The 247,359-nt window shown below is 34.8% G+C and overlaps 5 protein-coding genes and 1 long non-coding RNA gene across 6 annotated transcripts; 3 read left to right on the top strand and 3 right to left on the bottom strand.

Moving 5' to 3' along the window:
- The first annotated feature begins 4,899 nt into the window (after window positions 1-4,899).
- On the top strand, window positions 4,900-135,097 carry LOC126979063 (mucin-5AC). Its single transcript, XM_050828255.1, has 25 exons — window positions 4,900-5,120; window positions 53,541-53,595; window positions 58,723-58,908; window positions 60,979-61,130; window positions 62,409-62,641; window positions 71,192-71,321; window positions 74,778-74,963; window positions 76,775-76,994; window positions 79,245-79,350; window positions 80,230-80,352; window positions 81,086-81,177; window positions 82,044-82,166; window positions 83,096-83,313; window positions 84,139-84,244; window positions 85,472-85,616; window positions 86,852-86,968; window positions 88,055-88,276; window positions 90,023-90,181; window positions 90,544-90,940; window positions 120,799-121,036; window positions 131,200-131,367; window positions 132,051-132,296; window positions 132,470-133,279; window positions 133,735-134,046; window positions 134,506-135,097. Exons 1-25 carry the CDS (start codon window positions 5,061-5,063, stop codon window positions 134,697-134,699), a joined length of 4,998 nt encoding a protein of 1,665 aa, XP_050684212.1. The 5' UTR covers window positions 4,900-5,060; the 3' UTR covers window positions 134,700-135,097.
- LOC126979311 (uncharacterized) lies at window positions 103,492-120,933 on the bottom strand. Its single transcript, XR_007732808.1, has 2 exons — window positions 120,785-120,933; window positions 103,492-103,816 (listed from the first exon to the last, which is right to left on the bottom strand). It is a non-coding gene; the product is annotated as an uncharacterized LOC126979311 (long non-coding RNA).
- Window positions 135,098-137,129: 2,032 nt separating the features above from the next.
- On the bottom strand, window positions 137,130-142,371 carry LOC126979661 (probable RNA 3'-terminal phosphate cyclase-like protein). The gene is made up of 6 exons (XM_050829114.1): window positions 141,955-142,371; window positions 140,893-141,078; window positions 139,942-140,111; window positions 139,109-139,243; window positions 138,733-138,903; window positions 137,130-137,352 (listed from the first exon to the last, which is right to left on the bottom strand). Exons 1-6 carry the CDS (start codon window positions 142,244-142,246, stop codon window positions 137,161-137,163), a joined length of 1,146 nt encoding a protein of 381 aa, XP_050685071.1. The 5' UTR covers window positions 142,247-142,371; the 3' UTR covers window positions 137,130-137,160.
- Window positions 142,372-146,336: 3,965 nt separating this feature from the next.
- LOC126979591 (exosome complex component RRP40) lies at window positions 146,337-147,302 on the top strand. The gene has a single exon (XM_050828962.1). The coding sequence runs from the start codon at window positions 146,547-146,549 to the stop codon at window positions 147,255-147,257; it is 711 nt and encodes a 236-aa protein (XP_050684919.1). The 5' UTR covers window positions 146,337-146,546; the 3' UTR covers window positions 147,258-147,302.
- Window positions 147,291-185,011, bottom strand: LOC126979590 (kinase suppressor of Ras 2). Its single transcript, XM_050828961.1, has 19 exons — window positions 184,723-185,011; window positions 182,847-182,984; window positions 180,720-180,858; window positions 179,111-179,239; window positions 177,250-177,382; window positions 175,792-175,909; window positions 174,569-174,762; window positions 173,422-173,504; window positions 169,243-169,340; window positions 168,212-168,350; window positions 165,642-165,740; window positions 163,953-164,089; window positions 162,372-162,548; window positions 160,772-160,957; window positions 159,302-159,435; window positions 157,253-157,384; window positions 155,945-156,074; window positions 153,534-153,677; window positions 147,291-152,326 (listed from the first exon to the last, which is right to left on the bottom strand). Exons 1-19 carry the CDS (start codon window positions 184,885-184,887, stop codon window positions 152,318-152,320), a joined length of 2,484 nt encoding a protein of 827 aa, XP_050684918.1. The 5' UTR covers window positions 184,888-185,011; the 3' UTR covers window positions 147,291-152,317.
- A 260-nt stretch (window positions 185,012-185,271) lies between these two features.
- LOC126979592 (uncharacterized) lies at window positions 185,272-240,466 on the top strand. Its single transcript, XM_050828964.1, has 6 exons — window positions 185,272-185,477; window positions 185,555-185,706; window positions 222,762-222,873; window positions 239,236-239,426; window positions 240,023-240,152; window positions 240,266-240,466. The coding sequence occupies exons 1-6, from the start codon at window positions 185,429-185,431 to the stop codon at window positions 240,427-240,429; spliced, it is 798 nt and encodes a 265-aa protein (XP_050684921.1). The 5' UTR covers window positions 185,272-185,428; the 3' UTR covers window positions 240,430-240,466.
- The last annotated feature ends 6,893 nt before the right edge of the window (window positions 240,467-247,359 follow it).

Below are 247,359 nucleotides of genomic sequence, written 5' to 3'. Positions count from 1 at the left end.
TTGGTGTTTTCTTATTTTCACCTAAATAGGCGCAAATGCACCATAGGTCCTTTTGAGCCCATTGGGAGTTGGGCAACTTCACACACCACCTTTGAATTTCTTCACAAGTGCATGTAGATTTCCTCACGGTTTTTCACTGTCCGTAATATACCCACATGTGAAGTCGAAAATCGAAAACATTAAACATGAGTTCGAACTGGCGCCTCACAGACGAGAGGAGTCTTAACCTTTGAATCACAGACGCGAAACGATGAACTAAGAAAGCAGCTTCATCATCCATGCTAACTTGGGGTATTTTATGCAAAAAAATTGTAATCATACGTATATTCATATAGTATGATTACAATTTTGTAATTACAATTTGTAAGAATCATCCTATTGCGACTATATTAAGTATATTGAAGATAGCATCAAAGCCAATCCTCGCGGTTTATGGCGCCACGTTTCAAGCCTTCCTACCAAAGTTAGATTTGAACCTAGTCTGACTTTTGAGGGGCAAACTTTCTCAGGTGTAGCTGCTGCAGATACTTTAGCTAACTTCTTTTCAAGCACATTTTTGCCAGATGTACTCGATACAGATGAAGCTTATAGTTTATTTATTAGTTATTGAAAGCATTATTCACAACTACATATACGCGCAAGTGGACAAATACATTTGTGGCGAACAGCATGGTCTTAGACCGAAAAGATCTGTAAACTCTAACTTGTTGTCACTAGTTGATTTTATCTCTAACAAACTAGATCGTGGATCTCAGGTTGACGTCCTCTACTTTGACTTCCAGAAAGCATTTGACAGGGTCAATGATGATATATTGTTACAAAAACTTAGTGCCATTGGCTTTGCACCTTAGTTTGCATCGCAGACTACTTGCGTGACCGTCAACAATATGTCCGGTTTGGTCTGTTGGAATCCAATCATTACCACACTCGATCTGTGGTTAGTCAGGGATCGATACTGGGGCCTCTTTTGTTTCTCTTAATGATTAATGATCTTTCAGAAGTGCTTGATAATTCTCGGTGTCTCCTTTATGCTGATGACTCTTCAAAGAGATCAAATCTGATTCAGATTGCATGGCACTCCAAAATGTTGTGCAAGCTGTGTTCCAGTGGAGCTTGAGGAACCGTTTAGCATTTAATACGTCCAAATGCTATGCCATAACTTTCGGTCGAAAGTGATGCCCAATAGAGTTTGATTATAAAATTGGTGGTGCTTCGATATCTCTAGCAGAAACTATCAAAGACCTGGGTGTCACATTCGATCGAAAGTTAACCTTCCATGATCATATTACCACTCTGGCCAGTATACAGTTTTAGGCTTAGTTTTGAGGAATTCTGAAGATTTTACATCCTACGGATTTGTCCTCATTTTATATGAATAAAATAAATAAAGTCGAAAATCGGAGTTATAGTATTCGATATGTACACTATAGTGATATGATATATGATAGATATGACACTAATAGTGTCGCTAAGAAATAGACGAGCATATTATTTAAACGCTCTGTTTCTCTCGAAAATGATTAATGTTCACATTAATTTCGACAAAGAATCTTCTTAGAACAGGTGAATCTTCATGCCCCATCTCGGCGTCCCTCTTTTTGTGATGGAAAAACATTTGCCGTGTACATTTCATGTAGATTCTATAAATTATATTTTATTTTATTTTTATAGAAAAGGAGATGTATTAATAAATAAATCTGTATAAATAATATGTAAATACATAAATCTCAACGCTTATTATCCTAAAAATAATATAAACGATGCCCGTCAGTCATCGCGTAACTTTAATAAACTGTTTAACCTAAAGTGCCGACAACGTTCTTGTGATTTCTGTTGCCAGATAGTTTCGGCGGTCAGCCTAACGAAGCTCTCTAAGAAAAAAGCGATTTACTCGATTGTATGAAACGTGAAGTGATTGATAGATTGACAGATGACGGCTATAATCTTGTTAAAAACGGAGATAGTCGAAATCCACTACGTTTTAAGCAACTGTTCGCTTTCAAACTTGCGGGATCTACACATTACATAGCTCTTTTTTTTATAGAATAGGAGGACAAACGAGCGTACGGGTCACCTGTTGTTAAGTGATCACCGCCGCCCACACTCTCTTGCAACGCCAGAGGAATCACAGGAGCGTTGCCGGCCTTTAAGGAAGGTGTAGGCGCTTTTTTTAAGGTACCCATGTCGTATCGTCCCGGAAACACCGCACAAGGAAGTTCATTCCACAGCTTTGTAGTATGTGGAAGAAAGCTCCTTGTAAACCGCACTGTGGAGGACCGCCACACATCCAGATGGTGAGGATGATATCCTAACTTGTGGCGTGTCGTGCGAAGGCGGAATTCGGCGGCAGGAATTAGGTAAAACAGCTCTTCGGAACATTCCCCGTGATAAATGCGGTAGAAGACACACAATGAAGCGACGTCTCTACGCAACGCCAAGTGATCCAGCCGTTCACAGAGTACTGGGTCCCCGACAATTCGAGCTGCTCTGCGTTGCACGCGGTCAAATGGATCGAGCTGATACTGGGGTGCGCCAGACCAGAGATGACAGCAATACTCCGTGTGGCCGGACCTGCGCTTTGTACAGCGCTAGAATGTGGGCCGGCTTGAAGTATTGTCGTGCTCTATTAATGACGCCCAGTTTCTTTGAAGCCAATTTGGCTTTGCTCTCCAAATGGCCACGGAATTGGCAATCGCTCGAGATTTCGAGACCCAGTATTCCGATACTAGGCGAGGCTTTTAGGGAAGTGTTGTCGAAGAGCGGTGATGCGACAAATGGGTTTTTTTTTAGTGGTAAACGCGCAAACTTGAGCTTCTGGGGGTTAAATTGGACAAGGTTCAATTTACCCCATTCCGCGACCTTCTCAAGAGCGGACTCGATAGAAGATCTAACCTATACGAAACATAGCGGCACTAGGCCGCTACTTCACGCCGGTATTCTGTGCGAGTGTGGTAATTAACCCGGTTCTTTCCATAGCCCTTTGGCTGACTTGTAGTCTGTGGAGGAGCTGCCGCACTCGTTTGTTCCTGAACATTTCGGAAAGTTTTCCAAAAGCATCCCAACTGAATACGTCGCTTTATCTCACGTTCCTCTCCACTCCTGTCGAGACTTATAACTTGACCTAAACAGATGTATTCGACAACACTGTCGATCCGTTGACCGTGCTCGGTCACATATTCAGCCTCAGCATTACAGCACATATTTTTTGTTTTGAGGCTGTTCATTTTGGAACAACGTTAAGAGATGCAGCATACAAATACAGCTCCTCAAACAAAGCCTGTAGGTCCTCAGCGTTGCTGGCTAACAGTAGAATATCATTTGCGAAGCGCAAGTGCGACAGGTATTCTCCATTGATGTTTATGCCTCTATTGGACCACTCCAGAAGCTTAAATGTGTCCTCCAATCAGGCCGTGAAAAGGCGATATTGGCGATATTGTGTCCCCATTACCATTATATTTTTTTAATTAATGCTCTAAATATTTATATAATCTAGCTAAGACTGACAATGCCTCACTACACCTGGTGCCGTTCCTATGCCAACTTGCGGCTAATAATAAGATAATAATACGCTTTGAAAATATACACCGTGTTTAACAAGTTTTTTAATTTAATTGTGTTTAATGTTTTTATAAAGAATCATCAAAATTATGTTTAAATGTTTTACGTAGTATTTATATTTTATGCAGCTGAAGCAGGATTGCAGCGAAAAAGACAACCAGTCTAAAATAAATTATTCACAATTAATAACACATTAAAAACATGATGTATTTAAAAAAAATTATGTATAACTTTTAATTTAACACCAAAAGCAGGTATTGCAATGACATAAGCCGTCAGCCAATATTCAAGACACTTTTGAAATATCTTGAAAATGACTGAAATTCCATGAAGAAACATTGGAGCATTTCGGGAGCCAATCTTTGTCTCTATACCCAGAATCCGAAAGTGTAAAGAACTGAGTTGTCTTCCGTTGAGGTTATATTATATATGGCCAACACTAGTTATGTTTCTTGAAAATTCTAGTACAAATTATACTAGCTAGATAACTTAATATCGCACAATAGTGTTAAATATAGTAAAACATGAGCATAACGAGATCAAATGTAAAGTCTAAAACTGTTGTCCATACAAAAGATTTCAACGCGCTAGATTAAAGATAACTTTGTTATGTCCCTCCAGCTCGTTATTATCATTTCAAGGTTATTAAAGTATAATTAGAAATCTTATAAATTTAAAACATTATTTATTAGATAGCTATAAAGTTGAAGAATAAAAAAATGTAGTTAACTTTGCGTATAAAAATAATTTAAATATCTTAGCATTTATTTATTTTAGCAATAAACGTAAAAAATAAGAGTCAGGCTTTTTCCTACTAATAATTTGGCGAACTATTCAATACTTTGGCTAGTGAATTAAATAATAGTTTAAATAACATAAGAAACTGCTAATTTTATTTAAAGAATATATATTATTCTATTTTATACGGAGATAGACTACCGGAAATACATCTCTGGAACAAATTATGGTTATATTATTGGTATAAGTTAAAATAATAGAAATGTTAATTAATATAAATTATTAACTGGACTTCATTAATACCTAGGTAACACTGAAAATGTTCAGAACATTAGACTGGGGTGGTGATAACTTAGCGATTTCCAATAAGTACTTTAAAATGAAGTATAATTATCGTATAAATTTCCTCGAAAATAGACAAGGGCTGGAAATTTGTCTATTAGATCTACATAATAATAGAATCAATATTTGATAAAATCGCGGAAACCAAAAAATCATGTAACATCGGCGCGTTACGTAAAACTGAACGCTTAATTACAGGCACACAACGTAAGGTCGTAGAAAGTGAATTGGCTCGTGTGAACCGTCAAAAAAACCCGCCATATCGCCAGTCTTGGACGTGCTGCAAGCGCGGCGGACGTTTCGCGCCTTTTTTCGAATAAAGAATAGCTTTTTGTATCGGTGCAGTGATTTTTTAAATACTATTTTGGCTGTAGTTTGAATAATGTGAGAAGATTGTGCTACTCAATAACTTTTTTATTTGAATGTTATTTCGAAAGTTCGATATGGGAAGTTCTTTTAGGATACCCACCTATAAAAAAATGGTAAGTTTTTTTTTTACAATCCGATAATTGTATTTATATTAATTGAAGAGTATAATAACAAGAATTCCATTTTTTTGTGACAGTGAATTGTAAAAGTATTTTTGTAATCAACTTTATTGATAAAATCTAAAACAAGTGCTTAAACACAAAATAGCTGATGATATTAAGAATTCATAAAATTTCTAAGCAATCCAGTTCTTAATGTTCTGAGCATTATGCTAATTAGCAAAGTGTGTTACGTTAATGGTTGTAATATTTGACGCTTTTACCAAACGATGAAAGTTGTTTTGATTCTATATCTATTAAGTAACAAACAGGTTGATGATTGAACCACTTCTCAGAATTTCTCCCCATTAGCGAGAGTATTTCGCGTAAACTACCGACAGACTGATGGTGTCCTGTCGTAATTATATAATATAAAACCACTGTATTAATATTAGTCAAACAATTTTCGTTACGCTGGTGATTGATGGTGTAAATTACATTTATTTTAAAAGGAGGTTTAAAGCTACCCTTAATGTAACATGAGACATAAAACTACGTTGAAACCTAACCCTGCTGGTAATATAATGACTCTATGGTAAATGGAAAATATGGAAAGCTTTGAAGTTTTCATTTATCATTTGAATTGTCATCACTATCATCTTCTACATGTGGCATTCCTCCACTGTACGGCTTTCAAGGAACTTTCTTCCAACAGATTTCCAGGTTGATACGACTAAAAGAAGTAAAAAGAGTGTACTTACCACTTAAAACTCTGGCAATGCTCTGGGGTTGTAAGTAATCAGTAAATAAGTGAATGAATAAGTATCATTTTATCTTATGGGGATATGCTGCGGGTGCTCGTATTTTTGCGCTCCAAAAGAGGGCTATTAGAGCAATTTATAATATACGACTAAGAGACTCGCTTTAGAAAACATTTAAGTTGATATATCAGTTCTTCTCCATAAGTCAAACCCTAGTTACGAATTGATGTAACTTCATGACGTTTACCAAGTGTTGTTGCAATATGTCATGTTATTGTCACTCCCCATGGTAAATAATTATAATATTTTTATTTCTTACCTATATGCTCGTTTGTGTATACGTTTAAAAAGATATGGAATAAGTATTTGACATTGATCGTTGTGATGTGTGAGCATCACTTAACCTTAAGTCAGTTTCATGATTGTCTGTTGTTGGCTGACAGAAGAAAATCTTTCATGGCGTTACACATAGTGGCATAATCTCCCCCAATGTAACGATGAAAATGCATAAGCCAGCATTAAGTTAACTGCAGTGAAAATACAGTCAAATAGCAACACATATTGGCAACGTATTAAGGCAACCTTTTCCTCAATAGGCAGAATGAAGTCAAAATTTAATGAAAATAAGACGAGCAGTACGTTCAGCTGATGGAAATTGATACGCCCTGCCCATTACAATGCAGTGCCGCTCAGGATTCTTGAAGAACCCAAAAATTCTGAGCGGCACTACAATTGCACTTGTCACCTTGAGACATAAGATGTTAAGTCTCATTTGCCCAGTAATTTCAACAGCTACGGCGCCCTTCAGACAGAAACATAGTCATGTTTACACATTACTGCTTCACTGCAGAAATAGGCACCGTTGTAGTACCCATAATCTAGCCGGCATCCTGTGCAAAGGAGCCTCCCACTGGTGATACTAAACGAATTGTGAATTTATTTATTTAAGAATGATATAGTTCGGGCCGTACCGTCAATAATGTGGCGATGGAATGTACAACGCAATTGTCCAACCGGGCGGAACTTGTGATTCATTATAAACTTGCTTTGCAACGATACTTCTTATAATGTCGACAAACTTGATCTCGATCACGTTACATATCACGTTTAATGGAATTTTAAACAAAATTCGAGAAGGAATCACATAAACCATGTATTGATTAATACATATTACTAATTAAGTTTTGGGGAGACTGTATACCTAAAATTGTAATTAAATTGAAAACAGTTTAATGAAACGGTTAGTTTTTTTATGAAAATACGGTACGAGACGAGCAGTACGTTCAGCTGGTGGTAATCGATACGCCCTGCCGCATACAATGCAGTGCCGATCCGGATTCTTGAAAAGCCCAAAAATTCTGCTCCAATTGCGCTCGTCACCTTGAGACATAAGATGTTAAGTCTCATTTGCCCAGTAATTTCACTAGCTACGGTGCCTTTCATACAGAAACACAGTTATGTTTACACATTACTACTTCACAGCAAAAATAGACGCCGTTGTGGTACCCATAATCTAGCCGGCATCCTGTGCAAAAGAACCTCCACTGGTAACTTATTTCTAATATCGACATCTCCATTTTCCTAACCATAGGCACAACTCAGTTCTTATTTGCTTGAATGACTGTGTACGTTGTACTTATGAAATGTACAGATATACACTTAAAGCTTTAAAAGTTTTTAAAGCTTTAAATGATTGGCTAACTTATGTTACATATGATAAAGTGGAAAGTCTTCTGATCTGAATGACATGACAAGCATACGCAGTCTAAAGATGGAACCAAGTTAAAGGTCCAAACTCAAACCCACATGCACGCACACTCATTGACTCACATACACACAGTTTTCAAATTTGTCTTAATTGTGCGATAATTGTAAAATTTGGTTTTTAAACATTTTTGTTAATTTCTATGTTGTTACTTGATAAGTATTATGTATCCGCTGAGGAATTCCCAATACAAGTGTCCTAAGACAACTTAATGGGAAGAGTCAACCACTAAAATATATATGCAATCTTTGAAATAAACGAAATTTACTTATTTATTAAATATATATATTATTATACACTTACACTACTACAGGCCGATAGGCGTCCATTATGAGAACTGTCATCGTCTGTGATAGATCACTTTGCAACTCTTAAAAATATTTAAAAAATGCCGTCGTGCGTTGTGGAATCGTGTAAAAACGATACTTTATAAGTATTTGTGGCCATATATGATAATTTAAGGGTGAAAAAATTTTGTAACTAGTATCTCCCGTAACCGCACACACACTAGCATAACGGTGCCTCACTTGCTCACGGCGCGGAGTCCTTCTTTGTTTACTCGTCCGTGTAGTAGGCTATCAAAATGGCAGTACAATAATTATTTTTAAAGAATACACTGTCGAAAATTTTGGATGCTCTACAACCACATAAACCATTCCCTGATAGTTTGCGGACCGTGCGCTCTTTAGTACCTAGGTATGTATGTTTGTATCCTAGAAAAACATTTACATTATTAAAGATTCACGCAACAGTTACGCAATAAAATACAAAAGCTAATATAAACAGATAGATAATTTACCCATCCATATTTAAACAAGGTTGCGTGTTACTTACGTGTCATTTAAAATGTTCGTCAATATTAAATATAAAATAACCATAAATCAATCGTTACTCTGTCATTCTGAAAATCAATAACTTATGATAATATCGAACAGTTTCAATGATTTCCGTGTACAATACTAATTAGCTATGGATGACATTTGAAAATGACCTGATTTGAGATCATTATGAAACTAATTTAAACGTATTTCGTCATTTTGACAAACTACTAATTAATAACGTAATATTTATCACATTATCCTTTTTCTGCCGTTTTAAAATGACCTCTATATACTTCTGCCGTAAAACAAGGCTATAAAATTGATTATAATATTAAATGTTAATAATTGCGTAAGATTTAACCAAGTTATTAATCACTTACTTGTCCTTTGATCAAAAACATTCTAAAATTATCAATTTAAAGATTTGCCCAAAAGAAATGTAAATCTAATGAGTTTCATTCTTGTAAGTGATCAGCTTAAACGCTGTTGACCTTAGATAATTAATAAGTCTAGATAGAGTCTCTTGCTGTTAGACAACCGATAAAAACAGGTCAGGTTTAATAATTGTGTGTGAAACTCACTCTTTTCAACGTCTTCGCGTCATCTAGACGTATAAATAATCTCAGCTGTTGCCAATAAACATCAATTACGATCTTATTAATAAACGCAATATAGATATAGAATAAGAATAAAAAGTATTAAGTTCGGAATAACTTTACTTCGAGTAACACAGCAAAGGTTTGATTAAAAGGCGTTTAACTCTTTCGAGTACAATGAACATGTATGCCATAAAGATCTGTATCATCATCATGTCGCTGTCTTTGCTTCTCCTACGGATCTCCTTATTTCTGATCGATCTCGCATGGAAACTCCGAGCATAGCCCTCTACATTGCCCTCTGAGCGACCATGAGCTTTCTCATAAGGCCCATAGTAAGCGACCATGTTTGCGTACCGTAAGTCATCACTGGCAATACACACTGGTTGAAAACCTTCGTCTTCAGACACTGTGGTATTTGGGACGAGAAGATTTTACGGAGCTTCCCGAACGCTAAGATCAGTATATAGGTCAGCAATGCTAAATACATACAAAGAGGGAGTTATATTCTATTTAAACCTAAGGTGAAACAGCAAAAATACTTAGCTTTTATAACTCTAGGCTATTCATAAAGGTCCTGAGCGCAGAGCACTAGAACACACGTCCTTGGTTCTATTGAGAGCCGCCAGTTGTCTGCGCACATTCTCTGAATGTTTCATTCCGCCTCGCAATCACAGTACGACATTTTATTTGTTAAATAAATTTGGCAATTCCTAATTATCATGATTGTTTTTATGTACTTTCAAGGAAAGGCTACATATATTTTAAACTAGCTGACCCGGCAAACGTTGTTTTGCCATATAAAGTATAATTCACGCGATAGTTTTATAAGTAATAAAATATTGCCTATATTATAGCCTGTACATCATTTTGTTCTATTGCCAATAGTTTTTGCAGCGCACGCAAAAATAGGTTTTCGATTTTACTCCTTGTGTTACAAAATAGCAATTTTATTACGGATCCCTAATTTTGAAAAAAAAAACATAGCCTATAGCCTTCCTCGATAAATGGACTACCCAACACTGAAAGAATCATTCAAATCGGACCAGTAGTACTAGAGATTAGCGCGTTCAAACAAACAAACAAACACTGCAGCTTTATAATATTAGTATAGATTTAAAGGATGTACATATAAATCTACGATATTGATTTTTGTCTTTTTGAGATTTATAAACAAGAAACATTGTATTTCCTAGTTGCAGCTGTCTCCATTATTATAGCGCTAAATGAATACGATAAGTTACTGAGACATGATATAATTTAAATTTAAATTCTAATAGTTACGACAGTGATTTCATGAGTACCTACCGGTTTGATGATCATATTAGATTCGAATTGCCTTCGCTTCCAGTTGTTTTTTGCGTACATAATTTATCTAGATAGACTGTGACAGCTGTGAACACGTCAAAAATAAATAGCGGTGAACTGTTAGCCTCTATTTTCAGCAAACGCACGCCCACTAAAACAAAGTAACTGATGTATCGCGAGTGTAAGACGTAGCTGTCAGGCACACTAAACATGGCCTGTTGTGATGCGTTGTCTAGCAGGTGGAGGCTCCGTTTAGACTCATAAATTATATAAAATTTATTTAAAGAGTAGCACTGCAAATATAAAGATGGTTTGTATTTTGTATTCCATAGTAGATTATTATTTGCAAAAGCCTCTAGTGTTGCTGAGAGTGTAGGTGATGGTGATCACTTAGCTTTAGGTAAACTCTTCGCTCTTCTTTCTTCCTCTCCTATAAAGTTAAACAAAAGCCACCGAAATAAGTTTAGTAATTTAGAAGTAGAAAAAAGTCCTGCTTGTTCAATATTAAATTAAAATGTAATTAGACACTCTTAGTTGTATCAACATAATTAATAGTTTTACAAAGAATTTGCTCAAAATATTGTCAAATACACTGAGTCGAAAAAATAATACGTGTGTAGTTCTTAGATTCATATACATTCGCACAACAAAATGAGTTTTGCTAGTTTTAATAATCTTTTCAAATGTACTAACAAATACTCTGCCAAGAAATAATAATACCGGAATCAAACCCATGTCATATTTGACATCCAGGCTGACGTTTCCCTAATAAGTAGGTATCAAGTTATTACAGTGAATAAAACTGAATGAACCACATCAATGTCGATCTGGCGTTCAGGTAGATGCTCTTGGGCGTCACGGGTTATCCTGCCTTAAAATCGGTAGCCCGTATCAGTCGTCACGCCAGCATTAATGAAGTCATCCGCAGGGCATTTGCCGCTCTTAATATACCAGCTGTCTTAGAGCCAATTGTTATTACCCGCCACGATGGCAAGCGTCCTGATGGAATAACGCTGGTGGCTTGGGCACGGGGAAGGGTGCTGGTGTGGGACGCGACTTGCGTCGACACTCTGGCCCGTTCTCATGTCCAAGTTACTTCATTTGGTGCTGTTGCTGCTGCTTCGAATGCCGAAGACGGTAAGCATCGCAAATATGTTGTTCTCAGTGAGTCATACATCTTTGTGCCGTTTGGTGTCGAGACACTTGGCCCGTGAGGCCCAGAGGCGCGGAGAATGTTCAAAATACTATCTTCGCGCCTCAATAAGGCTACTGGAAATCCAAGCGCTGGCAGCTATCTCGGTTAACGGATCAGCCTAGCTATCCAACGAGGAAATGCTGCCAGAATTCTTGGTACGCTTCCACGTAATGATAGTTTTAATTTTATGAAGTCATAGTATTGTAAATATAGTTATAAGATTTAATTTATATCTATAATATTATTACATATCTATAATATTATAATATTACATCAATATCTACGTGTGTCTCCGCCGCATCATGGGAAGTGTTCCAAAGAGCTGTTTCACCTGATTCCTGCCGTCGAATTCCACCGTCGCACGACACGCCACAAATTAGGATATCATCCCCACCATCAAGATGTGTGGCGTTCTACAACCAAGCTGTTGAATGAGCTTCCTTGTGCGGTTTTTTTCCAGGACGATACGATATGGGTACAGTTCACCATGGTTAAAGATATATAAAGTTTCACAAACCTCTTACATTCCGTGCTACGAAAGACAGTTCACTGAACGTCGGACAAAACATTATAATTTCAATAATGTACACGCGGTACAAGTGCCTAATTAACCAATTAAGTTTTAACGACCACACTAAAAGAAAGAGTAACTTTCCCAATTCAAAAGTACAGGTTAATTCATCTGTTATGATGTCTGTGAATCATAAGTGGCATTTATTTAAACATTTGTTAAGGGAACTGCCTTAATATTACCTCTTGCGTGGGTAAATTATGATGAGAACGGAACAAAATATTATTTTTTATATTATTTAGAACAACAAACAATCATACAAACAGTGTAACTTATAACTAATTGTTCAAATAGTTAAGTATTTGTACAATCAACCCCGTTATCCACGACTTACTAATAATAATTAATAGTGGGGTCATGAACAATCTTATATAATATTTATAAACTAAGCTAATTTTAAGTAAGTACTTTATTACTACCTATAGTAGCTTTTTACAGTTCTTTGTACCTAATAAGACTTATTTAAAATTTTACGTGGTAATCAAATTAAAAAAAAAATACTTTGATTACTTGAGATTATTTTAAATTTTACAACGACAAACAGACTAACTTTGGCATTCTGCATCTGGTTGTTCCTATGCGTTTTGTAGAAGCTGTTATTATAATAATATTTACACATAAATTTTATTATAAGTATACATAAAAGAAGTATATGGTTACGTAGTCAAAAGTGGTGCTGAGATATTTAATGTGTAAATGATAATTTTTTTAAATAATAAAGTTACTGTAATAAATCAATCTTTTTTAAGCAGATTGATTTGCGTACAGTTGCAGAGTGATTATGTATTTGCTATGAATCTCAACCTAGTTTAGTTAATTACTGGCAATTTAGTTCGGTTTACATTTATATTACGAAACAGTTCCGTGCTGTGTACATGCCGTTATGTTATAACTTTGAGATGTATAAAGTAAGCCAATGTAAGTATTTATTCAAGATAAATCCCTACTAATATTATTAATGTGAATGTTAGTTTGTTTGTTCCGCTTTTACGATTAAACCACTGAACCGATGATGATGGAATTTAGTACAAAGATAGACTAGACTTTGGAAAAGGACATAGGATACCTTTTATTGCGAAAAATGAAGGGGTTGAAATAGGGATAAATCGAAGTTTGCATGGAAGTTCGTCATTATCGCAGATGACAACATAAAACCTTGTATTTAGCACCTTAACAAATAAATATGTATTTAGTCTAGCTTTTTTAATTTCGATCTGTAATAGATATGAAATAGGTGGTGAAAATTCGTATGGGAGACCAAACAATGTTACGATTTCACATCTTACTCTAATTCGATTTTTATTATATGGTACAAAAATAGGCAAGACCATAAGAAACGACATAAGCTACCATTTATTGTGAAAAGAGCATGAACGGGTTGAAAGCTTGCATGGAATTCATGATTTTCGGAGATAAAACCATAAAATTCCAGGAATTTCATAAACATTAGTTCGAGCAATTTTGAAATTTTGACCTATATGGCGATGAAATAGGAGATTAAAGCTTTCAGGGAAACACTATTTAAGAGACAGTTCACAATGAGAAGGGATATCCGCTGTATCGTAGAAGAGCGCCGCCAGCAGTGGAAAGAGCAGTTTGTATGTATATTCCTTGCAAAGTAGTCTAAAAACTAAAAATGCTATCCAAAGTAACTATTTTATGCGAAAGAAGTGGCCGGTTAAAGCTAGTTATTAATATATTTGTATGTAGTTCGATTCGCTCAGAGAATTAGTACAGACAGTAGTAATCGTAAGAGAGAAGTCGTGAAGCAGTAGACATACAGGTTAACCTCACTACACACTGCCGACATTGTCACCAGTCGGCATTGCAATCTGACATTACCCTTGATATACAATACCTTTCTACATTAACAGTGCATATCTAGGTTGCAAAAATAAATTTTAATTTCCTTGTAAGTTATGTGCTCCTAGTAAATAACACCATTTATAATATTCACATAGTCATTTACAATCACATAAGAAACTCTCCTGGTAGATTTAGATAATCTGTGTTAGGAGAGAATCGCTCATTGCAAGTTATTCAAAACAATATTAAAATAATATAGTTTGATTAGTCAATAGCTTCCTTACTTTTAGTTTTTAATATTGTTTTGAATAACTTGCAATGAGCGATTCTCTCCTAACACAGATTATCTAAATCTACCGGGAGAGTTTCATATGTGATTGTAAATGACTGTGTACAAATAAAGAAATATAAAATTTTTGAATTTTTTGAAAAAATATAATAATTATCCTTAATTGAAAATAATACCAAACAAATTATGTTTATGAAAGTGTTCTTATTCATGTTAGGCTCAACTAGTTCAGTCTAAGCTATACGGGTTTGTTTTAAGGCCAATAGGAGAAATTAGCTTAACTTAGTCTGTACATGGCTTATCTTATCGCCTAACGGCCATTTTCAATATCCTATATATCCTTAGTTTAACTTACTAGAGGTAGACTTACTAGAGTAATCTATTCTTTTACGCTTACTTACATTTCAATAATCTATCGACAGATAGCATTGGACTATAACTAATAATATAACTATATTGGACATAACTATGGATAGATAAGATATATCCGTAACTAGGGATACGTTATAGAAAACGGCCGTAAAGGTGAACTAATTTGGTCTAGGAAAATCAGTTGTCCCAAAATTGGGTTTGACCGGTAACATATACAAGGAGATCAATAGGAAGATAAATCGTTAATTGCAATCAGATCATGAAAGTTTCTATTCGGAGTTCTTGGTTACTTTATTATTAATAGCAATATTAATAATTCTTTATTTTCTTTTGATTTGTCTATAAATACAAACAAGCCACGAACGCGCCATCATACAGAATCACAGGAGCGTTGCGGTGGTAGAAAGAATTAAACACTTTGGAACATTCCTTTCTTCTTCCTCATTATTTTATATTTTTTCATTGTTAAATTAATCTTAACTCATCAACATTAATATTAACTGATCATACTAAGCGAACGACGTACCTTAAAATGGAATAATTATTTATTTTTTATTCATCTATAGGTCCAGTCTTTGCAACATCGTTAAAGAGTATCGTAACTTGAGACTTCGTCTCGTGGCCTCAAGGTAAACATGTCGCATAGCTTTAAGCTTATAAGGCAGAGCATTGATATTGAACAAAAAATTATCCTTGTTTATATAAATGCAAAATTAATAAAACGTAAAAATTCCGTGTTAAAAAACTTAAAAGAATATCTGTGGTATAGTATATGCTACTTTGTTGTGTGTATGTTTTTTCGGTTTTAGACTGTAGAAGCACTGTTTTCTTTTTGGGTTAGGTTTTGAGAGGAATACTGTGACACCATTGGATCAATTACACCCTTTGCTCATCCGTGTTATAACATCTCCTCTAGACCTAAAAGGTTCTGTGAATCAAATAATGTCCCAGGGCTTTAATGGTTTTTAATGGGAGTTCGTGTCCTACCAGATACTAGTTTTATTTAGAGTTGCGCAGTATATTCGTTTATGGTGTAACAGTGTTAATTTTTTCCAGAAAAGAATCTACATCTAAGAGACTCAATATTTCGGCAATTCAAATAGGTTGCTAGCATCTTGATTACGACCTAAACTCGAACGCTTATTTGTAATAACAGTAGTTGAGTTAATTTTTGGTGTTTTTTGTTTCACATTCAATACAAGTCGTAGTTGGCAAAGGTCTGTACAAACATGATAGGTTGAATGCCCAGCGCGACAACAACAAAGTGTACTTAACACATTCTTATGCTTAATCGATTCGACTTTAAGGAAGATAACATGAATTTATTAAAAGCTCTAGAACAAACGATATATTCAAGGCTATCCACTTATATGGCAGTCTGGCAGCCATCTACTAACCTGATCGTAGGCACACGGGCGATACTACTTATGTGCTGCCGTTGTATTTTTAAACCTACCACAAAAAGGAGGTCTTCTACAGTCGTCACAATCTTTACTTTTTTAACCGACCACAAAAAGGAGGTCTCGTCCAGTCATTGCAATCTTTTGGTGTGTATGTTCCTCTAATACTCAAAGACGACAATAATTCAGTTTAGCATCAAGCAGTGAGTGGATCGATTATCAAATTATGGAAATAATATGACATAATATGAGATGTGCAATAATCTAGAAATGTGATAGTGTTTTGTTATTTAGGTTACTCGAATTCATATCCTAATTTTTATTAACTGCATAATTTTAACACGAAACAGATGAAAATGTGACATTCCTAAAAATATTGATAAAATCTTATTGTCATCAACATCACAGAACAGAAAATTTCTGTTCTGTGATCAACACCATGTTAGATTGCAACTTGGGTTATAAGAATACTGGAAGTGCCAATACCATAGTATTGTTTTTTTTGTGTATATAGGCGATCAATGCAATTTTGCATTCATGGGCGTATATATATATGTAACTGTTGAGTTGTTTGTATGTTGGTTTTGTTCTGGATTATATTGGACGAGGCTTTCATTGGGACATAGCTAATGTAATTAAGAGTAACTGACGCTGTAATGACATTTATTTTATGAAAATGGATAAGTATTCTACCCAATAAAGAGTCTTAAGAGTTCCAGTAAGATTTCCACGTAAGTCCACTATTTCCTCCACATCGTCGAACGATCCTCGGAGCCAATTCCTCAGTCCAGATATTGACTTATTTGCTGATTTTAGGAGCCTCACCAAATTCCGCAAGACCGTTTGCACCGACATTTGTAGTCATTAATAATGTTTATTTATTTCTTTATTTATATCTAATAAGTTTCTTTATCTAATATCTTAAAATTAAAAATTAAAAAAAAATTTAAAAATAAAATATGGTCACATAATGCCTTTATTTATTTACGGTTTGTGTGGATTGATGCATCTACTGTACTCAATAACTCTTGTGTTTATAATTATAAATTTACTTTTTTTTGACTTAATCGTGAAAGCCTTTTAGTTTTTGTCGTTTGAGTATTTTTGTTGAGTCACTTTGCATATATTGTATTTTTTTTATGGAATAGTAGGACAAACGAGCGTACCTGTTGTTAAGTGATTACCGCCGCCCACAATATCTTGCAACACCAGAGGAATCACAGGAGCGTTGCCGGCCTTTGTATTGTAATTAAAATGTAATATTGTAATTAAAATGATTTGTAAATTACATTAAAATTAAAAATTTGTAACGACTAATCTGTTTTGAAAAGCGCAATCTTAGAGTTTCTTGCTCATTCTTCTCTGAGGAAATCTACCTTGCGAATGAACTGTATGAAAAAAATTACACATTTCAAGTGTAATATTTTTACCTATAAAATAAAAATATTTTTGATTTGATTTGAGATAATTAGTAAATTAAGGTATCTATGTACCTACTCATTTACTAATTAGACTGTCAGACTTTCTGTATAATTCTAAAAAAGAATCTGTGTGTTTATTTGTAAGTAATCACTACATTTAGTTCCTAGTTCTACAGGTTATACTTGGGTGTATTATAATGATTGTAAATACATCATATAAATAAACTAGCTGACCCAGCAAACGTTGTATTGCCGATATTAAAATCGCGATACAAAAATAAACTGTTGATCGTAGATGGGTGAAAATTTGAGGTTGTATGTATTTTTTAATGCTGACTCATAATCAAACTATTTACAAAATAAAAGTCAAAAAAATTAAAACATAAAAATTCGTGTGGACCACCCTTAACATTTAGGGGGATGAAAAATAGATGTTGTCCTCAGACCTATCCGATATGCACTCAAAATTTCATGAGAATCGGTCAAGCCGTTACAGAGGAGTTCAAAGTAGAACACCATGACACGAGAATTTTATATATTAGATAAAATTCATTTATCAGATTAATAATTAAGACACGGACTTAAAATATACGCGAGAGAGTCGCGGGCTGCAGGTAGACTTAAATAAATATGACTCAAGGTGCCGCTCATAACTGATTCAGTGTGCATACAAAAGTTTTAACTCTCTCTTACGCGTACACATGGCCGATGTTAATCAATTAACTGGAGATATTTATCTATTATATAATATATAACATTCTCGTGTCATGGTGTTAAATGCTCCTCCGAAACGGCATGAGAATCGGACAACATCTATTTTTCATCCCCCTAAATGTTAAAGGTCGTCCACACGATTTCTTTTTTAAATTTTGTGACATTTTTTTTTAAATTTGTTTGATTATAAGTCAGCATTAAAAATAACATACAACTTCAAATTTTCACCCATCTACGATCAACAGTTACTTTTGTATCGCGATTTTAATATCGGCAATACAACGCTTGCTGGGTCAGCTAGTATTATATAAAAAAACTAGCTGACCCGGCAAACGTTGTTTTGCCATATAAATCACGCGATAGTTTTATAAAACTATCGCGTGATTTATATAACTATACTTATAAGTAATAAAATATTGCCTATATTATAGCCTGTACATCATTTTGTTCTATTGTCAATAGTTTTTGCAGCGCACGCAAAAATAGGTTTTCGATTTTACACCTTGTGTTACAAAATAGCAATTTTATTACGGATCCCTAATTTTGAAAAAAAAACATAGCCTATAGCCTTCCTCGATAAATGGACTACCCAACACTGAAAGAATCATTCAAATCGGACCAGTAGTACCAGAGATTAGCGCGTTCAAACAAACAAACAAACACTGCAGCTTTATAATATTATAGTATAGATAAGTTTTCACCATCGTAACTGTTCACCTCGGGTGCGACATATAAATAAGGCGCTACAAAATTACTTAAATATTTGTAGCGCTTGTTGTATACATATTATATATTGTAAGTTGTAAGTTTAGGCCTTAGATAATTTATACGTCTAGATAAGAGACTCTTGCTGTTAGCCGATAAAAACAGACCAGGAATATTAGTTTAATGTGCTTAACAATCTACGTCTTACACTCGCGATTTGTATGACAATTTGGGTTAGTGTAGGTGAGTTGATAGTTCTTAATTCTACGTTTTCACAGCTGTCACAGTCTATCTAGATGTATAAATAATATAAGGTCTATGCTAGTAATGCAAAATTGAGACTGATTCAACAAGATTATCCTAAATGGGAAGATATCAATACTCTCATAACGAATTTCTTAAGATAAAAACGGTATGTTCAGTTCTGTGCAGAATGCGGTCAACCTCATGTTGTAAATCCGCGACGTATGAAGTAATCTGTTAGCACATATATTATGTTAATGTCGATTTCTATGTACATTTTCCGACTTGGTTGCGCTTGTTATGTACTTGAGATTAAGAGAAATATATAAGAAACTAGCGGACCCGACATACGTTGTCCTGTACACACATCTTAAATTTAAAAATCGGTCGAGCCGTTAGCAGGAGTTCAAATACAGAACATACACATGAGCAGGAGAATTATATAATATGGACGGAATTGAGAATCTAAACCAATCTCATATTCACTGGAACACACAAAAAAATCATCTAAATCGGTACAGCCGTTTAGGAGGTAGTTCAATTGTGAATCTAAGCCATTCTCGAATCTACCTGAAGATACACAGAAAGTTTTATTAAAATCAGTCCAGCCGTTTAGGAGGAGTTCAGTTACAACAGACGCACAAAAGAAATATAATATATATTAAGATATAAAATTCATTCAAAACAATACTTACAATACTTAATGATTACAAGAAATTAGCTAAGCTATCCTGGACAGTCCTGTAATCATCATCATCAGCCGGAAGACGTCCACTACCGGACAGAGGTATCCCCCCAAAGATCTCCACGAGTATCGGTCCTGCGCTGCCCTCATCCAACGTATTCCGGCGATCTTGAACAGATCGTCGGTCCATCTTGTGGGGGGCCTACCAACACTGCGTCTTCCGGTACGCCATCTGTCCGTCGTTTCGCAACCATCTGCACTATGTCGGTAACTTTGGTTTTCCTACGGATCCCTCACTTCTGATTCGATCTCGCAGTTAAACTCCGAGCATAGCCCTCTCCCCCTGAGCGATCATGAGCCCCGGAATGTGTGACCAATTTTGATTTATCAATGTGACGTTAGCCAGTGGTTTATTATTCATATTAATAATAAATCATTCATATTAATACCAAGAAGCTAATGCCAAACGTGGCTGATTGTTTACGACTTGTCATTGAAAATAGGTTACAGTAACAAAAGATTCGCTCTCCTTTTTTGTCATGGTGTATTTCCTTAAGTGATGTTCTTCTTCATATTTTGTTAGACTATACGCTAGTGTATTGTAAGTCTATGTTTTATACTATCTATATAGTAGTAATAGGCATCCTCAGGAGTTGTTGACTCGCTAAATTCTGGCTCGATACTTAGTTTCGTGTAGAGGCAAGAAACGTGTCGAAATGATTGAAGACAAATATTAGCGGAAATTATAGATAACTCAAAGAAATTTGGATAAATATGGAGTACCGCTAAATAAAGTCAATAAATTTACTATGTAAGTAACAAAACAAAAATTTATAGTTGAATATAAGTTCACAGTATTAGTTAAATTAATAACTTTACGCATAGTAAGTGATAACTAAGACTAGATAATGTGAACAATAGCTATTGTAACGTAGGTATGGGAAGGTTCCTGAGCCTTGTGCCATTGTTGGATTTAATTCTCTTCAGATAGGCTTCATACCCATGATGCAAGGATGCCTTGGTATTATGTACTTAATTGCAGTCCAATAAAATGCCTTTTCTTGTAGAATTTAAAAATCAGAGACGTTTATTTAAGGTGACACTATTCAAACAAAACACTTAAATTTTAACCGTGTTTTTCTTTTGCGTAAAAATTACAATTTTATTATTAATTTAGTTAACCAGTTCAGAGCATATTTTCAGGGGGATAGAAGCCATGCTCTGAAAAGTTCACAAAACGTTTTATTTGAATGTGTAACAGTCGCCTTCATCAAAGAAAATACTATAAAAGATTACTAACTCAATATTTGAGATTCGAAAAACCAGGTGTAATCTCGAAGACTTAAAACAAAGATTAGTATTAGTTTAAATACCATATCTATCAAGTTTCAAACACTATGTATGACTCTTGCAATCCAATTCTTTAGGTTTTTCAAGGTTAAAGTTTTTATTTGTTAGAAGTTCTTACAGGTGAAGATGCAACAGATTTATGTGGTCCTTTATTCAATAGTGAACAGATATGTTAATAAATTAATGTCCACGTTGCAAAATAATATTAGTTTACTATTAATATATAGTAGGTATGGTATGGGGCCACTCTCTCCGTAATAGAACCTCTTAATTGTTTCTGTTTGCTGGTTGGCTGGTTGCTCCATATTCTTCCAGAAGTTGAGAACATGCCTCCTTGAACATCGTAATTCCGACAATTTTTGCCTTTAGTTAGTGTCTACCACTCCTGTACATTACATGAATAAATGAATAACCATTTGATTGTTATCCAGACATCCCTTGGTTATCCTCTTAGAGATTTCCATTATGCTGATTATGAAAAGGTGTTTTCTTAGTGACATGTCCTGTTAGGGTGCCCCGTAATTCAGATATCGTGTTTTGTTTTATACTATTATTATAGCGCTTAAGTTTTTAGTAGTTTAGATATTATTTATCATAATTTTGTAATAACATTATTAAAGTTAAAATGTACAATAACATTTATTAATAATATTCAATAATAATGATTCAAATTTAATTATTGCTTGACACAATGCGTAATTAAAGTTGAAACTATACTTTTCCGCAGGGTTATTAATTTTAATATCATTTATTGAATTCTGTCTCCTCTTTCATTTCTTGAGAGCGATTAATAAAAAAAAAATACAGACAGCTTAACTTTTTTTTGGTTTTCTGTGATTCTAGCGTGGGCCACTTAAACCGTGCATTTTTATAATGGAGCTTAAAAATACCATCATCTATGTTGCAAAGTTGAATGCAACATAGATGATGGTGTTGAAATGTAGTTGAATTGAAAAGCTATCAATAAAGTCAAAGTGCGAGATTTTTCTGACTTAAATCTAAGACTTGAGGTGTATGAGATTTTTTTAATGTTTTGCACTCAAATTGTATAATGTATGTATAAAAAATTGCAGCATTGCGAATTCACAAGCCAAACACAGTATATTATGTTACGTAGAAGTGATAGTCCTTTCCAAATAGAAAGAAATCGAAAACAATACTCGATTGTGTCGCTAAAATTCAAGCGAAAAGTGAAAGATGTAGTCTGCAATCAAGACACGTTGCACTTTCTCGGATATGATATGAGGTGTATGAGATTTTTTTAATGTTTTGCACTCAAATTGTATAATGTATGTATAAAAAATTGCAGCATTGCGAATTCACAAGCCTAACACAGTATATTATGTTACGTAGAAGTGATAGTCCTTTCCAAATAGAAAGAAATCGAAAACAATACTCGATTGTGTCGCCAAAATTCAAGCGAAAAGTGAAAGATGTAGTCTGCAATCAAGACACGTTGCACTTTCTCGGATATGATACTATTACAAGATTATCGTGTGTCCAGGCACCACTCGCTGAGGCCCTAACTATTTGATAACGGAGCATTTAAAACCAAATTCAAAAAGCACTATTGTTTATGAACCATGAATATCTTAAGATTTCAATATAACAACGAATTTAGAATGTTTATGAGCCTGCCGCGTTATTGTAGTGCTTTCTTAAAGCTTACACTGTAGAAGAGTACTAATAATAATAATAATATAATACTAATATTGACACATTTAAAGAAATTATCTTGCCCCAAATTAGGCATAGCCTGTGGGTTGCAAGACAACGATATATTTAATACAATATACTTACTTAAACATACATATAAATATACATATATACATATAAACATATAAACATCCATGACTCGGAAAAAAAATGTATTGAATAGTTTTGAAATCATAATGGATAGACATTGGCTGTTCAATTGTTTCAAATGTTCAAATAAATGTATTTAAAGTGTTACTAACCCTAGAATAAAATTTTACTAACATTATATGGGCTATGGCTTGAAATAAATGAAAATTTATTAAAGTCAGAAAAAACTCTGGCGCGAGACAACATCTCCTGCGGATGCCTCGTGTAGGGGCGAAACACGGGTCACGTGTCACTATAGTAAGAAAACTCAAAGTATTCGGATGAAGTAAATGAATTATATATTATAATTAAATGATGTCACTAGAAACTCATTGCTACGGTTTTGTTTCTCAATTATAGTTTCAGTATTTTACTATTTGTTTCATTTCAATTTTGTTAATTCGATACCACAGCCCAGGAATGTAGCGTTAGCCTCCAGGGTATTTCGTGAAATAAATTATTTATGTTGAGTAATATCATCATAAAAAGAGAGCTAGAATATCAATAGATTTTTTTAAAAATTGTTTTCATAGTAACTCTAGATCTTAGTAAATACTCCTCTGCGTTAAGTAACCAGTTGCATCGCAATATTTTATACGTAAGTAATCTATCTGTACTCTGTGGCAATACCAAATAAAGGTGATAATTAGCGTCATTTCTCTCTCCGTTTAGCGTGATTACTGTGTGTTCGCGAACCAAATTACCCAGGTATCTATTCCCACGCCAAGCAACGACTGATTGTGTGCCCGAGCTTACGAGTACGAAATTCCTTTCACTACATTGAATTCCATTTCAATATTCAGTACCTGGACATGGATTATTACACAAATTTAAATACCTATTTGAACTATATATATATATATATTCTGAGCGGCACCACAGTTGCACTCGTGACCTTGAGACATAAGATGCTCATTTGCCCAGCAATTACACTAGCTACGGCACCCTTCAGACCGAAACACAATAATACTTATACACGGCAGGAATAGGCGCCGTTGTGGTAGCCATAATCTAGCCAGCATCCTGTGCAAAGGAGCCTCCCACTGGAAAAGAGTTTTCTTGACACTCAACTTTTGTGTTAACTGCCCTTTATGTCGTCGCAATCTTAAGACTTTGATACTAATACATCTATTTAGGGGTGTGTTCCATTCAAGAACTGCTTAATATCTATACTCTGTTGCAAATTTAAATATTCCAATTCAAAATTGGATTTAACGATCACATATATAACAATCTACTCTATCTACCCATCCGGAACGGAATTATATGACTCAGCCCTGAGAAGAACAGGCGCAAGAAACTTAATATTCATAGCTAAATCAAAGGCTTGGGAAGTTCTTAGTATTTATAAGCACGATATGAATTTAATACGGACGAAGGCGCGGTTAGAAGCTAGTTTCCATATAAAAGTCTTCATTGGCCAAGTTTCAAGTGAATTCCATTGCCCCAAGTAGAGTAATCATGCTTCAGTCCTTTGCGGTTTAATTTATTTATCTGATAATATGTGGCAAGGCTCTTAAACTATAACACATATAATTAGATATAGATATATAATTTGTGATTCAACTAATTAGGTTTTCGAACATATTTTAATACTAGCTGACCCGGCAAACGTTGTTTTGCCATATAAAGTATAATTCACGCGATAGTTTTATAAGTAATAAAATATTGCCTATATTATAGCCTGTACATCATTTTGTTCTATTGTCAATAGTTTTTGCAGCGCACGCAAAAATAGGTTTTCGATTTTACACCTTGTGTTACAAAATAGCAATTTTATAACGGATCCCTAATTTTGAAAAAAAAAAACATAGCCTATAGCCTTCCTCGATAAATGGACTACCCAACACTGAAAGAATCATTCAAATCGGACCAGTAGTACCAGAGATTAGCGTGTTCAAACAAACAAACACTGCAGCTTTATAATATTAGTATAGATTGAAGGTTTAAATTTACAATTTAATAATACTTTAAATTTGTTAAACGAAATTATCTTTACGACACCTCTTTTGAATGTTTTGTTTTATTGCTTATGACAGACACTAGATAGGTATATGTAGTCCATGTGAGTTAAAATTTCTTCCACAACCTTATCGCAGGATGTAATTGCAGCCAGATGATACACAAATATGGTCAAGTGAGAGTTGAACTCACAGGTCACAATCACAGTGAATTATTTTGTAATATTTTTGTGTGACTCTGTGACATACGTGGAGAGTTAGCTAATCGGAATACTTCAATATCTATGACGTAGTCACTCAAACGACGTTTACGTATAAATTATCTTTACTGTTAACTTCTCTTAAGTTTCACAAAACTGCACTGGAACATGAGTGGAATGAACACTCTGTCGAATTGATTTTGTGAAATTTAGCGGAACGAAAATCTTCATTTATAAAATTAAAAATAATAAATTAATCTTTTGCTTAATTCTATTAATTTACTCAAACTACATGACAAATGTCAACTTGAGCATTGCGTTGTTGCTAAATAAGCAGACAGACCTATGCAGCATGACAAATGTTTTTTTTTTCTAATTGGATGATTTTACTCTGAGTTATATCAACGTTCGAACATAGCGCCTACGCTTTCCTTAGTGGATAGCATTGGTCTTGAAATTCTTCACACAGGAGTGTGGGTGGTGATGATTAACTATCATTAGTTGGTTATCTACAAACTCATTTGTATTTCTGTTACCGACTCAGAACTCTGTGTCGGTAAAGAGAAAGTTAGAAAGATACAAAGATTCTAATTAGTTATTCATTTTAAACTATTCTTTCAATTTGCTTTCTGAACGACAGGGGACACATCAAACGAAAAACAAAAGTGTTGTTTTTATTTAATTCCGAAAATTCTCAAATTTATTCACCTTTTAAACCTTCTCTGGACTTCCACATATAATGCAAGACCAAAATTAGCCAAATCGGTCCAGCCGTTCCCAAGTTTTAGCGGGACTATCGAACAGTTTATATTTATTTATTTCAGCCACACTTGCAAGTATTTTTACAGACAATATACCAAATACAATACTGTAACTTATCCTAAAGAACATAGGCACAAATAAATTTTGAATACAAAATTTTATGGACGATGCGGGACTCGAACCCACGACCTTTTGGGTTCCGTCCGAGAGCTCTTCCACTCAGCCAACCGTTTATAAATCTTGTTCACCTCTCAGGTTGTGGCTTGTTCATAAATTTTGCTTACAAATTAAATTTGTAATTAATACCAGAAGTGAGGGTTATCACTTCAAAAATATAACAAATTGTTTAGATTTACAAGAACGACATCTCAAGTCAATTTCCTAATATGCAAATATTGGGGTTGAGCAGGTTATCAACTGTAAAGTAGATCCTGTAGATGAACGTAAGTACCTACCCAAGACACATTCCAACTTAAGCCTACACTCAATAAACCTATGACGTATCACATTAAGTTATACCTTGGTTAGTCTTGTGGGCAGGTGTCATATAAATAAAATAATACTAGATAATTATATTTCTGACGACCTCATAGTTAAGTGGTAACCTGACATGAGTAACCCTGACATCTAAGTTTTAATCTAAGAGACCCGAGTTCGAATCCTGGTAGGAGCAAACTTTAGTGTGAAATTGATTTTTTGTTTCCAAATTATGTATGTCGTTAAGTGTGTATATACATATATATAATTGTATTAAATATATCAATGGCTGGTAAAGCCTAGTTTGGGTCTAGAATTCTAGATAATTTGTATGAATGTGTGTCATAGTTTGGAAATTGCACTTTACCAGTGGGAGGCTCTTTTGCACAGGATGCCGGCTTATGGGTTTTACAGATTATGGGTACCATAACGGCGCCTATTTCTGCCGTGAATCAATCATGTGTAAACATTACTGTGTTTCGGTCTGGCGCCGTAGCTAGTGAAATTACTGGGCAAATGAGACTTAAGATATTATGTCTCAAGGTGACGAGCGCAATTGTAGTGCCGCTCTAATTTTTGTGGCTTTTCAAGAATCCTGAGCGGCACTGATCAGCTGGACGTCCTGCTCATCTCGCCCCTTTATAAAAAAATTGGCTTTAAACATATTTACAAGACTTTGTAAGCAATATTAGACCATAAACTATCCAAAAAGTATATTTAGTGTCATAATAAACTTAAAATTCCTTTCAAACTACAATCCTTTGCTTACTTATCTAACATTTGAACTTTGTGAAATCTGTACAACAAAATAACATTTATGATAACGATATAATGTTGAGAATTGACTGATATGCAAGAGTTTGTCTGTAACCTTTGGCAAGGTCGGTATTTAAATGTAAACTCTGACATTTAAGATTCGCGTCCTCTGCTTACGAAATTAGGTTGAACAATATTGAACATAGGAAACGCTGTATCGTATAATAGGTGTGAATAATGATATTATAAATAGATTACCATTTAATAAAAATGTTTTCTTAGATATAAGTACAACTTAGGTTAGTACTTTTGCTAACTTGTCAAGCGTAAAGTACAATTTTTAATAAATAAGGTGTGTGCTTCAGACACAAGACAGAAGGTACACTTCACCAAGGTGATAATAGAACGAAATAAAATATTCTAAATTCAAATATTTTTAATTAAAATAGGACATGAAATCACTGTTTGAAAGTAAAAAAAAACTAGCATCTCTGAAGTATATTCCTCAGAGCTGAAAAAATGGGTGCAATAAACTCAGCAGGCTTCTTCTTTTTTTTATTTTATAAAATTTTGATAGAATTTTATTTGTAATTTAAATAACCTGACGGCGGTCGCTTCATTCGCATACTGAGGTATCATCATAAGAATAATTTATGTCAAAGTAACCTTTACCACATAAAGGCCTTAAAAATACTTTTGAATTATTCATAAATAAATAAATAAAGATAGATAGATATAATAATAATTTAAAAGCGATTTTGAACATCATTATATGTAATTATAAAAGTGCATTAACAGCTCTGGTAAATTATGCTTTAAATCATCGCTTTCACGTAGTTGCATATCAACCAACATTACGTATCTTCTTCTTTACGTGCCTCTCCATTACTGGAGGTCAGCAGTCAGCTTTTTAAACTTCTCCTTGTCCATGGCTAAGCGGAATAGTTCATGGACTCTCTTGATACCAGTCTCTCCCTTATATTTCTGAGCCAAGACTTCTTTGTTCTACCAACACCTCTTTTCCCAGCAATTTTCCCCATCAAAATAGTTTGCAGCTGGTACCTATCGTTGCGCAGTATATGACCGGGATACGAGATTTTACGCTATTTGATTGATATCACTACTCAATGTTCCTCTGCATTCGGAAAAGGACCTCTGCGTTAGACAATTTAGCGGTCCAACTTATGCGGAGCATTGTACGATACATCTCGATTTATCTAACAGTACAAAAATATTTTGTAAACATGTTATTTTAAAGGTTACTTATATACCAAATGTCTGCAAACATTTACCGCGATATGTTGCTATGCAATTGAAGTTTGTAATACAAAATGCAAGAGAAATCTCACGCTTAATAAAAAGTGCGTTGACCCGTGACTTCGATAAACAAGAAACAAACATCCTGTATAACAAACAATAAATTACAATACAGCTAACTATCTTTTCATTAAATAAGGCATTACAAAATAAATGTCTTGTATAAAGCGAGTTACGCGATCACTGGAGCACTTCTGACCGCAGATGCAGTGAAGCACGATGTCTGGCCTAATCTAATGATCTACATTCTATAGGAAATGTTAATAATAAAGCTCAACCTAGGATATATAGGATGCTCTAAAATATTTTAATTTTTAAATATATTAAACTGAAAACAAGATTGATGCTACTTCGTTTTAAGGAGAGAGATATGTGAGAGTTTTGAGAGCTGCTATGTGGATGAAAGTTACGCATACATTAAAGGATAAACAAATTGTAAAATCAAAAAAACGGGTTGCACTCCGGGAGTGCCAGCAGAAGTGAAAACTTGAACATTAATGTTGTGCAATTTTGCATATTTTGGATTAGGGAATAATTTCGCACGAATATTTATTCTTTCTTTATTTATCAGTATAAAAGTAATATTTAGTAATTTGAAATATAATAAAGTAGCATTTATGTGTTATATTATTTTGCATTAAAAAGTCAAACAAAATAATAAGTAACAAAGAAATACAAGTATAACTGGCTCCTTAGGGAGAGTCTTCGCTGATAACAAAGCTTAAAAACCAAATAATTAATCTGTAAAAATATTTCACGGCTGAGATTCGATCCCTCGACCTCGCGGTGTTTCGGCTTCGCAATCACAAAGATTCAACCACTGGTCCAATGACCGTATGATCATTAAGTTGAAATAATTGAACTTTAATAAGTTACAAGTACTCCTATATATCTTTCAATTATAATTTCAACGAATGTCTTACGAATTTTCGATTAGGTCACGTGTCCTGACGCGAGCTTAACATTTAATACCCAAGTAAAGTGCTCACCGCAGCTAAAGAAGTTTTCACCTCAAACAAAATATTATATTAATACAATCAATTCTAGCATAAAGCTTACAAGCTTTCAAGTCAAATGTACACATAAAAGATCTGTAAACGACCTTATAATGGAGCGTTGCGTAAAAAAAGCTTAGGCGAGCGGAGCAACTGACACATGAGTAGACAAGCCGAGTAGTTGTTTACTGGCTAGTAGTAGCCCGCACAGTGTAAACCAGCCGTAAGACCTGCACATCGGAAAACTACCAGTACTGCAACCCACTTTAATTAATGTGTTCGTCAGTAATAGCACTGCTGCCACAACTATTTCTGCCACAAAATAGTGGTCCACATATTTTTCTGTGCTCCAGTGTGAAGGATGTGATGCCATCTACCTCTCAGCTTGACAGCAGAGCAGGTTTACTCTGACGGGACATCGAACGACCGTTCATACCATATATACGGTTCGTTAAGTGCAGATTGCACGTTTCAGCCTCAGTTTGTAAGACCCGAAATTTAATTAACTCGATGGAAATTGCATCGCGATACGGGGAGATATAATAGAGATTATAAAAATATAATGACAGGATTTACGTAATTTGAAAATTTATTTAGAATATATGCCCAAAGTATTGTTCCTACAAAAAATTGTTTTAGAAGTGTTTGGATACCAGAAAATGAGCCATTTCCTACTTGGTAAAGAATCGAATTATGTAATAACAGGATTCGTATTCGATTATGAAATATGTATTTTTCGGGCGGAACATCGATTTCGCAACGCTGGTTCAGCTTTCTCATGTTAGAGGTCATCTGTACACGCGTTGAGGAAAATCAATCATACCGATAATTGATAATTGAGACATGTTACGAGTTATCTTGTTGTTATTGAAGTGGGTTACTGTCAAGTATAATAAAGATAACTAAATCTTTTAATAATATAACTTATTTATTTATGGAACAAAGTTCGTACCCTGCGGGACACCAGGTGTTATAATGTAATTGTCAGACTGCTATTAATCCAAAACAACCATTACTAGTGTGATAAACAAATACGACTGAAACCCATCGAAAAGTGGATTTCAAATCCTAATTTCTTTAATATAAAAATAAGTACATTGTGATTTAGCTTGTCAAAACGCTGTTGGAAAGTCTATTAAGATTATATATATATATAATCTTAATAGACTATATAATAAATTGCTGATAAAACCATGTTGGTAAGAAGATTTTTCAGCCGAAAGACGTCCAATGTTGGACAAAGGCCTCTTCTAAATATCGCATCGGTAAGAAGATTAAGAGGAAACTATAGTTAGACTCATGTGAATCATGTGGTAAACATCCAAACAATGGTGCATTTAAAAGCTAATACAGATTTCGATTAAAAAAGCAATTCCCGTAAATGTATTTTGTGTATCTAGTAAACAAAACTAACGATTTGAATGAAATTATTCACTGGGGTATTTGGTTAGGATCATTTGCCACTGCCCCAAGAAGTCGATAGATTCAGTACGAGACCTTTGCCCTCTAGAAATTACTGTGATTTTTAAATTTATTAAATATGTGGTATTTTATTTGATTAACGCGAGTGTAACATATTTAAATAAAACTTTTTTAAAGGATTAAAACGCGTGTAGTTGTAACTGTGTTTTTACATTAGATTTTTGCGTAAGAATAACATTTTTATTTTTGTTAACCCGACGTTTCAAGACCTTTCCAGATTGCACTCCTACTGAAAACGAGATCTGGAATGTTCTTGAAACGTCGAGTTAACTAAAATTATATTAAAAATGTAACTTTTACGCAAAAATCTAGTTTAAAAGCACAGTAACAATTACACGCGATTTAATCCTTTATAAAAGTGTTTTATTTAAATATTAAATATATGGTATAATACATATTACACTGGGCAGGACGTATTAATTACCATCAACCGAGCGCACTGCTCATCTCGTCCCTTAATGTAATAAAAATTATATATATGTGTATGTATGTTAAAGTACTTGCGCCTGCTATATAGATTTCCATCAGCAACTCTGAGAGAGAAATCACACTATATAAACAGAATAAAACTGTATTGCTCCAAACGTAGATCAAACCAGCTACTTGTTTTAAATTATAATATTACGATACGAGAGAGGAAGATGATAATCGCACAAAACAAATATTACCTGTCGTAGAAAGTGATAGCGGTGACGTAAGCAGACACGCCTAAATGAGCTTTCTATCATGTGTATAACAGGTGCTGTGAAGAATGTTATTATAAATGTACCTGCTCTTTATAAACTTCATGCCTAGAGGCTAAAGGAGATTGCAAGTGTACCAACAATGGCACCAAACGTTAGTTAAGCCATTTCAGAAAACAAACCAATCAAGATAGACATGAGGCCTCAAAGATACCTTATGAGTGACTCTACACGATCGATCGATACATGAACGCCGGAAAATGTCAAATTTGTCACGTAATAGAGTGGTCCTGTTTGTGACTCACAAAACTGGTAACTTAGATATATTCCAATTATTGAATAATATTGTAGAAGCCTTTGATTTTTGAACCTCATAATACTATAATAAGCGTTTAATATTTTTTTCATTGTGTGATATCAATAGCACTATTGTGGTGTTTGGTATTTTTTTTATGAAAATACGGGACGTGACGAGCAAGGCGTTCAGCTGATGATAATTGATACGCCTTGCCCATTACAATGCAGTGCTGCTCAGGATTCTTGAAAAGCCCAAATTTTCTGAGTGGCATTACAATTGCGCTCGTCACCTTGAGACATAAGATGTTAAGTCTCATTTGCCCACAAATTTCACTAGCTACGGCGCCCTTCAGACCGAAATACAGTAATGTTTACACATTACTGATTCATAAAATACCAGCTAGATTGTGGTACCCATAATCTAGCTGGTATTTTATGTAAGGATTACATATTATGTTACGGTTTTCTTATAAATGCAAATATTTTAATTAATTTCGTAGAATTATCCATCATAAATACAAAAAAAATTTTCGCACTTTGGATAACTTAGGTTTTAGAGATCAATTAAAGAAAATTTTAGCAGACTGTTGCCTCTCAATATATTCTTGAAAATGTATTTTTATTATATTATTTATTATATAAATTTATAAATTATAACAAAATCTAAAAACGATTATAACTATCATCACCTGCCAACTGGACGGGAAGTTTAGTACGTCTTTTGTTCGGTGAACTATGACTTTCAAAATGATACAGCACCTACGGAATGGAGTGATCGCCTTCAGGCTATTTAATGTGATTAAGTTTCTTGCGCCCATTCTTGTCAAGTTGGTATATTATTTCGAACATGCAGGTGTGGTGATTAGATATTCAATTAGTGTTGTTAAAATCTTATTTTGAATTAATATTCTTGAATTTGAGAAATTGCATAGTAGAAAATTGTTAAGAATGAATAATTTAGCGTTGATGTTACACTGATAGGAATTGGAAAGGAATACCTATAAATTTGTCAAATCACTTAAGTAACAAAATAAATTTAAAACTAATAGCACTACATTCAATTAATATAACATATATTGCAATAATAATATTTAATGATATTGGTTGGACTATTTTAGTTTGTATTTAGATTTTATAATCCATAACATAATATCGCGTAAATTTTAATTTATTGATAAATAAAATAATTAATGTGAGCTTTTCTAAGGTGCGTGCGCGTTGAAGTCTTTCATAGTTATTACGTTGAAACTTTACATATTATGAAGTCAAACTTCTTATAATTTTATCACTGTATGATGATATAAGAATTTTAATTCTATTTTTACATCAATGAACATAATATTTACGGAAATAATTTTTTTTCAATCATTTTTGTTGAATTATTTAAGTTTGATAATTCTTCAAAATTACATAATTTATTTTGTATTTAATAAATTTTACAACATATTACATTACTAATTAGTTAGGTAATATTATGTAATTTGGCCAACAGACATTTTATATTATAAAAGTAAAACGAAATTGATAAGTAACCTTCTTGATATAAAATAGCAAAAGAGAGAATATAAGAAGGCAATAGTATACTATGTAGTAGTAGAACTAAATAAAACATTTGTATTTAGAATAAAAACTTAGTTACTTGTAAGGAGGTAAAGGAGTCCCATTGATAATCATATTCGAATACCATAATTACTTGACTATAGTGACGTTACGGTAGGTGACTGAAATATCCGTAATCAAAACCCAACCAAACTACCTTTGAAGAATATATTTTCCAATAAAAAAAGAATCATCAAAATCGCTAGGCGCGATATTGAGTTATTCGTAAATTTATCATCCACATACTCATAGTAAAAATACTTTTATGGTTTTCTCATGGATGCCATTATCAGATCTGAACCAAATTACAATGGGACAATTACACGAAAAGCACTAGCTTTCAAATAAAATAAGAATTATCAAAATCGGTTTACCCAGTCGAAAGTTTTGAGGTGACAAACATAAAAAAACATACCGACAAAATGAGAACCTCCTCCTTTTTTGAAGTGGGTTAAAAATACTAAATATATTCCATCCACTACTATTGTAGTCACATTATTAAAATATATTAAATAGAATATTATGAGGTTGAAAAATCAAAGCCTTATAATAGTTTTATATCATATAAAACAAATACATTTTATTCAATAATTGTTGTTAATCTGAGTTACCAGTTTGGTGAGTCATAAACAAGACCACTCTATTACGTGACAAATTTGACATTTATCCGTTGTTCATGTACCGATCGATCGTGAAGACTGTAGAGTCACTCATAAGGTATCTGTGGAAAATCGTGCTTAGAATATAATGGGCTCATAATAAAACCTTGCTTGATAAAAGCTCTTTAAGTAAATTATATCCACTGTGTTACACTAAATATTATGTTGAGCGACACCTTTTAATAAAACCTATCATGAATTTAATAAAGCTTCAAGTTATGTCGTGTTTCGCTTTTTTGGTAATTATATCAAAGTTGTTTCGTACTTATTAAACCACTTATGATTTTATATTCACAAAAGGAATAAGATTCAATACTTTTCACCATTTTGTTATTACTTAAAATAAAGAATATATTCGTCATTGGTATATCAAGTCTTTGCCATTCATAGTAGTTGTCATGGTCACATATTAATATATTTCCTTATTGAAATACAAATAACTATTACGTATGAGACAATATGTAAGTACATAAATCAATTTATTTATTATATAAATTTTACTCTATATTGTATGAATAAATTTAAAGAAGCTAATTTATCTATCTTTATTTAAACAAAACAATTATTTTTAACTATATTTGCAATACTATGAGTACATTACATTAAAAAAATAATTACGTGGAAGCCTACCAGGAATATTGGCAGCATTTCCACGTTGGATAGCAAGGCTGACTAGCTATCCGTTGAAAGAAATAGCTGCCAGCGCTTGGGTTGCCCTATTGAAGCGCGAAGATAGTACATTGTACATTCTCCGCGCCTCTGGGCCATAGGGGCCAAGTGTCTTGACAACAAAGGGCACAAAGGGCACAAAGCAGTAAGACACACTGAGAGCGACATATTTACGACGTTTGCTTTTTTTCGGTAATAATAATTAACTGAAATAACTTGGACATGAGAGGGAGCCAGAGTGCCGACGCAAGTCGTCCCACACCAGTGCCCTTCTTCGTGTACCAAGAATATTGGCAGCAATTTCCGTGTTAGATAGCTAGGCTATTCAGTTGACTGAAATAGCCACCAGCGCGAGCGCTTAGGTTTCCAGCAGCCCTATTGGGCGCGTAGTTTGGCTCTAACCGAGCAAATTTATTATTATATAATAATAATAAATTAATAAATTTCGTTTATTTCAAAGATTACATATAAATTTTTTTGTGGTTGAGACTTCTCAGTAAGTTGTCTTAGGACACTTGTATTGGGAATATCTCGCAACTTCCTTAGCAGATAATTTTTTATTTAGTAAACAATATAGAAATAAACAGAAATGATTAAAAACCAAATTTACAATTAATTGTGTGTGTGTGTGAGTGAGTGAGTGTGTGGATGTGGGTTTGAATTGGACCTTTGATTGGGTCCATCTATGCAATGCGTGTGTGTTCATATCAGTCTGATTAGAAGATTTTCCACTTCATCATAAGCAAGACAAGTTAGACAATTATTTAAAGCTTTTCTGCATAGATGTAATGTCATAGGATATATATCTAGGACACGATTTATTTTATTATATAAGAACACTGATTGACAGCTAAACTGTCGTTCAGCAAAAGTAGTGCGAACAGTAATGGTATCTGCTACTTTATCATTTCTTCTACTGATCAATTTGGCGTGATCTAGCAGAAGTGACTTGTGGACGGCTGAAATGATGTTAAGAACATAAAGTTTCCTAATTATCAAAAGATTACAAGTCAAATAGAGTGAATCAGTTGGAAATCTTAAAGGTGAAGTGAAAAGTGATCTTTGAGCTCTTTCCAATTCTAAGAGGCTTATCTTAGTTGCACCGCCCCATACCGGGATGCAGTAGGTGATCACTGATTGAGCCAAAGCGATGTATATTTTATTAAGGACTGTGCTATTCATAACGTGCCGCAGAGTTTTAAAAATCCACATAAGTTTTCTCACCCTGGTTTGATTTGGGAATGCCAACTTAACCTTTAGTCAATCAGGATGCCGAGATATTTGGTACAATTCACCTTTTCTATGGAGGGACAATTACAATTCAAATCGTGTGGGTTGGAGCATGAATGGATTCTGATATAGAAGTCTTGAACGGGCTGGTATCTGTCATGTGGAGAGAAACATATATAGTTTGTTTTTGATATATTGAGTGACAATAGATTTTGGTTTAGCCAATTCGAGACTCTTTCAAGGCCCATTTCAGCCTTCCTCTGTACGGCTTCCCACGAGATACCAGAGAAAACAATGGCTGTGTCGTCAGCATAAGTGAATATACTCGCCCCGTGGATCTGGAGGTTACATAGGTCGTTAATATAGATTAAAAAGAGTGTCGGGCCAAGGACACTGCCCTGCGGTACGCCAAATTTCATATTTTCCATTGTGCTGTGGTATAGGTCAACCTTAACTTCCTGTATTCGGTCATTTAGGTAGCTGTCTAGGAGAGAGAGCGCTTTGTCACGAATGCCCAGGCCCTCCAATCTGCGCACAAGAATGGGAATAGAAACTGTGTCAAAGGCCTTTTTTAAAACTAGGAAAACTGCGAGACATTTATTGCCCTTGTCCACTTCTCTTACTATAGTTTTTGTTAATCCTAAAATTGCGTCTTGTGTGACCATTAGAAATAATATTATATTTATTGAAGTATTTAAGAAGTCTATTGTTAATTAATTTTTCTATTATTTTTGAAATAGCAGACAATACAGAGATAGGTCTACGAAATTGATTACATCAGGTTTAGTCCCACTCTTGTACACAGGAGTAACAATGGAACGCTTTAGAGAGGAAGGAAAAATACCTGATTTAAAGCAGAGATTAGCCAATCTTGTTATAAGTGGGATCAAGTAATCTTTAGAGAGCTTAAGAAATTTCGTTGAAATTCCGTCCCAGCCAGGAGCGCTTCTAGAGTCAAGACTCATAAGTATGCTGTTGATCTCTTCAGTATCAGTATCAAGTAGTACAAAAGAAGATGAATGAAAATTATGTATAGAGGGACTTTAGTAGGAGTCAGTTTGCTCAATAATTGTTTTAGCCAGCTTTTGTCCATTTTCAACAAAGATTCTATTAGATTTACTGAGTTTTGTGGGTCAGGAGTAATATTAAGTAGCTCGATGTTTTTAGTTTTAGGAGGCTTATAATGAGTTATTTCATTTATAGTACTCCAGAGAGCTCTAGGGTGTCTTAGGGACTTATTTATTTGATCTTTGTTGTATTTTATTTTAAGCTTCTTTATGAGGTTAGTGCAATAATTTCGGAAACGTTTGTAGATACTAATGATGTACTATATGGATATATTAATATTTTGTATCAACATTTCCAGATTCTTCCTTTTCATTTATTCATATACAATGGAATTGAAATAATTTTGCTCCCAATGCAAATATAACAGTAAACTTGTAAGTAGGATCATATTAACTTAACCTTCGTAGCTAGTTCTGATTTCTTTCTTACGTGTACTTAGATAACACTGAATGACCTATGAAGATATCATGTTGCTAACTATGTTATAGGTATATTATAAGTTTTTAATTACTGATCTGGGAATATAATAGGGTACAAATCAGCTTAAATATTTTTTGCAATTAATATAACTTTGGAGATTAATGACCGCTTTGATTGAGTGATTGCACATTACAAAAGGCTTCTGACAAATCTAGCCCCAAATCCAAATATTTCGACAGTTGGGATATTTATAACTTTTATATTCACTTTAATAAGCGCTTTGATTGATATAATACGAAAAAATACGTTACAAACAAATCTAATTCCAAATTCAAATCCAAAAATTTGGCACCTAAGATATTTATCTTGGGATCAAAATGGAACGCGTCCCAGGTTATAACGGTAGAGGTTGTATCGACCATAAACTGGTAACTTACTCTGAAGGTCGGGAGTTTGTTACCAATCTTCTCACACTCTCACTGCGATAACAGGTTGCTCGGGGAATTATAACTTCGATATATTATGATAACAGGTTCCAGATGGAAAATAAATCTTAATATCATATTTCCGTATTTACAAAGCTTTCGATTTCTTCATTTATGAGTATTAGTTCGTAGATTGATTACATCTATTGAACCTTTAAAACAACAAAGAAAAAATTGAAAAATAATTGTTTACTCGTGAAAGTGAAAAAAAAGAAAAGAAATTGTAAACTATAAAGGCATTAATTATTACAGAGCAGTTTATCAAAAATGGTGGTTAAAGGTGGTGATAAATACAATCAAAAACTCTAACAGTGGAACAATATCGGATCATTTAGTTAAGTTATATGATTAACATTGATTTTAATTTTGTTACGAAATCCTCAGGTATTTACACATTTTAGTAATAATTACGATATAAACTGATAAGAAATAAAGTAAACAAAGTTATTTTAAGTACAAAATAGCTAAGTGGACATCATAACAAAGTCTTAAAAATAAATAATAATAATGCTGTTAATATATAAATTGGTAAAATATTTACTTGTGCCTTATCTATTATTTATACTTTAATATTATGTCTAGTAATTATTAATATTATACTGACATTTCAGGTGGAGTTCCTAACTAAGAGGTATAAAATCTGGTGAAGGGAGAGAGAGCTGGGGTTTTTTAAAACTCATTCTACTGCTCTTACTATGCTGTTTAAGCAACTTTAACATTATTAAATCATAAATATGTTTTTGCGAAAATTGCAATTGTCTGAAAACAAGTTAGGTGGATGTGTATCTACTAAACTTTATTTAATCTGTGACTCAATTTTTTAAGATGGTTACCGTTTACGGATGAAAGGACAATACTACTGGGACAGATTTAATTGTCAGCGATCAACGTTTTATCTGATTTAAGGATATATTTTTTTTAACTATCGAGAAATATGTTTGTAGCAAGAGTGGTAAGTGGTATCTGTGGTGGTTTCGTTATAACCAGGGACCCATTCCTACCATCTTTATGCCCCCAATTCCTGCCGAACGATACTGGATCCAACCATTTTAGCCTAATAGTATTTGTAACAAAATATTTCTATCGGCTATCAAAACACCTGTCTCCCGCCGCGAGAGTGAATGCATTGAGCGCCTTGTCGTTCAGGGCAAAGTGGAGGGTACCAGAGGGCGGAGACGGTCGCCCATGCGTTGGACCGACCAAATTAAGTCCGCTGTGGGCGGTCCATTGAATGAGTGCACAAGACTGTCGGCCAGCAGGGAAAAGTGGCGAAGTCTTGTGGGGCGCATCACATCTGCCCCAAAAAATTCCACTTCGTGATGATCACGACCGCTCTGTCAAGAATGTAACGACGAAGAAGAAGAATCAAAACACCATTCTAAGGGCGGATTGTATGTTTTGGCCTTACTTTGAGAATTTACCCATACTAATGTTAGATTCTATATTGTTAAGTGTATGACATGTCGATAAGAAATTCCGTTGTGTGGTAGTGTGATTAGAAACAGACAGTACAGTGCATGCAGTTATTGGAGCGCGATGAGGCAATTCCAATGCAACCATAGATATAGCAAACTTCAGACTGCTATAGATACGTAGGTAATGGATCTTAATATTAGTAAGTTATAAATAAAACTTCTTCAGTTGAATCGAATCAATTATGATATAATAATTGATATATTTATAGTTTATAGAACAATAAAAGATTAACTTGTTTAAAAATTATTGGTTATGAAAAAAAAAATTAAAAATATTTATTTCTGTAACAAAAATGGTACAAACATAATAGTGGGTGTGACCTTCTATTAAGTGTGAAACACCTGTGCCAGAAGGCCACGCTCTTCCATATCAATTAAAATTAACAGTACCAAAAACTAGGGATCACAAATTAAGTCTAAAAATATAATTTCACAAAAGAAAAATATTATACAAACAGGATGTCTGATTGTGTGTGTGTGTGTGTGTGTGTGTGTATGAGCATGTGTGCGTGTGTGTGGTGTTTGTCATTGTTACTTTTCGTAAAACACTACTTATTGTACTATCAAGAAGGTATACCTAAAATTTACTCCGTGTAGTTAAATAGCTCTTCCATTTCCTCAAACATATATGGTCATGAAACATATTTAATGCTATTCTTAAAATAGTTTTTAAACTAAAACATTAAACATCAAAAAGATTGATTTAAAATCATGATTGTCATAATCCACTCAGACGTATGTCGTAGACAACCATTTTATATTTTCGACTGTGATGAAATATATAAAATAAAAAGATGAAATATATGAAATATAATATAAATAAAAAAAATACCTTTGATAGCCGATCGTCGCTTGTCCGTCACGACCACTCAATCGACCTTGCTCTTTCAGAGTCAGCTTCATCTCAATGAGAATTATGTTAATAACTATTAAAGCTCTATGAAAAGATGCAAACGGCTTACAAGCTATTGAAAATTCAACATAATAGTATCATCTGAGAATTAAAACATATTTTACGACCTAAATTATCGAAACAAAAGGTTATTTGAGAAAATATATTGAACATTGATTGAGTTTTAATAAAATATAACGTTCGAGTTATTTTAGCTTATTTTTTTTTTAAATAACGTATATATTTTTGATATTTATCTATTAAAACTTTCACCCCTAGATTTGATAGAGTGAAAGTTTTATGTATTATGTGAGAATCCACTCTGTCTATAAGATTCTATAGTTAAAGCGTGCAACATTCACAACATGGTCTCTTGCATCCGCAATTGATACTAGTTCACATAACTTGCGTCAAATGACAGCCTGATGATGAAATTAATGGAATTGAAAATACAAAACAAATTTTCTTATAAACCCTTTTAAACTTTTAATAAGCCTATGAAATAATAAATATTGTATGATTGATGTTAATCTAAGTTTGCTTGGGATGTATATCTTTTTTTTAGTATAGTACAATATATTATAATGGTTACAGAAATTAAAACGTGAACTATGTATTTCTCTATAAGTTTGCATGCCTTGTGGGTTAGGATAAGAGCACTTGTTAATTATAAGCCAACAACATATTATTACCTTATCTTGCAAATAAAGATGATTTGATTTGATTTGAATTTGTTCGCAGGAAGAAAATAATTATTATATTTTGTTTACAATGATACAACGATTATTATTACATATTTTACATATTATATTGTAATTGAAATGATTTGTAAATCGATGTAAATGTAAATCTTGATATAAAAGAGTGGCAATGAGTTTCTTGCTACTTCTTCTCATTAGCTCAACCCTTTACCAAGTAGCGGTAGATTCAATAAGAAAAATATTTTATTTTATTTTTTGACATTCATAAGTGTCATTTCCGTGACCTACGTGAATATACTGATTTTGATTTGATTTAATTTGAATTGAATTCGTAATATCAATTTCAAAGATGCCTTTCTCCTCCGTTCTTTTATTTGATTTTATTAGTTGTTTCAATTTGTACATTTTCTTATTCGTGTCAATCTTGGCAGAGCTGTCGTGGTCATCACGAAGTGACATCTTTTGGGGCAGATGTGACTCGCACGAGCATTTCCCACTTTTCCCTGCTGGCTGACTGCCTGGCTTAATCGCTCATTGGACCGCCCACAGCACATTTAACTTGGTAGGTCCATCGCGTGGGTGTCTTTTCTCGTCCTCTGGTGCCCTCCACTTTGTCCTTCCCGACAAGGCACTCGATGGACTCACTCTCGCGTCGGGAGATGTGTCCGAAGAACTTAAGTATGCGAATCTGTACTAACACCGAAAGGCGTTTTTTTATGCCAAGTTCTTGGAGAATGGAGATGAAACTCGGTCGATAAAACTCCCAGTATTCTTCTCCAGTATCATATCTCCAGAGCATCAATTTTCTCTTTCTCGACTTGTCGCAAAGTCCACGTCTCTGCAGCATGCAAAAATATATACGCTATAGTAGAAATATGTGTATTATAGCCATAGGTATAAACAGAGTGTCCCAGAACATAACGATAGCCTGACTTCGAGGGAAAGGTCCTCTTATGATGAGCCAATAAAAAGAACAGCGTTCAACACAGAGTAGTACTCAAGTATCGACAGTTTTATTGAAAAATCAAACATTCTACCCGGGGTGGAACTTTTCGGCATTGTGACTAGAGTTTTGATGTATTTGTAGGTTTTAATCTGTTGTAGCCTCTCAAGAATCCAAACTAGTTTGGATTACTTACTACAAAACAAATGTTTGTTTTCAGGAAAAATAAGTTAATATCATTGTTAAATGTTAGTATAATCTTTTAATTAGTGGAACGTCGAAGTGGGAATCAGGCTAAACGGCTCTTCGGAACACTCTTGACAAATACTCCCTCCAAAGTATACTGCAGAAATTCTACGTAATATTTGTTAAGCCAGTATTCGATATGTTTGAAGTATTTGTTTAACATAATACTCGTATGCTATTGAATACGAGCCAGCTCATTGCTTGTAAATTGCATGTCTTATTTAAACGTAGGTATTCATCTTATTATTTGTGTTCCTTGGCCCTGTACTTTAGAATCTTTAGTGTCATTCAAAGCATGAAACATTTCCGTTAGAAAGGTCATTGACTTGCGGTATTTATAACGAAAACATGCGACCTTTGCCAACATTGAACGGAAAAGTGAATGACTGCGCCCAAGATAACAGGATAACATAAGCTAATAGTTTAATAGTTCTGAACATACATGTTTATGCTACATTGGTTAATAAATTATTATTGTAAGCAAATTTTCAAATGCTAGCATTAGTCGAAGTAATTGGTGATCGGCAATCATATTGAAAACAGTAGACTGGTGTCATCATATTAATCACTACCTGTTACCACGCGACTTCGTCCGCATACACACAGGACTGAGCACGTAGTAGCGACATTTGAATTAAATTATTAAAATAAATAAACATATATGACACATACTAAGGCGACACTTTTTTCTAAATAATGGTGTGTTCTGTAAAAATTTTCATCTAACATCAATAGTTTCCGCGATGTCAATATCATTTAGATATAAAACGTCTACAGTTTCTTAAAGCTGTGAAGAAATCATACTTCTAAGTTAACGAATAAAAAAGATACGGCCGTTTATGCCAAAAGTATACTTCGACACTCTCAAGGGAATCAAATATTTATAGGTAGGATATTTTCAATTGAACTAGATTCTATAACAATGAAATTTGGCAAGAAATGCAAACGTCATATACGACAAGAATAGGGGAGAAGTGCGAAAACTATACATTTGTAATCGCTACTATAATCTTAATATATTTAAATTACGTGACACGTTGTTTGTCCGCGATGGACTCCTAAACTAATGAACGGATTTCAATGGGGTTGCAGTTTGATCCAACTTGAGAGATAGTATAGTTTTTACTTCGATTTGGGACCCATAATTATTTTTATTTTCAATATTTGTTTTGTATGGACATATTTTCTATGAGAGAATTTAGTGACGCACGGTTTGACAGTTCCGCTGTGAAACAATTTCATTATAACAACAGGCAGCATTTTTTAAGAAATAATTCTTGATGTTTTGAAATATTATTGGCAAATTTACCATAAAACAATATTTTTTTATTATCTACAGGACAACGTCTGTCGGGTCAGCTAGTTATATTATAAATGTGAATGTAAGTTTCTTTGTTACGCTCTTACGCCGTACTACTGAACCGATTTTGATAAAATTTGGTACAGCGTTAGACTAGAGATTGGGAAAGGACATAGGCTACACTTTATCCCGGAAAAATCCATTGTGAAACATTGAAATTAACGTCGATGAGCTATAACTATACCAATAGTAGGTTTAGTTTGCCATAATAATCTTCCCCGAAATAAGATTCATATAAAATGTTGGGAACAGGAGCGAAATTGGGATACGAAACTGGAAAAGGACATGAGATAATCTACAATTCCAAACTTGCTTATTATTTTAAAAAACCCTTTATCTACGCGGACGAAGTCGTAGGCATCAACTAGTTAAATCATAAAAAACAGGATCTTTATGCAAGGAACCCTTTAAGAACCCAAAGTTAACCGTATCATGTGGGGTATCGTATGAAAGGGCTTCATTGGCTCAAGTTTAAAAAGATTTTTAATTATTTTTATGATATGTACATAGCTTCCGATTTACTATGAAAAACAAAATAAAATTCATTTTTTTATAATTATAGGGCACCTAATAATATGTACTGAACACTAGGTGGGCGACTCCGACTAGCACTTGTCCATTTATATATTACAGTGAAAAATAAGAATAAAATTTTAAAATGTCTAATAAAATTATGATAACAAGGCAATCAAAAAACAAGTAAAATATAATAACGTTTAATCCAGTCGTGCGTAAGGCGTAGAAAGTTACAAGTATACTTTCTTGGTGAGAATGCCACTCCGCTGTGCAGGAATCAAACCGGTGTGTTACGCAATGCGCTCACTTGTCGAATCTCCTTTGCAACTTGTGGTCTCATAATGTGTTTACCATATACCGGGGACCTAGTTTCCTTAGTAATATTGTAATTAATTACAACTTAAGCTTGTATTTCTTCCGTAATAGTTTGTTGCCGGAAAATGTGTACCGTACTGGATTTTTCTGCGCTATATTGGAACTAAAGTAATAAAATCATACAGGTATACACTGTCATACAGTTAAAAGTGTATATGCGCCAAGTCGAGCGGCTGTCAAAAACAAGCGGCACAGTCGTACTATTCTTTTTTCGAAGCATTTCAGGCCAATTTCGATCCCCTATAACTTAGTTGATGATAAGACTACAAGCCTGAATTTTCAGTACCTAAAACAGGCATTGTAAACGGTATATTTAATTTTATTCAATTTGAACCAGTAGTATAAGAAATAACTAGTTATATTTCATAATTCTGTCAGTCACGGACTGATCGACCGATCATCAAAACTATAAGGCACTTCTAGCAGACATAGAAACTTCAAACTAAGCTACTAACACTTCAAAATAGGGTCCGAGGTCCACAGAACTAACACTCTATTCTATCTTATTCCTGAATTATTATTTAAGTCTTTATTCTTTCTTTGATAACAGTCTAGTGCTAAATATTATAACGCCCTATTTTTAGTTATCAATGTAGAACTTGAAGTTTTTTTAGTATTTTTGACTTATTTTATCTTAGACTGTTAACCTTGTACAATTTTTCTTAATTTTTTAATATAATAGCATTATTACAACTTTCCTGAGACATTATTAACTTTATTTAAATCGGCTTTACTCACGGTTGTGAGTGTTGGACCATTCGTGAGCGTAGTGGGTTCTCGATAACATCAGTACCAACACCGATGAACGGTGAGTGAAGCCCCCTTAATTAAATACAGTTAAAAATATCATTAATTATTAAAATATTTATCTACACTACAGAAACTAGAAAATTGTAGTGGTGAGTTAAAATATAAATAATCACTGTCTCAAAAACAAAACTTTTAAAAAAACCCGAGAATTTAATGCCTCAAATCGATTGAAAATGCTATTCGTTTACAAAGTTTCGCTTAGAGCATAAAACATCGTCTAGATATCTGTGAAACTTGCAATACTCACAGGACCTTACCTACAAACATTACTCCACATATTGATTGGCACATATTTGCGACATCACTGAATGGAATACGAGGTTTATGTTCCACAGTCGTTAGCATATAGTATAGACTCTGGCGCAACGTGTGCTCAATGACGTGATAATTTTGACAAGTTCTCTGCTCCGGAATGTTGCCGAAAGAGATACATGTTCAAATATTAATATCTAGATGAACAAATATCGCCCTGTCAAGGCTAGAACTATGTTCATGGCTATATTTATTGGGAAAATTGTTTGAACTACTGTGAAACTTTGCAATCCGTTAGAAAAAACTTCAAACAATTGTTGATCTTCATGCTTCGTTGGTCCAATAAGCTTACATGTTGTTATTGTAACTGTCTAATTTGTAAAATAAAACCGTATCATCAAAGAATCGTGATCGATAGAATATAAGAAAATCACATAACTGCTCGCATGGGGTCCCCACGGTCCCCATTTTATTAGGACGACTCCTAACTAAAAATCATGGTATTTAAATTAAGACTCGCAATATAACTAAAATATATTAAAATTAAAACATAGTACATTTAAAAACTTCGCCTCGTGTGATAATAGTATCACATGAGTGTTTTAATACCTAATTATCAATAGTTGCATACAAGACTTTATCTACACCCAGAATATGAATCCTCTAAAAGATTCTGGAATAGTTAGCTTACTGCTAACATTAAAACACCCGTCCTAGTAGTAACCTAATAAGAATTCATTACTGATTATATACAAATAAAGTAAGTATTAATGAAACAATTATTTATTTTAGTAGTAATTTATATTTTGTATAGTGCAATAATTAAAATTCACTCGAATATTATGTTATATATTTTTTGTGAACAAAACAATAAAAATATCGAAGAAAAATGGCGGGGATTCGAATAACCTACTTTTTTTTACGGCGCGCGCCGTTCTGATAGTGTGGAACGCGCGTAAACGAAAATGTTCTAACGCGAGTAAAAAAAACATAGGAGTGTTGTTATGAAATTCAGTACAACATTACAACACTCTTTTGGATGATGTAACGGTTATTAGAACATTGGGTGTTTTAATGTTGGCAATAAGCTAACTGTTTCAGAATCTTTAATAGAGGACTTAAAGCATCGGTGTAGATAAAATATCTATACCTACTAATAATCGGTGTCCCGTTTTTTCCTTTGATTATTCTGCGAAAACTACTGAACCGATCGGAATAATATTTATACAGCGTATTTCGGAGAAGGTTTAAGTATATAATTTGTGGAAAATATATATCCAGAACCTATATTTTGTACTTGTAATTGCAACCTTTGTATTTGCAATACAATTAATTCAATCAATGACATTTCATTACATAATATTTTACATTTTATTCATACAATGAGCGGGCGCTTACCTAATTTATATTGCAAAACATTGCCGGATCACTCCTTGTGCCTATATAAGAAAGAGACTATCGCTATTCATTTCTGCTCTACAAAATTTATCAACTTAAAAGTCATCGAAAGTCGTAAGTTAGTGAGCCCTTAAAAAATAATATTGTATCGGTCACGGCTTTCGACAATAATGAACACTGCAACCGTATCGCAAGCTAATTAAAATTTACAACTACCGTCAAAAGTTGAGATGTGCGCAATAAGATTGAAAATAGGGACGCTATTACAGAAATGTTATTGCAATCGATGTAAACGCAAGCAAACATTATCCGTAAACCTCTCAGAAATTTTAAGGCATGGTGAATTTGTATGAAATCGTTTGAAGCATCATTTGCGAAATTTTACGGTCTTTAACTGAACTATTTACAAAACAATGCTTTGTAGCATAATGATAATAAAATCAGTTATTTAGAAAAAGTATCTATTGTATGTTTCAACTAGTACATACATCAAACTGGCAATGCATATCTTGGCCTTTGGTCTTAGAGATATCCATGCCCCCCCCTATATCAAAAAGCTAACACAGAGTGTAAATTATGCATAATATTTCTAAGAATTTCGAGATGTGGAAAGTAAAATATAACAATACAGTTGTACATAAAACAATAGACACAGAAAGAACTGGCATTGTTACAAATATGGCCTATAGGACCTTTTTGTTGAATGGAAACGGAAGACAGATAAATCATCACCGTGAAATAACATGAGCATAACGTAATATTATCTAAGCAAAAGTAAATCGTCATGGACGTATGCTTCGTTAAGTTTTGTATAATTATATGTTATATGATGTGGCATCTGCCCTAGTAATTAAATGGAGTGAAAACTGCACTCTACTAACCGATTTAAATGCTTTTATATCAAATACCCAGATAGCTCAGTGGTTAGTGATCCTACCCACCGAACTAAAGGTATCGGTTGCGATTCTCGGTAGGTGCAAATATTTGATAGATGTTTGTTTCTGAGTCAAAGATGTTTATATCTCTTTAAATATGTATGTTGTTTTAAATTTATCTTTGCATTGCGTAGTATATAGGCATGGGCCTAGTTTGGGGCAAGATGAATAGTATAAAATTAATCGCGAAATAACTCGCATTAATCAAGGAAAATCCTATGTGTTAGCATTATTATTAACTAAAGGATACAGCTTATTAGTGAGGTAGCTAGTTAGATTGTTGATGAAAGGCTGATATGATATTTGGAGAATTTTCAAAAATTACAAACTTCTTTCTTCACTTGTTAATATATAATCAGCTGTTCAGAGAATATTTTTTACACTAATCTCTATTAATCGATCTTAAAACTTTTTATATAAAAAAGAGGAAAATGTTGATGCTTGGGCAACTAGTTTAATTGAAGTTTCGAGTTTGAATATCAATTTTCGAACTGTAAAATTGGGCTTATGCAGTGCCGCCACTTGATATGTTATGAGTTTATTTTATATAACATAGATATTCTATGGATTCTTATTTTTTTCTTGCATTTCACACGCTATTCGAAACACAAATTAACTTGGTGGTATTTTGATTACGTCCCCTTAAATTCCTTACCACGCTCCGAAGGAAAACCTTTAAAATGCCCCATTTTCTTCTTATTGATATTCCCCCGGAGCCTCTTCTTCTTACAAACACCTGGCAGCACACATTACACGTTACTTAAAGCGACATTAAATGCCAGCGACCTTTGAGAGATATGAGTTCACAGCTGCCGGCCCGCCATCTATGTAACAAAGCCAATATTTTCAAATTCTTGCGTGGAAAACAGTTTATATGCTTACAATCCTCGTTATTCACTACTAATCTGATCAATCGAACCTACACAAAAAAGTACAAGCTATAAGAATAACTTTTCTGAGAGAAGTACCAAAAAAATGCGTCACGTCATGCCAAAAAACTTGTTTAACTTCAAAGAAATGTGGTAGTTCAAAAAGGCTCGGCAGTTTTAACTATAACCAACAGCAAGCATTAGCAACCTACAAATAAGACTTAAGGATATGTGTAACAGGATTAAGTAGTGTTCATAGCTCCAAATGCTATACTTTCACCATAAAACTTGTCTAAAAACACCATGTTTGCGTGTTTTCTGCTTACTCTTCGCTTTAACCTAAAATCCGTGTGATTTAGTTACACGATCATATTTGTCTATATAGGTAATGTAGTCTGATGACTACTGGAAAAGTTCTTAGATTTTTTTCTCATTTAAAACAAAACCTACAAAAATATGTAGCTTACCTAACAGTTACAGGAAGTTACGGAATTGTATATGTCGGTCTAGATACTAGAGAACAATACAAAATATGAATGGCATAAATAATAATATGAAACAGTTAAGTTTACTTTTGTTCGCGTAACGGTGAGCATTCCTTTTGTAATTACGAACCTGTCACTTGCACACTGAATACTGATGTCTTGGCGTCGCTTTACGGTGAAGGCTTTTGTTTTGTAGAAGCAATATTGAAGGGTTCACGAGGTTGTGGTCTAGTTCGTTTTTTTTTTATGGAAAAGGAGGACAAAAGGGTGTACAGGTCACCTGGTGTTAAGTGATCACCACCGCCCACATTCTCTTGCAACACCAGAGGAATCACAGGAGCGTTGCCGGCCTTTAAGGAAGGTGTACACGCTTTTTTTGAAGGTATGTCGTAAGGTCCCGGAAACACCGCACAAGGAAGTTCATTCCACAGCTTTGTAGTTCTGTTCTAGCTCTGCGGATTAGTGTATTCGTTTGCAAACAATATTGAAACCATTTTAATGGTTAACTTAATTATTTATTTAATTTTAATATTTTACCATCTGGATAAGTGGCAGTCCTCCACAGTGCGGTTTTCGAGGAGCTATCTTCCACATACTACAACGCTGTGGAATGTGGAGCTTCCTTGTGCGGTGTTTCCGGGACGATACGGCGTGGGTAACTTCAAAAAGAGCAAGTAAGCCTTCCTAAAAGGCTGGCAATACTTCTGCGATTCCTCTGGTGTTACAATAGAATGTGGGCGGCGGTGATCACTTAACACCAGGTGACCCGTATACTCGTTTGTACACCTTTTCCATAAAAAGAAAAAAAGAATACGTCTTGGTGTGTGGTTTTTTCTGTTGCTTATACATTGTTTTTTCTATTATCATAAATTATTTTGTTCAAACTGCAATGTAGAATGTACGGTACTGCACACAAACCCAGCCTGTGTTATTAATAAACGCGAAGTAAAATCATTCCAAGTTTAAAAATATTTGTCTTTATCTTACTTTGTCACTATGTAATTACATGACATGGAGAAGTAATTTTAAACGTAAGTAAGATTACACTGCGTTTATTTGAAGACAGAAGACAGAAGAGTTTTATGGACTGCTTTTGTATTGCAATTTAATTTAAGTTCTTAACAATAAATAAATTAAAAAAGAAGTTCAGAATAAGGTATATATGGTAGATTCCGTAATTTATATTAATGATTAAAAAGCGCTTCGTCTCAGCCTAATTGAACAAAGTTTACTTGACTTTGAAGTCTGGAAAGAGAAGAATAAGAAAATATTCAAAAGTCTGCGCCCCTTGCTTTTCAAACAGGAAATGAGTTTCAAAAGTCTTATAATTTTTGATTTTGTTAAATGCCAACAGACACAATAATATGACCCGCTGACACAGTATAGAAAAATGCCACAATTCGTGTCACAGTGTGATTCCGGTCCCAGCTGACGTAATGTTGGGCTTTTATCGTAACTGACCTCAAACATTGCGCCACTTGTGCTCTCGTCATATGACATTCCTTTCTTATATTGACAATACCTGTTTTAGCAAAATATATTTAAAACAAAATCTTCACGATGGCCTCAACAGACTAGTTAATTATCTATATATTTATACGTAAAGTGTAAACTTTTTACCCCTTTAAAAAAAATCCGAGAACGGATGGACGTGAATTTTTACTTTGCGAAAAAGTGCATAAACTTAATTAATATACTTAATTATTTAAAAAGTTCCGCCAACAAGGTATGCTAATATAATCACTGTATAATACAAAAACAATAACATTCATATGGTAAGTGATGCATTAATTATAGGCGAAAATGACATGCCACAATTAAACTAAGCCACAAAATAAATAAGAACTATTAAAATAAATACTATGCACACTACTACTTGAATGACAACATTTATTCGATAATTCAATAACACATACATTTTACAGGTTATATAATATATAGTCTTTGATAAATAAACCCGTATAAAGATCAAACTTATAATAAAATGAATTATGAGCTCATTTCGACCTCTAAGCGACCGAATTAGTAATTACTCAATGGGTTACCAGAGGGTTGCTGAAAGTCAGCACTATGTTGGTGTTATGTCAATACAGCTTAATGCTGAGTCAGTTCTTTGGGCAATAACTGCTGCAATGTACTTTTGAATCTCAAAATACAGAACAAACCAGAAACCTTCAACGCGGTGTAAGTCGTTCGAGTTTGTTAAATAGTCAATTAATAATGGCCGACCCGCATACCTTCTGTTTACAAGTTGTAGTTGTCACTTTTGAAATAATTACGACGTTGTTTGTCGTTCTCACTTGCAAAAATGCTACCTGGCATGCGAAGAAATTGAATGAGATTACATTTCATCTGTGATGCTGTTTAAAATGTATGCTGTTTTAAATAAAGAACTGAATAAAAATATTATAGAATATTTTTTGTGTTTTTTTTAATTGGTGTTCTTTTCTAAGCTTTGTAATTTTTTTCTGTATTATTCTGTGTGGTTTGGTTTTTAACCGACTTTAAAAAGGAGGAGGTTGTCAATTCCGATTACTCGAAGATTTATGATCCGATTTACGTAATTCTTCTTTAGTTCGATGCGGAATAGATGACATTTGGTCCCATAAAATTTTTATATAGTTTGGCTCAGTAGTTTTGATTTTATCAACATTTTTTATGAAAATTTTTGTCTACCTGGATGATATGATTGCTTTTTGTGTATGGGTTTTTTAGGAGTTTTCATTCAGGTTGATGATATATTATTGTTATTAACTGACACTAAAAAGTAAAACATAAAAAAAACTACCGTTAAAAAACGACTTCAAAAACTGTAAAGTACCAAACAACAAAAACGTGATATAATACACCTCTTATGCAAACCTTTACGTTTAATATTAATAACACACTATTATTTGTATGTGCTACATAATCTGCAACGCCTATTTAGCACATACAATGAAATCTTTTCAGATATTGACATATTAGGTATATCGGAACAACAATTCAAATCAGCAATTAATAGCACATTGAAACAGCATTAACTTAATAATTGTTATTCAATTAAATTTAAACTTAAATCTCATTGTTATGAAATTAAATATTCTCATTGGAGACTTATATGTAACCTGATAATAATATTGTAAGCAACATCTGTTTGTAATGCGTTATTAGAATATGCTTTTCTTTCTTGTTATCTAACACTTATATAGTAACCCGTGGACATTGTCGTTGGTTATGCACTTAGTACTACTTATGTTATTTCTTCCTCTAATGTTACCATCTAGTGTGTAATTGTTTTGTGTCCCAAATAAAATAAAATATTGATAGCTTTGAAGTCGATCTGGTATATCAGAACAGCACATTTGTAACCTAGCGAAGAATGTCAACGATTCTTACTTTGGGGACCGAGAAAGGGTATCGAATCTTCTCCCGTGCGATAATGTTACCATTATAATTATTTCATCACTCGGGATTTTAAAATATAATTATCGACGTCACCCCTCATAATTCAAACAGTGAACAACACCACCAGTAGAATCAAAAGAGGGTTGCCAGCCTTAGTCGTATCATCATAGACTTTACCCAACAACCGTTATATAGCCGAGTATGAAGGCGCAGTCTTGTTCAATACCCAATTTACTTCAATATCCTGTTTTACGTTTAATTTTTTAGTGAATGTACGAAAGATAATTGTTAATTTTTTAGTTTTATGTACTTTAAAGACAAATATAGTAAAAATAAGTCTTCTTCTAGGCATATCCATACTATGGATACTATATAATGTTTATTGAATACAATATACATACTTTAACATACATAAATGTATATAAACATCCATGATTTGGAAGTAAACATTCGTATTCATTACGTATTCGATACGAACCCGGGACCTTTAGCTCAGTGGGTAGGGTAACACTAACCACTGGGCTATTTTTATATGGGTCGTCAATAACATATCATAATGAAATACAAATTGCGTCGCTGCCAAAATAATTATAATGGTTGTTTCAAATTAACATCAATCCCTGCCTTATCGACGATAGATGAAAAATGGAATAATTTACTCAAATTAATGTATTGTCATCGGTCCACGATAAATCTACGAAGTTTGAACGAAATCTGGCGTTTAAAGGGTCAGAATCGCTCCCAAATGACTCGGTTACAAACAAACATATATACAGGTGAAGCTAATAAAAAGCGTGTAAAAAATAAACTAGCGTAAGCCAAACGAATTCATATTGAAAGTATGGTAAGCGTTTTTCACTAATCTATTGTTTTGTTGTTCACAGGGTAACACAAGATGGCTGGCGTTGCTAGCAGCGTTTTTCACATTTGTCACACCAGGTGAGTGTTTGCACATCAATTTTGAAGAAAACAAATCTTATAGCCACAGACTAGTAAAAAAATAAAGACTCCGTGTTACCTTACATAACAGTGTAGCACCAAAACAAGCCGATTAAGGTGTATATACATAGCCCTACGCACACACATACACTACTACCGGCCGACAGGCGGCCATTATGACAATTGTCATCGTCTGTGACAGATCAGTTTGCGTCGCAATGAAAATGCCGTCGTGCGTTGTGAACAAGTGTAAATACTACACTATAAGAATTTGTGACCATATTGTTGTGATTACTTAAGGGAGAAAAAATTGTGTAACTAATATCCCCGTAACCGACGGGGGATACTAGTTACACAATTTTTTCTTTCACACACACTAGCATAACGGTGCTTCACTTGCTAATATCACGGCGCGGAGTCCTTTTTTACTCGACCGTGCTTATAACTATATTTACAATACTATGACTCCATAAAATTAAAACTATCATTACGTGGAAGCGTAAGATTACGTGTATTTTTGAAGTGAAAACTTCGTTAGCGGCGTTTAGCACTTTTCTTGGGATGGATATAAAATATAACTCACGTCAGGACACGTGACCTGATCGAAAATTGTAAGACAGTCGTTGAAATTATGGATCAAAGTAATTTCTGAGAGATAAACTCTTTTATTTAAAATACTTGTAATGGTTCTGAAGTTGTGATTTTTTTTTGTAAAATAAATTGTCGTTTTTGTGTACGATAGCGCAATTAATGAATATTATATTTAACCACATAAATGCTAGTACTTTTATACTGATAAATAAAGCAATTGCTCAAGCAAATAAGTCAAATATTTTGCCTTAAATTTTGGAATGTATACGCAATACGCATTCATTTTTATTTAATTAAATTAGCGAGACAGAAATCATATTAATAACTAGTGGGAAAATTCGAAACGTAGCCAGATATTAACAACCTATTTTCTGAGTTTCGCGATACCTGCTATTGTTCGAGAGACAAAGGGACAAAACATGTATGTCCATATATGGTGATAGGTAGAGTCGAGTAAATAGCATATTTGTATGCAAGGAAACATGGTTCTTATTACCATAGATAATTTCAAACAGAGTCGATTTATTAAAGGTTTTGCTACTCTAAATGTTTTTTTTTCTTATGAAAATAAGTGACGAGACGAGCAGGACGTTCAGCTGATGGTAATTGATACACCCTACCCATTACACTGCAGTGCCGCTCAGGATTCTTGAAAAACCTAAAAATTCGGAGGCGCACTAAAATTGCGCTCGTCACCTTGTGACATAAGATGTTAAGTCTCATTTGCCCAGTAATTTCACTAGCTACGGCACCCTTCGGATCAAAACAGTAATGTTTACATATTACTGCTTCACGGTAGAAATATGCACCGTTGTGGTACCCATAATCTAGCCGGCATCCTGTGCTAAGGAGCCTCCCACTGGTAAATTAACATTATTATTAAGTAATTTGCTAACATAGTGTACTACCATTTGTTTGATCTTCTATTTTAAAATTAGTTTTGGTGAGTTGTAAGGAATACAAGAATATATTTTTTTATTACTTTATTTTAATGCACGAGACACCGTTTTTGTAAGGTTGTTTTTTAGCACATCTATTTAATGCTAACAATTCAACCATAAATAGAAGAAAGATAAGGATTCATAAAACCACACAATCCCTTAAAAATAATAAAAGTAGTCTAAGTCTCCAACTAATATTTCTATTGAGCTCTGTGCCCTGGTTAAAAATATTGATTGAAAAGGATTAAAAATGATGAATTTTGAACACTTTCAATTCTTTTTTATGTATATATAGCTATACAGTTTACATGGGGTGACTAATTCCCAATACTTTTCAAATCAATATTTTTAATCAGGGAGAGTACGACTTACATAATACCTTTTTTTTATTAAATAGGAGGATAAACGAGCGTACGGGTCACCTGTTGTTAAGTGATCACCGCCGCCCACAATCTCTTGCAACACCAGAGGAATCACAGAAGCGTTGCCGGCCTTTCAGGAAGGTGTACGCGCTTTTTTTGAAGGTACCCATGTCGTATCGTCCAGGAAACACCGCACAAGGAAGTTCATTCCACAGCTTTATAGTACGTGGAAGAAAGCTCCTTGAAAACCGCACTGTGGAAGACCGCCACACATCCAGATGTTGGGGATGATATCCTAACTTGTGGCGTGTCGTGCGAAGGTGAAATTCAGCGGCAGGAATCTGGTTAAACATCTCTTCGGAACACGCCCCGTGATAAATGCGATAGACGACACACAATGAAGCGACATCTCTACGCAACGCCAAGTGATCCAGCCGTACATAGATCACAGAATACTTAACAATTATTTAGATTATATACACATATTAAAAAAACAAACAAAATAGCGTGGAGCACTGGCACAAATGAGTAATAGTCTATACACTACACGGTCAGCTGCTGCGAACTATAGGCGCCGCCCGACCGTCACGCGACATGCAACACACAGACGGAATAGTTTGAGACGATGTAATAAATGTTTCACATTAAAAGAACTTCGAGTAAAGCATCCATAGTCATCAGCGTTAGGTGGGATTAGAAGCTTACTGAAGTCTAAGTATTGGTAATTTTTAACCGTGGCGAAAATTTGTTCATTGAATATTTTAGTTTAATCTGTGGTGAGGCCAATGAGCCAGTGGGCGACTCGCACAATAGCACATTGTCTCAGGTTCAACCTCGTATCTTCAAACCTTTGCATTTTAAGTATCTGTCTGGATATGTCCAGAAGTTGTTCTTTATTCTATTTTTTAAAATCAACTTTATACAAAAGATATAGTCGATCAAACAGCTTGTTTGTTAACCGACTTCAAAAAAGGAGGAGGTTCTCAATTCGTCGGTATTTTAAGTAGGCTGGTGCTGGCTTTTAGTAAGCTGGTGCTTCCCGTGTACCACACACGGTGTACCCATTGTAATTTGGCTTCCCGTGTACCCATTGTACTTTGGTCCAGACCTGACAGTGGCATCCATGAGAAAACCTTAAAAGTCTTAAATTTGCATTACGTATTTGTATGATAAATTTACATTTATTTTTAGATTTTTCATTGCTGCATTGAAATATTAAATTAGTATATCTACACATATTTAGACAAATTGTTGGTTGTGTACTTCAAATTCACTAAAAATCAAAAAATAAAAAAAAATTAACACAAAAAACAACCGACTTCAAAAACTCTATTTCAGAACAATAGATTTATTTTAACAATTTATACAATCTAATTAATTCATCTAATTCTAGTTACGATTGTTGTAATTTTTGGAATCGGTGTCATCCAAGATAGGTTCGCAACTACATACATAGTTATAGGTGAGATGTGCTTGAGTCGTGAGGAGGCGTGAGGCGAGAGAGGGTCGCGGGGTCGCTCGGTTGTTTTTTTTATTAAATTTTTCTTATTTATTTGTGGCTAATATCCGCTTGTGTTCAGTTTTGCTGAATACAAAGTGAGTAAGAGAATAAAGATGTAGCACACGCAATGCTTATATCTCTCTTTAAATAAACCTGTGTAAAAAAGACATGACGTGAAGATTAGGTATTTCTATATCTTAGCTGTTAGCATAATGTTTGTTTTATACAAGGGATATGAACAACACAAGGATAAATAAATTGTCCAAATGTGATCTTACTATGGGGAAAATGGAAGGTTGGTTCCAAGCCAGTGGGAGGCTCCTTTGAACAGGATGCCGGCTAGATTATGGGTACCACAACGGTGCTTATTTCTGCCGTGAAGAAGTAATTTGTAAACATTGCTGTATTTGGGCCTGAAGGGCACCGTAGCTATTGACATTTTATGTCTCAAGGTGACGTGTGCAATTGTAGTGCAGCTCAGAATTTTTGGGTTATTCAAGAATCCTGAACGGCACTGGATTGTAATGGGCAGTGCGTTATCAATTACCATCAGCTGAACGTCCTGCTCGTCTCATCCCTTATTTAAAATAAAAAAAAGCCTTCTCGCCCGATACCAACCAGCGATTTGCTGCTCATTATACTTTCTGCTTCCCACTCTTCTAAGTCCAAAATTCTCAACTGGGTATTATCAAATCCATTATAAAGTGCTCAGTACAAGAGATGAACTTAGTATTATTTGTCTCTGTGTAAAACAGAATCAAACCTTGCTTACTGTATCTTTAGCGCTAGATTTTGCTTGCTTGCATGAAGCTTCCCAACTTTGCAATAAAGTTAACAATTTATATCGTATCTATTTTTTTATGAAAAAAAGTGACGAGATAAGCAATTTGTTCACCTGATGGTAAGTGATACGCCCTGCCCATTGCGGTACCGCTCATGATTTTCGAAAAACACAAAACACAAAAGCCAGAAATTACACTAATACTGACACCATTCACATCTAAAGACAATAAGGCCATACGTCCACTGCCACCGCCACCGGGTCGTCACCGAAAACGAGATGACGGCGCTGATTTAATGATACATACATACTTTTACTATGGCTTTATGTCAACCGTATGCTCGTCACTTCAGCGCCGTCATCCCGTCCGCTGGTATATCGCTTAAATCGGCGCTACCTCTAGAACTAGGCCCGGTGATTGTGACGGGCCGAAGTGGCGGCAATACAAAATCTCGGACAGAAAAATTTCGTTCTCGGTGACGTTCCGGTGACGGTGGCAGTGGACAAACGGCCTAATGCTTGCACATTACTGCTTGGCGGTAAAAAAGCACCTCTGTGGTACCAAACTGCCGACATTCTAAGCTAAAAAGCATCTCAGCGGTGTAATAAACTCATGTTCTTTGAAAGTTTATGAGTTATTTGAGTTTGTTAAAACTTGTTCTCTTATTACAATTACATTCTTCGTTTCATATTTGTGTCGTTTCTGTTCTTAATTACAGTGATTAACGTCAATAAAATTATACTTTTCATAATTATGTAGAATGTAGATATATATTTTATAAATAATTATAACAATATTATACATAAGCAACAATTTAATACATTTCGGAAACTGTTATTTAACTGTAAGATTGTAACATAATAGTAGATTGGAAATAAATATTATTTTTAATATTAATTTGAAACAAGATTTTTTCAATAAATATTTTATTTTTATTATAATTGTTTCAGCACTATCAAGCACTCCCAGAGTGGTATGCTACTACACTAACTGGTCAGTCTACCGGCCCGGTACAGCCAAGTTCAACCCGCAGAATATCAACCCGTACCTATGTACGCATCTCGTGTATGCTTTCGGAGGCTTCACGAAAGACAACACACTGAAACCCTTCGACAAATATCAGGATATTGAGAAAGGTAAATTAATTCAGTCAAAACCTAATTCGTTTTACTTAACTTTTATTTTTAATTAACTTTAATGTCGCTATATTACACAACAAAAAAACAGCTGAATTCCGAGGCGCGCTGTCATTCCTCGTCTCTTTTTTCATTTTTTATTTCGATGGATTCTTCCGACGCAACTTTAAATCCTCGGTCCTGATAGGACGAAGCGTTAAAACAGCAAACCATAGATAACACTAGTGGAAACACAGAAGATAATATACTGGTTCGCAACAACTAACACTTGTAAAATACGTTCTTGGATAGATTATGTTTTTAATGGGAGGTAGGACAAAAGAGCATTTTCTATAATACTAGCTAACCCGACAGACGTTGTTCTGTTCAATATAAAAAAAAAACAAATTAATTTATAACACGTCCTGAGGATGCCTCGTGTAGAGGCAAAACACGTGTCGAATTGTTTTTAAAAACAAATATTGGCGGAATTAACACTAAAGAAAACTTAAATCATCTGTATAATTATGGATTTCCGCAAAGTAACGCCTTATTCAATAATTTTTTTTAATTAATTTGCGATCTGCCAAACAACTGACAGTCATTTCAAATAACACTGGGGCTAAGATTACATTAAAAAGGTTTATAGTAAAAGTTTATTAATTAAAGTGTCTGCTCAATTTACTTAATTTTTTTTTGAAACGTAAGAACCTTCTACAAAGTATTAGAAAAGAAAACATTAAAAAAAAGATGAATGAAATCGATAAAGCAATTCTCAAGTTATTGCGTGACCAGGAGAAAAAGGGGTTCCTTTTATAACACATGTAAATATACATAAATTAACCCCTATCATTATAGTAAAGATATTACAGGTCATCTGGTGGTATGTCTTCACTACGATTGGAACAACGATACAATTGGAAATCTTACAGCTAAACACAATATTACTTGGTAAAATAAGTACATGAAAGACTATTTACAACAAAGCTTACACAGATATTTACTAGCTACTTACAAAATAAAGATATTATACACAACAGGAGAGCAAAAAAACACAAGTTAATTAATTTGAGAAAATAACATATTATTGAGTTTTTTTATGACAGTAAGAGACAAGACGAGCATGTTAATTGATACACCCTGCACATTACAATACAGTGCCGCTCAAGATTCTTGAAAAACCCAAAAATTCTGAGCGGCGCTACAATTGCCCTCGTCACCTTGAGACATTAGATGTTAAGTCTCGTTTGCCCAGTAATTTCACTAGCTACGGTGCCCTTCTGACTGAAACACAAAAATGTTTACACATTACTGCTTCTTGATTCTTGCTTCTGCGTTGTGGTACCCATAATCTAGCTGGATCCCGTGCAAAGAAGTCTCCACTGGTAGTACATTTAAATTGTAAAACTGAATTATTGAATAAATTTACGTCTGTTTCTGAGCACATATTATTATACGGTCTGCAAGCCCTTATAATGTAATTATTTTCATGATAGATGGTACACAAATTGAATTGAATTGCAAGTGCACCGTACAAACGAAATTTGAAGACGATTCTGGCTTCTTAATAGAGTTATACATTTAACTTGTAACGATTTCATGCTAACATAAACTCATAACATTTTGAAATTAGCTAGCATCTCTGAAATCTGACCGGCACGAATTTAAACTTTCACCTTTGCTATACAAAACCTTGAGATGAGTTTTACAGCGAAACAAATGGTTTACTATTATTAAACCAATGAGGTCATTCAATGTTAAATATCATCTTTATAGACTAACTAGCTGCGATGTCGTCCACGTGGTAGTTTTCTTGGGTTTAATTGCTTTGAAATTTCTTATATGGGGCCCTACTGCTTTAACTGAAATTGTATTATTCGATAGTGGGTTTGTAATTATCTTGATGTATAATTTTCCTTATTATAATTATTTTAATAGCAATAACTATTTAAATATTTTTTGAAGAGCGCAAAAGAGAATTCTGGAAGAGTTTCTAGCGCTACTTCTTCTCTTCCTGAGTGCCATTTGTTTCTGTAGTGTTTCAAAAGGAATCAATTTTGTGAAAATAAATGCCTTTTATGTGTTATCCAGGAGGGTATGCCAAGTTTAATGGCCTGAAGACATACAACAAGAATCTGAAGACATTGCTGGCTATTGGTGGTTGGAACGAGGGTTCATCACGCTTCTCTCCAATGGTCGCTGCCAAGGAACGCAGAAAGGAATTTGTCAAAAATGTTATTAAGGTAAGATATCCCATACTATTAGGTGGAGGGTTAGTTATATACAAAGTCAGAAGCGAAGTAATTAGACAAAAGACCAAGGTAACTAATGCCATGCGGTTATATAACTCACTATAAAGACAGCAGGTGGATAATCAGAATCATGCAGTGTATGGGATCTTTAGACAAACGACGAATAGGTATTCCGAAAAGAAGGTGGGTTGATGAAATTATAGAAATAGCTGGCAAAGACTCAAAGACTGAAATTATAGAAATAGAAGGCCTTTACCCGACGAGGGGTTCATATCCAAAAGTAACTCATATATAATTAACCCTTACTAACATCTAGATATTAAGTTAGAAATTAACTAACACTAAATAAGAACATGAAATAAAAGGGATTTATTGTTATAATTAACCCATACCTACTATAGATTCACTTGATAATTGAAGTTTGCTACTTGACTCGTCGGTGTGTCGGTGTTAAATAAAATATACGTAGGTGATAATATAAACTGTCCTCAATGGCTCTCACAAGTAAATTTTAGGGTACCACGGTTGTTCTTACGATTGCAGCATGTCTTTTCATTGCCATCACCACGCACCACCTCGGGTCGAAGAGTGCCACTAACTAGAATGTGTTTAAATTACAACAAGTACATCTCTAAATAAATCGAAAAGGCTACAAAAATAAGCATTTATTTGTAGTGGCCTACGTTTCGAGCGTTTGTATGAAAATACAATTCTATATAATAAACATTACCGGGTTTCGTTGCAATTCTTGCTAGGTACATCTCTTAAACTTTATGTTTAATAATAATAAAACAAATTTATTTCCAACTACTTTATACAATAAATATCAGTTTTAATATAACACGTAGTTTTTTGAAGTTATACCTCTTTAGTCGCGTTATGAAAAAATGATGAGAGTGAAATTTTAAAAGGGTGAAGTTGGTTCCTAATATGTTCTGACGTTTGCAACATTCGTTATTTTTTTTGGTTTCTTCGTCCATTATAGGTCCATTCCAAGATAGGCAAAGGGTTCAAGCCCGTGCAGCCGTATTCGTTATTTAATAATTAACTGTCAAAGCCAGCGTTGAAAGATTTTCACAATATTGTTCTTTCTAGAAACGTAGAATAGCACGAGGAATAAATAATTTTAAGGATTTTTACTTTGTTAGGCCAAAGAAGTATAATTTCTTGCGTGCATACATAAGTACACACACACTTTTTATTTATATTACAATTGTTAAATATATCAAATTAAAAATAAACCAATGAAACTCATTTTTATTCCCACAGTTCTTAAGACAGAACCATTTTGATGGTTTGGACTTGGATTGGGAGTATCCAGCGTTCCGTGATGGTGGAAAGCCCAAGGACAGAGAGAACTACGCCAAACTGGTGAAGGAGTTACGAGATGAATTTGACAGAGAGTCGGAGAAGACAGGCAAGCCTAGACTCTTGCTTACGATGGCCGTCCCAGCTGGTATAGAATATATCGAGAAAGGATTTGACGTGGAGACTTTGAACAAGTAAGTCAGAATAATTATTAATTATACAAGTTAAATTTTATTCCAACAGTTGGCTCAGTTATTAAGAGCGTTCGGACGGAACCCTAGAGGCGCGGGGTAGAGTCCCGCATCGTTCATAGATTTTGGTCACAAATTTCCCAGAAATAGGGGATATCTCCTTAAAATAAGAAAATATTCTGAAAAATTAACTTTTATTTATTTTATAATTCTATATTGGGTTATACTCAGAAAACAAAATTGTACTGGATATTACATAAGTGATAAAACTGTTTGGTCAAGCCAAATAATATTACTATTTGTAACAATTTCCATTAGTTGTGCAACATTTGTTACACAGCAAAAAAAGCGAATTCGAATAAACATATTTACACCATAAACTTAGTATTTTTTTTTATGATAATAAGGGACGAGACGAGCAGGACGTTCAGCTGATGGTAATTGATACGCCCTGCCCATTACAATGCAGTACCGCTCAGGATTCTTAAAAAACTCAAAAATTCTGAGCGGCACCACAATTGCGCTCGTCACCTTGAGACTAAGATGTTAAGTCTCATTTACCCAGTAATTTCACTAGCTACGGCGCCCTTCAGACCGAAACACAGTAATGCTTACACATTACTACTTCACGGCAGAAGTAGGCGCCGTTGTGCTACCCATAATCTAGCCGGCATCCGGTGCAAAGGAGCCTCCCACTGGTATACTATCTAAGATTAAAGATTGGTCTCCGCTGCGCTCCAACTAGATATCGCACTACCTACTAAGAACTAAGAACAATAGCTTTTTTTATTACGGCATCTATTAGATTCTTGTGTGCGTGGCATCTTGACACTCAATGGCATCTTCCAATTGCCATCAGCAGCTGAACGTCCTGCTCATCTCGTCCCTTATTTTCATAAAAAAAAACAGGTGACCCCACTCAGTTGTCGTCCTCTTCAATAACAAATATCCATTAAAACAAATGGCCGTCGTAACATCTACATTTCATAAAGTTCAAGGCATTCTACTCATCCTTACTGGCGGACTTTCATTTGTATTCGTGACGGAAGCAATAATTACAAACCGGTACCCTCGGTACGAGGACATAATAACAATTATTAATCGTCGCAGACGGTGGTATGTTGTGGCAATCTAGTTTTATTGTTATATTTATGTAAGTTTTTGTTGGATTCAGTGTCTGCTCAAGATATAAAGGAGATAATTTCGTTCCTCAAGCGGTCTTGATTAGTCGTAAATATTGAAGTTATACTTCTCTTGGCGCGTTATGAAAATATGATGAGAGTGAAATTTTAAGATCGCGCGCGCATCGCTGTTACACAAATGTAACAGGGTGAAGTTGGTTCCTAAAATTATCTGTTATTTTTTTGTGGTTTCTTCGTCCATTATTAGGATAGGCAAAGGGTTCAAGCCCGTACAGCCGTATTCGTTATTTAATAATTTACTGTCAAAGTCATCGTTGCATGATTTTTACAATATTGCTCTTAATACAAACGTAGAATAGCACGAGGAATAAATAATTTTAAGGACTTTTTAGGTCAGAGAAGTATAACTTCTTGCGTGTATACATAAGTACACACAATTTTTTTTTTATTTATGGAAGGGGAGGAGAAACTAGCGTACATACGGGTCACCTAATGGTATGTGACCACTTCGGCCCATGCTTGTAACACCAGAGGAATCAGAAGAGAGTTGTCGACCTTATGGAGAGTCCAATAAATGATCATATGAATTTGAAAACCGTATACATATTGTTACCGGGCGAGGATCGAACCGACGGCTCCGTGGTGAGAGTCAACGGCTCTACCTTTTCCACTATGGTTCTACCTTCAAATAACCCTATTTTTCTGCATAATTGGAGTAATGGTAGTTCACAATCCTTTGCACAGGATGCTGGTTAGATTATGGGTACCACGACGGCGCCTATTTTTGCCATGAAGCAGTAATGTGTAAGCATTATTGTGTTTCGGCCTGAAGAGCGCCGTAGCTAGTGAAATTACTAGGCAAATGAGACTTAACATCTTATGTCTCAAGGTGACGACCGCAATTGTGGTGCTGCTCTGAATTTTTGGGTTTTTTTAAGAATCCTGAGCTGCACAGCATTGTAATGGGCTGGGCGTATCAATTACCATCAGCTAAACTTCCTGCTCGCCTCGTCTCTTATTGTCATTAAAAAAAAATCATAATTTCTACTATCTTATCTATATATTTACCATCAATATTTCTGCCACACAAAGCACTTGCTTTAAATAAATAAATTATAAAGATCTAATCGTTCATAACATTAAATAAACATAAATACCTACTAATTTAAACACTGCTATACTAAGTACTAATTATCCTATAAATATGCTATGGTAGGTAGTAGTGTCTTCTAATACAGTCACTATAATGTTTAAAAGGACCAATCACCAATATACATTACCAGCTGACCCGGCAAACGTTGTTTTGCCATATAATTTGTATTGATCTTTTGCTTGCTAGTTGATAAGAGATGGCGCTAGTTGTATTCATTAGTAACAATCACACTTCTATTATATTTTGTATAATTCACACTATAGTTTTATAAATTATAGCCTATTTGTTATTCTGGTGTGTAAGCTATATTATTGTAAAGTTTCATAAAAATCTATTAAGTAGATTTTTCGTTAAAGAAGCTCAAACATACATCCAGACATACAAATTTTCACATTTATAATATTAGTAGGATATATTGGTAACAAAAATAAAACACTTTAGTATTCTGTATTATGTGTGCATAAATATCATGTCATAATTGATGTCATATATACGATGGAGTTAGCAGTTTGATGTACACTGCGTATTTGGGAGGTTACATAGTTTAATGCAATCGTAGAAACGCTCAAGTTCAAACGATATATGTCAATGAAACAATTGCACACGCGACATGACACCTAACGGCGGACGATCACGACACGAGCCGCGCTTGCTACATACTCGATCAACACCACATCTAGATATCAGTGTCAAATTGCCCAATACAAACCGATTCTATTTAATTGAACTAAATTTTAGCACCAATGAGTATATAAAGAAGGCCATGTGTATTTTTTTAAAGATGATGAGACGAGTCTGACGATGTGAGACTTTTTTTTCAAGGATGGATTCGGAGGCTTTGTGGTTAAAGTTAACGGTTCAACCATTTGCTCCTCCGACGCGGACGCTTCAAACGTTTGTCGCATTAGCCCAGTAATTTCATTACCTACGACGGTTCTTCAAACCAAAATACAATAATGCTTGCAAAAAACAATAATTTGCACAAAATGCTTAACAAAAAAGTTTATTTTCATTTATGCATTATGCAGCAGTGTTAATTTTAATTACACAAATTAAATTTGAAAACAACATTTATGAACGATGCGGGACTCGAACTCGCGACCTCTTGCGTTACGTGCGACCGCTCTTCCACTAAAACAACCGTTCAAGTGACGTAACGTTCATAAATCTTGATATGTCTTGTTTAACTCTCGTTGCGAGTTGTGGCTTCATCTACAGGATCTGCTGATCTGCTGATCCCAGAAGTGAGGATGGTCACTTTAAAAAAATAACAAATTGTTTAATTTTAATTAATGAACTATTATTTTTATCAAGCGCTTCTATTGGCAATAAGTTATATGAAGTAAAAGGTTAGTTTTCTGAATAAATATCAGATTAAAATATGTTTCCCTCGTCATTGATTTACTACCGTCGCTCTCACTTATTTCTGACCACCTTAGAGTTTCTTTAAATCCTTAACTCTATACTTATACATAAACAGCCTTACAAATAAACTTGGCATAAAGTAATACCTGAGAATACACCAAGAATATGCAAAATATTGGCTATATCGTTGACAACACTGTCAATACAATGATAATTCTGAAGTTTTCCGTGAAGTAGCCTTGCAAATAAACGCGGGAAACGTTATGCGTCCGTATGAACCAATCATAAGGAAAAGGTCTTTTTGTAAACTTGACGACCCATATAGCTAAATGGTTAGTAACCCTGACTACTAAGCTATAGGTCTCGGGTTCGAATCCCTGTAGGTGCAATCATTTATTTGATGAATATGTCTATTTGTCTCCGAGTCAATGATGTTTATATATGTATTTATGTATGTTTAACTAAGTATATTGTATTAAATATATCGTTGTCTTGTACCCATAGAGTACTATGTTTATGTGTATGTATATAGCCTGTAGGCCATGCCTAATTTGGGGCAAGATAATTTGTGTTAAAAGTGTGTCAATATTAAATAAAAAAAATAAAAATAAAAATTGCGTAGTCTGGGTTTATTCTTAGGTATAACTTTATGCCAAGCTTATTTGTAAGGCCGTAAGAGTGTTAGATTTCCAAAGTCGTTGACAGTAAACAAGCTCCTATCTTGTAAATTATTTTATCTCGTAACTAGCGTGTTCACCACAAAGTTTTGTAATCCATACATCATTATAAGTCCATCATTACGTGATTCATGCGGGTATGTGTGTTTGCTAAGCCGACCCTGAATGTTGTAACCGTAGAACAATAGCGTACTGCTGTGAATTACGAATGCACAATGATGATAGTTGGTGAATGTCTCGATTGCATTGCAGGCTTTAATTAAGGCTGTCTAACTCTACACTAACTACTCTAGCTTACACCAGTGGGAGGCTCCTTTAAACAGGAATCCGGCTAGATTATGGGTACCACAACGGCGTCTATTTCTGCAGTGAAGCAGTAATGTATGAACATTACTGTGTTTCGGTCTGAAGGGCACCGTAGCTAAATTACTGGGCAAGTGAGACTTAACATCTTATGTCTCAAGGTGACGAGCGCAAAAAAAAAAATGGCTCTGTCGTAAATCCTATTACTCCACAGCTGAATATCTAAGTGATAGAACAGCCTGGGACTAGATTTTGATTATTTTATAGCGATAGAAATGACTGTACATTATTTTAATATTTTTATTGAAAGGATCACAATAAAAAGAATGCTGGGAGAGTTTCTTGCGGCGTTTCTTTTCTCTTAGAGCGCCATTTGTTTCCGAAGCGATAGTACTATCTAGTATATTAGAAATGGCATCAAAAAGAATTCTAAACGAATCAATTTTGAGAAAATAAATGCCTTTTATGCCTTTTTAAACTTAGCTTATCATAATCTTTGATTTCGTTTTTAGAGTATTTTGACAACTGAAATTACACGGAGCTTATATTAGGGCAGCGCAGTGCAAAACTCAAGTTAGCATTTTATCACACTAAGTATTACTTAGGTAAAGTCTAAGCAAAGTCTAAGTAAGCTCTATAGATGTCAGCCTAAGGACTGCTCGTTACAAGTGAACATTTCTAAGATTCCTTTACAAACTTGTTTACATTATTTTGGTTTGTTAAGAAATTTTTATTAAAGTAGGCGTTACTTTGCGGAAATCAGTAATTATCCAAATGATTTGAGTTTTCTTTAGTGTTAATTCCGCCAATGTTTAAAGACTGGACTCAGTCTCGTGCCTGATTTTGGCGTGTCAACATGTCCTGAGGATGCCTCGTGTAGAGGCGAAACACATGTCGAATTGTTTAAAGACTAATATTGGCGGGATTAACACTAAAGAAAACTCAAATCATTTGGATAGTTAAGAAATATTTTATAAGGTTTCTTTTATTAGAAATTACTTTGTTCGATGGACTATCATAGTCATAAATTATTATTTATTGCGTTCGTTTAAATGAAAAAGAAACTGTCCGTAAATACCAAAATAAAATTTTGTGAACGATGCGGGACTCGAACCCACTACATCTGGCGTTCCGTGCCAGTGCTCTAACCAACTGAGCTAACCGTTTGAGTGACATATCGTCATAAAATCTTGTATGCTTTGTTGAACTCTCAGGTTGTAAATACTACTAAATTTATAAATATTATTTATACTACATATTTCACATTACTATCATCGTATTAGAAAACGAATACCTATAAATAAGCTTTAAGGAACTACAGTGAGTAACGATTTTGTTTCAACTTTCAAATTCCTGTCTAATGTTAAATACGTGATGCCAAAGATATTTAAGTACAGAGCAGTCATTGGGAATTTAAAAACTGTTTCGTGTACTCCGCTCTGTGTTATACTCGTACCTCGTACCACGAGAGTTCAGTGCTTTTTTCCCATCCATTTAAAAAAAAAGGCAATACACCCGAGGAATGGAATTGAAATTTCCTCGAAGTGACACATAGTGCTTTATATCACACCTTGCAGAAAATTAAAAAGAAATATAATTTTATCGAAGTAAATATCACTTTTGCAAATTTAATGCAGAAAGTTGTTTGAAATCTTTTTTACAGAAAGATTAAGGCTACCACACCACATAGTTTGTATGTAAATGGCCAGAATCGCAGTGAAAATAGTCAATATCCAAGAAAAAAAAAATGAAGAACACAAAATTGATTTTCCATACAACTCCCATTCTCATGTTTGTATGTAATAAATGACTCACTTTGGCCCCAGCACTTTACAAGAAGATTTTGATCAAGATAATTGTGAAAAATACCTGTACACTTCTATTTCTCTCAATGTACCCAAAGTTCTCGAATTTTTTTTCTATTGTAGACTATAAAAAATATTTTGAGAAATATAGTAGACCCTGTTGTAATTTGATGTTGCCTTAAGGCGAAGGGTAAGCAGAAAACACGCAATCTAGCATTTGGAGCTATGAATACTATTTTATTCTGTTACATATACCCTTAAGTCTTATTTGTAGGTTGTTTATGCTTGCTGTTGGTTATAGTTAACACTCCAGAACTATTTTGAACTACCACTTTTCTTTGCAGTTAAACAAGTTTTTTCTCGGCATGACGCATTTGTTTAGTTCTACTCTCAGAAAAGTTATTTTTATTGCTAGCTTATGTCCTTTTTTGTGTAGGTACATTTATTCAGATTAGTAATCAATAATGAGAATTGTGGGCATATTAACTGTTTGCGCCTGTTAAAATGTTACGTTTTCCTCGCAAGAATTTTGAAAATATTGATTTTGTTACATAGATGGCCGGCCGGCAGCTGTGAACTCATATCGCTCAAGGTCGTTCGCATGAACTCGTAATCTACTCAAAATTGCCTTTACACCCGTTTTAAAAAAGCAATTTTGCCAATTTTGGAATAGCACTGCTTGTTTATGGCGTCATTATACATGTCACCTAAAAGCTAGCGATTATCACCACCGCCCACTTATTATGATTCACCTGAAGGCAATATATCCGTAACTAGAGATACGTTTTTAAATATCTTAATATATTATATAAATTACGTGACCCGTTGTTTGTCCGCGATGGACTCAGGAACTAATGAACGGATTTAAATGGGAAGTACTTCATGGAGTGCAGTTTGGTCCAACTCGAGAGATAGGATTGTTTTTATTTCGATTTGGGACCCATAATTATTTTTATTTTCAATAATATCTCTTTAATAATCTAATAACTTATTAAAACACGTTTAATTAATAACCACAACCACACAATATTATATTTAATATTCATTCAAAAAAACAATGACATCATTCAACCGAAACAGTGACCAAATGAAAAAAATAATGATTCACGTATTTGGAATTGATGATAGCACAGGTTGTATTGTCGTCTGTATCAGATTTACTAAAATTGTTACACCTACAGACTTCTTTAATTAATATACGTGGAGCAATTATTTGCCAGAATCTAATACATAAAATTCTCATGTCGCGCTGTTTGTAGTTAAACTCCTTCGAAACGGCTTGACCGATTCTCAGACCTACCTGAGAATCGGACAACATCTATTTTTCATCACCCTAAATGTTAAGGGTGGTCCACGCCAATTTTTTTTTTAATTTGTTTGATTATGTGTCAGCATGAAAAAATACATACAACTTCAAATTTTCACCCATCTACGATCAACAATTGCTTTTGTATCGCGATTTTAATATCGGCAATACAACGTTTGCTAGGTCAGCTAGAATACTTATAATATTACACATGATTTTAATCTTATTTATAAAATTTTCTCGTGTCCCAGTGTTTGTTACCAAACTCCTCCGAAACGACTAAACCAATTTGTTTGAAAATTTGTGTGTATATATATCGGGCAGGTCTAAGAATCGGCCAACATCTATTTTTTATAGCCCTAAATGAAAAGGGTCACCCACCCCTAAAAATATTTTTTTTTATTTTTTCTTACTTGTTTTTATTTTAAGTTTATTATGATTCAGAATACATACAATTTCAAATTTTCAACCGTCTACGATCAAGAACTATTTTTGTATCGCGATTTTAATATTATTCTATTCCATCCACAGATACGCAATAGAGCTGAAAGATGGCAATCGAATATAATGATTATTGTAGTATGATATATTTGGTAGGGGGGTATATATTTATATTTAGGGGTAGGTGACCATTATAGACCATATAATTTAGGGGTATGAGAAATAGATGTTGACTAATTCTCAGACCTACACACAAATTTTCAAACAAATAGGTATACCCGTTCCGGAGGAGTTTGGTAACAAACACCGGGACACGAGAAATTTATATATAATCTGAAATAAATAAATCATAACTTTTCAGATACCTGGACTGGATGAACCTCCTCACATACGACTACCACTCTGCCTTCGAGCCCGCAGTGAACCATCACGCGCCTCTCTATCCTCTCGAGGAACCCAACGAGTACAGCGTTGACAACGAACTCAACATTGTAAGTAGAACAATTATTTGACTGCTTTTTATAGAATGACGAAGGAGCGAACGGTTTACCTGGTGTTAAGTGATCACCGCCTGCTTGCATCTTGCATCACCAGAAGGAGCGAAGAAGGACGTATCGTCCCGGAAACACCGCACAAGTGGGAGGCTCCTTTGCGCAGGATGCCGGCTAGATTATGGTTCCATAACGGTGCCTATTTGTGCCGTGAAGCAGTAATGTGTAAATATTACTCTTGTCGGTCTGAAGGGCCTGAAATTACTGGGCAAATGAGACTTCACATCTTATGTCTCAAGTTGGCGAGCGCAATTGTAGTGCCACTCCGAATTTTTGGGCTTTTCAATAATCCTGAGCGGCACTGCATTATAATGGGCAGGGCGTATCCAGTTGCCATCATCTGAAAGTTCTCAGTTCAAGAATATCAGGCTGAGATCTATAGAGCGTACTTAGACTATGCTCAGACTTTACTTGCGTAAAACTTAGCTGAGTGTGATAAATTGCAAACTTGATTTTTACATTGGGCTGTCTTGACATAATCTCAACATAATTTCAACTGTCAAATGACTATGAAAACCACTAACCTCTGCTATATACCACTGGACTGGCAGCTGTGCTTTTGTGCCTGTTTGATATTCGCCATTTTGGCGCTGTTGGCCATGTAGCGAGAGTCTGCGGTATTAAAACTAGTGATGACAACCTAAGCATACATCGATATATGATGGGAAAATGTTAACAAAAAAAAATTGTGTACTTTATAACGTTGATGAACATGGAAAACGATCGAGATCAATTCAAAACAGATTCGCTCGCAAATGGCGTTTCAAATAGGCACAAAAAAATTGCTGTCAAACATATGGAACAACCTGTCCACTGATATTTATATAGGTCAGTGATAAAAAGGAAATCAATGATTATGCTAAGCTAACAGTCGGCTGAGTTTTACGTAAGCAAAGTCTCAGACTCATTCCAAAGCTTAGTTGTACGTGGAAGATAGTTTTTGGAAAGCACTGTAGAGACAGAAAACCAGATAGTGGGGATGATGTCCTAATTAGTGGCATGTTGTGCAAAAGTGAAATTCGGCAGCAGGAATCAGGTCAAATTCTTTGAAAAGTTAGACTAATGTTAATAATAAGTTATAAATAGTAGTACTATGAATACGACTGTAGGCTCTCAACGCGCAGACAATTATTTCTACAGATACGAAAACAACTTATTGCATATTGTAATACAGATATGTTACAAGTTAGGATATCATCCCCACCATCTGGATGCGTTGCATTCCTCCACAGTGCGGTTTTCAAGGAGCTTCCTTCTACGTACTACATAGCTCTGGAATGAGCTTCCTTGTGCGGTTATTCCGGGACGATACGAACTGGGCACCTTAAAGTGCGTACACCCCCGCAAGCAACGCTACGTCTTGCAATAGAGTGTGGGCGGCGCGGCGGTGATCGCTTAACACCAGGTGACCCGTACGCTCGTTTGTCTTCCTTTTTCATAAAAAAAAGGAAAACCGAATCTGAAAATGATCTGCGATTCACATAGACATATGAAATCATACATAAAGTATTGCGAGATTAAAACTCTAGGATAAAGTAGAAACTGGATTTGATTAATGTTTTTAATGATTATTATTACTTGTGATCTAGGAACTATAAACTATTGGCCGTTTTCAATAACCTATCTATCCTTAGTTTAACTTACTAGACGTGGATAAATCTATCTTTTTACGCTTACTTACATTTCAATAAACTATTGATAGATAGCATTGGACATAACTATGGATAGATAAGATTTTGTTATTAAACGGTGACAGCAATGTATCCGTAAGTTAAACTAAGGGTAGATAGGTTAATGAAAACGGCCGTATATCATCTATCTATCAGACTATCTTCGAAGAAAGCATTTTTTTTTTCTATCAAAATCTTGGCTGATCATTGAGTTTCTTACTTTTCACTCGTATTATGGTGTGTGATAAATATAATACTTAACACATGTTTATTTGTATCGTTTTATAATTCAATGGTGTGGCACTTTTCATTTCATTTGAAACCAGTTTTAAAAATTCATCCGTAAATGCTTTGTCATGTAACCGAGTTACTTATACATTTGGCTGAAAGCGAGTCGGTCATCAAACATATTATTTGGCTGGCGTGATTTCACTTTTATAATACAATAATAACTCTTACGGTTATGTAACTTTATAATAAGAGAACTTAAATACAATATAACTAGTCTTATTACGCGATTTGGCATTCGCTTAACAAATACATAGTTAAAGAGATTCGGGTTCCCATAACTCCGTTATTCCCCTTTAAAAAAATAATTATTTTTTATTATGTTTTATAAGACAATATGCTTATGTTATTTTTTTTTAATTTCTCTGTGTTTGCTCTGTGTGTGTGCGGCGGTGATCATTAAGTATCATTAGGTGACACATTTCTTATTGTTACAGTTTTCAGTCTAGATAACTAACTAACAATCAGAATTAATCTTGCTTTTAAAATATTATACCAGTTCTGCTCCAAACGTCACACAATGGAGTCACTGAAAATCATGCGCATTGCCCTCATTAAAGTATGGATACAACTGATTGGACTCCAGTTTTGGAATACCAGTGCCACATTTAGTATTGCATTTGCTTTTCTTTTGTATTAAGTAAGTTAAGTATTAAGATTAAGCATGTATTTTGTTTTCAATAACTTTTTTGTGTGAATGTGTCAGTTTTTCTTCCAAAATAAATTCATTTTCGTTTCAATTAATATATTAAAATATAATTAGTAGCAATTTTTATGACGCGTTAATACTCTTTGATTAGTACAAAATAATTGGTGAAATGATTAATGATTAATTTCAATGAGTGATATGAATTTAATATTGTCATTAAATAAAAAGAGTAAGTATTAATTAGTTAATTACACTTAAGCCACAAACAATAAACCTATTATATTAATTATGATATGATTTCTAAAAGAAATAAATATCCCTAAGATTTAATTGTTTTACCTACACTTAGAATGTACCCGTACCCTGCGATACCCATATGAATAAAACAGCCAATACGCATTAGCAAAAGTTTGCTGTTAATAAGACTCCAGGCGTTAAATTTTCGACCCAAGTCAATTTGGGATGGGTTTATCTGAATACATTAGATAAATCCATAAGGATTGTTGTATACTTTTTATGGACTCCAAAATGGTTGATCTGATTATGATAAAATTTTCACGATTTTGAAATAAGCCCAAATCTTGTCTGGTTTGATATAAGATCGTAGTTCGTATATTTTTTTTGTTATAATAAATGTGAATTTATTTATGATTACTCTCTCAAAATTCAGGAAATTATGCACGTATTAGCAGAGTGCATTTCATTCCAAATGTTTTAAGAGTTCCCGAGGGAGAGTGATAACAATTCAACGTAGTTTTTTTTAATGTAAACCGACGTATTCTATTTCAGGATTACACAATCAAATTTTATCTGGAAAACGGCGCCGACCCAGACAAGCTGGTTCTCGGAATCCCAACATACGGTCGCTCGTATACACTCTTCAACCCTGATGCTGTGGAGATTGGCTCACCAGCCGATGGTCCTGGAGAGCAAGGAGATGCTACCAGGGAGAAGGGGTACTTGGCATTCTATGAGGTAAATTTTAAGTAGCTAGCAGTTACCTTGTTTAATATTTTAAAATAATATTTAGCTGACAGACGCTGTTATGTCAATAGAAAAGATAATGATGTAAGTATTCGGGAATAATGTAGCCTAAAACCATCGGAAATGTGTAATCAAAATTGATTATGTAGTAATAAAATGATAAATATTGTATTTGTGTAAACATCCTTAATATTACCGCTTTATAATTGCCAATTTTTTTAGGTATTATAATGGATAAAATATGTCATCCTTAACTTTTCTGTAGACCTTTATAAGATACACATTTCCACCATACATTACTATTATACTAGCTGACCCGACAGACGTTGTTATGTAGATAATTAAAAAAAGACGTGTGGCACTCGGGGACTGCCGCGGTAAATCTATTGCATAGCATTTTTTATCATGCAGTATTTTTTTTGATAAAATTAATTAAAAAAAAAAGCCAACGGGAAGTGAGTAAAATTTTACTTGCAAGATTTGATTACAGACAGACAACGGGATAGGTGAAACTAAATAAAAACGCTTGTCATAATAATAAAAAATAAAAAAGAGTCATAAAAAAATAAAGAAATTAAAAAAAATCAAGACGAAAATATATATTACATATAAATATATATAAAATATAATAAAATAAAACCAGGCTCGAAACTGGGACCTTGTGAACAAAAAGCATACGTGTAACCGCTGTTCCACGGCAAGTGTAATAACCGTGGCGAAATATCTATATAGATCTAGTAAGTAAGTGTTAGGTTATTTTCGTTACGGAATTTCTGTCATTACGGATTCGGTCTCCACGCTCAAGGCCCGCGAAAGAAGCTATGCAATAGCTTAAAAATACTGTTGTATAGGAATTTGGCAATAATATTTTAACATCAAGAATTAATTCGTAAAAAATGCTCCCTGTTGTTATAATCAAATTGTTTCACAGCGTAACTGTCAAACCGTGCATCACAAAATTCTCTCATAGAAAAAATGACCATACGAAACAAATATTGAAAATAAAAATAATTATGGGTCCCAAATCGAAATAAAAACTATCCTATCTTTCAAGTTGGACCTAACTGCACACCATGAAGTAAACCCCATTTAAATCCGTTCATTAGTTTAGAAGTCAAAAAACAACGTGTCACGTAATTTATATATATTAAGATTAGGCTTAGACAGCTTTTTCATTGAAAGCTCTCAGACGGCTTATTTTATTCGACACTTTCTACAAATATCGTAAGCTATAATATGCAGTGATCATAATATTAATTCACAACAAGAGCGGTTTAGATAAGACAAGTGACACCTTAATATAATTAACTACTTTACATATTTTGTCGAATCAAATCTCAGAATTTATCATTCTTTCTTCTTACAATATACTAGCGTATAGACAAACAAGGCGTGCGAGAGAAAAGCTTATCTCAGCCAGAGCAAGCCAGCAAGGTAGAAAAATTTCATCTAATATATATAATTCTCATGTCGCGGTATTAAACTACAAACATGTAGTTAAACTCCTTCGAAGCGGCTTGACCGATTCTTATGAAATTTTGAGTGCATATTGGGTAGGTCTGAGAATCGGACAACATCTATTTTTCAACCCCCTAAATTTTAAGGGTGGTCCACGCCATTTTTTTTGACATTTTCATTTTCATTAAAAAATACATACAACTTCAAATTTTCACCCATCTACGATCAACAGTTACTTTTGTATCGCGATTTTAATATCGGCAATACAACGTTTGCTGGGTCAGCTAGCTATCATATAAAAAAGTCAATTTCAATTGAGACTGACAATATAACAACAATTGCAGATTTGCGAAGCACTGAAGAGTAAGAGCAAGAAGCGTGAGGTGTCCGAGGAAAATTCAGAAGAAGATGAAGAAGAAGAAGAAGATGAAGAATGGACTGTGATGTTCCCGAATAAGAATGCTATGGGACCCGTCGCTTACAAAGGAAACCAGTGGGTCGGGTATGACGACATTGACATCGTGAAGAAGAAGGGAGAGTACGTCGCTGAGCGAGGACTTGGAGGTAAGGCAGCTGAAGTATTTTATAGACCACATCTGCCCATAACAATTATAATATTATCGTAACGCATGTTAAAACATCATAAGTCGTAGCGCACTGCGATTTGAAACCGATTACATCGCATGGCACCTGTCAACTTTAGACTGAAGGTGAAGTACAAGTGTTGTATTTTGTCCTAACATAGATGCTCGTACGGAATTAATGTGTACCCCTCCATCGCTTACCACTTTACCAACCGGCCGATACTATACCGTTCGTATATCTTCGTATGCTTGTTTAATTCTCCAGTTCTGGGATTATATGTTAGTGGTATTTAGACGAGATGTCCATTTAACAGTAATGGAGTTTGCTATTTAGTATACGAGGATCATTATCAAATTAGAATGTCATTACTCTCGACGCAGAATAATGTACGCGAGCTACAGGCGAACGTGACAAAGGAATCCAGAGTGTCATGATTTATTTATTTATTTTATTTATTCATAGAGGCTTACCAACTAAATACAATTTATTAACTTATACACTAAGAATTAAACAAATATAATAAAATAGTTTAAATGTACTTAAATTATAGGTAGGCACAACATTACTATACGAAATACATGTGATATTTTAAAATCTAAAATCTATAAACTTTGGGGAGCAATATAAATTCTTTATTTTTAAAATTAAAATTTAAAAATTTATTTGTTTTTTTTTTTTTTTAAATTAAGAAAGTTTGAAAAGAAGATATCAATGTTTTCATCTATATTAAACATGCAATTATATAATTGTAATATTAGCTGTAGAGGAGATTTTAAGCCATAATTACTGTGGTGGAATTTAATGTGCATTGGGGAAAACTACTAGCCGACAATTGAAGGCAGGCACATGCAAACCGATTTGTGATAAAAGCGAAGGACAGTCCATATCATAGCTTAAAAGTTTATGTAAACACAGCAGCTGTGAAGCATTTCTTCTACGTATTCGCAGAGATCTCATTTGAAATGTAAATGATAAATACACATACATTTCGTGCGACACTTTTCCATATTTGCGGCGAAAAAAATATAAGAATTAACTATCTTGTGAAAACAATACTGTGTTTCGGTCTGAAGGGCGCTGTAGCTAGTGAAATCACTGGGCAAATGAGAATTAACATCTTAAGTCTCAACTTGACGAGCGCAATTACTGTGCAAATAGTTGTGCTGCTCAGAATTTTTGGGGTTATTCAATAATCTTGAGCGGCACTGCATTCTCATGGGCAGGACATATCAATTACCATCAGCTGATCATCCTGATATTTTATTGGACTAAAAATAAGGGACGAGACGAACAGGATAATCAGCTGATGGTAATTGATACGCCCTGCCTATATATATACATATATATATATATTCAAGTTATTTTTATCATAATAAGGGAAATTTATCTAAAAACTACTAATTAATTAAAAATCTAAAAACTAATTACATACCTATGATATACCATAAATTATATATAACTGCCCTAGTGCGGTCATGTAATTCTTAATTCGATCCAAGTTACTAGCAAGTGTGATGATAAAATAATTACAACCACATAGGACCTTCCATCTTCTGTCGCAAAGTGACTGATGTAGTGAGACTTAGACGGAATAATATTTATGAATTACGCCCTGAGTCGTTTTGCGTTACGACTCATAAAATTTGTTTACTTTTATCGGTATATGCACGGAAAAGTAAAATAGAAGGACTCCGCGCCGTGATATTAGCAAGTTAAGCACCTTTATGCTAGTGTGTGTGCGGTTACGGGGGATAATAGTTACACAATTTTTTCTCCCTTAAATAACCATATATTCACAAATACTTTTATGTTATTCTTTTTACACTTTTTCACAACTTACGACGGCAGTTTTAAAATATTTTCTTTTATCGCAAACTGATCTATCACAGACGATGACAATTCTCATAATGGCCGCCTATCGGCCTGTAGTAGTGTAAGTGGGTAAGTGTACGTCGGGCCTATGTATTTACACGTTAATTGGCTTGTTTTGGTGCTACACTGTTATGTAAGGTGACACGGAGTCCTTATTTTTTTACTAGTCCGTGGGTATATGTCATGATATAGCTGTTAGGTGAAATAACGATATTTCACTAACTTGTTCAACAAAAATTTATAAGTACCCCAAATAATGGGTTCTGAGTTAAACACACTTTAAAGAGAATTTAAAAAAAAAACACGCGATCTTTGTCTCATATTCATCTTTAAAACTAATTCATTTAAAATTTTTAGGTATTATGTTCTGGTCTATCGACAACGACGACTTTCGAGGTAGCTGCTACGGCAAACCTTACCCGCTGATAGAAGCTGCGAAGGAAGCTTACATATCGAAATTGGGGTGAGTTTTTCGTTGATTATAACGATTATTTTTTTTATTTAATATTTAATAACTATTATTAATTTACTCGAGACATACGACAAATAACTTTCAATCAATCAACTGTCATCCTATCCGCATTAAGCTTGTTCGATTTTAATGAATTGTTTATACTTATTCCCATAAGTAAATTTGGGTTTTCCATGGTGTTGTTGAGATGCACTTACCTTAATCAATATATAATATAATAATAATTGAAAAATGGGTGTATTAACATAATAATATTTTTTTTATGTTATCAATACCTATTATCATATGTATAATAAATACTATTACTCGGTCAACTCGGCGAATAGACGACGCAACGATGGGGCGCAGTTATGGAGGGGAGCGGCAACCCCCTTCTGCCTGTTACGCCTGTAGTAATACCGTTTCGCTCACTTGCGTACCGGTACTTATCTAAGCATGCCACATACAATAAATCAGTTGCGCGCATTTGGTGTGCTCAAGTGTTTATTTAATTAGTACATTTTTACTTTACTATGATTTATACGTTTTTGTGACAACTCTTGTATAATTTTAGCGACTACACGCCGAGACAGTTTTGCCCCTTAATTGACCTATTTTTTGTTTATTAGGGCTTAAGGGGCAAAATAAAGGATTTGAACCACTTTTTGTATTTGTTACATATTATGTAAATGTAAAACTTACTTATTTTTAACTGTCCTTTATAACCCTGCGTGAAACAGGATACTATATTGTTCTATGACTATGATTTACCACTACACCTGTACACTTCATCTTTTGTGCCTGTTTGCTTTTATGTTTACTTTCCACCCGGAAAAAATCGGGACAAGCAAGCATAGATGAGTCTAATAAGTCCATACTTGTCATTTATAGATCAAAAGAGAACGCGATAACGGAATCATCAAAGTCGTCTGGTAGCAGCTCCAGAAGGAGGCGCCCCAGACCCAAAGCCAGCTCCACTACAACTACCACCACAACACCCAAACCTTCCACGAGGCAAGTTCAATAAATTTGTACATTCATATAATCATGTGACATATTGTTCTGAATAATACCAGCAGTTAAATCATCATCATTTCAGCCGGATAAGCCTCCCCAAAAGATCGCCACGATGATTGGTCCTGCGCTGCCCTCATCCAACCTATTCCGGCGACCTTGACTAGATCGTCAGTCCATCTTGTGTGGGGCCTACCAACACTACGTCCTCCAGTAGGTGGTCGCCATTCGAGGACTTTACTGCCTCAACGGCCATCTGTCCGTCGAGCTATGTGCCCTGCCCACTGCCACCTCAGTTTCGCAACCATCTTGGCTATGTTGTTGACTGTGGTTCTCCTACGGATCACCTCATTTCTGTTTCGTTCTCGCAGTTAAATACCATCGGACATAACGTTAAAATGTGAAATTCCAACCACATCATGTTGATGTCTGGCATTACGCAACTACGCGATTTGCAAGAAACTTTTCAGCACGCACAACTACTTTGTGGAATTCATTGCCTGCTTCTGTGTTTCCGAACCAATGCGACATAGGGACCTTCAAGGTAAGAGCATACCCCGACCTCAAAGGCTGGCAACGTATCTCTTGATCTCTGGTATAATGGATGTCCATTGCCAGCTAGCTCATCACTATCCGTCACGTGAGCTCGTTTGCCCTCTTTAATAATTAATAGAAATAATGGTGACACAATGTAAGGTTTATTTTTACGAGTATGTACTTGTGTTGTCTGCAGGAGCAACAAGCCTAAATCATCGGCCGTGAGCACCACTCCAACTTGGAATATCATTACTCCTGAACCACCCACCACTCCCGATCCTGGATCTGGTAAATATATTTTGTATTAAATAAAATAGCTTTTACTACGAGCTCATTGGGAAATTTTGAATCGAAAAAGAGGCACGATCTGGAAATGTGGTGTAGCAGAACGTTGCTTGGAGTTTCGTGGATCGAATTTGGCACACACCTATTATCCACCACCGAACAGACCCACATATAGGTATTTGGATACATATCAAAGCGGAGCAGCCAGTCCATTCAGCTTCTTGTTGTCTAGGCCAATGGGAAAGACTAAAATATACTAAACCAGACCACGCGAAAAGTCACCCATGGATGAATCTTAATAATATTAATAAATTATTATTAATTATATTAAGATTTCTATGGGTCTAGTAGATGAGTTCACCCGAATGACCTCTTACACGGAGAGATGCTGACAAATTTTGGTGCGCAATATATCTGCTCCTGATAACAAAACTTCATTACTACGACTACCACTAAAACTTTTTTTAGGAATCCTTATTCTAATTACCTACATATTATATTCTTACTATAATAATCTCATTGTTTACCTCAAATTTGCCTTCCTCTACTTCTGGTTATGCTTCTGGTACACAAGTTAGTCCCCACTTTTTCTCTATCTACTTATCTGTTATTTTAATAACGTACATTAAAGACACACCAGCGGCTTTCCACGAATCCAGGCAATCAATATTTTGACATGACGTTGACTCTCTCTTGTCATCGGCTCCATCATTTACAGCCAATAACGGCATTCCGGTAAAGATACCTTGGCTCGCGCTGAGACGTTTAGATAGGCCAATGTCACCAAGACTGTCTGCGATGCCACCGCAGAAAGTCATACTTCTTCAAAGATATCAGGTATAAATTTTGATATTTGTATTATTTTTCAGATTTCAAATGTAAGGATGAGGGATTCTTCCCTCATCCTCGTGACTGCAAGAAGTACTTCTGGTGCTTGGACTCTGGACCCTCGGACCTCGGTATTGTGGCCCACCAGTTCACTTGCCCTTCTGGTAAGTACATGCCCTTCTTTATGATTTCTACGCCCCATGTATCTAATATTACAATGGATACGCAAGCAACAGTCAAGAGATATTCAGGTATACCATAGAAAATATACCACAGATAATTTTCATTTCATTAAAAAAAGCGCTGGTTTAATGTTAATGTAATGTTGCTTGGGCAGCTTCTTCTCTCTCAGAGCGCCATTTATTTCCGAAGCGGTACTACCGTATCGAGTATATTAGAAATGACATCAAAAAGAATTCCAAAGGAATCAACTCTGAGAAAATAAATGACCTTTATGTCTTTGATATATAGAACCCAAAATAATCATGAGACAAAATGTCAAATAAAATTTGAAATCAACATTTTATGAACGATGCGGGACTCGAACCCACGACCTCTGGCGTTCTGTGCCAGTGTTCTGCCAATTGAGCTAACGGTTCGAGTGACGTATAGTCATAAAATCTTGTACGCTTTGTTTAACTCTCAGGTTATGGCTTCATCTACAGGATCTACTTTACAGTTGATAACATTAAGCATACAAGATTTTATGACGATACGTCACTCGAACGGTTAGCTCAGTTGGGAGAGCACTCGCACGGAACGCCAGAGACCGTGGGTCCGCATCGTTCATAAAATTTTGATTTCAAATTTTATTTGTGTATTAATCCTAGAAGTGAGGGTTGTCACTTTAAAAACATAACAAATAGTTCAAATTTTGAACATTTCAAAATGTCAAAATTAAAGACTCTGAATGGGGTATTTTATGAAATAGTATGAACAGTATGCTCACCTGATGGATTGAGATCATCGCCGCCCTTTCTCGCTTGTAATATCAGTGGAATCACAGCTTATGTTTTAAAGTTATCCATACCAAAATATTTTCCAGGATTTTATTCCAAAAGATCAGCTTTTACAAAATTATTATTATCTCCAGGATTATACTTCAACAAAGCCGCGGATTCGTGTGACTTTTCTCGCAACGTGCTCTGTAAGATGCCATCAGCTACCGCGAAACCCACCACCAAACCTACCCCCAAGACGACTGTAACTACCACCACTACAAGTACCACCACCACCAGACGACCAGTCAGACTTACCTCTAGAAGCTCTTTGCTATTCAGAACATCCACTACCACAACTCCTGAACCTGAGGTTAGTACGGCTCACATTTTCCTTTTGTCAGCATAATTGGACGTAATTGGAGAAAAACTAGTCACGTGATTCATATTAACGGACTGACAAATGATATCATGACTTAGTATATTATTATGTATACACTAAGTAATATTAATTAAACTTTAAACACGAATTCCTTAAAATTTGATGTTAGTGGTTTGGAACGTTTTTCAGGAACTACGCCTAATTGTAGGTAGCTCGCAAAGTCTTAGGTCAAGTCAATCACAGACAGATCAAATCTTACTATTATAAGGGCTGAGTAAATAAATCTATATGAACATATAAATTTTTATTTGTGCCAAAGTTTTTGGATGATGCGGTATTCTTATCAGTTCCTCCGGTAGATTCACCAGGGAGGCTCCTTTGCACCGGATGCCCGCTAGATTATGGGTACCACAACGGTGCCTTTAACTGCCGTGAAGCAGTAATTTATAAGCATTACAGTGTTTCGGTCTTAAGGGCACCGTAGCTAGTAGCGTAGTGATATGACCTACTGGGCAAATGAGACTTGACATCTTATTTCTAAAGGTGACAAGCGCAGTTGTAGTGCCTCTCAGAGTTTTTGAGTTTTTCTATAAATTAATTACTATCAGCTGAACGTCCTGCTCATCTCGTCACTGATTTTCATAAAGAAAAGATAACACCAAGTCAACCGTCCGTGTGTGCCTAAAGAAATTGTGCCACTATGCGAATATATTATAAAAAAAAATTCAATGTTGATCAGAAAACATTGCTGGTAAAAACAGGTTGAGGAGTAACATTTAATAAAAGCTTAGCATTGTAAAATTTAAATTTTTCCAGTTAAGTGAAGAAGAAGAATTTTCTGACGAAGTAGTAGACACTGCCGAGGAGGACGCGGAAGACCCGAAGGTGATTAAGGAACTTATTGACCTGATAAAGAAAGTTGGTGAGTGAAGTTTGTATTAGTAGAATTTAAGCTGGATCTGTTCATGACATATGGGTAGATGATCAAAGTATCATTTAAATGTGTTTGCTGGTGTGTGTTCCTTGAATAATTCATTTTTACCACTGTTTCTACCCCTCTACTTTTATCCGTCATTTATATTATCAGCTACGATCACCTATATAATGTACAGAATGTAGAGTCTATTGGTTCAATAATACAGGATGTAATTTTTTTTGCAACACCATTCGGGCGATTTCCGTCAAAACTAAGAAATTTTCGAACTTTCACGACTTTCCTCTAAGTCTCGTAGTTTCCGACTTGGCCATCACCGCCTTTCAATCTTGAGACGAAACATTTTAAATGTCAACTTAAGAAAAACAAACTTGTTAATATAATTTGCCTTGGGTTGCACATATGCCTTTGCCATTCCTTGACGTTAAAATAAACTCACCACAGATAAGTACTTATAAGTACATTTCCCGCCCATTTAAGTGACAACTTGAAAACTTTTGATATTTGTTTGTTTAATTTTTGCATGCGACCTGATAGTTTTATTTTAATGTTATCATAGTATTGTCAATATAGTTATAAGATTTGTTTTGTTATAAATATATCGCAATCCACACCACTTACGTTTTTTGACACTATTATTAGTATAAATGTGTTATAAAATACTAACTAGCTGCACGGACTAGTAAAAAAATAAGGACTCCGTGTCACCTTACATTACAGTACACCAAAACAAGCCGATTAACGTGTAAATACATAGGCCCACGCACACACTTACACTACTACAGGCCGATAGGCGGTCATTATAAGAATTGTCATCGTCTGTGACAGATCAGTTTGCGTCTCAATAAAATATTGTAAAAATGCCGTCGTGCGTTATGAAAAAAATTGTGGCCATGTATGATTATTTAAGGGAGAAAAATTGTGTAACTAATATCAATAGTAACTTAATAATATAACAATATAACTTAACTCAATTTCGACATGATTGTGGTTTGGAACGTTTTTCAGGAACTACATCCAATTGTTCCTGTACACTTCAGTTTATGTTGTGCTAAACGACGATTTAGTTAACACAAGCTAAACACTGCTTTGTAATAGAAAAAGATAAACTCCATTTTAGACGTTGTTATTGTTAGGTCACTGTTTAACAAAACACATGTCTAAGTAATGCTTAATTTATTTTTTTGTAATAACACCGTCATTGTTTACCATCAGGTGGTGTTGAACAGCTGGAAAAGCACCTTCGTTACTCGGAGACAGTGGGCAGCAGCACTGCGGATGGTACTGCCACCACTACACCGACGCCGTTCAACAAGAAACTCTACCAGAAGGTGCTCGAGAGGGCGAGGGGAAAGAGCAAGTTAGTATAAAAAGATTTTGTCTTGGCAGTGTATAAATAAATGCTTTATTTCCATACAAAGCATTACAAAAAAAATATGAATAATTAGGCTACGCGATGAAACAATAGGCAAAAGGAAAAGGCTCGGCTTCACCTGACATGGAATCATGGATTTATGTTTCCATGCAGCGCTGTTTTTCAGCCATCCCCTCCTCTCTAAGGTTTTGAGCGAGAGTGGTTGTATTATGGCTCCCCGATTACCTAATTAAGCTATCTTCTTTATAAAATGTAATATTAAAAAAAAGTGTTCCTATTACCCTTGTAAGTATATGTAAGTACGTATGTGTGTGTGTGTGTGTGTGTGTGTGTGTTTTTTTGTATATCGGTGGTTTTGTTTTAGAATAAGAGACATGACTTTTTGGTCAACTAAGAAGAGATGAGAGGAGAAACGGTCCACGGTCTATGACCCTTTCAGACATATTGTATCATATGCGCATCCATGCTACAGTCAGCATAGGATACAATGAGAGTAGATGAATGATACTGATCAAAGATGATTCTATGTTCAATGAATCGTGTATGACTAGAACCACAGAGTAGGTAACCATCCCTAGAATACGTAAGTATCCATTCTTATGTATTCTAGAACATTGGAGCTCATCAAATCCTTGGGAGAGGGGACTATAGCGTTCTTTGTTCATGTGCTCCCAGACGCTGGCCCTTTTTAGCGCAGAGAACTCTATATTCACTTTAAATGTGACAAGGTGTTTTCTTGGCAGAATTCTACTTGTCCTTGACTCTAGCCCTAAAGTAAATTTACATTGACATAACTGCCAAAATATGGATCTAAATGTCAAAGAAGATTTATAAACATACTAGCTGACCCAGCAAACGTTGTATTGCCGATATTAAAATCACGATACAAAAGTAACTGTTGATCGTAGATGAGAAATTTTTTTTATTTTTAATGCGGACTCATAATCAAACAAATTTAAAAAAAAAATGTGGACCACCCTTAACATTTAGGGGGATGAAAAATAGATGTTGTTCGATTCTCAGACCTACCCAATATGCACTCAAAATATCATGAGAATCGGTCAAGCCGTTTTGAAGGAGTTTAACTACAAACACCGCGACATGAGAATTTTATATATTAGATTTAACACTGGTGAATTTTAAATAACTACATTAAATATATAGGAATTGAAAGCCTTTCACCAAGTATTAAGGGACTAATTGTTTCCGACGTTTTCCAGGTTCAACAGTAACATTGGATCAGAAGGTGGAGTGCAGAACAGCCGAAGTGGACCTCAGAACGCCGGCATTGAACCCAGTAGCGACAGGGACAAGTCATACAGAAAAGATAGGCCACAGTGAGATACATTCAAATAAATATATTATTCTAAAACAATAGATTGTAGATAGACTGCGACAGCTGTGAAAATGTCGAAAAAAATTGAGGTTAACAGTTTACCTCTATTTTTTGAAATGCACGCACACTGATACAAATCGCGAGTGTAAGACGTAGCTTGTTACGCACACTAAAGTAATAAACTTACATCGGTTGTCTGGCAGCAAGAGGCTCTATCTAGATTCTAGATTCTATTGAATAGAATATAAAAAAACAAAAATAAAAAAGTTTAAAATTATTATTATATATAAGTTATTACTTCTATCAGTAAATCGTTACTTAAACATTATACGCCCTGCCCATTACAATGCAGTGCCGCTCAGGATTCTTGAAAACCCCAAAAATTTTTTGACCTTTTTCACCTTTGTTTGCATAAATTTGGAAAATTTGTTCAATGATTAATAGAAAACTCTTCTGTTAAATATACATTTGTGCTTAAACGATCTTTTTAATGAAATTTAAGAGTTAAACTGTGCATATGACCCGATGGCAAATTATTACCACCACCGCCACCGCAAATCAATTGCCACCACAAGAGTCCTCGAGTAAACTTTTTAAAAGTACCTTTTGCGTATCTCCTCTCAGCTGGCACAAAATCAATCAGTGGCTGTGAACACTTACTATTAGTTGACAAAATAGCTCATGTCTCATATTCCAAAACAAAACCACTGATATACAAACACACACACAACCACCTAGCAAGAAAGCTCTACAGTTAGGCTCTACGTCGTATCGTCTATCATACGAGTAACTAAAAACGACACTACTGTTAAGAATATATATTACTTTTCAATTTATTTTATACTAGCCGTTCCCGCCCGCTTCGCTGTGCGAATTTTAAATGGAAGGAATGTTGTAGTTCGAAAACTAAGTAGCCATAAACCATCTAGAATTAATTTCGAATCGAATGGTGGTAGTTTCATGTCGATATGATCAGTGGTTTAGGCTTAAAAAGAGCCCGCAAACAAAGACCATTTTCATTATATATAGATAGATAAATATAGATAAGACGCCAGTTCATTATATTTTTTTGAATTTAATTACCCAGGTATGTAACAATAAACCGCTCGAGGCAGCAGACAACAACTGAACCCCTCGAAAGCTTGGAGGAAGATGAGACCGGCTCGGAAGAAGTGCAGCAAGTGTCGAGGTCCAGGAACCTGCAGCCGTCGGCTGCGGTGAACTCGGCTACTACAGCCAGGCAGTACGTGAACATCAGGAGAACTAGGCCTACTACTGTCCCAGATGATGAGGATGATACTCCTTCTAGGTAAGGCATAAGAAACTATAACTATAAAGCCGTGGGAGGCTCCTTTGCACAGGATGCTGGCTAGATTATGGGTACGACAATGGCGTCTATTTCTGCCGTGAAGCAGTAATGTACAAGCATTATTGGGTTTCAGTCTGAAGGGCGCAATGATAGTGAAATTACTGGGCAAAAGAAACTTAACATCTTATGTCACAAGGTGACGAGCGCAATAGTAGTGCTGCTCAGAATGGATTTATACGATTATTATCTTTTCGTACTGCTTTATTTTCATAAAAAAAAGCTTAGCTATGTTATTTCGGGTGATAGAAGAGTTTAACTAATCAATTCCGTCGCACCGACGAATCACCGTTCGCGAACAATGTCTCGGTAGGAATGTTTTAATAATTAATTTTGACCCGGCACCAAAATAAACTTTTCATGTGTAGGTACCAATTTTTACTCAATAATGATAAGTTATTTTCACGCGAAGAAATAAGAATAACACACATGCTAAATCTGACGCTCTCCTATAACGCTCAAATCTGACGATTAGCTCGGTTTGCTTGCCCGAACGTCCATATAAAAGGGAAGGCAACGCCAGCGATCTTGAGAGATATAGTTCACGGCTGCCAACCCGCCATCTATGTAATAAAGCCAATATTTTCAAAATTCTTTCGTGGAAAACGTATCATTTTCACAGGCGCAAACAGTTTATATGCTTACAGTCCTTATTGATTACAAATTTGAATAAATGTACCTGCATAACAAACAAGCAATAAGAATAACTTTTCTGAAAGTAGTCCTAAACGAATGTGTCATGCCGAGAAAAAACTTGTTTAACTGCAATGAAAACTGGTATAGTGCGCGCGGAAGCGCAAGTCACCTTCTGAGGTAATTTGGGGGGTGAGACGGGGGAGGGCGCGATTGACAAGACGCACACGATATATATCGTCAACGGCAGAATGAGTTAGCTTGACATTTGTCTACCTCCCCCGCCCTGCCGCTCACATTCCTCAGGCGGTGACCAGCGCTTCCGCGTGCACTATAGTAATTCAAAATGGCTCTGGAGTGTTAACTATAACCAACAGCAAGCACTAGCAACCTAAAAATAAGGATATGTGTTATATTTTCACGACAAAACTTGTCTAAAATCACCTTGTTTGCGTGTTTTCTATATTCCTTAACACATAGTCAAAGCAACAGGCTAGTCTGATAGTATAGAAGACCTCAATAAAATTTTTAAGAAGCTCATAAAAGTTATAAAGCTTCTACAGTCTCGTCAGTAGATATAATATAAAGTCTAAGCATGGCGCTGGTTGCTTCGTGTACGGGGCCTTCCCTGCGCTGGTGTAGGACGCGAATTGCGTCGACACTCTGGCTCCTTCTCATATCCAAGTTACGTCAGTTCGTGCTGGGGCTGCTGCTTCGACTGCCGAAGACAGCAAGCGTCGCAAATATGTTGGTCTCAGTGAGTCATACATCATTGTACCGTTTGGTGTCAAGACACTTGGCCCGTGGGGCCCAGAGGCACGGAGAATGTTTAAAGTACTATCTTCGCGCCTCAATAAGGATACTGGAAACCAAAGCGCTGGCAGCTATTTCGTTCAACGGATCAGCTATCCAACGCGGAAATGCTGCCAGTATTCTTGGTACGCTTCCACGGAATGATATTTCTAATTTTATCTAGTCATAGTATTGCAAATATAATCATAATATTTGTTTAGTTTGAATAAATGTATATAAGTCTTAGCATCTCATTATTTTCAGAAATGCGCTCTTTGATCGCTCGGAGCCGTTTGTTGCCGTATCGGGTACTCCGAACACTTTAGATGTAGTGAACTTCAGGAAGGAGACCACACCTGAGTACGTAACCATTAGACGGACTCGCCCCACCACTCCCACCACTGAGGCTACAACAACTGTGCAGTAAGATTTCCTTTTTTTACATTCACAATAAGTTACATAGACAAATATTAAAAAATATGACGTACATTCAATTATGACATCTTTTACATTTCTTTAATTTTAAAAAGTCCAAAACCAACGACTAAATTCTTGAATCATATATACGCGTGACTTTGTTGAAGTACAAACATTGTTTTAATATGTCATCGCCGATGATTTTGTTGTAATTTTTTGTTGCATAGTTTTTATCATCTAACAATAAGCATTTGTCAATAAAATAAATGCGATACAAAACTCCCAAACTGATAGAATAACGAAAATAATGATTATTTTCTTTACGTTTTATTTATTCTGTCCTAAACAGAAACTAATTGTTTTTGTAGGTATAGAAACTCTGAAGAAGTTCAGGAATCAAAAGAGACTGCTATTGAAAGAAAAGTCCCATCGCAAGCCCAACCTCAATACTCATCAATAATCAGAACGCGATCTACGACCTTATCTCCAACTGAAGAAATATATACTCCAGAACCAACAACAATTTTGTCAGTTCAGATTTCATCATTATTAAATGCTCCTAGTCCCACCGACACAGACGAATTGGAAGCTAATCCGATTCAAACGACAGAATTGATCGAATCTGAAACTACATCTACGCGTTCATCCTCTGCTTTGACTACGACCACTAGTACAACCCCACCGACTACAAGACGTAACTTACTCCGCCGTCGAGGTTCTACCAATCCCCCAACGACAACATCTACAGCAGCAACCTCCACACAGGTAAGTTCTAGAAATTATTCCTTTATTCGACGCCGTAGACCCCTTTCACAACTAAATAATTTGTCGGACGCTCAAGAATCAAATGAACTTACTAGGAAAATAAGATCAACAACTCCTGACAGTCGTGAGGTAGAAAGTGATAAAGTTACAAATAGGTCACCGCAAATAAGAAGGCTCCGTAATCGGTTTGAGCCTTCCGTGTCTCGAACTGAAGATTCCATACCAGCAGCTGCTTCTCAAGTATCAAGAGGACAATTTAGGCCAGTAATTAGTGAAGATGAACTTTTATCGCTAACACCTATTGATGTAGATGATGAACAGTTGGAAAACGAAAAAACAGATGACATTTTACTAACACGTGCTGATAACGATCAGATTAAAGATAGTGAAGTCTCTGCAACTACTGTCGATGAAAGAAGAACAAATATTTTACCAAGGGGCAGAAGTAGATTTACAATAACGACCGAAGCTTTAAAACAATCTGTTACATCAGAAAGTCCATTGAATCAACGACGTCAAACTTTTGCTAGATTCACACCACGTCCATTTGGACGATCTACTATCAGACCTGCCGACTTAAATAATGAGGATGAGAATGTGGAAAAAGAAAAACCCATCAATCGAGCTCGTCTAGCACTTTTCAGACCTAGAGTAAATATACCGAGTAATTCAGCAGTAGTACAAGGTCGCAAATTACCTTTCCCATCGCGAGTTTTAACTTCGACACCGATTTCAACTATACTAGATGAAGGTGAAGATGATGATGATAAAGAAGTCATCACGCTTTCGGAAACTGCAATCGAAGAAAAAGAACATGATAATGACTATGAAGATATAACAACACAAGCGCAAGGAAGAACCAGAGTCACAGTTAAAAAAATTAAAGCTTCAGATGACCTTCTTACAAATGAATCCATTATTGATGATAATGGAAAAAGAAAATTCAGAATAATTCGTCGACGTCCTACCGTTAGCACTACTTTAAGAACGTCCACAGAAACAATCACAACGCCAGTAAATAGAATCCGAAAAGTTATTCGTAAAAAAATTAAGCCTTTGGAAGAAGAAAAAATTATTCCTTCAACAACAATAAACGCTGGGTTCAATGACATTCCACAAAATATTCAAAATTATGGTGAAAAAACCAGATATTTTACAACTCCAGTAGAAGAAGCTCCCGAGACTACTACTATTGAGGAAGATCTAATTACCGATCCCATTTTAGCATATAAAGATAATTTTGTTTCAAATAAAATTAAAAAGATAGTTGATTCAAGTTCATCTAAAAATGACTATGACCTTACCAATGAAAGTAAGAACGACAAAAGTCAAAATAAATATGATTTAGAGGAAGAACCCAAACCAAATGTTATAGTAGAAGAAGATGACAAATCAATAGACATATCCGACGCAATAGAAACTAACTCTAAAGAGACTCAAATAACATCAGATGAACCTATCAATGTATCACAGAATATTACTAGTGAAAAAGATGGTTTAGAAATAAGCACAGAACCTCTTATTCCTGAAAAAATCACAGAAGAAAATGCATATAAAATTAATGAAACTATAGGTAGTACCCCTCATATTGACACGACCTCACCGAGTAGTAGTGGGGATTTTGAAAAAGAATCTCAAACTCTTGCCGTTGAAACAGATCAGACTGTCACGGAAACTACTACTACTAGCACTACTACACAGACCTTTACATCATCCACAGCTCGTTCTAGGTCACCTTATAGGCCATCAAAAAGACCCTTTACTTCAACTACTGAGTCATCATCTTCACCTAGTAGTAGAACATTCAGTAGAAAATACAACCCAGGTGTGTACACAAGTCCATCAACAGTCGAAAGACCAGATTCTTTCAGAAGACCAACAACAAGAAGACCATTATTTTCACGAACATTTACCAGAAAAACTTTGCCAACAGTAAGAACAACACCTAGATATCAAGAAGAAGAAGAGGAAGAAGAATACTCTGACGAAGAACTTTTGGATGAGGAACCCGAAAGTCCTTTAGTTTTTGTACCTCCAAGTAAATTATACGGTAGAAAACCGGATTCTGAAGAGTATGAAAATGAAGAAGAAGAAGTTGTGGAAGAAGAGGAAGAAATTCCTGAAGAAGAAAACTATGATGATAATCCGCCTAGTAAATTGACACCATCCACAAGGAAGCCTCTCTTTAAGCCACGTATTGTAAACTCTAATACTTTTAGAACATCTACTACAACAACGGAACTACCTAAACGACCTTTACCTACTAACCAAAATAAGACATTAATTTATAACAGGTTTGCTAATAAGCCGGTCAACGATCTAAAGAAGCGTGTGCAAAATGTTCCTATAGGGTATAATACGCCAAAATCAATCAACACCACTACAACAAACCCCTTCAATGATACAAAAACTACACCTGAAGAAAGAAAAAATGTTGATGTCACTACTTTAACATCACATGATGAAATAAATACTACCACGGCAACTTACGATATTATCTCTACGACTGATTATTTACACTCTCCTGGTAATAGCGATGATAAAGATATTTTGAACCAAGTAATAGAAGTTGACAATACTACTGATGATTATTTGGAAAATACTGAAGCTACTACGGATTACCCAAATACTGTTGACGGTACTTATATAAAATCTGAGTTTGATAACAGCGATAAAACTCAATTACCAACAACTGATAATGAAATATATGAAACGACCACAGAAAATTTTGAAACTACAACAAACGTTCCCAAGGCATCGCCAATTGTCAAAACACAGTTTGATAAGCTTTTTTCAGTTAGTAGAGTAGTTGAAGTTTCTTCTAAGTTAGACAAGCATCGATTAAATAAAAATAATGAAACCACGTTAATAGAAGAAGGGAAAGTAATTATAGAAAAGAAACCAACCGTAGATAAAATTGGCGAGGTTAGCAGATTTAGTCTCATTAAGATTGTAGAAGATGATATACCTATTTATCTGACCAAACTGGGACATGTTTATCCTGTAGACAATCCACCAAATAACCCAATCCGAATTGATGAAGCTAGAAATGCTAGGGCACTATTCGATTATTCCGATATACCTAAAGAGAATCTCGTAGCTTCCGAAAGTATGAACGAGGCTTACAGGCATATAAATAAAATAACAAGACAGGGTAAAGAAAACCGGAGTATAATCGGAAAAGATCACGTTGAACATTTGCCAAACGATGATTTTCTAAGTTTTATTAACGATGATAATAAATTGACCAAGTCTGATCAAGGGTTCTCCAATTGGCAATTCGTTCCAGCTGCTTATGAAAATGATCTTGCAATTAAAGTTAAACCAACTTTAGATGTAGTCACACCTCGCGTCTTATTAACGAATCCATCAACGTTGTCTCTAGAAGGTCTTTTTAAAACAGAGAGGCCTACCGCTAGAAAAGTCGGCGATAATAGCCAACCATTTGTAGTTTATTCTGCTTCGGTACCGACACAAACAGAAGCAGTGAACATTGTGAAATTGGACATATTAAAGCCAGAAACTGGACGAAGCATTGTTACATTTGCAAGGGGCCAAGAATATAAAGGCCCTGACGTTGAAGAAGAAGTCACAGTAAGATATCCATTTAATATATCTGTTATTTCCAACACAGAAATTACATCAACAATGGAAACCATAAGTAACTTGACTTCTAGTACATCCACCACTACAACAGAAACAAGTAATATTAACAAAAGTCCAATCATTGAACTGCTGACGACAACAGAAGGTAGTTCTATTTCAGTTAATGAACCAACTACTATTATCTCGGAAACTTTACCAACAACAGAAACAGAAACATCCTCACCAATTACAACAGAAGCACCTATAGAAGAAATTACAACTGTAAAAATATCAGCATTAGACTCTAAAAGATCAAAATATTTCCCAAGGCGTCCCATTATCAAACCGTCTAACATTACACGATTCAGCGCCATTGCAAGACCTGGTAAAAATAATGCAACTTTAAGTAAGCAAAAGACTACTAAAGCACCGTTCAATCCAAATAAAAATAGATATTCAAACAGAGCTCAAAACGTTCCGATTGACTTGAGAAAGTCTACAAGTACAAAATCAGCGAGAGCTTTTACAACAGAAACACCACGTTCAACAACGGAGAGACGAGTTTTCAAACCTATCAGACCTATTAGACCTGCTTTTGTGCCACGACGATTAACAACACCACCCACGACTGTCGAGGAGCCTTAATACCTTTTAGAGCCACTTAATTTGTAGATCATAAATCTGACTGAATTCTTAAGAGTTCGAAAATAAAGTTGATAAGTTAATTTACTGAAGAAGAACATGAGCTGTCTTATGAAGATCACATTTCTACTCATTGTTTTATTATTCTTGCAGACCGATTAATACCAATTATTTATTTATAAAATGTTGATTTATTTATAAATTATTGACTGGTATTTTGCTAAACAGTACATCAGTTGAAAAGACGTACTTTGGTTGTTTATAAAAATTTACAAAGTTGTAAATATAGATTATCGATTGGTTTATGTAGTCATAATATGTAATAGAAATTATAGCTTTAACTTAGGTTTATAAAGAAAGGTTTCTCACCAAATATATTGTATATTAATCTGTAGGTTCATTTGGTCTGAATTCTTTAAATAATAAGATAGATTTAAAATATTTAATGTCATACAAAGTACTAATATTAGTTGCAATAAGTTGTTACCATGTAAATAGAATTACAGGAATCGGGAATATTATGATATTCAAAACTGTAACGGAATTAATAAACTATGTAATAAAATATTTATATAACAATGATTTTTCACGTCTTTTTCACTATATTTGAAAGTTATTTAATACCTTATACATTTGCAAAAAAATCTTAGAAATATTGCGAATATTAAAGAAACGAAACGAATTTTGATTTTTAGCAATAAACGTTATATAAACATAAAACAGGATAAAGGTAAGTAAGTACTTTACTAAGTGTATTATAATTTTAGCACAGTGTTAATATTTCGTATGTTCGTTTTTATTTATAAATCTTATATATGAAATTCTCGTGTCACAATGTTAGTTACCTTACTCCTCCGAAACGGCTTTACTGATTCTTCCCAAATTTTATATGCATATTCAGTAGGTCTGAGAATCGGCTACTATCTATTTTTCATCCCCCTAAATGTTAAGGGTAGTCCACCCCAAATTTCTTGACAATTTTTTTTATTTTTATTTTATTATGATTCGGCATTGAAAAATACATACAAATTTAAATTTTCGCCCTTCTACGATCTACAACTATTTTTGTATCACGATTTTTATATTATTCTGTACCATTCACCAAACCGTTATAGGGTTGCAAGATGGCAATCGAATACAATAATTGTAGTACGATATATTTGGTAGATCTGAGAATCGGTTGCATTAAAATTTTAATCATTGATTTTTTTTAATATGTTATATGGCAATACGACGTTTGCTGGGTCAGCTAGTATTATATAGTTTCAATTCTATAGGCCTTAAAACATACAATATCATATTGAAATGGATGTGTCTTGTGATGTCGTTAGATAGGCCCAGTTGATATTCTAAGGTGCACAAGGATTTGTACATTATTATGATATTCACGTACCTAGCTCGCAAAAACAAGTTTCAACGTTTTATTTCACAATCCTGCGATGATACTCATAATAATGCTGTTATTTCTCAAGATGAGTCACGATCAATTTGCTTATAACTGTACCTCAACAAAAGTTTACAAGCCGTTTTTGAAAGATGCTCATAGAAGAATTATTATCAACCTTTGTACAAACTAAGTAGGTAATAATAATTTTATGACCGATGCGGGACTCAAACCCGCGACCTCTCGCGTTCCGCGCTCTTACCAACTGAGCCAACCGTTATGTTTTATCAAGTGCCTAAATGCAAAGATGTTTAACTTCAATAATGACGAACTTTCATACAAACTTCCACCCCTATTTCAACCCCACCCAACCTTTTATTCGCGATAAAAGTAAACCTATGTCCTTTCCCAAGCACTTGTTTATCTCTGTACTAAATTTTATCAAATCCCGGTTCAGTGGTTTAGGTGTGAAAGCGTGCAAACAAACTTACATTCACCTTTATAATATTAGGAGGGGTTTTTCGTTGACCTAGAACTATGAAATTTGGCAAATAATACCGTCTTATACTACGAGTATGAGAAAAAGTTTGAAAACTATAAATTTTTAATTAAATCATTAACGTAAGACTTTTTAACCGTGCGATGCATGCATGGGGTATATGAAACAGCTTCATTGGCACCAGCTTAAAAAGTTTTTCAATTATTTTAATCATGTATATATATTTTCATTTATTTTGTTCGTTTTCACATATAAACGTAAATTAAAACTGATCTATATCGATCATATGAACTGATAGGCTGATCCGTTGACCGAAATAGCTGCCATCGATTGGGTTTCCAGTATTGAGGCGCGCAGATGATATATATATATATATATATATATATATATATATATATATATGTATATAAAAATAATGTAATATTATTATTTATGACGAAGATTGAAAAAAAAAATTTATAAATGCTTAAATAAAACACTTTTAAAGGATTAAAACGCGTTACAATTGTAACGGTTTTACATTAGATGTTTGCGTAAAAGTTACATTTTTATTTTAGTTATCCCGACGTTTCAAGACCTTTCCAGGTCTCGTTTTCAGGGGGACGAAAACATCTAATATAAAACCGTTACAATTACACGCGTTTTAATCCTTTAAAAGTGTTTTATTTAAATGTGTAACACTCGCGTTAATCAAAGAAAATACTCTTTATAAATGCTTCCAATTTTTTTTAAATCTCCTTAAAATACTTGTATTTTGTCTGGCATATTATTATATATTTTTATACACATTAATTACATTTTGATTTCGCGAAGTTTAAAATATTTATATGTCTTTCGGGATATCGTCGGGGTTTATTTTCATTTTTTGTATAATTGTGTAAATTTCTTTTCACAAATTTGCATATTTCGAAAATATATATATCGAGGGTAGGGTTCTAATTTTTATTTTTTTTAAATGAGGTAAACACGAGTCTGTAATTTATATATTAACCAGTATGCGTATACAATTTTTTTTTGTATAAAGAGATCCTGGGCATTTTTGCTGTTTTCCCATAGAATAACAACATATCTCAAAAATTCGTAGCCTAATACGCGTCTAGTGCGGTTTTTAAGTTAATAGTTCTTTTTAGTTCTCTGATACTTGCTTATAGGTACATATTTGTTTTACTTTTTGTGATATAGTGTGATGTTGATATTTTTCTATAAACATATTAAAACACCATCAAGAAGCAATACAAAACTGCTTCACAGAGTTTCTTGAATTTGGTAAGCCAAATTCCAAAGGTTCTACAGCAATGACACAATTGACCTTCCCGTGCAGAAATGTATTGGAAACAAGAGTATAAAATAAAATCTGGAAAGGTCTTGAATCGTCGGGTTTAACTAAAATAATAATAGGAAATTTATTGAAATAGGCGTTGCGGTTATCCATAATTATCCAAATGTTTTGAGTTTTCTTAATGTTATAATTACTGTTAATTCCGCCAATGGCACATGTTGACTCGCCAAACTCCCTACACGAGACTGATAATATAAATTAATATAAAAATAACAGTTACAATTACATGCGTTTTAATCCTTTAAAAAGTGTTTTGTTTAAACTTTTAACACATGTTACGTCTACAGTTACAACAGCTGATAAAACCATATAATTTATTACTTCATAGCATTATATCATACACATATTCCGTCTTCATGATAATCTTAAGTCTTCATGTACCGGAACGTTATTTAATTACCATTTACAACACTGTTACATAAATGTAATCACTCAAAATTTGTATGATAGCTATATAGTTAAAATTAGAGATTTTTTATTATATACTATATGCTAATACAATCGTAACAGAGTAAAAACTGTATATTGAATATTTTTTTAAGAGAATACTTAAATATTTTACTAATACCGAAGAGAAAAAAGTACTTTATAGACTTCACCAGTGAGAGGCTCCTTTGAACAGGAAACCAGCTAGGTTATGGATACCACAACGGCGCCTATTTCTGCCGTGAAGCAGTAATGTGTAAGCTTTACTGGGCAAATGAGACTTAACATCTTATGTCTCAAGGTTACTAGTGCAATTGTATTGCCGTTCAGAATATTGGGTTTTTCAAGAATCTTGAGCGGCACTGCATTGTAATGGGCAGGGCGTATCAATTACCATCAGCTGAACGTGCTGCTCGTCTCGTCCCTTATTTTCATTAAAAAAAATCACATACCATCAAGTTACCTGATGAAAGATTGTTTATCCTTCTCGCCCATAAAAAATATTATTTCTTAAATAATATTAATAGAATATAATATGAAGAATTAAAAATCCATTGACATTCAAGTATACAATTATACAGACCCAAATGATAAAACTTACAAGCAACTTTCTAATTAATCGCTGTATTAACTTTCTTAATCATTGCGGACAAACTCGTCCATAATAGCTGTAATAATATAATCTTACTAGCTCACCCGACAGACGTTGTTCTGTTCATAATAAAAAAAAATGCGGTTGGAATTTCGTAAAAACCGTTCTTAGCTAACCTCTACTCGGCGAAAGGAATATTCCTACCAAATTTCAAGTCTCTACGCCTAATGGTTCCCAAGATATCGTGATGAGTGACTATATACGTGGAAATCTCTTATATATATATAGATCATAATAGAGAACCTTTAAATATTTTGACAATTTAATAGCGTATCCTATGTGTAGGTGTAACTTAGTGTATTTTAATTGTAGTGTGGGATTTTGACCTCTAAAAAGATCATTAATTAACTATTTATAGTAGGCATACCATAAGCTTAAAGTCTATTATGTTTTGGAGCGATGTCTTATTTGATAGAACTACCTACTTTTAAGGGTACATACCATACCTATTTTAAAGAAATATGTTTAGGCAATTATATACTTACTTTACGCAAATCTCCTATGGGTTTGGCGGGAAGGACAGAACTACATGTGTCTCAGCACATGCAGAACCTTACAAACTTATTTGTTACATAATATATTCTTCAATAAGTGATTTTGAATCCTATCTATATATATATATATATATATATATATATATATATATATATAAATGAATTGCTGTTCGTTAGTCTCGCTAAAACTCAAGTACGGCTGGAACGATTTGGCAAATTTTGGTCTTGAATTATTTGTGGAAGTCCAGAGAAGGTTTAAAAGGTGAATAAATATTAAAATGCTCGGAATATCTATATATCGGTAGTCATCTATTTTATATACCCCAAAAATTTTAATAATTGATTTTTTTCTTATTACTTTATGTGGCAATGCAACGTTTGCTGGGTCAGCTTGTTTTGAATAAAAATATTTGAATTTTAATTTATTACAGTTTAAGTTTTACTTTAAAAAAAACGAGTTTTTATATTGTATTGTCAAGTTTTTATCAACCAGTATATATTCTACTTGGTATTAGTACTTGGTACGCTACAAAGATACTGAATTACGCAGTTAACCTCTTTATTAGCACAGGTGATATAATATATGCGAGCAATATCTCGGTTCAATATATGGGTATCCGTTACAGAACTAAAATAATCAAAGAGTGTGACGGTTATTATAAAGGCTATTTTGATTTAATAAAAACGTTAGCATATAACACGTGTTGTGAACATGCTATATAGCTTAATGTTATAAGGTAATTGCCAATAACAATGCCTATAACACTGCTATGACACAATAACTTATATTAAGATATTCATCATCAGCCGGAGGCGTCCACAGCTGGACAAAGGCCTCCCTCAAAAATTTCCACGACGATCGGTCCTGCGTTGCACTCATCCAACGTATTCCGGCGATCTTGACCAGATCGTCGGTCCATCTTGTGGGACCACCAACACTGCGTCTTCTGGTACGAGGACTTTACTGCCCTAACGACCATCTGTCCGTCGAACTATGTACCCTGCCCACTGCCACTACAGTTTAGCAATCATTTGGGCTATGTCAGTAACTTTGGTTCTCCTACGGATCTCCTCATTTAAGATATTAATTAAAATAAATCGAATTTTATGGGATATTAAGACAAATTAAATAAGTGCGAAAATATCCGAGATATTTTTAAGACTATTATGAAGATGTAGCTTATTAAAGGTTAATTGCTAATAAATTTTATGTAATGAGCGTTGATAGGCAGATTAATTTAATTATAAATATATACACCTTCCTTAATGGCCGCCAACGCTCCTGTGAATCCTATCCTGTTACAAGAGAATGTGGGCGGTGGTGATCAATTAACACCAGGTGACTTGTACGCTCGTTTGTCCTCGATTTCAATAAAAAAAGGTATACTTAATACCTTTTTTCTAAAGTACAAATTAGTTTTCTAAGCATTTCTAATATTTTTTTGAATGGCGATAACGCAATGTAAATGATAAATGCGGAAAGTACAAAACTGTATGATTCGTTAAGTCACAGAAGCCTTGCCGGCTCTTTAGGTGCTTGTTCGGGTTGATAGCAGCAGCCAAATTCCACTACATTCCGTTAAAATGCGAAATTCCACCCGCATAATGTTGACGTCTGGAATTTTATATTCCTTGATAACTGGACTGTGGAGTACGAGTAACACCAAACACTTAGATTGTGAGGAGTGTTTGGCAGCAAACTGCATCAATACTGCAGTACAGCACCTGGCAGTGTTCACTTACCATTAGGTGACCTGCGAGCTCCAACATGCTTTGAGTTTATTTGATAAATTTGAGCGATATCAAGAGATAGGCAAAGGCAAATTTTTGTGAAGGCTTTAGTTAGGTTTACCATGAGGTATCACTTTCCTTACTCATTATTGTTATTGAGATAAAATATTATACAAGATGATACAACCAGGGACCCATCCCTTAAATAAAGCGCGCACACTTTTCTGAAAGTCCGGCAACGCTCCTGTGATTCCTCTGGTGTAGCAAGAGTGTTGGCAGCGGTGATCACTTAACATCTAATTTATCATCTAGTGGCAGTAGCGGATATCTTCATAGCGCTCTTTCGATGCCATACAAATTGCAGTTTAACTTTCACGCGATGGAATAGGTAAAAAATGACCCGTACGCTCGTTTGTCCATAAAAAAATAGGGAACTCGCTCTGTATGCTCGTATCATCAACTCCATTGAGTCTCGTCCCCGAGGTTATTAATTGTCTTAAATATCAGTATAAAAGTCTAGTCAACAAGTTCAAAAACCTGTTAATACATGATAAAGCTCTTAAAATATGATTGGTGGCTCATTTCAACTTCTAGAAAAACGTGTCAAAAGCACTTAAAAAATTGTAATAGCTAGTAACAAATTAAGAGGAAAAATATAGCATTTAATGTGGTACACGGTCTTTTAGCGGCAGCGCGTAATGTAATAGAGATGTGAAGATCTCTATTATATTACGCAGAATATTTTATTTCAAATTTCCTCCTTTTTAAGGACCTTTTTATGGATTTATTAACAAAAGAGTAAATGCAAATCTCCTTAATTGGTTAATAATAGTTGCCTTTTTTTTAAGTATTAGTTAGTTAGAGTTTTTAGTTATTAACGAAAAAGTAAATGCTATAATTTTTCCTTGATTAGTTAATAACAATTGTAATTTTGAATAAACTTAATTTATTTTTAATAATTGGTGTAGCTTCATACTTTTGACACATTTTTCTAGACGTGCTTACGTATTTTTCTAATATTTTAAGAGCTTGGTGACTACCCTGGCTATGTCAAGCACACCAGTGGGAGGCTCCTTTGCACAGGATGCCGGCTAGATTATGGATACCACAACGGCGCCTATTTCTGCCGTGAAGCAGTAATGTGTAAACATTACTGTGTTTATAAACATTGTGTACATTATGTACTCATATTGTATTGTAAGATAACTGACATATTGTGTATTCATTATATAATGTTAACCTCCTGCTAAACAAGAGCCTGTTTCTGCTGCGAAGCAGTAATGTGTAATCATTACTTTTCTTGGTCTGTAGGGCGCCGTAGCTAGTGAAATTACTGGGCAAACGGGATTTAACATCTTATGTCTCAAGGTGACGAGCGCAATTGTAGTGCCGCTCAAAATTTTTGGCGTTTCAAGAATCCTGAGCGGCACTGCATTATAATGGGCAGGGCCTATCAAATACTCAAATCAAATCTGAACGTCCTGCTAGTCTTGTCCCGTATTTTCATAAAAAAAAACATACACACGTTGTGGTTAAGGATGTTTCACATTACACCACTTCTTGCATTTATTTCGTTACAAATCAAATCATATTATCACTTTTGTGAGCATATAATATATCGTTAGTTTTATATAGATCTTATTCTCACATTGAATCGTATGTTTTCGAAGCGGTAGTATTGATTAATCGATATAAAAAAAATGTCAACGAATCGATTTTGGAAAAATAAAACACTCTTAGCGGTATTTGCAGACAATGATGGTAATACTGTTATGTGAGGGTCTTTAATAAAACACAAATGTATTTTAATTTATTATAAAATCCAGCAATCTTATCGTAAATACACTTTAATTTATATAGGGTTAAATCTCAGAAAGGAATTAGTGCTTTTGGGATATCTTAGGAAGGTTTATAATAAGCTCATTTGAATTTTAAAGTGATCGTTAAAAAGATCTAATTATATAATATTTCAGTTTGAATAATAAATATTGTTAGGAATGTTAAATAGTATTCCTCTTAAATAGAGTAACTCTTCTTAAGTAATCGAAGGTCTTATAGTCCAAGCTAGCAGTTCTTGCATCTCTCTCTCCCTTTACCGATAATTGGCACATACAGCTGTGAGATCTGGAACAACAGAAATAAATATTATGAATAATTTGTTTACTTTTATAAAGTTTTTTTACTCACTATTTTAGGCAGAAATATTTAAAGTAGCGGAAACAAATGCCAAAATACAACCGACAACTTAAATATGAAGCCATATCAGCTCTTACTGTTTTTTTTAATATAAATAAAATAATTAAATAATGGACGAGCCGAGCAGGTAATTGGTAATTTATACGCCCTGCCCATTACAATGCAGTACCGTTCAGAATTAGCTTGAGACATAAGATGTTAAAGCTACGACACTTTCCATCCAGAACGAAACACAGTAATGCTTACATATTACTGCTTCACTGCAGAAATAGGCGCCGTTGTGGTACCCATAATCTAGCCGGCATCCTGTGCAAAGGAGTCTCCCACTGTGGTAAACAATGGCACATAATTCGCCAATTTTTGATCTAGATCCAGTTTTATTTTTTAGTGGATATAACCAAATTAACAACATTCACAACAATTTAATAGGTTAATAGTAATAGTTGTTTAGTATTATTAATAATTTAAATTTAAATATATTTTTAGTGGATATTATCCAATTAACAACATTCTAGCCAACTATATATGCTTTAGAACCAATTATATTTTTAGTGGATATTATTAGTTTAAAAATATTCTAGCGAACAAGAAATCCCATTAAAATTAAATATACATAGTAATATTCCCGGAACGGACACTTTCCCCCTTATTCATAATAGTCTGCTGACTTAAAGCATTGCTAATTCTCACTCTGTCTTCTTCTATTGACCTAAGTCAGAATGAGAAAAAACACTCCTTAGCGACTGTTTTAAGTTCGCGGACCATTATGAATAAGGGGGAAACCCTAACTGTGTCTAACAACATGTTGTGGTGTAATGAAATTAAATTAATTTATTGGTAACATACTTCTTAACAATTGGTAGATGTACAGCACAATTCGCCAATGTATCAGCATATCAAATAAATAAATAATTAAATGTCAATATTAGAATTGTTATATATACACATTACATAGCTGTAATTCAATAATATAATATAAAAAAAAACATTAGTTCGTAGGTACCTCTCAAATAATAACATTTAAATACTATTATTTTTGGCTAAAGAATTTAAAACTATAGAAGCATGTGTACATTCATTTGACTCATTTTACATATTATATTATGTACCACCAAATTGGCAGGCATGACCAGTATAGCCTGTCAATAACAGACAGCGATAATAAATTACACGCCCGGGATTCGAAGACGTATCTTATAGGTCAGTAGCCACTAGGCTTAGCCCAAGTTATAATTTGTATCGAAACCAATAATAAATAATTTATACTGAACAAGACTCTTTTACTGAACATAAAGGTTATATGAAAATTATTAAGTTTTTAGCCTGCTTTTTTATTAAGATACGCAACAAGCTGTTTAGACTCTGAGATCATATTTCATGAATAACATCGAAATGTAATGACGAAATTGACAGAAAATACTTGTTGCTTATTTATTTACGACCGTTTTCAATAACCTTTCTATCCTTAGTTTACCCTAGTAGAGGTAAGACAAATCTATCCTTTTACGCTTACTGACATTTCAATAACCTATCGACATAAAGCTTTGGACTATAACTATACTGGACATAACTATGGATAGATAAGATCTTTTCATAAAACGGTGACAGCAATGTATCCGTAACTAGAGATAGGTTATTGAATAATCATTAGAAATAATCTGAAGATGCCAATGAAACAGATTATTTAACCAGGTGCCCGGTTTTTTTTAAAGAGTATATAAAAGCAGAAAGCTTAATATTTTGTACTTAAAAATCACTTCAATGTGGAATTTTTACACTAAAGTTGCTGGCCGTAGTGCAATCTAAGTTCGTTGACTTCCGACCTTTTACGTTTTGCACGGAATTCATGTTATTTTAATTATTTACATTTCTCTATAGACCTTAAATAAATTTATCGTTACACCACTTATTAAAGTTAAGGAAGCCGGCTAGATTATGGGTACCACAACGATGCGTATTTCTGCCGTGAAGAAGTAATGTGTAAACATTACTTCGTTTCGATCTGAAGGGCGCCGTGCTAGTGAAATTACTGGGGCAAATGAGACTTAACATCTCATATCTCAAGGTGACGAGCGCAATTGTAATGCCGCTCATAATTTCTGGTTTTTTCAAGATTCCTGAGTTGCACTGCATTGCAATGGGTATGGCATATCAATTTCCATCAGCTGAACGTCCCGCGCGTCTCGTCCCTTATTTTCATTAAAAAAAATACAATACGACATGGGTACCTTCAAAATAGTACGTACACCTTCCTGAAAGGCCAGCAACGCTCCTGTGCATCCTCTGGTGTTACAGGAGAATGTGAGTGGCAGTGATAAATTAACACCAGGTTACCCGTACGCTTGTTTCTCCTCCTCTTTCATAAAAAAAATACCATATTATAGTCATTGCCTTTTTAAACGTGACAAAATTAGCCTTACTAAAAACAAAATAAGGTCTGATGATTCGTTATAAACAGAAAATTCGGCGAATTTATCGCGGAGTTATTCATTTGTGTCTTGTAATAAGAACATGATAAAGCCGACACATTAAATAAACTCGTTCCACAACTTGAAGCTCAACTAACAAAAAATAAACTAAATTAACACGGCCATAAGGATAACGATGGTTACAAATGTATATTCGAATTGATTCAAATTCAAATATTTTTATTCAAAATAGCATGTGACATCACTTATTGAAAGTAAAAAACTATCACCCATGCCAAAAAGTATGTCTCGCACATACTAACACATTCATACATTCTCGTACATGCCTCAGATGGAAAAAATGTATTTTCAATCTTTGTAATTGCGGGGAGTGTCACCTACAAATTGAATTTATCTTCTATTTGTTCCGTAATTTGAATTTTTATAATACTTAAAATAATCAAGGCTTATTAATTATTTATGTATTTGAATCTCATGAAATAATAAAACTCAGTGTAAATGGTCTTCTTTTTTTATATGGTTGTCTGTATAGTTTTAATGTATTTTTTTTTATAATAAGACACGAGACGAGCAGGACGTTCAGATGATGGTAATTGATACGCCCATTACAATGCGGTGCAGCTCAGAATTCTTGAAAACCTAAAAATTCTGAGCGGCACTACAATTGCGCTCGTCACCTTGAGACGTAAGATGTTAAGTCTCATTTGCCCAGTAATTTCACTAGCTACGGCGCCCTTCAGACCGAAACGTAGTAATTTTTACATATTACTGCTTCACGGCAGAAATAGGTGCCATTGAAGTAACTATACTCTGCCAAATAAAGTAACATAAAATAAAAAAATCGTGCTGATTTTGTTAAAAAAAACCGTTTTAATCATTTTCCAAAATTAAAAATATATTACTATAAATCGTGCCAATGAAGAAACGATTCTAAAATGGCAACCACTTATGATTCGCTCTCGCTCGCAAACGTTTCGCCACCGTTTTAAACATGAGATATGTCCCAGTGAAAGTTTGCTAAATGGGTTACACAGTAACGGGTCCAAGTGAGCAAATATAGCAAAGTTACGTATAAACACATAATCGTACAAGACGTGTTAAATCTCTCTCCGTTGATGGACGAATCGAGTAATAGCAAAAACTACGCAGCATCCGTCGCTGCAGAGAAAACTGCTTTCTCCGCAGCATATTGTTGTATAATCGTTTCATTTGTAAATCCGATTCAGCTGAATTGACATTATTTATAAAGCGTTTCACTCAATGATATTATAGGTACATATGTAATTATTATCTAGTATCTTTAAATGAGCAATTCTTGTATATATATTCTGAATCTCGGAAACGGCTCCAACGATTTTAATAAAATTTAGTATACAGGTAGTTTCGGGGGCGAGAATTCGACCTAGCTAGGTTTCAATATTAAGAAATGTAATTTACCCGTGTTATATATATATTATATACACAAGACTATAATAGCTCAGATGGGACATTGGGTGATCTGGAAAGCAGAAGACCCTGGTTCGAATCCAGATGTCCTATAGTATTTTTTTTTCAAGTTTTGTACATTCTTAAAAATCCGAGCAAGGCTCGGTCGTCCAGATATTTATTATTTAAAAATAATATTATTTAAAAAGAGAAGCTATATTTAAATGTAATTCAAGTCTTCTTTTTGACGGTTATGAACGTTGTTTACACAAAGCTTAACAAAGACAAATACTAGTAATATAATAAAATACAATACTACTGTATAATATGTCGTATTCAGCTGTATTTGTACATACAGTCAGTAAAAACAGGAGATATTTTTACAAGATCATATGCAATCATTTGTACATACATAAAATGTAACCTAGGTGTACATTTTGTCCCCTTACCTTACTAAGTCTGTAATTACATCATAGCTGGCTGGATAGTAGAACCGTGGAATAATACCTATCAGATAGACAGAATTACTTTCATCTAATATATTTTTAGGATTACAATATTTCTCTGATAAAAAACCTTTTATCTGATACGGAACTACGAAGGTTTATTTGGACTCATTTACGTAGGTACTTTTGATCGGATTATGGCGTTACGAGTAGGTTCTCCAAAGAAATTAAGGTTATCTACATCTCATATAACACTATTGAACATTTTTAATACTTATTTATTAATAGCATCTTGTGTTGTTGTTGCAAATAAATACAAACTTCTTTTAAAATTTAATTAAAAAGTTAATTAAATAAAATCCTGTTTTTAGATCTAAGTCTTCACTTTTCAAATATAAAGTAAGTTCGAATAAATGAAGTTAATAATAACGTCTAAAATTGATAAAATGTTATCGTTGGGCTCCATGGCCATTAAATATATTCATATGATTCACTTTATTTATATTTTACTTTTAAATAGCAACACCCTGGTATTGGTCACTGAGTTCCGGTTAAGTAATATGTAATAATGTTGTAAGGATAACCTCATCCAACCTTGATCGCTCGATTTGGTCTCATGACCACTGATGTTAAATATTATTTCGCTTACATCCCACGCTAATTACATTTTGAGGCATCGTTAACTGGAATGCTCCGTGACATATAGTGAGAGGACGATGGCTGGTTGTGTCGTCATGCCAATCCTGCCATTGCAAACTGCCCAATTAATGATGACAAGGTCCATATAATTTAACTAAATTCAGAAAATTTTATCATCTGGTATTCGCACTGGCACTACAAACAAGCTATGTAATAAGTAAATTAAATTTGACATAATTCAATTAAAAAAGTGTTCGCTATGTGACTGCAAATTTATGAGGTCTGTAGAAACAGATGACAGATAATGGCAATATGTTTATAAACAGGTTTATTACTTATTTTAACGGCTTACATTATCATATCATGAATCATTTAAACTATACGTACGGCCAAAACATGACTCTTATAAACTTTCCCCCAAACTGTAGAATAAACCATTTTGTGCACTGTTTCGTAGTGCATATAATATTAATATTGACACACTTTATCTTGACACAAATTAGGCATATAGCCTGTGTTATGGGTTGCAAGACAACGATATATTTAATACAATATACTTACTTTAACATACATATGTACATATAAACGTCCATGACTCGAAAACAAACATCAATAGACATGGAAACTTTTAAAATAGCGCGTACACCTGCGATAATGGTCTCAAACAATCTCCTTAAAATAATAACATTATAAGTCCATTATGTGAATCCGGCTGAAGCCACATTTATATGCTTATTAATTGCCATAGCAGCGTGGGTGGGTTTATAGATTATAAAGATTCTAATAGTATGACTAATAACACGGAAAGGTGTTACAAACAATGACTTAGTAATACTGCCGTATAACCTTGGATATCTTGAACTATAAGCTCTATTATAAGTAAAAACATTTAGCTGTTTATAACTTTTGCATATCACAAAAAAGAAGTACTAATTAAATTCGATTTAAGAAGAATTTAAGATTGATAATTTGAACATGTCAGAAATATTCGGAATGACGTAAGTTGGTAGGTTGTGTAAGCAGAATATATTTGTTACATCTCGATTTCTATATAAGTTTCTAGTATTAGTATTATTATGTTTATCATCTAGATGTCTCTCTCTGCATGTGCTGCTCCACTATCTTCTTCTCTCTCTCTCTTTTCAACGTCAGCTCAGCGAACTTCGTCCTGTTTTGTGTTACATGAAACAGGTCTTCTACTCTATTTATGTTTTTTCATTCTTCCATTGCTACGTTTGTCGTCCATTTTGCCGATAGGCATGGAACATGTAAATAGATATATTTCACATCAAAAGTTGTAATAAGTCGTATCTCTCATGACGTTTCTACGTTTGAGGGCTTCTGTCGTTATTCTGGAGTACCTTGGCATCCAAAACATTCTAGGTCCAGTTGATACTTTGCATTCTCCGTAAAGGTTTTGCTATCATATGATACTATAGGATAGACATAACAATGGAGTACTTATATGTGATTTGAGCTCACTAGGTAATTTTCGGCTGCAAAAAACTTTCTTTAATGGGCGATTCGGGTTCTATTTTTACTATCCCCTACTTCATTCACCCGAGTACCAAGATAGTTGTACATTTGCACCTGCTATGGATCTAGACATCTGAAAGTACGACCTCTTAAGTATCTGAAAATGTTGCTTTTCTCTGTAAACTATATCAAGATTTAATTCACATTAAAATTTCGTAAGCGTTGTTAATTGAATTAAAATTAAAAGTGATAAAAATAATCAATAATATTAATACAAATTTATTTTAACAGGATTTTATAAGAAATATTAAGTTATGTTTAAACTTTAAATACTTCTTTAACTGTTATGTAAGTAATTAAAACTTTACTACTTTATCTCTTCCGGTCTTTTGACATAGATAATATTGGAATTAATAACAATGATAACATAACGCGTAATATTATTCATTTTCATTATGCTAACGAGAAAGTCCATTAAGAAATCGTCGCGTTCCCACCGTGTTACGACATTCAACGGCGCGCAGGTTATGCAAATCTTATTCAAGATCAAAACAAATAACTACGCAACTAGTTGTTCACGCATAGTCAATATGCACCCGATATTTATTATGCCTTTCAATTTATGACTGCCTAGTACTTAGTTAATTGATCCCTTGAAATTCCACATTTTTTCTATCGTAAACTATGGAAATACATCAACTGAGGACAAAATGGATGCACAGTATTTGATATTTGGTTGTTTATTAAGCATCGTGTGGATACACGCAAATAAATTTATAAATTAATTTATAAAATACGAACTTATATTTAATGTACATAAACCTTAGCTCTCTTGTTTACAAACCCAGTGTAAAGTTACACCAAGTTTAAAATTACTTCTGCCTATCATGTAATTCTCAACAGACAAAAAATAAACATAAACTATACATGCCAACACACCTTTACTTCGCGTTTATAAATAACAAAGTTAAGGTTTTGCGAGTATCTCTTTTTTTACGATTTAGATAACTTGTTTATTATATAAATAAACACAATATACACCCAGAAGAGAATATAATCGTTGGTTTATTAACAAATTCATGCATGCGTTAGCCTAAAGTAATGACAGCTTCCAAGTTGAACAATTAATTAAAATGTATCATACGAAAATAAAAAATTATGAAATACCCGCAGATTAGTGCAAATCATAGTCCGGTAAAATTTCAGTCCTGTAACTGCTACTGTGATGGATCTCTATGACAGATACACAAAGAAAAACCTTAGAAACTTCATTTCTTCTAATCCTCTTACGTGAAGATTATTACATTCTGACGTCATGCGCACGACATAGACACCAGGAGCACATAATTATGGTAGCAGTGATAGTAACGTCTTTTATAGCGGTTGAAATCATGTGTCATCGTAACACATGTGAATTGCACACGTCATGTTGTTTTAACACATAATGCCTAAGTGTATGTCTGTAATCAAAAAAAAAATGATAATTATTAAAACACTTATGACTTTTTTTAATGGAAGTGGGCAAAAACTAGCCTAGATCACCCGAATTTTAGCGATCACCGCCGCCCATAACCTTCTGAGCATGAACTGAACATTTTGTATGCTTTTAAACCAGTCGAGGCCTAATAGTCCATATTGTTAGTAATATAGTTTTAGGTTTTTATCTCTTCTAGCTTTTATACCTTCATAATGTTATGGATTTATTTAAACTTAAACAAAATACAAACATCAACTTATTTCCCAAGTACAAATATTTTTAAATTAATTTATCTATGAGTCATAAAGAAGGATTATCGAGGAGTATCTTCTATTTAAAAAGTTCATTTCACATATATAGGTCAATACATCAAGCAGGTTAATAAATAATTTCAAGTTAAAAAGAAAATGTAATTATTTTTCTCATAAATAACGTTTAAAATGAAGATGAAAATATGCAAACTTTTTCATGGTTGCATGCAGTAAAACTGTTTTGATAAAATATATATCCGAATATATAATAAATAATACCAATAAACAATTTTAACAATAAATTTTATTACTGCAGTAATGACTGTATCACGAATTCATGATCTCAAATTGTCTCCGTGAAATTTGAATCTAAACGGTATTTATTGCGTATCAAATGATCGTTATGTCAATTCTAGCTTCAGTCCTTCAAATCAGTACTTAACTCAATTAACAAATCTATAAATAACTGAGAGCTTTACTCAATAATTTAATAATTAATTGACTTAATGTGAAAATTAAGGGTCTCAAATAACAAAAACCTTATATTCCAAATTGAAAAATGGGATAATTTTATTAAATCTAATCTTAATTAAAAATATTATTCAAATTAATGTATTCTCATCGGTCCTCAATAAATCTACGAAGTTTGAACGAAATCTGACCGTCTAAAGTGGGTCAAATTCGCGCCCAAATGAGTCGGTCACAAACAAACATACATAGAGGTGAAGCTAATAGAACGCATGTAAAAACTTCAAAACTTCGGAAAAATTAATGACATTGACAATCTGACCTCTTGTTTCTTATATCAACCTATTGTTATAATTAATTATTCATTTTATATCTTTTAAAGTCTTGCAAGTACCAAATAAGCTATAAAAGTTAAAATTCTAGGAATAAGTTTGTAATCATTTAGATACGAAGTATCTGATAAATTATTAAAACTTTCGTGAGACATTCTTAGAAATATGGGCATTTATTTAAATCGGCTTTACTCACGATAAATCAGTGTTGATACTACATAGTTTCGGACCAATCGGAAGTCCTTCATCAGGGTGAGACAACTAATCGTAAATAACATTAATTAATCTGCTGTTTGCTTTCCTTTGACTTTCATGTTAATCTATGAATATGTAACTTGTCCCACAGTTTCTGAGTTCTTCATCGAATGCAATACAATCAAATCATTCGACAGATGAGCTTGTTCTCATTGATGTACAATACAATCCTCAAAGATCAATTATCATCATTAGCGTATAGCAAGGTCCTGGTAATGTAGCTCGTAGGTCAGACAGTACTGGTAGTAACATCGAACCAACACAGCCAACACAACCAAGTCAAGGTAGTCTACACATGTCGACATATCGCATATTTAAATTACGTTAGGACATAGTAAAATCAAGAGTTAAATAAATGGTGTTTACAAAACACGTAACAGGGGTTAGCTCACTTTTAACTGTTGCATTGATCAACATAATATTATTATTATTATAGAAATAAACATTTTGACTGTTGCTTCTCAATACATTTTTGATAATGTTCTGTATGTTCATAAACACATTGAGGAATTTCTAGAAAATTCACAGTGATTCATTAGAAACTGTGACATTCATAATGTTAACACGAGGAACAAACATAAACTTGTTATGCCTACTACTCGGTTGGGTCGAGTTAGTCTTTTGTTGGGCGATGTATATGCTTCTACAATATGATCCCAGAAAATGTACAAAATTATTATAGCATAAACGATTTTCTTAATGACACCACGGACTGGGAATAAAGCGAACACCCTCAGGCTCTTTAATTATAAATGTTTATTGTACGATATTACATTGTAATCCATATTTTATATTAAATAAAAAAAAGCCCGCTGAGTTTCTTGCGCCCATTCTTCTCAGCTCTGAGGCAGTCTCTTTTGAATGGGTGGTAGTTTTTGACGTTCAATAAGTGATTTTAAATCCTATTTTGAATAAAAATATTTGAATTTGAATTTGAATTATCAATGAAGTCATTTGTGGCGGCATGTGGCGAGCAAAATTTCAATAAAGTGACTATCCAGCTCTTTAATCTAAAATTTTGTTTACTAATGTTTATTAATATTATGTTTGAAGAATTTATAACACAAGATTCGCAAATAATTTGAGATGATGTAACGTCTGCAATATTAAGAAGAATGTTATTTTATATTAATAATTAAAGTTTTGGTTATTAAAGGTGTATGTTTTGGTGTTTAAGAAACCGTCTTTATTATGGCAATAAGGGACGAGACGAGCAGGACGTTCAGCTGATGGTAATTGATATTCCCTGCCTATTACAATGCAGTGCCGCTCAGGATTCTTGGAAAACCCGAAAATTCTAAGCGGCACTTCAATTGCGCTTGTCACCTTGAGACATAAGATATTAAGTTTACCACAACGGCGCTCTTCAGACCGAAACAAAATAATGCTTAAACATTACTGCTTCACGGCAGAAATAGACGCCGTTGTGGTAATCTAGCCGGCATTATGTGTAAAGGAGCCTCCCACTGGTCTTACGTTTCTTGTAAGTGCATCAAGTACTATGTAGTATACACCTGTTCTGAAGCGAGTCGTTGTAATTCCGCGTACAACGTAACCTTTAACTGAATCATTGAAAGTTATTTAAATGTAAACATATCACGCAGTGTTACCGTCAATGTTAATGCCTTGCTAGACTTTTAAACACATGCATACATTGTATTAAGACTAGTTTATTAAAATAGAATCGTAATCCCTACTAATATTATAAATGTGAATGTAAGTTTGTATGTTACGATTTTACGCCGGAGCTACTGAACCGATTTTGATTGGTGGCTACATTTTATCCCGCAATATGCCATGGTTCCCGTAGGATTTGTGAAAAACTGAATTTCACGTGATGATGACGTTCTTTAATCTACCAATATTACGTTTAGTTGCCATAGCAACCTTCCTCGAAAAAAGATTCATATAATTGTTGGAAACAGGAGCGAAAACGGAAGCCGGAATTGGAATAGGACATGAGATAATCTTCAAATCCAAACTTCCTTATTATTTTTAAAAACCCTTTATTTTCTTGCCCCGAAGTCACGGGCATCAGCTAGTGGCATTATAAATTTAATGTTAATAACAACATTCGTTATTTGTTTCATATATAATTTAGTCAACGAAGACAGTCAACGTAATATTATTATTACCAATCAGTCAAGTATTTACTCAACCTTCATCTATTAAGTATTATGTATTTATATACTCATGTTTGCAGCAAGAAACGCCCATAAATGAAAAAGGATAAATTAAAGGTTAATTCAAATTATAAACTAAAACTGATGCAGGTAGAGTCGCGGGCGCATGCTTGTGACTCGTGTTATAATAATTGAAGATTATTCTTATAAGCAAAAAGTAATATCGATATATTTACTGCGGTCATTTCCACAATAACTTTGCTTCCCCACAACCGTATTTGTGAAGCGGCTTGGTCACCTTCAAACCACATTCCGTTGAACCTGGCATACGACTTGTTCAAACAATTATCTTATTGTTTTTATTACGTACTAAAATTAACTATATTTGTGTAAACATTGATTATACTGATAGGCTCACTGTCGCATTGGACTTTTAATATCACCATGTGAATGTGAAGCAGTAATGTGTAAGCATTACTGTGTTTCGGTCTGAAAGGCGCCGTAGCTGTGAAATTACTGGGCAAATGAGACTTAACATCTTATGGCTCAAGGTGACAAGCGCAGTTGTAGTGCCGCTCAGATTTGTGTGTTTTTCAAGAATCCTGAACGGCACTGCATTGTAATGGGCAGGGCGTATCAATTACTATCAAATGAACGTCCGGTCGTGTCGTCCCTTATTGTAATTTTAATAAATTAATAAATGTGGTCATAGAAGTAACCAACTAAAAATGGTCCTAGAAAATGATAGTAGTTTAGTTTCATTAGAATATTATGACCATAGACTAGTGACCCAAGATTTTGTTACAATTATTTAAATATATAATGTGCAGTCTAGTCCAGGTGTTATAATCTGTACCTGTCACCAGTATTCTAACCCACTCCCTGTAACAGGGACGTACATCTCACCCTCTTTCTTATACATAATATATATGTGTATAAGCAAAATCTCTTATTCATCCTATATTTATTATGCTCTAAGAATAAATTAATATTCAATTATAAATATAATCTATGTAGATATATTCAAATATTACATCAAGTTAAAAATAATAGTTAGGCTCATTCTAGAAGTTAACTTTTTAGGTAATCTAAGAATAAACCCTATCTGATGTATAAGAGAACTAACTTCTATAGAACAGTTTTCCTTTAAGCCTGAATATTAATTAACACCCGTATAACTTCCAGTTTTGCCAAACTATTGTACTTTAACGTTGCTTCAACAAACCCTTGCAACACCAAAATTATTACCTATATCTACGTATTGCATAATTATAATATAATTTTTGTTGACTACCGCTCGAAGTACACCCGATCGCAAATACATACAAAACTTCACGTTTAGATAAAATTATTTTCTCTATTATTAGCCATTCTTCTTTAGATCAAACAATTTACTTCAGAATATAATCTTATATTGTTGCCTCTGTTTGACATAATATTTGCATGACGTATTCTAACATAATACGTCATTTATCGGCTGAAAACAAATGATGACAAAAAAATGTCCTTGTACAGTACCGGTTCATCCTACATCGTACCAAATGTTACGTAACTATTGTCTTACTAATTGCCTTGTATTGATGTATTGTTCAACGATCTACGCGATTATTTGATTTTAGAATATTGTGCGAAAATTTCGCACGCAGTTGAGAATTTTTTTGAGAACTTTTAAATAAGCAATTTGATTTTTCATAAAGTTTCTTATAGATAATAAGTTAAAAGTAACTATTTTCGTAGTAAATATTATATTGTTTCGATGTTGGTACGTACCTAAACTACAAAATTAGTATTGCAACCTCCTCAACCACACACACACACACACACGCGCACACGAACACATACACAAACACACAGCCACACACAGACATCCTGTTTGTATAATATTTTTCTTTTGTTACATTATATTTTTAGACTTAATTTGTGATCCATAGTTTTTGATACTGTTAATTTTAATTGATATGGAAGAGCGTGGCCTTCTGGCACAGGTGTTCCTCACTTAATAGAAGGTCACATCCACTATTATGTTTGTACCATTTTTCAAAAAAAAAAACTTAAATACCACTATGACTTTCGTCACAGTACAAGTGCATTGATATAGTCTTATACATTTTTGCCTGATGGTTGCGAATTCAATCACAGCTGAGATAGAACCTTGTATGAATCTTTCATGCAGGAAGCGAAAATAGTATAAGGACCTCTTATCTCATCTGCTTTTGCATATATAGCTTACTTACTTTAATCAAGAGAGCGTCAGTGGTACGAAGACTAGTGCCGTATTTCATCCGGACGGCGCCGGTTCGATCCCCACCTGCCGCGATCCAATGTTTTCGGTTTAGGTTTAAACAAACTTTATTCTCATTAAGACCTATTGTCACTTAGAATAAGATAAGAAATTAACATTTTAACAAAAAATTAGGTACTTACAAATCATGATTTTGGTAGGTATACAATGCAATACAATGTTAGGAAGGTTATTGAAGACTCGCCTTAAAAGAAGTCAATGTTTTGGCATTTCGGCTTAAGGATTTATATGTTCGTTTATTAGACAATTTTGCGATGATGGAAAATATCGTGAGGAAACCTTACACACACCTGCAGAGATATTCAAAGGTCGGACTCAGGATGTTCTCACACAAAAAAAGCGTCCAGTTGCGAAAAATAGGCCGTTAGTGAGGTTAGATTTTGCGGCAAGACTGTTCCATGTCATACATTTAATAATTACCCAAGAGCAATTTGTTACAGTTTCACAGTATAAGTTCGCATTCGTGGTCAATTGACCGCGATATTTGTTACAGATTCGGTTAAATTACCGCAAAGCACGAGACATGTTGAGCTGGATACTGTTTGTTACGACATATTGGTATATAAAGCTATTCAATTGCTTATTGATAATTTTGTGGGAAAACCAGTGCGTCGAAATTTATGAGTAAAATCACAAAAATCTTTTGATGAGAAAACTCGGGGATGAAAATAGCAAACAGGGCATTAGGAAATACCAGTCTTCTCAATCAGGGAGGCTTCTTGCACAGGAAGCCGGCTAGATTATGGGTACCACAACGGCACCTTTTTCTGCCATGAAGCAGTAATGTGTAAACAATACTGTGTTTCGGTCTGAAGGGCACCATAGCTAGTGAAATTACTGGACAAATTAGACTTAACATCATATGTCTCAAGGTGCCGAGCGCAATTGTAATGCCGCTCAGAATTTTTAGGTTATTCAAGAATCCTGCGCGGCACTGCATTGTATTAGGTAGGGCGTATCAATTACCATCACCTGAACGTCCTGCTCGTCTCGTCCCTAATTTTCATAAAAAAAAATGAAAAAAAAAGGTCATTATAAACTAAACCAGCGTCTACAAAACATACAACTTAGATGTAGATTATGTTGCTTAAAGGATGACACATCTTTTCGCATTCTGATCGAATGCAGTGCCACTCCACGAAATGTAACTACCATCTAGAGGGATATGGATGCCAATCGGAAAACTTACTCCCCATATTCTGAATCATGAATGGGCAAAGTATTAAAGCACTATATCTTGTACTATGGTATGGAAGATAACACTACGCGTTATACCGGATTTTTTCTTATCCTGTGGTGAAGTGTAATTTTTATACTTCCTTCGCCTGAACTTTTTCCCCCGATTAATTATTTTATTTAAAACCTATATTTTAGATATTCTTGGTTTGATAACTTTATAAGATTAGGGAGTTATTATGTTTTTATAGAGATAGGATTATCACTATAAAAACATATATTGAATTAACTAACTACTTAATTAGATAAATCATTAAGGAATGCGCAATTTAATTAAGAATAAAACATTAAGGTAATCTAGGTACAAATCAAATTCTGATTCAAATATTTTTATTCAAAATAGGATGTGCCATCACTTATTGAATGTTAAAAACTTAAAAAGATTAGAACAAATTAATTAGAACACATAAAAAAAAAATTTAGAACTTAAGAAAGAAATTAACCTGTGCCTTAGTACGTTCGTATACCCACAAAAGTAGGTATATACTTAGTCTTAGTATGAAGAAGTGCAAGATAGAATATCTCAGCCATATGGTTGAAAACGATACCAATAGCTTATTGGTATCGTTTGAAGTTTGAAGCAGCTGCTTCAATAATATAGATGGCTGGTGGGACAGAAAAGTCCTCGAATGGCGAACACGTACCGGAAGACGTAGTGGTGGTAGGCCCCCCATAAGATGGACCGAAGATCTGGTCAAGATCGCTGGAATACGTTGGATGAGGGTAGCGATGGACCGGTCATCGTGGAAATCTTTGGGGAAGACCTTTGTCCAGCAATGGACATCTTCCGGCTGAATATAATGATGAAGTTGCTAAGATCATCATGAATGGCAAGGAGGATAGAAAGAGTCCAAATCACAATCCCGACTATAGAACATATTGGAGTGGATAGGAATTACCTCCGTCAAACAACTGTACCGTCTCGGTTATATGGACGAATTCAAAATCCTGGCGGCAAAACTTTATGACTAAAACGGTACAGACGAAAAAAGAAAATATTATTTTCAGCCGAGAAACATTTGTATATAAATCTGGCATGTAATAGAATCTAATATGTAGGTATATAAATAACTACCTCTAAATTTTTTATTAAATTGTATAAATGCGTAAGTAACGATGATTGTCTTTCTGTTAGCAATTCACGTGTTAGCCAACCCCATTGTTTATTAATTAAGGGAAAAAAAGCTATTATTGTTATATAAATATTTACCTCAAAATTAAGGAGTGTTTCTTACACCCTAAGGAGCACGATAATACCGAACTAAGCGCAAATGAAACCGCAGGCAAAATGAACACGTAAATTTTGCGAAATAAATTGATCTATTCCATGTTAGTAATTATTATGTTTCTCGTTTCAAACACAAGTCTTGTCACATTAATATTATGTTATTATAATTATGTTATTCAACATTATTAAGTCTTATGCTGCTTCAACGTGTAATTATAAATTCGCTTAAGTTCCTTAGGCTATAATTTAAGTTTAAACTTAATTAGCAGATAGTACATAATAAACGTAGATATTAATACTTTAGATCTTAATGTTATAACACATGATAAATGAATTGAATATGATTTAAATAATTGTACAATATTCGAAGAATGAAATAGAAGTCTTTACTCATTATACATTATAATATTATCAGTATAAATGAAAGCATAACTAATTTACAGTTCATTTCATATTATTAATTAGTTAAAAATTAATTAAGCTTATGATTATTGAAAGATAATTATGAATTAGCAGAAATTGTAAACATAATTTTCTGGATTGTAAAATCATAAACTTTTCATTATTATTCTATTTATTCTTTACTCTTACATTATTATAAAAACTTTTTGAAGGCACAACAATATAAATTATCATATACTTACCACATGGTTCAAGCCGTCAAATAAATCCTAAATATATAAAATATAACGCAAACGTTCTAAATTTATAAAATACGTAATCAATATATTATGAATCTCGTTAAATATTCATCATCTTAAATACTGTAAGTTGTCAATGTATAATACTATAACCAAATATTGACTTACCTTATTGTCATCAGGCTTTACGAGAGCGGCGGCCATTCCTTCGTCGCACGAAACCAACAACAACACCAGAAACCACCGAAGATATAGAGACATCCACAGACAAGTTCAACAGCAGAGGCAACTCAAAGTTCAAGAACCGAAAAACGGAAAAAGGTGTTGAGAAATCGGAGAAACCATCTCTCGATAAGGCTGTGTCGCGAAATGAGAAGCCGACAAGAACGTTCGTTAGGAGGCGATTTGGTGGGGCGAACGGTGAGTTACATTCACGTATATTGTACACACTAAAATCAGCTTATTACAAACAGCAATAAGACCTAAATTTGCTTGATTTAATAGTTGAATAAGATATACTTAATTGCTAGAATGTATTTACTAAAGGTACGACGCAATTCAAGCGATTTTCCTGCAATTGTATGAATCTGATATGCCCTTGTGGTAACTTATAGGCACGTAGGTAATAGTTTACTATTACAAAAGGGCCAATTATTACATAATATTTGAATGAATTTGAATAAAATATTATTAAATAGACAATAATAAATTATAAAACAAATCTAACAAAACAATGTTTGTATTAACATTAAAATAATGATTTTAAATATGTATTTGCGATTTAAATATTTAATTTACTGAAATCATATAACATATTAAAAAATATATCAGCTTCGATACAAGTACTGATAAATTTTTCTACGCTTTATAACTCTAAATGACAAAGGCTTACGACCGGAGAGATCCCTGTCTGTAACGAAGTTCCGAACGCTTTTTCTTCAACTCTGAATTTAGATTTGGCATAATTAATTTGTTTTTATCAGCTATTAAATTTATTAAACGAAAGACAACTATGTATCTATTTAAAACTTGATATATTACAGTGAATTACAAAATAACTAAAAATAAAATGAAAACTTCAACCTTCTCGAGTATAAGACATAAACGAGAGCGAAGTTAGTTTATAGTTATTGTTCTTATAAATTTTCGCTAAGTTATAATTTATTCTACAGTGGGATTATCATAATCCTTTTTCGTTTTGACTCTTTTAAGACACTTTTAAAAGATTTATGGCAACTATTTACGCAGAAGTATGCATACAATAAACACGTGATAATTCGACAATGGTATGCAATGACGAAAGGTCACTTCGTGCAAACATTGCCACGGTCAAATATTTATTGAGTAACGAAGTACGATACGGCAATAAACGTAGGTAATTTGATCAAGTTGTTACTACACTTAACTCACCAAAATACTGACGTTCGTGCGTAGTACTTTTGCAGTTTGCAAATGGAATGTATTATTAGTGTCAGTACCACAGGGTTCAGAAACCACCAGAATATTCCCATATATTTCAATTTATTATACTTCGCTAATAAAAAATATTGAAGTAGGTGTTACTTTGCGGATATCCATAATTATGAAAATGATTTATAGTTTTCTTTAGTGTTAATTCCGCCAATATTTGTTTTTAAACAATTCGACAGTCCAGGCATCCTCAGGACGTGTTGACTCGCTAAAATCTGGCACGAGACTCAAATTGTTTAAAGACAAATATTGGCGGAATTAACACTAAAGAAAACTCAAATCATTCGGATTTGGATTATATCACCAATAACATGCGTGCATTTGTATCGCTTGTTATAATCACACTGAATAATCTCTAGTAACGCCCAGTTACTGCATGAATAAATGAATCAAGTGCCTTTTGTAACCCCTAAGAATTATTCTCAAATGATATCAAATAATGTAGTATATAATAAACAATCAACAATTATGAATGAAAAAGTAAACAGGGTGTTTTTTTAACAGAAAGTAATGTCGTACTCGACCTTAGTGATATATACCTATAAAATTGTATGACTCTTGCGAAAATTCGACGTGACCTTCTGAAGTATCAGAGAAAACATTTTTTTTCTTTTCAAAGTCATTCAATTCTCTTATTATTTATATTATTTATTTCTAAGCTTCATATCCTGTCAAGACTTTATTTCTTATAGTAAATACTGGCCCCATTAAGATTATCCCTGCCTTTTCAATAGTTTTGTTACTTATCTCCATCTCCCTTGTCCCATAAGTTTCCTCTTTTTGGTATTCCATTTTACGCCCTTCAACCCCAAATTCTACTGGATCTTGGCATTTAAAATAACACTCATGTTGTAAATTCCCAGTTAAAACAATATATATCTAAACGTTAGCCTGATTGGGTCGTCATCACATCATTACACTGATGCTTCAAAGTTGTCAGAACTTGGGTGTGTAAGAAAATAGGATTTATAAAATCCTATTTAATTTAATTCGGTTCCTACAAACACTAACAAACTGCTTCTGTTTTTAAGATTTAAATGAGCACTTCTTTATGCCCTCGGTGCACTTTATTTTGTGACTGAGACTGAGCTTTCACGCTCGGCTGAGTCGACTTAGCGGGCGCGAACAATCTAAGATAAAATAAGCAAAACAATCTATACCCAGTTTTAATTATATATATTATAAATTAAACTCTCTGTCTCTTGAAGCTGTGAAGAAATAAATCGGCCATAAACGTATATGTATAATCTCAAGTGAATCAAAATTTATCGGGTGTTTTCCGTTGATCTAGAACTATAAAATTTAGCAAGTAATAGGTACTGTATTGGTAAGGAAGACTATACATTTGTAATTTAATCATAAAAAGATTGACCCTGAGGTCTTGTTGCAAGGAACGGCGATCCAAATTTTGAATGGAGCTAAGTGTCATATGGGGTATCGTATGAAAGGGCTTCATTGCCACAAGCAAAAAGAGATTTTTACTATGTTAGTGGTGTATAGTTTTCGATTTATGACGAAGAATGAAAAAAAAACCAACTTAATAATATTTTCATATTATTAAGTTGGAGAACCCTCTTTAACTAGCACCCAAAAGGCAAAATAATTTGGGATAAAAGAGTTATTAGCGAAGTATAGTATAGAGTCTCAGTACTCAATGAAACGTCTCGAAATTGCACGTAACTAATTTTTCATATTGGAGTTGTTGATTACATAGCGAAAGATCTCTTGATATGTCTCACGTAACAGGTTCTCATATAAACATGAACAGGTTTGCATCAATTTCACATCAGATCCACACTTCGCATTTTCACTGCTAGCTATTCAACATAATTTATTACTTGAATTTAAATAATGTGTTGACGAATTGAATAAATACATAATATAACGTATAAATATAGAACTTTTCCATTTTAATGTACGGCTATTAATAATAGGAAAAGTTTTGTTCATAGCTTTATTCTCTATGTATGTAATCTTAATATATATGCATCCGCAGACCCTTTAAATAAATAATGGTAGTATGTGAGCATTATATTAAAAATTATATAGATATAGAGTATGTTTTTTAACTGTAAATAAATAAGGATTTGCAAAACATTCAGCCACCACAAGTAGCACCCGTTCACGAACATGACGCATAGACCAGTCATCGCCTCTCTCGACCATATTTTAGGAAAGGGAATGAAGCCCATGATGCCATAACTAGCAATGACATTTATGTGAGCATAACGAAGCTTGCTACAAAAACTCAATAATAATTCATATTTAATTACTGTGTTGTCGTGTCCGTTAAGTAATATTTAAGTTTAAGTTAGGCGAAAAATGTTAATATAAATCCCTCTCTTATTAAACTTGTAAATTAAACGAATTAAACAAAACAAAACTAAATAGTTGACTACGGCAATCAGAGCACATGTCCGTTATATCAAGTTATGTGAACTTACACAATTTGTTAAAAAACCTTGTCATTATATCGAGTTGTATCGGTGATGTAAGAGTTAAGGAAAGTAAACTCGGTTCTGCCTCACCGACTACTTTCACTCATCCCAACTAGGCGCGGTCTGTGGTTTGTTTTGTTTCATGAAGTCGCGGTCAACTGACCTTTGTACCATATACCACGCGAAGACCATGATTATTGATATCTCTTTATTATATTTCCAAAATAGTACAAAAAAAAACAAAATATTTAATAATATGCCCCAAACTATGTTAATTAATAAACTAATGTTATATAATTTCTAGTTTTCCATCATAATGTATCTGTTAAACAAATTGTGTTAATATCCCAATATTTATACGCATTAAGAAATCGCCCTCAGGTAGTTGCTTTAGTAGTGTAGAAAGTATTAATACGTGATGATATATATATAATATATTTATTAAAATCAGTTTCGATATAAGTTAAGAGCTTTGTATTGTATGTATTTTATTATACACTAGCTGACCCAGCAAACATTGAATTGCCATCATAGTTAACAATTGTAGTAAATCAGTTAAGTAACAAAGTTAAATAACTATAGGTAGCTAAAATTAAGTTTGTTCTTTAACCTCCTGAGAAAAATAGAAAGATAGAAAGATTCTAATTAGTTATACATTTTAAACTATTCTTTCAATTTGATTACTAAATGACGGGGGACACATTAGAGATAAAACAAAATTGTTGTTTTTATTTAATTCAAAATATTTTCATATTTATTCACCTTTCAAACCTTCTCTGGACTTCCACTAATAATTCAAGACCAAAATTAGCCAAATCGGTCCGGCCGTTATCGAGTTTTAGCGAGACTAACGAACAGCAATTTATTTTTATATATATTGATTATATATTACTTCAGTTAATCTGTTCACTTATTGACATGAATTGAAAATATAAGGGACTTTCTGTTGCAACTATCAACTATATAATAATAATTGTACTCGTGGGAAAATACTCCATATATCTAATGTATTTAGGCCTATCAGTTATTTGCCTTTCTCACGCTCTGGTTAATGCATTTTCTCCGTCATTTTCTGCGTGTTATTTCATTTCATGAGATATATATTTTCTTATAGCTATTAATTGTCTAGTCTGCTATTTTCTCATGTTGGTTTTTGATTGATGTGGACTAGATTAATGGGACTTTATACAGTCCTAGTGGGTCTCGAAGTCCACCCTAAATTTACATAAAATTATTTAGTACAAAAGAGTACCTGCTATTACAAACTTAACAATTTTAAACGTACAAACCTTAGTCCTCCATATAATATGACATATTATATGAAAGCGATGAAGAATTTTTCACATTAAGCGTTTTACACACCAAAGCCGCTGCTTTTAATGGTTAATTCTAATTTGCTTCTTGCTTTAGCAAATTTACTTCCCGGCGTTCATATCGTATGCTTTTATTATTATATTTCTGCTCCAAACAATTGCTTTGAACTAAAAAGGGTTAGTGAAAAATATATATTTATCTATTATTCAAGGGGCTGGAACCACAACCTCCAAATTGTTCTTAAACATACCATTTAAATATTAATTGATTAGGTACTATATATACCTTTAAAAAAATCGTGTGCACAAATTGAGCAAAATTTGCTTGAGTAGGTATCTATCTAAACCTCGTAAGGCCACCGAAAAACAGATGTTTTATTATTTCTAATGACTAATCGATATGTAATACTGGAAATGCCAGTTTATTGGCATTTATGTTTTTATAATTACAAGCTTTATAAATAATTTATTGTAATTTTTCACAATTTTAGGAAAAAAGTATTTTTATTACATCCAGACGAGATTAAGGCTGATTTAAAGTGGTCACCTCCACTCATTACATTATAAATAATATTAACATAATGGCACAGCATTAATTACGTGTCCATTAGACGTTGCTGAACTTTGAGCGCTGGAGGAGTTTTACAAAATGGGGCCGAGATTTTTAGTGTGAGAAGGTGGTAAAATAAACTAAGCTAAGACGCAAGCATACCACACCACATAAAGACCGCCAACTGCGCCGAGATATGCCGGCATTTGTTCATTAAACCATTACCAGTGGGAAGCGCCTATTTCTGCCGTGAAGTTGTAACGTGTAAGCATTACTGTGTTACGGTCCGAAGGGAGCCGTAGCTAGTGAAATTACTGGGCAAATGAGACTTAACATCTTATGTCTCAAGGTGACGAGCGCAGTTGTAGGGCAACTCAGAATTTTTAGTAATTAATTAATTTTTAATACTGAGCGGCACTGCATCGTAATGGGCAGTGCGTATCAGTTACCATCAGCTGACAGTCCTGCTCGTGTCGTCCCTTATTGTCATAAAAAGAAACATTTATTTAATATTTCTTCTCTCGATCATCATCTCGATCGCTCATGCCTTCCATAATGGAAACTTTCCGTTCATCAAGCCTTCGTTTCAACGTTACACAAAAGTTGTTATAAGCACGACATGTCAAACTCCCACAAGCCAATAAAGCGAGGCGCTTATTACTACAGCTGTGTGAATTGTGAAATGTGAAAGAAATTGGAACAAATATACGATAACTATAATTGACATGTTGTTGGAGCTAACTGTGGTTTTTATTATGTGTTGTGTTACGTATGTTGTAATATATTAATAGATATGGCTGTTGTAGCGACGTTAAAAACAGATACTTTAAAACTCAAACGTATAAAATAACTTAATATACACCTCTTATGCAAAACTTTTACCTTTAATTTTTAATAAACTACTATTATTTAGATGTGATACCTATTGATATGGTTTAAGTCGGCGTTTGTCCGCTTGGGTTGCTTGGTTCTCGACGAAGCTAACCTGCTCAAAGTCACGCGTGACGAGTGTAGGTACCTGCTATTACATTTGGCTTGGCACCAACTTCAAACCTATCAATAGGTAGCATATATAAATAATAGTATTTTATTGATATTAAAGGTATAAGATTTGCATAAAAGGTGTATTAAATTAAGTTATTTTTTACTTTTGAGGTTTTGATGTCGGTTTTAAAAAAAAAAAAAATTTTTACTTTCTAGTGTCATTAATCAGTTAAAAAATAAACAATATAGGGGATCTATATATATTTCACATTCTTGTGAGACACTGAAATATCGTGAAGAACGTTTTTTAGCTATGAATGACAGGTAGTCCAAGACCCACTTATCGTCAAATTGGTTTAAAATATTAATATATAAACAAACTAAATGAAATCTCCTAAAAAATCAGTACACAAACTATATAACATCATCCACGTAAACAAAAATATTCATAGAATAAAAACTACTGGGCCAAACTATCTCAAATTTTTATGGAACCAAACAGCAAGCATTCCGCATAAAATTAAAGAAGAATCACGAAAATCGGACCCTAAATCTCAGTGTAATCGGTGTGCATACATAAAAAAAATATCAATCGAATTGAGAACCTCCTTTTCGAAGTCGGTTAAAAATGAGTAAGTACGTTTAAGATAAGATTCCTGCGCATAAAAATATTAAATAAAAAGTATGTACGATATATGTTTGAAAATTTATTCCTAGAAAATTCTTTTTGATGACAATCAAGTCACCAGGAAAACAAATAATAAACGCTCTGAGGTAGAAGGGAATTAAACTCTCTAGATTTTTTACTCTTTTTTTAAAAAAATTGTTTTTTTCAACAAGTCGATATCCTGGTCTGAATTTGTCCAAATTTTATTCCTTTAGTTATTATAAGTACGTATGTATTAGCTCGTTTGCCGTACCACACTCCGTGTATCACTAGATTGAGTCTTATACCTATTAATTGTTCACACGTTTGTTCCCATACATTAACGCAGCTATGTATTTGATTACACATAATTCAATAGTAATGAGTGTCACAGTTATCAATTTCTAATTACACATTGGAGAACAATCATTTAATAACTAGATAAAAAGACAAAACATGAAAAGTGAAAATTTTATTATGCATTATTTAATTTTTAGTTAATGATTAGAAAGGTGATGTTAGGAAAAAATTATGTCTCCATAGTTTCTTGTATCTTTCGCGGTGAGCGCAACTATTATGTTTCTTCAGAGGTTATTCAAGATTGAACTTTGAAGACATTTATTTTAAATAGGCACAGGCTTTCTGATAGATTTTATTGTATGTCGGGACTTAAATAATCACAATAGTGATCAGGCCAATAAGTCTATGAGACTATGAATTGCTTCTCTACCACGACTTGAGAAAGGAGCGTTAGCCACCAGACTATTTCATGGAATTATTATTTTATCTTTAAAAAATCAAACCAAACTATGAAATAAGCTTAATCCGAGGTCCCAAAACGACATGTGTCCAATAACCTAGTGTCCTTTCGAAAAGGCCGGCAACGCTCCTGTGATTCATCTGGTGTTGCAGGAGAATGTGGGCGGCGGTGATCACTTAATATCAGTGACACTAGTTATATTTTAACTTAAGTATAAGTGGTACAAATTGTGTGCAAATGATTTTTTTATTGTATCAGCATTTCAACGGATAGTTAAGTATACATACATATATGATTAACTAAAGGTGTCCCTAATTTTTATTTATCTCAACAGTCAATCTGCTAACTGTTACTTTTACTTTCAACAATTATTGAGAGCGTATATAATTAAAATTTCATAAAATCTTACTCAATTTTTCACAATAACAAGTTTTGTATTTTGCGAAATAAAAGTATTGGATCAACGAACGAGTTTGTAAAATAGCATAAATACTATTTTGTTGATAACATTATCCGTGAAAAATACTAACAGTCTCTACAATTAAAAAAAAATATCTAAACTGGATGATTTGTCAACAAACTCCAAAACCAGTAAGCACACTGTAGGATGGTCGTATAATTTTATTTTATCTTTTCGATGTAATGAAAAAAAATTAGGAAATTAATGATTTTCCTAATTTTTATTTAGATTTCCTCACAATTTCCTATACTTATCGGTATATCCGAAGAAATCAATTAAGCTCTCACAAAAACCATTGTTTCGAATATATTTAGAAAAAATGTGGGCTTTTTATAATCCAATTTTTGCATCTCAAATGTAACGTGCAACTATATGCTTATAAGTAAGAACTTAAGACTGGACCTTAAGTTTCTAAATATTTCCTGTTATTTACCGGTTCAAGAGTTCAGAACAATATATTGTTTGATTTCGTGATGTTCCGCATAATGCATTGTTTTACAACGGCTGAAGAAGGTTGTTTGTTGTTCTCAATCGTACATTATACTGCTTTTGCTTGCAACAAAATTTTCAAGTAATGATATAAGTACCTGACTTAGATATTACATACTTAGTCGTAAGACCCTAAATTATTAATTATTTTATATTGTATTTATATGTAAAATTCTCTTGTAAGTGATTTTATGTTTAATCTGATGAGATTAAAAAGAGAAAAGAGTCTTTTAACCAACGTAATAATATTTATTTTCAGAATGGAAAGTGTCCCAGAACTACCTATTTATGATATAGGTGTGCACCAAAATTTACTAGCACAAATTCACGTCGTATAAAAAAAATGCTCAGGATGGGTACCACAACGGCGCCTATTTCTGCCGTGAAGCAGTAATGTGTAAGAATTACTGTGTTTCGGTCTGAAGGGCGCCGTAGCTAGTGAAATTAATTGGCAAATGAGACATTAACATCTTGAGTCTCAAGGTGATGAGCGCAGTTGTAGTGCCGCTCAGAATTTTTGGGGTTTATCAAGAATCCTGAGCGGCACTGCTTTGTAATGGGCAGGGCGTATCAATGACCATCAGCTGAACGTCCTGCTCGTCTCGTCCCTTATTTTCATAAAAAAGAAGCCAAAATATGGAACATGTAACAAATTACACCATAATGAGGTTCAACTGCTACTATTTATATATTTCCGAATTTACTCCAGTTTTTTTATGAATATTGAATTTCGAATCCAATTCGGACCGTGACAGTTGACACACGCACTTCTCACATGCTGTACCTCTATCGGACAGCAAATGATAACTATGCCCTTATATGGGTATATAAAGTAATTGATTGTGATGCTTTGCACATGCACATGATGCCTACTGGTTGGGACCTTTTTTGCCATTAAGTAGTACCTAATATGCATACATTATAATGTTTCACTTCGAAGGGCATCGAAATCAGTGGGCTAATGAAATTTAGCATCGTAGGTATTGTGTCTGAAAGCGACGAGCACATTTGCGATGTTGGTCAGAATTTTGGGTTCTTCAAGTACTTATTTGAGCGGCACGGCATTATAATGGACAGGGCGTATCACATACTATTACGAAAATGTCTTTCTCGTCTCGTCGCTTTTCTCATTAAAAAACTAGTCATGATTTTGTTTCTTTGGGGCTGAAAGGATCTCTACATTTTATGTACAATATTTTGCTTTTCTTTACAAAGCCCTCGAAAATTATCTGTCGAAAGACTGACTTGGGTTTATTTATTGAAAGATATTGCTGTCTTTTGCATACAATGTCAAATACAATCGTGAAAGTTTGCTTACATAAAAAATGTGAGATGAACCGTGTTATTTGTTAAAGTTACTGCAAATGCTCAACCATCCATCAATCTTCATACCTAGATTAAAAGACAGATTATAGATAGATTATAATATTAACTCATTAAAAAATCTTTAACATTGGTCGTATTTTGTTGCAGTAACATCGTCAGCTAGCACAACACTATCGACCACCGCACCACCAAAGCGGCCGTTCCGCATCGCTAGCCGACGTCGACCTTTTACTACCTCTACGACCACCACAACGGAAACTGCACCTACCACACAACTACTGGAGAGCGAGGAAGCCCTACAAGATATTGATATTGGTGAGCTTTACCTTTAAGGGTTTCATTTATGATGAATCAAAAGAAAGCTAATGCAGAAAGGTTATAATATGGACTATCTAAATACAAAAAGAACTGGTCCTTATATCAGCGTTAGGAATATACGTCCTAACGTTTTCTGTGAACTTTCCTTTTTGCGAATCGCGCTACTGCCTAATCATCCTTCCATCTTTATTACATTATTATTATTTTTTAACATTTGTATTGTTATTTGTTTCTTTTATTCATACAATGTTAAATGTTCATATCTATTGTATTTGTAAAAATTGGTGACAGTTTTCCTAAATAAAGATTATTATTAATATTAATAATGTTATATAAGAAATATGTTCGATTAACGTCAGCGAGAGTGTTATTATAGTTTGTACCTATATTTAATAAAAATATTTGATTTTATGTTATCCTATACTTTTTGTATGAACTACGCAATCTAGTCCAACGCATATCAACAAACATAATGAATGGTCAATATTGCTATTAAGTCTAACTTAGCGCACAGTAGAACCGAGTGCAGTAGAAAATCTAAAATTTCTAGTAATCTGTTTCATTAAAACACAATTTGAAACAATCCAAAAACGACAAACACCCGCTTTGTTCTTAGCGAATTGGCCAATCATATAATTAACTTTCCTTTAAAAAATACTGTTACTTATTATATTTTATAGATGCCATTGAGGACCCATTACTAATTGAAAGGAAAGCTCCAAAGAATGATAATGAACCACGCAGACGACCTCTGATAGCCCTCAAGAGTGATGACCAAAACCCGTCCGCTACTAACGATGAGAAGAAAGAAAGGCAAAGCAAGAAATACAGCTCCTCTTTCAGACAGAATCAATTAGATGAGATCATTAAGGCAAGAACTAGTGCTGAAGTAGAAATTACAACTGAGGGAAAAACTACTGTTGATGGTAAGATTCCATATCTCATGGATGATAAGTCTAACCTAGAAGTACCAGATGTAATAGGTATAAAAAGATTTTAATATAAACCGTAAATGTAATTATTTTTTTAAATAAAAAGACATAAAATAAAATTATCATTTCCATAATTTCTTTATGATCATATGATTTATTCTTTCCAGTCACCGACGTAGATAATGCAGTGGCATTAGCAGCTCACCAGCTCCTAGCAGCGCCAGTCCCAATCACTCAAGATTACGATGAACCCAAAACAACACGAAGATCCAGGCCTACTAGTAGATATTCCACGACGCCTTACACTGAACTACCAACGAATACAGCATACACTCAGTACAATAGAAATACAGTACGACAAGGATTATTTGAGACCTCAACGTTTGTAACTGAGACACCAACATTCTCAACTATTGCTGATAGTACCAGGCCTACATATTCATCTACATCATATACATCAAGACCCACATACACAACAACCTCCATTCCTACTTTATCTGGTGTTTCAATTAATATTGGATCAGAGGGATCTGGAGAATCTACTGCTAGATACACATTCGAACCAAGTATCCAATCTACTACATACGAGTATGAATCAAGAGTGTCTAGACCTAAACTGAGTACAATAAACCCCACCGTTTCAGGAGTGTCTTTGGACTTAGGCGAATCGACCGCAAGATTTGCTGCTGTAGCAACAAATACTGGAGTACCAGCAACTTTCCCTTCAACAGTTCCAAATAAGTTTTCAAGGCCTGCTGCCTTTTCACCGAACCTTGTTAGTTTAGGTTTTGAATCTGATGAAAAGTCGGTGGGTTTCAAGAGTACAGGTCCATCTACGGCTAGATATGAAAGTTCTAGTGCGAAGATTCCGGTCCCTGTGAATTTCTCTCCTTCAAGTGAAGCAGGCCTGACTCAGGAGACCTCGTACTTTACGAGGGAATACCTCTTAGAATCGCCAGTGACAAAAGCTTTTGAAGGTAATATTTTGAGATATATATATCTAATATGTTCACCATGGTCTCACACTTGTTAAACTAATATTTAATTTTGTATAGTGAATTTGTTATATTTACTACCATCAGCAATTAATTTTAGTGTAATTTCGTTTTTCTTATAAAATAGAACTTCTATTGTCCATCTTAATAAATAATTGTTGATCCTTAAAAGTGCATTAACTTTAAAAAATATTCATAAATTGCATGACCAATTATACTTCAAGTTGAAAATGCTGAAAATATTTCGAAATGATACCTAAGTCTATTTTCTGATCGTGATTAATATCACAATCGGTTATCTGGAAGTTATTAAAATGATTTACTACCGTCTCGTGAACATAAAAGTGCAAATAAGCTCATATTTACCTTAACCTATGCACTCACTAACCTTAACCTAACACTATACACAAAACTAACTTACAGTTTCATTATTATAGATGACATCCAATACCTGTCTTCTACTACACCTTCCACAACACGGAGACCTTTGGGTAGGAGGAGAACAGTATACCGTAGAATCTCAACAACACGCCCTACGTCACCAATAGCACAAACGACGGTGAAGCCACGCCGAACTACGATCAAGCCATTTGAAAAGATAACAGTCCGAGAAGCAACGGGGAGAGGCCGAAGTTTGGGACAAGACGAAACAAACATTAGACCTGCAGTATTCGCCAGCTTTGATGATGGACAGGAGAAACTTGGAATTAAATATGAGCAAGGAACTAAAGTGCATTTAGATGAAAAAGGTGAGTTAATAACTAGAGTCGCGAAGGTCTTTCTTTTATGAAAATAAGGGACGAGACGAGCAGGACATTCAGTTGCCCATTAAAATGCAGTGTCGTTTAAGATTCTTGAAATATACAAAAATTCTAAGCGGCAATACAATTGCGATCGTCACCTTGAGACATAAGATGTTAAGTCTCATTTGCCCAGTAATTTCACTAGATACGGCGCCTTTCAGACCGAAACACAATAACGCTTACACATTACTGCTTCATGGCAGAAATTGGCGCCATTGTGGTACCTATAATCTAGCCGGAATCTTGTGCAAAGCTGCCTCCCACTCTTAACTAAATTAGAAAATGATTAGTTAGTTACAAGAGATAAAATTGTCTTCTAAACTCATTCCAATCAGAGAAGTTACTTATTCCCAGTAGTGAGTGACGTAGTAGACCACTATTAAAATTTATTTTTGTTCTAAACAGGTAATATTGAATGTCTCGACGTCGGCAACTTCCCGCACCCCACATCGTGCAAGAAGTTCATATCGTGTGCCAGAATAAGAGGCGGCTCGGTCCTCGGCTGGGAGTACATCTGTCCCAAAGGCCTCTCCTTCGACCCTGTGGGCGGCATTTGCAATTGGTCGGCTGGGTTGGGATGTAACGAAAAAGATAACTAAGTAAAACAGCCAAAGTTAGGTGCGAATTTATTATTGCTATTGGTTGTTCTAAAAATTTCAAAGACAATCTGATTGTAATTATTCAGAGTAGAGAACTAATAAAATGCTCTTTCATATCGCAGAATATAATTTATATACTGCACATAATTATTCCAAATATTTTTTAAGTCGAAATTGTCAATATTTCATTAACTTATATAAGACTTTTTTAATTAATACTCTGTGGTAAATAATTCCTAGTTATTTACCATTTACTGCCAATTTGTAATTATATCGAAGTAAATGACTACTATTCTGACAAATGTAATTTGTAAATGGATTATAAATTATGAGATGTGCCTTATTTTATATAATTGTAGATATTATAATTTTAATGTTAAATAAAAATATAAAATATGTGTGTTGGATCTTATTTCGGTGGTTCCACCCACTTTAAGATAATAAATAAGTTTTGCTTATACACGAAAAAATAGGGCAAAGAGTAAATTAAATATAATCAAGTCATTATAATTTTATTCATTTAGGTCAAAAAAATTACACTTATGAATATCATTTGTGTCGGAAAAGGTTAAGCTTTAATGAGAATATGAGGCAATAAACTGATTGCCTTACTCTTAAGTCAACTTCTTTACAGCATCGTCTTGCAATTTATTTTAATTACAATCTACGTAAAGTGATGCAGAATAAATACTCAAACGCCGTGACATCCACGAATAAGTATAATAAGTAGATAATAAAAGTAAATTATTCAGATTCAAATATTTTTCCACCCACCCGAAACCCATTCGAAAAGGTATGCCTCAGACTTGAGAAAAACGGGCGCTTGAAATTCAGCGAGCTTTTTTTTATAAAGATATGGTGACAATGTAAAATTGTACAATAATATTAAAAGAAAAAAAACACTAGTTGAGTACTGTAGTAGACTGTAAATAAATAAAAAATATACTAACTATTACAAAGATTATGTATAAATATATTAGCTGATCCAGCAAACGTTGTATTGCCGATATTAAAATCGCGATACAAAAGTAACTGTGAAAATTTGAAGTTGTATTTTTTAATGCTGACTCATAATCTAACAAATTTAAAAAAAAAAAACGTGTGGACCACCCTTAACATTTAGGGGGATGAATAATAGATGTTGTCCGATTCTCAGACCTACCCAATATGCACTCCAAATTTCATGAGAATCGGTCAAGCCGTTTCGGAAGAGTTCAAAGTTTAACACCATGACACGAGAATTTTATATATTAGATGTCATTATGTCGAAAAATTATCATATACCTAAATACGAAAATCGAAGACACACTTTTATGGTGTGGCGTGTGAGGATCGAACCTGGCGCTACGTGGTGAGAGTCAACGGTTCAACCTATTTTCGCATTACTGACGCTTTTTTTTTTCACTAATCTTTTTTTTATTAAAATAAGGGACGAGACGAGGATAACGTTCGGCTGGTGGTAATTGATATGCCTTATAATTCATTGTCGCTCAGGATTCTTGAAAAACCCGAAAATTCTGAGCGGCACTACAATTTGCGCATTTCTTTTTTCTTGAGACATAAGATGTTAAGTCTCATTTGCACAGGAATTTCACTAGTTACGGCGCCCAAGAACCAGACCGGTTCAGACCGAAACACAATAATGCTTACACAATACTGCTTCACGACAGAAATATGCGCGTTGTGGTACCCATAATCTAGGCTGCATCCTGTGCAAAGGAGCCTCCCACTGGTGGGTGAGTGAAGCAGAAACACGTTATGACGACTGATAGCTAGCTATCCAGCTAGTTTTGAAGGAGCATAATTTTGCTTGCTTGCTGAGGCATACTTTTTCGAATTCGGTAGTAGTTTCTGACCTTCAATAAGATAATGATATCATATCCTATTTTAAATAAAAATACTTATTTGTATTTGAAATCAAATAATGGAGGTTTCGTATTGACTGGTCGAAGCTGCAAATAAGTTAACTCTTAAGTTAAGTGGAATCATCTGCCTCTAAGACAATATGATTTTAGACAACACATCACAAAATAACTGAGATGTAGATAGAGTCTCTTGCTGTTAGACAACCGATAAAAACAGGCCAGCAATATTAGTTTAGTGTGCGTGACAAGTTACGTTTTACACTCGCGATTTGTATGACACTTTGTGTTAGTGTGCGTGAATTGCTCAAAATAGAGGTTAGTTCTAAAGTCTATTTCATTCAACGTTTTCACAGCTGTCATAGTCTGTCTATCTAGACGTATAAATGATCTAAGATATTAAGAAAATTTATTTATTAAGGTGAATTATGTTCTACCCGCGTGTTCATTTAATGTCGCCATAGTAGCGCCACGCTATAAAAATGGCCGCCATAATATAGACAGTCCTGATTCTGCTTCGATTATAAATTACAATGACTCATATGATTAATCAAATAAAACCAATTAATACATATTAAACATATATTATCAATACCTATTTACAATATTCTTCTACTAATATTAACATAGCCTATACCGACGCAGGTCATCTTCACGTTCTGCACAACAGGCCCCTGTTCATCATCAGATTCCTCATTATCATCCCGTATCACTTCCAACTTAAACATCACACCAAAGAATTCTTTAAGGTGCTGCAGGAACTTTATTGTGTATTCTGATAGTGGACCAACCTGGAGAAAACGTGAATTATATTATAAAAAAAACATTGCGTGCGTACAAAGTACACATGTCAGAACAGAAGTGAAACCTGCATGGTGCATGAACCTCTAAACTGCATATGAATTCCTGATACGTGTTACTAGGACGACACATGATTTCAACCGCTATGAAAGACATTCCTACCACCACTAATATATATAATAATATGTTCTCCTGGTGTCTATGTAGTAATACGTCGGGCGCTTGGAGTCAGAATATATTAAGGTATACTCGCGCCATACTTAAGACAATCTCTTCTTTAACTATGATCGCCTGGTACCAAAACATTGTATTATGCTTCCTATCTCATTATCTGCCATGTTAAATATAATGAATTGATGTGACTGCTCTTTTTACTGTCGCTTTTTCGTTTCATCGACATTCTAATCACAACGATGATAAAGAAGTTTTCACTTCAATAGTATGCATATTTCTGTCTCATTCTTTGCCGGCTTCATCCTACACATTTTTGTATTTGTGTCTCTTACCTGTCGTTTTTTCCGTTGCATCCGGTTTGAAATCAACGATTCTAAAGAAGTTTCACTTCAAAAGGTGATATTATCTTTTATAGTATTATAGAACCGATAGACATTGTCATTCCCTAAAAAAAATACATAAAAAGCGCCTGGCCATAAATTATCCTAAATGGCCCTCATTGAGTTTCTTGACGTTTCTGTGATTAAGTATACTTGTGTTCATCGCTTAAGGCACCATCTCCACAACAGGTTGGTACTAGTGATACATATTTTGAGACACTCTCATATTACATGCCTCCACGCGTCGATGATATGACGGACATACGATGACTGGCTGAATGCCAGCAAAACGTCAAGAGCGTCCAGATAAGGGGAGTCAAATAATCTCTTTCTAACAAAACAACGTGTCATACAACATTATCGCTTAGAAAAACCGACAATAGACGGACTTGTTGGGATGCACTCGGTTGTGGAGGTGGCGCCTGCACCAGGGCAAAAAAATATGATGGTCAGGTTGAAGTTTGTCCTATAGTAACATTTTCTATACTTGATTATTTTCTTCGTGGTCAATATTTATGTTGATGGTACCCATATCAAATTATGTTTTTAAGGGAATAGTTGATAAAAGAATCAGCCGGGCCACATAATAAGTGTATCTTAGTAATGACAAAAATAAGAAAAGAACTGAGATCAGATTGCACAGCAGCAACCTTTGATTTTTTTAAATATTGCTTATCTTACAAGTACTTGAATTCAAAGTAAAATCTTCTCACTGATCAAATACTTACTCCAAGCTAAGTGGTCTATGTAAATTTGACATTGGCTGAATTGTGGTGCATTTTCCACAGAAGCCACAAAAAGAAGAATAGAACTTACCACACATTCGCTGACATCCTTGTGTCCCAGCGCCATCCACAGGGCTACAAGCCACTGGAAGGAGGAGTCCACAGAACCTCCACGGTGAATCTCGTCTAGTAGTCTTTTGGCACACTCTGCCCCCAAATCCTCCGGCAGTGTGCTCTCACCTTTCCCCGGCTCCATTGATTTCTGTAGAAAGAAAAGAATCCTATGTAGATTTTATTGGGGCCCACAAGCCAGTGTCACTAAGCTGACATTGCCTTCTTCTATCTAGCATCTTAGTTGACTGTTTGCACAATAAACCATTTCTCCAGGTCCTGAGGTCCAGAAGAGTCCTGTACTCTCAATACCTAACAATTTTGTACTGTACATGTTATAGTTCATTTGTACTTACGGCTTCAGCACAATAGAAGGTCTTTTCATTAGTCTCTGCAACCAGGCTGATGCCAAACCCTGGACTCTTACCAGCATTGGAACCCCTGCATTGATCTGTGTTCAGGTAGACATCAGGTAGGAAGTTCAGCATAACCTTCACATAACAACAAAAAACACATTAAGTTATTTCTTGCAGCACAATACATAAATGAAATGCATAAATATACTTTGTTAAGATTTGTATATGCATATTGTGTGTATATGAATATATTGTATACTAGTGGACCCAACAGATGTTATCCTGTACACACATCTTAAATTTGAAAAATCGGTCCAGCCGTTAGGTGGAGTTCACTAACATACACATGAGCAGGAGAATTAGATTATATTGTATGGACGGAATTGAGAATCTAAACCAATCTCAAATCCACCTGAAGACACACAGAAAGTTTAATTAAAATCGGTCCAGCTGTTTGGAAGGAGTTCAGTTACAACAGACCCACAAAAGAAATATATATATCAAGATTTGTATAATTTAAAGAGCTGTATGTGTATTACACCTGATGAGAGGATAATGGGTGTAAGGTACCCAAGAGGTTGCAAGAGAAATAGAGATAGGCAAATTAAAAGATGGGAAGATGCAATAGTGAAAATGGCTGGAAGAAACTGGATTAGACGATCTGCAAATAAAGAAGAGTGGAGAAGAACAGGGGAAGCCTTTTCGAGAGGCACACAGACAATTATGTAATTAAGTATTTCGATAAGAGTCATGTATTAGGATTAGTTTTAATCTGAATAAAAGACTCTTATTATTATGTGTATTACAAGTTATCAATTTTGTTAACAACTCACCCCTTTAGCTGATTCTACAACTCTATTGGCCATAGTAGGTGACACTCTTAAGGCATATACCACACCCCTGATTCTCTTAACCAATCCCCATTTACTGCACTGTAATGGTCGTAAGCTCCTACGAACAGGACACTTGAATACAACTTCCCCTCCACCTAATGGTGGTGCACCTATAAATATATATTCATTGAAAATCATAATAGGTGATTATAGTGTTTACATAACCAAATATTTGTGGTGGGAACAAGTTATGGATAGTTCAGTTATCTAGATGATTCACATGAAGTTAGTTAGCATCATCTGACTAAAACAGTGTCCAAATAAACAGAGTCAAGATGTCACAAAACAACAAGTGGCATATAGCATATTGCACACCAGGCTAATGGGACGTCTTATTTGCTAGATATAGCTGTGGTGGTAGTAAAGATGAGGATGGTCACTGCACATATTACAGCTAGTAATACAGCTGCCAATGTCCCTATGGTTAATTAACCTTCGGAAATCAGCAGTGCCCCAGTGCACTAGATTCTGTCAGATACACCAACACAGAGAGTGCCAATACAGAACACTATTCCCTCACCAAGTTCTGACCCATATTTTGTTTATAAGATGGTTTATTTTTCATGGTCTTACATCTTATTAATACACATAAAATAATATGTGTTGACAGAATGTCAAAATCACTCTGATCTACAGCTTACCAAGCAATCAGATCTTCCTGTAACAGAAAGGTTTCAACAAACAATATTTTTGTAAAACAAAACCTTTGTTAAAACTTAATGTGCATATTGAGTAGTTAATGCATAACAGACGAATAGTCCCAATCCGAAATCTTCAAACATATTGATGTTTCCTAAATAATCCTTCAGAATTTATTTGGAAATATCATTTTCCCTTTACAGCATCTTACACAATTCTCAAGAAGTGATGGTATTTATCAAAAATTCTTACCTCGTCTCACAATTTTTAGTTCAAGCCCATCATCAACAAGGATAAATTTTAAAAGAACCGGCAGTGCAGCTGCCTTTACTTTATCAACAGATACATCCAAGTCATGGTGAGTAACCCCCTGCAACACTGCATTCAATGGTTCCTTACAGAAAGGGCCCAGAGCTAATAAGACTTCTAAATAATAACCTGAAAAATAGTGCAATTTAGTATAATTTCTCTCAATATCTATCTATCTATAGACATATATTTATATATTGAATTGGTATCTATTCACCTGTAACCAATTCCATGATACAATCTATTTTGTAAGGATATCCTTAGTAATAACAAAATTGGTTTAAAAATGGCAATTTTTATAAATGGTGATAATTCTTTAATGTTAGTTTAAAATTCTACATGTGTCAAATTTTAGAAAAAAATGTCTTTATTATATTAGTATTAGTACTCATGTGGTGGAAGACCTTCAGGAAACTAAAAGTAAGAAATGGATGTATTGTATCCAGTATTAGGAATGAGTGTATGATAGTTAGTCATAGTTAAAATAATTGATAACAATTTGTTTGTTACTTTCTTTTTGCAGTTTTGAAGAAGACCAGGGTATTTGAACAACACAGTAACACAGATCTTGTTGGTACTTGTGGCTGGTAGTTTCATTACTTATTTTCCACCAGATATTATAGACGACCCATATAGCCGAATGGTTAGCGACCCTGACTACTAAGTTAGAGGTCCCAGGTTCGAATCCCGGTAGGTGCAATAATTTATATGATGAATATGGATGTTTGTTTCCGAGTCATGGATGTTTATGTATGTTTAAGTAAGTATATTGTATTAAATATATTGTTGTCTTGTACCCATAGTACAGGCTATGCCTAGTTTGGGGCAAGATAATTTGTGTAAGGGTAAGAAAAAAAAAATATATGTTACATCTAAAGAGCAAGAAGTGTCAACTACACATCATTAGAACTATTATATTAGTTCATGGATGTCAATGGAGCATCATTGTCGATGGGAGAAGAAATAGGGAGGATGAATAGAGAAATATATTCAATGTTAACATACCGATTCCTCTCTGAGTACAGCACGTGTGGGTTAATTGTCCACCAATCAAAATGCCAGGTTGGAAGTATAAAGATGTACCAGTCTCACTCAATTCCACACGTGTGCCGTTAGTAATTTTATCCAAAAGACGAATAAGATTCACTTCATACTCTCTAAGACCCGGATCATCATGAGTACTGCGAATGTCTTCTATTCGTACCGATCGGCCACTTAACGTAGAAAGTAAGAGACGCTGTCGCAAAAAATTACTTCCTTTGTATACAATAACGTCATTATGTATTGTGGCTGGCATTTTTATTCATTTGCTAATAGGTAATTTATGCTATGCTAAGGAAATATTTTAAAATAAGACAATTCCTCAATATTCACATCGACCACGTGAATAAATCCTTATAAAACACATAAACATCAACATGTAAATTTTGAAAAATGTGAACTTGACAGTTGACACTTTTTAATTTTTTTATTAATTCGTTCTTTCGAACAGGCTATAGCCAAAGGCCTTACTGCCTTTGACACTAATTTACATTGACAACCTAACCTACTATAATGTTCAACCAAGGCTTAGAATATTAACGCTAAACCAAGGGAAGGAAAAAAATATTATTTTTGAAGTGAAACTTCTTTAGGCGCACGAGGGTAATCTTTTTACGAATGAAACGAAATAGAGCGTCACGAAAATGTGAGACGTTTTGGTTCAAGAAAAGGAGGAGGTTTGTGTTCAAGGTATCCGAGTTTATCGAGGGTGCAGAGTACGAATTTGGAATCATTTTTGAAATCCACGATGGCAGCCGCGCAAATTTATGACTTCAACAATATGGATATCGAATCCGAGGTTCTCGAGGGTGCAGAGAACGAATTTAGGATCATTTTGATGTGAAACATCTATAAGCGGAGGGTAAAACTGATTGTTGGCTTGGCCATACAGGCCGTGGCGACGCTTCGCCACGCTATATTATTGTTACCGTCACCTATACGTATTACGTATTACTTTCTCTTGTGGTAGTAAAACAGATCTTACATAATTATTTTAGCAATGTAATACTAATAATTATTATACTTTCATTTGTTGAGTAAATGCTTAAACAGTGATTCTAACCTAGTACCTACATTATTTAAATTTGTTCTTATAATAACACGCATTTCAAAAGTTCTGTTTATTGTGGTAAAACAGAACTTACATAATTATTTAAACAATTATTTAAGTATTAATTATATGATTATTTGACTTACATACTGTAACACAATAGATTCATTGTCAGTTTCTTATATTTATTATTTATAACGATCAAATTTGTCTGATAGCGATAATTCAGAAAGTGAAAGTGCAGCCTCCTGCAATGAAAGCAAAATCGCACTATGATAGAATAGCAAGACATCAGTAAGTAAATTGTATTTTTATGATTCAAGTGTGCATTTGCCTGCATTAAGAAGGTTATTTTGTAAAAAATATAGTAATTGTATAATCTTCTCTCTTGGTAGATTAAAATTTACACAATAATTATGTAAAAATTATTTTTATTGCATATTATAATATATGAATATTAATTAGAAATTGATTTTAATTTCATTTTTATTAAAAATAATACACTTTTATCGACCAATTGTCACAGTAATACCGTCAGAGGCAACATCATTTTATTTTCATTAGTTACCGAAGTAACTTAAAAAATAATTGATTTGTCACAATTTTTAAGGAATTTTTCAATTAAAAAATTTTGTATATGAAGAAAATATATGTATATTAAGGGTATGTTCCGATATGCACTGCGACCACTGTAAAGTGTGACGTCAATTTAGTATTCTGTGAAGCCGTTCCTTTATAGCCAGTTATACTGGTAACTGTTTAAAACGGAACGCAATCCCGTATACTGTCAGCCGCATTTTTGACGCAGCATTCAAATGAGTATATTATAGTTTTCTAGTTCATTAAAAAAACTGTTGTTGGAGTACCTACTGTCAAACTAAAAATATTAGGCGTAAAAGTTAGGTACTCGAGTGGTTTTGACTAATCATGTGATCAAAGTACTGTAAGTAACTTACCTCGAATACGCCAGTGCTCACAGTAGAATATGGCGGTGATTTAAGACGTCATATACACAGTGAAACTAAATGGGTATAGCTTTGAACCAGATATTCCTTAGGTCATCTCTAATGACTATGTGAAGTCAGAAATGAATTAGCATTATATTTTAATACAATATTTAAATTGCTAAGTTTTCGCAAAAACTATGATTCACTCAACCCTAATCAGCTGTTTTTTTTAACTCTCTTTGACCTAAAACAGATGAAAAACGTAGATGTGACATAATATCAGATAATAGTAAATGCCTACTATTCATTGCAGCTGTGAATCAATTTGAGTTCTCATTTTGCCATGAAGACAAAGTTATTTTGTATGAGCATTTGCTTTAGCTGACATTGAAAATACTTCTAAATTTGTATTTACTGTAAGTAGTTATGTATTACCCAATAAAGATAGTTAATTCTAATCTAATTATGAAACTATGTTATGTTAGTATTAACTTTGATTTCCGCGAGTGTTACACATTTAAATAAAACACGTTTGAAAGATAAAAATTAGTGTAATTGTAAGTGTGTTTTTATATTTTGTATTTATTTAAATATGTTAGATCTATTAGGTTAGATTAATTAGGAAAGATCGGCCTGTCTGCGTTAATACTCTTTGAATTGTGCTTTGAAACACGATATTTACAGCTCTGTGTGTGTAAATGTGAGAAAGACATTATCCAATCACAATCACGCAAATTGTGTCGGCATTCACTAAACGAAACCGCTTCTAAAGGCACCACTGCACCATTTTTAATTCAAGATTTTTTTATTATGTTCGAAATTAAATGAGTTCACATTTTTGATAAGTTATTACGCACTTCAATGTTGAATTATTTGAAGTTTTCTTCAAGTGACATTGAAAAGAATTCCAAATTTGTAATTGTTGATCATGGGTACCACAACGGCACGTTTTTCTGCCGTGAAGCAAAATTGTGAAAGCATTATTGTGGTTTGGTCTGAATGGCACTGTAACTGGTGTTATTACTGGGCAAATAAGACTTAACATCTTAATTCAAAAATGTTTTATCCAATAAAGATAATTCTAATAGATTAAGAAATTGTTCTTCACGGATTTTTTTTGTCAAATATGGATATCTTTGACCAGAGGTGCTCAAACGATCGATCGGGATCGACAGATCGATCGCGAGTGCTTTTTGAGTCGATCTCGAGAAAAAAATGCGGTATAATAAACTAAAATCGGTAATTACGTACTCGCAATTTTGAATAATAATTATGAGTTTTTTTGATATTTACCAAAGTAAATAATTTTATAATTTAGTTATCTTCCTGCAGTCGTGTTTGCCAGTTCGTCGCGTGCACCGCTAGTAAGTACAACTTCGCTACTACCGTTGTATCATTCAGGTTTATCGCACGGCCGCGAGTAAGTAGAACATCTTCCCTACTAGCGTTGTATCGTATAGGTTTAGCGCATGGCCGCGAGTAAGCAGAACATCTCATAATTTCTAATATTGACAAAAAACATTTGGTTTAGGTTCTCTAGAAAAAAGAATCTGTTCAGATTAGGAAAATTGATATAAACGATATTTAAAAATTTGTTTTTCAAAGCAGTTTCACTTCTGACATGTGTACCTACTTTGTACGCACGCCATTTTTTTAATTGATATCCGTCACGTAAATAAAAAGTATTAACTTTAGTTCATATTAGTTGCCCTAGATAGTTCAAATCAGATACACATATGTTTACACAGATTTTGCAAAACCATTTGATGTCGTCGATTACCGTAATTTGTTGGCAAACTTGAGGGGTACGGTATTTGTGGGAATCTTATCCAATGGATGGGCTTATTTTTAAAATAACAGTGAGATGAATGTTGTTTTTGAATGGTACCAGTCAAATACTTTTATTGCGAGTCGAGTTTACATCGAGTGCTCCGTTGGGATCCAATCTTGGCCCAATTGTGTTCGGTATTGTTATTAATGACAAAGTCAAATGTTTTAAGGTCATATTGTCAATTTTATCTTTATGCAGATGACCTCAAGACGTATAGTAAAATAAATAATATTGAATTCTCAAGAAACATGAAACAGGATTTAGATAGATTTTCATTATGTTGCAATGAAAATAATTTTAAATGTTACAGTATTACCTTCAGTAGAATAAAGAACTAAGAACTTACAGTTAAAAATAAAAAAAGTTGATAATTTCAAAAAAACAAAAACAAGTGGGGCAAAAATGTGATCACATACAAAACTAATTTTAAATTTTTACTCAGGCAGTCCCACGGTTCCCGCCCCAATACGTATTATTTCCATCCTCTTTGCTTTCCTTTTTGGATAATGTCAATAGTCTAAGTGTCAAACCTATTTGATTGATATTTATTATTTTTTCTCATCGTGATTTGATGAAGATTGTTAATGTTCATTAACTATTCTGTTGAAGTTCACGTGTATTCTTTAATATTTATTTATCTTATATTTAAATTGATTCAAACAACAACATTACTAAAGCTAACCACTAACCAGTCCAAATACTTGAGGAAGAGTTAAAGTTATCAGCTATGAACTTATCAATAGGAGACGTTGTGCTACCGGGTGATCGTTGTGATGAAATTTCAAAAATTGCTGTAAAATCGAAAGTTTTGATAGGACCAGGCTTACGAAGAGAATCTGATAATGTTTATATAACCAAACCTGGAATACTGAAGAAACGGAATCCGAATACGTTTTGGGTGGACAGTTATCAAAAGCGCTATATACCGTCACGAGGCGAGAATATCATAGGAACAGTTATACAAAAAGCTGGCGATATATTCCGTGTCGACGTTGGAGGTAGCTGCCCTGCCGCACTCTCATACCTATCATTCGAAGGTGCAACTAAAAAGAACAGACCTGAAGTTCAAATTGGTGATGTAATTTACGCTAAAATGCTAGTTGCCAGCAAAGACATGGAGCCTGAATTGGTGTGTGTAGATTCTCATGGGAAAAAAGGTCGCCTTGGTGTTCTTACTGATGGATTTGTATTCAAAAGTTCCCTCAGTTTAATAAGGAAAATATTGAACCCTAGCTGTCCTTTAATAGATTCTTTAAAAAAAGAGTGGCCATTTGAGATAGCTGCAGGTATGAATGGTCGGATTTGGATCAAAGCAAACTCAATGAGAGAAACTATAGCAGTTGGCAATGCTATCTTAGCAGCTGAATATTTAAGTGATGAAGATATTAAGAGTATGTGTAATAATGTAGCTTCTATTTTAGCAGGACATTTATCATAAAGTATATATAAAATATTGCATAAATTAAACAAATTATAACAGTGATGGGAAATTTATTTTGGCAAATGCAAGTAATCCTAGTACGGGAAATTTCAATACATTGTGTAAAATCTCTAACTGAACTGTACAAGACCAGACATGGTCACTTTGACAATCTTATATTTTATCAGTAGGTATGTAACAATTACTATAGTATGAATAGATGGTGGACAGAATGAATATAATAAAACAAACAGTATTCATTCATATTGAATAAAGCAAAAAATAACTCATAACAATGAATACTACAATTCATAAAGCTATATCGGGAACCAACTCATGTCAATGTGACCAAATATACAAATCTAAATTAAAAAATATAAACAGCTGAATCATCCATGCCACTTGCCATATATACAGATAATGGCAGTCACTCACAATAATACATAACAATATTACAATATAGTAGGAGCTGAGTGACCAGAATTAATTTTTGCCTAAAATTATTTGATAATAATTTATTTAATAAAATAACAGTATCTTTACATTACAAGTAAATTTAATACATTTTTACATTTCTATATGATATATACAATCACTTAACCGAATTGGATTTGTGTTGAGCATAACTAAATAAATACTAAAATAACTACCAAATCCATTCCCCGAAGAGAACCTTAAGATTCTCAAATAAAAGCCTCTTCAAATGTGCATTAAGTAACATGGTAAACTGATATAATATACATTCAATTGTCTAAATATAATTGATTTTCAAACAATAACAACTCAAAAGCTGTTGTTTTATTTAAAACGAAATTCCATTGAAAGAAGATAAACAACATCAAAAAATGCTACATGGTAGATTTATATACATTGTATGCTACAATTATAAGGAGAGAGAATCATTTGATGTGTTCAAGTGATTCCCACACCTTTAAAACCAGCTTGATAATTCATATACTGATAAGTCCTTTTTTTAATGAAAATAAAGAGCAAGCAAGCCATTCAGCTAATGGTAATTGATACATCCTGTCCATTACAAAGCAGTGCCACTCAGGATTATTGAAAATCTAAAAATTCTGTGCGGCACTACAACTGCTCTTCACCTTGAGACAGTAATTTCACTAGCTACGACACCCTACGGACCAAGAAAAGTAATTTTTACACATTACTGCTTCACAGCAGAAACAGGCTCCTGTTTAGCAGGAGGTTAGCATTATATAATGAACACACAATATGTCAGTTATCTTACAATACAATATGAGTACATAATATAAACAATACTGTTACTCAGTTTCAAATTAAAGTTCTATTTTATTCAATGCATGCATTTTAAAAACAGTGGGGCTTTGTTATTCCGGACTCTTGCTTATTCATTGAAAACTGTGATTTGCAATAGCATTTTGGACAATGGAAGAGGCTAGCATGACAACTTTTAAAAAATGCATTAATTCAATCAAGGACTACAGACTACATATGTAGTATGTATACATATGTCTTGTAACTTGTTTACTAACCAGGGGTGTGCATTGGTTATCCGGCAAGGTAGGCACTGTAGATCTAATTTGTTGTAGTTGCGCTTTAGTCGGACAGAGCTAGGGTTTGAGATCAAAGTATTGGAGTTGTTTGTGCTTTGTATATAGTTTCTGGACCATTTTCAACCTCAACCTAATACTTCAGTTTGTGTCATTCTAGGTACAAGTAGGTACCTAATAATATAATAGTTACAAATTTAAATATTGCACACATAATGTGAAGAGGTTGACATTACCTTACGAGGCTATAGGTTTTACTAGGCATTTAGGGTAAGGTAAAACTTACCGGGTGGGTATCCCATAGAAGTTTGATTATAGAATAGCAAAACTAAGTGAACTTTAATACTAGTTGTATATAGGTTCTTATTAAGGTAGGCATTGCCCATTTGCCTATATGGAACGCACACTCCAGGTACTTATATTTTATATAGCGAAAGAAAGTCAGACTGAGTTTCTTTTGTGTTTTAACTTTTATTATCATTTAACTTAGATAAATTATATGTCTAGATAGTCTCTTGCTATTAGACAACAATAAAAACAGGCCAGGAATATTAGTTTAGTGTGTGTGATAAGCTATGTCTTACACTCGCGATTTGTATGACACTTTGTTAGCGTGTGTGAATTGTTCAAAATAGAGGTTAGTTCTAAAGTCAATTGTTTTCGACGTTTTCACACCTGATAAAGTCTATCTAGGCGTATAAATTATCTAAGTCATTTAAATGAAGCATAGTACAATGCCTCAATAATATGGTTGTCCGGATTAATGATGCCCAACTGTAGTATAATAATACAATGCTTCAGTTGACATTGTCATCTTTGAATGAAATTAAAGTTTAATAGAATAGAAAAAAAAATACATATATATGAATGAACAATTAGTATCCAGTACTAATTTAAATATGTGTATTGTGATCTCACAAACACAAAATTCAACCACACACTCAAATCACATTTAAATGTTATATAGAGTTTAGGCCATATAGGAAATATATATTATGGGTGATAACACCGATATATAAATATGTAGTGTATTTACATGATCTAGGTTGGAAGAGTTGTAGACTGTAGAGGATAAATTTTTCCATAAACATGGATCGATGCATTTTATTAATTAATCCAATATTTTAAGAGTTATCATCTGAGATAAAAAAAAACTGGTGCATTAAATGTAAAAGCCGTAAACAGTAAGTCTTACAAAGAAGTCTACAGGAAATAAAAGATGCGAAATTTTATTTTCTACAGTAATGGTCTTAATAACTTTTGCCCTATAGTGCATGGTTTCCGAGATGTTTGCCAAAAAACTTTTTGCCAAGAGCTCCACATGGCTCCACTCTCCACAAAATAATTCATCTGATACGTTGGCGAATTAAGCCCGCAAGTGCCACGCGCTAACTCCACGAAAAAACTTACTATTGTTTCAATTATCTATCCAATAATAAATGAAAATATATCCGAAAATCAAAACCACCTCTGAACACTAAGTTATTACTGAGTGCCAGTTGTGTCGCGGGCAATGCTGTTTGCCGGACCAGAACCAGCGGGCAGATTCCGGTAGCATCAACGCTTAATGGAGACAGCAGCTTCTCAGGTTCCAGTGTGTGGTCCTTTCATCATCATAACAATCCAAATCCGCAAGGTTGTTTTTTTTATAGGAGTATAACAAGTTTTTATATCTTAAGTATTTTCATTGATAAGAGCTATTAATATACAGCGTGGCGCTATAATGACGACATTAAATTAACACATGAGTAAAGCTATCTAACCTTATTTATAAAAAGATAATTCTAAAATTTAAATAATAATTGAAATTATCAAACAAACAAATTATATATTTAGGAAAAATAAAATCACCCTTACGTGGTTGCATAAGACGGCACCTACGTCAGTGACTACGCTAGCCCGCGGCTACTAGATTTCTTACAGGTTTTTTTTAAATGACACTTAGAGACGAGACGAGCAGGACGTTCAGCTGATGGTAATTGATAACCCCTGAAATTCTGAGCGGCACTACAATTACGTTCGTCACCTTGAGACATAACATGTTAAATCACATTTGCCCAGTTATTTCACTAGCTACGGCGCCATTCAGACCGAAACAATAATGCTTACACATTACTACTTCACCGCAGATATAGGCGCCGTTGTATACCCATAATTTAGCCGGCATCCTGTGCAACGGAGCCTCCCACTGGTTGTTCCGAAATTATATGGAAAATTGATTTATATAGGTGATTTTTTTTTTTGGATATTTAAATATTTTTTTATGATTACGGCTCTTGTTTTATTTTATGTCGCCATTGTAGCTCTATGCTGTACGTGTCTGGAGATTACAAGTTGAATTGAAGTAAAGACAATTATGATGCAATCATATATCAAACAATAAGGGGTTATGTTTTAGATAAATAAGTTATTCCTAAGCCTACATTAAATACCTACTACTGTACAAATTCGCAACATTACAAAAATTAATTCGAAGTTATCCCGCATCAACACTTACACCTAACAGTTGCCAATTGCCACATATCAACAATAACTTTGAAAATTTAAGCATATTTATAAAATATCCATGTCTTTTCTCATTTCAAATACTTCTAATGCCTTATTTAATAAGTTATTTAATCTTCCTTTTATTTTACATTCAAAAATATCTCCCAACTAATCTTTACAACACAGTACTAACACTTATTTGTTATAAAAAAATATAATCTATATACTACAGGGATGCTAAGATGATTGGTTTTAGCATAAGTAACCAATCAAGGTACAATTGAAAATAAATATTCATTGTAAAGTACAGAAAAATGTATCATGTGTCATCAATGTGGTGAACATTATTAAATTTTTACGTAACTTCGTCACCTAACAAATGTTCAAATGGCCGTCATAGCATATAGCTGGTATACGTAATTCTTGTAAAACAAACTATAAAGTAAATAATCTTCTGCTTAAATTTTCAATCAGAACTAGATATTTTAATGAAATTCACGAAAATTTTGAGATGTTATGTAACCAAATTACAATAAAATTATACAATCATAGGTGATCTTTATAAAATATTAGTCAGTTTATGTTGATTACTAACGTATAAATTTATATTTTGCAGTTGTCCTAAAGGCACATAAGTAAGTTTTAACTACTTACAGTCACACACGAATTGGCCTTGTTGTAGTGATTATCAGAAGGATTATGAGTAGTTGTAGTAAGAACAAATTTCATGGGAACAACCACATATAGAAATACAATGAAAATCTTACGTAGCAGTCAAAGTAGCACACATTCCGCCTTCAGTTTGTCTGTCTGTATTCAAATCACTTACCTAATCACCTAGAAATCAATCACTCTCATCGCTCAACACTGTCGTTGCACAAAACATTCACTGAAAACAGTCCAGAGAGAGGCTGGAGCGCCGGATGCCATCGGGACAGCGACCGCGGGCGCTGCTTGCTCGGCGGGGCTCGTTTCTTCCTCGAGGGGCGTGGCTTCGATAAGCACCTCCCCCCGAAGGTTGTGCTATGGACGCACACATAACGCCCCCGCAAGCCGCTCTCAGAACACCTGTTATACCATGAATGGACAATAAGTTTATTTAAATTTCTTGTAAGGTAATATGTTTGCTTTTTTGAATTGCTAACAATGTATTTATTTTTACTATTTATTTGGGTACACTCACAGCAATGTGCATCAGAACAATAGCAATATAATATTGTAGCTTATCCATTTTAAACCACGGACTAGTAGAAAAAGAAGGACTGCGCGCCGTGATATTAGCAAGTGAAGCACCTTTATGCTAGTGTGTGTGCGGTTTTGGGGTATACCAATTACACAATTTTTTTTCACTTAAATAATCCACTAATTTTATTGTATTGTTTTTACACTTTTTCACAACGCACGACGGCATAATTAAAATATTGCGACGCAAACTGAGCTGCCACAGACGATGGCAAATCTCATAATGGCGGCCGATCGGCTTGTGTTAGTGTAAGTGTATGCGTGGGACTATGTATTTACACGTTTACCGGCTTGTTTTGGTGCCTCACTGTTATGTAAGGTGACACGGAGTCCTTATTTTTTTCTCGTCCGTGTTTTAAACATGCCTATTACAAATTCTAATTCTAATACACACCATTCTCATATTACATTTTATAAATTAAATAAAGTGTTTAATAAGCTTTTACCTTCTTAAGGTAAGCTGAGATAAAATTATGCCTTCCATTTTCATAACAGCTGGGAGTGATGACAAACTACACGCTTATCCTTAATGTATTTAAAAAACATTTTTGGATCTTTCCTGATATTAAATTCTATTTTGCATTAATATTTATTGTTTATTGTATCGAAAAGTTTGTGACAACACACGCGGAGCAATGAAAATCATGTCTTGTCTCGAGCATTACTATATTTTCATTTAATACTATGATTAAGGTTTTATACTGAGCGGAAATTTTGTGGAATTAATATGACCTTGGGGAAAGAATGTTGTAGAAACTATTAAATTATCATCATTACAATGACTCACATCAATGTAGAATATATAAATATATATCTTCACTACATATAAATCTATATCTAGACCATCAAGTATACTTTTACAAACGAGTATCTTGTATTGTAAATTCTGTAACACTAATTTTTCTTGGATACATCACAGAATAGCAATGAGATCTTGCTTTACAGCTTCTTTGCAAAGTTCTTTAGACTTGAAGAACACTTGCTCTTCACTGTCATGGTTACCTGAACATCACAAGCTCAGTGGATACATTACCGAGTCGGCTGATCGTGAGAGATGCACAGGGTGAGAAGGAGATCGCGCCAGTCTCTTGCGTGGCAATTTCTCCAGGGTGGACAGCAAATGCGGAAAGTCTGGCCGCTCGCTTGCCCGGTACGACCAGCACAGCATCAGTATATCCTGCATAGATAGTTGTAAAATTTATTCAACATAGTGTGTGAGATGTTTTGGACAATATACAGAGAAAGACCCAACGTAGTGCGACGGAGAAGTCAACATGAGAGTCGCAAGTAAAATGGAAAGAACTGTATAAAATCTGGCAGGCCTCTAAGACGGACCAAGACCTAGAGAGATATCAGCAGCGAAAAGAACAGTGGCATAGGTACAGGCAACCGCATGGGAGGGAATCTATAACAAACTTGATAGAGCAAAATTAGAAGCAGAAATTTTGAAATTAACAAAATCAGGATACAAATCAACGCAAGATATCAAAATCAATAAATTTATCAGGACTTTGATCCTATTAGGAGTTTTAACTATGGATAAAGACGTAACAAATCGATAGTACGAAAGAACTATAATAACATGATAATGAACTCATGAACGACAGATTTCCAAGGCAACTCTGCGTAAATCTCTAAAACCTGCGGAAGGATCCGTACAGGAGATTGGTATGAATGAGGTAAAAGTAGTCATCAAAAATATGGAATAATAATAATAAACCGAAATGCAATCGGGCTAGATGAAATCACGGCAGAGCTTTGGAAATTGCTGTTTCCAATTTGAGTGAAATGGCTTACAAGACTTTGCGATCTCATTCTGATAACTGGAACTTATACCAAACTCATGGCGTCTCATTCACTAAATCCCTTAAAAATGTTCAGGCATCGCTTTCTTGGAACCTTCTGTATACAGATGACATTGCCCTAATTGCATACAGACTATAAAGCCGACAGACTGTAGTAAATCTGTGTGTGAATGCGCAGGAAGAAGCATTACTAAATGTCAAACAATCCAATCCAAAGATTCTAGAGTGTAAATTAAGCAATATCACCAACGATGTACTACCCAGACAAGAAAAGGGTCCCAAAAGTGTCGCAATGTAAATACTTGGGACTGTCATCATGGAGGATAAGAAGTGTTGAAGAAGACGTGGCGTAGAGTACATATTGGCTGGCAAAAGTGGCGGTTGTTAACGAGAGTGCTGTGCCACACGCGCATGCCGGTCCGGACAAAAGGATAGGATTCTACAGGATCAGGAGAGGTTTGAAGGTTTGACAACTTACGTAATGAGCACAACCACGGCAGTTTTAAAAGTAGCCCTTATAGCTGAAAAACTCAAGGTGAACCGTTTGAGATGGTCTCTCTATTAAGTTATTTTGTACTTTTGAGTTTTTGAAATCGGTTTTTTTAAACGTAATTTTTTTCCTTTTTATTTTTTAGTGTCATTAATCATGTTAACTATAAGATTTCGTTGCTTTTTATTGGCATATGTTAAATAGTAATTTTTTTAAGTAGCTATGGGTAGGCCGACAAAGGTCCGCGTGCCTTAAACAATATAGATCCAATATTTCAAATTTTTGTGAGACACTCAAATATCGTGAAGAACGTTTGTTAGCTATGAATGACAGGTAGCCTAAGACCCATTTATCGGCGAACGGTTTAATTATAATAATAATATATATTCAAACTAAATGAAAAGTCACACAAAACTAGTACACAAACTAAAACAACATCATATATTACGTAGTAAACAAAAATATTCATAAAATGAAAACTACGGGGCCAAACTATTTCAAATTTTTATGGATGCAAATGGCAAACATTTCACATCAAACTAAAGAAGAATCACGAAATTTGGTTCATAAATCTCAGCGTAATCGGTATACATAAAAAAAAACACCGATCGAATTGAGAACCTCCTCCTTTTCGAAGTCGGTTAAAAATGTGATATAATGAGGATTATGTAGCGTAGAGAGCCCTAAACTTGCCAGAGAAAAAACAGAGGCAGTAGATGCACACCATACACATGATATATTAGCATGACTAGCCTAGTATTTGTTTGATGCGATTTCTAAAAATCACAGTAATTACGACCATCATATTTGACCTAGTGTGTGCTCCTCAGGTGATGTCTGGTGGTCATATTTTTTTTTTATAAGAGAGAAGAAACAACCAAGCCAATCACCTGCTGCCTACCTGCCTACCAGAAGACTTGTAGATGTGTTACAACCTTTACCCAGTGAGAGTTAAGTCTGCAAGTTTATGGGAAAAACTGAGCCCAACAACAGCTTTCTTTTCATTTTATAATGTGACCGTGTGATGGTAAAAAGTCCTACAAATCTCGCGATTGGATCGCCATATATCAACGTGGAGAAAATCCTGGGAAAATTACTACTATTGAAATAAGTGATTAAAAGTCTACATAAAGCAAATATGCAACCAACCTTAATATCCCTCGATGCTTGCATATTCGCTAATGATTGTTTCACTCCCTTCCCGACTTGCCAGATGATGGCTTCGGCCGGTTGACCTTTGAACGGATATTCCCCACACAGAAGTTCGTACCATACAGTTCTGCAATAAAAAAAAATATTACCATAAATATATCTAACTAAGATTATGAATACCTACGTTAATATTTTATTATTATTATGATATCTGCAATTATGAGTACAGAGGACCCCTGGTAATTCGGACCCTGTCTAATCCGGCGACCCCTGCTATCCGACATGCCTGTTGAATGTAGGCAATGTATTATTTTAGATAATCTTCACTAATGTAGTTAATACATGCCTGGTCAGGTTGCAACTTGTACGCGTCACCACTTCCACTGTATTCAGTATTGCGATCGATGCGTGTTGTTTTGATTCCTATTACTGAGATTTTATTTGAATACATAAAATTACATTTACATACATGTGTCAAGATTTGTAGTTCTGATAAAACCTTTTCATTTTCATCTTAAATTTGTAGGATTACAACTCTTATCCAAAAAATTCCGTTCTATAGAGGGTCTTAGGTAGTAGGTACTCTATAATCCAACAAATTCGATGGTCAGATACTGCCACTGACCTCTATTATACACCACTGGATTGGCAGCTGTCAAAGTGCTTTTGTGCCTGTTTGATATTCGCCATTTTGGCGCTGTTGGCCATGTAGCGAGAGTCTGCAGTACTAAAACTAGTGATGACAACCCAGTGGACAACATAGATGGTGGGAAACTATTTACAAAAAAAAATTGTGTACGTTGATTCCTGAAGTATAAATAACACGGAAAACGAGCGAAATTAATTCAAAATGTAAAAATACTTAAGAGTATTACGTTACGTACGTTCCTTGGCAGCCATTTGTATTATAAGTCAAAATTTGTTCTCTGGACGCTCGCGAGTGGCGCTTCAAATAGTCACAAAAAAATTCTGTCAAACATATGGAACAGCCTGTCCAGTGGTATTTATACAGGTCAGTAGACATTGCCCTGCAATAACGATTGTCGGATTGCCGGGGTCCACTGTAGTACTTAAATAAATTCCGACTATTCTGTTGAGTAAGATGAGTAGTGTTATGACAATCTATCTATATATATAAAAGAGAATGTTTGTTTGTATGATCCCTAAAAACTCCTAAACTATTCGACCGATCTCAATGAAATCTTTTGTAATAGATTCGTTGAAGCTAAAGGAAGGTTACATTATATAATTTATGTGGCAAAACGTTTGCCAGGTCAGCTAGTAATGAATGTTTAAAGAGTTTACCCGAAGGCGTAGACGTCTGTCTGCTTGGAGAAGGGCAGGTGGAGTGAAGCGTGCGGCCGCAGTGCGCGTACCAGCTCTGGTGCCAGGTAACACAGCCAGCCCGACGGGATACCGAGGCTGTCGCCGCGTGGGCTGCAGTCATAACATTGTTAGTATTTGACTCAAACTCAATATTTACCAGTGGGACGTTCCTATGGCGCCAAGTAGTAGTATAAATTACTGTTTCTGTTTCGGTCTAAGGCCTATCGCATACGACAGACTATCCGTGACGCACTTTTTAGTCTGTGATAATAAAACCGATAGACCTATATGCAGTAACGCATACGACGCGCAAAAAGTCTGACACACAAAATATCCTCGTAGATCTGACAGACTGCGCCGTAAAAAAAATAACGTTCGAATCAACATGTGCTAACGCAGACGACGCTCACTTTAGTCTGTAGTCTGCACTTGCTAGTGATTGACGTGTATCATGGCGCTAGACATGGATGTATCGATGTTGATTCAAGAAATATAAAACAGACCAGCACTGTATGATACATCTTATACCTTATATCTTATAGGCAGAGTATCATGACAGAAATTTAAAAAGAAAATTGTGTGATGGAGTGTGTTAAATATGAAACCTTTCAGTAAGAATAGGATGAATCCAAAATTCTCTATTTCTTCTTTTTAATATCTCAAGTAAAAAATAATACATAGGAATCTCTGTACTTCCATTGCGTGCAAGTCCCTATAGTTGTGCCGACAAAATGACCGAAAGTGTACGTCGTTTGCGTTGAGTCTGTGAAATATCTGCCAAAGACATTTTGTGCGCAATGCACACTTTTTGTGTGTCGCAAACTCGATAGCACAAAAAGTGTGTCATCTGCGATAGGCCTCAAACCAACGAAATGAACATAATCGCTGTTTCAGTGTTTTGTCACTATGCGCGGTCGTCTCACTCGGCGAGTGCATAATTAACTACAATATGACTTCTAATAAGTACTGTATTCTAACCCCCTTATTCATAATGTTCCGCTAACTTTAAACAGCCGCTTAGGACTGTTTTTCCTCATTCTGACTTAGGTCAATAGAAGAAGACGGAGTGAGAATTAGCAATGCTTTAAGTTAGTAGACTATTATGAATAAGGGGGTAAAGATACACTCTATACTCGTAATATTAAGTTTAATTGGTAGCTTAAGAGTACACGCGACGCGATCGACAGTTAATTTACATTTTATATTGTAGATGCAGTATAAAGACGAATTTATCAGATCAGCTTCGTGCTTACAAACTGCATCCACATAGGAATCCCTAACATTAACACCAGGAACAGACAAACTTATAATGCCTACTACTCGGCTAAGTCGAATTAGTAAGTCTTTTGTGGGCCGGTGTATATGCTTTTACAACTAGATCCCAGAAAATGTTCGAAACAAAAGTATTACGTTATTCAAAAGATTTGTAAAAAAAAACGTTTGTGTGGTAAAGGCTACTATAACATAAATGACTTTCTTAATACCTATACTGATTATACTGATACCACAGATTGGGAATGGAGCGACCCCCTCAGGCTATTAAATAATAAGTTTAATTGTACAATATTACTTTTGTAAACATATTTTTTTGATGAAAAAAAAGTCCGCTGAGTTTGTTGCGCCCATTCTTCTCAGGTCAGAGGATTTTGTTTTGTAATGGGTGGTAGTTTTTGAGTTTGAATTAGTGATGTCACATTCTATTTTGAATAAAAATATTGGAATTTGAATATCCTCTTAGTGAACAGTGTACTATTTCTGAGTACATCAACTATATATGTCAATGTCAACATTTGTTGGATGAGTATATTATTGTGGTACACACCAGAAAAGGACACTTCATTTTCAGACCTGTTTCCCATCCTATTAGTTGGATTTGGACCGTTCTTATCCAAACCAGCAATCGAATTGAGTTTCAATTATAATGTTACAAATATTTAATAACGATATTAAAATTATTCTATGTACAAATAATAGTGAAAATATCGAATAATACGCAAATAAGTGAATATTAAGAATTTTGAAACTTACTTGTTCCCAAAGCATAACTTTGTAACACTAAACAATCCAAAGTCCGTGATGACCACTTTCCCGTTCTCCAGAAAAATGTTTTTCGTTTTCAAGTCTTTATGAACGATACCTCTTGCGTGGAGGTAACCCATACCCTGCAATACACATATAAGAAAACTCTGAAAAATGTAATATTTTCAAGCCGCTAAAAATATTAAGTAAGCGAGACTAGACAGACCTAATTAATTAGTTGTAGTGAGATTTTCCAACAGCAACTCATACTTATCTTTTAGAGAATTTTGCTTAGAACATTTATACATCTAGATAGACTATGATAGCTGTGAAAACGTCGCAAAAAACTGAGTATAGAGTTAACCTCTATTTTGAGCAATTCACACACACTTACAAAGTATATATATATATACAATACAAATCGCGAGTTTACTATTGCGCTTGTCACCTTGAGACATAAGATATATTGTTATTTTAGTCTCTGACCTGTTGTGCTATGTATCGGCGGCAGGAATGCTTGAGCAGCTATTCTGAACTGATCACCCTGTGATAAATGTGGTCTAAGCAAAACACAATCGAGGATTTTACGGAGTCCTGCGTAGGACACGGTAAGAATTAGAGCCGATACTGTTCTCCATGTGGTAATAGAATTTCTTTTGCCAAGACAACGATTTCTTGGCGCCGTCGAATTTCATGTAATTATATGACCGTTACTCAGCATTTTTTCGTCGTCATTCATTATATGTGTACCCGTCCGTTACTATTCGCGATGCTGGGCATCTTACATCATTTATAAGTTTAGATAGCCTGTGACAGATGACAGCTATTTTGAGCAATGCACACACACTAACACAAAGGACATACAAATCGCTATTGTAAGACGGAGTATGTCACGCACACTAAAGTAATAAACCTTTTTTTATGGAAAAGGAGGACAAAAAAGGTACAGGTCATCTGGTGTTAAGTGATCACCGCCGCTCACAATCTCTTGCAACACCAGAGGAATCACGGGAGCGTTGCCGGCCTTTAAGGAAGGTGTACGCACTTTTTTTGAAGGTACCCATGTCGTATTGACCAGGAAACACCGCACAAGGAAGCTCATTCCACAGTTTTGTAATATATGGAAGAAAGCTCCTTGAAAACCGCACTGTGGAGGACCACAACACATCCAGATGGTGGGGATGATATCCTAATTTGTGGCGTGTCGTGTAAAGGTAGAATTCGGCGGCAGGAATCAGCTCAAACAGATGTTCGGAAAACTCCCCGTGATAAATGCGATAGAAGACACACAATGAAGCGACATCTCTACGCAACGCCAAGTGATCCAGCCGTTCACAGAGCACTGGGTCCCCGAAAATTCGAGATGCTCTGCGTTGCACGCGGTCTGGCCTATTTTCATCGGTTGTCTAGAAGCAAGAGGCTCTACCTAGACGTATTATCTTAGCTGGGCAAATTAGTTTAATAGTTTGTCAAAATAACCTGTGAGATCTGTTGCGCCACTAGGACGCTCTTGTTCGCAGTGAACTTGTCCTTCCTCAGATGGATGTGCGTGAAGAGCGTCATGCCTTTGCACAGTGATGTCACGATCGCGAGACGGGGCGGCTTCATACACGCGCCCATGAATAGAACCAGGTTTTCGTGACGGGTCTTCCGAAATGTCGCCACCTGGAAAATAAGGGTACAGGTTAGTACGCAGAGACTAACAACAGTATTTTAGGTATAAAACCTGCTAGAACATCGTTTCCAAAATTTCCCCCAAAAAATTTACCCAAATTCCCATAAAAATCCTAGTTTTTCCTAATGTTCCAACAGCTTATCGGCTTGAGTGTTATAAATATACAACAATGATAGTTCCTATTAAAATATTAGTTCTTAGAGCACCCGCAACCGGCGAGCATGTATGAAAAGAGTAATGAATGTAGAGGAAGCGCGTGAGGTTTGTAAGGATTGAAGCAAGTGGCATTCTATTGTCTCTGCTTACCCCGACGGGAACAAGGCGTGTGTGTATGAATGAAATTTAATAAAAAGTTACGAGTAACGTGTTACGTTTGATGGTTCCACTGGAAGATCAGCGCTGGTTACGCTAGTAATCAGCATCATGCTGAAGTGTGACCAATATGTGACAAAAACTTTATGTACTACAAGTGCTATAGTTGTTGCAAATAAATATCTTTCTTTCTTTTTATCACATTAATTTATATTTATCGTGAGAGTTTTAAATAAGAACATGTGTTTCCAAACTACTTTATTGAATCTACTTTAATCTCTACCACTCTCTTTATAAACCAGGGTAAAATTACGTTTCAATTACTTCTTCTTTTAACTGACTTCATTAACTTTGATCTTTCTTAATCTGTCATGTAAATTAACTCCATATTTACTACGCTTACCAGACGCAAACAAATTACACCGGATTCTGGTCCTGGACCTACTGGTAAATCTCATACGGCACTGGAACTTTGCCCACTTTGTGGAAAACAGCTATATAGACATATTTTTTCAAAAAAATAAGTAAGCAGACTGGAATCTGCAAACGAAGATGTTTTTTTCTTTTACTAAGCACAAAATCATTGGAGACGACCAACATGGCTTTTGTCCACACCGATCCAATATATCGAACCTATTTTAAACTTCGACTGAACGTTGGCCTTTTGGAATGGGTGGTAGTTTATGACTTTCAATAAGTGATCTTATATCCAATTTTGAACAAAAATATTTGAATTTAAAACTTCATGTGGGTTTTATTAGCGTGCTCTGCGTTTGAATATTGCGAATGTAGTTGTAACATCTTAGCTCCGAGACCAATTTTGTGTGACAGGCAATAGAAGTCTCGCAAGATACTAGCACTTCTAATACCTTTTTATTTATATTTCTATGTGTAATTGGAAAAAAGAAAGAACTTAATATTCATTAAAACATTGATATGCCATATGCCGTTTCCTTGACAAAGATGAATAGTGATTTTGATTCGATTTGTTCAATAACTTTTTTTGACAACTTCTAAGACAGTAAGGGACGAGAAATATGCGCCGTTGTGGTACCCTTAATCTAGGTGGCAAGTATGATAGTAGTAACTTACCTCGTGCTTGAAGGTGTCTAGCGGCGCGCAGTGGTCGTTGAGGGCATGCACGTGCAGCACCTTGACGGCGACGGCTCCGTGCCAGCTGCCGCGGTACACTGTCCCGAACCGACCCGCACCGATAACCTCGAACAGCTTCAGCTCGTCGTATGGGATGTCCCACTCCTTCATGGACAGCTGCAACCAACCGACCATTCATTACTATATCACACAAGTAATAACAAAAAAATAACAGTTTGTTATTTTGAAGTGATATCCTCACTTTTGTGATTAAGTATTCAAATTTGACGTTTGAGTATGTTTGCTGCATCACTTTACATTTTATATTGTAATTGAAATGATTTGTAAAACAATGAAAATGTATATCTGATTTAACAGAGTGGCAATGAATGAGCAAAGTTATTTTTTGCTGCGAGTGCTGACTTTAAATCACGAATTGGCGAAGTAGTCTAGAATTAAATCACGAACGTAGAGAGTGGTTCTAATATAGACTACTGAGGTTGTGAGTGATTTAAAGGCACGCGACAAAAAAAAATTTGCTCTCGTGTGAAACATACAACTTTTCACCTCGACTAGACGAGAAAAGTGTTATAGGTAAGAGAAACAATAAAATAATACGCTAGGCTAAAATGAGTTTCGGAACGCACCGGATCGCATTGTTTATTATTTAAAGCGGAGTAATTCCCGGATGTATGGTCACGTGGGGTTCGAAATTTAAATCACTTTGCCTCACGCTAGCAAGCTAGTTAGCAAAAACGCTTTTTGCTGCGAGCTTTCTCGTACCAATAGCGCCCTTTTCGTGCTGGAGAGGTGACAAATATTTTTTTTGCCATTCATAAATGTGTCATTTCCGTGACCTACATGAATAGAGTGATTTTGATTTGATTTGAAATTTATGAACGATGCGGGACTCGAACCCGCACTCGAGTGACGCATAGTTCGTAAGCGTACTAAATTTGTTTTCATTCACTGATTAATTTTGGTTAATAATAATAATTTAATTTGTATAATTAATCCCAGAAGTGAGGGATGTCACTTTAAAAATGAAGGTACACAAGATACTAAAATAATAGCCTAAAAATCCCACTACACCACAGCTGAATATCTAAGTGATCAGACAGCCTGGGACTAGATTATGATTATTTTATAGCAACAGCAATGACAGTACAATATAGTATATTTGATTTAAAAAAACGCAAAAAAGGAATGCTGGGAGAGTTTCTTGCGCCGCTAATACTCTCTCAGAGCGCCATTTGTTTCCGAAGCGGTAGTAGGTATCTAGTATATTATAAATGACATCAATGAGAATTCTAAAGGAATTTTGAAAAAAAAAAATAAATGCATTTGTATAATTGTAACTGTCCAACTTGTGAAATAAAACTGTACCTTCAAAGAAACGTAATCAATAGAATTGAAGAACATCACATAACTGCTCGCATGGGGTCCCACAGACCTCAATTTATTAGGACGATTCCAAACTAAAAATCATGGTATTTAAAGTAAGACTCTCGATTTAACTAAAATATATTAAAAATAAGAACAAATAGGTACCTTTTAGTGTCTAGTATATTAGATACTCACACTATTCTGTCGAGGCCACCGGTCGTGATGCATGTCGTCTGAGGTGTTTCTCACGCCCGCGCTGCCGCTGTCCGTGGACCCGGAGCCCGAGCACGATTCGCTGAGGGACACCACCGTCCCGCAGACATCAGCACTCTCTGTCACGGAAACAGTTTTTATGGAAAAATGTAAAGGAGACGGGGATCTCTGGGCCAAAATGTAATAAGTTGAGATATGGTTTAAAAAACCGACATTATTTTCTATTACAAAATATAAAAAAATTGCCCAATCCACAACCTAGAAGAGGAGAAACATTAAAATTAAGTTTTCATTAGATTAAAATTCACGATTAAATTGGGATATCGATTACTATAGTCGATTAATGTGAATGAATTTAAACAATCGAACCCAAAACCACTTGCACCAGATCATAGATACAATAAAAGGATCTAAGTAAATATATTACAATTACAACATTATGTGTAGTTTAAAGAAAATTAATATCAACATATTAAAAAGAAATCGATCAAACAAAAAGTCGATTCTTAATCTCGATCTGGAGTTTTAATCTGTGCTGACAGTGACAGCCACAGAATACGTTTTTAACTGGTCTAAACTCTAGAATGTCAATCACTCAATGCGTAGTATCGTTTAGCTGCGAAAGCGTTTTGAGTGTTTGGCGTTGTTTTATTAATTACTAGCTGACCCAACAGACGCCGTTCTGTCAAGTTAGAAAAAAAAATAAACGGATATAGTATGAAATCCTTAATAGATACGACATATGCCGTTGCGGACTTTTCTATAGACAAGATACACACTTCCACCACACATTTTTTTATATCTATAAGGGTTTAGACATCGTTTTCGTTGAAAGCTCCCAGACGGCTTATTTTTTCCGACACCTCCAACAAATACAGTTCATATATACAAAAACTTAACAAATTATGTACTTAAACCTTCCTCGAGAACCACGCTAACCATCGGTGAAAACACCATGAAAATAGGTGTAGTAATTTTTGAGTTTATCCCGAACAGACAGACAGACGTGGTGGAGGACTTTGTTTTATAATCGTTGCATTACCATATAAAGTAATAAGAAAAAACTCAATAATTGAAATTTTTGGGGCATAAAAAAAAGATGACGACCGATTCTCAGAACTACCAAACATTATTATTATTATATTATTAACCCTATTGCGAATCTGGATTTCTGAACGACGGGGGACACATCAAAGGAAAAATAAAATTATTGTTTTTATTTCATTCCGAGCATTTTCATATTTATTCACCTTATAAACCTTCTCTGGACTTCCACAAATAATTCAAGACCAAAATTAGCCAAATCGGCTCAGCCGTTCTTGAGTTTTAGCGAGACTAACGAACAGCAATTCATTGCAATTCACTCAATTAAAACATAACGTAAACATGATAAATAATGGTACACGGTATTCGACCTTACACTATACAACACAAAGTCGAACTTTGCTTGCAAATATTTTTCATTACAGCGAGGTTACCCTATCTAGCGCGCTGTAGCGAGTAGATTTCCCGGCAGCTAGCCGTCAAAGGCGCCGACTCATCAAAAATTTGTAACTTTAGCTAAATGTTTTAGTATTTTGTTACTTTTACCAAAGATTAATAAATGTGTATGATGGTAATAAAATCTTTCCGTATAAAAATGCTCTTTAATAATAATAACACAATACTGACCACTTTTCACACTGCTTACGAGATCGTTATTGTCCGTGGCGGTTCGTACCGGAGACTGCACTGCCGACGTGTTATTCGAACTCGACACTGGCTTCACATCTGACGACAACATCCAATAAATACCGGTTAGTATGAAATTGCCGTTCTATTGTAATAGGGACTTCGAATTGATATAGAATCTTCATAGTTTGAGATTTTTGAGTGAAATTGTTTTCACATATTACCTATGTAGTTCTTCTTTTAAAAAATTGATTAACGAATTTCATCGTTTTGTTTTATTCAGCTGAGACAAGAAAGATGGAAAATTCGAGAGATTTTTGAATACTAGGTCAGACGCGGTACTAACGCGGCATAAACAGCTCGCAATATAAATGTTGCGTTTGGAGAGGGGACAGCTAATGAACGCGCCATGCGATTTTGGTTTAAACGCTTTCGTGATTGAACTAATTTTAATTTTTTAGTACAAATCGGGAATTTCATACTTAAACCCCTAACATTGTGATTTATTTATCATAAGAAATGACGAGACAGGCGTGCGTGGTAAGGCCTGCATACAACACAATGCAGTGCCGCTAAGGTTCTGGAAAACACATAACTCAGAATGCCGCAATTGTGTCTGAGACAAAAGATGTCAGATCTAGTACCTCAGTAATTTCACCTATTATATTTAATATCAAAATGAAATACATATAATTATATACTTATTCTGACGATAGAAAATGGCGCAGAAACTCATCAAGCCAATATTTTGTACAAGAGACTCAGGTGTATGTGAATCGAAAAAGGTTAGCCGAGGTCAAGCGTCAGATAGCGTAGCCTCCCATGTTCAAGAGCGAATGTCTTTTTGATTTACAGGATTCATATTACGTACTTAAATTCGAGGCTCTTACTGTGAAGGAAAACATCGGGAGGCGAATGCACACATATGCGAAATTACAAATTGTGACTATAGTCCGACATAAACACGAAGTTGTCGGACAATAGAAACTGGTGACGTCGTGGAGTGGGTCGTTCCCTGCCTAAGATATAGCTGAGGGAAACGATGGCATGCGTGATGCTCGTAAGCGGACCATACTTATACTTATACGGACATTATGTCCTGGCATATGGTGCGACGGCTTCATAAGAGTCCAGCAGACAAGTATTGATTTATGACCCGTGTGAACAAAATATGGAAAAATAGGGGAATCACTTTTACTACAAAGATCCGGTTAGTACGTGCCTTGATATTCCCCATTTTTCAGTATGGCGTTGAGTCGTGGACGATACAGGCTCGAGAGAGGCAGAGGATTGATGCCTTGGAGATGTGGTACTGGTGGCGTATCTTGAGTATACTTTGGACGGCCAAGCGAAAAAATGTGTCGATCCTCTCATGATCAAAACCCGTCTGTTCACGATATGCCACCAACGAATCCTTTCGTATTTTGGCCACATAAGGGGTAACGAGAGCCTCGAGAAATTGATCGTAGCTGGGAACACAAATGGCAAGCGAGCCCGAGGCCGATCTCCTACCAGATGCGCCGAACAAATAAAAGACTCCAGAGCGCCTACGATCAACTTTTAATAAGCGATGCGATTCCGATGTGGTTCAGTTTAGGTAAATGAACTGAATCGCGTAAATTCGTACCATGAAGTGCCTTTTACTGTATGGCGTTCGGATCGCTTATGAAGAATGAACGAAATAAATTTGTCTGTGGTCCCGGTGTGACGCTCTACAGTCGTTGCATAAGTTTGTCTCTCTTACTCCATATGCGTTGCGTTTCGAAACCTAAAATGATATGATTTTAGCGGTTTTTTTGCTTAGAAAACAGTAAAAATACAGTTTAAAATTGCGCTTTATAGCGTGAAATTATAAACCATTAAGCATTTAACCTTTTGTACTTATTAAATAATAGTAATATAAATAAATATAGTTCCTTGAATTACAAATTAAATGTTTGCTTATGTGTTTTCGTGAAAACCACGAGTTATGAACGCACCTCCATTGATGTTTGATTTGACAGGAGCACAGAGTAATTTTTTTAATTTGTTCTTGCGAACAGGCTACAGCCCAGGCCCTTACTGCCTCGTCTTAAGTATTTTCATATTCGGTATTTATTTTGAGTATTTTATTTTACAAAAAATTCTCATCTCATCTTTCATCAATAAAATTTTCCTTTTCTGTATGTTTTCACTATTTTTTAAAAGTTATTAACAACACGATTCACTTTCCTCTAAGGAAGTAGCAACTTTTTTCGAATCGCACAACTGTGACACATAAGCTATCCAGTTTAGGTTGAAATATTACCTCATGGTACGAATGAATGAACGAACTAAATCAGTTTGCGATTCAATTGACATTTAATTGACATCATTGCGATTTAATCAGTTGATTTGACGTCAACATAAATCGCAATAAGTGTTCATGGTAGGTCGAGGTCCCCGAGGCTTAGCTCCGTCATCAGGGTCGCGATGGACAGAAGCCGATGGAAACAAATAGTTCACTCCAAGTGTGGACCACTAGTTGATAACCACGGTCCTCAGTCATGGGGGAACGACTAGAGAGAGAGAGAAAGACAAGTATTAAGTACCTGGGAAGTGGAAGCGGCGCCTGTCACTGTTGTGTCTGTACTGAGCGGTGGCGGGGTGAGGCGCGGGGGGATGAAGCGCGGGGGACGAGGGCGTCGAACTGTTGCACGACGAAGTGTTCGACGACGAATCCGGTCCACCCTGACCACAGTGCAGAATATTTAATAAATATCTTGAATTATCGCAATCAGCTCCAAAGTAAATACGGCCATAGAGGTATTCCGTGTGGCTGGAACATTTTTTTAAATAATATATTTTGAATCACAAAGATTAACCGTTACTTGCAGAATGCATCCTTGAAGTTAATGGTTTATTTAATGTAATACCGTCACTTTATTTTTCAATTTGACAATGTGATATAATGAAAGATTAACATTAAGGATGCTTTCTGCAACTAGCGGGTTTTAAGTCGTGGTGTCGTAACATGTTCGTTTCTATATCATAGGTTACAATTTTTTTTAAAACGCCCTAGGTACAAATACAATTTAGTAAGCCAATATAAGTGGCTTAACAACATGGATTTGTATACCATATCCTCGGCCACTATACAAATGGTACGCTATGATAGCCGTTTCGACAACGCGTATAGAACAGCAATTTATTTTATTTATTAGGAAGCCAAACTGCATACAACTATCTTGATCTATGGACGACATTTAATTTTTTTTAATGACGTTCACTCCACTTATAGGCAAACTGAACATGCATAATAGGTTAAATATACATTCTTGTTTACAATTTAAAGCTAAAGATAATTTGAAAAAATATAACAATAATAAAGCCAGAAGCAAAAGTATGATAAAAAAATAATTAGGTACCTATATAAGAAGCAAGGAAAACAAAAGAAAAAAAGCAATAACTACGAAAAATTACTAACCATCTCGCAGTACTGTTATAAATTTTTTAACTGGTCAATTAACAATTCAAATGGGTATATACAAATGTAATTAATTTAATGGTTAATTATGAAGTAACTTCTTAGCGGACAAACGTCAAAACAGTGTACCGCTAGATAATAGATGAATATACGTACAGAGTAATGATGCGGCGCCGGAGGTGGTCTCCTTCTCTGGGGGGTGAGGGAGGGGGTGATCCCGCGACCAGCATTTGGTGAGGACAGGTAATAACCACCTAGTACATAAAGTATAGTTTACTATAAACTGCAAAATATTATGGTCCGTGACCTCTGGGTAAGAGCCCGTGGACCCCAAGACATAAAAGCTGAAAGTTTGTCAGCGCATGCTCCCAACACAGGTAAGAACGATGGTCCACTATGGAGTTTGGGTTGCAGTGGCTTTGGCGGGTCAACGGTTCTAAAGTTGTGCAAAATACCGATCTAAATTAGAGATGAAACGGATATCCGGTAACTATCCGGTATCCGGCCTATCCGGCGGCGTTAATACTATCCGTCCGACTACCTACTATTCGGCCGGATAGGCACCAGGACGAATTAAAAAAAATCTGTATAAAAAAATATATTTTGAAGTAATTATTTGCTTTATTTAGTTAGTTTTAGTATCACTTAAGAAATATAATTAGTTTTAGCTGTAAATTTTTAATCACACCATAGTAAATGAATGTAATAGAAAAAAAAATAATTAATTAGCACTCATACTGCACTAAAGGCAAATCATGGTGGATAAATACTAATTTCTCTGCATTGAGAGGTAGCAAGCGGTTTCGCTTCTCTTCATAAATAAGGCCAGCTTCAGAAAAAAGTCTTTCGCTGTACACACTGCTGCAAGGTGCTGAAAGAATGATTATGGCAAACTTTGTTAAATTTGGGTATTGTTTGGCATTAGCTGCCCACCAAGAATAAGGGTCACGATTGCGGTGTAGGGTCTGTGTTTGTGTGTGCGATACACCAAACGGCTGAGTTCCGCCGGATATCCGGCGGCCGGATATTCGGCTATTCGGCCACATGGTTGGCCGAATATCCGGTATCCGGCCAAACTGCTATCCATTTCATCTCTAATCTAAATACATCAAATAATAAAGTGCGATTTTTCGGTATTACTTTCAGAATATTATTAAAATCACGTTATTCATTGCAAGACACTTACCATCGTGGCAACCTCTTGCCAGACACCCTTAATGTTCATGAAATTATAATTTTACTTACGTCATAGTTTAAAAGCTGATTTTTATAAATAATACTTAGGCTAATAAGTAGATGGAGTTTCCTCATTAGCCAGAAACTTTTGATAGTTCCAACCCCTTGCCACACAAGCATGTAGGGTAGCTGTAGAAAAGCGCGAGGCAGTATGCATAATATGGGTGACTACGAGTGAGATGGCGAGAAAAAGTCTACCGCGGCTCTTGCTCTATTATAGCACATTGCAAGAAAAAGAGTGCTATGTATTGCACATTATTCTGAGCTTGCCGCAGGTGACTTCCGGCCGTTTTCAATAACGTATCTCTAGTTACGGATACATTGCTGTCACCCTTTAATGACAAGATCTTATCTATCCATAGTTATGTCCAATATAGTTATAGTCTAATGCTTTATACCGATAGGTTATTGAAATGTAAGTAAGTAAGTAAGCGTAAAAGGATAGATTTGTCTACCTCCAGTCAGTTAAACTAAGTATAGATAGGTTATTGAAAACGGCCGTTAATGTATACTGACTTATTGAATGACTGCACTTTCGGGAAGTGTAATGATCAATACACATGAATTTCATATGGCGTTTTCAATACACTACCGAAGAAATATATGAGCAATCAACATTCCTCTTTACACGCTTTATATTAGCTTCACTTGTATGTTTGTATATTTGTATGTTTGTAACCGACTTCTTTGGGCGCGATTTTGACCCACTTTAAACGGCTAGATTTCGTTCAAACTTTGTAGATTTATCGAGGACCGATGACATTATACTAATGTGATAAAATAATTCAATTTATATAATTTTTGTTAATTTATATAAATTTTAAATAAATAAATCACTAAAAAGCGCCATCTAGTAATTTACTGTAAACTACAAAGGTAACGCGCGACATGTCATGATAGTTCCACAAAATTAAAGTATCTAATTCATTTAGAAGCGAATAGATGGCGGTGAATTTATATTTCCATTATAAATTATTAATGCGTGATTTAACTAAGCTAATTATTATAAGAGTTAGTTCGGGGATCTCGGGCTACCTGAATTAAGTGATCATTCAATATAACTAAAATATTTTTATTCGCAAATATTAAAATCCCTTTATTCAATCTAAAAAAATTAACTAAAAAATGAAAAATAAATAATAGTTTAAAAAAACTAAAGAACACGCTTTATTATAAAATTCAACTAAAAAATAGAAAATAAATTTAAATTGATAAAAGTGTAAAAAAATATTATATATTTCATTATAAAAAAAGCGTGGGGTGCTTTTTAAGATATTATTAAAATAATAATTCTTCTACATCCCACGCTTTTTTTATAATGAAATATATAATATATTTTTAAACTATTTTCAATTTAAATTTATTTTCCATTTTTTGTTGAATTTTATATAAAGCGTGTTCTTTAGTTTTTTTTTAAAACTATAGAATAATACTATGTTTAATATTAACATAGGAAATAAAACCATAGAATGACTTATCGCATATTTTGGTGCAGTGGACTCAAGTCGACTAGAACAGTGCTTCCCAAACATTGTTCAGCCATAGCCCGGTAATTGCCACAATGCCCCTTCGTGGCTCACATAATACTTTTAAACCAAAGCTGGTTTAATTACGTAAAATAATACACATTTATTAATAGTAAAAAGGTTTTTAATAGTTAAAAGCGATGAGCTCACTGCTTTTTATTAACCTATTTATATACCTTACGAATATTAACGATGAGTCGATTGATAGTAGGTAATATTTTCAAACCAAGGAGGGACGTTGTGACTAGGAATTATACACAAATAAGATTTGAAAACAAAATTTTATGAACTGCGAACTACTGAGTTAGCTCAGTTGGCAGAGCACTGGCACGGACTCGAACCCACGGGTTCGAGTCCCGCATCGTTCATAGAATTTTGTTTTCAAATTTTATTTGTGTATTAATCATAGAAGTGAGGGTTATCACTTTAAAAACATAACAGATTGACTCGGAATTTTATTTTGATAGTCCGGTACCGGGTCGCGATCCGTTAAATTGGAACGCTGGACTAAAGGATGACATAAACAAGCAACTTTTTTTTTATGGAATAGGAGTACAAACAAGCGTACGGGTCACCTGGTGTTAAGTGATCACCGCCGCCCACATTCTCTTGCAACACCAGAGGAATCACAAGAGCGTTGCCGGCCGTTAAGCAAGGTGTACGCGCTTTTTTTGAAGGTACCCATAACGTGTCGTCCCGGAAACACCGCACAAGGAAGCTCATTCCACAGCTTTGTAGTACGTGGAAGAAAGATCCTTGAAAACCGCACTGTGGAGGACCGCCACACATCCAGATGGTGGGGATGATATCCTAACTTGTGGCGTGTCGTGTCGACGGTGGAATTCGGCGGCAGGAGTCAGGTTGAACAGCTCTTCGGAACACTCCCCGTGATAAATGCGGTAGAAGACACACAATGAAGCGACAACGTCTCTACGCAACGCCAAGTGATCCAGCCGTTCACAGAGCAGTGGGTCCCTGACAATTCGAGCTGCTTTGCGTTGCACGCGGTCAAATGGATCGAGCTGATACTGGGGTGCGCCAGACCAGAGATGACAGCAATACTCCATGAGTGGCCGGACCTGCGCTTTGTAGAGCGCTAGTATGTGGGCCGGCTTGAAGTATTGCCGTGCTCTATTGATGACGCCCAGCTTCTTCGAAGCCAATTTGGCTTTGCCCTCCAGATGGCCACGAAATTGGCAATCGCTCGAGATTTCGAGACCCAATATTCCGATCCTAGGCGAGGCTTTAAGGGAAGTGTTATCGAAGAGCGGTGATACGACAAATGGGGTTTTTTTAGTGGTAAACGCGCAAACTTGAGTCTTCTGGGGGTTAAATTGGACAAGGTTAAATTTACCCCATTCCGCGACCATCTCCATTATCCACAACTTCTACAATATTTCCATGATGGCTGACATAGTGGATATCCATTGATAATATGAGATTTAAATGGTGGAGGGAAGCTAGGATTTTTTTTTAAATGGAGCAAAAGAGTGTAAGGGACACCCATCGTATTGTTCCAAGGGTCTATAGAGTGAAAGTAAACAACCTGCTAATACAATCATTAGATTCTTACCATCTTTATGAAACATCTCCTTAAATGCATTCACAAATCCCTGCGGCAACCCGCAAGATGGTGGCACTTTACTTTCACAATCCCTGAAAAACAAACAAATAAAATTATGCTACTGTAAACGGCATGCGAATTATAAAACCTTAGAAAATACGTCTCGATAGAGCCTCTTGCTGCTAGACAACCAATGAAAACAGGCCAGGTTTATTACTTTAGTGTGCGCGACAAGCTACGTCTTACACTCGCGATTTGTATGCCACTTTGTTTTAGTTTGCGTAGCATTGCTGAAAATAGAGGCTAACAGTTCAACGCTATTTTTTTCGACGTAATCATAGCTGTCGTAGTCTATCTAGACGTATAAATAATCTGAGATAACAATAAAGTTACTTTTTAAAAGAAACGTACCTCTTGTACGTAATAAATTGTGAATTTGCACTCCGCCATCTTGGGTTGTTTGCTGAATGCAAATAGTAGTAAGCTATTATAGCTGTAGACAATAAGAGATTGTTGTCGACATGGAAACAGATTAATAATAAAATAATCTTTGCTATTTATATACATTCTAGCACTCTACAAAGCGCAGGTCCGGCCACACATGAAGTATTGCTGTCATCTCTGGTCTGACGCACCCCAGTATCAGCTCGATCCATTTGACCGCGTGCAACGCAGAGCAGCTCGAATTATCGGGGACCCAGTGCTGTGTGAACGGCTGGATCACTTGGCGTTGCGTAGAGACGTCGCTACATTGTGTGTCTTCTACCGCATTTATCACGGGGAGTGTTCCGAAGAGCTGTTTAACCTGATTCCTGCCGCCGAATTCCACCTTCGACACGACACGCCACAAGTTAGGATATCATCCCCACCATCTGGATGTGTTGTGGTCCTCCACAGTGCGGTTTTCAAGGAGCTTTCTTCCACGTACTACAAAGCTGTGGAATGAGCTTCCTTGTGCGGTGTTTCCGGGACGATACGGCATGGGTACCTTCAAAAAAAGCGCGTACACCTTCCTTAAAGGTCGGCAACCCTCTTGTGATTCCTCTGGTGTTGCATGATAATGTGAGCGGCGGTGATCACTTAACACCAGGTGACCCGTACGCTCGTTTGTCCTCCTATTCCATTAAAAAAAAATCAGATATTGCACGCCCATTACCTGTGACACTTATATTTGCACTCCTTGCACTTGAGGCCGGAGCCGAACAGCATCTGTTTGTCACAAAAGTCGCAGGTGGCGATCATGTTGAACTTCTTGGTGAAGCGGTGGGCGATATAGTGCGCCATGCACCCGCTCACCGGCCCGCTCGAGCGTCCGCCACCCGGCGATCGCGTGCCGGACAGCGGGCTCGCCTGTCGACAGGCATCATTAAGAAAGAAAGAAACAAAATTATTATATTTGATCACAGTTTAAAAAAAACATGCTTTGCACAAATAAAATTTGAAAAACAAAATTTTATGAACGATGCAGGATTCGAACCCACGACCTCCGGCGTTCCGTGCCGGTGCTCTAAGCCACTGAGCTAACCGTTCGATTACCGCCTCGCTATAAAATTCTGTTTGCTTTGTTCAATCCCGCGTCGTTCATAAAATTTTGTTTTTCAAATTTTATTTGTGTATTAGTCCTAGAAGTGAGGGTTATCACTTTAAAAACATAACAAATTTTTTAAAACATGCTTTGGTTGAAAAGGTCATGGTTGAAATTTAAAATGAACATCAATTCCTGTCTTATCGACCCAACCATAGATGAGAAAATTATATAAATTAACAAAAATTTTACTATGCAAATTGAAGGAATATGGATAAATCTACGAAGTTTGAACAAAATCACGCCCGAATGAAGTGTACAAACTAAATAACCCACGAAAAAGAAAATCATTGACAAATCTCAATACAACTTTATTCATAAATAAATAAAACCTCGCTTCTTCAGTCCCAACTCTACTCCGCCCCACCGATAAGACTCCTACACTAATAAATCGAGTATTTTTACATACATACTTTTAAGTGTTGCGTCCATACTTATCGGCAATATTTTAGTATTTTTTATTTATTTATGTAATAATAATAATAATATTGACACACTCTTACACAAATTATCTTGTCCCAAACTAGGCATAGCCTGTACTATGGGTACAAGACAACGATATATTTAATACAATATACTTACTTAAACATACATAAATACATATAAACATCCACGACTCGGAAACAAACATTCATATACATCATATAAATGATTGCACCTACCGGGATTCGAACCCGGGACCTCTAGCTTAGTAGTCAGGGTCACTAACCATTTGGCTATATCGGTCGTCAATCTACTTCATGTAATTAAGAATTAGAAACGTTTCTATTATATAATCTAATATTATTACTTACATGCTGCGCACTGAGACTTGCGTGTGTTCGTTCGTGCTCCGGTTCCCGCTCGTGGTCGTGCGGGGAGGCGGGCGGACTGCATTCGGGGTTGCCAGCCGCAGACGACTGGCTGTTATCACTGCAGTATCAAAAAAAAAAAAAATTAACAAAAAAACAACCGACTTCAAAAAAAACCCATAACAATAGATATCATATGCACTAAAAAGTATAAAAACAATCGTAACTAGAATTAGATTAATTGGGTTTTTGTTCATTTTATTTTATTTATTTATTTTAGTGAATTTGAAGTACACTAACTTACAATTTGTCTAAATATGATATTGAGTTATTGTAAATTTGTCTTCGACATACGTATCGCAAATTTAAGACTTTTATAGTTTTCTCATGGATGCCATTGTCAGATCTGGTCCAAATTGCCAAATGCGACCACACAAGAAGCACCAGCTTTCAAATAACAAAAAAATCATCAAAATTGGTTCACCCAGTCCAAAGTTTTGAGGTAACAAACATATTAAAAAAACATACCGACGAATTGAGAACCTCCTCCTTTTTTAAGTCTGTTAAAAATAATCGTTAGTAGTTAGTAGTGAGCTACACTCCTGCTCACGACACCATGGACGCCAAAACAAAACATGTACGCTAACATAATAATATAACGAAATAAAAATAAATAAGATTAAGTTGTAAATATCATTAAGTACTTATATTTATTTATAATTTAAGTAATTCTATCTGTGTATGTTTTTTATAGTCTAACAGCATGTATATTATTTGTTTCAGATATTATAAGAAAATAAAACTGTGTGTGCAATCTTAACACCAATCATTACCGTTAAACTTAGCTTAGATACTGGCAAAACTACTGTGGTGTGTCTTCCACAGAAACCACAGTAGGAAAAATAGAATAGAATAGACCTCTTTAAAATATACTAAACCATGTGAGCCTAACAAGAACTCCAGTAAGAATTTTCCTAGACAAACATCTAAAAATTCACAAACAGGTTCTTACCAAATTTGGCTTAGCAGCGAGAGCAACATAAGTACCGAATATGCTGATTTGTTTCTAGTAATTTGCTAATCACAAAATCAACACAATTAGTGTAAGTTGTACGCTCTGTGTCACGAAGGATCTATATGCTAAATCCATAATAGTGTTCTGAGAAGTATCTCTCAGATTGGGGAGACTCCTTTGCACAGGATGCCGGCTAGATTATGGGTACCACAACGGCGCCTATTTCTGCCGTGAAGCAGTAATATGTAAGCATTATTGTATTTCAGTCTGAAGGGCGCCGTAGCTAGTGAATTTACTTGGCCCATCGTATGTCTCAAGATGACGAGCGTAATTGTAGTGCCGCTCAGAATTTTTGGGGTTCTTCAAGAATCCTGAGCAGCATATATATAGGGCGTATTTATTACCTTCTAATTACCATCAACTGAAACTGAAAAAAAAAAATATACCTATGATCAGAGGCGTCAGGTTTAACAGATAGCTGCGACTCGTGTGAGCTGGACTTGGTGAGCGAGTTGTCTGGAGTGGGCAGGTGGCTGTTCTGTCTCCGCTTGCTCACTGGTGTGTTCGGTGACTTGCCACCTACAACATTACAATTGTAATCGGTCAATTAAGGACACTAAACTTTTGGTATACTTGATGGGTAGTTAAAATATTATTATTTGGAATAAATTGTGAATACTTCTTAAATTGTTGAGCTATCTTGTTCATGACGCCGGAACCATGTGCACACCGCAATAGAAATGCCTAGTTAACTTAAAAGTAAGTAGTTAACTAAAAAATCGTCGACCAGTGCCGGGGGAAACTTGTGTCTTCTATCGAGTCCTCTCTTGAGAAGGTCGCGGGGTAGATTGAACCTTGTCCAATTTAACCCCCAGAAGACTCGAGTTTGCGCGTTTACCACTAAAAAACCCCATTTGTCGCATCAAATTCAAATATTTTTATTCAAAATAGGATTTATAATCACTTATTGAACGTCATAATCTACCACACATTCAAAAGAGACTGCCTCAGACCTGAGAAGAATGGGCGCAAGAAACTCAGCGGGATTTTTTATATAAAATATGGATTACAATGTAATATCGTACAATAAACATTTATAATAAAAGAGCCTGAGGGTGTTCGCTTTATTCCCAGTCCGTGGTGTCATTAAGAAAATCGTTTAAGCTATAATAAACTTTCCCACACAAACGTTTTTTAACAATTCTTTTAAATTTCGTAACACATTTGTTTTGTACATTTTCTGGGATCTTATTGTAGAAGCATATACATCGCCCAACAAGAGACTTATTAACTCGACCCAACCGAGTAGTAGGCATAACAAGTTTATGTTTAATCCTCGTGTTAACATTATGAATGTCACAGTTTCTAGAAAATTCCTCAATGTGCTTATGAACATGCAGAACATTATCAAAAATGTATTGTGAAGCAGCAGACAATATGTTTTTTTTTAATTTTTCTCTTAATGATTCTTAGGACCTAGGTTATAAATCGCGCGAATAGCCCTCTTCTGCAGCACAGAGGCGCGCAAAACTATTATTGGTTCTAGGAGTGGGTAGGTTGAAAGTTCCATATATTATTATTATTATTTGGAATAAATTGTGAATACTTCTTAAATTGTTGGGCTATCTTGTTCATGACGCCGGAACCATGCGCCCACCGCAATAGAAATGCCTAGTTAACTAAAAAGTAAAGCAAGGATCCTAGCTCAGTAAAGTATTGCCAATGAAGCTGATAAGACGTCTGCCTTTCATTTTAATATCGACATATTAATTATATTAATATTAATTTAAAAAAATCAAAACATTTTATATTTACTTTGCTATTAAATGCATGCATAAACAATGCAATATATTAGATACTGAACATCGTGTAATGTGCACAAAATGGGAGTGCATGTATATTCATGAGGTAAAGATTCAGTTTTTATTTATGGAATAGGAGGACAAACGAGCGTACGGGTCATATGGTGTTAAGTGATCACCGCCGCCCACATTCTCTTGCAACACCAGAGGAATCACAAGAGCGTTGCCGGCCTTTAAGGAAGGTGTACGCGCTTTTTTTGAAGGTACCCATGTCGTATCGTCCCGGAAACACCGCACAAGGAAGCTTATTCCACAGCTTTGTAGTACGAGGAAGAAAGTTCCTTGAAAACCGCACTGTGGAGGACCGCCACTCAGGACACCCACCACCATCTGGATGGTGGGGATGATATCCTAACTTGTGGCGTGTCGTGCGAAGGTGGATTAGTATATATAGTATAGTATTCAGAATTCTTTGAACGTAAGGTGACATAATTACTAAACTTACCATTACCCTGTACTTTAGCGTTTTTCCTATTCTTCTCTTCCCTGTTGCGGGGTGATCCCCTGCCGTGTCGTTCCCAGCTGTCCCAGTACAGAGGGAGCTCTGCCGCACCGTCACCTCGTGCCAGTGCATCTGTAACATCATAAAAGGTGTAGGTACACAACTATAATTTTGTTGAAATGAGACCACAATCGGGTGTACCTTTTGGTGGCAGGTACCACCAGGCAGGTAAGTGTTCACCGCCGGCCATACTCTTCTTCAACACCAGAGGAATCACAGGAGTGTTGCTGGTCTTTAAAGAAAGGGTGCCAAATTTTTTGATAGTACCTATGTCGTATGATCCCGGAAACATTGCGTAACTGAGGCACTGAAAACGAAACCAAAACTGATCCGAAACAAATCTTGCTAGAAAACGTCCGGAAATCTTATTACAGCAGACCACGATGATTCGGCGACCGCAGAGATATAATTGTTAGGGGAAAAGGTTTTTCACATTTCATATGAGAACTCGATATTTACATCAATCCCTATCTTTCACTTCTCAAAAACGGTTCTGTTTCAGTAGGTCTCAATAAAGAAGGCTCGTGAGACAGGCAAGTATAGAGCTTTTAGTGTCCCTAGCTTTTTTCAAATGGGTCAAAACTGTTTTGTGGTAAATTCCCAGTTCTTCAGCTAGGTAGGTATGTTGTAAGTATTGATATGCCGATCTTGCTTCACTTTAAAAAATGGCGTCATTACATCCGAAACATGGCAATCAGATCATCTTGGACATGAAAATTCGCGGACTGAAATCAAGTAATCCAACTTTGTGCTACTCTTACTAACACTGCATTAGGTCACAATATTTTTCGCGACTTGCGTTGCATTTTTTTAGTAAGAAAGTTTAAGGTTATGAATTAAATTATTGACGTTTTGGCACGGTTCCAAATAAACAATTATTGAGAATTAACCGAGAGAGATCGCGAGCCGATATATAAATTATAAAGGAAAAGACGACCTCGACACTTCCTAATTGTGCCGACTTTTAATTAACCATCTAAATTAATAGTTGATAATACATGGAGCATTCAGAAATGTGTTGTTATTTTATTTCTAACTCCTTTCTGTGGTTTAGATTTAAACAATAACTTTTGACATATTAATAAAATAAACAGTTTATTTTATAATGAACAGAAAATCATCTGTCGGTCAGCTAGTATGGTTATAAATTTTAAAAGTATGAATACTTTGTTCGTTTTGATGTGCATGGCGAGTTTTTATCTAGTAAGCAAAAATAAGGAGGTTTCCCTGCGAGATCTAATCAGAAATGAGGAGATCTGTAGGAGACCACAGTTACTGACATAGCCCAGATGGTTGCAGTGGGCAGGGCACATAGCTCGAAGGACAGATGGGCGTTGGGGCAGAAAAGTCCTCGAATGGCGACCACGTACCAGAAGACGTTGTTTTAGTAGGCCCCACAAAAGATTTACTGCCGGTGTGGTCAAGATCGCCGGAATAGGGTTGATGAGGGCAGCGCAGGACCGATCGTCATGGCGATCTTTGGGGAAGGCAATCAGATCCAGCAGTGGACGTCTTCCGGCTGAAATGATGGTGATGAATAATAAGAAGTTACCAGTGTAGGTTCGTAGCCGCTGCATCGCGCGTCCCAGCCGCCGTACTTCCTCATCTCGCGCTCCGCACAGTATCGCCCGCAGCTCATGTTCCGCTTTCTCTCGTAACGACTCCAATGAAGCCACCCTAGCGCACAACGCCTGCGGATAACGACCTTATAGACCTCACTATATTTTTTTTACTATTGGCAACTTGATATCTAGGAATTCTCTTGATAATTTTTGGTGAAATGGCAATATTTTAACAGACAATGTTAAATGCAGAAATTAAATTTATAAACAATGCAGGACTCGAACCCGCGACTTCTCGCGTTCCGTGGTCGCGCTCCTCCACTGAGCCAACCGTTCGAGTGACGTATCGTTCATAATTCTTGATCAACTCTCAGGTCGTGGCTTCATCCACAGGATCTACATTACAGTTGATACCTGCTCAATCCCAATATTTGCATATTAGGAAATGTGAGATGTATCTCTTTCAAATTGAGGGAGACATAGTCTTGCAGAGCAGATGAAAATAGTTATGCGCCTATACTTTCTTGTATCACAAATTCTATGTTAAGGATTATCTATTGGCAAGCCAATGACCCAACAATGTCTGACACTGCTCCAACTGTGGGCTCTCTTTTCCACACTTTTCGCTTAAAGCATCTAAGAAGAACACCAAGAGATGTAATCATAAAGTCTATTATCACATTGATCTTTTTTTAACACACACTTTTTTACACATTGAAAATAAGGGACGAGACGAGCAGGACGCTCATCTGATAGTAATTGATACACCCTGCAGATTTCAATACAGTGCCGCTCAGGATTATTGAAAAACCTAAAAATTCTGAGCCGCACTACAACTGCGCTCGTCGTCTTGAGACATAAGTTGTCAAGTCTCATTTGCCCAGTAATTTCACTAGCTACAGCACCCGTCAGACTGAAACACAGTAATGCTTACACATTACTGCTTCACGGCAGAAATAGGCGCCGTTGTGGTATCCATAATCTAACCGGCATCCGGTGCAAAGGTAAACCCTCCCACTGATATGTTCGTAAAAATAATGCACAACAGAGAAGATTAAAAAATAAACAAATTTAACACCACAAATTTGTCATGGGTTTTCCATGTGAATGGTTCATTTGTATATATATATATTTATTTAAAGTGTTCTAATCAAAACATGAAATTAATTATTTGATAACCTAAAAACGTAAAAGAATTGTGAATATAGTTAATTTAAATAATATGTAGATTATTTAGAATGAAACCTATACTTGTGAACACAATGGAAAACCTGTTTTAATACTTATTTAACTTTTAATTAACTTTACAAAAAATTTAGATATACCATTATTCATTCAACTTTTCTTTGAATGAAACAGTTAAAATATATCACTATGGCTAGATAATAGAAGCATTGTTGGTTGTTAAGTCACTTTGGCCATTTTGATACTAAAACAAAGTTTGTATGTAGACTAATTATAAACATTACACTTAAAGTATACAATTGGTATGTTGCACTGATAATATCAAACAATTATTAATTGAGTATTTACCTGGTGCACATGGGTATTTTTTTATTATGATTTGGGAATTTCAATGCACTCAAATCTCTAAAAACTCAACTCAAAAGTTAAGGAGGAGAATCGAGGCTATTAACTAGGAAATGTGTTACTGTGTCAAGATTTAAATTATATCCTCGAGACGTATTACTTTTAAAAGGCGTAGCATACTCAGAGTTATTTTAAGACACCTCAGCCTGATTCTGGCAATGGCTTCGCAGTCCAGAAGGATGTGTATGGGGTCTTCAGCGGCTTCGCAGCAAAATCTTCACAGGTTTGATTCACTGAGACCCATTCTGACCCAGGACATGGGTAACGAAGTTAAAATTATATTTTCTGTAAGATGAAATCTAGCTATGCTAGAACTAGCAATCTAACTATATTTTCTATGCCGCAAATTCCATGTATTTAATATAATGCAAATCAGAAGAGCCAATTCCAAGATACACAAAATATTGATATTAACAAAATACAATTTATAACAATTTTTTGTTTTAAATATATATATATATGATAAGGATGTGAAGTAAATAGATTTGATTAAACAACATTTATGTACATTGTGTCATATATCTCACCTCTATAGCGTCAACACTAAGTCCAACAACCCTGAGCCACTGCCTCAAGCTAGGCACATCTCTTAGCTTACATTGTAACTCTTCACCAAAACTCGCTTTTATCACGAGTTGCCGGGAAAAGTGCTTTACTAGTTTACCCTGAAAAATATATATAAATCAACTTTCAAGTGATAATCTCTTTAGGTATCACAATAAAAAATTTGGTTTTACAATGTTTAGTTTCTGACACTTTATATTGAAATAATCACATTAATTTTGTTTCTTTTGTAATTAGGCCAATGAGTGTTTTACCTTATGTTGAAATTCCTTATTTTTTATTTCACTAGATGGTGCTGGTATACTTTAGCAATAACTCTCATTAGTAATGATTATATCTTTGAAGATTGATATTTTATCATAATTCTCTGAATTATACGTAATGTTTAATGTATTCACTAAACACATAAAAATATATAAGTTGATGTCTTAAACAGAACATAACTAAGATTAAAAAATAAGGCAATTACTACTTATATACGGATAAAAGCTACTAGTAGTATGTAAGTAACTAGAATCTAGATATAGACAAACAAAACAAGCAACACAGAAATTGGTATGAATTAATGAAACAAAAAAGCAAGTGACAGATGTTATTGTGAGCTATGTTTGACGTTTTTTGCTATGAATCGGGAATTCATATGGATCGTTAGAGCACCTCCATCTTAATGGTATATTGGCCAGTGTTAATATTTTAACAGGTGTTTTATTTTTCTTTCCCCTTTTAAAATACATTGTGAAAAATAATAATAAAGAATAAACCACAAAAAAAGCATATACACAAAAGTTATTTAAATTGATAACTAATTAGTGTGTACTGGAAAACTGGGTTAATAGAGTGATTGTTGAAAGGTGATATGCAAAATTACACAAATTTTATATATGCCAAAAGTTGAATTAAAATAAACAAGTTTCAGGGTCAATTACCCATTGTTTATACAAATTTAATCTTTTACTATTCATTATTTCATCTATCTATGTATCAGGGGAAGAATGAGATGATTATCCAGATAAGTATGATTAATAATCACTACAATATGCCTTCACAAAATACTTTGTAAAAGAATTACTTATGTACTCAAGATGATATTATTTAAACAATAATTAAAAATATATATTTTTTGTTTATTCTGACCTAACCTTTTGCAAGCTTTCTTATCCAAATAAAATAATATAATATGTACTAAGACTTCAATATTCAATATAATGTTCTCTCCTAATCAATTTACTCATATATATATATTGGAGATGTTATTGTTATTACACAAACAATACATCAAAACAAATATGATATAAAATTAACAATGTATTTGTTTTTGTTTTTTAGGCATTTCATTTGGACAATAAAAAATTAATATTTCAATTCAAACATACTGGTCAAGCAATACATAAATAATAAAGAAAATGAGGAACATTAATTATATTTGTATATTTTACAAAAAATGTATGTCAGAATTCAGTTTTACAATAGAAACAGAATATGCATCTAAATTAATATGTTAAAATAAATCAATTATTCTGAATAGGTACTAGACTCATTAATTGTATGTAGCTGATATGTATTTAATTTATCCCTGTGTGTCATATTTCCAATTAGTGTAAATGGATTGACCTACTCACTAAAATTGTTAAGAGCTGTTTAATTAGAGAAGCTACCAAGTCAATAAATGATATATCAATTCAAGGCGAGAGGAAATGCGCACGCTTAAACTTTCTCTTAGAGGCATTGGAACAGACACAAGTAATCCTTGAGCCCGGAGGCCTTCAAGCTCAGGCCTTGCAAGTATTTCAAGGGCATAGTTTGTTTTTATTATTCGAAAAGTTTCACAGTTAATTTTACCTCCAGCGTTCGTATTTCATGCTGTGTAAGTTCTGCACTTGTTGAGCACTGTGTCCTCAAACCTTCGAGCCTATCCGCCGAAACATCAATCATTGACTGTATGGTCTCTATCATCTGAATTGCATCACGGTCTCTTTTGATATCATTTCCACCGTCTGCATCCATTACAAATATCACAGCACAGTTCACAATTCACTATTTCCGAGTAATTAATTGTATAAAACACACTATTCATTATAAAAAATGAAAACGAACATAGAAAACATTGCAATGTTGTATTGCCGAAACAGCGGCCATGTACGAAGAAATGAGATGAATGATGAAAAAATCTCGTCTAGAAGGAAAATCTATATTATTGTCTATGACAATCAGTTGGGCAAGGATAATATTTGACAGCTTCGTATAGTAGAAGGAGATCGCCCAGCTGTTTTTATTTTTGTTACTGGTAAGAAATCTAAGTAATGTCACACTCAAATGTCAGATGTAAATGCCAATTTTTCCTAATATGTCAAACAGTCAAAATAATTCAAATTTAGTCAATGAATTACATCGATGGGGTGCGGACGGTTGTAGTGAATTTGATTTTCTTCACCGTCATTTTTAAATCGGTGTAATGTAAATAAACTATTTAGAAACAATCTTTTGCTTTACACCTAAGTAGAGATAGTAGATGTTTTCTTAGAGTTTAGATGTAGAAATAGGTAGGATGTTTGTTAGAGGTATATTGGTTCCTCTGTTCTGCCTTGGAATAGAAGGTAATTGATTTGAATTAAATAATCGGGGTATATAGTGGCCTTTGGGTCTTTGAGCGTTATAAGAATTTATTGTGCAGTGTCTCGTGTGCTGGGCGAAGAAGTGGAGATTCGGCAGATCGCGGCTGACAAGGGAACGAATGTTACAATACCCTGTGGCACGGAAGAAACCCTTCCATCATCCGAAGTTCAGTGGGTCTACCGTGGAAACCGGACACATCACGAAATACTTGTGAGTTCCTGAAATATTAAAATTATTTATATAGGCTTGCATTGCCAATATTTTTGAAGTATGTTGGCGTGTAGAGAATAACATAAAACACCTAGCTTCCAATTTACACCTCAAAAAGTAAATAAATAAAAACTATGTAACGACAATTTTATTGATACTTACTAATTTACCCAAAGTACTCTGAAAAGAAATACATACCTACATAAATTATTATAACATTACAAAATTAACATAAATAAACTCTCTTAATAAACTATTACCAGGCACCACTTTATCATGTACTCCAGTGGACTTCCCTGGGCGGGAGCTACCCAGTACCAGCTCCTTCTATTTAATGGTTAAGTCTATGGATCGGCTTGATCTATTTGACATTACGTGGAGATGCGAGATATTTCTGATTTTCCTACCGTTTAAATCCCATGAGAGTATTCGGAGGATTTGTTTTGGCTAATACCAACAGCGGTACTTCGCCCTGTAAGTCACGTCATTGTCGACATTTCACCCGCATCACATTGATGCTTAGCATTTCACAACCGCGCGTTCCGCAACTAAACTTCTTGAATCGTCTGTCAGCTGCACAATCCCTGAACTGATACTACGGCCTATAGTATACTCATACTCATACACCAGTGGGAAGCTCCTTTGCACAGAGTGCCGGCTAGTTTATGGGTACCACAACGGCGCCTATTTCTTCCGTGAAGCAGTTATGTGTAAACATTACTTTGTTGCGGTCTGAAGGGCGCCGTAGCTATTGAAATTACTGGGCAAATGAGACTTAATATTTTATATCTCAAGGTGACGAGCGCAATTGTAGTGCCGCTCAGAATTTTTGGGGTATTTCAAGAATACTGAGCGGCACTACATTGTAATGGGCAAGGCGTGTCAATTACCATCAGCTGAACGTCCTCCTCGTCTCGTCCCTTACTGTCATAAAAAAAGTCATACAATTAAACATAAAACTAATCAAATCTTTAAACTTTACGCGAACAAAAGCTGCTGAATAGCTAAGGGTGACCCTTCTGCTTCACTATCTCTTTCTTTTCCATTCCGTTGCTTTCTTTCATAGTCGTCATGTTGCACCGAACTAACACGGCATGAAATTAGACTGGACCTGTTCTGAGCGTGTTAAATTCTAAATAAGGAAGAACGACTTGGATAATATCAATCATTATTATAAACCATTTGAAACAATACAAACTATTCAAATTTATGCTTCAATAGAATGATTTTCCGAACAGAAAAACAATTTGCGAAAATAATAGATAATTTAAAATGTGAATAAATAATGACTACGTGCAGTATTTATTCTATTCATTGTCATTTAATGTTATGCTTTGCAAAATTGAACTCAGACATTAAGGCGAAGAGTAAGCAGAACACACGCAAATATGGTGTTTTTAGACAAGTTTTGTGGTGAAAGTATAGCATTTCGAGCTATGAACACTATTTAATCCTGTTACACATATGTTAATTTTTGAACTACCACTTTTCTTTGAAGTTAAACAAGTTTTTTGGCATGGCGTGACGCATTTTTTTTGGTACTTCTCTCAGAAAAGTCATTCTTATAGCTTGTACTTTTTTGTGTGGGTTCATTTATTCAGATTAGAAGTGAATAACGAGGATTGTAAGCATATAAATAGTTTTCCACGCAAGAATTTTGAAAATATTGGCTTTTTATCGCTCAAGGTCGCTGGCATTTAGTGTCGCCTTTACACGATTTAGGCCATCACTGCACGGGATGCGGTTTATCGCTGTTCTTTGTTCGTTGATCAACATGTCTCTACCAATGATCACTGCTATTGCAGCGCTTATTAATTAATTTAATATTAAATAGTGGCAGGAGCACGTGTATTGTTGTATTTGTTGTATGCAATTACTAATTATGACTGTAATAACGATCATCATGTTCACGAAGCATCCTCGCACAGACAATGAATTCTTTTTTTTAATGTAAAAGTTTTTAACAAAAAACAACAGACTTCAAAAACACTATTCCAAAACAATAGATATAATGTGCACTAAAAAGTATAAAAATAATTGCGTATTTTTATACAATATAATTAATTAATCTAATTCTAGATACGTTTATTGTTATTTTTGGAATCGGTGTCCTTCCGCCGTGACTCGCTCTCGCCTCTCGTCTCCTGACGACTCAAGCACATCTCACCTATAACTATGTATGTAGTAACAAACCTATCTTGAATAACACTGACTCCAAAAAATATAATAGTCGTTTTACAATAACATTTTTATACTTTTTAGTGCACATTATATCTATTGTTTTGGAATATGTTTTTGAAGTCGGTTGTGTTTTTGGTAAAAAAAATATATTTTATGATTTTTAGTGAATTTGAAGTACTAATATTACTAATTTTATATATATACTAGATATACTATTTTTTTCAATGCAGCAATGAACGTAAGTGCTTTGCAATTTGATTACGGACAGTTAGAAATTCTGCCACAGATCGCAATTCGCACCCTTACTGTAAGTCGTTAAGAAGTCCCATTGATCATCATATTCGATTACGACAATTATTTGACCATAACTATGTTATGGTAGATGACTTGAATATCCGGATAGCATAAAAAAGATTCGGCCGAGTATCGTTAATTTGCTCCTAAGAATTGAAGAGTTCCGTTACTTTGTCATGGATTCCGTAATCAAAACCTACCCAAACTCTCACCAAACTATCTTTGAAGTATATCCTTTCCATTAAAAAAACAATAATCGAAATCGGTCGGCGCGATATTGAGTTATTCGTAAATTAATCATCCACTTTGCTATACGTATGTATAGCAAATTTGAGACTTTTATGGCTTTCTCATGGATGTCATTGTCAGATCTGGACCAATACATTACAATGGGACCATACGGGAAGCACCAGCTTTCAAATAAAGAAAAATTATCAAAATCGGTTCACCCAGTCGAAAGTTTTGAGGTAACAAACATAAAAAAAGAACATACCGACGAATTGAGAACCTCCTCCTTTTTCGAAGTCGGTTTAAAATAAGGGACGAGACGAGCAGGACGTTAACCTAATGGTAATTGATACGCCCTGCCCATTACAATGCAGTGCTGCTCAGCATTCTTGAAAGACCTCAAAAATTCTGAGCGGCAGTACAACTGCGCTCTACACCTTGAGACACTTATGTCTTTTATCTTAATATAGTCTCATTTTCCCAGTAAGTTCACTAGCTACTACTAGCTTCAGTAATGCTTACACATTACTGTTCACGGCGCCGTTGTGGTACCCATAATCTAGCCGGCATCCTGTGCAAAGGATCCTCCCAGAGGTAATTCAAACTCTAAAGGTTGATGCATACGATAAATTATATTTATACAGTTTATTCTTTATTTTTTTATGAAATATTTGGTATTATTTAAACACTTCACTTCATACTTAAATAATTTCTACATCTAGATAAAATATAGTCTCTTGCTGCAGACAAACGATAAAAACAAGTCAATTTTATAACTTTAGTGTGCGTGACAAGCTACGTGCTGCAAGCTACACTCGCGATGTGCATGACACTTTGTGTTAGTGTGCGCGCATTGCTCATAATAGAGGCTAACTCTAAACTCAATTATTTTCGACGTTTTCACAGCTGACATAAATGACCTACGGTTTCATACAGTTGACGGTATTCGTCAAGTGTGATAATATTGTATCTAGATACTTAATTACGGTGATGGTATTCGCTGAAAACTGTAATTTTATAATCTTACGCCAGCGTCAGTTTATTGTCTAAAATAACCTTTGAAATAATGTTGATTGGTGAACTTGGTATTTGTGTAAAGTGCGCTGTTTGCAATGGGAATACAATCGAGAGATTGTTTCAACGGTTTTATTCTTTGTTTAACCCTTTCAGACCTGATTTATTTTATTTTCGCTAATCGAACTGAAAAAATGCCTGCAACTAGGCTATTGTAAATAAATCTAAGGAAAAATAAATAAATAAATAAATCCTAATTACAAGCTTTTCAAGAAAAACAGCTTTTTCTTTTTGTGTACAAGTTACAAAATTAACAAAACAATTGGCTTTTTCTTTGGGTAGATTTAACAAATTGCAGTTAAATCACGGTCTAAATTAAAACTAAAATCAAAGGCATCAATTCTTATCCTTAGTTAGGCATAAGTGAACCTTGCATTTTATGCATTTGATTGGGGTTCTACCCTTGCATCCCATCATTTTACACCGTGTCCCAAGGCCCTCATCGTGTGCAGGAAAATGCCCAGAACCGTCTCGAGTTATTTCAGCTTCTGGGCGTATCTAGGATTATACTTGAAGAAGAGAGTACAGTAAGTATACTGTTTGGCAACATGTTTTCCGGTGAAAGGAAGAATCTGTTCGTCAACACAAAGGCTTTTCTCGAGTCGTAAATCTAAACACCTCTTTCTAACAGCATCAAAGATCGAGCGCACTTTTGATAAACGCATATTTAGTATAACCCTGGTGTTGCTGTATTATCAACTAGATGTAAATTGTTACGCATCTGAAAAAATCGGTCCCTTGCCATGTTTTCAGTGAACAAGGGAATGCTGATATTTGTTTCCCAAAACATTTTCAAACAAGCGTACCCAAATATTCCAGTGGCCAAATGCAATCCAAACAATATTTCTATTTCCTTTGCAGTAGTAGGTTTAATTCTTACTTTATTGGAATATGTAGCGAATAAGTTTGTCATTTCAGCCATAACCTGAAATAATTGTTTAGGCACGTATCTGTTATAATAATATACTGGGCTTTCAACTCTGGGATCAATAGCAATGGGTGGAAACCAAGCTGGTGAAATTGTGTTAACTATTTCCTTGTGTCTCCACCTAATACTATGCTTCGGCGTAATATTCTGTAAAAGCGTATCTTCAGAGACGGAAGGCACTTCTGGTAAAAAGTTATCACTCATTTCAACCCACGATAAGCCAGTGCCTTCATCGTAGTGTTCGCAGTAGTTTCGCGATGTGATGGGCACACACATCGCGTCAACCGGAGGAGCCAAGTGCGTCCAATAAAAATATAATCGCCCAATTTTTGCTTCGGTAAAGCCCTACGATTGCGTGCGCCGGTTATGAGCATGGCGGTGACGCGAACCCATAAGATTTTACCAAAAAGTGCCCAACGCGGCTTCAGAAGTTTCCACTTCAATAAAATATTGAGTCACCTTTGGTCTGTATGACAATGCAATACATCTAATTAAAATTCATTATAACAAACAGTAACGAATGCATCGTTGCATTGGCTTCTACTTGCATCGGATCTAGGACGTAGCCGGCTTTTATATCGCCTGTTGAATTAATACGAGGAATTGATGGCATTGTTGCACCGTGCGAGGAATATAGTTTGATAACTGTAAATTGTACAGAGAAAAAGTATACACATAACTGATTTACCTAATCTAGCCGGCATCCTGTGCAAAGGAAATGGTAAAATTTAAGTTACTTAAAAAAATTTTTACGTAACTCTTATACGTAATAAATTGTGAATTTGGACACCGCCATTTTGAATTTACTATTGGTTACATAGGTACTCTCATAATACATAATACACTCTGTCAAAATTCAAATTTTCAGCTGCCTTACTATACGACTTAAGTGATACAGCTGCAGCGCGGTGACAAACAGATGAAGTCGTACATGATACTAAAGATATCCTTTAAGGCGAGACTAAATGCCAGCGACCTTGAGCGATATGAGTTCACGGCTGCCGGCCCGCCATCTATGTAACAAAGCCAATATTTTCAAAATTCTTACGTGGAAAACAGTTTATATGCTTACAATCCTCGTTATTCGCTACTAATCTGAATAAATGAACCTCCACAAAAAAGTACAAGCTATAACGATAACTTTTCTGAGAGAAGTACCAAAAAAATGCGTCACGCCTTGCCAAAAAACTTGTTTCACTTCGAAGAAAAGTGGTAGTTCAAAAAGGCTCGGCAGTGTTAACTATAACCGACACATAAGACTTAAGGATATGTGTAACAGGATTAAGTAGTGTTCATAGCTCGAAATGCTATACTTTCACCACAAAACTTGTCTAAAACACCATGTTTATTTGTTTTCTGCTTACTCTTCGCCTTAATTTGTATTCATAAAATCCATAAGTCACCAAAAAACTCCACATAAACGTTACAGTTGAAAGATTTACTGAGAGGAAGCACAAATAAATGAATTGAATAGTCTCAAATCTTAATAGCCGCATGAGTCGAGGAAATAATTGAAAAATGGCTGGACGACCGTCATAAAACAATTGGCCGATGTCTTAATTCGGTACAGAATCTATTTATAGCAGCGACTTGCGTTTTGCGACGACACATTTATTTAATTGCTTATAATTTATGTCAATTACACTTTGTTTTACGTAAAAATTCGCGTTAATAATTCGAGTTCGTTTATTTTTTAATACTAATTAAAAAATCATTGGGAGCAAAATTTAAAGAAATTAACATCTTGACTGTTGCTTCTCAATATATTCTTGATAATGTTATGTATGTTCATAGGCACATAAGTGAATTTGCTAGTAACTGTCATAATATAACTTATGGATGTATAGTGTCCGAAATAAATGATTGTTATTATTATTATCATAATGTTAACACCAGGGATAGACAAACTTTTTTTTTTATGAAAATTAGGGACGAGACGAGCAGGACGCTCAGCTGATGGTAATTGATACGCCCTACCCAGTACAATACAGTGCCGCTCAGGATTCTTGCAAAAACCCAAAAATTCGAAATGAGCGGCACTACAGTTGCGCTCGTCACCTTGAGACATAAGATGTTAAGTCTCATTTGCCCAGTAATTTGACTAGCTTCGGCGCCCTTCAGACCGAAACACAGTAATGTTTACAGATTATTGCTTCACGGCAGAAATAGGTGCCCTTGTGGTACCCATAATATAGCCGGCTTCCTGTGCAAAGGAGCCTCCCACTCTCAAACTTATAAGCAGGGGCGTGCTTTGGTTTTTCTGGGAAGGTAGGCACTCGCACTGTAGAACTAACTACTCGTAGATGCGCTTTAGCCCGAAAGCGCTATGTTTTGGGGTCTAAATATTGAACTTGTTTGTGTTTCGCATATAATTTCCGGACCATTTGGTCATCCTAATACATATTTTAGTTTGTGTCATTCAAGGTACAAGTACCTACTTATAATATAATAGTTAGAAAAATATAATCTAATAAATAAATCAAGAATATGCAAAACGTACCGGAAGACGCAGTGTTGGTAGGCGCCCCACAAGATGGACCGACGATCTGGTCAAGATCGCTGGAATACGTTGGATGAGGGTAGCGCAGGACCGATCGTCACGGAGATCTTTGGGGAAGGCCTTTGTCCAGCATTGGACTACTTCCGGCTGATGATGATGATCATGCAAAATGTTGACTATATGAAAGAAAGAAAGAAAAAATGTTTATTGCCGTCATTACATACATTCTGATAATAGTTCTTCAAGTTATACTATTCTAATTATGATCTAATGTCGCAAATGGGCCCCCAACTCAGCATAGTTGTGGTTTCGAAAGAATCCTGACAACACTGTCAATACAATGATAATTCTAAAGTTTTCCTAACGTCAAGCAGCCCTGCAAATAAACGCGGAAAACGTTATACGTCCGAATAAACCAATCGTAAGCAAATGTCTATTTGTAAATGATTAGGTATAATTTTATACCAAGTGTATTTGTAAGGCCGAAAATGTCTGTATAACAGGCTCGGTATTGCTGATTGAGTTCAATTGAATTGAATCAAACCGGTTAGATTTAGATTTAGCCAGGTCGCGTCATGTTTAATTGGTTGCTGAAAAAGTAAACGCTTTGCAGTGTGTTTGCAGTATTTTGTCTTGTCATTGTCTTACTACCACGCGAAATAATTAATACTTGTCTTACTTTTGATTAATCACTTATTATTTACACTTGCAAATTATTCCGTTACCGAGATACTTAAAATTTTGATACAAAAATACCGATAACCCGTACTTAGTACCTATTGCAATAAGTATTGTCCCAAGGAATAAATCTTTTTTCTGTTGTATGAAACGTTTTTTACTGTAGTGTCCGAAGACTATGATACTCATACAAGGACCTTGGCCTTAATACAATCCTTTAAATGGCCTCCTACATGGGAATTCTGCATTGAAAATTTTATGAATTGTGTTAGAGACTCCAACATATCATGGCGTTTAGAGTATGCCATACTCCCTAAAACTTACATGGTAATCCAACGGATTAAGATACGGCCCATATGAGTTATGATATGTCTTCAACTCTGATGAAGAGAGATATAATCGTTTCCCACCACGCTCGTGTTGATTGAGCTTTACGACCGACACTGGGTCTCGTTGAAATGATGAAGAATACTGAAAGCTGATATTTTGACACTTTATTCACAAGAAATGTATCAGTTCCTCCTTAAAAGCTAACCAACCCCATCAAACCATCACTGAATACGTTCACCGGCCTTTGGCTGATTGAAAAGGGTATAAATAGACTCAGTCATTTTATTAAAATGTTACTCGTTTGTAAAAAAAACCTTGTCTAGGAGTAAAATTGATCTCTTTCAATTTTCAGTTTCAATGAGTTTGCCTGGCTAATTACTACTACTTTACTCTACAACAGTTAAGCCATAGCTGCTAAACAAAATACCTTAATTCTGCCCAAACATTAATAATTATTTTTCTTTTCGTTTAAAAAATGGCACCTAGTAGTTCATTTGTAGATAGTAATTTCGTAAAATATAATAATATGAGTCAAACTAGTTTAATCCGCGGGTCCCCCTTGCACTTAGCCTAGTTAACAGTAAGTTTAATTATTATAACACTATTAGAAATAGGGGATTGCTTGTAACTAATTCTAGTAGGCTTCATAAGATACATAATAGCTTTAAGGGTAAATGTATACACTTTTTGAATAAAGTCCCAGCCACTGTTAAGGCATTATCTATAAATAGATTTAAAAATTTAGATCGTTGGAATACGTTGGATGAGGGCAGTGCAGGACCGATCGTCGTGGAAATCTTTGGGGGAGGCCTTTGTCCAGCAGTGGACGTCATCCGGCTGATGATGATGATGATGAGATTTAAATGTTGTGATCCGACAACCTGGAACTACATTATGATTATTTTATAGCAACAGCGACGGTAAAATATTTTATATTTCATTAAAAAGAACGCAAAAAAAAGAATGCTGGGAGAGTTTCTTGCGCCGCTTCATGTCTCTCATTTGTATCCGAAGCGGTAGAAGTGTCTAGTATATTAGAAATGACATCGAAAATAATTCTAAAGGAATCAATTTTGAGAAAACAAATGCCCTTTACGCCTTTAATGCTTTTTAGTCGAATGACGTGATCTTGCATAAATAATGTACTAATTAATTTTAACTCTTTATTTCACAGTGTGATTGTATTGCAAAAAGTGTCGTCTCTGTAAAATGTTGTTTTCATTGATATTCGTCCTTGACAGCTGTCCCAGCGCGCGGCAGCGTGCGTTTTATTATTTTTGCGCCATTTCCTTGTTCTAGCCTCTGTTTCCTTTATTTTTTGCTGTGTTTGTATATCATAATCTTTAAGCTGTCGTTCGAATAACTCGCTGGGCGTAGTTAGAGGTCAATAATATTTTGGTGTCTGCTACGCTCGGCGAATATGATTATAATCCATCCATATATTATAAATGTGAATGTAAGTTTGTTTGTTACGCTTTCACGCCTTAAACCCTTAACCAATTTTGATGAAGTTTAGGATGGAGATAGACAAAAGCTTGAGAAAGGACATAGGCTACCTTTTATCGCGAATAAAAGGCTCGGAGGGGGGTCAAATTGAGGGTGAAATTTGTATGAAAGTTTGTCATTATCGAAGATAACACCATGAAAATTTGTATTCAGGCTCATGATAAGAAATAAATAAATATTTGTTCTAGCGTTTTTTAAATTTAGACCTGTGTGGGGATAAAAAGGGGGATGAAACTTCTATAGTTGGTAGCTTTTAAAAATGTATTTCCACCTCAGTTTGTTGTGTATGATTTGCAAAGTGAGTGTGTTAAAAAATAAAAAAATGCTGCCCAAAGTAACTATTACACGCGAAGTCGCGGGTAAAAGCTAGTTTTACATCTTTGGATAGATTATAGACAGAGAGATTGATTAGCTTATCATAATACCGGGCGATAAATTTCTGTTCCATATTTTAGTAGTTCTGAAGCATACAAAGACAATGTATATGTGGTATGGGTCAGCCAATCCGAGTTCTAGTAAATGTCAGCTATAATTAACCGAACTTTCTATCTCTGTCACTGCTTGTAGTAACTTAATAATAAAAGTCAAATAAGAAACAGTGCAATTTGTCTGTTTTAACAAATCGTAAGCAATTGTGTAAATAAATAATAAAAAATTGCAGTTTTTTTGTATTCTTATTTTATATTAAATTCTTTTTTTTTTAAATATACATCCTTGGACAGAAGTCCGTTAATCCGTTAAATTTTTCACTCAAACATTTTTTAATATTATACTTTTTCCACTTTCTAGTCTTTAAAATAAAACAGCTTTACAGCATTACAATAAAATTGTAAAAATTCAATAAAATTGTTGTGAAACTCACAAGAATAAATAAGCGAGGTGACAGAGTTTACGTCATTAGTCTGGATCTAGATAATAATCAGAATATTAATTACTATCACCTCGATGACGTATTTGAGAGAATGGACGTATTAACAGCTACGTAAAGGAGGCTCAAGGCGAGCAGAATTTGTCGTCATACTCAAACTAATAACAGACGGGACTGCCTAAGTAAAAATTGAGTTCAGTATGAAACGTGCAGTGATTTGATATAAGTTTGAAATAGTAGTTATTACAATATGGCAATTGGCGACGAAGTATAATCCAGGCTAAGTTTGAAAGCGAACAGTTACTTCAAGTAGTGGGAAGATTTACGCACTGCGCTCGAAAAGTGATTTTTTTTTTTAAACATTACGACCATTTTAAATATTTTCAAATAGCTTCAAATTCATAAGACGTGGAAAAATATTATACAATGTTTCTAGTGGTAGTAGAACTCTCAACGAGATCGTCAAAAAAGCTGGAAAGCTAGCAAGAAAATTGTAACTTTCAACTTAGATGCTTTGTGTATAACACTCAACACAAGGGTCGATGTTGAGTGCTCTAGAAATCAAAGCAAGTTTATACTGGACAAGAGCCCTTATGCTGTTGGATCTCTTATTCTTATATGTCCCTTTACAAACGACGTACTTACATACTACCTGTGTATACAAAGCATTACCTGCAGTAGTTCAACAATCAGAATGCAATTAAAAAAACTTAAAAAACACGCTTTGGTTGAAATCATAATGGTTGAAATTTAAAATTTGAACATAAATTCCTGCCTTATACGGTAGACGGTAGATGAAAATATTATAAAAATTAATAAAAATCTTATTTTGGAAATTGATATAATAATTTTATCAAATTAATGTATTATCATCGGTCTTCTATAAGGTGTATAAGATCTTCTATATCTAGGAAATTTGAACGTAAACTGGCCATTTAAAGTGGGTCAAAATCGCGCCCAAATGAGTCGGTTACAAACAAACATACATACAGATAAAGCTAATACAAAGCCGCGGACGAGTGAAAAAAGTAGGTCTCCGCGCTGTGATATTAGCAAGTGAAGCACCGTTATGCTAGTGTGTCCCTTAAATAATCATATATGGCCACAAATACTTATAAAGTATCGTTTTTACACTTTTCCACAACGCACGATGGCATTTTTAAAATATTTTATTGAGAAGCAAACTGATCTGTCACAGACGATGACAATTCTCATAATGGCCGAGTATCGGCCTGTAGTAGTGTAAGTGTGTGCGTGGGGCTATGTATTTACACGTTAATCGGCTAGTTTTGGTGCTACACCGTTATCTAAGGTGACACGGAGTCCTTATTTTTTTACTAGTCCGTGTACAAAGCGTGTAAAAAGGAAAAACGTCGCTTGGTGTAAATTTAAGAGATTACCGATTCATTGATTATTATGGTTGTAGTAAAACGCCGGAATAAGCTCTATTAGTATGGTTTATATAAACAACCCGTTTTATTTTAATTTATGATATAGCGGCACTTGAAAAGTATACATTCTCTGTGGAAATTTTAATTGTTAATTTATGTACAAACTGAAATATTTTTGTACAAACTCTTAAACGGTCAAATACAATGTAGTAACCTCTTACAGAATATGAACCTTGCTGTCCCATATTTATTCCCAAGGTTCAAAATCAAGAGAATCTTCCAAGTTCCTTCTGTAAAAACCAACCAGGGAGTTCAGGCACCTCTCGCTCGAATTCTTCGTGAGTACAATAAGTTAAACGATACTAATTCAGAACTTGATATATTCAGTAGTGGGCTGGTCAGGTTTAAAGAAAGTGTGTACTCAATCTGCATTTTATTAGCGGAAGTTTTATTTATTACCTTTTCTAGATTTTTCACGCGGATTCGCTCGCATCGATATCCTTAAATATGTGTCAAAAATAAATTAAATTAAAATATAATTGTTTTGTTTCACATTTTATTTCTGACTATGTCTGTCATAAGCTTTTCAGAAAGCTGTTGAAAGTCAGTGACCAGTAATATACTGAGCTTAGATAATCTATACGCCTAGATAGAGCCTTTTGCTGTTATGCAACGCATGACGACTGGTCTAGGTTTATTTCTTTGGTGTGCATTTCAACCTACCATAGAGATTGCACCGCGATATATGTATACACAAAGCTGTACCTAAGCATATATCGGCGTTAAACCAGGGTTTCCTTGAATTGTCCATCTTGAAGAAATACAACAAATAGCTATTTGTATTTAAATCTTATATATTTCAGATTTATCTATTATAATATATTCATTTTAACGAGAAACTAAAACATAAATATCAATAGTTGCAAACAATTGACGGTAGGTGGCGATTTGCGCCCATACATACGTTGATCTCCTCGAAGATAAGTCTGCGAGTATCGATTTGGGACTATTTAAGCGGTTGGACGACGATCGTACCGTTGTTATGTCCTTAAGTTACAACCCAACTTAATCCGTCTTGCCAGACACATCGATTTCGGATGTGTACATACCTTTAACATGTCCCACGGCTACAGCGCTATAGCATATTGAAGATAGGATACCTACTCTGTTAAATGGAGACTTTATTTTATTTTGAAAGTCAGTACAACATTTTTTTTTTAAATAAGGGATGAGACGAGCAGGAAGTTCAGCTGATGGTAATTGATACGTCCTACCCATTACAATGCAGTGTCGCTCAGGATTCTTGAAAAACCCAAAAATTCTGAACGGCACTACAATTGCGCTCATCACCTTGAGACATAAGATGTTAAGACTCATTTGCCCAGTAATTTCACTAGCTACGGCGCCCTTCAGACTGAAACACAGTAATGTTTACACATTACTGCTTCACGGCAAAAATAGGCGCCGTTGTGGTAGGTACCCATAATGTAGCCGGCTTCAGGTGCAAAGGAGCCTCCCATTGGTAAGGTAAATTCCAACTATTTCGTATAAGGCTAAACAATACTCAACAAAATTACTAGAAGTGACTGGTACATCATCGCAACCCACTAACTTATTGTCTCCTATATCCAGATACAGTTAGGCCATTGTCAATTGCGCTCGTCACTTTGAGACATATGATGTTAAGTCTCATTTGCCCTGTAATTTCACTATCTACGGCGCCCTTCAGACCAAAACACAGTAATGTTTTCACATTACTGCTTCACGGCAGAAATAGGCGCCGTTGTGGTACCCATAATCTAGCCGGCTTCCTGTGCAAACGAGCCTCCCACACCCCTTCATTCAAACACTTTTGAACATCTCTAGCAGTGGATCACCTGTATTACGCTCAAACTTAAAAGTTATTTAGTGATGCCAAATTATGAATTTTACCATTTAGCACCATTTCATGAAAAGAAAGTAATTCCTATCTCTTTAAGCAATATTTACCATTAAGTATTATCATTCTACAGTGCAGTTGGACAGCTATGAATACTTATCGTAAACGGGTGTTTATTTTCGATGCCGAATTTGTACTCGCGCATCTCCGTAGATTTTGTTTTTATCTCAAATAGAATTATGTATGACATGGCTTATAACGCAAAGCAGCACTATCTATTTGGAAGCGTTTCGTTGTATTACCAAACATTCAAATTCAAATATTTTTATTCAAAATAGGATTTAAAATCACTTATTGAACGTCAAAAACTACCACCCATTCAATAGAGACTGCCTCAGACCTGAGAAGAATGGGCGCAAGAAACTCACAATTTCGGTCTTAATGCTAAAGAGTAGAGTGTCATTTGTTGACCGGTGATAGTGATTTAGTTGATATTAAAAACAATATGATCATTTTTTTAAATAATAGGCTTTTAAGCTTACATTCTTTAGAAAACACGTCATTGGCAAATTCATGAAACAGCAAGTATCAATATTATAGCTTTTATGGTTTCAGATTAGTTGATGTATGAAATATTACAATTCTAACTCACTCACTGATTCCAGAACTACGAAATAAGAAACTTCTGTCTGTATGGTCAAAATTACAAATAATACACTTTATGAATATTTTGTGGGCCGATATCACTGGACTTTCCGCTGAACATGGTTCATGTTATAAGTAATATCTAAGACTAATATTACTTCAGAAAATAAATTAAAGATTCGCGCATTAAAAAAAATCCTTTGTAAACTAAATTCGATTAAATAATCGAATTGCAACGTAAACGAAATTAAAGCCGCGAGCAGCCTCTGTTTATGTTATATAAGACTGTGTAATCGTTATTCATTATCTAATTATTTACATTTCAAACGAAAAATTAGTGATTCTGAATCGGGGAAGGCCATTAGCTTAATGGAAGCTTCCAATGAAGTATAAATGTTTTGCTAACGAGCGTCTAGGGATCGATGAGTTTTTATTTATATTTATCTAGTTACAAGACGCCTATGATGATGGGGTTACTTGATAGTAGGCGATCGAACATACCCATATCATTAGCATAAACATAACGTTCTTTAACTAAACGTTCTTTTTTTATGAAAATAAGAGACAAGACGAGCAGGACGTTCAGCTGATGGTAATTGATACGCCCTGCCCATTCCAATGCAGTGCCGCTGAGGATACTTGAAAAACCCCACTATTCTGAATGGCACTACAACTGCGCTCGTCACCTTGTGACATATGTTAAGTCCCATTAGCCCAGTATTTTCACTAGCTACGGTGTCCTTCAGACCGAAACACAGTAATGCTTACACATAACTGCCTTACGGCAGAAAGAGGCGCCGTTGTGGTACCCAAAATCTAGCCGGCATCCTGTGCAGAGGAGCCTCCCACTGGTAAAACTGTTCGTCCTGGTAAGTACTGTCACCAGGCAAATTTAAACCGCTAATCATTGACGCACACGTGATATTGCTTTCCGGGCAAAGAGTGGGGGTCCAGTGCAAATATGACAACATGAGATACCTTTATACATAAGATGAATCCATAGACACCATACACTAGATAAACAAAGTGACGAGATGTACTTTTTCGTAAGCTAAAAATGATTTAGTTTTGTTGGCCGTGTGTGAAGAAGCGTTGTTATGGTGTAGGAGAACGCGGCTTTTTGGTCGTCTTTCGCAAACTTACTGTAACACCCTGGGTAAACAAATGGTACAATACCACTCAGCATTAATACTCTTTTGATCTTCAAGTGGAATTATGCAGTTGGGACCCGTCGCTGAGAAAAAAATGCGATCATTTTTTTACCAACGTTTCTCGCCTGCCTTACTTTTGTTGGCCTGTTCTCATTTTCAAACACCCATTCACAAGATTGCTGTTTTTTTTTTTCGGGTACAAAACAATACATCCACGTTTCGTCTCCGGCGACAATGTCATAAACAGCATTAGAATGTCCGTGGTCGTACTTCATTAGCATCTGTGAATACCATTCCACGCGAGCCCGCTTCTGCTCCGCTGTCAGTTCATGAGGGATCCAAAGACAATAAAGTTGCCAAACCTTCAATTCTTCGTGTAAAATTTTATGAATTTGGCTCATAGTCCTCGAATTGTCTCATAGGTAATCCGCGGGTTTTCTTCAATTAGCCGCTTAACAGTAGCTGCAATATTATCGATGACGGCAGTTGAAGGCCGCCCTTCACGAAATTCGTCATGTAAAGAAACCCGACCTCTCTCAAATTCAACAAACCATCGCCTCACTAACTAGAAGTGCAAAACTTTTAGTGTGCCCCTATATCGAGCTCTACAATTTTAAATTTAACCAGTTTACGAGTATTATGCGTAAAAATTTACATGATTAGTTCGTAAATTTTAAAGAAATAAGCTATTATTATAATATCTTCTTAATATATATAAATCTCGTGTCACAATGTTTGTCCTCAATGGACTCCTAAACTAATGAACTTCATGGAGTGCAGTTTAGTCCAACTTAAGAGATAGGATAGTTTTTATTTCGATTTGGGACCCATAATTATTTTTATTTCCAATATTTGTTTTGTTTGGACATATTTTCTGTGAGAGTATTTTTGACGCGCGGTTTGACAGTTCTGCTGTGAAACAATTTCATTATAACAACAAGGAGCATATTATTATGTTACAATGAAAAATTATTGACAAATACATCAAAAACGGTATTTTATTTATTATGTACAGAACAACGTCTGTCTGGTCAGCTAGTTAGTATATATAAATTTAATAATATAATTTTTCACCTTAGTAAATTGATAATAACAAAATGAAAATTAACAATTTTTTTTATGTTTATAATCTATCTATGTATACTAATTATATTTATTTTTGTGTATGATAAACTCATTAACCGTGTGATTTATTTGCCAGCTCGATGGGATGTTTGGTCAAAGAATGTAAGAAAGATTTGAGAGTATGATGCCTGTAAGCTCTATAACATAAGATAACTAGTTTTATAATTTGATTGTTTTCTTTCTTTAGTATAGTATCTTTGTAACGCTTTAGATTTAATCTATAATAATACTTTGTGTTTTTTTTTATAAATCAATAAATAGATTATAATTAATTATAAATTATGAGGAATGTAAATATTATTATTTAGCTTAAATAGTATTTTGCGTATTAAGTTGGATGTTGGTGTAATACTAAGGGCCATTCCCAATATACTATCTACAGATAGAGATAAATTACTACCTTCAACTGCCAGTAATTAGTTGTCAATAATCTGAAGATGTCACAATATACCCGATAAGTCATTCTTATCGCCTTATATTGGGACGCGTGAATTGCAATTTCCATATTTCAACTTCTATCTCTGGTAAGCTATACGACCGCGTCGTCCCATGGACAAACAGCGTGTACGGATAAGGTGAGTTACGTTCGATGAGTTTAATGGGACAGAAAAGTCAACGATAGTTACAATTTTTATCTCAAGTAAGAGATAGACTGAATTTTAGGAACGGCCGTTAGTGATACGTAAATGATTGCCACACGTCATTTTCTTATACTTTATCTACATTCGATTTTTTGGGAACAAAGACTGGAGTGGATATAGAATTTATGTTATATAAACACGAAGCGCCTTTCTGCCCTGCGGGCTTTTATGCGACAGTCCCTGACGACGTCCCCTATTAGTTCGCAAAGTCGCTGAAGCGTCTTCTGCCTTTGGGCGTTCATAACAACCTGCCAGAAATATCCCCATTTATGGTATGAAATTGTTCCGTACACTTTTATATTTAAATAGAGTACTTTTTAATGGTTTCAAACCTGTATAATTATAATTTACACTGGGTGTTTGCTAAAAATACATTTTTATTTATAGTGTAAACACTAACCCCCTTATTCATAATAGTCTGCTAACTTAAAGCATTGCTAATTCTCACTCTGTCCTCTTCTATTGACCTAAGTCAGAATGAGAAAAAACACTCCTTAGCGGCTGTTTAAAGTTAGCGGACCATTATGAATAAGGGGTAAAACACAAAATTTATCATTTTTTGCGTCGTTTGTTCGTCCCTGGTTGGTCCCAACGAAATATCAGCTCTGGTTGCGATAGTAATCAGCATCATGCAGACGTGTGACCAATTTGTGACAAACACTTTCGGCCTTACAAATAAAACTAATATAAAGTTATACCTAAGAATAAACCAAGAATATGCAAAATGACTATGTCGCTGACAACACTGTCAATACAATGATAATTCTGAAGTTTTCCGAATGTCAAGCAGCCTTGCAAATAAACGCGGGAAATGCTATACGCCCGAATAAACCTAACCTAAAATGGCTATTTGTAAGCATTTTGCATATTCTTGGTTTATACGCAGGCATAACTTTATACCAAGTTTATTTTTAAGGCCGTTTCTATATAATATCTAGTATATTACTAAATTTTGTTTATTTATACAACTGTTAATTGTAAATAAATATAATTCTTTCTTCCTTTGACATCAGAAATGAAACGACATAATTCGATTTATAATAAATGTACGTTCAAAGAAGTCATAATACTTTATTTAGGCTGCTAATTAATTAAAGCTGTTATCGTAATGGACGCTTTGAATTGAAGATCAGTGTTAAGCTGGCGGGTTGGGAGATATTCAGAATACTGAATGCTAGAACATTCCTCTGCTGTTATTCTTTTATTGAATACATGCTTTTTTTTATTGAAGTAGGCGTTACTTTGCGGAAATCCATAATTATACAAATGATTTGAGTTTTCTTTAATGTTAATTCCGCCAATCTTTAAACAATTGGACACGTGTTTTGCCTCTACACGAGGCATTCTCAGAAAATGTTGAGTCGCTAAAATCTGGCACGAGTCTTTCTGACGTTTGCGACATTCATTATTGAAGTTATACTTCTTTAGACGCGTTATGAAATAATGATGAGAGTGAAACTTTAATATGCGCGCGCATCACTGTAACACTAAAGTTAGACTCCAAAAATTACAATAATCGTAACTAGAATTAGATTAATTAATTAGATTTTTATACTTTTTAGTGCACATTATATCTATTGTTTTGGAATAGTGGTTTTGAAGTCGGTTGTTGTTTTGTTAATATTTTTTATTTTGGACTTTTGGTGAATTTGAAGTTAATCTAACTAATCGTTAATTTGCCCCTGAGAATTGAAGAGTTCCGTTACTTTGTCATGGATTCCGTAATTAGAACCTAACCAAACTCTCACCAAACTATCTTTGAAGTATATCCTTTCCAATATAAAAAGAATCATCGAAATCGGTTGCTGCGATATTGAGTTATTCGTAAATTTATCACCTACTTTGCTATACGTATGTATAGCAAATTTAAGACTTATGGTTTTCTCATGGATGCCATTGTCACATCTGGACCAAATTACAATGGGACCACACGGGAAGCACCAGCTTTCAAATTAAAAAAGAATTATCATAATCGGTTCATCCAGTCGATAGTTTTGGAGGTAACAAACATAAAAAAATAACATACCGACGAATTGAGAACCTTATCCTTTTTTGAAGTCGGTTAAAAATAGTCATCATTCATCTCTTGAAAGAAATTGCCAAGGATCTTACATAGTACTCCATCACAAGGTGACTCGAAAATTTGCTGCTCATTTGATTGCTGTAAAAACATATAAGTATTGATTTAGCTGTCTTATTTTACTTGGTAAATATGAAATTCACATTCCCGACTCGTGGTCACACCAATTTGTCACACCAGTGTGACTACGAGTAATTTTTTTTCCTCGTCTTCACACCAAAGATTTTACTACACCCTGTTGGTAAGTGATATAATTAGGGATGTGTCAATTTCTATTCTCATAGATAGCGATAGTTTAGATAACGAATTACTATGGACGGATAATTTTTTTTTCATCTCTCCAGCACGAAAAAAGCGCTATTGCTACGTGTAATCTCGCACCAAAAATGGTGGAGGCAAAGTGATTTAATTTTCGAACCCCACGTGGCCATACATCCGGAATTACTCCGCGTAAAAAAAATAAACAATGCGATCCGGTGCGTTCCGAAACTCATTTTAGCCTAGGGTATTATCTCATTGTCACAAAAATTTATTATCTTAATTTTTTCTCTTACTATAACCTTATAACACTTTTCTCGCTAGTCGAGGTGAAAAGTTGTATGATTCACACGAGAGCAAATTTTTTTTTTGACTCGTGCCTTTAAGTCACTCACTACCTCAGTAGTCTATATTAGACTACTTCGTCAATTCGTGATTTAAAGTCAGCACTCGCAGCAAAAAATAACTTTGCTCACTTGTTGAACAAATTACTATTTCCTCGTCTTCATACCACGGGTACACACACCTTTTATATATAACGTTAGTGGTGTGATGAGTACAATCTGTCGAAATAGGCAGAGATGTATAACTTTTGTGCATAGGTATATTAATTAACGTAGTATTTTCATGTGGCCTAAAGATATATAATTATAAGTTTCGTTTGTGTATTAATAACAAATTTATCTTTTTCAATTGGTCTCTTTTTCCTTGCGCTTTTTTGGCTCAAACATGAAAGTTTCATTGCAGAAAGGAACATTTACGGAGAAAGACACAGAACAAATAATGTTTGCGAAAGTTGGCATTCTTCACTAAACAACAAAATTAACAAAAAATATGTGACAGTCGATAAACTATTGACTGTCTTAAAAGAGGACATGGAAATTGACATTGTAAAAAGCCCAAGGAAAAAGAGACAAATTGAAAAAGATAAATTGGTTACTAATACCCAAACGAAACTTATTAATAATTATATATCTTTAGGCGACTTTATGGAAATACTACGTTAATTAATATACCTATCTACAAAAGTTATACATATTTGCCTATTTTGATAGATTGTAATTATCATACCACTAACGCTAATATATAAAAGATGTAGTAAAAGCCATGATATGAAGACGAGGAAAAAAACATTTTCCGTCCATAGTCATGCGTTATGTAAACTATCGAGAATGTCGAGATCATGAGAATAGAAATTGACACATCACTAATAATATCACTTACCAACAGGGTGTAAGTAAAACCCTTGGTGTGACGACTAGGAAAAAAAAATTACTCGTAGTCACACTGGTGTGACCACGAGTCGGGAATGGTAATTCAATATATATTCAAATATACTTATTAAAACTAGGATATGATATCACTTATTCATAGTCAAAAACTACCGCCCATTCGAAATAGTGCCCCTCAGACCTGAGAAGAACGGGCGCAAAATACTCAGCGCCCTGCTTTTTCTCATTTAAATATCGTTACAATGTAACTTAAACTTTATCATACAATAAAATTAATTTTTGAATAGTCTGAGGGCAGTCGCTCCAGGCGACTTATCTCACGTGGTGCGTATACGGCCACTTTTGTCCCCGAGCCAGGGACTTAAAGCGAGCTTATCATCAAGGTGGGAAATAAAGTCATTTATAGAAAGTCATTGTAATCTAGTTTATTAATCTCTCGTTTCCAAAACTTACTTATGCCCCTTAGAACGACAGTTCCCAAATAGCACGAATTATGACGATGGAATAAAGAAATTCAAGAGTATTTGAAAATTCCAACTATTTCGGAAGAGGCGAAACAATAGTCAACAAAATTACTAGAAGCGACTGGTATCTCATCGCAACCTAACTAACTTATTATCTCCTATAGCCAGATATAATTAAGCCATTGTCCATATACAAAGAGTGACGGCAAGCTATAAATATCACTGCTCCTTTACCCACCTCCTCATTATCTTTTTTCCATCTTCACCGCTGTTCGCTATACGTGAACCACTGGTCTAAGAAGTTCAAGAGAATAAATCCTGTGTCTTTAGTAATCGGGGCACCTGGGAAAGTGTTCCTAACTTGCCAAATCTTATCTGTTCCTTTCAACCAACCTACTATCCCATACCATACCAATAACATAATTGTCTTAAAAATCAGTCGATCAAAATCCCATAACATATTCGAATATTAATACCACTTTGCTGATAAACGTCGCGTCTTAAGAACGTGTCTGCTAAAAAAGTTGAAACGAAGCCAGAGTTGAAGTTTTAATGATGTACCTATATGAAGATAGGAAACTTTGTCAATCAAAGTTTATTTTCATGGAATAGCACAGAAGAGAAATGATTATAATTCACAATGTTCCTTGATAGATCAAAGACATTTTGTAATTTCACACCAACTCTCTTGTGAGCAGAAATTATAGTTAAAGCGCTTTTTCGAAGGTCTTATTGAGTAGAAAATTCCCGTGAAGAACGATCGTTACGAATAAAGATTCTTTAGAACCGCACTGTTAATAAACTTGAAACATTCAGATTACGAAGAGGGTGCTTGATTGTTGGTTATATTTAAATTAAATTAGAAGTTGGAACAAAATAATAATTATAATATTGACACACTTTTACACAAATTGTCTTGCCCAAAACTAGGCATAGCCTGTGTTATGGGTACAAGACAACGATATATTTAATACAATAAACATACTTAAACTTGCATAAATACAAATAAACATCCATGACTCCGAAACAAGCATCCATATTCATCATATAAATGATTGCACCTACCGGGTTTCCAATCCGGGACCTCGAGCTTAATAGTCAGGGTCACTAACCATTCGGCTATTCGGTCGTCAAATAAGTTGTCGTAAATTTAACTTTGGAAAAGAGATATGATATGTGTAATTTCATTCATATTACCTGGCCCAACCTGTGGTTTATCAGCAAATATGTGTCTAAGCGGCGGAGGCGAATGCTGATTCTCTAATCGAGGTTCGATCGAATTTATAAATACGCTTATACTCTTTATAAGGTTGACTCTGCTCTTGTAATTCCTGTGGTGTCTATGGACAATATGGGCACCGGTGATCACATGTTATCAAGTGAACACCCATAAAAAATGACCGCACTCCCTTTCCTTTAAAATGTCGAGGTCCAATATTCTGTAGGTACTTAGCGATTCATCGTGGGGAGTATTTAATAACTGAGGCTTAACTGCTTGCACATTTTATTGATACTCCGACGCAGAAGTGTGTAGGGGCGCCGAAGCTAAGTCGTAGTATATTGGAGATTAAACTATTTGCCACATAGCTTGTTCTTAAGCGTTTCTTCTTACATAAATATAGTAACATCTTAGTCCTTACACACAGCGTCTTTCTTTCTATAAGATGAAATCCCTAAACACGCGCCGTAAAATGTTTGATATTTTATTTATTTCCAAAATAGTTAACAACCATGTCAATAATACGGAGCTACTCGATAAAATATTTTCCACCGTACCTTCGAGGTATCTGCGTAAAAGTATTCATAATACATTTAGCAGACCTCTTATAAAATCGAATTTAGGACTGAATTCGCCAATTATCAGAGCTGGTGAACAATACAACATGCTTGTTAGAAAACACCCAAATGTAGATATATTCAATGACTCTCATGGCTCACTTAAGAATATAATACTAACATACTTTTAAGTCATTCTATAAACTAACCTAGTAATTTAAATTTAGTTTCACATTAACTTTTATAGGTAATTAATTTTAAAACACCTACTTAAAATTATTATTAGTCAATGCTGTGCATTTGTTTTATAGGTGTGCATATTAGAATTGTAAATTATGTTAAGTTTATATGTAAAAGTATTAATATGTATTCTGTTGAAGTGCCTAATAAATAAATAAATAAATCTCGTAATATATGTGAAATCTTAGTAGGCATCGATGAAGTTATTATTGTAAAAGTAGTAACTTGCTTTGGGTATTGGTACTTAATACTATAAATTATGTAAGCGTATAGCTAATGACTTGCAAACTTACAAAACATCGAGCAGCAGAAAATATTTTTCTTAGCAATGCAGCTTTGTCCAAAAATGTCGCGTCTAGAAAGTTCCGAGTTGTAAAACAATAACTGTTCTCAGCGAACACACTCATATAGCTGAGGCTGCGAAGTTTAAAGTTTTAATGGATAAAGCAAGCAGAGTTTCATTACATTATTAAAATTTTGTTTTTATGAAAATATGGGACGAGATGAGCAGGACGTTCAGCTGCAGGAGCAGCAGATATAACATTTCAGTGCCGCTCAAGATTCTTGAAAAGCCCAAAAATTCGGAGCGGCACTACAAATGCGCTCGACACCTTGAGACATAAGATGTCAAGTCTCATTTGCCCAGTAATTTCACTAGGTACGGGGCGCCGTTCAGACCGAAACACAGTAAAGTTTACACATTACTGCTTCACGGCAGAAATAGGCGCCGTTGTGGTCACCCATAATCTAGCCGGCATCCTGTGCAAAGGAGAATCCCACTGGTAAAACGGTATGTGACATTTTTAAGTTTATTTAATGAAATCGACTTAATTCACCATCGCTGTCACTACCGGCGCACCCCGAGGCCCTCGTCCGGAAGGCCACGAACTACGAGCGCAAATCCGTAGCGTAACTCACTACACTCACCTTGATGACCTCCGAATGGTCCGAAACTAGTCGGTACCAACACCGATGAATCGAGATAACTCTCGATTTCAAGCCGATTACAATAAATTCAGATTTATACAAATGAATTCCTCTAAACAAGTTTGTCAAAAAGTTAATTTTATTTCTATAGTTATATGCCTTACTTCTGGGATTGATTATATAAAATAAATTTAAATACAAACGTTTTTGGACCAGGCGGGACTCGAACCCGCGCCTCTCCGAATACATCCCAGCGCTCTACCAACTAAGCTTACAGTCTGTCAGTTGAATTTATAAAACTGCTCAAGTTACAGAGAATAGTGTAAAATAATATTTATTAATTTATAATAGGCACTAGTCACCCGCCCCAACTCCGCTGGGGTTTAATTTGAAAATGTTGTCAAGTGTTGTCAAGAGTCCAATCAACATTGCCGCGATATACCCCCTTTTACACTAGTTAATTTGAAAACAAAATTTATGAACGATGCGGCACTCGAAACCGCCACCTGTCCCGTTCGCGTATAGTGAAAAAGTGCAAAAAGCTATTTTTAAAATTTAACTGTGTAAAATTTTACATTTATCCGTTCGCGTTTAAACAGGGGGTGCAATGATTTCGCTTTACGTATTAATATATAGATTAACTAGCTGACCCAGCAAACGTTGTATTGCCGATATTAAAATCGCGATACAACAGTAACTGTTGATCGTAGATGGGTGAAAATTTGAAGTTGTGTGTATTTTTTAATGCTGACTCATAATCAATCAAATAACAAAAAAATTTCGTGTGGACCACCCTTAACATTTAGGGGAATGAAAAATAGATGTCCGATTCTCAAACCTACCCAATATGTACTCAAAATTTCATGAGAATCGGACAAGCCGCTTCGGAGGAGTTCAATGCTTAACACCGTGACACGAGAATTTTATATATTTGATATTGTATTTGATATTATATAACATTAAACGCGTCAGATTTCAGAACACTTCCAATTCTTCTTTAAACCAAACTCTTTTCCAATTCCTCCGGTCATGATACGGTTTACAATATTGAATTTATTATTTAAACAATCTTTGTATTTATTTTATATGACATCAACGCATATTGTTTGCCCAACAGGTTTTTAACCTTAGTTCTTTGAACTTTAGTTCCTAACAACTGCAATTAAAGCGTTTTTGAAACATAAATATTGAAGTACTTATCACCTCGCCAAACAAATTCTTTTTATGAAAGATGAAGAAAAAGCTGGCCAAGTGCGAGTCGGGCTCGCTCATGAAGGCTTCCGTAGCAGCAAGTAACATAATATAAAAGTTGTTTTAGTTCGTTGTAACGATTTATGACGTATTAAAAAAAAACTACTTACTAGATCTTTTAATTAAACATTTTATCATATTGGAAGTGTCCCTCGCAAACTATTCAGTTTAGAAAAAAAATATATTAGAAACCTCAATATCATTCTTGAAGACCTTTTGATGAAATAAAAATATACGTTTCAGTTCTAAGTTTGGGGCGCCCCCAAAATATATTGTTTTTGTTTTTCTCTTTTTTTTATGTGATAATCTTAATGCGGTTCATAGAATACATCTACTTACCAAGTTTCAACAGTATAGTTCTTATAGTTTCGGAAAAAAGTGGCTGTTACATACTGACAGATAGACAGACATGACGAATCTACAAGGGTTCCATTTTTTGCCATTTGGGTATAGAACCCTAAAAATGAGCGTCTCTTGATATTAAATGATCACCGCCGCCCACACTGTCCTACAACACGAGAGGAATCGCAGAAGCATTCGCGACCATCCTTTAAATAAAATCAAATCAAGTCATTTATTAGCATAAATTGAGTGTACCCAACATTGGTGTTACATTATAATTATTATAGGTAGTATCAATCTGCCGGGAAGGCATTCAAAATGCTAAAAAAAGTGATGTATGTCCCTTGTATATTCTTTGTCATTCGCTAGATATTCAAATGAATAGCCCACTTCGTTATACTGATAATCTTTCAAATTGAAATCTGCGCAGCGTTGGAAATAAAATAAATGTTTGTCTGCAAAGTTGTCAACCCCTGTGTGTGAGCGGTGAGCAATGCTGAAATCGTAAACCGAGGGGTGATTTGGGGTGCGTTTGGCAGCGCCTAATAACGTATTGAATCTTCTGCGCCTAGTTTATCATACGAATTCTTCTGCTAAAATTTGAGTTTGACATACAATGTTTTAATTATAATATTACTAGCTTTTATCTGCGACTTTGTCCGCGTGGAATAGTTTTTTTTTTAAAAGCCCACTTTTAGGGATACTTTGCAAATAATATACATACAAACTGCTCTTTCCGCTGCTGCCGGCGCTCTTCTACGATACAGCGGATATCCCTTGTCATTGTGGACATTCTTTTTAATATAATTTCCCTGCAAACTTTAATCTTCTATTTAAACCCCATATATGTCAAAGTTTCAAAAATACTCTATCAAATACTTATAAATTACTTGTTATCAAATGCCTAAATACAAAGTTTTATGGTGTCATTTTCGATTTATTTTTTCGCAATACAAAGTAGCCTATGTCCTTTTCCAAGCTCTAAGCTATCTCTGTACTAAATTTCATCAAAATCGGTTCTGTGGTTTAGGCGTGAAAGCGTAACAAACAAACTTCCATTCACATTAATAATATTAGTAGGGCTCAGGCGACTCGATTTCAATCCAAACTAATTTATTTGTCGTAGAACAAATCGTTTCATCGTACGCATCTTGGGATATACCAGTTTAGCTCAGGGCAATCTAAACAATTTTAATCGTTGCATGTGATAAGATAAGTATAAGTATTTAATTTCAATTAGATAATTAGGCTAAAAATATTGTTTCTTTATATCTTGTAATATATATAAATAATTACTTGTCACGTTGTTTGTCCGCGATGGACTCCTTAACTAATGAACGGATTTTAATGGGGATTACTTCATGGAGTGCAGTTTAGTTCAACTTGAGAGATAGGATAGTTTTTATTTCGATTTGTGACCGATAATTATTTCTACTTTCATTGACATATTTTCTATGAGAGAATTTAGTGACGCACGGTTTGACAGCTCTGGTGGGAAACAATTTCATTATAACAACAGGGAGCATTTCTTACGAAATAATTCTTGATGTTTTGAAATATTATTGTCAAATTCCTATAAAACAGTATTTTTTTTATTATCTACAGAACAACGTCTGCCGGCTCAGCTTGTTATATTATACAAACTGAATCAGTTCTAAGTATATATGTCTCTAATAAGTATTATTTTAGTACAGCACTTAATTATATTGTTAGGCAAATGTCTGACAGAACACTAAAGTAAATTTTGCAGAAACAAATTAACCGGGATTGTCCATAAATCGACCTCCCCTCGTTTACTGAATCATCTTTGTCCAATGAGTCATGTCGACAGTTAAGGGATGTTACACACTCTAGTGCCGTCCTGAAAAACAACTATTAATATTATTAACAGATTATTATACTTCATGCCCAACACAAGAAAATTATATTTCCGTTTTTATTATCATTCGCATAATTCTGCAACGGCAAAAAAAAAATTACTAAGCAAATCTTAACTTAGGTTATTTTATGAAAATAAGGGACGAGACGAGCAGGACGTTCAGCTGATGGTAGTTGATACTCCTTGCCCATTACAATGCAGTGCCGCTCAGGATTATTGAAAAACCCCAAAAATTCTGAGTGGCACTCCAACTGCGCTCGTCACCTTGAGACATAAGATGTTAAGTTTCATTTCCCAGTAATTTCACTAGCCCTTCAGACCGAAACACAGTAATGCTTAGACAATACACAGCAGAAATAGTATACTCACGGCGAATAAAAACACATCCAGCAAATTTCACATCAGCAGCTTAATGTAATCTGTGGATATTATACATATGTATTTGTATACAAAATTTTTGCGGGGATTATTTATTTATTTTGATTTAAACTGTTACAAGACGAATAAGATTAATCAAGAACATTGCTATTGCTATACACTTTTATGCGAGGACTCACAAAGATGGAGCAGCAACTGCACCAACACCTCAAGTCTTAGTAAAGATCACAATCAGGGTGGGCGTAAACAATTTGAAGACTCGCGGCACGGGCGCCGCAGTGCGTGTCACCGTGAGACGCGCGGGTACCGCCAGAAGACGGTGATTCCTGCTACGATTATAATTATCAGGTATATACAATCGAATCAGCTCATTATTAATATCAGGGGCATCTATTAAACTTTAAGTAAGGTAAGTTATTATTCACAAATGCGTGCAATTTAGAGAAAAAAGAAATTGATGTATGTGAGACTGAAACTCCTTCAACTTCGTCAAACTTAAATCGAAATGTAATGTTCAGTTCATGAAGATTTGCAGACTCGCCTATTCTTTCCCTGTAATATGAAGAAAAATTAATTTCCGGAATAAATTTAGGTTTTCTCTTTATCACTAGGTAACGCTTCATATTATGATTTACTGAATACGAAGCGACCTTATATCAAGAAGTTTAATGTCGTATTCTCTTAACACGAAATGATGGTTCAGGTCCAATTGACGTGATGAAGAACGGACTAGTAAAAAAGAAGGGCTCCGCGCCGTGATATTAGCAAGTGAAGCACCTTTGTGCTAGTAGTAGTAGTAGTGCAATTTTTACTCCCTTAAATAATCATATATCCATAAATACTTTTATATTATTGTTTTTACACTTTTTCACATCGCACGACGGCATTTTTAAAATATTTTTTTAATGCGACGCAATCTGTCACAGACGATAGTAAGTCTCATAATGGCGGCCGATTGGTTTGTATTAGTGTAAGTGTATGCGTATTTACACGTTTACCGGCTTTTTTTAGTGTCTCACTGTTATGTAAGGTGACACGGAGTCCTTATTTTTTTACTCGTCCGTGTGATGAAGGTACGTTTAGAGCGCTTTCGCACTACGTCCGATCTGAATCCAATCCGTACCCGTGGAAAACGATCCGATGGAAGCCGGATCTAGTGCGTAAACTACCATAGAAATAGTTCTACGACTACTCCGGACCGTGTTTTCACGGATTCGGATCGGACTCTGATCGGACGTAGTGCGTAACCGCTCTTATTCTTGTAAAAGATCGAACATTAATAATTTATTGTAGAGAGATACGTATTCTGCAAATTTTTGACGTCAAGTTGAGTTGACTACTTAAATTATCACATAAATGGAGCATAGATAAGCCTTTTAATAGTAGTAGAAATACTTTAGATTTGATAAAACAATATTTGTACCTTAGATTAAGAATCCGCTGCAGCTTTTTACCGCACTACCTAAGAACAACAGCTTTTTTATTACGGCAACTATTAGATGCTTCTGTGCGTGGCAACTTGACATTCAATGGCATCTTTATTTTGTAACATACGTTTCGTGTTATTTTCCATTGATATTAATAAAATAATTACTGGTGATATTATGTGATTCCAGTGTCTTTCTTATTTCTTGTATTATTGTTGCAAAGTTTTACTATGCAAGCTTTTAGTTTGAATTATTAACAGAACTTTTGGCACGTCAACGTCACACATTGTTCGAGAATGGCTAAGTACGCCCACTTGGGCAAAGTATTAGTTGCCGCACTTTGCGACCACTGGTTATCTGGTTGGAGCGCAGCGGAGACCAATTCTTACTCTAAGATTAGTACCTACGTGCGAGTTTCTTTTTCAAGTGACGTTGACGGGCTGCTCCGATCCAGTTATGGTTCTAAGGAAATAATAGGAGAATACGAATCTAGAGCAAAATGTGGATAGGACCGTAACCTAACGTCAATGATGTTGAAATGAAGAGTCTGATTACGAGAAAATATCCGAGTATCAATTTGAATTTGGTTCGCGTCGCAACTTTGCGAATCCTCAAAGGCTTCTTAGCTTTGAGTGAACACTTTATCCTCAGATGATGTTAGGACTTTGAAATAAAATTCAAGACAGAGTTTGGAAGCTTGTTTTAATTATTCCGTTAAAAGGTATCGCTTACGGCATAACACTCAGATTACAGAGACTCCATGACAGTTACTTAATTCTACTTTATTAAAGACGATATCTAACAGCCGTTCCCAATATTGAGTCTATCTGCGGTTGTGGCATACTTTAGATAAAAATTCTCACTATCGTATACTTTTCTGTCCCAATAAACACGCTGTCTGTCAATGAGAGAATGTGTTGCTTACCAGAGATAGAATTTTGTATGGAAATAACAATTCACGCGTCCCAATATTATCCGTATGTGTAGCTGTCAGTAATATTGGCTGTCGTATATTGGGACAGCTTCAGATTATTGACAGTAGAAGGTAGTAATTTATCTCTATCTGTAGCTAGTATATTAGGAACGGACGATAGACAACAGCTGTCACCCTTCAAAATATTTTATTGCTCCTTTATAGTTTACAGATAATTTATACGTCTAGATAGAGTCTCTTGGTGTTAGACAGCCGATAAAAACAGCCCAAGAATATTAGTTTTGTGTGCGTGACAAGCTACGTCTTACACTCGCCATTTGTATGACACTTCGTTTTAGTGTGCGTGAATTGCTCAAAATAGATGTTAGTTCTAAATTCTATTTTTTTCGACGTTTTCACAGCTGTTACAGTCTGTCTAGACTTATAAATAATCTATGATTTTATCATTTTGTTGGTGAAGTGCTCTTCAATAGGAAAAATTGTTTCACTAGCGTATCATTACGTGCTTTCATTGATCAACTCTCTTTAACTTTACCGGTGGATGGCTTTTTGCGTAGAGTGTCGGCTAAATACGAGTAGAGACCGTGCCGCCTTTATGTGACGCCAGAAGTGTTGTTTCATACCAGTGGCAGGCTCCTTTGCACAGGCTGCCGGCTAGATTATGGGTACCACAACGGCGCTTATTTCTGCCGTAAAGCAGTAATGTGTAAGCATTACTGTGTATCGGTCTGAAGGGCGCCGTAGCTATTGATATTACTGAGCAAATGACCTTAACATCTTATGTCTCAAGTGACGAGTGCAGTTGTAGTGCCGCTCAGAATTTTCGGGGATTTTCAAGAATGGGCAGAATGGGCAGGGCGTATCAATTACCATCAGCTGAACGTCCTGCTCGTCTCGTCCCTTATTTCATAAAAATAAATAAAAATCATGTTGAAACGCCGTAGCCAGTAAAAATTCGATGGGTGCAATCACACTAATGCTCGGATTTTCGTTGTTCGTAGGACACTGACACTGTATAAGTGTAGTAGGTATAGAGCCACCATTAATATTCCCCCATCCATACATAGGTAGATATAAAACCGCAAAACGAACAGCGTCGTCTAACTCTACATACGAACACAAATATGCACTCAATACTGACTACGAAAGTGACTCTACTTTTCGCATATCTGTATCAGTAACATCGACTTCAATTATTTGAGTAGATGGTTCGGATTTTTGGATCATCAGCAGTAGTCACGATGCAATTACAAGCAAAAGCCCAATCTACGTTATGGTCTCCACTATTTCTTAACAAAATGAGTTAAAATTAGATTGATTGTACATATATGAATACTCTCTCAAATAATCGAAATGTTTTAAACGGCTGTTATATCAGGAATTAACGAGAACTAGCGCTCACAGATGTTAAAGATAGACTGCTGAGGTAATAAATCTAAGTAAGCAAGTAAGTATATGAAAAAACTTATCTAAAAATTACTATAATATGCTATCTAATTAAAACTAACATACATTAAAAACTAAAGTAAGGCTTATTCTATATCAACATAATAAGGTGGTGTTTGCAGTGTTTTGTCCCAAAAAGGTTTGCTACTCAGCATATTTACCAGTGGGAGGCTCCTTTGCACAGGATGCCGGCTAGATTATGGGTACCACACCGGCGCCTTTTTCTGCCGTGAAGCAGTAATGTGTAAGCATTACTGTGTTTCGGTCTGAAGGGCGCCGTAGCTAGTGAAATTACTGGGCAAATGAGACTTAATATCTTGTCTCAAGGTGACAGGCGCAGTTGTAGTGCCGCTCAGAATTTTTGGGGGTTTCAAGAATCCTAAGCGGCATTGCATTTTAATGGGCAGGGCGTATCAATTACCATCAGCTGAACGTCCTGCTCGTCTTGTCCCTTATTTTCATAAAAAAAAATATTAGTTGGGTATCACCCAACACTGATTTTCAGTAGCTACCTTCAATAAGGCGGCCATCGCGATTATAGCCTCAAGTGCTTCCATTTTTAAATACAATAATTATGTAAATCTCATTGTTGTCCATTGATAGTTCAACATATCAACACATCCGACAGGCAGTGTCACAGGCGTAGGTTAGTTTCAGATAAAATAGAGAATTTGAATGACAAAGCGGGTCATATTGATCGGCAATAGAGGCGACCACAAGGTCGTACTACACTTGCGATGTATGTACTCGTACCTGCTAACGGAACACTACTTTAATACGGCTATTTGATTATTCATACAGCAGATATAATGTGCCTTTAAGACCATACTTTGATTTATTTCGAGTGATTTATAAATACAAGTCTTCTAGTGGTTAGTTCGATTGTCGCTTACGTTTGTATCACACACGAGACGAGCAGGACGTTCAGCTGATGGTAATTGATACGTCCTGCCCATTATGATGCAGTGCCGGTCAGGATTCTTGAAATACCCAAAAATTCTGAGTGGCACTACACTTGCGCTCGTCACCTTGAGACATAAGATGTTAAGTCTGATTTAACAAGTAATTATTACACTTGCTACGGTGCCCTTCAGAACGAACACCACAATAATGCTTATACATTACTGCTTCACAGCAGAAGTAGATGCCGTTGTAATAAGCAAATGTTTTAAGTTTTCTTTAGTGTTAATTCCGCCAATATTTGTTTATAAACAATTCGACACGTGTTTCGGCTCTACACGAGGCATCCTCAGGACGTGTTGTCTCGTCCGTCGTCGTAAAAATCCAAAATCTGGCACAAGACAAGTGCCAGATTTTGGATTGTTTAAAAACAAATATTGGCGGAATTAACACTAAAGAAAACTTAAATCATTGGTATATTACGACGGCATCTACTTCTGCTGTGAAGCAGTAATGTATAAGCATTATTGTGGTGTTCGTTCTGAAGGGCACCGTAGCTAGTGAAATAATTACTTGCTAAATGAGACTTAACATCTTATGTCTCAAGGTGACGAGCGCAAGTGTAGTAAGTGTAGTGTAGCATTACTGTGTTTCGGTCTGAAGGGCGCCGTAGCTAGTGAAATTACTGGGCAAATGAGACTTATGTCTCAAGGTGACGAGTGCAAATGTAGTGCCGCTCAGAGTTTTTGGGTTTTTCAAGAATCCTGACCGGCACTGCATCATAATGGGCAGGACGTATCAATTACCATCAGCTGAACGTCCTGCTCGTCTCGTCTGTGATACAAACCCATAATCTAGCTGGCATCCTATGCAAAGGAGCCTCCCACTGGTAAATGCAGTGAAGTGGCAAATAAGTGGGCTATCTTATTGGTAATAAGACCAGAAAGTTCCATGGTTGCCAGTCATCAAACAATCGAAACAAAAACAACTTTAATGGCGGAGAAATGAACAAGATTTTCCACTCGCTGTTAACGTGATTATTAGCTTAGAATAAGCTTTTCTTACTTCAACGCTTACGGAAAACTGCTCAAGTAGTAAGCACTTCTTATGTAGATTGACTTAAATGCTTAGCTACTCGGTAAACAGGCGCAATACTTTTGTTTCATCACATTGGAATTGTGCCTTAAATACATATAACTGTTACGTTACATTACATCGCCAACATAATTGATCAATTAAGAGATTATTTTAAGAAATTGACATTTAAACCTAAGCCTTTTAATATATTTTCTTCTTCGTCGGATAACTCTTGACAGAGCAGTCACGGTCACGTTGAACGACGAACGATTCTACGCCAGTTATCCCTGGCTGTTGCTTCTCTGGCACATGTGTTGAGGGGAGTATTGGTTAGGGCTTTGATCTGGTCTGTCCAGCGCATAGGGGAGCGTCCTCTTGACCTACTGCCGTTGACCCTTCCCTGAACAACAAGTCTCTCTATGGCATGCTCTCCACGTCGCGTGATATGTCCGAAGTAAGGAATATATTAGTATTTTTATATATCGTGTCAAGTGGTGTTTAGTGATCACCGTCGCACAGATCCTCCGGCAATACTAGAGGAATCAGAGGAGCGTTGTCGGCCGTCTAGAAAAGTGAACGCACTATTGTTTATGGAACTCATGTCGTATTGTCCTGAAGCCACCGTGTAAGCTCCGCTTATTCCATAGTTTGGCTTCACACATATATCGTGTGAAGAAAGTTCCTTGTTGCACTGTACAGATAGATAAAGGGGATGATATCCTAATTTATGGCGTTTTAGCCATTTACAGATCACTGGATCCCCGACAATTTGAACAGCGATGTTGAGAGGGTTCTATGTAAAATCATATCATTACCATCACCAATCAACTTAGTTAGCCTAGAAACAAACTGTTTTACAAATGCAATTCAAAGTTGTTATAATTTCTTACCCTCGTTCACCATAGAATCGATTTTCAAGCCGTGCTTCGCTTACGTAAGCACTTTTCGCACGCAAAAGCTTCGACCCCCTGGACATAGACACATTTAGAGTATAGACGGATTTATAAAATGTCAGTTTTTGTATAAAAAAAAATATTAATTATATTTTTATTCTTGACGTTTTTAAAGACCGTTTAAATAGTCATTTCTTACACTCATTTTAACCTGATCAGACTGTTGATTTCAGATTTTTTTTTTCTTCAACAAATAAACAAACTTTGTAAGAACAATTCACCAATGGAAGGCACCTTTGCACAGGAAGCCGGCTAGATTATGGGTACCACAAAGGCGCCTATTTCTGCCGTGATGCAGTATTGTGTAAACATTACTGTGTTTCGGTGTGAAGGGCGCCGTAACTAGTGAGATTACCTACTGGGAAAATGAGACTTAACATCTTATGTCTCAAGGTGACGAGCGCAATTGTAGTGCCGCTCCGAATTTTTGGGTTTTTCAAGAATCCTGAGCGGCACTGCATTGTAATGGGTAGGGTGTTTCAATTACCATCAGCTGAACGTCCTGCTCGTCTCGTCCTTTATTTTAATAAAAAAACCTTTAACGAATGACGTCACGGCTCAGTACCTACCATCGTATTTAAATTTTTACTATCATATTACGAGTTCTTATTAATTCTGAGGCATAACGTCTGAAGCGGCCATTTTACATTTCTTATAGAACTCAAAGTTAATGCTGCACTTAGACAAAAAAAAATATTGGTCCGTCTAGATATTGTAGCACAAAAGGTGTACGGAAATTGTATTTGGTTTAAACGGGGTTGGGTATGGGTGTTATAACCAATTAATCATAGTGGCTGACCGACCAATGACATACCTGTATTATTATTGCAGTCGTTAAATGTATTTGTTTGGGGGAGGAATGTTATTGCTTAATATGCCTTATGTTTATGATGTAAGTTTCAATATTCTTTGGCATGTACATTATTTTTTATTGCTAGATAATTTGAAATGAACGTCTTGAGCAGGGGTTGATATTTTTCTAACAATAGTTGAGTATTTTCTTCACTAAACGAAAAAAGAAGATGAAAAACATACTTTTGAACTGAATATTATTATTAGATAAATATAACATTATTTATTTACTCGTGACAATCCATTCGTCCCTAATGCATTTTAAGTTTTTCTCATCAAGACCTTTTACGAAATACCTAATGCGGTTGCTGAGAAATAAAATTACCATCACCGTCTTTTTACTATATGTCACGGGCGATAGGACGTTCACTTATAACTGCCTTAAACCAAACTAAACCTACTATTGGTATAGTTATAGCTCATCGACCTGAATTTAAATTTTTCACAAATCCCGCGGGAACCATGCATTTTTCCGGGATATAATGTAGGCTATCTATCACTGTACCAAATTTCATCAAAATCGGTTCTGTAGCTCCGTCGTAAAAGCGTTACAAACAAACATTCACGTTTATAATATTAGAAGGGATTAACAAGTGTTTTATCTTTTTTGAAAAGTTGACCAGTAGGAGGCTCCTTTGCACAGGATGCCGGCTAGGTTATGGGTACCACAACGGCGCCTATTTCTGCCGTGAAGCAGTAATGTGTAAGCATTACTGTGTTTCAACACACAAATGCAAGTTACAGTAATTTAAGTAAATATAATTATTAATTTCTAATTATCTAATCTTTATTTAACACTTTTAACGACGAAGATACCTGTTTTTCCATGGTTTTCTTGTTTTGGCGCGTTAGGGATAAATAATCAAAGTGAAATTTTACGATGAGAGCGCAAACCGTCACGCAAATTCGACCCCCACATATTAGCTAGTCAACTAGACCATTTGTAGCATACTTCAGCTACCAATCCTCTTGTAAGTCACATGTCTACTGAACCACAACCAATGGACAGTTTTGTACAAAAGTTACCTTAAAAAAGACGTATACATTCCTTAAAGGCCGGATTTTTTGGTATTAGTAGTGTTATAGTGGCCCTCCCTTCTCTTCCACAAAAAGTAGAACATGTGGGTGAAGATCTGAACAGTATATACCAACCACTAGCTACAAGCTTGCTTGCTGTTGGCCATCATAAAAAGAAGTTAAATAGGTAATGATTGTTACAGAAAGACGGCAGCCTGCTCCTCACACAGGTGGGACTTGATGATGAGGGCCTATACGAGTGCGCCGTGGAGAACGACACATCCTACCTGGACAGAATCAACGTCACCGTACGAAGTGAGTATGCAAACTAGATTTTACTAATAGTGACGTCACACTTAGTGTCCGACTTAAACACGATTTTCAGGAAATCGAATCTTCTGTAACCGAAACTTTTCAGACCTTTGGCTTATTTATACATTAATAAAGACTTTCTCATGATAATTCTCCTGTGAAAATTAAACTTTCAAAGCTTTCAACACTTTGAACTAAAATTTGTTAATCAATTTATGAACGGAGAGTTTCAGTGCGATCGAAGGTTCGATAGATTTTACAAAAATAATACGTTCCTATCCGTTAACGACTAAAAAAATCGAGAAATAGTATTGCATTTTGTGTTTATATTATTAAGAAAAAATAAGACTGAAAATAAAATTTTATGAACGTTGCGGGACTCGAACCCGCGACCTCTCACATTCCGTGCGAGCGCTCTTTCCAACTGAAGCCACAACCTGAGAGTTGAACATAGCATACAAGATTTTATAATCGATACGTCGATCGAGTCGCGGTCGAGTCCGGCATCGTTCATAAATTTTGTTTTCAAATAAATTTGCGTAATTAATCCCAGAAGTGAGGGTTATCACTTTAGAAACATCACAAATTGTTCATATTATTATCTGTACAAATAGAAAGTCGTTATTAATATATTGGTGTAATATATTCAGGACGGATGTCACAATTATGTAGATCCACCATTCGCGAAGGTCGCGTAATGAGTATCATTACGAGCGCTGTGAGCTCTCGAGCCTCGTTCATTTAACAACAGCCTGTGTTTATACAGATGGGGGTCATTATGTTTGGTGACACAAGATTTCAACTTGGAAATATTCTTGTTATAGCCTAAGATCCCACCGCACGATTCTGCAGTTATGTTTTTTTTCTGCAGCCTTGTTTTTTTTTTATTATTATGAAAATAAGGCACGAGACGAACAGGACGTCAGCTGATGGTAATTGATGCGCTCTGCCCATTACAATGCAGTGCCGCTCAGGATTCTTGAAAAAAACCCAAAAATTAGCTGAGCAGCACTACAACTGCGCTCGTCACCTTGAGACAAGGTGTTTATTCTCATTTGCCCAGTAATTTCACTAGCTACGGCGCCCTTCAGACCGAAACACAGTAATGCTTACACATTACTGCTTCACGGCAGAAATAGGCGCCGTTGTGGTACCCATAATCTAGCCGGCATCCTGTGCAAAGGAGCTGGTGCTGTGCTGGTGCACTGGTGACACTGCGACAAAGCTAAGTAGTAATAGTAAAGGATCCCACTGCTAGATTCTACAGGTATGTGTTTATATGATAAAACTAATTTTAAACGAACGTTTAGGGAGTATGCTATTTATTAGCGATATATGTTTTTAATCTTTTATCATCGCGGAACTTTAACATTGTAATTATTATGACGGGTACTCACGATATATATTTTATATATTTGATGCCGATATTTCGATTCAATTGCATGATATTAGCGATATATTTAATTTGTGTATATGACTACAAATTATCAACAAAAATGTACCTGTTGTTACCTGGTAAACTTTTGTTGCGGCTGACTAAGAGCTGGCATGGCTGGCAACCATGTTTTAATCAATTTTTGACATAATTCCCTTTAAAATGACGTAAAATTTAAAAAAATGTAGGTGCAATTTACATCAAAAATCTATATATATTAAAATATATTACAAGTACTTGCGGCCAATTTTTTATAGGAAACCTATCGCTAAGACATTGCTTACTCCCTAAACGTTCATTTAAAATTACTTTTATCAAAAAAACACGTACCTGCAGAATCTAGCAGTGGGATCTTGTACTATTAGTACGTAGCTTTGTCGCAGTGTTTTGATACAATTACTGCTTAACTACGGCGGCGACGTGGGACGGGTCGTTCCCTTCCCTAAAATATTGTCGACGGAGGCGATCGCTAGCCCATGCGTTATGGTCGTGAACGGGCGCTACTTGTGGTAGCAGTATGATCCTGTTACCAGAAACTCTGCTTCATGTTTTTAAAATTAAAGTTATTATATTTTTTATAATCGCTAATGAAATGCTCGCAAAAATACCTTTATTTATTTACTCGTGTAAGACATTAAGTATTTTTGTTGCGTCACTTTACATGTATTGTAACTGAAATGATTTATTAAAAGATGAAGCTGTAAATGTTGATTTAAAAGAGTGGCATTGAGTTTCTTGCCACTTCTTCGCATTAAATACAACTCTTTCCGAAGTGGCAGTAAATATAAAAAGAAAAGAAAAAAATTGTGTGATTTTGATTTGTGTTGATTTTGATTTGATTTATTAAAGTTATCGTTTTTATATTATAATCTTTATAACGGGCAAACGGGGCGGAGATCAGATGATCATGATCTCTTGACCTGGTAAGTGGTAACTGATGGCGAAGGACATTTAAAATACGCGAGGACTTGGAGACACGGTGCCGGCCTTTGACAGGCCTTTCAGAGACATTTAATGCTAAGAGCATACTCTACGTTTGAATGAACTTACATTTTATTTGTTGGAGATCAGAGCAAATTAATAAATATTCAGTAAAATCTAAATATTTTAAAATAACATTAAAATCGCAAAAGGAATTCAAGAGCAAAGTATTTCTACAGGTTGGTAGATATTATATTATTATCTTATAAATTATTATTAATATACAGCTTTTTACTATTTAAATATTTATTTTAGTAACACAATAATATTACTAACACAAACTTAATATTTATCGTAAAAGCATATAATTAATACACTATTTTAATTTATTTTTTATTTGTAACTTCTATATTGCAATAAAAAATTCCTACTTAATTAAATTTCTGTTAATATTTTTTTATTATTCACTTTACTGAAATATATAAGTAATATGCTTTTATTTCACAATAATAAGCAGTATTGTAAATAATAGGTAACTTTTTTGTTTTTAACATCTAGAAAATTTTCAGAATGTCTTAATAAAATCATCCTTTATATAAATTGAGTTTATGTCGGCAAATAGGACGGCGTTACAGTAAATTTATGTTGATATCGGCCAACCGATCAACTGGAAAATTGAGGTTCTAAAACGAATAAGACCCGCACAGATCATTAATTAGTAAATGCGTTTATTTAATTTAATTATATTACTTCGCTCAGAGAACATTGACACAAACATCATCATCATCAGCCGGAAGACGTCCACTGCTGGACAAATGCCTCCCACAAAGATTTCCACGACGATCGGTCCTGCGCTGCCCTCAACCAACGTATTCTGGAAATCTTGACCCTCGAACTATGTGCCCTGACCACTGCCACTTCAGTTTCGCAATCATTTGGACTATGTAACTTTGGTTCTCCTCGATTCGATCTCGCAGGGAAAGACACAGGTCTCCGACACAAGCAAAAACAGTAAATTTTCGTACTTCTCAGTAACCTATTGCAAGTTTGAGTTCATATTCCAGTGGTGCGATCCTGTCTCGGTAATACAATGCAACGTAATGTAATGCGAAATGCATGATTCAACCTTATCGATGAGACTCCTTAGTGACATAAAAGGCATAAAAAGGCATTTATATTCTCAAAATTGATTCCTTTAGAATTATTTTTGATGTCATTTCAAATATACTAGATACTACTACCGCTTCGGAAACAAATGGCGCTCTGAGAGAGAAGAAGCGGCGCAAGAAACTCTCCCAGCATTAAAAAATACATAGTGATATAAGGGAATTTACAAACTGTGAGGCTTTTATAATAAAGGTTCTTTTTTCAATATTCGACTCGTCAATGATGAATTTTTCTCTATGTTCGAAGCTATTTTTAAGATAGTTTCTTATTAAAACTTTTCAAATACAAACGTTCTTCACGATTTAGATCAAAATGAGTGGCCGGTGTGTTTCTTTTGTTATTCTCACTGATGACTTATAACGAATTTACGCTAAATAAAGTAAAGAATTACTTAGTTTTCTAAATACTCTTATAAAAGATACTGTTTCAATTAACATGGGGGCCATCTTGGCTGTGACCTTTTGTTATTACAGCGGCAGTAATCTGTATACTCTGTATCTGAATATCAACTGTCTAATTGATGCTATATTATGAAATACTGTTCGCTGACAGACAGACGGATGGTCTTCTATCACATTATCTCAGTACTTATAATAACTGTTTGACCTGATTCGCACGATACGCCACACATCTATCTCATTCTGATATAATTTCCATCATCTGGATGCCTGACGTTCCTCTTCAGTACGATTTTCAAGGAATTTTATGTCACGTACAACCAAGCTGTGGAATCAGCTTCCTGATGCGATGTTTCCATGATGATTCCTTCAAACAAACCGCGTACACCTCTCTAAAAGGCCGGCAACGCTCCTGTGATTCCTCTGTAAGCGCATTGATCACTTATCAGTTGATCCGTACGCTCGTTTGTTCTCCTCCATAAAACAAATTGACAATGGAGTCTTAATAACTGATAGAGTACAAAACCCTGAATATTGCGATTAATAGTAGTTACCAAGCCTATTTTTTTAATTATTTTATGAAAATAAGTGACGAGACAAGCAGGATGTTCAGCTGATGGTAATTGATACGCCCTGCCCATTGTAATGCAGTGCCGCTCAGGATTCTTGAAAAACCCCATAAATTCTGAGCGGCACTACAACTGCGCTCGTCACCTTGAGACATAAGATTTTAAGTCTCATTTGTAATTTCGCTACCCTTAAAACTATTTGAATTTATACAAGACCAACAAAGAGGGAACAAAACCATATTATTGCTCCAGTATTGCTTTACAAATAGGGACTTCAACAAAGGAAAATTATAATGAATAAGAGCTATAAAACGCCAACGGAAGCCATACAAACACCAGCTATCATTAGTTACAAGTGTACACGGTTCGTTGATCACGCTACAAATTGTCATGATGACCGCTGAGATGGCTCTGTGACGCAGATGCCGCTTACCAGAGTCTGACACGTCAAGGTCACAACTCTGTTGCCAGATATATTACTATCCTATTTCTGAGATTTTTTTTTTTATTTATTTAATCATAAATATATACACAGTTGGTACTTAAATTTTACGTCTCGCAAAACTGTTGCAACAGTTTGTTGGCGAGTTTACGCTCTTATTATATTATTCTTATGTCAACATTTATCAATTTCTTCACCCTTTGAAGTCAGATGGGAATAATAATATATTTTTTATGTATATTGAAGGATTAATAATTTTGCCTGTAGTTATATAATTACTTTAGTACCATATTCAGTTATGACTTACCGGGTTGAATTCATCGTCAAGGAGTCGAACCGATCCGTAAGCCTTATGCAGGTGACAGGTTTCTGGACGATCAGGTACAATGGTACTTAGGCGACATTCACACATTTGATTATGATATTTGTAAAGAATATATAATACTAAAGTTTTGAATAAAAATTTATTTTATGTATGACGAACACATTTGCGATTACGGGACACATGAACCAAAATCTCCTGCACCTAAGTGAATAAAGTGATTTTGATTTGATTTGTATGTTAATTGATCACCACCGCCTACATTTTTCTACAATACCAGAGGAATCACATGAGCATTGCACACGTTTTAGGAATTATTATTGATTTAATTTCAAACTCAAATATTTTTAGTTAAGATTTTAAATAACTTATAGAACCCATTTTAGTAAAGATTTTAAACAACCATCACGCACTCGGAAATATATCCATGAAAACATAACCATGCCTGTTATGCCGCCTGGAAAGCTAAGGTTATCGCGAATAAATACATACGGATATATTTTACATAATATGTATGATATAATTATAAGAATAAAAAAAGAAGTGGTACTGTTACCAGTTTTCAAAAAAAATGTACGCGTTTACTTGAAGGCATTCTTGTCATTATATCAAATTTCAAACTAAACTAAAGGAAGCTATTTCCATAATAATATGGGTGCAAGAGGAAGGGAGCTCACCGTGGATAACAAAGTTACGCATACGGTTACCGAAGATGATAATCTGGCTAGAGGCTTGTAGTGAGATGATGTAAATTAACAGTAGAGTTATGAAGCTGGAAACTTTTGACATTCATAAGTGTAATTTCATTTACCTACTTGAATATGGTGATTTTGATTTGATATGATATTTATCTATTTATTTATTTAACCAATAAATTTAACGAAATAAATCAATTTGTGTCGAAAAATAAAGAAAAGTGCGCCGAGTTACTTGCACCCGTACTTTCAGATCTCAGGAACTTAATGGTGATAAATTAATGAAATAAATATATGATGGAAATTAACAGTAGATTTATGAAGTAAGAAACTTTTGACATTCATAAATGTCATTCCATTGAACTACATGAATATATAGATTTTGATTTGATTTGATATTTATTTAACAAATAAATTTAATGAAATAAATCAATTTGTGTCGAAAAAAAGAAAAGTGCACCTAGTTACTTGCTACCGTTCTTTCAGATCTCAGGATTTCAATTCTCTTTGGATGGAATCAAATCTACTTTGGAATAAAATATTTGAATTTGCGTCATAGATAGATGCTAGGTGGTAAGATGCACAATGTTTTACGCCATTACAATAATCCTATAGTTTTAATACCTTTTCATATTGAATTACTTCTCAATGACCATTAATTGTATATTATACAATATTATTTAACATTAAATTGAATCTATCAGTAAATTATTAATTACATCGTCAATTGACTGTTTTACTTGAGCAATTTAAATGTTTTAATTGCTTATTGATAAAATTTTCGCATTTACTTCGTTTATCTTGTCAAATGTTTTTAACAATGTTATTTTCTCTTTAATAATCCTTCAGAATTGTTTTCGTTACAAGTTTTTTTTTTAAATCGAATATGAGGATGATACTATTAGGTTGCTCACCGTTAGACACCAATTGGACTATAGCAAAGAATATGAAATAGTACAAGTACCTACAGAAGTCTCACTACGCAAAATCAATTAGAGAAATAGGGAAAAACTAAAAAAAAACATAAAAACTCAGAGCGGCACTACAATTGCGCTCGTCACCCTGAGACATAAGATGTTAAGTTTCATTTGCCCAGTAAATTCACTAGCTACGGCGCCCATCAGACCGAAACACCTTCCTGCTTCTCGGCAGAAATAGGCGCCGTTGTACTACCCATAATCTAGCCGGCATCCTGTGCAAAGGAGCCTCCCACTGGTAAACTTGGTTGGCGTTGCGTAGGGACGTCGCTTCACTGTGTGTCTACTACCGCATTTATGACGGGGAGTGTTCCGAAGAGCTGTTTCACCTGATTCCTGCCGCTGAATTCCACCTTCGCGTGACACCCAACAAATTAAGATATAATGTCTACCATCTGGATGTATGGCGTTCCTTTATCGAGCGGTTTTCAATGAACTTTCTTTCACGTACAACAAAACTATGGAATGAGCTTCCCTGTGCGGTGTTTCCAGGACGACGCGGATATCTTCAAACAAGTGTACACCTTTCGAAAAGGCCGGAAAATCTCCTTTCATTCCTTGTATGTTTAAAAAAATTGTTTCTGTCGCTCGCCAAAGCTTTAATTAATATTCAAATATTTATATTATTGAAGTAGGTGTAACTTTGCGGAAATCCATAATTATACAAATGATTTGAGTTTTCTTTAGTGGCGGAGTTAGTAGTAGTTAGTAGTTTTTTGGCGGAAGTCACACTAAAGAAAACTCAAATCATTTGTATAATATTCAAATAATGACAGGAAGATATATATAATATATATATCAGGGAGAATCCAAAATCTAGCAAAGGTTTTCAAAACTATAAGCCATCTTGGTCGGCTCTATTTTAGGTATTGCATTAAATCCTAGGGAAGCAAATAAAACCCATTTAATGCGTCTTGAAAGACCTCAACGTATGCTTCTAAAAATAATAGCTAATAAGCCATTGATATACCCATCACATATGCTAAACAAACAAAAATAAAGTCCTTTCCATTCGAAAATAATTTTTTACCACAAAGAGCCCTTTCGCCTTAAAAATAATTTGAACACTCGTATATTACTAAATATTTACTATGTTCCGAAGTTCAATCTTATTTTCAAGTATAACTAAAAGTACTCTGAGAATCTTGTCATGAGTCCAAATCTCTCTTACAAAGTAAGATCCACAATACGAGTGTGACTTTTACAATAATTACGCTATGATGAAAAAGAGAAAATCATCAAACCAAAAATTAATTTAACTAAATATATTTATTTAATTATGTGGGTATATTTAATAATAACTATTTGCTTTATCTATAACTTATTCAATTTCAAAAAGGTCCTCATTATAAAATGATATAGTTTCATCACATTTATTATCACTGGTTGGCTCTGCACAGTTTCCAAATGAGCCATCCAGAGAAACTATTCATTAAAGCCTCCTTTTTGTTTTACTTATGAGACTTACGTTGTATCATTTATATTAGGCAGCAAGAAGCAATGGTTGTCATTATAATTAATCTCTATCCCTACTAATATTATAAAGTGAATGTAAGTTTGTTACGCTTTCACGCCTAAACCACAGATGAAATTTATTACAGAGATAGACAAGAGCTTGGGAAAGGCTACCTTTTATGGCGAAAAAAGACTTGGCGGGGTTGAAATAGGGGTGGAAATTTGTATGAAAGTTCGTCATTATCGAAGATATTATCTTATACCATGAAAATTTGTATTTGGGCACTTGATAAGATATAAATAAATATTTGTTCTAGCATTTTCAAAATTTTTGACCTGTGTAGGGATGAAAAAGGGGGATGAAAGTAAATTTATTGAAGTAGGCGTTACTTTGCGGAAATCCAAGAGAAATGCGAGACTCAAGTCAGTATTAGTCTCGTGCCAGAATTGTTTAAAGACAAATATTGGCGGAATTAACACTAAAGAAAACTCAAATCATTTGTACGGGGGAAAGTTCTTTAATTGGTAGCTTATAAAAATGTATTAACCACATCAGTTTATCATGTATTATTTGCAAAGTGAGTAAATAAAAAAATAAAAAATGCTGCCCAAAGTATTGCACGCGCACTGAAAAACGTTTTTCAGTGCATTTTTTCTGAAAATTATCACTGTGGTCAGGTAAATTTCACAGAGTTCATTGATGGATATAAAAAACATTAACATATCATTGCAATTCGGGTTGCGACTGCAGCTGCAAACAATTGTCTCGATCAGCAGAACTGGTTCTGGTCCAGTTGTGTTCCAATTATCTCGTACAAACTCGATACAATATTCAGACAATGTCGCTCTAATCAACGCTACTCAACGGAGCTTAATTTTTGGTAATTTATATCGTACTTGGGATTTCGAACCATATTTATGAAGATGATGAACCAGAAGACAGCAAACCATAAGCAATATTATGTAATATTGCTTTCTCAAAATTGTTTCCTTCGGAATTATTATTTTTTTCTCAAAATTGATTCCTTTATAATAATTTTGATGTCATTCCTAAAATACTAGATACTACTACCGCTTCGAATACAAATGGCGCTCCGAGAAGAAGCGGCGCAAGAAACTCACGCAGCATACTTTTATATAATATCTTCTATAAAATAATCATAATCTAGTCCCAGGCAGTACGATCACTTAGATGTTCAGCTGTGGAGTAATAGAATTTACGACAGAGCCATTTTTAATAAAACATTTAAATTTATTTATAGATAATGCCTGAACAGTGGCTGGAACTTTATTATGAACGTGTATACATCTACCCTTAAAGCTATTATGTATATTATGAAGCCTACTAGAAATAGCAACAAGCAATCTCTTATTTCTAGTGGTATAATAATTGAAATCACTATTAAGAGCAAAAAATTTTTAAGAGTTAAGAGATTTAATAAATTTCAAGATATTTTGCATTTCAACGCTATGCTAAGTAATCTACCTACTATAATAAACGAATTGCCAGATAACCTACAAAATTTATATAAAATGAAAGAGAAATATATACAAACATACTGAAAATATTATATGTAAACCAGTGTAGATATGAAATACCATTATGTAAGTAATTATATCTCCCTTTCTTTCTAAATTCTGAGGATTGATGTGAATGACAGGAGATCTCCTAGGACTCTTCTTGGTATGGGAGTACCACAAGGGATCTATTCTTGGATTCTACCTAACCTTGTGGAAAAAAATACAAGGTAGTATTGATTGCGGATGACACTTCACTTATATTCAAAGTGAAAAGAAGCCAAGTTTTATATGACGGAGTAAACAATGCTCTATCTGACATCGTGTACTGGTTTAGTACCAATAACTTATTTTAATATAGTCATAAAACTAAATAAATTTACCGCGCCAAATGTGAAAAAGGTAGATGCGAATATTTTATTAAATGGAGAGTTGGTAACACCGGTGGAATCTGCTATATATCTTGGCATTACTCTTGATTTCAAATTGCTTTGGGGCCCCCATACCTATTGAAGGATTGGCAAATAGGCTTAGTTCTGCAGCATATGCGATTAAAAAAATTAATTCGAACGACAATTTACCTAGATAAACCCTTTGGGTTTGTTGTTGTGGTATTTAGATATGGAACTTTTATTGTATGTATTTGTTTTGAAAAATCAAATATGGAAAAAATGTAACCCTGCCGCCACGGAAACAAATAGCGCTCTGTAAGAGAGGAAACGTTGCAATAAACTCTCCCTGTATTTTTACGAGCCCTTTATTTAAAAAAACTTTAAAACATAGACGTATAAAGGGTGGTTTTTTTGAGAAGGGCGTTGTTGGCCAAGTCGGAAACTACGAGACTTAGAGAAAAGTTGTGACAGGAGTCATGCTCTCGATCTATAAAGAAGAAACCCACAACTGCATATTTAGTTTTTCTTCTTTCTTTCTATTTCTTGTACTTTTGACGGAAATCGGCCCGAATGATTATATATACATAATATATATTATCATTCGGGCCGAATAATATATATTATTTGAATATGAAGTTATTGTTTTCTTATAAATCGAGGGCATGACTCCCTTCACGACTCTTATGTAAGTCTCGTAATTTCCGACTTGGCCATCATATATCTAGTCTTGCCATAAATACTAAAAGAAAGAAAAAAAATTATATGCAACTAACATTTGTACTTTTACAGTGTGTTGCTGTAATAAATAAATATAAAAACAATTTAAAATATAAAAAGCTTATTCGAAGTGGTCTTCATGGGCTGCAGAAAGTATAGAGTCAATTAAACGTTGAGGCCAGTTATCAATAGAATCACTTACTCTTTCCATGGCAAAATTCTTCATTGCCAATCATAGGGATCGTTTTAAGTACTCCAAATTATTATGGCGTTTCTATATTTTAATTTTTTTATATTTATGTATTAAACTAACACAGGGCAGATGGCGGCAAATAATGCGCAAAAAAGTACTCTGTCGAGATGATCACGACCCTCAGCTCTGAGGAAACCGACGCGAGGAGGAGGAGATTAAACTAACGTCACTGTAGAAGTAATAAAATAATGTTATTTGCAATAGAAATTTTTATTCTTTGTTTCAGTATTTATGACAAGACTAGGTATATATATCTATTAGATAAAATTTCTCTATTGTTTAACTAACTCACCGGAGGGAGTATGTTTGTATTTCTTTTTTGTTTGTTGCCTGAGAACTCTGTTGTTTATGGATCGAATTAGATTTATTTTATTTGAAATTTGGTAGCTTTTATAAAAAGAAAATTCTTCTGATAATGGGATCTTTGAGTAACTCAATTATTCATTATATGTTATTAAAATAGAAGTTATATTTCCGAGTTGAACCCTTTGTGGTAATTGGTATATGTATTTCAAAGAAATTCTTTACTTTGTGAATCACGGCTGAGGGTAGGTCTAAAGTGATTTGAAGGCATAAGGGTTGGTCGCATGTTTAAAGAGCATTTGCATACAATCAGCCCCACTAAGTGCTATGCCCTATTACCCATTCCGATCGATATGTGAATTAATGTTGATGCTTAAGGGTCCCATATACGCAACGATCGTCAGCTCAGTCGGATCGAAACCGAAGATCAAATTAAATGAAAATCACTCAATGGTGGACAAATTGCTTTTAATTTAATTTAATTAAATTTGATTTAATTCTTCTACCGCATTTATCACGGGGAGTGTACCGAAGAGCTATTTCACCTGATTCCTACCGCCGAATTCCACAGTGCGACACGCCACAAGTTAGGATATCATCCCCACCATCTGGATGTGTGGCGGTCCTCCACAGTGCAGTTTTCTTTCACGTACTACAAAGCTGTGGAATGAGCTTCATTGTGCGGTGTTTCCGGGACGATACGATATGGATACCTTCAAAAACAGCGCGTACACCTTCCTTTAAAGCTGACAACGCTCCTGTGATTCGTCTGGTGTTGCAAGAGAATATTCGCGGCAGTGATCACTTAACACCAGGTGACCCGCACACTCATTTATCCCCCTTTTCCATAAAAAGAAACTACATGTGAAATTAAAATTATAGATTGGTAAATATCTCTATGGATACTTACGTACGATATAGGATTATTACAGAATATATACGCGCTAGTTTGAGGAACCCAAATTGATTTGACCGTCCTGTTAAATTGACAGATGTGTTCGTTGAACATAAATTTAATCAGCCTTGGGAAACCGAGGGTTATGTTTTGATTTGGTTTTTGTAGTACCACGCTTAAAACATACCAGGCATTGCTTTTCTTAAAATTCCGTATTTTTTTTTCCTATAAGCAGTTACAGGCTTTGGAAATAAATAACTGAAGATCTGAGAAAGATGAAACTGCGCTTTATATTTTATAAACGGCTCTATATTAGTATGACGTGGCTTTTTGATATTTATGGGAGGATGTAAACGCTCCGTGTTGCTGTTCTATGATTTGAAGGGTAGAGTAAAAACTCCGGCACATGCATGAAAAACCGGGTGTTTATATAATTATAAGATACCGTGTGGTGAAGTGGGGTTGGTTTCCTTCCCTCAAATATGGTCGAGGGAGGCGATGGCTAGTCTACGCGTCATGCATGAATCTGCTTCATGTTTTTAAAATTAAATTTATTATTTTTTTATATTCGATAATATAATGCTTGCATAATAGCTTTATTTATTTACAGAGTGTGTGGATTGATGCATCTACTGTACTCATTAACTCTTTTGTTTTTACTTGGACGTTGTTTTTGAAGTGGTATTTTTTTCTTATTTTCTTGGTATGGGTATAAAATGTTAAAACGCGTTAGGACACGTGACCTGATCGAAAATTCTGAATCGAAAGTTATGGATGAAACTTAATTTTTCAGAGAGATAAACTTTTTAATGTAAAATACTTGTAATACTTCTGAATTGTTAAATTTTGTATGTAATATAAATTGTCATTTTTGTGTACGATAGCGCAATAAATGAATATTGTATTTAACCATATAAATGCTAGTACTTTTATACTGATAAATAAAGCAATTCCTACGAAGTCATTCCCTAACCGTTCCAAAATATTCAAAAATGCACAACGTTAATATTCAAGTTTTCACTTCTGCCGGCATTCCCGGAGTGCAACTCGTTATTGTTTTTACGTAGGTAATCGTGTAAGGAATTGAGTATTTGACGTTTGAGTATTTTCGCTGTATCACTTTACATATAGACCAGGGTCGATAATTTTTGAAACCAAAAAAAATTACAGTAGGATGAAACCCATTGGTAAAGGACGAGAATATAACAAAAATTAAGGGAAAAATAAATTACGGGCGATCTGAGGTCGGAAAGTGGAAAAGTGGGGATGTTTTAGAGTAAAAAACGGTTTATGTCGATTTCCGGAAAAACTACAAGTCCTATGGCAAAAAGTTAGTTGGCAAAGTTGTAGGTAATAAAGAGATCTACAACTTTTGTAATTACACTTATAAAAATTGAAAAAAACAAGTTTTTGGTTTTTTATTTTTATCTTTTACAAAAAAAATCTTTCACGAAATATTGTAAAAAGTTACCTTTTTATGTCCCAAATACACTGTAATTTATTTAAATTGAAATATTTATTTTTTCACCTTGTTTTGACTCAAAAAAGAAGCCTAATTTTCAATCAAAAATTCACCCGTCAAAATATCAGCTTTTTTCAAAAAGTTTGCGGGCTTTTTGTTCGTTGAAATATCTACTTTCTGATGGTGTAAAAAAAATATAAATTACAATTATTGTAAATGTTCGGAAAATTTAAGTCAAACAAAAGGCTTTTTATAAAGAATTCATACCTGTTGTTTCGTAGCAGCAAAAGTATGGATTACAATTAATCAAATCTATTTAAAAATGTAAAAAGGATAATGATTCAGTGTTAAATAAACCTTTCTTTTTTTTTTCAATTTTATTGATTTTCTAATCCATATTTTTGCTGCTACTTAATAACAGGTGTGAATTCGTTATGAAATGCCTTTTGATGGCCATAAGTTTTCCGTAAACTTTGAGGTTATGTGAAAAAAGTGTAATTACAAAAGTTGTAGATCTCTTTATTACCTACAACTTTGTGAATTAACTTTTTTCCATAGGACTTGTAGTTTTGCCGGAAATCGAGATAAACCATTTTTTACCCTAAAACACCCCCCCTTTTCCACTTCGCGACCTCAGATCGTCCGTAATTTATTTTTCCCTTAATTTTTGTTTTATTCTCGTCCTTTTCCAATGGGTTTCATCCTGCTATTATTTTGTCACTTTTTATCATTTTCAAAGGCTTCGGCACTGGTCTAATAATATATTTTTATTGAAATGATTTGCAATACGATGAAGATGTAAATATTGATTTTAAAGAATGGCAATGAGTTTGTTGCCACTTCTTCTCATTAAAGCTCAACCGTATTGGTGGTAAATTTAAAAAGAAAAAAAACTTTTGACATTCATAAGTGTCATTTCCTTTTCCTTGAAGTGATTTTGATTTGATTTATTCTATTCCACTCAATATTCTACATTTATATTATGTTTGTCAGTTTAGTTTCTTGTTTACGTTACATCGAGTTTTAGATCAAAATGTAAGAACAACTTTAAAGAATGTTCACTTCACTTATTTTGGTCGTTGGCTAATACCTAATAAGTAACGGGCTGATCACCTATCATCAAATGCTTGTCCTTTGTTGCCCATATTAAAACTGGTACCCCTGACACCATGTGTGCATTTAGTATTGATCAGTTACAGCGTAACAACCAAATTCACATTCGAATTTAAATATTAGTTATAACACAAATAAAATTTGAAAAACAAAATTTTATGAACGATGCAGGACTCGAACTCACGACCTCCGGCGTTCCGTGCCGGTGCTCTAACCAACTGAGGTAACCGTTCGAGTACCGCCTCGTTAAGAGTACAAAATTCTGTTTGCTTTGTTCAACTCTCAGGTTGTGGCTTCATCTACAGGATCTACTTTACAGTTGATAACTTGCTCAACCCCAATATTTGCATATTAGAAAATTGACTTGAGATGTCGCTCTTGTACATCTAAATAATATGTTATGTTTTTAAAGTGATAACTCTCACTTCTAGGATTAATACACAAATAAAATTTGAAATACAAAATTTTATGAACGATGCGAGACTCGAACCCACGACCTCCGGCGTTCCGTGCCGGTGCTCTAACCAACTGAGCTAACCGTTCGAGTACCGCCTCGTTACATACACATATTACATTGTGCCATACTTATACTACCCCGCGCCTGATAGCTGACAAAGTACTTAAAACGGGCCAAAAGTTTCCGCATTTAAATAGAATCAGATAGCAAAAGAAGAAAAACCCACAAAGTGAATAGTAAATATTATAACTCTTCTGAAGCCAAGCGTAATATAAAAATTAACGAGATCTAGACGAGTGCGCAGCCACAAGCACCACTACAGATTGTTAAAATATGCAACCTCAAATATACTGACGCATTTATTTCAATAATTAAAACGAAAAATGTGTACTCAGTGTCTCTGATGGAAGGTCAAACAAGTTAAATTCGAGCCGAACTGACGATTAAATTATAGCAGTACATTTATACCAGTGGGAGGCTCCTTTGCACATGATGCCGGCTAGATTATGGATACCACAACGGCGCCTATTTCTGCCGTGAAGTAGTAATGTGTAAACATTATTGTGTTTCGGTCTGAAGGGCGCCGTAACTAGTGAAATTACTGGGCAAATGAGACTTAACATCTTATGTCTCAAGGTGCTGAGCGCAATTGCGGTGAGAATTTTTGGGTTTTTCAAGAATCCTGCGCGGCATTTTTAATGGGCAGGGCGTATCAATTACCATCAGCTGAACGTCCTGCTCGTCTTGTCCCTTATTGTTATTAAAAAAAAACAGTAACGTATTGCAGTCACTATTCTGAGCATCAACGACGAGTACGGGTGATCAGTTTAAGGAGACTTAATCGCATTAAAACTTCATATTATCCTTTCGACAGCTGAGCCGCCCCCATTGGTGAACGTGACCGTCCACGCGTCTACGATCCTCGCCATCATCCTGTGGAACGTGGCCGGAGACGGCGGCCACCCCATCGTGGACTTCACGGCGCAGTACCGCTCCGCGCTGCCAGTCAACGGTTCTCTGGAGCAGTGGAGGCCCATCAGTCCGAACCATATTAGCCCCAACTCGGTATGTGCACGGAGATACTGGAGTTAGGCTGGCCGCACACATCCAAAATGGCTCTGCATTCATAATTTATATTCCAGCACTTTGCCTAACACAAATCTTAAAATTCAGAATGATCATGAGGAATTAATACAAATAGCATTGCTTTCGGTCTGGTAGCGGCAAAGAATGTATAATACTAGCGGACCCGACAGACGTTGTTCTGTTTTAAAAAAAAAAGTCTTGCGAATGGAATTTCTTTAAATCCGTTCTTAGCTGATCTCTACTCGGCGAAAGGAATATTTCTACCAAATTTCAAGTCTCTAGGCCTTATGGTTCCAGAGATATCGTGATGAGTGGCTATATACGTGGAAATCTCTTATATAATATACATATAGAGTAGTAGCGGACCATATTCGATGTCGCATTATCAATCGCACAAAATTATTATAATTACCATCCAGGCCGTACCGAGTAGGAAGCCAGACCAATTGGTGTCAGGTCTGATGGTCCGGCCGTACCAAATCCGATCATGTGTTAAGGATATTATAACTGTCATGAGCAGTTCGTTCCGTCGCTCGCGGACATAAGTAATATATTAGTATCTTGATGTATTTCAGCGTCAGATAGATGTGTACCACCTTGAGCCGAACGCGTCGTATTGGTTCCGCGTGTGGGCCAACAACGTGGTAGGGCCGGGGCCACCGGTCGAGGTCCTCGCCACCACGCTCTACAGCGACCAGGAAGCTGGTGAGTTGTGCCATGTGGTATCCCAGACATTCGTTTAATTAATGTTTTTGTAGAATATTATCGCCTTGTCGCTTTCGAGTCGCCTAACTAAGATCGTCCAATAATGTCCGCAGAGCTGTACAAGCACTTCCTGGAGGGCGCGGAGTCGTTCGACACGCGCACGTGGCTGGCCGCCGTCTGCGTGGTCATGGGCACGTTGGCCGTGCTAGCGGCGGGCACGTGCGCCGTGCTGTGTCGTGAGTGGCGCCGCGCAGGTGAGCCGCACGACCTCGAGTAGCGCGTCACCGACCGCGTCACCGATCGCCTCACCGACCGCGTCACCGATCGCCTCACCGACCGCGTCACCGACCGCGCCAACTACCTCGCTTCCATTTTCTTTTCTACACCTGACATCCGGCTGTCTTAAAATGTCCTTCGTTTACACCTCAGACATATAATTGGACGTAGTTCCTGAAAAACGTTACAAGCTACAGACATCACGCTTTAGGGAATTCGTGTTTTAATTTTATAAATATTAGTGTATTTCATACATGTGGGTTGCGCTACCAAGTCATGATATCATTTAAAGAGTGACAGTAGTGCTGACATTATTTGTCGGTCCGTTAATATGAATCACGTGACCAGTTTTGTGTTCTTAACTCAATTTCGACATGATTGTGGTTTGGAACGTTTTTCTGGAATTACGTCCAATTAGCATATAGACAAACATCTCTATAACAATAAACATTTTAATTGAAAAGTCGTAAACAGTCAGCCACGCTTGGCATAAGCTTATTAGTATTTTTAATATTAATCCACTCGTACACACACTGACAAATCAAAATTTGTCACATATTAATAACGGGCTGTCACGTCTATACGCGAGTTTATTCAATATCTATGGTTTCTACCAAACATAGTACAAGTTTTATTCAATTTTCTATATTTTTTATCTTATGTTCAGACCGGACTAACTCATTCATTACTCTTGTAATAAACAAGCGACATGCTCTGTTAACGACGGTACAAGCACGTGGTACAGGTGTTAAACCTCGGTCTAACTGGAGGATTTATTCTACGCAAAGGTCAATTGGATTTTATAATAACTAAAAAAGCTGAATTACAGTGTATTAATTATTCTTTCAAATTCGATAATGCTTAAATTCCACCTGGAAATTTCGTTAGGAGCAGAATAATTATGTTTCTATGATAAGCGAGGCGTAGCATTTAAATATTATGAACATAAAGGCTTTCTTGTAATAATGAGAAAATTTGAAAATGAAAAAAATAACTATATAAAAGATTTAGGTGAGGAATTATTTCATACGTCCTAGTAATTGCTAGCACATATTAGTACACCTACGTACACTTTTCTATAACGCTCCTGTGATTCCTCTGGTGTGCAGGAGAATGAAGGCGGCGGTGATCACTTAATCCTATCAAGTGGACTGTACGCTCGTTAGTCCTCCTCTTTAAAAACATATATAGAATCGGAAGTAGGCGTCCATCTTGGCACATTAGATTTCTTACGGGCCTAGTAAAGATATGTAAAAAAATTACAAAAAAATAAACTAATGTAAAATAACACCAAATTTATAGATTAGGCTTAAATATGTAGTTTAAGATAAGTCTTATCGTTACCTGAACTTAGTTGAGTATACAATAAAATATATTTACCATATTTATTAATACATTTTTATAAATAAACACATTTTTATAAATACGGTTGGAACTTTTAGTGAACTGTGAAAAAGGTTTTGCGAAAATTTATTGAAGTAGGCGTTACTTTGCGGAAATCCATAATTACACAAATGATTTAAGTTTTCTTTAGTGTTAATTCCGCCAATATTTGTTTCTAAACAATTCGACACGTGTTTCGCCTCTACACGAGGCATTCTCAGGACGTGTTGTCTCGCCAAAATCTGGCACGAGACACAAGTTGATTCTCGTGTCGAATTGTTTAGAAACAAATGTTGGCGGAATTAACACTAAAGAAAACTAAAATCATTTGTATAAAAAGGTTTGCAGTATTTTTCCTTGTTTCTAAAATATTATATAATTTATTTTAAAATATGTAGGCACTATTAAAAAATGTCATGCTATACTTCAAATTTTCTTCATACCTCTTTTATTATGTAGGGAATTTATTAAAGCAATATTCGATTCATAAATTAGACGTAAATATCTTCTTGAGAAATATATAATATATAATGATTTACTTCTTATCTCTAAATTATTGTAGTAGCACAACATATTTTATATTTTGCACGCATTTTATTACTAAAAAGAAAAATATAAAAAAAAAACAAATCTCGTGCCAATATTTTTATCTATATGTACGCTAGGTAGATATTAGTCTTAATTAAGGACCAAAAGTAATCGATAAAAGTCAATTTTTAATACTTAGTAATTAAAAACTTCAAGTGCAATTTCTCCAAATGATAATAATTAGGTTTAAAAATTTTATATTTTATCTTTTGCTGATGGCGACAGCTTTGAAAATAAAAACGCTTGCGTTCTATAACAATAAGAAAAAGAATCTCAAAAATGTTTAACGTTTTTATATGTGAGTATACGATGCTCTTGCCAAGATTATGATATAGTATTTAGGTAAGTTAATAAGTTAATATTATTAAATAGAGATGTCGCAACTGTCTGTTTAAGTTAACCCGTTAAATGAATGGTAATCCCGTTCATTTTATGGCCTCGTTTTAGTTTTACACTAATATTTTATTAAACATTCCATTAATTCTTCACTTTCCGCCATCTTGGTTACCATTTGAAAATTTCATTCGAATTGGCGGACAATTTGATTCAATATTTATCCGCTGTAGCGCTAGTAGTCACCAAAACATTATGGCAACACCAAACGGAGAACTTTGTTTATAATTATTTATAAATTCATCAATTATTAATTTAAATGAACGACAAATTCGTTTAACGTTGTGTTAAATACATGACAGCTAGAGCCTCTCTCTAGGTAGTATAAGTTATCTAAGGCTGACTCAATAGTCAGTCTATTTATACTTTGTCGTTTCATAACATTATTCATTGCATTACCAATTATTTTCAATATTTTTGTTTCTTTATTTGTGATGGAATCAAAAAATTGCTCCGAATTAAATATATTGCCATTAAAAAAAATATCCTAGAAATAATATTTTTTTAAATTATTTGTTTCTTTGAAATTACATTAGGTTATATTACACGTACTTGAATTAGATTTCGTATTAAAATACCAAATTGAAAAAAAAAAAACAATTACATCTAGAAAAATTCATTTAATTACTATGTAGTTCGCAATTTCTATTTAGTACAGTTAAAATAAATCATTTATCGTATAAGTATGTAAGATTAGAAACTTTATAATATCATTGAATTTAGATTCCTCAACGATGATTTTATAATAAGCTTTCGAAATAGTTTTCTATCTTATAGATTTTCTTCAACATAGTGTTGTAACAACTCATCGTATCTTATGTCCATCGTAGTAAATATTTAGTAGTTATAATTTTTCATTTAAATATATTGACTATAATTTTTAAGCAAAATCAAGAAAATACACAAGTTTTATCTCTTCAACGTTCTCACCCTTCGGCTACGTAATACTAAATAATATTGGATTTAATATTAATAAATAATAGATAATAATAGATTTGCTAATCTCAGCGTAGGGTGAGGTTTAGATTGAAACTCAGGAAGATCTATAGAGGCCGGTAAAATAATAAAAAATGTCTTAAACTTTAACATAGACGAATTAGTCGATATAATTTAGGCATGGCCATAACATGACTGTGTAATAATAATATAGTTAGTATACTAGTATTATAGACAAACCTTGTGCGAGAGTGAGATAACTATCCTTACACAAAAACCTAAGAGTGAGAAAGAGACGTAATAGATGGACCGTAAAAACTTTTTAAACAATTTAGTTTCCACTAGTCTCCTGTCAAATTAGACCGCGTTTTAATTTTAGTGTTTTTATCTTTATTTTTGTATTTTAACGGAAATTAATTAAATATAATGGTGTCGTATTCTATATTAGATTGTGTACATATATACAACAATCCAACTAAAGAAATATTTCACAGATACTGATTCTTCACTATTTTTGGTATTACATTTTAGATACGCAGTTAACATTCCTTTCTTTTAGAAATTATATTAATTGTAACAAAGATATTTGAGATATTAAAATATTTTATGCGTGAATATGATGTTGTTTACCAATTTGTAATAGGGATTGACCAAAAGCAAATTACTGCACACTTCACTAGCTCACTAACACGTCATCTGTAAAACTAACATACATGAACATTCTAGTCTCGCTGTAATGTAGAGAGTGTTTGTCTATTACGCAAGTAAACTAAGTTTATGGTTATGGCAACAAATCAGCTAATGAGAATGTAGTGGCCTATGTACATGCATCCCGTGCCACTAAATAAATTTAAAAAAAAAATGAGAAGGTAGTATACCGTCTAACTGAACTACTTCACTATTACGCTATCTGTCATGCATTAGATGGGAAGTCTATCCGTTCCTTAGTTCCTGTTTTGTTCATGACTGAGTAACTGTAAAAGGAAATATATTAATGAAGGATTTAATGCGCGGTTCTAATCACTTAATATTAGGTGATATCCGATTGTTTCGCCATTATGTTTAATGAAGAGTAGCATAGGTCATATTCAGCTTAGCTTTAACCCTTGTAAATATTTACGGCCTCATAAATAAACTTGATATAATGTTATACCTCAGAGTAAACCAAGAATATGCAAAATATTGACTTTATCGTTGACACCACTGTCATTACAACGATAATTATAAAGCTTTCCGAATGTCAAGCAGCCGTGTAAATAAACGCGGGAAACGTTATACATTCGTCCAAATAAACCAAGCGTAACCAAAATATTTATTTGCAAACATTTTGCATATTCTTGGGTTATTCTCAGGTATAACTTTATGCCAATTTTATTTGTAAGGTAGTTAGTGTATTTTGTAATTCTAACATTTCTTATGAATGTAATCTTGGACCAGCTTCTATATATATATATATATAGTTTTATCTCAATTTTCATAGCACACTATTTACACCTTAGATTTTTAGACATACAAGCTTTAATATGTAATTAATAATTATTTGAACATATATTAATAAGAACTATCTATTGTAATTTAATTATGGATAAAATTAAAGGCTCTTGAGACGCCTTAATTCCAGTCATAGCGAAACTATTGCAATATTCTTAGCATAAATAATAATTACTATAAAGCCTTTAAAATATATAGTACAAATAGTAGTGTACCTACAAAAGTTTATTTATAAGAACATCTCAATGAATATCCCAAAGCTAAACCATTCAAGTCAGTATATAATAAAGTATATGTACATATATTATTATATAACTGATAGATATTATTATAGCATCGTTTTATATCTATATAATTCAGAATGCATTGTAGTATGCAGGGGCGTGCATTGGTTTTCTTGCAAGGTAGGTACAGCTATAGAAAGAAGTACCTAATAATATAATAGTTAGAAATTGAGATAGAATATGGATTTGGGGTGAACTTGCGAAACATTTTTTAAGAATTAAATGAATGCCACGGCCAGTAATTGGTCAGTAGGCATATTTATTATCGCTGTTAAATTGCGAAGACATGTTTTTTGCGAATTGACGAATATGTTTTCTAAATTGGAGTAGGCAGTCTTATAAAGTGTCTATCAAAGGTTTTTACTAGATTTCTATCGTAAGCTAAAACTTACTGGTGGGTGTTAAATAGAAATTTGGTTATAGAATAACGGAACTAAATTAACTTTAACACTAATAGTATATATTAATTTATATTTTTATCAAGTAAGAATTGCCTAATTTCCTATATGGAATGCACGCCCCTAGAAGTAGTAGCATGCCTGTGACATTATTTGTCATGGATTTTAACTATTACGTTTTTTAAGTAATAAGCAATTTGTGAAGTTTCAACATATACCACCTCTTGAATTATAATAAGTAGGTAGTGAAAAATCTATCATAACCTAAAATTTTCTCATATTCATTTCCAGGCTGACAACTTAGACAAATTCAAGAGTTATCCATAAAATTTATCGAATCGATAAAAACCTAATTTCTCCCACATTTCTTATGTTCCCTTGTTGGCATTTTTGGATGAATGTCCGGGTGTTAATATATAAAAGACACGTTCAAAGAAGATCTTTGGTGATAAGTAGCTTTAGATTTATACTCTCGAGTAGTATTTGTAGAATTAGAAGCTCTAAGAAACATTCCTTTAAGTATATGACTAAGGGTAATGTTCGCGAAAATGCAGTGAAGGACTTTATATTTTAAGGTCTTTTTAGGCTTTCGCTACTGCTATTTAGTAATCATTATCATTGTAATATTTTCTGAACAGAATATAACAATTATGTAGAAAACTCTGTCGCGAAACGGAAATAATTTCGGAATGCCTTCGAGAAGTTTCGACCCCCAATCCCTTGTTTTCGAATTCGTGTTGGCACAGTTTACAAACAAATGGACCATTGTAAGCAATTACGGCGCCTATTTCTGCCGTGAAGCAGTAATGTATAAGCATTACTGTGTTTCGGTCTGAAGGGTGCCGTAGCTAGTGAAATTACTGGGCAAATGAGACTTAACAACTTATGTCTCAAGGTGACGAGCGCAGTTATAGTGCCGCTCAGAATTTTTGGGTCTTTCAAGAATCCTGAGCGGCACTGCATTGTAATGGGCAGGGCGTATTAGTTACCATCACAATTTCCACCACTTCCCACAAAATTTTCAAATGAACTTCGTTACGCAATGTTGACACGACGATACGAAATGAGCCTCTTCAAAAAATATGCACTACTTAAAACGGTAACCTTTCTATTATCCCTCTGGTGTTACACGGGATTGTTGGCGGCAGTGATCACTTCCCATCAGGTGACAGGTGACACTCAATTATAAGAAAAAGTGTGTGTACTTATGTATGCACGTAAGAAGTTATACTTCTTTGGCCGAACGAAGCAAAAATTCATAAAATTGTTTATTCCTCGTGCTATTCTACGTTTGTATAAAGAACAATATTGTAAAAATCTTGCAACGATGGCTTTGACAATAAATTATTTAATAACGAATACGGCTGCATGGGCTTTAATCCTTTGCCTATCCTAATAATGGACGAGTAATCCAAAAAAAAAATAACGTATTTCGCAAACGTCAGAAATTTTTTGGAA

The sequence above is a fragment of the Leptidea sinapis genome, chromosome 3, assembly GCF_905404315.1.
Source record: "Leptidea sinapis chromosome 3, ilLepSina1.1, whole genome shotgun sequence".
In the NCBI taxonomy this organism is placed as follows: Eukaryota; Metazoa; Arthropoda; class Insecta; order Lepidoptera; family Pieridae; genus Leptidea; species Leptidea sinapis.
The sequence above is the reverse complement of the archived record's forward strand: the minus strand, read 5'-3'. Positions and strand labels throughout refer to the sequence as shown.

Coding starts and splice junctions, on each gene's coding strand:
- LOC126979591 (XM_050828962.1), top strand. CDS start 146,547: ATGAACTTATCAATAGGAGACGTTGTGCTACCGGGTGATCGTTGTGAT.
- LOC126979661 (XM_050829114.1), bottom strand. CDS start 142,246: ATGCCAGCCACAATACATAATGACGTTATTGTATACAAAGGAAGTAAT. Junction 138,904..139,108: donor CCTTCTATTGTGCTGAAGCC/GTAAGTACAAAT, acceptor TTCTTTCTACAG/AAATCAATGGAGCCGGGGAA. Junction 137,353..138,732: donor AGGATGTCAGCGAATGTGTG/GTAAGTTCTATT, acceptor CGTTTTCTCCAG/GTTGGTCCACTATCAGAATA.
- LOC126979063 (XM_050828255.1), top strand. CDS start 5,061: ATGTTATTTCGAAAGTTCGATATGGGAAGTTCTTTTAGGATACCCACC. Junction 61,131..62,408: donor TTGTCAAAAATGTTATTAAG/GTAAGATATCCC, acceptor TTATTCCCACAG/TTCTTAAGACAGAACCATTT. Junction 90,182..90,543: donor GAGGCTACAACAACTGTGCA/GTAAGATTTCCT, acceptor TTGTTTTTGTAG/GTATAGAAACTCTGAAGAAG.
- LOC126979592 (XM_050828964.1), top strand. CDS start 185,429: ATGTTTGTTAGAGGTATATTGGTTCCTCTGTTCTGCCTTGGAATAGAA. Junction 185,478..185,554: donor GTTCTGCCTTGGAATAGAAG/GTAATTGATTTG, acceptor TTTATTGTGCAG/TGTCTCGTGTGCTGGGCGAA. Junction 185,707..222,761: donor GGACACATCACGAAATACTT/GTGAGTTCCTGA, acceptor TGATTGTTACAG/AAAGACGGCAGCCTGCTCCT.
- LOC126979590 (XM_050828961.1), bottom strand. CDS start 184,887: ATGGATGCAGACGGTGGAAATGATATCAAAAGAGACCGTGATGCAATT. Junction 168,351..169,242: donor CGGCGCCGCATCATTACTCT/GTACGTATATTC, acceptor CACTGTGGTCAG/GGTGGACCGGATTCGTCGTC. Junction 159,436..160,771: donor TGGCGCAACAGATCTCACAG/GTTATTTTGACA, acceptor TGTGTATTGCAG/GGTATGGGTTACCTCCACGC.